The sequence below is a fragment of the Buteo buteo genome, chromosome 9 (assembly GCF_964188355.1).
Source record: "Buteo buteo chromosome 9, bButBut1.hap1.1, whole genome shotgun sequence".
Classification (NCBI taxonomy): domain Eukaryota; kingdom Metazoa; phylum Chordata; class Aves; order Accipitriformes; family Accipitridae; genus Buteo; species Buteo buteo.
This window is the reverse complement of record NC_134179.1, coordinates 41055757-41265335: the sequence shown is the minus strand read 5'-3', so window position 1 is coordinate 41265335 and position 209579 is coordinate 41055757. Positions and strand designations below refer to the sequence as shown.

General features: G+C 44.5%; 3 protein-coding genes across 3 annotated transcripts; 2 read left to right on the top strand and 1 right to left on the bottom strand.

Annotated features, from left to right (window-relative positions):
* Positions 1-6392: 6392 nt before the first annotated feature.
* Positions 6393-26480, top strand: PSMD11 (proteasome 26S subunit, non-ATPase 11). Its single transcript, XM_075036202.1, has 14 exons — positions 6393-6542; positions 8656-8757; positions 14001-14125; positions 17048-17119; positions 17471-17528; positions 19437-19631; positions 20149-20293; positions 20541-20601; positions 22264-22326; positions 22953-23078; positions 23639-23674; positions 24850-24901; positions 25945-26087; positions 26220-26480. The coding sequence occupies exons 1-13, from the start codon at positions 6452-6454 to the stop codon at positions 26085-26087; spliced, it is 1269 nt and encodes a 422-aa protein (XP_074892303.1). The 5' UTR covers positions 6393-6451; the 3' UTR covers positions 26220-26480.
* Positions 26481-30597: 4117 nt separating this feature from the next.
* On the top strand, positions 30598-32510 carry CDK5R1 (cyclin dependent kinase 5 regulatory subunit 1). The gene has a single exon (XM_075036201.1). The coding sequence runs from the start codon at positions 30684-30686 to the stop codon at positions 31599-31601; it is 918 nt and encodes a 305-aa protein (XP_074892302.1). The 5' UTR covers positions 30598-30683; the 3' UTR covers positions 31602-32510.
* Positions 32511-33520: 1010 nt separating this feature from the next.
* Positions 33521-195507, bottom strand: MYO1D (myosin ID). The gene is made up of 22 exons (XM_075036200.1): positions 195364-195507; positions 158272-158480; positions 157323-157416; positions 156166-156331; positions 154539-154592; positions 153515-153610; positions 152290-152406; positions 150838-151041; positions 149535-149680; positions 149339-149453; positions 148451-148621; positions 143550-143620; positions 141713-141787; positions 140024-140156; positions 130356-130522; positions 125682-125889; positions 109947-110170; positions 108655-108799; positions 107954-108058; positions 98546-98659; positions 93196-93350; positions 33521-36303 (listed from the first exon to the last, which is right to left on the bottom strand). The coding sequence occupies exons 1-22, from the start codon at positions 195456-195458 to the stop codon at positions 36147-36149; spliced, it is 3021 nt and encodes a 1006-aa protein (XP_074892301.1). The 5' UTR covers positions 195459-195507; the 3' UTR covers positions 33521-36146.
* Between the last annotated feature and the right edge of the window lie 14072 nt (positions 195508-209579).

The window sequence follows — 209579 nt, the reverse complement described above, 5'->3', positions numbered from 1 at the left end:
ACGCGCTGCCGAACCATTTATAGCAAATTCGGGGCCGCCGCCGAGCAGGGGGAGGGCAGGGGGGGCCCCGAGCCGTGTGCCGGGACAGCGGTGGCACAGCGGGCCCTGGCCACGGGGACAGGGGACACCCAGCAAGCAAGGGCCTGGCGTGGGGGGGTGAGTGTGAGCAGAGCGGACGCGCACACACGCGTGTGGACACACACACACCTATGTGGGCACCGTGCTGCATGCGCGTGGGCACCCGCCTGCCCGAACACGTCTGTGCGCACAGGGACGGACACACGCGTGGGCACGTGCACGGACAAGCACACGCCAGCGTGGGCCCACACGCGTGCGTGTGTGCGCGCACATACGCACGTGTAAGCACATACACATGCAGAGACCGGAGGTTTCCCTGGTGGAGGTTCCCCCATGATGGAGGTTCCCCCACAATGAAGGTTTCCCCCGTGGTAGGGGTTTCCCCCACAATAGGGGTTTCCCCCACAATAGAGGTTTCCCCCCTGACAGAGGGTTTCCCCAAAACGAAGGTATTCCCCATGACGGAGGTATCCCCCACGATGAGGCTTCCCCCACAATAAAGGGTTCCCCCCCCCAACAGAGGGTTTCCCCATGTTGGAGGTTCCCTCAAAATGAAAGGATCCCTCGCAACGGAGTTTTCCCCGTGATGGATGTTCCCCCGTGATGAAGGTTCCCCCACAATGAAGGTTTACCCCACAACGGACATTCTCCCCAAAATTAAGGTTTTCCCCACAATGGAGGTTCCCCTCCCACCCCCGTGATGGAGGTTTGCCTATGACAGCGGTTCCCCCACGACAGCAGTTCCCCCACCACAAAGTTTCCCCCCACAACTGAGTTTTTCCCCAAGATGGAGATTCCCCCCAAAGGAGGTTCCTCACGATGGGGGTTCCCCTGATGCTGGAGCCCCTCCAAGACGAAGAGGTTCCCTGCCACCGGCAGCTCCCCAGGACCTTCATCTTGGGGTCCAAGCCCCATCAGACCCCCTCCTGGAGCCAGCTGGCTGCGGTGGGAGGACACGAGGCTAAAAATACCCTGGGGGGGGTGTTTCACCATTCCAGGACCAAGCCAAGCTCCACCACGGCATGGCCCTGCTGATGAAAGCACCGTGTCCCTGCTCCGAACGTGGTGGCTCTGCTGCGTCCCCATGGTGGGGCTACCGGAGCATCCTTGGGGCTGGGGGGACCTGGGGGGGCTGGGGAGGGTGGTGGGGACGTGCCCATGGGGTGTCACTGAGGAGCTCAAGGTGCTTCGCCGGTTGGGGAGGGAACCGCGGGTCACCCTGGGGTGAGTGTCACTGTCACTGTGTGTCCCCGGGGGACATCACCATGTCACCACTCAGGGGTCCCCCCCTGCCCATCTGAGGGCCCCCGGGCACCCGTGGGTGCCCACGTGTGTTGTGTACACACACGAGCATGCCCAGGCACCACGTACAGGCAGGCACACGTGTGCACGGGTGCGCAGCCATGCACCATGCACACCAGACGGCAGACCCCGTGCGCACACACACAACACATGCACACACGTGTGCACACAGCGCACGTGTGCGCACACACGCACAACCCCAACGGACACCAGGAATACACCCAAGCTCATGCTCACACGCAGCAACCACCCACCCATGCTTAAAAACACACATGTGTGCACACATGCCAGGTTTGGGTACACACATGCACTACACATGTTTGCACCCCCCCAGACATATCAGAGCCCCATCTGTGTGCACACACAGCGTGCAGAGCTGCGCACACCCAGAGCACACAGGCATGCCCCCCCGCCTCCACCCACACGCAAAGCACACGCAAATCCATGCACGTCCACCAAGCCCACGTTCGCACACGCGTGCACGCGCACTGCACATGTGCACACACATGCAACTCACACACTTATGCATGCACACACCCGTGCACACACGCAACAGTGTGTGCGCGCGTTGCATGCACCACGCACACGTGCACACACCCCCCCACGTTGCCTGTGTGCACACGCCACACACATGCACACCCCCAGCCCCACCATAAGTGCACGTTCCCCAGACACACATGTAAACCCCACACATGTGCATGCATTGCCCCACATATGCACACCCCCATGCACAGGCACACTCCCCCCGTTTCATGCACACACCCCCATACATGCACCTACACCCCGTGCCCACACGCGACCCTCCCGTGTGCATGCACATGCTATGCAAATGGTGCACACACGCCACGCACACGCATGTGCTGTGCACAGACCATGACACGCCATGCACACGCCATGCACACACGTGCACCAGCACCCCTGGGCATAACCCATCTCCCCGCCTGGGGCTCCCACCGAGGCCGAATCCAGCCGTGGGCCGGGCCACCCTGTTGCCACGAGCCAGGCCCACAGGTGGCTCAGCCACGGGGTCCTGCACTGGCCCACGGCCCTGGGGGGTGGGGGACACGCTCGCCCCAGGCCTGTGCCCGTGGGATGCCAGGGTGAGACCCCCCTCCCTGTGCTTCTCTGGTGGGTGCTGGGTGCTCCTGCTCCACCTGAGCAGCTTTTTGGGTGCTCTCTGGGTGCATGTGAGGCCACCGGGTGCTGCCCGACCTCCTGCGCTGGCGGGTTGCTCTGCACCCCCATGGGCACCCACTGCCCCCCCCCCAGCACCCCTGCACGGTGCAGCTGTAAGCGTGCGACCACGCTGCACAAGGGTGCTGCACAGCCACGCTGCACCCCCACGCTGCACCCTCACACTGCACCCCTGCACTGCGCACACGTGCTCCTCTGCACACCCACTCCCACACGCATGCACACCCCTGCTGCACACACACACGCACGCACGCACACACGCACACGCACACAGACGTGCACGCTCAGGCTGTGGGTGCCCCACAGGCGCCGTGGGGCTCCCTCCCTCCAAGCTGGGGTGAGGCCCTGGGGAGAGGGAGGAAGAGTTGGAGGGACGGAGGGAGGAGTGATGGAGGAGGGCAGGAGGGATGGAGGGAGAAGGGAGAGATGGAGGAGGGAGGGAGGGAGGGACGCGGGGGGATGGCAGATGGACGTCAGTCAGGCTGCCCAGAGGATGGACAGACGTTGATAGCTGAGAGCCAGCGCTGGCTCTCGGATACTCTCCCCTGCTCCCCGCTGGGCAGCCCCCATGCCGAGGTAGGGACAAGTGCCATCCCTGCTGGCAGGGTCCCCAGGTCAGCCCCAGGGTCAGCCCCACTCAGGAGCACTGACCCTTATGTTCACTCTGGTCCCTACTGATGTGCAGGCAGAATGCTCTCAGTAAGTGTAGCCACTCTTGGGGTGGTGGGTGGGGGTTAAAGGCCATTGGGACTGTCCCTGCCCTGTCTGGGGACCAGAGGACCCACCTTTCAGTGGACCCCCAGGGTCATCCCTCCTTGCTGCCCAGCCTGGCCCCCCAAATCCAGCTCCAATTACCCAGCACAAGCCCAACCAAGAGGAAAGCTGGCGCCGGGGCAGCAGGGAGTGTACCCAGCACCTTCAAAAAGGAGAACTGGGAGTGTCCCTCCCTCTGATAGCACCATGTCCCCTCATCCCTGAGACCACCCATCAGAGGGTGCCCCAAAACCCAGAGTCACCTTGAGCAGGGTTTAACCCCTGCGTTGCCAGGCCTGCCAGCTCACTGGTGCTACCTGAATCCCCCTCTACTTCCACCCCTTTTACCCCAAAAATAGCTGATTCAGGTTGAACAAAATATTCCCTTGGCCTAAACCACCACTTTTTGTTAATTATTACTATCATCAAAGCAGGGAAAGAAATCACCCTCCAGCACAGCAAAGCGCCCTGCTTGTCTTCGCCTGCCTCCTCCGGGGGTGTAGGCAGATGCATGGGAGCCAGGGCAAGGGAAGGGATGGATGGATGGATAGATGGATGGATGGATGGATGGATTGCAGGCAGCACAGAGGCACCATGCCTTTGCCTGCACCACCCTCTGCTGCTGCTGCCACACTTGCTTGTGCCTGCTGGGGTTCAGGGGCGAACGTGGAGGGGTTTTTTTGCAAACTGTGGTTCAAAAGCCATTTAATGCTCTTTTTTTTTGGGGGGGGGGGGGTGTTTAATTAAATCCCGTGTCTGGTTTAAGACCTGGGGTGGGTGGGCTCGCTGGCTGGCCGGGATGCTGCCTGGCACACACGGGGCTCGCTGACCACAGACCCTGATGCTTCGTCCACGGTACCCCGAGCCAGCAGCTCCACCGTAGCCCCCAGCCTTTCATCCTCCAAAAATCCCTGCACCATTTCCCCCTTGAAGACACTGGGCCTTTTATCCCGCAAATGCATCATCCCTCCATTCTTTTTAAAGAATTTTAGTCATGGGTTTCTCTAGGTTTGCTTTATTAACAACTCAGAGTTGGGCCACCACCACAGTGAATAGCAAAAGGTAACTCAAAAACACCTTCTACATATATACGATCTTACAAAACAGTATGCAATTGATGATTTGTCAAAAGAAGTTCTAGGTGTTTTTCCACAAACTCTCAGTTCTCTATTCCCCAGTGGTTTCAAAAGTCCAATATATTTTCAGTCTCGACTGATTCCTATGGTCTTGTCCTGGTTCTTCTGAAGTTAGCGGTCGTAGACAGAAGGTCTCTGGTCACCACAGTCACTTATCTTATTACACATCAAAGATCACCTTTGAATTTCTGAGAATCACTCGGGTTGTTCTATTAATTCATCTTACTCTAAAGTTAATCACTTACTCTTATCTATTCTTATGTCTTAGGTCTAAGATGTACGATCCTTCTTCTGTTGATTCAGCTTGACTGGGTTTTAAGCCAGCCATGGTGAGGGCTACACATGGGACAAATAAGCAGCTTATGCATATTGTTTTATAAGCACCTGCATTCTATTAATCACATCTAAACCCATCTCTAATCATGAGTTATATGTCTGATATGAATAGTCTTAGAAACAATGAGGCTTAAGGCCTAGTTCCCTTTGCAATTATTGAAGGTTTTTTTAAGCTGCAGTTGTGGGGACACAGGGATGGATCTGTCCTGGTACTGTGGGATCTGGTTGCCTTCGGTGTGATGAGCTGTGCAGCGGGTCAGGTCTCAGTGCCAGCCCCATGGTTGTGGTCCCTTCTGTCTGCTCGCTGGGCTTTCCCCACCGCTGGGAGTCGGAGCTAAGTGTTGAACAGCCACATAGACACCCACCGACTCCCTGAGAGGGGATGCAGCGCCGGGTGACCCCCCACACTGTCCCCTGGCACAGCCTGGAGGTAAAGCCGGTGCTGGCCATATCTCCTAACGAAAACCCAGACCCATTTCCACCAATTTCTTCCGTCCTGACGCCTCTCCCAGTCTTTCCCAGTTCATAACTTCACGGGAAAAAAAAAATAATCCCTACCTCTGCTTGCTGCCAACGGGCCCCGGGCAGGATTTATCCTTTTCAACCCATCGAGGTGTCTTGGCCGCGGTCCCCAGTGCCTCCTAATGTCCCCATCCCCCCGGATTTACAAAGCTTGGCTCATAACGGGGGAGATAAGTCACTGCTTTTGGTGCCACCTCCCCATGCCAAACCACAGCATGTCCCCAGGGCTGTCGCCTCCTGGGTGGCTCCACCGTGCTAGGGGGCTGGTTTTATTCTCCGTTTGATATAAAATTGAACCTTCAAGGCATTAAATTTGCTTTTCCAGTGGCAGAAAGGTGGCTGGGATGCTCGTCCCAGCTCATTTGGGACCAAGATGGGGACAGAAGCAGGGACAGGGTCAGCCATGGGTGGGTTTTGGGGAGCTCAGCAGTGATTTGGGGGGGCTGTTTCCCGCCGACTCGAGGGTGGGAGCTGGGTCTACACCCCAGGTTCTGCCAGCGCTGCCGGGAAGGGGACGGGGTGGGAAGGGGAGGTGTGAACAGGGGGAGAACCGGCCATCGAGGGCCTCTCCCGCCGTGTGCTGCCCACGAGGGCCGGGGCCGGCGGCGGGACGGGGCCGGCATTGGCATCCTGCCTGGTCCGTGCGACGTGTCCCTGCCGAGATCTCCCTCCCTTCTCGAACCGGCTGGGGTGCTGGGGGGGGGGGGGCGTGGGGATCCCCTGGGACCCGCCAGGAGGACGTGGCCGTCCATGGGGTGACGCCCGGGGGACATGCTCCCGCCCGCCCCCAGCGCTGGCTGGGGGAATTTGGATCCACGGGTGGGGGGTGCCTTGGGTGGGCCATCACCCCACGCCAGCCCCCGCAGCCACAGCGGACCCCCCCGCTGCCCCTCGCTCGCCCTGTGCCCACGCCCCCTTTCCCCGGGCCACGCCCCCTCCACCAGACCACGCCCTCCTTCCCCAGCCCCGGCCCTTTCTTTCCCCGGGCCCCGCCCCTATCTCCAGTCCCCGCCCCGCGGCCTCCGCGCCTTGGACTACGACTCCCGTCATGCCGCGGGGCCCGGATGGGGCGTGGCCTCCGCCGGCCGCTTCCGGGCCTGGCGGTGAGGAGGGAGTGAGGGAGCGGTAAGATGGCGGCGGCGGCGGTGCTGGAGTTCCAGCGCGCGCAGTCCCTGCTCTCCACCGACCGCGAGGCCTCCATCGGCATCCTCCACTCCATAGGTGAGGCCCCGCCGGCCGCCCCCGCTCCGCCGGCCGCCCCCGGCCGTTCGCCGCCGCCTCCCGCCCGTCGCCGCCGCCGGCTGCTGACTCACCGTGCGAGCCGGACGGGAGCGAGGCCTGGGCCCGCTCCTCCCGGCTCGGGCCCCGGCCCGCTCCACCGATGCGGGTCCTCCACCCGCACCGCGGGCCGGCGGGACGGGGCCGGGCCGCTGCCCGCCGCCGGTGCGGGCCCCGCGGGCCCGAGCGGCAGGGAGCCGCCGGGGTGAAGCGGGCGGCCGCGGCGGAGCCCCCCGTTTGGGGAGCCCGCCGGTGGAGCCCCGCGGTCTCGGGCCGGCTTCTCCCCGTTCAACGCGGTGTGCCCCCGGGTGCGGGCGGAGGCAGCGGCGTGTGAACTTGCCTGCCTCGAAGCCCGTGGAGCGGCGTGTGCGGGGGCCGTGGCGGGCAGCGGTGCCGGCAGGAGTCTGCCGGTACCGGCTGTTTGCTTCTGGGGTTTTTCGGTTGTGGTGGGACAGCGGCTGGGTGTTGCGCTGGTAGCGGCGGCCTGCAGCGGGTCCTCGGCGTGCTGACGGATGAGAAAACTCTGCTGGAAGTGGCATTTCCTCTTGTAACACTAAAATGCACCCGTTATTTAAATTACCTGCACAGAAAGTTTAGAGGAGTTTTTGTGCGTGCTGTGTCTGGAGCTTTAACTTCTGCTTGTTTCAAGGCAGATGCTGTTTGCGGCAATTACTTTGTCGGGCTGTCCTGGGCATCTAGCAGTGCCAAGGAGATGTTGGTGCTATAAAGTGGTTTGTAGGCGTAACGTGGACACCCCTCTTTATTTGGGGGTCGGGGCATACAGGGTAGGGAGAGGGGGTGCCTTCAAAACTGGTGTATAAAAGAGTAATTCTCAATTCTTGTAACATAGGGTGATTTCTGAAAAGATGCTGTGACCTGCTGTTGCCCCGCTGTGTCGGGCAAATAAATGTTCCCTAGTGTCTGTATTAGACCTTGAAATTGGAATTGCTGAATGGTCTTTAAAAGTTGCTCGTCCCTCTCGGTGTTTGTCTGGTTAATTAGTAGTTGGTGTTCTCAAGCCTGTCAACACACCTACGACTTCCCGTCCACTCGAGCTCAGTCAGGAGTAACAGCTTGTGTTGCCGGTTGGTGTAAGCTGGAGCAGTCCAGAGAGCGTTGCCGCAATACTTTTCTGCTCAAGAGCAAAGTTACTTTGCTTTTGACACCACGTGTGTTAAATTATGGCTGCAGTCTGCATGCAGGGGTGGTGTGCAGGATTTCAGTTCCTTCTGTAGAACTGGGCAGCGGATTTTGGCTTTGTGTAGAAGTTGGGCAAACTCACCTGCACAGGGGATGCTGGAGATGAATATTTACAGGGTAGCAGGTGGCAGGGAAGAAAGTGTATTGTTTTGTGGATAACTTATATGAAATTGATGTTGTGTAAACACAGGTTTGGTGCTGCTGTATGTCATTTGGCCCTTCTGTGTACTTCAGAGCCAGAGTTACTCATGTTGGTACACAGAGTGATGATTAGATTGTCAGAGTTTGGTGTGGGAAGGAGAACTCACTCTTGCAGCAGTTGTAACACCTGATCTGCTCCTGAGTGAAAAGGGCAGACGAACAACATCAGCTCTGTGAGCTCGGTACTTGTGCTGTGTTTTGACCACAGGATCGCAACTTAATACTCATAGTGGCAACATCAGAAATCCCAGTACCAGAATACCCAACCGTGGAAATGCCATTAGATTTCTTTTATTTGGTTTTGTGGCATCAGTGGGAGAGGGTCTGTTGGGGGGTGGTGGTGGTGTTTTTTAAATAACACTTGAACAGCAGGACAAGCTTAATAAAACTACTTCAAAACTTATAGTCAAGTTGGAGCATGCAGTTGTACCTATCAACTGGATTAAAGCCTTTGTGAAGTATGGACGCAGTGCTCTCTGTAAACTATGCATTTAAAATTTCCGCTTAATCTGCTTTCCAGATCTCGCAGGCCATGCTGGATTCACTATTGCCTGTTATAACAGTTACTTTTTCTGGTGACTTTCCAGGAGCTGACTAGTAATGATTATCTTCTAATTGAAATAGCATTAAAGGTAACTTTTTCACTCTTTTCTAGTGAAACGTGATGTCCAGGAAAATGATGAAGAAGCGGTGCAAGTCAAAGAGCAGAGCATCCTGGAACTGGGGTCGCTTTTGGCCAAGACTGGGCAGGCAGAAGGTGAGCCTGAAATAAGTAACTGAGGTAACGGGTAAGAGATACATACAGTCAAATGAATTTAGTCCCCTTGTTTAATGGGACAGAAGTACAAGCAATTTTGGGCAGGAAAAGTTCTCTCAGAGACAGGACAGAAACTAAAATACTAGATAACATAAAATATTAATCTCATGTTACTTGGCCCAGTATTCCAAAAGATTGCTCATGCATTGAGCAGTTTAGTTTATGACCCTTTGACTTGTGGCCTTTTTAGTACGAGTGACTAGAGTTTTGTTAAGTTCTCATGTTTGAGATGAGAAGTTTCTCTTGTTTTGTTTTTAATAATATCAGAGCCTTCTTTCAAATTGGAAAGTTTGACTCAAAAAGTCCTTTCCACCAGCAGCTTCTTTCTCAATTGATTTATCTGCTGAAACATTACATCAGAAAATCCTTGCCCAGCTCCTCACAAGAGCTAGATTTGACAGTCCTTGTATTGTGAATGTGTGAAGGGACAGAAATGGAGTAAAATTCTCTATTCAACGATTCTTGAGTTGAATCTGTTCATGTCTTCTGTTTCCTGGAAAGCTCAAGGCAGTGTGTTTGTTATTTTGTACTCAGCAGTTTAGTTTTTTTTCTTTTGCTGAAGAATGCTCTTGGCTTTTCTGGAGCACCTTTCACCCCAAGCATTTTAGGAGCTGATACACCACATCCATATAAAGAGCATTCTGTCCATGGCAGACAGTTGCCCATGGTATAGTCCTAATGTTTTCTAACTGTGTGCAACAATAATTCAGAATGTGAAGTGAAGCGTGTGTGCTTTTAACAGTCTGAAACTGGTTGGGGAAAACAGGCCAGCAGAAGGTTTAATCAAAATCAAATGAAATTCAGCTGGGATGCCAGACCTAAAGTTAGAGTAGTTCATGGAAAGCAGTATGAGGTCTCAGATAGCAGCTCATCAGGATGATGGTTTTATATTTATTCTGAAACGCACACTTGGTGTCCTACTGTCCAGTCTTTGTAAACATCTCTTTTGACTTGGTCATTTAACTGATCTACCCACCTCTACATGTGTTTGAGCATTCTAGACACTGATCCCACTGCTATTTGCAATTGAACAGAGCTTGTGACAAAGTAGATTACTTGCACTTAGAGCAGTGCTGGAAACAAAGGTGCTATTCATCTCACCTAACTATAGATGTCCATGTCTGATTTCCTAGTGTGGACTGCTTTTACAGTCAGTGGAGAAAAATAAGCCCTTCCAGAACACGATTCATCTCTTCCTACAGTAAGAATTTACAGCAGGACAAATGAAGCCTGCTGTACAAGCGCTTGTTTCTCTAATTGAATATTAAAGGACCTCAAGTCAATTAACTTGGGTATAGGTGTCTGGGCTGTATGAGTGCCCTTTGCACTCTGATGTTCGCTTCTGTAGCGATAACTAAACATGGCTTTGTTCCTGCACCAAGGAAGGTGTTTGTTTGGGCTAAAAAGGGGGAAATCATCAGAAGAGTCTCTTCAAGTAAATGTGTGGATGTGCTGCTGGTGTACAGAAGCCTGAGAGGAGAGTTGTTAGGTGCATGATGGCCTCCTTGAACTTGGGGTTGTTTTGAGTTCAAACTGAAGTCTTACACAAGTATGAAGAACTTCAGTGTACTCTCAGAGAGTGGCTAGCTAATAGGGTTTTTAAGGGGAAGGCAAAGTAATTGAAAATGTCAATGTTAACTCATCAAAAACAGATTTGTGAAGGAGCAAACGCAAAATATACTTGAAATGCATTAAAAGGAACACTAAACTGTAGAGCAACTATATTCTGAATAGAAGAAAATTAATTTGGCAACATTAAGCAGCCAGTTGTGTATGTGTAGATTGGGGTGACATCGCCAGGTTGGGCTTTCTTGGGGACATGTGGTAAAGCTGAGGGATGAGGAAAGGGGATACCACAGCTTACAGATGTGCTATTCCTGTGGGAAAGACCTGGTCACCTTCCCTTTCTCTGTCTGCTTTCTAGGATGAAGTAGACTAGTAGGAGTGACAAGCAGTCAGGGTCAGCAGCATCTTCTCCAGGTACATCCGTTCACAAAGATCCTCGCACCAGGTAGACACACAGATCTTCGTATCCGAGGGGGGTGAATCCAGTGCTGCATAACCTAACAAGGAAGTTACTGAGACTGTGCAGTTTCTGGCCGGAATGAAGTAGATCTCACCATTGTAGCTTTTGCTGCACACATTTTAGTTTTAGCTAGTGTAATTTCTTTCACAGATTTCAGGTGTTGCAGTGGCTTGTTGGCTACTTTAAAGCCATAACTTCTTGGAGATGAAAGGGTCTGTGAGCTGCAGCCTAGGGAGAAAATCAGCTGCAGTTTGGCGGGGTTTGAAACTTACAACTGCTGTGCTGCTGACTGGCTGAGAGTGTAAAATGAACCTGTGGATTTTTAGAGGACTAACCTCTATTGAACTATGGCCTTTGTGTAAAAGAATAACAAATGACCCTCTTTATCTGCTTGATAGAGTTTAAGGCTTGAACTGGTGGATTAATATTTTTTTAGGACAGTTCTAGATTTTTATAGCATTGCCTAAAACTATAGGATTGGCATAACTCGGATCAGGAATTCAGGTACATGGCATTTTAGCTTGTGTAAGCACTTTCTCTGAGGATGAGCAGCAGACTTCATTTTCCAGAGCTGCTGCTTATCACTTCTCCAGAGCTGTCAATCACACCCCTTTACCAAGCGTTGCATTTACTTAGGGGAAAAAAAAAATAATCCTAAAAATAGTTGATAGTTACACTGCTAGGAAAGAGAAATTTCTATGGGAACTTTGAGCTTGCATGTCTAAATGTGTAGTTTGCAAAATGTACAGATATATTCTAGCTGTTGACTTTGAATCTGCTTTCTAGTGAATTCTCGGGCAGCTGTTGAGCAAGTCAATGGAAAGATAAGTACTGCAGTATGTTTCACGTGATTTTTTTCCTTTTTTCTTCTAAAGTTCCTTTCCTGTGTGGAAAAGTATGTTGTGCACTAAAACCATGATTCAAAGGGTCCTGAGAAGCTGGTGTACTGCAGCGATGCACAATAGGAAGAGTGGTACCTTGTAGTAGTTGAGAATTGATGGATCTCAGAGACAGTATTGCTGCCTTGATAAGAGGACTGAAAAATTGGTGAATTCTTAGTTACAGAGCTCAAAGCTAAGGATACAGTGCGTGACCTGATGAGAAGCAGACTTGTTCCCTGTGTTAAGTGCTGCGTTTTCAAGTGCTTGTGTTAGTTGCATTAGGGAAGAGCACAAGAACTAGCTTCTGGGCAACTCCAGTTCTACTGCTGCTTCTCTTCTGAGCGCAAGGTGACCTGGAGCCCACCTTTCTGAGCTCACATCGAGAGGAGGGATGCTTGAGAGAAGCTCTGCGCAAAACTGATGTGTTGGAAGCTGCTGTCGTGGTAGTTTGTGTACTGTATGTGAAAGCAAAGTGTTGGGATTTGCATCTGTGAGTGGTACTGCAGATTGAGTGGTCCTCAGAACAAAGGCGGTGTGGGTAAAGTCATTGTCTGCCCCGGGGCAGTAGGTAACAGTTCCTTGTTGAGTAAAGGCTGAGCACTGATTGAAACTGTCAGTCAGCAGGACTCAGTCTTGGATATTAAAGTAGCTGTACCTGAATTCTAGAAAAACTTGCCCATTAATTTTCAGACAGAAAGTAAAGCTTTTATGAAATCTTAGGCATGGCAGTCATAGCACCTTGTTTTGTTCCCTGTACAAAGTTTGAGCAGCTCATTTTAGAAAGAGTCACAATTTGTTGCACTGCTGTTTGGAAAATAAGGCTCCTCTAAGGATTCAGGGCACACTCAAGATAAGTTTCATTTGTTCTGAAAACTGCACTTCCAGATGTATAAAAATGTCAGTACCTCACAGTGAGCAATTGGATTGGAACACCCTGTGACTTCTACTTCCTAACCATGTAAGAAATGAGTTGTATCAGGCTTGATTAAACTTTTAAAGTAAATAGGTTGAAAAAGTAAAAAATATAAGGAATAATTTTTAGATATTAAGATGTCCTTGTAACAATTCTTTTGCATTACTGTTAAATGAAATATGAAGGAAATCTTGTTTTCAACTGTTTTTATTGGAATCCTCCCAAACTGAAATTCTGCTGATGCTCCTCCGTATACTAATTGAAATAAAATTAGATTAGTCTCTTATTTTAGTTTTGATTCTGATGCCAGTTTGGTATAGAGTGTATTGAAGATTTCTGAAATACTCATTATGGGATTTGTTTTGGTTTTTTTTTTTCCACTATCAAATCTCGTAAATGTGGTAGTGTGAGATCTAGCTGATATTTGGGTGAGACTTAAAATTCTGGGGCTAATAAGCTGTGATTTCAGTGTATGACCCCACTACTTTATGAGTCAGCACTGAACCCTGCACTGGCACACTGCTAGTCTGCTGGAAGTATCGTCTTCCCCCAACTGTAAACAGACATCGATGCAACCTGGCCCGACGGCTGTGTGTTGTTTATCACAGGAGAAGAGTTAACTTGTGCTGTGCAATTCCAACACGTAACTCCCTTCTGCTGCCATGAATGCCGAGTCCTGAAACTGCTGTGACGTTGACTGCCACGTTCCTCTGCTCTGTAGGAATGGCATTTTAAGTGTATTTCTTCATAAAGAAAGACTTTTCCTCTGTGAGCTTGAGACTAGCTTTATAACTGTAAACTAGTAAGGCGACTAGTAGAAACAGAAATCTAATTAAGTAAGGTAAGATCTAATTAGGTAACGTGGGTAGTTGAAGTGATAAGAAATGTCATTTTTTTCAGCAGTGGCGTGCAGGGTGTATCTGACTTTCTAGGGCTGGCTAGGTATGGCAGATTAAAAGGTCAAACTGTGAGTTAATAAAAACATACTTAAACTATAAACTCCATTGCCCATTTTATAGAAAAATCTCAAAGCATTTAGCAGATGCTTACATTTTTAAAACATGCCTGAGGCAAGTGTAGTTACAAATGGTGTTATAATTGGATGAACTGAAGTAACGGGAAATGTATGCTGTGCGGGTAAGACTGGAGCCCAACAGTCACCTTTGCCAGTCCCCGTGTTTACTGCAAGGCATTCCTTCAGGTGATGTTTATCGCTCTTTTCCTGTAAATGATGTTGAGAGACTGCTTATAAAATGTTTGGTGTAATATATACTGCTGTGTATAGATGTGTCAGGTACTCCAGCTGCGGTGTGACTCTTGGCTGTGTGGTTGTATTTCATGATTTGTTTTCTTCTCTATATAGAGCTGGGAGGACTTCTGAAGTATGTTCGACCCTTCTTGAACTCCATCAGCAAAGCAAAGGCAGCCCGCTTAGTCCGATCTCTGCTTGATCTGTTCCTTGATATGGAGGCAGCAACAGGACAGGAGGTGAGATTTAAATTTCAGCGCTAGTGCATTCCTCAAAAGCCTGTAACACCATTATCTGACCTAGTTTGCTTCACACTGAAGAATTATTCATGTCAGGAAACATTCATTTAGTGCATTTGGATATATTCTATTAATAAAACATTAGATAATTTAATTCACTCATAACCATGTTTTTCTGCAAGCCTCATCCTGCTGCAGGTTAGGAGTAACTCTCACCCTGGGCATGTTTCTTAGACTCATGTTGCTTGCTGTTAGATGCACAGCATTAGTAGTATTTTGTAGTGTGATTAATGTTCGGGAGGTGAGAGGTGCTACACCTGCTCCAGGGAGCTCGGTCTAGTGGAAGGGTGGGGGCAGTGTGTGATGGCACAGAGCTAGAGGAGTGAGTCTTCAAGGTCTGTTCAGGAGTTGGTGGGATTAGATGGCGAGTATTACTTAGCATCTTTCACCTGGAGACATGAAGGTGTATCGCATGGGGACACAGTGTGGTGAGTGTCTTGCTCTGCAGAGGGCTTCTGGGGCATGAAAGTTATTCCTGAAGTGGGAGTGGAAAAAGCTTTGCAGCTACCAAGTGTAAACTACTTCCAGGGGATGAACTTCTTCACTAGAAAGCCCCTTTGGTCTACGATAGCCCAGTTAGGATGTACTCCATTCACGTTAGCTACCTAGAATACAGTTGGTTTTCTTTTTTTTGTTTTTGTGTTGGTTATTTGGGAATGGGAGAAGGACAGGAGCAACTTGTAAATAAATGAGCAGCCACTTACAAGCAGTGCTGACCTGGAGTAGTATGGATTGTACTGGCACACCAAAGCGGTTAGATGGAAAGGGGAGGCAGGGAGGGTCTGAGCAAAAGGTTAAGGGGAAAGCCCATGTAAGACTGTATGCACAGCAACTGATGTATTACGGTCTAGAAGAGGTTCTGCCATGTTAAGAGGCAGGTGGCATTCTTGTTAGCCCAGTTAGCACAGAAGTATCATCCTTTAGTTCAGGTAACCTAGCAAATGTTCTTCGTTTGCTGTTCGGTTCTTGTGGCTTGTATGTCCTGTTACCATAAGCGGTGACAGAGTCTTTTTGCAGCTACTCTTTAGCAGAAGAGGTTAAGGGAAGTGGGGTGGGATGTACAGGTGAGAAGGAAACCCCTAACGGTGTCAGGAGAAAATGAGTGGCTTCAAACTTTTTCTAAAGGTAGCTTGATGTAAATGACGATACTGGGATGCACTCCCAATAGGTGGCATTTTATGGCAGGGGAAGAACTTGGAGTAACAGCAATGGAAATATGGCCCACTTAGTCAAAATACTCACTTTCAAGCATATTCAGAAGCCAAACCCAAAACCTTAAGGAATTCTGACACCTAACCTGTGAGGTTCTTGATGCAGTAATCCCAAATACTTTCAGTGCCTCATAAACGTTCAGAGGGACACTTGCTTCCTTGGTGTAATGTATATCAAGAAGACTCCCAGGAGTCCAGTAAAGCAATGAAACTAGAGATTCTCCAGCTCCTAATGCTCCAGCTATCACTGTGCAATAAATTGTGACTTCATAATGGCTTTTCATAAAATGTCCCCATTTAATAAGTAGTGACAAGGAGCTGACAAGTGCTGCAGTGTAGTACAGCTGCAGAGCTGCCCCAGAAAGAGCTGCAATCCAGAGATTTTTGGGAAAAGGCATTCCTGAGCCTAGCACCTCAGGATGACTTACTGTATATTATTGGCCAGTACTAAATTGGCACCGTCTTCTAATTGGGGTAGGACATGACTGCTTTACTCATCAATGGAATCTCAGCAGTCTTAAAAATACAAAAAGCCATTGGGTTCCTTTACTTCACTTTGAAGCAATAGATAAAACATCCAGTGTCACTGACTGACTCCTGGCACCTAACTCCGTTATAAACAGTGGAGTCCAGCACCTCTGTTGGTTTATACTACTAAAGGACACACACGGTCTGACATATTTAGGCCCTAAAACACATGCTCTTCATTTTTCCTTTCTTTCTAGAGCAATTGAAAATACATTTTTCTGTATGGCAGAATGAAATGGTGCAAAACACGCTGGAAGGGATCTCAAAAGTCTTTTAGTCCATTCCTTGCCCTAAGGCAGAATCAGTTCTCATGTAGCCAGATGTTTTCAGTTGAAACAAAAACACAGCTGTTTAAGAAATGCTATTAGGATTTCAGCAGTAATTTTTACTGGTGAAACCTTGGAAGCCAAATCTTTATTTTCATATTCCAGTGTGGAAGGATTGTCCCTGGTGGTCAGAAAAAGTTATTGGAAGCCAAATGCATTAGAAAAGCAATTGAAGAAGGTGATCTGTTGGGTTTTTTTTTCTGATGGCTAAAGCTTAAACTAAATCTTAGTTTGCCTTCTGAACTGTACTTTCTCTTGCAGTATGTGGTACAAGTAGTATAATACTGTGAACTTTGTTACAAAGTGCAGGAAGTTAATCTAGCAAAGAGAACATGAAAATATGTAGCATAAACTGTAACTGTTCTATATAATTTTGTGCAACATTTCTGTGAGTTTAAACTCTGGTGTCAACGCCATGCAGGCTGAGGCTAAAGTGTATCACGTGTGATTACTAGTGAGTCCTGATTGAAGAGAAGTCGTAATCTTGCAGTGTTGAGCTGCAGTTCTCATCAGTGGTGAACTACACTTTACCGTGGTAATATTAAAGGTGTCGTTCAGAGACATTTGGGATATGCACTAATGATGAAAGCTACTCTCCAGGCTCATTTTAAAGTAAAGCTAATTTGGTGTTTAGCAATACTGCTGTTCAGACAGGAATGACTTTTTTCCTTAAACTACATTGTGGAGATTCAGGCTTTGTTGTATTTTTGTTGCTTTGTAGGAAATGATTGAACCATACTGCTGTTTTAAAGAGGGGCAGCAGAAGGCTTTACAAATTTCTTTCTGCTCCCTTTAAGGTTGACCTGTGTTTAGAGTGTATTGAATGGGCCAAATCAGAGAAGAGGACTTTCCTACGCCAGGCTCTGGAGGTACGTTGCATTGTGGATCCCAAACCTGTATAATAGCGTCTTCCCTTTGTCAGCTTTGATACTTATAAAAGTAGAGAACTTGTGTTGTCCATATCTTTGTACATGTAATGGATGGGCGATAACAATTACACTAAAGTTAGCGACCCTTCTTGAATAGGCAGGATTTTACCTGTTGTGTTTAGACTAGCCAATCTTTCAAATGGCAGATCTTGCAGAGCTGGACCATATAATGTAATGAACACTAATTTAGTGAAGTCTGTGCAGATAAGAATATAAAGTTTCATTTTACAAAATAAAGCTGTACTACCTTTCTCTGGCTTTCCTCACAGCAGTTCCTTTTCTGTTCTTCAGGCGAGGCTCGTCTCTTTGTACTTCGATACCAAGAGGTACCAAGAAGCACTGCAGCTAGGTAAGTCTCCCACTAGGTGGTGGTAGTAGCTCTTTGCTTTGAAATTAGCCTTGAGGCTGACAAGGGAAGTGATCAACTACGTCATGTTACTTGATGAGTTTTGTAGGACTTGGGCATTAATTTCTCAGTGCCATACTAGTTCTGCCATCTTTTTCCACAGCTTGGTGATAAAAGCTTTTAGAGATCTCTTTGTTCTCATCATTTGTTCATTTCAAATAATTTTGGAAGCAAAGAGGACCTGTGTCCAGTTGAAGGCCATCAGGTTTGGGTCCTGCTGGAACATACGTAGTATACTGCTGTGGTCGGAGAGGTTGAAGGGAGAAACCAGCTTTTTTCAGTTTGCTTAAATACAGCCTCAATAAAAGCAGTAGTAATGCCAGGAAATGGCAAACCTCTAAGGACGTAATTAGACAAGCTCTTGTGAAGTAGTGTAAAGGCTTTAAGAATTTGCTTTTGCACCACCTGAGATATGGTAATTAACCATGTGAACTCTCCTACTCTGCTACAAAGCAGAGTAAAGCAGGTCATCTTACATGGCCCAAGTCCCTTTGGTGCTTTTCAAATGCTCATTTAGCAAATGACTGCAGTAATGTAAGATGAGGTTTAAGCTGGCTAAAGGGTATTTGTACAGACTGCTTCACCAGCTCAGCGCATGGGTATGAGCAGGACTGAGGGATGACTGCAGTGACACGGACAGCAGTGCTCACCCAGGCAGTGGTGATGCCTCACCAGGGACCCGTCACTTCTTAAACAGTGTGGTGGCAAGAGCATGTGTCATGTCCAGAGTCACCTGGGTGACTCGTATCTGATCAGAATATCAGGTTATGTTAAGTGCTCTGATACATGGAATTCAATATCAAGTTAGAATTAGTTTGCATATGGATATGTAATGAACTCAGGTTTAAACTGATCAGAGTCCACACTCCAAAGCTGTACTTAATTAACTTAATCACTTGGATGATGGTGGTGCAGATTGGGGAGTTGTAAAGGCCTGTACCTATAGGACAGCCTCTCCAAAAGATCTATCAAGATGTCAACGTTGTGCACTAGCATTTCTCTGTGGCTGGCCAAGACATGGTTATGTCTACGGCTGTGGGGAGTAGGTGCAAGCAGTGAGTCTCTGTGGGATGTTTCTCAGGAGAGTCCATTCTCTTCCATCTAGTTATGCAGTTTCAGCTGTGGTTTTCAGCTTTTGAGCACAGCAAGTGAGGATAAGGTTCTCATCTCTGTTTGCCCTAAGTTAGTTCTTTAGTTTGTAGCGAGGGGAAAGAAGGGGAAGAGTTTCCTGTAAGGCTGGCTCTTTCTGTCCTCATGAGGCTTTAATGTGACAGTTTATGTAGGCTTTTCTTAGGCTGTCCGTTCCTACCTCCTAAACTTCATCTGTGCATGTCTTGTGCTTAAACATTGCTTCCTCATCCCCCATTCTTAGGAGTTGCTTGAAAATCCTCAGGTCTCACCCTAGGGGAATGATGCAGGAACGGGCAGTACTTCAGGTTTGCTCGGAGCTCAGAATGTGAGTGGTAAATCATGCTGTTGTCTGGGGAAGGGGTAGCAGAGTGACAATCTGAACTGCACAACCCATCCTTGACTTTCTGCTGAGTGTCTGCTGCCCGCGATGAGGTGGCAGAGACATGCTGTCCATGTACCCAAGTATTCTCACTGCCCTCTTCCGCCTCTAACACAAAACTGGTTCATTCTTCTCCAAATGTGGACTGACACTGACCTACTGTTATTTCCTCTCCTTTGTTTCTTCTTGGAAGAACAGGTTGTGTAAGCCTAGCCTCCCTTCCTCAAAGCCTGTACTGCTGTGGGGGAAGAAGGGTGTAATCTGGAAAGACTTGGTTTGTGTAGTTGTTGACAGCAGATGCAGAGCAGGTTACAAAGGTTCTTGTTCTTTCCTGCTGCTAGGCTCCCAGCTTCTTCGGGAATTGAAAAAGATGGATGACAAGGCATTGCTGGTGGAAGTGCAGCTGTTAGAAAGTAAGACTTACCATGCCCTGAGCAATCTGCCAAAAGCAAGAGCAGCCTTAACCTCTGCACGGACTACAGCCAACGCAATCTACTGTCCACCTAAGCTGCAAGCAGCGTTAGACATGCAGTCAGGTAAAGCCTTTCAGGAGAAGGGGAAAGTCAAGGACTTGTCATGATGCATCAGTTGATGGATATTTGTTCTTTCCTGAGTGAATCGCAGAAAATGGTGTTAGGTGGGACCTCAAGATATCTACAAGTCTGCCCAGCTGCCTCAAGGCAGGATCAGCTATAATTACATTGTTCCTGACACGTGTTTTTTCAGCCTGTTTTTGAAAACCTCTGGTGGTGGAGGGTCTGTAACCTCCCTAGGCACTACAGCATTACACCATGTTAGTATAACTGTAACGTTGTTCCTGACCTGATTCTCAGGCACTTACCTGAAGTGCCCTGAACTTACCTTTCTTAACATGTCCTCTTAAGAGAGGGCATGGATGCTCTTCTGATAGAGATGAGGTAAAGGGAGGCACAGAAAGAAAGGATTCCATTTACTGAAGTACCAGATAAAGCACTGGGCAACCAAATTGTTCTGTTCTCTTCCAGTCATGTTCTGAATTAACTCTGATGCCTGCCTGTTTGTTCCTCTCAACAGGTATTATCCATGCAGCAGAAGAGAAGGACTGGAAAACAGCCTATTCATATTTTTACGAGGCATTTGAGGGATATGATTCAATTGACAACCCAAAAGCCATCACTGCGCTGAAATACATGTTGCTGTGCAAAATCATGCTGAACATGTATGTGGCAAATGGTTCTGCGAAGAACACTTCCTACATTTTAATGGGAAAGGCTTTTCATTTGTAAGACTAATGAAAGAACTCAGGCAGACAAGCTTGCTGTTTGTCTTTATGACCTAATCAACATTTCTGATACAATGTTACTTGACTTGTAGTAATTTGCTACTGGGAATTTTTGAGACACACTTAGATTTAAGCTGCCCGTGTTGTTGAATAAATGCTCTCTTCGCTTCCTTCCCCTCTCTAGCCCAGAAGATGTGCAAGCATTAGTGAGTGGAAAGCTTGCTCTGCGGTATGCAGGAAGACAGGTATAGAAACTTAATCATTTCTATCTTCCTATTATTTCTGAGAATATTGTGGTGTTATTTTTGTCAAATACTTTGGTCTTTTCATACCAAAATACCCTTCACTTCTGAGTGTCCTGAACGAGATCCAGAACCGATTAAATTACCATAAGTAATTACCATAAGTCAGTTGCCTTCAAAGGGATTACAGTGACTTTCACCACCTGAGAATCTGGCCCGCTCGCTTCATTTTCTCTGCTTTTCTCCTCCTCGCTTTCTTCATGAACTACTAAATGCCTAGTGCCATAAGGTACTCATGTCTCAACCCTCGCCAACTGCTCTGCAGCCATGGATCTGATGCATTTAAATCCAGATTATTCATTGTTTTTACTCACGTTGTAGCAAGTCCTGAGAATCCATTCATAGCAGTATAGTTGAGCAGCTTGAGACCTAGATGACTGTAAGGTGGAAGCCAAGCAGCTGGGGAGTTGTTAAATCAGCTGTTTATTCTAACATGTTAACTTGCCAGCCTGTGAATGCCACCCCCATATTAAATCCAGGGATGCTTATATAAAGTACAGGGCCAAAAGCCAGGCATGCCAGGGTCTGAGCCAGGCTTTTACACGCTGATGCCCTCGGTGGCTTTGGTCAGCCAGCTATTTACTTTGACGCAGGAGCTAATACTCACCTACCTCACAGAGGATTAGGGAAGCTATTTAGTAGAGGAGGTCAGTGAGCATACATGTGTAGAAAAGAGTCTGAAGTGGGGATATCCCTGCGTTATCCCTGCTGGATCACGAAGGGCAGCCCTGGTCCTGCTTCATACCCTTCCCTCAAGTGGGAGCTGGGTTGGAGGCTGCTTTTCAGAGTGTGAGGGCAGTGTACCGTGGAGGAAGTCTCAGCTGTTCCCTGCACTGTCTTTCTGAGACAGCAGTGATCACAAGTTCCTGCAGCAGCTGTGGAGGCTGAGCTTAGGGATCAGAGAGAAAGTGGGCAGCCTTGGGGACAGCTCAGTGGGAGAGATGATAGCAGAAGCCTGGGCCTTCTGTGCCATAGCCACCAGTTCATCCTGCTTGTCTCATGCACTTATTTCTCTCACCACTTGGAAACTGTTCTTCTAGTGGTGTTACTTTCTGTTTAGTATAAATAAGGTAGTTTGGTTATGGCCGAGTCTCTTGCTTTGTTTCAGCAACTGTTGGGTAGACAAGAAACATTTTCTGATGCTGTCCATGATAGGGTAACCGTAGAACTTCTGCCCTGCTTCTGTTGCTCAGCAGAGGAAATGTGGCATGCTGAAGGGGAGAAACACAACTTAAGGGCTGAAAATGGCCATGTTCATTAAGCAAGTGTCAAAATGTTCACTTTCCTTAAAAATTGTATCAAGCTTGCTCCCAGCCTGCAACCTGATAGGAACTGCAGCTGGCATTCTCAAACCTTACAAAACTTGAGTTCTTTGTTTCTGTGAAGCTGATTTCATGCTGTGTCCTGCAGCTGTTCTGCATGTTCTCCTTATTAGCAGCTGTTCTTACTCTGCCTGTGTGGAAGTAACCCTGACATGGCTTTGTAGCAAAAGGAACATTCCCATTTTGCTGTTTAAGCACGTTTTCAGTATACTGCACAGTTGGCATAATAGCACTGAGAGGAGAATCCAGAACAATAACCTACTCTCATTTTCTTTCTCTGCAGACAGAAGCACTAAAATGTGTGGCACAGGCCAGTAAGAACCGATCGCTGGCAGATTTTGAAAAGGTGAGTCAGGAGACAGAAAATGGGGCCTGGCTGGACAATACATTTTGTTTTGGGGAAGTTGTAGGAGCTGCTACATCCCACAGCAGGAAACCATAAAAACATTCATAGAAAGCAACAGTGCATCAAGCAAGTACCCCACAATAATCAGCCAGTTTGGTTTTCGCAGCATGGGGAGTAATAGCTTGCTTGAAATTAGGTTTTTTCCTTTTTTTTTTTTTTTTTTTTTTCTGGAGAGTGAACTCAGAAGTGGTTTCCTGTACTTTTGGTACTGTTCACTGCGATGTGTATCTTCCTAAATTTTTTTCTGGCTTCAGCAAGAGCACCACAGAGATAACGGAGAGCATTCCCATGTCAGGGAACAATCCTGTCATGCCACCTCCTGAGTGTAAACTGGAGATTCTGACTGCTAAGCTCCAGCAGCGTAAAGATGAAGCATGCTTGCTGCACGGTGCTTGAAAGGCTGCTAGGCTGTCATGACCTCCTGGCCTTTTAGCGAAGTTACAGGATTGGATTAACTACTGATACTTTGCTGGGCAGGGAGGGAAGACTATTTCATACTCGGAGGGCCTTGAGGACAGGAGACCTGTCACTACCTGAATTATTTGTTCCCACTGTGTCTTCCGCAGGCTCTGACAGACTATAAGGTGGAGCTCAGGGACGACCCCATCATAAACACTCACTTGGCTAAGCTCTATGATAACTTATTGGAACAGAATCTGATCAGAGTCATTGAACCCTTCTCCAGAGTACAGGTAAATGTTTCCAGCAAGCACACTGACATGCTGGTACCTCTGTCCCCTGCTGTTGGTGGGTGAAGGACTTGTTTCCGTGCAGAATACTTCTTACTCAGAGCTGCTCAGCACTTCCAGAGCTCAGGGTTCATCATGTTCAGCTGAAAAATAAGGAGGGGGCTGAGGGGAACTTTGGAAAACCATGTTCCAGAGTCATTGCCCTTTCCACCCATTTCACTTAACGCGCGCTGAAAGGTGGCTATGCTTTTAACACTGAAGGTAACAGTGTTTGGCTTTTAAGGGCTCTGACAGGGTGTGGGTAAAGCTGCAGTAATCTTGGAGAATAAATAGTATTTCATGTTTCAGAGTGAAATGGCTTTAGGTGTCTAGTCCATCTTCAATTAAAATTGGATTTGAAATCTGTAGGACATGAAGCCACAAAGCAGAGAAAGCCGTTGGAGATTTTTAGGCCAGAGTGTTTACAGGCCCTTGTGCTGTTCCATGGAAGAGTCCCATACCTCAATGCTGTGTGTCAAAAGTGCAGCTAAAGATTTACTTAACTCTATTGGTCTCTCTTATAGATTGAACACATATCCAGCCTCATCAAGCTCTCAAAGGTAAGAATATCACTAGAAATCAGTGGCACATCTTAAGAGGGCAAAGGAATTGAGGTCAAATGCCATTTGCCACCGGGAAATAAATGTAGGCTATTAAGTCTGACAGATCACCTCCACAGCATTTACAGGCAATTATCGCTCTTGAGAACTTTAACACGGACAGTTTCCAGGAGGCATCGGACTGGCTTCCTCTGCACTAGTCTTTGCTGTAACATCGCCTTCCTTCACGTGGATTTTACTCCCGTTGTTAGCATTTGCTTTTTACTGGGGGTAGATTTTCCTCTGCTGTAGTAACAGCTCATGGTGTGACCAGCTCAGTCTTCCCAATTGACCTGCATTTAATCCTTGTGAGTGTGCCCAGAGGAGTCTTTCTTACACCCTGAAGATACAGGATCCAGCTAATCAGTTTGAAGTTTCATTAGGGATGCATATGTCACATTGACTATTGCAATAACTGCTTTACAGATAATCCCAACCAGATTAAGTTTTAGGAAAATCCACTGTAGACCCAGCCAGTTGCATCTTGAAGTGCTTTTGTCCTGTATTAGCATTAAGGCCAGAGGTTTGGAAGTGTACTGAGCCTGGCCTTTATGGTCAGTACATCATCTATCCTCTTTTTCTCTTTGTGCATTCTTTTCCTAGACTAGCCTGTCTTGTTTAACACATACTTAATAGTTTGAGTAAAAGCTGGACTGCAGTTGTTTCTTAACTGCGGCTGTGTGTCCTCTGTCCAAAGAGCGGAAGCGGAGCAGACTGCTGTGGGGCCTTGCCTGGCACTGGGCAGGAGGTCAGCTCGGTATTGAGTGGCTTGAATGATGCTTGGCCAACACTTGACTAAATACTTGCTGAACCAAGCTAGAATGCTCCAGATCCTGTAATGAGTAATGCCTGTGTGAAGTGACAGATACACAGTCTTTTGTGGAGCAAGAGGGCAAGACATCCCAGTGTTCTCATCATTAAAAGCTGCTGCTTAATTTCGTATGTCATCTAAAGCTTATGGTAGTATCAAGCAGCGTGCAAGGAGAGATCTGTCCTGACATCATGTTCAGTGAAGAAATAGCTGCTTTTAAGCAGTGCTTGTATCCCACCAGGGCAGTTGAGGAGTGTAGAGTAGTAAGATTTGCTTTTCTTTATGTAGTTCTGGGAGACTTTTAATTTTTCTGCTTCAATTTCAGGCTGAGGTAGAAAGGAAACTGTCACAGATGATCTTGGACAAGAAATTTCATGGTGAGTCTCTGCATCCTTCAGTCTCGACTGCCTTGCCACCCAAAGCCAGGTTGTGTGTAAGCAAGCTGTGGATAGACCCCTCTTTATCACTGCACCTTTGAACCCTGGGTGTCCTCCTTAGACTGCTCTGCTCGGCTTCAGACAGCAGACACGCAGGTTAACAGGCACTATGGGAAGAGTAGTGAGCGGTGGGTTTATTTGTTACTCTATCTGTTGTCATGAAGGCTGTTCCTATTGCTCCATCTGCCATCATTAAGGTCAAGGCTTAATTTCTCACAAATCAGAAACTGCTGTAAGTCCTTACTCACTGTGACTACATCCAAGGACAGTTGTGAGACCCACTGGTGGGCTATCTAGCAAAGATGTGCTCCTCTGCCTTGGAGCTTACTGGAGTATGTGGTCACCTTTCCCAGATAATTTGCGTCAAGAGCATTTTGCGTGTTGGCGGGCAGCACCCACACAGCACAATGGATTGGTTTGGGTTTGTCTGGGACCACAGGAGGCTGCTTCTCTAACGAGCTCTCAAGGAAATGGCTCCATTTTTGTTTACGTTGTCCCTGGTGTTGACTTAGCCCTCTTGATCTAGCTGAGGAAGATGAATGGCCAAAAGAAGTATATTGGTTGGAGAATAGCTCAAAAATTACAGAATCCAGCCGCAGTGCCCATCTGGCACTGGGAAATAGTTTAATTATAAACTGGCTTTTTTTTTTTTTTTTTTTGCCTTGCTCCAGTGTTGTGCCGAGCCATCCTGCTGGGCACAGAGGCCTTGAGGAGGAAGGTAGCTGTTAGGGAATGGGCAGGCATAAGCATCTCTGGGATGTCTTCTTGGGCCCCTCTCCAGGATGGGGTGTTTTTTTTCTGGGTAAGCTACCACTAATGGAGTCCAGACAAAAATCAGTCAGCCAGTCAAGTACAGCACATGAGCCCCTTCCAAACCCAACACAGCTGACCGTCCGTTTGCTGGGTAGATCCCTAAATTCCTGCTGTCTGGAAGATGCGATCTGTCGAGTGTTACACTGGTGACCGCAGGTTTGTGCCCACAGGCATCCTTGACCAAGGTGAGGGAGTCCTGATCATCTTCGATGAACCCCCCGTAGACAAAACTTATGAAGCTGCCCTCGAGACTATTCAGAATATGAGTAAAGTAGTGGATTCGCTCTACAACAAAGCCAAGAAGCTAACATAGGTGAGTGGAGGCAGGAGCCAGAGGTCGCAGCTGCTCCGGACCTATCGCTCCTCCCAGGCCAAGGTGCGGTTTGTGTCCTTGAGGCTTGTTTTCTCTCCTCTCAATTGACGTGGCTCTGTTTTCTTTTTGCAGAGTTGAATTTGCTAGCTGTCATTTGGAGAGTGTGTGTGACAGGAGAGTGAAACCTTTGGGAAAATGTTAGGAGACTTTTTTTTCTTTGTTCTACTTTTCGCTCGGAAAGTTTTTAAACTTCCTCATCCAGTGCATCTTGTATTCCATACGATGCGTGTTCCAGTTTCCATGTAATCTTTACTGGCCGAACTTTGTATCTGGGGGGGGAATATTGTTTAAACGAAGAGGGTATTCTAAATAAAAGGAAAAAGGCTTACACTACCTAAACATGTGCTTTCCACTTCCTAAGGGATGGCAGAGAGTTAAGCAGGGACAAAGTTTTGTTACCAGTAGGTGCCCAAAACAAGTTTGTTTCATCTCCCTCTGCTCTGAAATCTGAGACTTACTGACGGTGTATAAGCAGCCAAGTTTATTCCATTTGTACTGAACCAAAAAAACCCAAAATGTACAGACTGCTGGTTTATTTTTAAATCTTAAAGGCCTCGGATCCCCTTGAAAGCAGCTCCACAATGATTTTCCTGAAGGCTTTCGCACCCGAGGCACCTGCTTCAGAATTGTCATTGTGCTGTGCTAGCCCAGAGCCACCCTGCGCAGCCAAAAATCTCAAGACGGCTGCAGCCACTGTCTAGACCATTAGGCCAGTTTCTAATAAAGGGAACAGCGCAGGTTTCCCCTGGAGGCCTGTATTGCATGCTATTGTTTTAAAATAGACTAGATTTTAAATGTTTTATCCCTCCCCCCACCTGCACTGGTAGGAAGAACAGGTGAGCAGGCGTTCCCTGAGTCCTCGCCTCCCTGTGGGAGCCAGACCTTGTCTGGCGGGGAGGCGAGCTGCTGCCCTGGGCGCTGATCAGACTGTCATTATTTACCTCTGCTGCGTTAGTGTTTTTTTTTTTTTTTTTTTTAAACATCTGATGTGAGACAGCTTGGCCCTTCTGGAATAACCTAGTGCAGCACTCACTGGGGATCTTCCTTGTTACTGTTCCAAAGTCATATATGTGGGGGGTGGAGCACGGTGTATTCCAGCATGTTTCATTTTATGGTGAGGTTACTAGCTAGGTTTTAATGCCATTTGGGCAGTGTAAGCTTCTGCATCTCTGTCCTGCTAATCTTTATTTTTCCTTTCCCCTCTGTCTCTCTTTCTCTCTTTCCCTCGCCATGTTTTTCTTACAAAATTTATATTTTGTAAAAGGGTTCTGTTTTATCAGGAAATATTTTGCCTTCACACTGAATCTTAGACTGGCTGATTTTTCTGCTTTCTGTTCACATTTTAACCTCTCCAACATTTTATTTTATTTTATTTTAATTTCCATCTCATCCAGTCAGTCACTGTTTGGGTTTTTGGCACCATCAATATCAAATGTACAAACGGTTCTTGCTAACCAACACCAGGTATATCTGATGTTCAGATGAGTTCCAATAAAATAATTTTTTTTTCAAAAATCTGTCTCCTGTCTTCAGCTGCCGAGGCAGATCATGGCATGTTTGGTGCAGTTTCTCTCTTTGCTTAGGGAAGGGTGGATTGCAACACAAGCTGCACACCTGGCAGGAGCTCGTGAAAGCATCGTCGGTGGTGATGTTTCTGAGACGGGGAGTGTGAGGGACCGTGTTTTAAGCAGCATCACTAAGGGTTTATGGATTGTGAGCAGTTCCTGGCACAGCAAGTTTGAGCTCTGCCAAATGAAGTTGTGATATTATTATTACCATTATTATTATTATGGTGAAAAATGAATGACATCTGACCTCTTGCACCTCTAGCCTTGATGCTGTATTGGAGAGTCTCACATTGTGTACAGCACCCTGCGTAGATTCCTCTTAAGGCTAGACAGGGTATTTCAGGTGTAATTGAACTGACACGACATCTTTAATTTTCATGTTTGAAACTCGTGTTTCTCAGACACCAGCTGGTCGAGGTGATGCAGGTCTTTTGGAAAGAAACCTGGCCTCACAGGCAGAAAAATGTGAGGGACTTAACTCCTGCTCTTATGTGTGGCTGGGACTGCAGGGGAAGTGTGTTTCTAGTTTTCTTAATAGGTTTTTTGCACTATAAATAGCTTTTAAGATATTTCCCAAAAGCAGCTCTGGCCAGTTCACTGTAATGCCACTTAAGTGGCATTTTCCCTGGTGATGCTGAGCTGTGGCCATGCTTTGCTGATTTAGGTTGCTAATCAAAGGTGAATGAGGGGAAATCCGTTCGTGGAAACAGAGCTGAAGCCTGTGCGTGCAGCGGTGATGGTCGCACGCAAGGTGCTGAGAGGGAGTGAGGTGGAGATGGCCCTGAAGTCCTGCGTGTCCTCGGCGAGAATGGTGTCCAGCTCCGGCTGTCGTCCCTCAAAGGGGACAGAATTTGTCCTGACCCAGTGGGTGACGACAGGGGGAGCAGGCAAACCCCTGCGCTGGAGGTGGAGGAGACCTGACCAGGAGCGAGGAGGCAGCAGGTCTGCAGTGATGCCAGCTCGAAGGCGTCTGGGCTGCCTTGTGCGGGGTCAAGGAGGTTTAATTGCATGTTAGTCATTCAAACCGCCTGTGGAAAGCTGGGATTTTCCGAGGCATCTGAGTGCCTGCCTCCCACCTCCAAGTGTATTAAAATTAGGGCCAAAAAAGCTCAAACGGTAGGGCTTGTTGTTAAACCCTTTTGGCTTAAACTTCAAAAGGCTTAAGTTAAAAAGCAGGCTTTTGTACAAAGGCGAGTTTCATGCTGCTTGGGTCCGTGTAATATTTTTAATGGACAAAGGGATTTCTCAGTAACGGCAGTGCTGCTTGGGCTGGACTCGCACCATCCGTTTTGGATCATTACATGGAAAAGCCTCTAAAGCTGTTTGTAAAGAGGATATACAAAGAGGAGACCATTTGACCATCCCTTAAAAACCCAGCTCCCGTGCTGGGCTGGTGGCACTTTGAAGGACATTTTTGGGTGCATTGGGACAGGTCTGTCCTCACAGCGCCGGTACTGTGGGTCGGTCCCGAGCTGCCCCTGAACCGGGAGCGGGACGTGTGGGGACAGGCAGGTTTTCAAGCCCTGCTCTGTGTCCTCCTGCTGAGCACCGGCTTCATGGTGCAAGCCGCTATCGTCAAGCTCACGGTGCTGAGAAACCGGCTGCCCTGCCTTGGGAGGGGGGACAAAAGCCATATTGGAACAATCTCCCCTGTTTTTTGCTATGTGTCTGCACCTCAACCTGCCGGGCTGTGAGTGCTGCGCCGAGCACAGCACCGACCCTGTCGGAAGCAGGAGCTTTGGCAGAGCTTTACCCCAAAGTGAGATTTTTTTTTTCTTTACCTTCCACATGCTTTAAACCCCAAGCGTGCAGCCGGCTCGTCCCGGGCCGGTGTCGGTCAAAACTCCTGCGTGGCCTTGCCTTGGGACGGTAGCTTTGGGGACGACGGCTTTCCAGTGTGTCCCCCCCGCTGCCCTCTGGGTTGTCGGTCCCGGGGCACTGGGAGGCTGCCGTTGTGCCCCGATGAAACGGGGAGTTTCGGGGAGGGGGTTTGACGGGAAGGGGATGGGCAGCCGCGGGCCTGGGGCGGTGCTGGCTTTCGGGAGTACGGCGAGCTCGGTTTCGGTCATCCGCCAACCCCCGACTAGTCCGGTGTCGGGGTCAGACCTCCCCCCGTTTCATTGCCAGCAGCAGCACCGGGGGACAGGAGGTGACCCCCGGGGCCCGCCCCGCTCACCGGGACCGGAGCCCAGCGGCCTCCGCCACCGCCGCGCTTGGCCGGAGTCGGTAGGGACCGGGCGGCGGCCGAGCGGCCTTTGCGTGTCGCTGCAGGTTGCGCAAAAGCGGGGACCGGGCTCCGGCGGCCTCGGGGCTTCTCTCGGAGCCGGAGCCGCTCCCGTGCCCTGCGGGAAAGGGGAGCCCCCGCTCCGGGCCCGGCGGCGGCTTTACCCGGGAGCCTCCCGCGGGCGGGCGGAGCCCGGCCGGCGGCCCTTCCCTTAAACCCCCCGTCCCGGCCTTTGCAGCCCGGTCCCGGGCGCCTCCGTCCCCCGGTGCCTGCGGTGGGAGCGCCGGGCCCCCGCCGCCCGCGGGGAAACCCGGCCGCGGGGCGGGGCGGGGCGGGGCGGGGCGGGGCGGGCGAGGGGGCGGTGCCTGGGCGGCGAGGGGCGGCGCCGCCGCCCGTCGGGGGGGAGCGCGGAGAGGAGAGGCGCGGCCCCGGGGGGCGGGGGCGGGGCCTGGGCGGCGGCGGGGCGTGGCGAGGGGGGAAAGGAGGGCGGTCCCGCCCCGCCCCTTTCCCCGCCGGCGCGGCGGGCGCACGTGGCGGCGCGGGGCGGGGCGGGGCGGCGGCGGGCGCGCGCACTGCGCCGCCGGGAGCGCGCGCGGCGGCGGGGCGGGGCGAGGCGCGGCGCTGAGCGGCGGCGGCGGCGGAGCGGGCAGCGAGCGCGGGGCCGCGCCGGGGGCCGGGGCCGGGGCCGGGGCTCGGGGCCGGGGCCGGGGGGCGGGCGGCGGGGCCCGCCGGTCGGCCGGCGCCATGGGCACGGTGCTGTCGCTGTCGCCGAGCTACCGGAAGGCCCCGCTGTTCGAGGAGGGGGCGGCCACGGTGGGGCACTACACGGCGGTGCAGAACAGCAAGAACGCGAAGGAGAAGGGCCTGAAGCGGCACTCGCTGATCTCGGTGCTGCCCTGGAAGCGCATCGCCGCCGTCTCGGCCAAGAAGAAGAGCTCCAAGAAGGTGCAGCCCAACGGCGGCTACCAGAGCAACGTGACCCACCTCAACAACGAGAACCTGAAGAAGTCGCTCTCCTGCGCCAACCTCGCCACCTTCGCCCCCCCGCCGCCCCCCGCCGCCGCCGCCGCCGCCGCCGCCGCCGCCGCCGCCCTCGCCTCGGCGCAGAAGGCGCCGCCGGCCGCGCCCGCCGCCGCCGCCGCCGCCGCTACCCCGCGGCGGGTGGTGGTGCAGGCGTCCACCAGCGAGCTGCTGCGCTGCCTGGGCGAGTTCCTGTGCCGGCGCTGCTACCGGCTGAAGCACCTCTCGCCCACCGACCCCGTCCTCTGGCTGCGCTCCGTGGACCGCTCGCTGCTGCTGCAGGGCTGGCAGGACCAGGGCTTCATCACGCCGGCCAACGTGGTCTTCCTCTACATGCTCTGCCGGGACGTCATCTCGGCCGAGGTGGCCAGCGACCACGAACTGCAGGCAGTGCTGCTCACCTGCCTGTACCTCTCCTACTCCTACATGGGCAACGAGATCTCCTACCCGCTCAAGCCCTTCCTGGTGGAGAGCTGTAAGGAGGCCTTCTGGGACCGCTGCCTCTCCATCATCGACCTCATGAGCCCCAAGATGCTGCAGGTCAACGCCGACCCGCACTACTTCACCCAGGTCTTCGCCGACCTCAAGAAGGAGAGCGGCTCCGAGGAGAAGGGTCGGCTGCTCATCGGCCTCGACCGGTGAGCCACCGCCGGCTTCCCCCCCCCCTCCCTCCCCGCCACCACCACCACCACCACCCGGGGATGCTGCCGCTCCCCGCCCGGACACGCTGCGCTCGCCCCGGCCCGGCTCGGAACTGCTGCCGCTCCCCCCCGGGGGGCCCGGCCCTGACAGGGAGGGGGGAGACGACACGGTGGTGGGGGGGGGGTCGTCCACCGCCGGACCGGAGCGCAGACCCCCCCCCTCCCCCGCCGCCCCGGGCCGCTGCTTTCCAGCCGTCGCCCCCTCTTCATCCTGCGGGCCCGGGGGGCTGCTGCGGCTCCGCTACCGGATTGAGTTCAGCAAATTGGGGAGGGGGGAACAACCAACCCCCCCCCCCCCCCCGGATCTCCCCCACCCCGGACCCCCGCGGCTGGGGGAGCGGAGCGGAGCGGGGCTCCGCGGGCTGGCGGCGGGGCCGGCCCCGGTCACCGCATCACCGGGACAAAGACGGGGCAAGGGGAGGGGGGGGGAAGGAGCAAAACCGACAAAAAAAAAAAAAAACAACAAAAAAAAAAAAGGAGAAAAAAAAATATTGCTCGAAAAGCTTCACCGGAGGCGGCTGCGCGGGGCCGATCGTGACTTACCGGCGCCGGAGCAGCCGGTAACGGGACAGAGAGGCGGGCACGGCCCGGGGCCCCCCCGGCTCCCCCCCTCCCCTTTATTTATTTTCTTTGAAGAGACTCGAATTTCCCGAGCGGGTCTGGGTTAAGGGAAATAACCGCTACTGTATCATGACATCAATGTGAAATGTCTTGTTCCCATCGTGCACTGATCATGAGTATTGTGTAAAGGATCTACTTGAGTGTGCAAGCAAGGAAAGAATCTACATGCTGCTATATGAATACTTTTAGAACAAAAAAAAAACCACAAAAAAAAAACACAAAACAAAAACTACTAACCTACGGGGGGGGAAAACAGAAAAAAAACCCTTCTTTATTCTTTCATTGTTGCTTTTACAGTGGTATTGCGCATGCAAACAGGAGCATTTTGTGTCTTCAAAAAAAAAAGGAAAAAACAGATAAAAAAATAATAATCAAAAGAAAAACCTTAACGAGAGATGGCTGTAAAAATTACACCCATGCACAAAGACCCGACACCACCCCGATACCGCAGTCTTGAGCTGGTATTCCCTTATCAGGCCTGGGGACTGATAAGTTTTTTTTGGGTTTTATTTTTTTTTTTTCTCCGTGTGCACAGTTCTAGTTTAGTTCTGGTCCATCGGGCGTTAAACTTGCAGACGAGAGGGAGAAATAACGTGCCATTTATTTTTATTTTTTATTTTTCACTTGAAGCTCTTCATCGCTGTACATTGGACCCTGCTAATGATACATGTGTACGTACGTTTTTTTAGTGCAATCTCTTCTGTAGATCTTTGTTGACCAAATTGGTGGGTATTGTTACCTATTAATTTATATTTGTCTCATTTTGTATGTATGTGTATAGTGTGTTTGTAAGTATGTGTGGTTTATAACCTGACCGACTGTGTCATGGGGCTCAGTGTGCCTGTAATTTAATCCCCTCCCCTTATTTTTATTTATTTTTGTACTGTGCTGATTAAATAAAAATGCACTGACCATCCATTACATGGCAGCGGTTCGTGGCGGAGTCTTTTCTGCAATCCCACACCCCCGACGCCCCCTTCGCGGCGCCGGGAAATTGGATTTGCTTTGACGAAAGAGGGGTTTAACGCAGCCGCGGGTTTAATCGCGTTACCGGCGCTGGGGTCACCCCTTCGCTGGGGGCTGGCCGAGGCGCTGGGAGAGCGGCGGCGCGAGGAGGAGCACCCAGCACGCGAGAGGTGAAAAACCGGGTTATCGGGACGCCAAAACTCCACTTTCCATCCGTGCACCATCTTCCCCGAGCCACCGCGCCGGTCAGAAACTGGCACCGCCATAGTGGGATGCAACTAATTGTTTTTTTTATTTATTACAGTGAATTATGTAAACAAAACCCCAATTCCATTATAGTAGGGTTTTTTTCTGCTCTTTTACACATTAAAATATCAGCGATTTAAAAAAAAAAAAAGTTCATTGCATTATCGCCCCAGGCTGAAAATTGAAATTCAATTTAGAAATAGTTAATTTATGGGAAAGAACAGGAATATATATATTCTATATTTTTTTTATATATATATATATATATAAAACCAGAGCAGGAACAGATAATATATTTTATAAAGACACATTTAATCACATACAATATTGCCATCTCATAGTATTAGAAATTTCCTAAACCTGCGATTTATTGCCGTCCATCATGATTTGATACAACCATTTCGTTGGAGGGATAGTGTATAAAAGTGCTGATTAAATCTCCTGCCACTACCTTGCCTACAGGTTAGTGTTACTGGTGGGGGGGGACGACAACACATTTGGACTAGTAGATATAAAAAGCGAGAAGTGCAAATAGAAAGGCACAGCAATGACGAGGATTTTCCTTCTGATGCTTCCCTGGGAGGATGCAAACAGGAGCTGGAGTGTCCCATGGCTTTAGTGTTGGCGTTGCTCCTGCTGAGGAGCCGATGCTGGGATTAAATGAGGAGGTGGAGGGGCCTCGGTGCTCCTGAGCTGCTTGTGTGCGTGTGCTTGGCAAGGTTAGGAGCTGTTGCATGGGTGGGACGTCGCCTTCAGGCTCCTGATGGCCCCAGTGGTGGTGGGTGACTTGTGTTGGCCAACATCTGGAAGAGCTTCTTCCCGAGGACTCGGGGCAGACCTGATGTGCAGAGCCCTTCGGCGCAGGAGCCCGCCAGGCATCCCGGAGCCGCTTACCGGGAGCAAGCGCCAGTGGCCGGGATGCGGCGCTGGGATGCTGGCGGGGGCTGGTGCGAGGCCAGGGACTATGTGAACAGGAGGCCTCCGGCATGGGGCCTCCCCAGCAAAGCACACAGGAGGGATTAAGCTTGTCCCGCTTAAATACAGAGCTAGAGTTTCTCTACACTCGAGGTTCCCCTCAACCTCGGGTCTTGCTGGCAGTGGTCGGGTAGAAACGCTGCAGCGACCTGTCCCTACACCCCGTGTCCATGACATTGCTTTGGGAAGCCTTTCATTAACAGGTCATTAGGTGAAGAGCCTCTTCCAGGCTTTCCAATTCCTAAAATGCTCAATTAAATATGTGCTCCCTGTTCACCGGCTGGGCTGGAGACAGGCGGCCCCCAAGGTGGGGTCACCATGCAGAACCGCAGAACCGCCCCGCCGCGTCCAACAGGCTGTAAATCCTGACCTGACCAGCAGTGCCAGGACTCGGTACGTACAATCCCAACAGCCCCGCAACATCACACGGCCTCATGCGCTCAAAAACCACAGCAGCAGCCCGCTATGCAGTGGAAATAAAAAGCTTGTTAGTATATACGGCCCTCCTGTAAACACCAAGCTCAAGGTTATCTGAGCCGGACAGATGTGGGTGCCGCGCAGTGGGGAAACGTGATGCCACCAGACAAGCCAAGGTGATGCACAACGCCCCAACATCCAACACCCGCAGCTGGGAAAACCCAGGAAAACTCTTCAAAGGAACAGCCTGGATGTCTGCAGTCGGGTTTGCGCTCCTGCCCCTCGCCTGGCGTGGACGGACGTGCCCGGAGTTAAGTGTTAAATAGTGCAAAGCGAGGGAGCCGCGGCCTCAGCCCCCGAGCTCCATGTGTTTCTAGACTAACCCACCTGCAGCAGGGCCTTTCTCCCTCCCTGAACCTCAGCGCCGGGACTAACATGAAGCCACGTGGATCATATAAAAATTCAAGCAAGGCCACTTGGTCCAAATGGGAGGCCAGCGGATGTTAGGTCACCGGAGAGGGTAATTAAGGCAAAAGCAATGTAGGATTAAAAAAAGTAAAACCTCTGCATTGTGAATCCCACTCTCCTTTCTGCTGGTGGACCTGTCTCCAAGCAAGGTGCCTTGATGGGTTAATGAACTCCAGGCAGGAAAGCAGCAAGTCTAGAGGGTGCGTCTCCACGTACCATCCCAACTCCATGCGTGCTGGCAGGGCTGGAAGAGCACGGAATGTCTCCCCGGCGTGGGAAGGCAGCCCTCCTTTCCAAACCTGGCTCCGGTTCCATCGGGATTTGGTCTTACAGAACCAGACTTCCTGAGCCCGGGTATCTTTGGTTCCTCCGGTGGAGGCTGCATAATATTGCAAAAAATGACACAAAAAGGAAACACAGAAGGGCATACTGGAGAGGGTTTAAGAAATCAATGTGGGAAGGGAGAAAAAGGTGTAAGTACCTAAAAATGCTTTTTTTTTGGACTAATTCAGAAGCACTTTCCTGATATCCTGGCCTGTTTTGTAAGATGGATACAGGTCACTGGCTATTTTAAGCCTTTGTTGCATGTGGTAGTAAAACCCTCTCCTGAATTTGGGTTTGGTAAACCTCTAGCTTTAGAGATCTTTTTAGGCGCATGACCAAGTCACAGCTGAGCATCTCTAAATTAATCCCCTTGAAAAGTCCAAGGCACAGGAAGGGTGATCAAAGCCCCAGTCCGTCTTTCCTCCGCTCCCTCTCTCTCTGGGCTCGCTGCATCAAACGGAGGGGGATGCTAATTCCCCGGCACGCAGAGGATAAAACCGGAACGATGCTTGGTGAAATCCGGTTGGGATTGGTTAATCTTGGTTTCCACGGAGACGGTGCATTTCCGCCCGTGCAGGCTGCACTGGACCGGGTTGGTGACGCTGACTTGCAGAGCGCGTTTCTCACTGCAAAGGCAAAAGGGAAAAGAAGAGTCAGGTGGGAGGGATGGGATGTCGTTACCGTTGCTCAGACCTTGGTGCAAGGCAGGGAGAGGTGGGTTTGGATCAGGCAGCAAGCCGAGCCCACCGCGTTAAGCCACGCCGCAGCTCTAAACCCAGCTTTCGGGCTCGGTTGATCCCTGCTTCCGCACATGAAGGTCTCCCACGCAGGGAGATATGCACCCAGGGGACTTCTGCATTGGGATCAGTGCTGATGGGGGAATATCGCTTCACGGGCAAAGCAAAGGCCGGGTTGCAAAAGTGCCGGGGTCTGCTGCCAGCTCGGCCACCTACTCGCCGAATGACCTCGCGAGCAGTCACTCCTATCTCTATAATTACAGTAAGGATGACGACATCCCTTGTTCTGAGCTCAGAGGTTAAAAGTACAGCATGAAATAGCTAAAAGAATCACAGGTAGGGTGGTGGGTTTTTTTAATTCCCTCTCCAGGCAGACAGACGGACAGACCGACCATGCAGCCTCCTGGGGTCGGAGCGCCCTGAATGGAGGCAGCGGCTGGCCAGGCACAGGTGTGGGGACAAAACTGTGTCACTGCAAACCATTCCCCAGCTTTTTAACCCTTTAACTTAGCTTTGGTGTTAAAAATTATTCTCATGAGTGAAATCGGGAGTTTCTGCCACCCAGACTGGTTTTTCCTTGGCTGTTTGGGTCACTGCCAGCGGGGGACATCAGGACAGCACGGCCAGATGGCTGTCCATCTCTGCCCCAGCTGAGACAGGGTCAGGGATGGTTGGCAAGGATGTTCCCCTTTGCTAAAGACCATAAAAGCCACTATTCTGTGTCACAAATAACTTTCCTTGTACCATAAGCAGAGAAATGCCCGGCTGTTCCCTTAGGCTGGGGATGGAGAGACATGGTGTGGCCAAGCTGATGCATGAGCCCCAGTCATGAGCTCTTTGGACCAGCAAAGAGCGGGTGTCATCGAGGCAGGAGAGCGAATTAGCAGGAGAAATGCCTCCAGCAGATCTGTCCCCCTGAGCCACCGCCAGCCTGGGGAAGCGGGAAGAGATGTACAGGGACTTGGCCTTTGGGAAATCCCTCTTGCGACCTCACCCGCACTTCAAATTCCTGAATATCCAGCATTTCTTAGTATCATATTGAGTGGTTTAAAGACTCAATGGCATCAACTCCAATGCCTCTCTCGATGCTTTAAATACACGGAGGAGGATGTGCTGGGTTTCTGTTCTGCTGCGTTTAGCTTCCAGACTCGAGGTCTTGCCTTGCTTGACCTGTTACAGTTTTTTCACTGACACAGCCTAAGTCCTTCACGCAGCACAGGCTTAGTTTTTACTTCATTAACACAGACTGTTCAAGACGTGTCACATCCCGTAAGACACATTTTTACCCAAATGATTAAGATGTTCACCACTTCCATAAAAATGAATGGTTGGCTGGTTGGAGGGGTACTGGCAGGGCAGCAGCACACAAAGCCCTCACGTTGTCCCAGGTATTAAATACTTATTTACTCTTGCCTCAGTGAGTTGAGGCTAAAATCCCTGCTTAGTTTGCTATTTTTACCATGTCTTAGCAGAACGAGCCGCATATGCAGAGGAGCCTCTCGGAGATTCCTGCCATCATGTGCTTGGAGAGCAGGTTTAGCATCAAGTGTTTGTAACAAGGATAAATGCTAACGACTTTCCTTCTCCTCTCCCACAGCCCTCATCAAATTATAGGTAAGAAGATCGAGGGTCTGTCGCTGTTTAGAGTCAAGCTCTCTTGACCCTTTTGCACAGCGATAAGGAGCCCAAACCAGCGGAGAAGTGTCATTAACCTGAATTTTGACCACAAGCAGGAGCCAGGCCTGGAAATCAAAAGGTCCTTGATGTATTTTGAGCCCTTGGCTGTGGGACCTTAAGCAAGAAGCTGGATCTCTCTAGGTCCCAGCTCCTGCTGGAATGACATAAACTAAATATGTCTACAGGAAGCTAACGTTGTCCTGGGATAGTGGGCTCTGGAGAAGATGCTCTGATCTTCGCCCTGTGTAACGTTTCCATTAAATAAGGACTTCACTTCCCCCACCATGTTTTCCAGGCCCCACCATGACAGTACTCATTCCTGGTCATACATTGATCATGTGTTGCTTTTCTTCATGTGAGAAGAGGTTTCAGCCTCAAAACCTTTTGCTGGCGGAACAGGACAGCTCTTGAATGGCATCCAAAGAGCAATCCACATGGGGATTTGCAAGTCCACAGGGGGATTACAAATCCCATCCTTGGTCTTCCCCGCTAGGCAATACAACACTGAACCCTGCCGCCAGCTCCACAAGCAGCTCGATGTGCTGGGACCTTGAGTGTCTTGGACGCTGCTCCTGTGCTTGGTCAATTGCCAGCAAAGAAGAGGTTGGAGGAAATATCAGTTTGGTTTCCAGTCCATCAGTCACATCAGCATTACACCTGTTAGTGCAGCAGCAAAAAGGGGAGATGACAGCTGCTGGCTGCCCTGGAGTAAGATGGTTTATTTATTGACTGAAAGGGAGAAAACAGCTGCCTGCATCAGCTGATAAACCAGATTAAAAGACCTTCCAAATCCCACTGCTACAACGAGATTTTACTGAGTAGCACAGCTGGGGAGATGCTTCCCCAAGTTCCTGCAGAATTTAGAACCCAAAGGCAGAGTCTGATGGAGATGGTCCTGCATAATCCTGGAAATCCAACAAAGTCTTCCATAGACAAGGGCAACACACAGTGAAAATACCCTTTGTGGATCATTGGTGCTCTGTAAGACCCCAAGCAAGACACCGATGGCAGCGAAGGCAGAGACAAGTCCCAATTCCACTCAGACTTGGGCTAAAAGCTGTGTTTTCACTGCATAATCCTGTCCCACCACGGTACTTTGCTCTTCCACCTCTCCATCTCAGTGAGATGATTCAGCCAGGAAAAGGTTGTTAAAGTGAAAGTAAGGTGGAAGAAAGTTTGCACTATTAAATTTCAGGCTTGGAAACACACATCTATTCACCATCCATGCTTTAATTCCTTAAGTATGTCAATGGTTGCTACTATATAAGGAACATTCATGAATTTACTCATTATTTACAAATAATCTTCTGGCCTTCTGACAATTTAAAGGACCTACTGGGTTTCATATTAGAGGTGGAAGATCTTGTCATTTAAAGACTTAAGGGCAGAACTGAATGTGTTTATGACTATTCTGTGGCTAAAGACACAGTCACAGTGCAGAGAGCTAAGTGACATGCCCAAGGTCACAGAAAACAGTGTCATAATTAAGAGCTAAATCCAAATTCTCCAACGTTCACGATCTTTTAACCTCAGGTGAGCAACCTGCCATGGCAGTCCAAATACCAGTCTCTTCCTTCATCCTGCAGATCTACTTGATTCAAGGATCTTGCCTCGGTTCAGACCCAGTTTCTTATCAAGAGCAACGTCCAAGCTCGCCTGTCTGTTAACAGGCAATGACTGCCTGCACGTTACGGCCTCAAAAGACAGTTGGAAAGTTTTTGCTGCTTGGAGAAGACCCCTGCCCTCATCCTTTTGCTTTCATCCCTTGTACTAATTGCATCCCAGCACCTCGCAGAGGTGCCGTGTCTGCCGGCAGGAGAGCCCTGCCCTGCAGATCCGACAGCGGGATGGCCGGGAGCCTCCGGAGCTGTCACTAGATTGACCCTTACTACAGGCTGTGTAGGAGAACTTGCTCCAGACATTAGCCTCTGTTTTAGTAAACCCTTTAAGAGGCTTCCGAGACACTTTTGCCGTCTCTCTTGTACAGACACTTGTTTAGGAGACCATCTACAAGATGTCAGAGCTCATGTAGGTTCCAAGCACAGCTCTGCCCAAGACCAGCCCCATCTGATCGCAGCTTTGGCTCTTCACCAAGCCCCGACGTAACCTGCACACTGACGGAAGTCAAGTCAATTAGGACAAAATGACGGATACTGCTGCCGGGCATCTTCTGGGAAATAAAATTACTTATTTTTAACAACGATTCCATTAGAAGAGACAGTGAGATGCAAGCACTGCCTGAGACTCTGCCAGGGAAAAAATGCCAGCCCCCAGCATCCAGGCATGAAACTGCCTGCAAAATGTAAAAGAAAAAAAAAAAAGTGCTTTCGTGGGAAAGTCAGGATCAACCCCAGCACTGCTCCAGTCCTGCCAGGGAACCACATGGTAATTTCTGTATATAATAAACCACATGATAATTTCTGTATATAACAAACCACATGATAAATTCTGCATATATTAAACACCAAGGTGCTTGTGTTTTCTGAAAACACAGGTCTTTTTATATAACTGCAAACAATATTTTTGGTGGAAACAGCCTCTCTTGACATCCTGGCGGTACAAGCCACAGCCACTGATCTCAGCTGGTTGTGTGGGCTGGGGCTTCTCTTTGCTCTTTGGATTTCATGGCTCAGTGAGCTCTGCAGGACTGGGTGACTTCTCTTCCTTCATCTGCTCCAAACCATCATAGCATGCAAACTGCCTTTATCAGCTCACTTTTTGCTCATCTATTGACTCGCGCTCATTAGAGGAGTTAATGGCAAATAGTCGAGGCGATGGCTCTGGGTGGGAGCATGTGTGTGTGAAGCACCACGAGCGTTGCATGAACAGGGTCTGTGTGTATGGGAAAACCACATCCTAGAGCGAGACCATCATTAGAAATACAGCACGAGCTGATCAGACGCCCGGGTAAACGCTGGCAAAAGGGAAACCAGCAGAGAAGGGATGACTCCAAGTGGAAGCAGACTACTGGCCCATGAAATATTAGAGTTTTGACTGAGCATTTAATCTAGGACCTCAGGGAAAACACAAGCCAAGTAGCGCATAAATGGTCACAGACATCTGTCAGCGCTGTTGTTAATACAAAAGCATCTATGTCGCCAATAAGTGGTCGGAAGCAAAATGGTGAAGGATGAGAGTGGAGAAAGATCAGAGGGAGTTTCCGCAAAGACAGAGGTGTAGGACTGGAAAGTTAAATAAATGTATTGTTAAATAAATGTTAAACATACAAGATGCTTAAGAGCAAACACAGGTGACCTGGAATGCCTCGCAAGGAGCTGTGATGATAGGCATGAAAATACAGCAAAACAGTCATCGATGAGATACTAGTTTATAGCTGTGAGCTCCATCAGGAAGCACAGTAGGCTGCAGAGAGCTGGGAACATGCCATGCCCAAGGACAGTGGTACCTGACCACGGTCTGAGGTGCTCCAGAGATGCAGCCCCATCACTTGCAGGGCTGGGAAGGAACAGTTTATGCAGATTTTCCAGGGTCTTTCAATGAGGTGCTGCCTGCCTATGGACGCAGCTAATGCAATCACAGAGCAGGAAGTAAGTTCTTTTTAGGAAGCAAAAGTTGGGTAGAAGATGGTAAAAAGCCAAGCACAGTAAGTGCCTGATTTTCATGACAACAAACCAGAGGGATTTAAATGAGGCTAAGGATGCAATGCAGTGTGAAACGAGGGCTCAGCAGCAATAAACCAAATGGGATGTATTCCGGAGGGGATTTTTTTAAACGATCAAATCTTTCTAGAGGTCTCTTTCTGGAAAGACAGGCATCACTGTGGACTACTTGGTTAAGGCTTCAAGAGAGTGTGCAGCTGTAAACAAGATGTTAGGAAGCATTAGGAGCAGGATGAAGAATACTGAAAAAATTGTAACACCTTATATAAGCCAGTGCTGCAGCCTCATCTGGATACCGGCTGCAGGCTTTGAGGGGGTTCAGCACTGAAAAAAATATTAAAAAGCTCACAGATGAAGGGAGGATATAAAAAAGAAACCAAAAAAGCAGCAGCTATATTCCATACAAAGAAAATACATAAGAAGCAGAGAGAGAAACTAGAGAGGTCTAAAAAAAGGCAGCTTTCAAGGCTCTGCTTCCTAACAACAGCCAAAGAGACAAACAGTAATAGCGAGAATTTCAAGGTGGGTTAAAATAGCTTTCCAGGCAATGTGTAATCTCGCTGCTGTGGATCACTCCAGGCTGTGGCGCTCACTGCTACTGGGTGGCACAGAGGTGAGAGAAAAAATGAGCAGGGTCTAAAATGACGTTGGCTATAACATAGGTAATAAACATTTATATATCTGAGTTACAACAGGTGTCATTTTTGGAAAAGATAAGTGCCTTCTGCATGAGGGTTTAAAGCACACTGGCTCTGCAGGCTGCATATTTGGCAGGGGAGGGATGGGGGGAGATATATCTCGTCGGACCACTTGTGGTTTTCTGCAATTTGCGGGACAATGATACTGGGGATATTTGGGCTCAAAGGAAAAGCTATAGTTCTCACTGTGAAAATTAAACCCACAATAGCTTAAACAGAGACCAAAATAGGAACACCTAGTTTCTCAACATGCACAAGCGTGGAACCTGCACCGAAACCTCATGTGCATTTTGTGTCACCCTGGCTGTAATCTCTCAGCTTTGCATGAGGAGCAAAGCACTGCGTGGGGAGAGACGCTCTGGGCGCAGGACTGGCACAGTCCACACCGTCGCCGGCCGGCTGCGAACAGAATCATCCCCTGCTTTGGGGAGCTGGGGCAAGAGCAATCCCTGGGAAGCCACGGCATGAAGGGCATCACATGTAAATAATCCTGGGTGGGTATTTCATTCCAGGGAGAGAGATGTCCTGCTGCAAATATTCAGAGCCCGCAGGCTGCTGGCGCTCCGGCACGCTTCATCTTCTCTGTTCTCCCGCTGCCTCTCGGGGGGGCAGTAACATTTGAAGTGTGCGCAGCTTCAAAGCACCGGGTCCCACTTCCAGAAGAGATTTACACTCTTGGAGCATAAATTTCCCTAAGTAAGACTCAGATGATTTTGACAGCATCACCCCTGTGACTCCTTGGCACACTTCATTCTTCTTTGCTCTACCATCAGAGGAAGAAAACACCTTTTCTCATCCAGCTCTTATTAAAACACCCTGGCTTATGTAGCTACAGGAGGTTAAAAGCAATGATTTACTATCCTGTGTACCCGAGAAAATAATTTAACGTCCTCTTTGCCTCCTTGCGCTGGCTGCTGGACTGTATTAGCACCACCAAAGGAAATCCCCCTCCATCCAGCGGTCCCTTTTTAGTGCAGCCCTGAAGCTGCAGCTGGCAGCACTCTTCATCCCATGGGTTTGGTTACCAACACCGAGAAGCCCAGGGTGAGAAGATTAACTGGGACCCATTTTCGGGTGCAGATCATTTCTCTCTGCTCATAACTCAAGAGCAGCTGGATCAGCAGGGGATGAACATGCGTGGTAGGTAGCGTGCCGCTCATTCAACATGTGCTGCATTACTCACACGTGCACCGAAGGGACACGACATCCTAAACCACAACGGGTTTTCAAAATGTGCTTTGTGAAATCCTCTCTGAGGTCTTGCACAGTGAAAGCATGAGACAAACAGGATGTTTTCTCAAACCATTACTTGCTTTTTAGAGACATAGGGTTGTTGGTGTTGTGGAGCTCTTCTGTATCAGGTGGTCTTGGCTGAGGTTAGACATTAAGATAGATCAAAGCTATGGAAAAGAGAGACTATAAAGAAGTCAGACATGAATAAAGGAGATCTCAAGTCAGGATCAAAAGGCCTTCCATAGTCAAAGGTCAGAACAAGTCCTCCAGGCATTTTAATGTCAAGAAAGGTCAGCTGAGTTAAACATGGCTCTGGCAGGTCCCTTCTCACTGTATGGTTTTTTGAAATTGTCTGCAGTCAAGTGACAATTGATACCGTGAATTTTTTTTCAGACTTCAAAACCAGCAAATGTTTATGGCTTATTTCTAATACAGTTTTGTACCTTGTGGTCTATGTTCAGGCAAATCACCTCAGAAGCTGGAAGAAGTGGCTTTTCTGAAGCACTTTTTTAATCTGCAAGAGAAGGACCTGGCTACAAACTGCAATCCACATCGTTCCACTGAAAACTCAACCACTCCACTTAAAAAGTGGCTTTCAATCTTTTCTGGCTCAGACTTGCCTGTGTTTCATTTTTCTCTGCAGCTCACGCTGACATCTATTTACCAGCGCAAACCACAGAGCCGCTCGCCTTCGGTTTTGGGAACTGTACAGTACCACGTATTACAACATCATGCTAGCGAGTTGCGTCAGCAACTCTATTTTTGCCCTTTTAATGAGAAACAAGATTTGGTAATATCTGTACGCCACCAGTGAAAAGTGTTGTTTGTGCCCAATGGCACATAGCAAGGCAAAAGCTAAGTCAGCTATTAGTACTCTGGTCTGCTGGCATCTGGCCGGTGCACCGAGACGGTTCCTTTTATTCACGTCTGAACCATAAAAGCCACTTTCCTAAGAAGACAGCAGCTGCCACAACACTGACGTGCTTTTTTCATGAAGTGTCTGCAGTAGATCCAGGTATATTCCTTCCCCTCTGGCTGAGGTATAAATCTAGTCCATTAAATGTTTGGCTGTCTCATTCTTAAAACGCATTTATTCCTACTTGAACCCAAGGTCAGGCAGTCCCAGAGCAGTGCCGGTGAGCTGTGGCTCGTTCTTCATTTATTTAGTAACTGGGGCATTTGTGCATCCATCCTCGCTAGCCAGAGAGCGCTTTCCGGAAAGTCAGTGAGCTGTAAAATATTTCTGCCTCTTCCAGCAAACCCCTTTAGTTCACGTGTTTCTGGGCAAAGGAGGATCCCCAGGGTGATGGGGCAGGGGCTGCTCCTCCCCTGACCTCTCCAGGGCTGTTTGCCTTCATCGGGAACTTGGGGTAACAGCCAGGTTTCAAAGAAAGACCCAAGCAGCTAAAAAGGAGGTTAATAGGGGTCAGGTCCCAGCCATACAGCCTCACTACCCATGGGGACTGCAGCCCAAAGCTCTCGTCTTATGGTGGGAAAGCCCTAAAAAGTGGTTTTGAGACATCACTTTGCAAGCATGCTGCATGATGTACCCTAACATCCCCTCTCCTCCACCCCTGGGAAATTTGATCGAAATAAAAAGTGAATGTAATTATCCGGTCTCACATGAAATTCAAGAAAAGGATCAAAAACTAATTGAAGCTTCACCCTCCAGCTGAACTGGGGCAATCGCTCACCCGCTCGACTCCCAAACCCCAGCCCTAACACGACCACCGTCTCTGAGCAGAAGGTGTTGGACTTTAGAGTGGGAGAGATGCAATTTAGGCACCTAAGCTCAGCTATAAAGCATACCCTGATCTTCTTACCACACTTGGGCTACTAATTAACCCCCCCCTCCACCCACCTCAGCACAGGCACGCTGGCTGCGAACAGCAAAGCTTGGGCAGCACTGTCGCCCTGCCCGCAGCAGGCATCGGGCTCCTGCAGCCGTTGCTGATGCTCCTGGCGTTCTGCTCCTATTGAAGCTGAGAATTCATCTACACACTTCAAACAGAGAAGTCTCATTCTTTTTTTCTCTCCTTGTGTCATCAGCATTCAATGCCTGATGCAATTTATCCCTTACGAAGCACTCGCTAAAGCTGGTCAATGGTTTTCTGGATAAAAACGTGCCTTCACTTAAATAGGGTATTTCCCGGGAAAGCTCATCAACAAAGCAGCTTTCAAAAAAAAAAAAAAAAAAAAAAAGGCAAAAAAGCACACCCAGGGTGTTAAATATTTTATTTCCTCCAGCAGGCAAAATGAAAAATTTCCAGACCGCTGAGTGGGGGTGGAGAAGGCAGCTCCCAGCCACCATGGGAGTGCCATGACAGCACCCACCTACCAGGGCTGTGACTAAATAGATGGGTTATTGATCTAACACCCTAACAGCAGGCATCCCAACATGCCACATGCCCAGCTCGAGTGCTTGGGACTGCAGGGAACTGTCTACTCTAAAATCCACATACCACTCCTTTTCCCTCCCTTGGTCCCTGTGTGCAGTTTGATACTGTAGGAATTAAATTCACTCCAGAATTCAATGTATTTTGCACTTTCTCTACAGCTAAAATTGTAAGTCTTGCATCAAGTCTTCAGCACGCTGAAGACTTACAGACTGGCGATATGCAACGGTGTTTTGGAGGAAAGTAAAAGGATGGGGAGAGCTGGGCATGAGACGTGGGGTTTGTGGTACCCGCTGATGTGGGAGTGCGGTGGCAGGAGGGAAGGTGCTTGCGTCATTTCCATCCTCTCAAATCAGCAATAACACGAGAAGAAGTGTCATCCAGGGCTAACCCAGGAGCACCTGCCTCTGCAAGGAGCAGAAACCAGTTCTGGCACAGAATCATGAAATGAGTGATCTTGTTAGGTAAGAAATGATTTCTACGGCTGTGTAACATCCTCGCTGCCGTGGTCTGCCCTGCCTAACGTGTGGTTCCGGCGTGCTTTGCAGCTCAGTTTACATCCTACTTATTTTTGGATAAACAGAAGAATTTAGTTTCTGAGGATGACGGTTACACACATTGTTGTCCGGCGACGCATGCCCCTTGCCTTCATCTACTCAAACTGACCCAGTTCTCAACATCAGCAGCTTTCCCGGGGTGCAGCACCAATATATAAACTACAGCTTCTTCTGAAGTCTCCAATTAGTCATATTTTCTCAGCTATTCTGAGTCCTGGCAAAGCTTTTGAGAGTCAGCTCTCATCCGGCTTTCTGCTTTAGTAGGAGCAAACGTGGCCGCAAGACGCTGGAGTGTTACATATTTTATAAAAACCACTATGCCAAAAATATGATTCAAAGTCCTTGGCTGGAGACAGAGTAAAAGCAGAACATCGGCTCATTCACAGGGTTATGCCAAGAATCCTGCATTATAAATGCACCAGCACATAAATAAAATAAGACCACTTAGGAAGATGAGTACAGACTTGCCTCCCATTTAGGACATCACAGACCTCGATTCCCAGGCAGGCTGAGAAGCAGCAAAAGTCCTTCCTTACATTTTCTTTTTGGCACTGGTCCTTGCCCTCACCCAGCCAGTGGACTGAATTCACTGGACCCGCATTTGTTGGGGTGTGTGCAGCACACATTTGCAACATCCCTCCTGAAAGGATGCTCTTGGCCTGGTTAGCAGATGCTGATAAAATTCTGCTGGCTGAATTTTTGAAGTTTAAGGAAGGAAGAAATTCTGAAAAAAAATACTTCAAAGGGAATCCAGCACCTTTCAGTCATCTGGAATATATTTATTCAACTCCTGCAAGAATGTGAGTTATAGGGAGCTGATGGTGAGGACAATAAGTATGGGATTATTCAACTGTTTACCACTCAAATTTACAAGGGGGCAACAATTTTCTAGTATCAAACAGTGGTTGAAATAGCTGACAGGTGCATTACATTGGAAAATGATGCCACAGCAAAACGTTGCTGTCGCCCTGTCATATCCCTTTGATAGAGACATAACCTATAGTCATCCTGATGGATGAGCAGCTCTGCTTTTCCCACTGGTACATGCAGGGCTGTGAATTAAACAGGTATTTTTAGAGTCTGGCAGAGGTCTGAAGTCACAAAACAGGGGAAGCTGCCACCGAGCTTCATAGAGATCCCCTAAAATTATTATAAAAAAGAGCAAGTGTGCACAGTTTTGAAGTTTTCTCCTCCTCTTGTTTTTTTCCTTATTATTCTTTGGGATCGACCCATGGAAGTGAAACTGCCAGGAAGCCAGCACAGATAAGCGGGCGGGCAATTTGCTAAGGCAAAGCCACAAGCTCAGCTTCTGCCGTCACCAATGGCCGTGATGCCACCGGAGCTGCAGGAAACAAACGGATCCAGGGGCCGGGAGCCACAAGGACGACGGCACGAGGGCTCTCCCCACGCGGAGGGGCCGGGAAGCAGGGTTGCATCGTCGCATCCCACCCATGGCTCCGTAAGCTTCGGTTCAATGACGCCTCCGCGGGACGGCCGTGCCGAGGACCCGGCTGTCATTGTCCCCGGCCGCCCTGGCCGCGCTCCCGCCCCGCAGCCCGTGAAACGCCGAGCTGCCGCGCAGGCAAACAGCTCAGCTCCATTATATTCCGCACACATCGCCGCTGAGCTCATTAAAGCCGGAGCCGGGAATGTAATGGGAGGGCTCTGACATCCCGGGGAACATCCACCGCCAGGTGCACTCGCTCGGCACCACACCGCGGCTTCGGCACGGGCATAATTCACCCGGCTCCCTTTGAACGGCGTGTGACAGCTCGTGCGCGCGTGCAGGGAGGGGGTGATGGAGAACGACTGCTTTTAGCACTACAGCTCTCAGTCACTATAGCAACCTGGATATTCATCATCCCATCTGATGCTTCATTTCTGCCAGCCAACCAGGGGCTGATGCAGAGCATTGAGAGATGGGTTCATTTACTGCCTCCTATGATTGCTGCTCGGTGCACCCCGGATAACCCCTGTATAAGCTAATTCTGCATGAATTTCCCTTTCTGATTTTTTTTTTTTTTTTTTTAAAGTTTACTGGGGATGGTCCTGCTCACCGCCGGTGCAATAGCAGAAGCACTGGGGCAGAGGACTTACGGGCAGGGTGTCACCATGACCTACTTAGTGCAGGACGAGGTGACATCCTGTTAAATTGCCAGTAGCTTCCCAGTCCTCTGGACCACTCTGCCCGGTAGCAATGCTGAACTAATCTGACCCTGAAGGCAGATTTCTGACAAGGAGGCATGTACCTCTGGCCATCGGTATAACCTTGCTCTGTCAGCACGAGGGACGCCTCCCCTCCTCGGCTCCTCTGACCTGGAACAGCTGTGCTTAATCCTGCCTCTCTATTTCCAGATCTGATCTGAAAACCTAGATTTTTCTCCTTTTCTAATAGAAAAGAGAGAAATTAGCTAAAGCTTCAGGGGATAGAAAAATGCCATAAAAAAACGGAGGTGTTACTGTGCTGTATTCTCCTGCAGCTTTTCTCCCAGAGAGAAGCAGTGTTCCTGTTCACCCTCCCAGTGTGAAGCAAGATTTTTATCACATAATGCCTGATAAAAGGTCGCACTTTCGTGGGCAACCAGTGACACACACGAGCATTTTCCCCAAAGATTTAGGCAGGCAGTATCAGGGCTATCCAGCCTGCAACCACCAGCTCGCTCCTGAAAGCTAAACCATGAATTTTTATCAAAGGCGAACGCAGAGGGGTGGGGTGTGCTCAGGTTATCACGGCGGCGTTATGCCAGCGAGGAAGACGGCTCCTCCTCTCCCAGCATCCACACTGTGACATTTTAGCTGAGGAAGCTGAATCATCCTTCAATTAATGACAGGCTTTTAACCTGATGTTGAGGAGTCTAGCTGAGGTCTCCCTCCTGTTAAAAATGCCTCTCTCTATGGCCAAAAGAAGAATTACTCCAACATAGTGATTTTTCTACCCCTTGGGTTTACGCTGTCCCCCCCGGGAGCTATTTGATGGGGAAGGATGTGGCAGCAGGGACACTGAGGGTAGCACAGTGTTTCCTTCAAACGCATCGCCCCGCCAGGTGCCTCCCAAACTAAAGGCAGTTTAAAACACGTACCGGACCCTGCGGAACAAGGCAGGGAAGAATGATTAGGCAAAGGATGACGGACAGGAAGGGGAAGGGTAAGCAACAAGTCAGGGTGACTCAGGGCACAGACCTCTCGATTGCTCCATCATCACATTCAGGTTTTAGCTTTTGAAGCAACTGCTACTTCCCTCTTATTTCCTGGAGCAAGAGCACACCCAGGGCCTTTCAGAGGAGCCCAAAGGGATAAAGCAAGTATGCCAGGCTTAAAAAAGGATTTTAAATATGAGGGATGTTCAGAAGGTCAGAGGGAAGCTTAGGAGCAGATCGTATCAACGTTGGTGCTACTGAAAAAAACCACTGAGAAGAGGCTGGGGTCTCGGGAACATGAACCCAGATCACGGAGTGACTTGGCGCATTTGTCTTTTTGGCTGCCAACATCCCCGTGGGCTATCAGTGGAGTGCCCAGAGGCGGAGGGTATTTTAGGGATGATGTTTGAACAGGTTTACAACTGTTCTCAGGATGTCAGGGGCTGATGCACCTTGTCTACACCAAAATTCCCTGGCGATGCTGGTTTTTTTTAAGGTCCTGAGAAAATTTGGCCTCCATTTCCCAGCACAGGATGGCCAAAAGATGGGGATGGTTGGTCATTAAGGAGAATTTGGATTACAGAAGAGAGAAGACAAGAGCAATAACTGCAGCAGGCAATCATGAGGTGGACAAATTAAGGAGGAAGTGGGGGATTTCAGAAACAGCAGGAAGGAAGAAAGAGGATGGTTGGACTGTGCAGGGTTGTGAGCAGCCTTCATTCCTATAACATAGGGAAAAGTTGCTCTACTGCCTCAAAAATTCCATCGTGTAAAATCGTCCATGCGGGAAAGGCCAGCTGGAACCAGTACTGACATCACCTCTGTATCAGCATTACAGCATCCCAATGAAACATTTTGGGTCTAATCAAATTTCAGGCATGACGAAAGTCATTACTGTTCCAGTTGAAAGCATCGGAGTGAATCAGGTTTGAAGACATGAAGCCTGGGGAGAACAAACGATGAGGCACGTTTTGCAAGAAAGATTTTCCTTCTACTATGACACTTAAAAGTAATGAAACAAAGTCTTTCCAGTACTGCACAGTACCATGCAGGTAGTTGAAAAGAGGAATTTAATTCTGGACTCCTAATGTCCTCTCCAAGGACCAAGAGCAGTCAGATTAGCCTAAAACAATGTGACAGCCGACCTGCTTGGTATCAGCCACAGGCACTCCCTGGAACAAAGAACCGAGCTGAAAAATATCACCCTATGACTAATGATTAAAGGCAGCCTATTTCTCTACATTTCAAGCCAGATGATTCCTAAGAGCACCAAACTTTCACTAGGTTTCCTTAATATTATGGATTCATGATGCCCTGCAAGGCATCAAGGACGCTGCTTAGAACTGGGAGTTAGGCTATACCAGGAAATCAATTTTTCATGTGACAGCAAAACGACGGGCAGGATTTTAAGTGGATCTTCTGTATTCAGAGAGGTTGAGTGGCCAATTCGGTTTTTATTATTTCAGGAGCATTGGCTGAGATGTTACAGAGTGGTCTCAGTATCACTTCTGCAAAGTAAAGGGCTCTGAAGCTGCAATCCCAGAATAAAAATGCTGGCACTTCTGCTTCCCTTTGTTCTCTTGTCTTTATTCACTGATATATTAGCACAATTCACATAGGCAGGAAAAAAGGCAACTTGCTGTGAAGAGAGACAACTATGTCTTATTTAACTACCTGACCTATTTCTGCTTTTCCTTTGCCTAACTTATTCAACAAGAAGTTTGGATTTGCAGAAATAGCTGAAATAACTGTGTTGGATCATGTGAAAAATACTATTCCTTGTGGCAAAGCCAGCATGAAAAGCAGGTGCATAAACAAAAAGATTTTTACTTATAGAAATGAAAAGTTTGGAGGGGAAATGAACATTGCCAGGCTGATTCCCACTATATTCAGCATTTGCATATTCATTGCAACAACATGTAATTTTCATTTCAGGGTATTACGTGACTCCGCTGGAGGACAACACCTATGTAAACACAACGTGGATGTATACATTCAAGCATCTATCATCAGCTACCCAACCTGGAAACACAGCAAATCCCTACTGTCTGAAATGCAACTTCTTGCTCAGTAGGCAGGGTGATCTCATTTTGGAAATCACAGCCTATAGCAATATCCCTGCCCTATTAGATGGGCTTTTAAATGATCTCAGGAGCACATCACACAGCTTTCAGCAAGGCGAGGCCCAGGGAAGGTGCAAGAGATGATTCAGACCAGAGAGAAGCGCTGGGGAGGGATGGCAGAGGGCTGAGTGACTGCTCATGACCTGCCAGTGAGGCTGTCAGTGCCCTCCATCTCCCTGGAATAAAAACGGGTCTGTTCCCAAGCAGGCTTAGGATGCAAGCTTCAGAGCGCAGACACGTTACTAGGCACAGTAAAATGCTTTTAATTACTGTCTGGCACAGTTTGCATTCTCAGCTGCAAAAGAATTGATCCTTCTTCCTATTTTTCCTTGCAGCGGAGGGTACAGTTTTTACTTAAATGCTATTTCTGTTGACGAGCCTCTTTCCTTCCCACCCCCGACCTGCTGCTTCATGTAGATTGGAACTAATGCCAAGGGCTGTAATTACTGGCAGTCACAGGCAGCACCACTGCAGCGACTCCAACAACGTCGCCATTATACCAAACAACTCGGGACCCTCCGTGCCTTTGGATTCAACCCTCTCCTTCGCAAACACCCCACAGGGATTCTGCAATGCACCACCATGGTTGCAGGAAAATGGACCTGGTGACCTACAGGGTTTTATGCTCCTATATCAACTTCTTCAAATACAGGCAAGTTTGGCAAAACAGAGTTATTCTAAGAATAAAACATGGCATGATATATCCCTAGGTTTCCAGTCTAAGACGGACACTAATCACTTCACAGGGCTGTGGCAAGGATGAATAACTACAATCCCTGAGCCATGTCGAATGCTGTTTGGAGGTACCAAATGGTGGTAGGCTTATCATTATCATATCCATCTTTTAGTAGGCAGAATTATCAATGTTTTACGCTTCTATATTTCAGAGTCTGTGCTAGGAGAAATCAGCAGATTTACACATGGCACTGAGAAATTTGCTACATCAACCAAATGCCTGCAAAGCTAAAGCCATTAACAAATCAAATATCTACGGCTCAAGCATTCAGTATTAATTTATTTTCCTGCAGTCATTCCAGCTGAGCAAAATATCTTCCCCCACCCCAGTTTCTAATCAGCTTCCATCCTCCTCTGGGCTTACCAAAGTTAAATCTTTCATATTGCTCTCTGTGATAAATTGAAAAATTGAGCTGCGAATGGGAAAAAATGAGTTGCAAAGCAAATGCTTCCACTAGTAATAGATTAACTCTTTGTTCCAAGGCTATCACATCATTTCAAGAGGCTTCCTATATGTTTTCTGAAGAGCCATTGCAGTGACAAGATAAGATGCCACCACTGTGAAATAATCTCTAGGAAAAGAATCATTCCTCGAAGGGTATGCCTGCACATGAGCTAGCTGTAGAGCTCAATGGTAGCACTACCACAATGGCAAATTAATCCCTCATCTCAAGACATAACTTGCACGAGGACTGTCTTACACTCATCTTAACACTTTCAAATACTTTCCGCTAACATCACAAACAACAAATATTCTTCAATCTAATTTAAAAACTGCATCTCAGGATCTTGGGTTTTTCCAACACAAAGTTTTGTTTGCGAGTGACAGAGGTAGCTGATGAGGGTTTTCAGTAAATGAGATAAAAAAAATCTTTTTGTGAAACTGATCTGTTCTCAGTCTCATGATTCTCCCTTCCTGACTGCAGCAGAGTAAAATGGTCTTCTTTCCCTTCGCAGTCCCAGAGCTTCTCTTTTCTAGCTCCAACAGCTCTATACGCAGAATATACTAATAGGAAAACAGTTGACAACATCCAGGGCATCCGTTAATACAACAGCTAGAAATAAGGAGAGAACGGCAGAATGATACGGCAGTCAGATCTCTTAATACACGAGCACGCAGCCATTGGACCACAGAGCTTGGAAACATGTTATACACAAAACTAAAAACCCAACGTGAAAAGCTAGAAGATCAAAAGGAATGAGCGTAGGTGCGACCCCTCGGGAGAAAAGTGCTAATGCTCTCCCTGATCTCATCTGTCTTGGCGCAGATCCTGCTCTTACCGAGGCGATGCACTGAACGACATCCATATTACTCCAAGAGTTCGGTATTAAGCAATTTTCTGGATTGCTGGGTGAACTTCCACAGCTTGTGCAGTGCAAGCGATCAGGTTAGACGATTAGAAAGACTCTGCCTGACCTTGAGATCAATGAAAGCCCTCCTTAAGTCATGCAGGTTTCTCTGGGGCTAAAATCCTGCCACGGACATGGAGAGCCAACAGGCTTATTCAGATCATTGAGAAACAGAGGTCATAGCAAACCTACTGCTGCCAAATTCAGCGCAGCATCGTACGACAGCCAGTGCGAGCTACTTAGTGAGCCAGTCTGCAAAAAACCTACCTGAAAATGACCTGGCAGCTTATAAATCTACTTCTGTGCTTTCATGAGGCACTGCCTCGGCAGCCCTGCTTATACGCAGTGAGGTCAAGCTTGTGGCATACCATTAGCATGCCCCGGTCCTGATGCTGAAAGGAGATAGAGATTCTTTTTAGACCAGCATTTCCCAAAGGTGATGATACTCACTTGACTCTGTTCTGGGTGTATGTATCTTCACATGACACTTACATTCAGGGAAGGGCTAGCTACCTTTAAATTGCTGCACATAATTATCTCTGAATCCCTGCAGCACAAGAGGGAAACAGCTGGAATTACTGGCTCCATGTGTAAACACTTGTGACCAGGAGAAAGCAAGCTGCTGACAGGTAATTAAGTGCTCCTTAGCTAGTGTAAACACTTAGGTCACTAATTGGAGCTGCTGCTTACTCTTTTGCTCTTTCTGTCCTTCCCACAAGGAACTGAGCTGCTGCCAGCAAAAAGTCAGCATAATACAGGCTTATTAATCTGCAGTTCTATACTCAGAAATAAAACCTTTGCAATGATTTTTCATATCCTCCATGATCTCTGAGTTCTCTGAAACTGTGACCCACATGTGCTGTTGCAAGGAGGAGAGGTGAGGTTCAGTCCTTGGAGAAGACGTGGTGATACAGGAGGAGGACCAAAGCCTCGGGACCCCAGAGAGTGTTACCTGGGAATGATCTGGTTCCCATCAAGTAAGGCTGCAGTCGCCACATACCAGCCTGCAAGTATTGCTACAACTTTCAAAGCTGCATTTTTTAATGTTATTTAAATTAAAACCAAGTTCTGATTTTAACTTTATAAAGGTGGTATTCGCTGTACACACAGGCAAAAGCTCCCCAGACTGATGTAAATACAATGCAATCCAGCATCCTCACTTTTTTGAAGGTACTTCTATTAAACCCAAGCAGGGGCTATATTAACTTGCCCGATAAGCCCAATGCCTCATGACACCACATCAATCCAACTGTAACAAGTACTTCAGTATTCTCGTGCCAAGCAGACAAGTCATACATCCAAACATTTACAGTTATTAGGATTAAGCGTTTGAAAACAAAGGTGTGAAGTGAGAGGAAGAAAAGGCTTATCCTGCGGATTTTGCTCTGCTCCTTGGGTAACCACTGACTAATTATCGCATTTTCCCTTACACAGACAAACTGTATAACTGAACCCTAAACACTCTAGATCTGCTCCAGAGATAACTTCCACTTGAGATAAAGGAGCAAGTGGTAACAGGAGATGATTAACAGCCTAACATGGAAAGTTAACCAGCAACAGCATGCCCAATGACTTACAAACTATTCTCCAGAGTACGCTGGAGTAGGAGCCCAGAAGTCCAATGCTAGTTAGAACAGCTGTTAACAACAGTGTAAGGAAGCACATTTAAGAGGTGTATTAAATTTCAAAGGCATTCTGGAGGAAATTGGGCTGGGCAGCAAGAGAGGCAGGGCTCCTGTTCCCATCTCTGCCAAAACCCCTTTCTGCCATCTCCTTAATATAAGCCCAGTAGCCGCTTGCCTGTGTGATAAAAGATAGAAGACATCCAAAGAAATGATCAGAGGAAAGAGAAGGTAACTTACTGGTTAACTTACACCCTTTCTACTCCCGAAAGTTTGACAGCCAGGCACACAGCTTCCTCTCAGCCCTCCCATTCACCAACAGAAGGCAGGACTAGAAACATAATTTGTTCAAAGCCGCAAACAAACAAACAAAACCCTCTTTGCATACACTATAAGTTTAAAAGAAGCCAGTTGCTTTTTGGAACTGAAAAAATCCTGAAGCAGATAGGATAGTACTGTGGAATGGCACTAACTGCTGTCTCTAATCTGCAGCCTGGGACAGGAGAGCACCCGAAACTGTCGCACAGTGCTTGGTTTTATATGGACCACAAGTTTCACTTTAGTTCCATTGTCATTTAACAGAATCTCAGAAGTACAGTAAGGATGCAATTAGTTTGTGTTGGCCTATTAGTTGTTATTTCCACTGCTGAAAGCATCCATGTGCTCTTCCTATTACAGCGAGAACCATCTTCATATGCTCTCTCTTGGTCTGCTGCAAAATCCCCAACCTTTCCTGCTGACCAAGCATTCCAGTCGACTTTGAGAGGAGGAGAACTGGAGCCTCCCATGTTGCAGACATTTACCTGGGGAGAAGCAGGACAAACTGCAGAGCAGCTCATGTCACCTCTCCGCTGGCACCCAGCTGCTCTGCATCCTCTTTCGCAGAGGAAACCACAACCCAAACCCAGCCTCACTATAGACTCGCACAGCCACAGACTCATATCTGGCTCACATTTTGAAGAATTACACTGTTTGCGTATGTTTCTCTACAGGAGGAGCACTATAGATACGTGATATTAACACCTGCTACTGCTTCTGACTGTATCTCAATCTGTTTTTTTCTTTCCAGGTTTATTTGACAAGGAAAAACCAAAAGGCAAGTGACGGGCTGCAGTTTGGCCATGAGCAGAATGACAGCTTTGAAAGGGATTTTCCAAAAATTCCACTTTAGTTTCTATACGCAAAGGTCAGAGCAGGAAGGAAAAATCCTACAGTGATCCAGGACTTGTGACAAATCTGAAACCCTCAACGGCACAATCCTGCTAGTACCTGTCTGTGCTACCCTGCTCACTCAGGTCAGCAAGAAAGCCCAAGATGCCTCTCCAGCTTTTTTCCACACATTTTTCATTCACTGGCTACAGATTATTTTTCCAGCTCTGGAGGATGAGCGGTTCCTGTAGCCCATCAATACTGTTCAGCTGTCCAGAAGAGCTGTTATCGACGAGACTGAGCCAGTCACCCGAGGTTGAATGTGCACATTACCCCCTTCCTCGTGCTCCCAGCTTCTGGCTGACCCAGAAAGCGAGAGGTGGTCCAGCTACGTCGTCTCCCAGCAGACCCCAGCTCAGTCCCGTGCTGTCTGCTTTTCCAGTACTGGCCCCTGAAAAACAAACTTGCAGAATAATTCAGGCTGGAGGGGATCGCTGAGGTCACCTGCCCCAAGCACCTATCCCAAGTGGGGCCAACTTGAAAATTAGATCCAATTTTGGGACTAGGCAGCGAGCAAAACCTATTACAGCTGATGGCTCGGGGAGGCTGCTCAGAGCCAGCTGCCCCTGAACTGCTATGGCCAGTCCTGGCTGAAGGCATCAGAAGAGGACAACTTGTTGTCGTCTACCAGCTGCCACTTCACCACCTCTAAGGACAAGGAGATGCTGATCCTAATCCAGATGAATTAAGATTTTCCTAGAGGCTTCTAGACACAGGACTGCTAGACGTTGACAGCCTACAAGCTCCACAAATGTTGGAGCCAGGATGGGACAGAAAAGCTGTAGAAGGAATACCCCGCACCACCTGGGATGGAAGCACAGCCAGCTGCAAAGGGGAGCACCTCCTGTACCCCCAGACCTGCGACAAAATAAAAAGCAGTAGACTGGGAAAATGGAAATGGTTGATAGATTTACTGCTGTGACAAGGCAGCCCACCACAGTGCTCTCCAGAGACAGGGATGTGCCCATGGTCATTCCTGATGCCCTGAGCATCTCCTGAACTGAGAACAGCACCGAAGGAGGCAGGGGCAGGGTATGGCCATGGCTCTTGGCAAAGAGGGACACCCAACTGGTTTCAAACCTGAGGGCAGAGCCTTCAGCTCCAGGAGGACTGGAGGAAGACGGGATTGCTGGCATCTCCTGCCTGTGAAACTCTAGCCTCGGGGCTGATTGCTACAGCGGAGACTCCTTCCTTTACTTCATGCCTTTATCTCTTCTCATCTGCAGGATCCAAAGGAGATGAAAAACAAAGAGGATGAGCTGTCTGCTGCCTGGTTGCACAAGGATACAGACAAAAGGGAGAAGAGGGTGCTGTGCTATTTAAAGCTGCCTCCTCCTCAATTCCTAGGGGTGGAATTTTACCTCTGGAGTGTTGATTGCTTTGTAGGAAGGATTTAAAGAGTACTTATACAAAAATGATCATTAAAACCTAAATTAAGCCTATTCCTAGTCAATACTTTCCATTTCAATTGTTCTCAAAATCCAGAATAATGCATCCAGTTTGCTATAGAGATTTACTGCCATTTTTATATTGTTTTACTAAAACAAAATCAAAGTGCTTGTTTTTAAAATTGTAAGTATGTAGAAAGCCCCTTTGACAATAAGCTTACAGCACGATTCCTTAACTCTGCAGCATCTAAAGTGACTTCAAATTAAAAGAATTTTGAAGTACTGTGATTAGTTTGATTACTAAATCAACAATTTGATTTAGTAAAATCACTGGCAGCTCACAAAGTATTAACAAGAACAATTAACAAGTGTTGGCAGTTTTTGAGTTATATTTACAAACTGAACTCAGACTAGAATAAATACAGCTGAAATCCTACCTTCTCTAATTCTTTTAACCTTTCTGGTTTTACTTTGGAAAAATAGAAAATGTTCAAAATGAGCCACTTATACTCTAAAGGTTAATGCTAACTACCTGGGCCAAAATGCCTTCAGTAAATCAAGAGTCCAGAAAAACCATCTTCCAACAAGCTTCAATTTTTTTTAAGTCAGAGATGGCTTTTAAACCCCAAAATAGACTATTCAGCCCATCTGCCCTTGTGCCACTAGACAGGAGAAATTAAATTAGCACTTGGATGCCTAGATTTGAAAACTGGGGGCATAAGCCACGGTAGGGAAACAGCATGTTGGAAATTAAGATGGCTTTAACAAAGCACGTGCCAGTTCAGCACTTGCTCTGGTTAAATTTAATGAGTCATTGAGTTTTGATAATGTAAGGCAATATAGCGTGTGCCTCCTTATATAATCTTAAGTGTAATCAGATTTCGTGAATAAGCATTTTCAAGTCATAAATGGGCTTCTTGTTAATAAAATGTCAAGTAATAAGTTGCTGTAGCGATGGTGATTGATGGCCAATGCCGCCTCTGGCTACAGAAAAAGAGGGTGCAGTGCTTGCTCGGTGTCAGCTTTTTTCTTTGCACAATTTCTACCCATCTGCTTTGCAAGAAAACCCACAGAATTAAGAGGATGCTTTGCACTTGGATCTAGGATAGCTTTACCCAGCCACGGGTGCTCACCACAATCCCCTGCCTGAGATACCAGGAGGGATGCTGCAACCCTCTGCCTCGACAGTGCTCCCAAGGTTGTGTCCCATGGGTTCCTGGGCATCAGTAAAATTTAACTGCTCCATTTCTTTCCTCCTGAATTGCTGGAAAACTCATCCGTGCTGCCAGGCGCCTGGGGGAGCTGCGGGAGGGCTGTCGGCACACCAGTGGCTCTGCTGTGTGAGCGAAGCAAGGAGGCTGTCGGCTTGCACTGGCGCTCGGTTCAGCTGCACCCGCTGATCAAAGGTGTGCAAACTGATGGGGGCTGACGAAGGGGCAATACCCAGAAGCCAAATTAACCTTCCTCAGGTGACAAAAGCCCTGGCCAGACAGCCGCTGCGGGAAGGTGAGAGCAGGCAAGCTCGCGCTCAGCGCTGTTGCCTTCGACAGCTGCTGGAGTTGTTTAACCCAAGCGCCAAACCATGCTCGTAACCAAAATCTATTTTGAAAAGTGATAAAGTGGAGCTGGCTATGTGGTTTAACAGCAGCTTGATTTAGCTCAAGTAGCTTCTTTATCAAGTAAAAATGAAACCAGGCACAAAGCCAAGGAATTGCCTCAGCACAGCTCTGATGCTGCTCAGGTGAATCTGTTTTCATGCCCATTCAAGGTGAGTGCAGCACCACGCTCATGTAAAGAGATTTATTTTTAAAAAAAAGAGTGAACGTGGATCTTGGACAGCATGAGAAAGGAGCAGTGGATAGCAAAAAGCTAGGAGTGCGGTGTGAAGGTGGGGAGAAGAGCAAGAGTGGACGGGGTGCAGGGAGAGGAGTGATGGGGCAGGAGCCAGGCACACCATGGGGCTACCATCCCATGTTCTCTGTCCCTGCTGTTCTGATGAGTGTGGGTTCAACTGATGGACGCTAGCATGGAGGAACTCGACCTCTGCTCATGCTCAGCTCATTTGAAACCACTCACACTGTGCCAGAGAAAAAACAAAGGACAATTTTCTCCCTGTCCTCCAAAGATGACCTGAAGCTCCATCAATCTTCTGCTTCCATCCTACGCTCCTGCCTTTCCTTCTGCAGCAAGACCTCTTCTCTACCAGCTCCATTTTTAAAGGCAAACCAGAGGGCTTTTTTGTAACACAGCATTGCTGGGTTTTATCCCAGACAGATAGTGCTCTTCTCGTTCTTGCAGGCCAAGGCTACCTCCTGACCCCGTCCCACCCGGCACAGCCAAGTGCATGAACTTGCACCCGAGCATTGCAGCCAAGTCATCACCGACTTTGCACTCTGGTTGTGTGCCCGGTTTTCTTGCCAGCCCTGACCAAGTGACAAACAGCATTTGAGACAGAGCGCCAATACTGCACATGCCTTTTGAAAGCTACAGATTTGCTAAAGAATAGATTAATAAGACAAATATTTGAACATAAGGATATTGCAGTTTAAGGAGAAGCGGAGATTTTTGGTACCTGAATGCTGGAAAATTCTCTTTTCATAGGAGATTTGCTGTTCCCTGGCAATGTGCACCAGCCAGTTTATCGTCATCGCCTGGGCCAGGACTCCTCTTTGTGCGCAGCAGCGGCTGGCATAAAAACCTCATTGTTGGCGACTACAACACTTGTGTAAGTAATACCAGTATTGCTTTGCTCACCCTGCCTAGGCTTTCAATTTTTTCCCCACAATATTCCTTTCCATCAACGTTACAGATCATCAGAGAACTGATAGGGCCAAATTTGGACTCCAGTCCAAATGCAGATGAATAAAACTTTCCTAGATCTCCATCAAATGTGTTGGACACGTGATATTTACGGAAGAAATTCCACGTTTCTGACTGATCTCTTGAAAAACATTTCCACTTCTGTGTGGCACTTGCCAGCTAGGCAGGTGGCGAGCACAGCCCGGCCCAGCACAATGGGAGGGGTTTTTTTGCTGGTTTTATACCTCCATGCCAAGGTCTTTGCAGAGAGTTTGTGGTGGAGAGAGGGGAAGAAGATGGCTTCTCCTGAGCCCCTTGGAAATGCTCGGTAGCTTCAGAAACTGCAGCAGTTAATTGCTGTCAAACAAAGAAGGCTCTTCAGCTGAAATGAGAGCACCAATTGCCAAGGTTATCTATCCCAGGGGATTATCAAGACAGAGAGCAAGGGAACCACAAACACGACAAATATGCATACCTAGGAGGCTTCCTAGTGCCCAACCTTTCCTGCACCTTGGTCTTCTGTTTCAGAGTCAGGCCACCTCCTGAAAACTTCAAAGACCTTTCCTTTGTCACCATCTCTCAACACACTAGTAGGTAGATCTTATCTGAACAACCTGAAAAGATCCTTCTGAAGTTTTGCCCCAAGGTTCAGCAGGGAGATTATCACCACTTCAGGAGTGTCTGGCATTCCCTGTCCCTTCTCCTCCTGAACATCAGCAGCACAGCACTTGGGTCAGACTGTGATACTGGGTGGTTTTGAGGCTGGAAGACTGAGAAATGAAACAAGAATGTCTCATTTCAGACAGGACCAAGGCTGCTCCTCTGATTTCAAGACTTTGTGTCAAAGTTTCTACCATGGCCCTAAAGAAATTATGCCAAGTATTACATACATACACGGGGAGAAATGTTTTTGTCAAGTATTGTATTGTCAAGTACTCATAGATAACAATCAACCCAACTAATCTGAAACTAATCTTCTATAAATGGATAGACCTTATCAAGTGCTAAATGTAGTTTGTTTTTCTGCATTTTAAATCATTCTTGTTGCTCTTTTGTGAAAACATTTCCAGCATGTAATTTTCTATGTTAAACTATGGACAGCAGAAGTGAGTACCACCACTCAAAGTAATGTCTCATTACTGTGAGTAAATATTCTGCTTTAGAAATCCTCCCTCTCATAAATATACAGAATTTCCTTGGTCATTCTCAGGAGACCTTTTTTTGCATCCTTCAAGTTGCAGGAGCACAATGCTATGAAGGTGGATTGCTGGTTTGAGAGATCACAGATCTAAATGACCTGCCAACTGTTTCTCTTTGAATAAGATTATCAGGGACTTCCCAAATCATGCATTTTCACAGAATTATATCTCTCTAAAGGTACCAGACTGGATACCGCATTTAACTTCCTCCAGTTTTGTTGGCAGCATCACTCTGGTGTTATCCTTGTGCATAGCACAATGTTTCAAGGCGATGGGGTGCAAGTGCTACTTAATACCCTTCTGCGATTCTGGACAGCACTTCAGAGAGCCCTGAGAGATTCCCTCTCGACTTCACAAGCCCCAACTCAAGCAGGTTTAGAATTTCCAAAGAAATCAGCCTGAGTATGAGTCAGGAACTGTTATGCTGGTTTCTAAAGGCATTACCTGTGCTTTAGTTTTTGAAGGAGCAAAAGCTTCAGCAGAGGATATTCACTGAGGCCAACTAAGCTGAAAGTGCTTTGCTTGAAAGACAGGAAGTCTTTTGTTTTCCAATCCATGACTTCAGTGCCTGCGCTTTCTGAATCACCTCACTGTTCCTTAGTATACCAAATCTGACCGCTGCCACCCTGAGCTGTGAGACACGAGTAGCATGCTTGAACCCAGTGGCTGCAGCAAGCACACACACCAAGATACCGTAACCTAGGGGAAGGACTTCCAGCAGTCTTCACCATCCCAGCACATGTCTTTCCAATGCAGTCTGGGAGCAGATTTTCCCTCCAGATATCACCTGAAAGCCAGCTGTGAAACACTTCAAATGATGGGGCAGCCACATCTTCTCTGTGCCTGGGACCCTGCGATGGGGAAAGGGATTCAGCTCCTTCCTCCTGCTGCTGATTCACACCTTTGCTTGCTATGGGGCCACCTCCATATTTTCTTCTGATTTTTATGTAGAAAAAATCTGATAAAAAAGAAGTTGATAACTCCAAAGAAAAGAATTTAGCTGAAAATTAAAATTGTGAAAGCTCAGTCCTGAAGCAAGCCAGGTATCCACGGTTGTAACTCTGGAGGCAAAGGAGTCTGGAGAGGTTTTTCCAACATGCAGCTTCATAGCCAAGCCTACAGCAAACACTTCTTCAACCCGAGACGTTTCTCAAGTGGCCCCAACACATATCTGTTTTCGGGGTCAGGAAACACTAGAAGTCTAATATCAGAGTATTAAAATCTGTTTGAAAAGAGTAGTCGCGACAGGAACAAAAAAGCCCCCAAACCTCATGCCATTCACGGCCAGCTGGTTTTTTTAATTTTCACTCCTAATTTGCTGGGAAGTTTCTGTACCACTGATTGCACTGTCAGGAACAGCTCGCCAAGCTCACGGCTCTACCTGGAAGTCTTGCTGTATTTTAATTTACATTACCCCAAAGATACCACATAGTTACCTAAGAAGTTGGAATTTATGAAGACGCTGGAGAGAAGAAACCATTTCCTCAACATGCCTTTCCTAATGCTGGGAGATTATAAAGGGGGACTCTATGTTATCGCATCTTTTTGTTTGATGCTGATAATTAATATTTATCATATTAAATGCAGAGTACCTATATTCCATATTACGCTTCAGTTCAAACAACCAGCTCAAATTCCAAGAGCCAAGGTTGTTCTATCAGTGTCGACCACGTCGGCTGCAGCTCCCTGTGGGATTACCCTGAGGATATCAGTGATCATCCACATGGGTTTACATTTCACAAGGGAAGAGGAAAAGAAAATATCAGACCTTGATCCATGCCACGTGGCAAAGCTAACACTGCCAAATCAAACTCAACAGGGGTATCCTGCACGTACTTTTGTGTACACATGAAACAGTCTATTTTTCTTTCCAGCAGAAATTTAAAAACAACAATATGCAATAAATTTCAGTCTTTTCCTACCTGTCTGACTGATACTAGCTCTGAGCGCTGTACTTCCCCAACTCCTACATGTAGTATTTTAGGGAAGGGGGGAGTGTGAACAGATGATTCTGTTTTGACCAGCTGACCTTCGGTTTGCATCAACAAATGGACATCCAATCATTTTTACATAGTCATGCAAGATATTGCTAAGCAAATGCCTAAATACCCAAGGTAAAATAAGCTACTACGCGTTTTTAAGCTCTACTCAAAACAGACCTGGCAGGCAACCAACCAGATTTTGGCCACTGATCTCTCAAAACCTGTATTTTGGGTGTTTACTCAAAGGGATCATTTTGACAGGAGGACTCCTGGTATTCTTCTCACACAGGGTAAGCCTCTACAGCTCATCCCATGCTGAACGTGGTCCCAGGAAGGTCATAGGCAGTACTGCTGTAATGTGCGCTGACAGGAGGCAGACAAACCCCAGAGCCACGCCAGGAATGATGCTCCAAACCAGCCGGAACACAAAGGTACAATCCTACCAAAATCCTTTCTGAAAAAAAAAATCCAAAGCCAGGCACAACAATGATGCAAAGAGATCAGTGATGGGGTATAACTTGAGCACTGTCTGAAAGAGGAGAAAAAAAAATAAAAAAAGAGAATTTGGCATAACCTCAGGCAGCACAGGAAACTTTTCTGGGGAAGTACCTTCCACCAAGAGATGGTCCCTGGCACTGGCCTATCTGAAAGGCTACCGTGGCTATTTATTTAGGCAGCCCCGTCCAACCAGCACTACCTGTACCATGTCTTACCATACCAGCACGTGACATGCTCAGACTTGCATCTGCAAGTGTTTCAGAGAGGAATTATGATGCATCTGAAGTGCATCACTTCTCTTCCAACAAACACGCCACCTGCTTTCATCTCTGCACGTAGTTTTACTCGCAGGTCAAATCAAACACGCCAAGTTAATTGCAGGGACAGAGAAAATCACCTAGGAAAAACACAGTATTTCACCAGGCCTGAAAAACATAGGTGTATCTGTCATCAGACATGAAAATAATGCAGACAGACACAGTAACATGAACGGGGGGGGGGAAATGACAGGACAATAAAAACGTAATATGGACTGTATAAAAATAGACTTCAAGTTACGTCTGAGCAGCAATTTCCCCTTGGTAGACATGCTAGCTGAATGCAAATGCGGACACAGAGCTCACATTTATTTCTTGAGTGAGACCTTCAATGAAGATGTAATATGAGGGAAGCCAGAGAATACTCTGCATTTCTACAACAAGAATATTACACAGAATGAGATGCAACGGAAGCAACACAGGAAGTAAAACATTTCCACCTCGAAGCTTATAATGAAGCAAAAAAGAGAAATACTCTTACACTGCAACCTGCTGGTCCCACTGCTAAGAGATGCTGCAACTCTGGCAGACTGCAGGCAGGGCTGGCATGAGACCCCCCCGTGGGGACCCGATCCTAAAGCTGCCTGACATTCAAGCAGCAGGCACATGCAAACGTGCAGAAAGGAAAATTTGTGAATTAAATTCTTTTTAGTCTTAGGCCCGAGACTGAATTCTGAAGTGAAGTAAGTCCATTAAGTAGACTTCAAAGTATTTATCCTGTCTTAGCCTAAATCACTGTTTTAATAATAGGTTTGTATGCCAAGAGTTTAATAGCTTCAGCAAAAAGTATCTAAAATGTACAAGATGCTATATGTTCTTGTAGGAGCCTTACAAAATCCAACCCACCTTCTAATAATAAACTGTTTCAGGCTTTCATTTTCTAAATTGTATGTGTACTTTGGAGAGAGGTTTTCTTGAACCTGCCGCATAATGAAAGATTTCAATAAATCTTGTCAAACCAGACAAACAGAGCTAAATTTTAATTTTACTTTTAAATTGCAGCTGAGTGCTCCAGTAGATGTATTTTTTCTGTAATTGCCACATAACTAAGGCGGAGGAGTTTGCTTATTTTTAACAAGATAATGTTATTGTCTCCATGTGTTAAAACATTTAGTTGTCTATAAAAATTTAACCTTTATATATGCAGAAATAGATTTGTCTCCTGTGCTGTAGCTCTGGCCAGTAAGGGAGAGAATATATTACAGGAGGGGAAGGGAGAGAAATATTACAATAATTGGAAAGGACACTTGAACCCCACGGTAAGGCTCAGTACAGAAAATTACTCTATACATTATCATATCATATGGTGCTGCGCAGACTTACAGCCATGGCTAAAGCTTGACTGTAGCCTGACAAGCAAGACAACTTTTGTTAAATCACACGCTGGGAAAGAAACAACCCAATTCATGGTACTTGTGAGAAATAGGCTTTTTGGTGCTATTTCCCCATTTCTGTACTGTCTGAAGAGCCTCCATCAACGCACTGCAGCTGCATGTGATGAGGGGGAGTTTTCAGAGCACCGAGTAATTTTCATGTTATGAGTTTCTAACCAGCATGCCGAACTGAAGCACACAGTGCTAAAAGTAAGAGAAAATGCCCTCCCTTCCAGCCCATGAGGACACAGGCGGGTTACTTCCACTGCCCTCCTCTTCCTCCTCCTCCTCCTCCCCATCTCCGCTCCGGAAACCCGAGTCTGGCTTCCACGCAGAGAAAGGGACCCCATGGCCCCTCCGCCGCCGACCAGGAGCTTCGTGAGCCCCACCGCTGCCGAGCCATTTTCATATTATTATTGTTATTATTACTTTTGAGGATTTGGTAATGAACTCATTAAATCACCAACCCAGTGCGACAGCGAATGGCTGAGATGCTGCTGCCGTAGCCATGGTAACCGTCCCCCGCTCAGGGGACCTTGCTGGCCCCGAAATTACTGTCACCCCCAATCAAGTGCGGGCAGCCCGTGCCGCCGCGTGCCATCCGCCAGTCGGCATACAAAGGATCGCCATTTTCCACGGAGCCCCCGTGCACATCTGTATTCCCAGCCCAGGCTTTCCCTCCCCCTGTCCCCCTTCCCATCCCTTCCTCGCTGGCTCTGCTCCAGCTGTTTCCTAGAAAGGCTGAAACAAAAGATGCTCTGGCTGTGTTGCAAGGAGATCCTCGCGAGGCATCGCTTTTCCTCGGCTTCACCCCTTCTCCCCGCGGCACCATGCGGGTGATGCGGGGGGCTGTTCCCCTCCTGGGGTGGGCCAAGGCGATGGGGATCGCTCCCCAGGCAGGCAGCAGCCGTCCGACCCACCAGGCTAGTTGGAGAAAAATATTCCATGCCAAGGTTTAACTGGCAGGGAGTGAAGTCTTGTGTTTGCAGAGTTAATAAAGCTGATTAAAATATTCTACAATATTGAGTTTTGTTTTTTTTTTAAAAACCACAGCTTGAATTTGTATTTACACTTAAGGGTACCTTAATTCACACTCATCTAAATTAAACCGAGCATACCGAGGACTGCAGTGGAATGCACTGGACATACCAACACAACTCTGCAGACAGGTAGAAAGGACAAATGCTGTAATGCTTATGCTAAAGAGGAGATGGAGTCAGGCAGACTGCAGGCAGGACAGGCAGACGACTGCAGGCAGGACAGCAGTGGCTCCTCACCCAGCGACTGCACAACCCAGCTCCTGTCTCCATGCTGAGCTGAATCAAGGCTGCGAAAGATAATTCAATCCAAAATATTAAGAGCAAATCCCATATGTAAGTTCTGATAACTGGTTCATTACAAACACAAGATGTAACTAATATTATGTCGCTACACAGATAAAGATCCTTGCCTGTTAAGATTATTAATAGCGTTGAAGTAAATGTTAGCATCTTGTCAACTAGATCAGAAGAGTTTGTGATAGTATCATCTCCGGTGTTGGGATCAGTTAAGTTACCGCTGCCATATGAGGAGGAAGTGAAGCATTTGCATAAGCTAAAAATTTTATACTTTAACGTGCAAGGATCTGAAACTGCAGCACGCCCCCACCGCCACCTTCCTTACCAAGGAAACATCCTCTCCCTGCTGTATCATTTCTATTTGTGCTCTAAATCACCATGCCTGAGTCATGGAAGAACAGAACAGCCTTTCTTTGCAAAAATATATTTTCCCAACACATGCAGTTACAGGATGTGCTCGACTCTACAAGCTCCCTGAATATTTTTAATGATGCTAAAAAAGAATAATTAAGTCAGGAATTACAATTAAGATGCCCTCAATCATAATTCTTACTTTCAGTCAGACCTTGACCTTTAATGCCTGCTTTGTCGAGCTCAAGTGACAACACGTAGCAAAACCAAACACAGGATGTGGACACTGTCAGCAGCTCGAAGTGAAAACACCCCACCAGAAGTTCGTCAGACGTTTCTCTTTAGAAGTGAATTTTAAAATTTGACATGGCACAGCTTTAACGTGCTAGGTTCCGCAGGCTGCTGAAAGCCCTTTCCAAGCCAAACGCAGGAGCTGAAAGGCAGCCTGTCAGCAAGGGCAGCGTGTCTCACGCTGACAAGCAGCCTCGGCTCCCTGGCTTTTTCTGCATACAGCATTTTTGGCACTCCTTCGCTAAACGCTCCCGGGGCCAACCTTGCAGCAAAGTATTGCTTACAGCCTGTGCAGAAATGCTGCAGGGCAGTTTGCTGAAGGATGATGCTGCTGTCCTGAAACTTCCCAATATATTTGTGCCTCTCTCCCAGTTCCTGGTAGAGGACGCTCTTCATATGAATATTTTAAACACCTTGAAAGCAAACGACTGATTCTTGGGTCAGGTCTGTACTATCATGCATGTTATTCCAGCAACAGATGGAGAGAGCATCCCTTTTCTATTCTAAAGGCCTATGCCATCATTTGCATGATGCTATAGCAGCAGTCGAGAGAAGGTCCTTTTTCTAGCCTTGTTTGTCCACTAGCAGGGCTCCGATGCTGCTTCCCTGCTCCCGCTCTTCCAGACAAAAGCAGCATCTTGTGTGAGCCCCAGTTCAGGATCTCGCTCAGTAGCGTGAAAGCCGAAGACATCAATTACAATTACTTCTGATTTAGCTGTCCTTCCAAGTAGCTTTCCCGAGCCGCTGCTCCTCTGACGGACTGTGCTGCTGACTCTTTTCCCAAGCCTGCTGAAGTACGCGAGGATTTTAGGATATTACAGCCTCTCTCTATATCCATTTTGTTTCCCCAGACAAATGGTTTTACACTAATTTTTGGTCTCCTCCCTCCCCCAGCTCCTCATTCTCATACAGTTTCTAGCCTCATCGGAAGACCACGTTATACGAAAGAAAAGGACTAAATTTAGCTTGTAAGGTAGCCATAGTTTTTTCTACGTTTATCACTGCTGTATTAATTGCCTGCATCACAAGGATCAAAGACGGATGAAGTGGGAAATTCAGTAGGTAGCAAACAAGTGCCAATATAATTTGATGGCTGACTTTCTGCTCACTGCTTTATGCTCATTAACCCAATTCCTTTGAACTCAAGCAGGAGATGCAATAACGCATCATTGACAACCAACCTCCCAGGGATGCCAAAAGGGATAAGAGTCCCGGGTGAGTTGGAGAGAGATGAACCGATGATGTTGGAATTTCCCAGCCTACATGCAGGCGAGCAAAGCAAAACTTCAGGAGCGCTGACCCCATGTCAGTCTGCCGGCTGCCGACACAGGGAACCTTGCATGAACCCTTCGTTTCAGGCACTTTCCTTTGCATCTCCTCCTCTTTCCTCCTAGGAAAGAGCTTGTGAATTTAATTAACAGATTTATTGATATTCTGTATCTTTACTTACAATATAGGGTAAGATCAACAACATACCATTTAAAAGTATTTTCTGAATAATTTAAGAAATGGCCCTACTGGTCTATATCTCAGAGCAAGCACTGCAAGCCACAGCCAGGCACGACGCACCATAATTGTGAATAAAATTTCTCCCTATAATGTTGTCCCCATGCAGATCTGGTACAAACTGGGCAACACGGACGAACAGGAACCCAAGCTGATGATAAACTATCCTGCATCTGAGGAAAAGAAATGGAATTAGACATTGGTCTTCAAGTCCAAGACAGGCAAGCATCACTTGATATGACCTCCTACTGACTGGGTCGCAGGATGAAAGCTGGCTGTGGCTCACTCCACATGATAAATGGCTACTGTCTTGGGGGTGCCAGTGAGATGGGGCCATGAAGGGAGAATGTGGCTGGATAAAGCCTTTTGCCTTTCAACTACTCTGCAGAAGAAAACTCTTTATTTCCCTTTTTGAAATTCATGACTTGGAAAAACCAGCAGACATTGCTATGCATAATCACATGTACATACCTGCGGTCTGAAAACAACCCAGTCTCTTCCTAGTCATTGCTACCATCAACAGTGACAACACCCACTGACACCGGCCAGCAAAAGGTGTTTCAGCTGACACAGCCAAAGTAATCAAACTCATTAGCAGTAAGGATGCTTCAGAAGCTGGAGAAAGGGCAGCTACACATCAGGGATCTAATTTGCTTCTTTCCTCACCTTCATTTCATCACCTACCACCTCTTCCTTGGCTTGTTACCTTTGTTTAAAAATTTATACAGCCCCTGCTTAAACATTCTGGTGTGCTTCGCTTATGGGAATCTGTGAAGACGTGACTTGGGACTTTATGCATATTTAGGGATATTCCAGCTGGGCAAGTACCTTGAAAAAGCAGTTCTGAGTCTGTTGGAAACGAAACAAGGAGGATGACAGAGCTTCAGATGAAATAACGAAACAAAGCCCATTAGCCCTCTTTCAACAGTGTCTGGGTAAAGCACGGCACACCTCAAATGAGACAGGGCGAGTGCATCAACCCAAGCAAAGCAATGGCTGAAGATCCTTCACTAACCGGCTACACAATGAAACCCACCTGCATTCACAACCTGTCTAGACACAAAGGAACTCCATTTTAATTAAACCTATTTAGCTAACCCAGTGCAAACCCTGTGGAGGCATTCAGTTCAGTAAGGCTTAGACTAAACACAAACCTTCCCAGGAATTGTTGTCAGCAAGAGGTGGGAAGATGCACAAAGGGACTGACGCAGTGCTGAAAAAATACTTTTTATATAGACACAGCTGCACTGGCACAGCTTTTTGGCATGGGGGAGTGAAATGTGATGTTCAAGACAGTTGTCCTCATAGATAAAGGGCACAAAGCATTTGGAGAGGTGGGTGCTGTCCCCTTCACAGCAAGTCCCCTCCACTCCGCAAAGCTTCAACCCTCTACCTCCCCTGACATTTATACCTGCTAAGTCATTTGAAATCCCAGCCTGGATGCCCACGTTCCCATGTCCAGTCAGATCACTGCACTGAGAAATGGAGATAAGCACGCTGTGAGTGACGGTACATTCGAAGAGAAAATTATGCAGCAGCCCAAGATCTAATAGGCAGGAATTCAGTTTGACCCACGGCAATTCACCACAAGGTTGCCCCAAAAGGGTGAGGGTACAACGGATCGCAGAGTACACGTGGGCAGTTAGAATAAGGTTGGCGAAGGCTCAAACTGGAAGCAGGACTTTGTAGTAGAGATTTGCACTGAGGACTGTTTGGGAGGGGAGCTGACCTTTTATAAGTGCAGAGGAAAGTCAAGAACTTTCCCCCTGAAAGTTTATGGTTAAAAATAAGCTCCTGGTGAAAAAACACAAAGCTGTTGTATACTTAACTGCTTCCTCCCCAAATTTCCCTCCACTGAGGGATGGTATTTGGGAGTGAAAGAGGAACTCCAATTTTGTCATTTGAAAAAGGCGGCACATTTCAGCCTGGTTACCTTTGCTGGTACAATCGTGCTGCATGTCCATCTGTCTGTCCCCACTCTGCCACCATATCTGACAGAGAGAGAGAAGACTAGTAACTAACTAAGTGAAAAATTAGCTGCCAGAGATATCCAAATAAATACTTCAGTGATGGAAAGGCAAGTCAAACTCAGCCCTTCCATGTCCTTTTTGCTGGCTGCTGTCAAGCAAGCCCATGTATTTCTCTGCACTGGCCACGTAACGCACCGTCTCTTGCCTGGGAGGTTGCCGTGGGAGGATGAGGAGAGTGAGGAGGAATCAGCTGTTATGCCATCAGTGCTGGTATTTAGAAGAAAAGGACCCAATCCTTAGGCAACCTGGTTTTATCTGTTCCACTGCTGCTGGAGTGCCTACTGGGAGCAATGGACGTCTCTGTTACAGGGCAGGGCCTCCATAAGTAAAAAACAAATGCAACATTCATGTGTAACATGCCTTTTTCAGTCTTACATCTTAATCCCTTTTCTCCTTACTGTTCATAAACCACCTCTGACCCAGGACTGAAGATGTTTTTGTTCTTGGTTAATAAGCATTAAAGTTAGAAATGAATTCATTTCCAAGCATCCAACGCTCCCTGCAGGAGCAGACGCTGATGGCCAAGTACCCCGGCTCAGGTGCTCCACGCCTTGGCTCACCCCGGTGTCTACTAGGGTTCTACACATCGCCATTTGGCGTGCTGTCCCAGAGCAGCTCAGTAACCTCCCCAGCAGCAACAACAAAGCAAAACATGGGCTATGACAGATTAAAGTGCACAAACTGTGCAAGCACAGTAAATGATCTCAGGTTTTGCCACAGAAACTCTTGCACCTGGGCTAGGCTAAATACAAGTGGTCAGACCCTGGCACCAACGACCTCAGTAAACTGCAACATGCACAAATAATTCAGGTTCCTCTGTAGGACAAAGGCTTTAAATTGATGTACATGTATAGGAAGAAAAATGCTGGGTGAACTCTGCAATGAACAGAGGATCACTGAACTTCTTACAAATTTCCTTCCAATCCACAGCCAAGTTTGCACCGAGCTAAATTTGGTTGAATTCTTTAACCAAATCCAAAGGAAGTTGGCTTATCAAGGAACACTCTCCTGCAAACAGAGCATCCCTTAGAAGCTAATGTGACAGGCAGACAGCTTTTATCTCTTTTACTAAGTCTTTAAAAAAACCCAAACCTACCAAACCCCAAAACTAGGTCAGTGTTGGCCATCCTGCCATTTCACACTCTATATTTAGCTATAACTACTAGCATACGACAAAGCAAATACATTGCTATTAGCTATAGAAGATGTGTGATCATAACTGACATGTGACTTGCATGAACAGTCTATCCCACACAATGAATCCAGAGTCCCGGGGAGTTTATAAACACTGAGCCATCAGCACTAACCTCCTCTGTGTTCAGATAATGTTCATTAATTTTTCTATTTTTCTCAACACAAATATAAACAAAACACACCTCTAAGCCCATAGGCAAGATAAATGGTTCAAATGCGAGTTCAGCAGCAAAACCCCTAACTTACGGGTGCACCCATTAACTGTTGGGAGCACATGCACCCACATTTACAGCTACCTGGCTCTGCAGATGAAATATTGGAGACTTACAAGAATAGCCGGTATTTTAACATCTTTAAAGCCACCCATCTCCGATCACTTATTGGCTCCAGCCCCTGCCCTCCCTCTAGTACACATTAGCGTGGTACAGTATTGCACATCTGCAGAGGGTTGAGTTAAGAGCAGCAAGGTCATTAAGGGAAGGAGATGTGCTTGGTGTTTGTAGCATGCTCGTGGCCAGGCAGTAGGATGAGAAGCAGCTCAGGCCTGGCAGTTACAGCTAAAAGAGGTGGTAACAGAGTTTTGGGTGTAACCTCAAAGTCATTAATCATAGCAGGTATCTCAAATCTCATAAATACAAAAGCACTTCCATTTTATTGAAAGTAAATACATGGCAACAGCCTAGAGAGCAGTAACAGTGATGACCCTGCCTCATTCACCTCATTATCTGCATCAAGGCTTCCCACATCTTGCACCCCACCAACACCGCTCGTAGGCAGTGACGGCGGCAGCTCCCGCCTCTGTCTCAGACCAGGCGCAGCCACAGAAAACACACACCTCTCCCTTTTCCTCTTGCGTGTCCCATGGCTCCCTAAACTAGCATTTAAACAAGTCCTGCCACTCCCCGTACACTCGCACCAGGGCTCCCGACGCCTCATGCCCTTCAATCTCCACCTCACCCTGCCTCGCTTCCCCAGCACACAGACGCTGCCGGCAGCCTGGAGAGGCAGATTTTCCTGCTGAGCTGCCACCACCAGCAGCACTCCTTTACAGCTTAATATGCACACAAGAAAAATAAAGTTGAAGCCCCCAGCACAGAGAGGAGTCATCAACACTAATCGTTCATCATGCAATTACTCAGCTACTCAACCTCCAGCTGCAGCAGGTATCTTCACACCAGTGGGAGATCCTTGTTATTCACCGTCAAGCATGACGTGACGTATCCCCAACGTCTACTGTTTGCAAATGTGTGCGTGAGTACAGTGTGGAGTTAAGCTGGGTGCTTACATCCCACTTCAGTCACATTGAGGTATCAGGACCAGACTAGCCTAAGCTTTCTTTAAAGCCTACTCCCTCCAAGTTGTTTTTTCTGCCCTGGTCTGAGCTTATCCGCATGTGTCTTGTTCCTTTGTCTTGTCATTCATGGTTTCTCCTAGCCAATTTGCAAGATACAGTACCAGTGAAACTGTAGGAGAGGCACAAGAGGACTATTAACATTCAAAAGTCTTCACGTAATTCCTTATTATAAAGCAAATTAATTCCAGTCTGAGCCAAACTCAACCCAGACCAGCAGCTGGGCAAACACATATGCCTCCAACTGCAAGTGTTCAACTTAAGAAAATCTAAGTAGCTGATGAACGCTTTGGGAAATGGCATCCCTATCCCACTTGCCCCAAAGTCACATCAGTTAAAACTGGTGGACACATCTTCTGCTCAGATTTGAAGATGGATGGTGGATTGAAGGTCCTAAACACAGGCTTCTAGTGCCATTTTAGAGACCCTGGGGTACATCCCCTTGCCTCCAGCTGCCACTGCAGAAAGGCACGAGTCTCCTGCAGGTCCTGTGTCCCACCTACCAGCCCTGTGCAGATTCCTGACACATCACAAGAGATTTAAAAATGGCACTGAACACCTCTGCTTAGGCAAATTAATGCCACTCCCATCTACTAGTTCAGTCTACTTCAAAACCCCACTTCACACTTGAGCCAAGACACAACAGCATGTGCCTACAGTGGGGATGCACCTTATGTTGACTAACTCTGGAAAACAGAAAATCCTCTCCAGCATCACCCTCCAACTGACACGCTCAGCAAGGCGAAACAGAACATGTGCTGGCTGTTGAGGTGACAAATTTACGATTAAGTGTTTTACTCACTGTCCTGGTTAAACTACGACACTCATCCATTTTACCTCTTCAAAAGTTCCTGGGAGGAAGTGTCACTACTTGGATTTGGACACAAACACCAAGCTGGCCCAGTGCCTGTGTGTCTATCTCACATGTAGCCGAAATGTTTGCAGCAGTCCAGGGTCACTGGGTTCAGGCACCAAAATATCTTTCCTTTCCCCTTTTCTACATTAAAAAAAAAAGATTCATTCAGCAAATACTGCCATGTCCTGCACATGGCTGCAGGGCATCCCAAAAGCATCTTTTATGCTTCCATTAAAACCATCAAGCAAGATACTCTGTAAGTGGAGGAACAACTATAGCCTGTTTTCCTAACAAATAAATAAAAAAAACCCTAACAAAATATGCCTCACACCACTGCCTTATCCCTCAGCAGCCTTCTCTCACACCAAACTTTGCATTTCCATGCTGTGACACTTCTTTTTCTTGGTGGGTTGATGAAGCAGCAGGGCAGCAACTCCCCACTGGGACGAAGGACAGCTGAATTCCCCTGCCTTTGGCTGCACAGAGATTTCAGAGCTTGTCTCTTTAATCAAAATGAGCGATTTTCACAAAACTTAGAGAGAATGATCTTTGCTACCTCTCTCCCTCACTGTCAAATCTGAGGATACAGCAGCCACATAAAAACACGTTTCCCTGGGAAACCAAGCTAAAAATAGTCAGGCTGGCTGGCTGGGGAGACTGGTCTGGAGTTTTTGAAATTGCAGTTAGGACAAGATAGTGCTGGGGGTTAAGTATCTGCATTACTGACCGCGAATGCTGAAGATCCCAGTGTAAAACATTGCTGTCCCCTCTCTAACACAGGGTCACCGGTGGTGAAGGCTGACCTTCCTCCCCAGCGCGAGGAGGAGCTCAGCCGTTCCAGCCAGCAGTCCCTCTGCAATCCCCAAGGCGTCAGGTAGACTCCGATCTGCAAACCCAAGCTGGGGGACACAGCCTTGTTTGAAACCATCTTCAGCCTGGGCTCAGCCCCCAGCACGCGTGCAGGGAGGAGGTGACGGCCAAAACCAATCTAGGCACAAGCTGGTGCAGCTCGGCAGTAAGGGAGCACAGTCACTGACCCTCGTTGCGGGTATCCATCCCCAAGGTGCCAAGGTAGTGGCAGGTGAGGTCCTGCAGGATCCCGCAGGTAACTCTCCTCCGATCAGCACTTCCACACCGAGATGAGCAGAGGAACGAACTCGTGCTCCAGGGGATCAGGGCTGGGGAGGACTGAGGGGGTAGAAGAGTATGGACAGGGGCTTCATTTTATTGCTTTTGGTTGTTCTCTACCTGTACATCAGTGAAACATACCGTCAAAACGATCTACGCAAACACAAATATAACATATTTCTGCTAGAAGGAACAGTCCCCCTGAGGCCCGACTGCAAACCAGTAATTTCTGGAAGGCAGCTCGTTCAGTGAGCAGTCCCAGCAGGGCACGGTGTAAGGATGGAGCTGTCTCTGTAAATCTTCCCTTAGCCTGCCCCACGAGACTGCCTAGCAGGTACCAGGACAGGGTGATGGAGAAGGAAGAACACTTTCCTCTTCTCCAATATCAGCTCATCTTCTGAGTTCACACAAGGAAAAGCAAGAAGGGGGAAAAAAAAAAATTCTTTTGTGCATTTAATTCAGAATCTAATTACTTTGTATAAATTAGTTAGCTGGCTTCCACCTAAGATTTAACATGTAATAGCCTATGAATCACATCTCTGTTACAGGATATATTGTGCCATTTATATGTAAAAATGCTTTATGCAAGGCACCCTGTGGACTAGGGATATTAATTTATACCACAGGCCCTGGAAGATTAAGTGAAATTAAAGAAGATAAGGAGATAAGACACTACTGCTGATCAATGCTTCTTAACAAAGAACATGCTCTATACGCATTTTAAGGTGAAATCAGCCATCAGACTCTACACAGCCATAAGGTTGGTTGGTATCTGTGAAGGTGGTATACATTAAAACCCCAGTGGTTGTAACAAAGACTCTCTGGTCAACAACACTGAAGCTGTTTCCTTCCGCCTGCTTTGCCGGCTGCTTGCTCTGTATGCTTTTAAATACTCTGTTTAATCTGCCCAGATTAACTCCTGTGGACACAGAGCCAGGCAGGCAGTATTCCCCACTGTAATCTTGATTATTCCTCCTTCCAGTGAGTCACTTCTTGTGGCAAGAACTTTTTTGGCAACTCTTCCAGCCAATCCCTATTTATTTCCTGCCACAAGGAAGAGGGATGAGGACTATCATGCCATGCTCTTCATGCCTGAACACAGGCACATGCACCCCAATTTCCCTAATGAGGCAGCGACACCCACTCCAAAGGCTTCTAACTCACTTTATAAAGAGCAGTCATCACACATAAGTTATTCCACCCAAAGGACAGGGCACAACAGCCATGGGCAGTGGCTGACTAAGGAATCGCACCAGGAGATGAGGTTCCTCCTCCTGAATCAGCAGTCTGCAACTCCAACAGCACGAAACTGTTTTCATGTTTATGCTCCATCCTGACCAGTGTCTCCTCACTACTTAAAAGAGAACAAAACATTACTTACAGTCTAATTTCATGCTAGTGCCCTAGAGCCAGAAACTGAATTAATTTCCATAGATACTGAGTGGTTTTACCAGTATAGTGGAGCTCATTACCTCTTCTTCCCCCATCTCCATTATTACTGTCGCCTCCTGTAGGGACAACACAGAAGCAATGTCCTACCCTATGAATGCAGCACACAGCAGTAACCCAAAACTGTTTGGGGGAAGATGGTAAATGCTCCTTTAGCATCTCAAATATGCCAGACAGCACATGAAAATAACCCATAACGCAAAAGTGTTTGGTGAGAAAACAAGAACTATCTGGACTGCAAGAAGTTGAATTTGTGATACATACCTAAAGGCAATAGGGTTTAGCTCCAATAATGCAAAGTTATTTGGCACCAAGAAACACAGAAGCTACCCAGTGGTAATTTTTTTCATGTTGTGCTTTTATATATCTGCTTAGAAATTGTATTTCGATTAGAGATAAGGAAATTTAGACTTGTATGAAAACATGGCATGCTTTATGCAACTGAAGTTATAAAACCAGAAGGATCCTTGAGTCACTAGAAATGAACACTTCAGGTGTGATCCCCTATCCATGCGTTTCAGTGGATGTCTACAACATCCTGTTGATATTCTTTGTAGAGGTAGGCTCAATTTATCCATACCATGTACGCATTCAATCACAAGCATCCAAAATAGACAGTTTAATCACAGTATCCACATAGACACATGTGTGTGCCCGTATCACTATCTTCCTTCTAACAGCGCTGCTCTGGTGCATGGGTGAGCAAGTCAGAAATTCCAAGTCTTCCTCTAAATCAATTTGTAAAGAGAAAAACTAGGAAGAAGAAAACTTGAGAGGTGCAATATGCACAATGCTGATGACTTTCCACCCTGGACTGTAAACCCATTTACAATAACCCTACAAAATACACCAAAGTAGGTATAAACCATTTGTTAAATAATGACCTCTGTTGGATAATTTTCACCAGAAAAAAAAATGATGCTCAACACAGGCCTTTGACGACACAGCTCAGACTCTCCAGGATAGAGTTAGAAGCCTAATTTTCCTCAAAAAAAAAAAAAAAAAATCAAAAGATTAAGGCATCCTGTGATTTAATAGCATCTCTTCAAACAACAGTACTGCCTGCAATCAGAACACAAAAGCCTCTGAGCACGGAGACCAAAACCAGGAATAATACATCACAAGTGTTGGGGGGGGAAGTCTAAATGATGCAATAACCCCCCCCCCATCTTTTCAGAAACTACCGTTAAACAAACGAGGGGTCACATTTTGCATTCATTATCATTCTGCTAGCAATGATGCAGCTAGCCAGCATTTTAGCACACACACTAAATGAGGATGAGGAAAGAGGATTTTAAGTAGGTCACCAGTAAATATGATCATGATGGATTTTTTTGTTGTTGTTTTTGTTTGCTGTCAGCCACCGGAGTCCTTATTTGAGAGAAATGCTGGAGAAGAAAAGAATTCACGCAACAGCGGCAAGGTGGGCAGCATATCCAGAGGAAAACGTGTGTCACCTTTTTGAAATCAGCCTTGTACCTCTGAGATGGGCAAGTCTTCTGAGATGAGCTCGCTCAGAGCTGCGTGAACATCACCACCAGCCCTCGCCAGGCAGAGCTGCGACCTGGTCTCCAAGTATGGAAACGGGTATTTAGAGGTAGCTGCTGTCAAGGAAGATGGGGAAATGCAGGTTGTGATGTTTTGCCAAGGGGGTGTAGGGGGAATCAGAGCATTATCCTCTTTCCTTTCTGATTTCTTTTCCCACCTCTCAGGTTTCTTGTGCTGAGGACGTCAACGTCAAAGCACTCCCCCCCACACCAGTCCCCTCCCTGTCCAGGGACCTTCTTCTGTAGTGTGTTTGGGGGGCTGGGGGGTGAGGGTGGGGAGAAAAAAAAAAGAGAGAATTGGGAAGAAAACCAAACTGTCCCTCTGTTCCACGAGCTCTGGGAAGCACCGTGTGTTTGCATAAAGAGGGGGCAGAGGAGAGATGGGAAAAGGAGAGGGAGGATGCCCATGGCAGTAGCTGCCTTCTCTCGGATGCCGCTCTCTGCCTGTGCTGGGAAGCCAAGACCAGCAAGGCGAAGGGAGGGACATGCCAAGGCCAGAAGAAGAGCTTCACCATGTGGATAGAGGCCCAAACTGCAGCGGCCACTCAAACCCCAGAAGAAGGATGACAACCCATCACACAAAGCTGCATCATCTGCCATTTTCTGACTCTTCATTGCAGAGTGGTCTGCGGTGGTCTCACACCAAGGTCCAAGTGCAGTATGCACCGGATCCGAGACGCTGCCGTGTTTGGCACAGGATCCCGCTGACTTCAAAGCAAGACTACCACCAGAAGCTGCTCAGGTCCCACATTTGTGTGGCTGCTTCCCCTCCAGCATACGAATATCATGCTTTGCCAGCCTGCGCAGGTTGAACAGCACCAACATGGTTCATCTGGAGAAGGAGCTTCAAGATGGGAGAAAGGGGAAAAATATTTTCCCAAATATTCAACAAAAACTGGATTGTGGTCGCATGAGCAGGAAGATGGGACCAGCTTGGGTTCATTGTCAGATGCACAGGAGTAATGCTATTGTAATGCTGTTGCAATGCTATTTCAAACCCAAGTTTATATCCTATTCAATTTTGCCTTTTAAAAAACAAACTAGCATGGTGTTTCTAAATCTTGGCTGCTGAGTAGTCTAAGAGCAGCCAGAGTGCTGGTTTTCTCAAGGTCCTCAGGGATACAAGCAGAGATGGACATTTTAGAAAGTGATGCTCCTAGAAAGTTCCAGCATTTCAGGACTTTTCTGTTCATGGAGGAATACCTGGCACGTACTTGGAGCTCTTTCTACCGCAACTTTTCCCATTAGTAGGGAAATAAAAGGCCAATGAAACCAGACAAGTTCATATACCTTCAAGGCAGAGCGCAATGTCGGATGTGATCTGAAGGTGCAAGCAGCAGGTGCTATTTGGGCTTTTCCTAATCCAGTTTTGTATCATTTGGATGGCATTTACCTCTCAGTGCTGCAGCTAAATGAAATCCTTGAAGGAAATGAGCTGTAATGAAAGAGTGTAAGCTACCCTCTCATCATCCATTCAACTTCTCCCCTTGCCTACATGGCAACCCATCATATGAAGCGCCTTTTGCCAACTATTTATCAAACCAGTGAGTGTCGCTTGAAGAAAATGGTTCATTGTTTTTCTGTTGGTAATAGCTGTTGGCTGAACACCGCAGAGATGCCGAAGGCATCTATAATTGCAGGCACTCCCACGTGAACTCCCAAGAAAAGACAGGTTGCTCTAGAGTGCCCGAAGGACACTGTGGAGCTGCCTCAGAGCTGCTGAAGAGCCGGCTACAGCACGATTAGGCTCGAGCTGGGTGGCAAGATAAGTGCCAAAGCCACTGACTGAAGCATTAAATAAAAGGATTGTTATGGCATATCCTCCTTGCAACAGTTCAAATACCACCATTCAGGTTGGAGCTCATTTAGTCCCTCCAAAGAAAAGCAGCAGTTGTGCCGTGAGTCGTCTGCTGTCTCTCCCTACACACACATCTCCAAGTACTTGATGTTCTGCCTCAAAAAATATGGGTTTTAAGGCAAACCAGCATGTCACTTTGATAATTTCCAGGCTTTAGAGCTCTAAATATGACCTGCCCCATTAGCCTGGTACCAGCAGCGCTTTTTGAGGCCAGATTCTTTAAGGTGACATTTTCTAACATGGAATTTTTTTTTTTTTTTAAAGCATCTTTAAGTGATAACACAGCTGAGAGCTGCAGTGTGGCACACAAATCAGGAACAACACAGTTCCTGTCAGTGTTATCCTTTGGAGCCTGGGATACACAATGGCATGATCCAGCCATCACATCTGGAGGGGAGAGAAGTCTGAACTCCAGCTGGCTCCACTGAATGGAGATTTATCCTGGACACACAAACTCCTTGGGATGCTGCATAGTCTGAAGATGCAAATCGAACCGTATGCATTTATACACAGCAGATGCATGACTCTACTGGAGATGCAGTAGATGGAGATGCAGATGGAGAGCAGTAGAAAGCTGTGGTAATGCCCACTGCTGAAAGAGAAACCCCTGAAGTAGTCCTAAATCTCACAGTGCTCTCTGCAGGGTATCAAAAATAGCATCTCAAAAAGGAACAAATTCTACTTTCTAAGAGATAAAACTGGAAGGGGCTTTGCTCAGAGCCTGTCCTTAGCAGGGTTGTATTACAGAAACTCTGTGTTACTGAGGGAAAAGCCACTGGGGGCATGACCTGATGTCTTGATGGATGCCGCTTGTCCCAGGACACAGCTGATGCCGTGGGTACCTGGAAATTGCCTGTCCTAGCACGGCAGTTTCAACCCATGCCCCGACAGCAGGTTACAAACCATCCCTGACATGAGTTACCTCTGGCAGTGTAGGTCACAGGACATGAGAGCCCTTGGAGCTGTGCTGTGGATAAATGCGAGAGGGGAGAGATCAGAGGAGTGGGGCAGGACTGTCTGTCAGTCTTTCTGTGTGCGAGGCTGGACACATCAGCAGGGTTTGCTATACTGGAGGCTCCAGCACAAGTGCTGGGTAAGAGATGTAAATTGAGGAATCCACACCAGCACTCTCCTCTTTTTTTTCCCGCACTTAATTTAGCATTAAAACATCCTATTTGCATAATAAACTATTACACTTAACTACCAAGCTATGGGCAGGAGTAAACGGTTTCAGCCTGACTTTATGAACAAAGCAGATTTACAGGGAAATTTGCCTCGGATCATTCTCAATGCATCTGTTCTGAAAAAGGGGGGAAAAAAGCAATGTTTAAGCAATAGCAAATCAAAACTGATTTAGGGATCTGAAGGACTGAAATGAAGCCAACACATTAAAACTAACCACAAAAATTATCATAACTACACTTATGCAAATCTTTTTCATATTACATAAAAAACCCAACACAGCTTTATTTAGGAATTTGGCACACTAAAGGGGAAAGAGGAGAGCCATGGACAAAATGTGTGAGTACTTATTTCACTCAGATATTAGGGTAAGAAACACAGCAGCAGAATTACAAGCTGGCAAAGGAGAATTTATAAAGACAGCAATACACCAGGCTCAATATATTAAGTAGATATACTTCAGTTTTATACCATGAACTTGATTCTGCAGACTGGCTTTTCTTTTTTCAGCCTGCTTTTTAGCACAAGCTTTAAAACTTCAGCTCAGACATTAAGTTCTGGATCTGTTGCAAAAAGACAAAATAGAATCTATAAAGTCTGTCAAGAAAGAAAAGGTGTGAATTTGGTTTTTTTTCAAAGTCAGGTTAGTACAGCCACATTTAAATACGAATTTATTTGACCTTGGCTTCAGAAGGAATTGTTGGGACCCAGTATTTTTACCAAATATTTAGTCTCTATTTAAAAATTAAGTTCCTTAGACATTTCCAAAAATGTCAAGCACCAAGCTAAGGTTCTTTATCACATCCAGGTTTCATCAGATCGATGCTCCACACTTTCCAGAAAAAAACAAAACAAAACCTACCCTCTAAGCACAAAATTTTAGTTATGCACCAAAGCCACTAACTATTTTTGAAAGGGCAGTCACAGAAACATCAAGTGCCTTTTTGAGAACAATTCAAATATTGAGCTGACAAGATGAAATCAACTGGGCAAGAGATAAATGGAAAGAAAGCAAACTTAAAAGGGAAATTTTTGGCTCTGCTGAAGATGCCGTAAAGCACAAAACCAGAAGGAAAGTTTTGTTAATGTGTACTTTTATGATACATTGTTTTACTTAAGAATGTAAAAAGTAGCAGAAATATTTCTGATGAGGCTTATCAAATACCTAAAGACTTCAAGAGAAAAATGCATCTTTTCCCCTATTGTTTCAAACATAAGAGAAATCTAGTGAACCTATTTATTTTATTAAATTTTAATCTCTCTAAAAATATGAAAGCCTTGAAAATAATTGTTGTCCTCATCTTTACAAAAGTATCTTTCTGATATTTAGGAGGTCTCTCCGAAGTTGAAGGTGTGTAGTTAAAAAGCAACGCTGTTCAGAAGGTTGGATCTGGATCTGGTCCACAGATGAACAGGCAGCCACTAAACACCTTTAATCAGAAATAATGAGAGTCAAGGTAGGAAAACCACCCTGTGAGTGACTCGCTATAAACAATTGGGGATTGCATCAACTTATGCTAATATTTAAGCATCACCTATGTGATATTTTTAATCTCCGAAGGTTTGTAACCAGTAGGTTCTGGGTGCTGACAACCCCAACCAGTGCCATTGGCAGCAGCATCCCACATTACAGGGAAGGAAACAGGTTACACATTTTGGCCGAGCTCTGACAGTCAGTGGGAGAGCAGGCACTAAACACACCAGAATTTGTACAAGTTTGAAGCTCTGTGTTGACATAAAAAATGTATCTGCATCCATTTTGAGTGCAAACCTGCATTTTTTTTTTAAAAGTTAAGTAAAACATGCTGGTATAGTTATGGCAGACCACAGACTACAAGGAGAGCGTAAAAGATTACTTCTCTCCAGTAGCTTGTTTTCAAACGTAATATCCCTCCTCTTAAGCACACGAGGCAGATGGCATGAATTACAACCCCCTCCCCAAATAAAACAAAAATATAGAAGTTTTATATGCCTGAGATTTGTGAAGCAGGGAGGTTCCCAGCACACAGACCAGCGGATGCCAGGACAGCTGCTCGGGGCAGATGGGTCCTTTGACAGCTTGATAATACTGACTTGCTGGTGAAACTAAGCCCTGGTAAGGCCAGCCAACGTGGGGCCATCTGTTTACTGGAGAGGAAAGGCTCTTGGAACAGCAGGCAGCCAATGCTTTGGTTGAGAATTAAACCAACAGCAAGATCATCAGTATTTACAACCTTTACTTGTGCAACCCCATACGTACAGCTGGCAGCGTGACTCTGCCACGTCAGACTGCTCCTGCAGCGCCGTGCTTGGCTTCAAGATGCGGCTTGGGATTTTTGTACTACGGTTTGTACCACCAAAGGCTCTTTAGAAGAAGCTTTCTGCTTATGTCAGTCTGTTAACAGCGGGCAAGGTGATGGTTTGTGTCAAACTTTCACAGTCTTGAATGAATGCCAAGAGCTGTAGTTCAAGACTGAAAATAATAATATGGTTAGAAAGGTTGATAATGAATACACTGAATACCGCAGAGAGCCCATAAGAAACATTTTTGTAAGATGAAACACTCCCATTCACCTATTCCCACAATAATACCTTCACTGGAGAAAATCCACAATACGCAGCATCAAAAGGGAAGCTCGATTGGGAAGGCTGACACGGTAGCTGCAGAACGCAGGAACTTTGTATCACTGTGTCACACTGACTACTCAGGTGTGATTTCTTTAATTGTTTTTATATTCTGATCATAAATTTCTCAAGGACAGGCGGGAGCTGGACAGAGCCTCATAAAAGGGCACAGAAAATGTTAAGTGCTCTAAAATATTAAAATGTTCATACTTAGAAGTATGATGGCTTCTATAACACCTATAAAGGAGGAGGAGGATGGGTTTGAATTTTCTATACTAGGACAGTGCAGAACACATATCACAGCTTCTGACACTCTAAATGCCATTTTTTTCCCCAGACCACAACTAATCCTTCCAATTTCACACTGCTGCTATAGACTGTCCAAGAACAGAAAGGATTCACCTATTTTAGCCCAGTAGCTCCACTAGCTGGAGATAGGGAATTAACTGGGCAACTCAAATAACACTCTGGGTTATGGGCTGGACATGGCCTTTGGGTCACTGGAGAGCTATTTTCATAGGAATTATAGTTACTGCGGAAACCTGGTTCTAAGTTTTCAAAGTAGTCAATGATTTTTAAGTGCCCCAAATAAGACTTCCCAAACACAAAACAATTTCAGAAAATGACAAGCAACTAAACCATCGGAAAAGTCAATCTCCTTCAAAGCACATCAAGCTCCAATAACTTCTCATTTCTACCAAGACCTCCATCCTAGGAGGACCCTGAACATTTGCATGGAGCTTTAGCATCTAGGTGCTGCTTACAGAACAGAAAGCATCAAAGTTATATGGCGATGCTGGTATAAAGTAAGTTGAATGTGTCTCAGCCACAGCAGAGTCCTCTTCCTAGTGGATTTTAGACAGAATTCATGTTGACAATAGGAGTAGGATAGGACATGGACAGGCTAAGGAAGGAAAACTGACCAATAATCCTCTTCATGCTCAAAGGAAGGCCATAAAATAAATTGCTACTATTCACATTATCGAACAAAAGAATTGACTTTTTAGATGTAGTGGGCAAGTACTCAAATAAAGGATTCACAGTTTTGCTGCAAAAATTCAAATCAGCCTCTTGAAAGCCCAAGCCCCTCTCTTGAGCTTATTTTATTTTCAATATAGCAAATCCAGGACTGTGGGAGACAAAGTTTTTTTCTTCCATGCCAGGAACATATTGAGAAGTGTAACAAAAAGCTACTTTTTCACTGGAATGTGTGATGGGGAAGGCTTCCCTAGCCAGGGAGTTAGGACCCATTTCAGAGACAGTGAACAAACCCTGCCACAGCAGCAGCATCGGGAAGATGAGTTTTTAGGAAAGGAGAAGATCCTCTCCTGAGTTCCTTAATGAGTTCCCTTCTAGCAGGACAAGTGTTTAGAAAAGTTTGGTAGCATCAACAGCTGAAGAAACCTTTTTAAAATTCTTTTATATTTTGGAAAGAGATTGCATTTCATCGGGCTGCTATAATTCTGCCTCTTCATGCCCTGGAGTCATGAAAGCAACAAATCTTTAATCTATGCAACGTATTTTCCAAAGGAAAACTGTCATTTCTTAACCCAGGTTACAACTATGGGGTTGACAAACCTACACAGGAATTACCAGAGATGATTATAAAGATCATAGATTAGTCAAAGGTAAATTTTAGCCAAGTCTTAGAATTTTTTTTTTAAATCACTAAGACAAAATAAGAGAATTAAGCCAATTTTTCCAGTTTTTATATATATTTTTTTTTTTATTTTTTTATAAGGAAACTATTTTTCCTTTTGCTACTGCCTTTCCACAGGGTTGAGTACCCGGTGCTTAAAAGCTGACAGCTAACTGTGGGTAAGAGCTCCTCCAAAACACAGCACTAAACTAAAAATTCATTATGAATAGAAATCCTGTATAAAAACAAAGCTCAAGCACTGAAAGAAATGTTAGGGAAGAGTCTGATATGAATAAAGTCTGGTCCTTTGTCAGGCTCCAGCCGCCGCTAACAATGGTGTCAGCCACTGGCACGGCTGAATCAGAACTAAACACGGGTTAGTTGGCAGTGGTGACAAAGGACAAATCGTATTAAATAGCAATTTAGAAGCAGTTTGTTTCCAGCCTGCTTTTTCGAAGCAGCGCTCAACTCCTTTTGATCTTGTCTAGTCTACAAGAAATCACCAGCATCGATGGAAACTTCCAGTTAAAGAGTACTCATCACCGGCCCGGCTGCTGGCGCTGCTGACACCCATTGTCAGTTAATGGATAATTTTCATAGCATTCACAAAGCTTAAGTGACAGATTAATTTGATACCAGCGGTTGTAACACCCTTCCTTTGTGTGGAGGCTTTCTGTCTTAGGAGATAGTTATTTCCTTGGAGTAAGGTCGCTTTGTGAGCAGCACACCACCACACTCGTGTTTCCAAATACCAGTTTGGGCTCCTCTTTCTTTCTTTGTCCCGAAAAAACCAGAGTATGAATCCCCATCGTCTCCTCGAGATTGTTGCTGACTACAGGGAAGATGCTTCTGTTTTAACTTGCATGTAAATCTATTAGTCTCAGCAGTTAATTAAGGTTTCTACAAGACAAAGGTGAACAGCTTTAAAAGAAAGGAACAATTTTAAACTGATTAAAATCAGCACAGTTTTGATATGAAAGAGCATCTTTATGACAAATTGAAATGTTTTTAACCTCTTGCATGATACCTGGGCCTGAGCTGGAAGGTCCGTTTCTTCATATCAGTGGAAAAAATTCAAATAAAAAATATTGAGTTGATTTTAATCAAACTGGGCTCTCCTACTTAATGATTTGTGTTCCAGACTGTGCTCATAACTGAGCTGAGGATTTTCTCCTAAACAAGAAAAATAAAATCATGTTGAAGCTCCTCTGTCCTTTTTTTACAGACAGCTTCAAAAATGTGCAAAATGCTTGTCCTCACCCTCGCACAATGAATTGAAAATGTGTATTTACAGACTGTTTCTTTCCATCTATCTGACAAACATCTCCGCATTCATACTACTAACAAAAATCACCCAGTAGGCAGCAGTCTCGGAGCTTAACCTTAAACACCACTATTTAGATAATGGCAAATTTTAAAATCTTTCTCTTAAACGTGTTTTCAGGAAGCTTTGTTTGCCACGACATGAACTGTTGCAAAGAGCAAAAACACAGAAAGCCATTTGTGCGTTCTTCTATTTGTACCAAATATATTTTATCTCCCAAAATTGCCTGCAATTTTGGTTAGGTTTTATTCTGACACTCGATTTATGTCATTCAGGGGGATTAGGAGCATACTACACTCATCCAAAGTTTTAAGCAATTCTAGTGAAACTAGTATTTATGGCTAAAGCTTTGAATACCAGGAAAGCAGCCAGAAGTGCACTTTTATTCCCAAAGAAAGGCTCTCCTGAATGCCCTAAAGTGGTCTCCCCTAGGCTGGGCAAGCCCCAGCCCCAAGCTCAGCTTTGGTCTCTCCTATGTCCACAGCAAGGGGTGAGCAGCCTCCGCTCCCCCAATGCAACGCAACGCTGCTTCATCCTCTTCCAGGCTCCCCAGTCTGCTTAGACTGTGAACTCTTTGGACCAGGATCTGTTTGTTTATAGTATTTAGCATAATAAAGCTTTAATCCCAGATATAGCCCCAGTGTGCCACTGCACTGCTGATGGCAGGCAAAGAAAGGTGCGTTTTGAAAGGATGTACTTCCCCATGCAAATCTTGCTTAATACGGAAGCCTGGGCAAACTGCGCACCTTACAGCAAACGTGTTTCTATTTCAGTTTGTTTTGAAAGGCTGATGGCCCAGATTTTCGCCCCAATTTTTTTTACGTATATGTATATATACGTATATACATATACTCTCCACATTTTTACATATACGCATATATAAATATACACACATATATTTTCTCCAATTTTTACATATATGCATGTATAAATATATGTGTATACATATATTTTACCAATTTTTACATATATATGTATAAATTATACACACACACTCACATTCCTGTATTACATACAGATGATACACGTGCACATGACACTACGTCTAATAACCAAACCTCTCCACTTCCACAATCAAATAAATTGCTGCCATCTCGGCTAATGTAATGAAATGCACGGATGGAGCAAAATTACAATACTAAGGCATGTAAAAGGGAAAGCCAAGGAACGTAATCTTCCTAAAGACAGCTTCATGCCCAGCCAAAGAGAGTCCTGCATGGGCTAAGAACAGGGTAGCAGGCTTTAATGGAGCCTACAGCCCATAGTATTAGTTTGAGATCCATTTTTACAAATTATTGCTTGGTCAATAGCATAGCAGTGCCAATGCAACTGGCTCTAAGGCATGCCAGTTTAAGAACCCAGAACTAAAGAAAATTAATCTAGTGCACACTAATGATTAAAATTGGCTGACAGGTCTCAAAGCGCAATAGAAAATACAAAATTATCCTTAGGCAAGTGATTTTCTGCTGGAGTTCTGCAGGGATTGCTTTTTACCGTTCTTTTAATTCCCCCTTCCCTTCAGCAATCCTGGAAGAAAACCAGCGACTGTGGTTGCAGACAATATAGGGATTAGGATAACAGAAAGCATCGAAGAGAGCAGGACACTGATACACGTTGATCTGAACTGCGTGGGTAAGTCAGACAGAAAATACCATGTGTGTTTTAACACAGACAAAAAAAAACCCCACCTCTTTAAGTTAGGGTGTGCTGCAGAATGGAGCACAGCTCTGAAGTACATCCAGAAAGAGTCCTCAGTACATCGGACTGATCAGTTGAGACATATTCTAGAGGCTTAAGGACCATGAAGCAATGTGGGTGTAAAAGATGGAAAGGATAAGTTCTTTCCTGGCTGGTAATCCTCCCCTTTTATGTCCACCCTCACTCCTCCAAGAGCTCCTCAGGTCCCTTTCTCCTAAGCATGGGCTCCAACACTTGAAGGGACACTGTGGACACATCCACAGCCTCCAAGAGCTGTTTCCCCTGCACTGCAAGCAAGTACTTTGGCAAGCCAACGACGAGAGCAACGTGCTACCCTCGTCACTTCAGAGCATCTTTTCTTCCTGCCAAGCAGCCCCATGATTCAGATTTCATATGCTTGCTCCTACAAGGGACTACCCAACACGCTGAGCTGCTAGAGGATTTTTCCAGCTATTTCATGCACTCTGCTTAATCACAGCTCTTCTCACCTGGCAGGTACAAGGGCTCTGAGACAGCCACAGCCGGAGAACAGCAAGGAAAAAACCCAGGCAAACTCAAGTTCACAGACACGTCTACACACTGCTCTGCAGGCAGTACTGTGGCCACTACGTGAGCATCTCAGCCAGCCTTCCCATCGTTTCTGTTGGGAATTCAGTTACCTAAATCATTGCATTGTTAAAAAAAAAATCTAGCTGATATATTAAAAGTACGACTCAAACATCTGTTAACTCGACTAAATACAACTCACTATCTTAACCAACAGAGTTGCTACTCCAAATAGAAGCATCATGTTAATTTTATGCTACATAAATGCTAATTTGTGACACACCTTGAAAGTAAGAAAACTCCTACTAGGAATAATTTTTAAAATATGCAGTTTCAGGTAGATTTTCATGGGCAAAGGGGAAAGATGTGAACTCAGGCAATATGTTCCCAAACTTGAAGTCTTTATGCCTAAGAACAGGAACAGTGTAACTTCTCCAGAAGCAGCTGCCAGAATACAGCATCTAAAGGCATTACCTCTAAACTTTTTCTGAAACGTCTAAACTATTTCTTGCTGAAAATTTCCAAATTTCCCAACGCAAGATGTGTCAACACTGAAGTTCCCAGTTAAAAAAGTTTGGAAAAATAAAAACTGAAACAAAGCATCTGAATTAAAAGGTTTAGGCATCCTCAGCACAGACGTCACCACCAGCCTCCTCCTCATCTTTCCTACACACTAATACAGAACGGCATAGAATTTTACATGATTTTATTACACAAGTAGTTAAAGTATCATTACCTAGTATGCTACATATAACCAAGGGTAGCTGTGCAACCTTACTCTTGCTAAAATCTCATTTCAGGGGTTTCAGGACTGGTATCGAGGTGGCTGGAAATGACTTTGTATGTTCAGAGAGGACTTTAAGTGAGCCGCCCCCCTGCAACCCAAGAAAGCTGCTCCCCACGTTCCAGGTGAGCACAGCTCTGAAGTCCCATTAGAGGGTCACCCGGCGATTGAACTTTCAGGCTCAAGATTTTACTGCTGGATCCACTTTCTTTTCACAGCAACCACCTTCTGACAGGCAGGACAGAGAAACTTGACACTTGCCATGAGGCACACAGTGACTTTCAGCTAATCCTGTTTAATGAGGCATTCCCCAAAGTGCCTCTCAAGCAAGGGGTCAGCTAATCCCATTCACTGACAGGATTTTTTTACTCTTAGAAAATGGAAAGTGGCTGAAAACAAGAATATTTCCTTTTATTTTGATTTACAGATAGTGCTTTGAAGAGGGAAACCATGACATTTGGAAAATTAAACGTGAGCTGTTCCTGTCCATTATTGTTAAACCAGTAACTTTTATTAGATGTTGGAGAAAAACGGGCTTTTAGATAGGCTCTCCCATTTAACCAGCTATGCTGAGATTTGTCATTTAAAGCACTAAAAAAATGCTAATACTGTTTTAAGTGAGGATTAAACAGCACTTAAGAGCATTTAACTGCCATCCTTCTACAGACAGTGATTAGATAAAAACTAATCATTTTTAAAGATAAAAATGCCATTGTTAAAATCAGTATAAGAAATTGAAAATCAATAGTTTTTACCCTTTTAAGAAAGGCACAATATTTTAGACCAATGGCCACACAGCATACTTTCTTAAAATGAAGAACATGTGCCTCCCGCTCAGCTATACCGGATACGTGACAAAAAGGCTGGGTGCTTTGTAGTAACGTCCGAGCAAAAGGAACAGGAAGCCAGGTCAGTCTGAACACTGAACATATGGGATCTGGAGAGTAATCAATGGTTTCACAGCTCTCCCCAATATTAGAGACTCATTAAGGCACTGAGAAACATCAGCTATCTGAAGAAGATGCCACCTGTGTTCAAACCACGCCAGACATGAAAGAACTCCAGCTACTTCACAGGATGCCCGAAATGAAGTGTGTTGCTTTACAATAACCATAATCTCCTGAGCCTTCAAGAGTAGCCACCTTTGAAATTAAACTATATTTAGGTAAATGCAAAAACAGTGAATGTTTTCGATTGCTTTTCAGCACTGAATTTCTCAAAACAAGTTATGCCGATGCTGAGAATTCATTTCAAATGAACTTAGCACCTACCTCCAGCAGTACAGACAGCAGTGAACTTTACACTGTAGTGGTGAGAAGTGGCTAAACCAGCACACTCTTCTTGAATTAATGAAAAAAATGACCTAACATAACCTAAATTCACTCCCATTGTCCTGCCACTTGTAACTCTCTATGAGTATTTATCTATAAAGACTCCTTTCCGTGGGTCATAAATGGAGCATGATATTGTGAACGGCAAAAGCCAATGCTGCATGTGATGCTGATCAACATCAGTCCTCAAGAGAATCGGTTCTAGAGGAGCAAGGGAACAACTCTGAAGGTCTGTTCACTCCACACACCGTTTCTCTACAGAGTTACTTTTATGCGATTGCCTGCAATGCCCTACTCACTGCTGTGATGCTTGTCTGGACAGTCCCAAACTTGCTCTATGGTATAAAAGTGATTATTGCTCGTTCAGCTCAATGCAAGATAACCACTCAAGTGTTCATTTAACCAATAAAACATCTTTTGCACATTGATTTACAAGAGACAATTTTCAGGAAACAGAGATGACATTTTACTGCTCAAGCAATAAATCATCTACTGATACTGGAGGCAGGGAGAGCAATGTGAGAGATGAATAGCTGTATCTTAATTTTACATATTAAGAGTTTGACTGTAAGAAGCGTTAAGGAGACATTGTGACACACTCAAAATGCATCTTCAGTGATATTTGTCCCCAAACACCTATGATCTAACAAACACATACAGGGAAGGTAGAAGGGGCAAACAAAGTGTGGTAGCTAAAAAGCATGTTCCAAAAATGCAAGGAAAAAATGTTGCTCTGCTATCCTCATAGTACAGTGAAGTAACACAGATAAAGCTCAAGACTGGCATCGAAATGACTTCAGGGGAAGTTTCTGATTTGGCACGCTAGACTGAGTTTTCAACAAAATCCATCCCCAAGACTGACCTCTTGAAGTGGTTTGCCAGGACTCCCACCAGCTCTCCAATCCTGCTGTCATTAGAAGGCTCTTTACTGAAGAGACAAACAATGAGATCCTTGTTGTCTTTCGTGTGGAAGACCACGAGCTGGTCCTTTCCATTGGAGACACTCAATCCTATCAACTGTGAAGAGAAAGCAAGAACAATATTATATAATATTACATACGTTGATGTATCTTTGCTACTCGCCAGGCTAGTTCTTTCCTCTCCAAGATGCCACATTCATTCTCAACATCTACCTCTACCACAGAGCTCAGGGCAACGGCAGTGTGCAGGTCCTCAGTACTCCTGCCACAAGCTGAAAAAGTCAAGGTGAAACACCAGTGGTTTTTTGGAAGTCAACAGTCTCAAAGGTGCGAGGAAATTTTACCATCTAGACCGGGTTCACTCTCAGCAACTCTTGCCAGAGGCAGCAGGGTCCCGTGTTACTGTAGTGTCCTTCTGCCTATCCAGCACCATGAGTGCACCCACCAAAGAGTGCACCAGGTGGATTTCTAACAGCCAAAGCTTTCTTTCCCCAAAACCTCACACTGAATGATACTGCATGGTTCATTGGCAGAGCCACAAGCCTGCTTTTTTTTTTTCTTTTCAAAGGAAACCAACAATCATCATGAGTTTGGCCAACAACCAACTTCAAATTCACATACGCAGTGCTGGGAATGCAATGATATCCAGATAACGTAAGAATGAAGTTTACTGAAAGCCTAAACATCTTGATGAAAAATATAAGTCACAAACCCCGCAAAGCCATGATGATTCCAGTATTTAGGCATGGATTAAGGTCTTGCTGTTCTGACAAAATAAAAAGGTGTGGGGTTTTGGTTTGGTGGTTTTTTTGTTTTGTTTCTTTGCCTATCAAGTAACTGCTATCTGGCACATTAAAAGCTTTGTCCTCATCATCTCACAAAGCAAAACCAGGAAATTTTTTAGGAGTGGCAATCTGGGTACATAGGCTATTCAGATGAATATTAGAAAAAATAAAAAATTAATCTCTGCTGGGGAAACAAAATGTAAGGATGGCAAAAGAAACATCAAGAGGCAAGTACATTTAACAAACTGGTGCTAAAAAAATAAAATAAAAAAAAGAGACAGAAAGGCAAAAGAATGATGAGTACAGAGAGAGAATACAACAGACCTTCCCTGTCCACTAATGGACTACACGACTCCTTTGAGTAATCCAGAGATTTGCATAGAGAAGCCACATTCTCCTCAAAGTGAGAAGCACCAATATACCATTTTGTGGAAACGAAAGTCTCATTATTCCCTTCTTAAAGAAAAAAAAGCCTTCTGTGTAACCCCGCTGCCTGTGTTGGAAAGGATATTAGCACAAATCAAGCTGGAGACTACTCACTTCTTTCAGAAGCATGAATCATATTCAGAAACAGTCTGGATCCGTATGTTTGGTTTAGCAGTCACAACGTATTACTTCCAAGAAACCTGTTCCAGCTCTGGATGTCTAACACATACCAGACAGCAGCATCGTCCCAGAAAAACACACCACAACCAGCATGCAGCAGTGCAGTGTATGCCCTATTTTCTGGATAAAACACTACTCAAGTTTAGAATCACTAATATTTTGTTGGCTTATTATCACAGTACAACAGTCTGCCTGAACTGCCGATATTTCAAGCATTGAGCAGAGAGCTCCTGCTACCAGTTGCATAATATACCCAACACAGGTGGAGTTTATTCTCTACTGTTCACACTATTTTGAGGTTATGAAATACTTTAAAAACAAGCTACACTTCATGCACAGACATTAACAGATGCCTGGGTTTATAGTGTCCCTTAAAATTAATTTGCATGCTTAAATAACATCCTGTGAGCACAATAGCACCACAGGGACTACTGCCATCAAGGTTTTAAATGTGCACTGAGTGTGAAAGTTGAACAAGTTGAAATCTCTGGATTTGAAAAGCCTATTTAAACATTAATTATTCAACAGAAGCTTGTTAGAAGTCCAAGAGCCCTTCAAAATTTTCCTATTTCACCCCTCCCCGTAAGACTATCTGAACAAATAAATATAACACAAAAGAAACAATTTCAGAGAAGGTGCTTATCTCAGTATTTCCAAACACTAATATCAGCTCTGCTTAAAGATCAGGAAAAAAATTTCAGCATCCACAGAACATCTTTTATTGTATTCAGCACTGTACTGGGAAAGGTAGTTGCAAGATCCTTTCTGCTGCTCAGTAGCTTTTTAATTCCTTTCTGCCATTATCTGTTTATTTTCTCTCCAGGTAAGAACAAAAAGATAATTGTATATTGGTACTTATGAGGCAACTGCCAGAATGCCTGCACACAGAAAATCCCCTAAAGTAGCATCTCAATCCAGCAAAATAGTCAGGGTAGTGAAAGGAAAGTTATTGCTTTGTCATCATTTGCACAAAATTACAGATTCCTCACACAGGACACAAAATAACAGAATGCAGAGCCTGGGACCCGAGCAGGCATGCATTACAGGCTATACTGAAACCATTTACATGTAAACATAGTTAAAGGAGATGGGGAACTGTAGTGCAATTTCTTCAGCCGAAAACAAGTTTATGGTCATAACAGACATCAGCTGACTGTCTCCAATGAGATTTCCATGGAAACACCATCCCTAAGGATGTTGCCATGTTGATAGGGTGCTTTCAAAATGCTGACAGCGAGCAGCACAGCTAACAGGCAGACAAATTTCAACTGGGTTCACCTTTAGATATTGGAAGGGCAATCCATCTTCGCCAGTGAACACACATCCTTCTAGTAGGACATATGTGGTACACCGATATACATCAAGACTGGTGTAATTATTATCCATTTGCTTCTCAAAAATCTTTGTATCAGTTCAAACAATTGTTCTTTCCCCGAAAGGGAAGGAATCTCTGTATCCCTAATTGGCTACTTACAGCACCTCCCTATACACTATGAAAGGGTTTCCACACAAGAAGGGATCAGGCACGCAGAAAAATGAGAGAGAGATGCAAGGCAGCTCAAGAGGTGAAAGACAATGCATATTCAGACAATTTAGTAACAAATATAAAACATAACTACAAAAGGAAAAAACAACTGCATTACAGCATTAACCATTAGCAGGAGTTCAATTTACAAAATCCTGGCAAAAGAAATACGAATATTTCATGTCCTGTATACGAACCAAATAAATTTCCAAACTCTCTACTCCTCTCCCCTCTTCCTGCAGCACAGAGAGGGGTCAGCAGTAAATCAACAGGATCAGTGAGCATGCCCTGGAACCACCATGCAATCCCAGTGTGTATGTGCAGATTTTCTACTGTTCCCCAGGAACACAGTGCAGGAGAAGTAAGTAAAAGGAGAGGCTGTGGCCAACAGAGCAGAAATTTAGCACTACAGCATCTACCAAAGATAGCTTTCATCAAATTTCCACTCTGGAATATTATTCTGACACCTGTATGAGTCAGCGAAGGGTCTTTTGGACCCTTTCCTCCTGTGCAAAGTACTCCAGGACCTCTTCATAGTTGCTCAGGTCAAGGAAACTGTTCAGTCAGGAAGCCTTGTGGTAGGTTGCTAAAAGGAATAATTGCAGATCTATAATAAATCTAAATAAAGGTGATTTATATCTACAGAAATTTAAGTATTCTAAGAGCAAGAGACCTATATGCACAGACCATTAACTGTTTTGCTGCTAGAGGAAATGCAAAGCAGACAGCCAACATACAGCCTGTGCTACAGCACTCTGTAAGAATGGATATTCTATTTTAGATGTCCGTGTTTTGTGAAAAAACACATACACATCACATTTTGTGAAAAAAAATAACTACTAACATTTCTATGTAACAGATATTCTATAGACAACCTACAAATTGTATCCAACTTGCTTGCCCCCCTTTAATGTTTAAGGCATTAAGAATTTCAGAGGAAAACATTCAGATACCAACAGGGACCTGGTCTTGTGCTGTTATGTAAATGTAAAAGCTCCACCTTTAAACCCATCAGGCACACAGGTAAAGCAGACATTTTTCTAAAACTGTGATAAATACAGATTTACCTATAATTACTAATGTAGTAAGTGAATTGCAGTGGCCTAGCCATTTTCTGTAAGGTAAGAGTGCAGAAAACTAGTAGTGAGAAATTGTGATGGACAAAATTCCACCTCGTCCACCTGAGTTCACCTTGATACTTCACAAAAAAAACACCTGTCCAGGAAAAACACTCTGCGTAGCCTCTATGTATTTGAACAAGTTGGTTTGCACAAGGAAGAGTCAGCCATTTAGCAGCGTAATCTGCTGACAATTTCATTTTGCACAATTAAGAGATAATGTCAGTAGAACAGAACATCAGCTGAGGAAAATGACCTGCAGCTGCTAACTCCCTGGCAGTAATGTCTTTTCAAAACAAGAGACACTGCCATGGAGACATTGCTTTGTACAGTGAATAACGAATCGGGGTACGAGCATGTTACTCCACACACATGCTGCCATGGGTGGTCGGTGCACAGCTTAGGTGGATGACCAGCAAGGAGGTTAGAAGAGGACCTATAAAACCAATGTTACAGATGCAGTGTGAGCTAATCATTCACTCCACATTTGCAGATTAGATTTTACCGTTACCCTAATCCCATCTCTGCTCTTTTAGCAATATGGGGCCACCAGATTTATTATTTCTCCAAATGCAAACATCCCAACAAATTTGTGTGCGACATTTCCAAGCACCCCAGCCAGGTTCTGTAGGTTTAAGATAACCATAGTAGTGTTACCTCAGGCTGAGTCAAAAAACCAAGCAGTTGAATCCACACTCCAGGATGCTGAAGAGCTAAAATGAGGCCTTCCCCCATCCCCCTTCCTACCAGTGATAATCTGCTGCTTTGTCACTGGCAGCTAAACTCTGCTACCCCGAAGGCGAGATACCTCACTATAATTCTGAATTTAGCTTTGATAAGATTTACATTAAAAATGAACAAAAAAAAAAAAAAATTTCAAACACGACATGAAGGATCAAACAAACCCCCAGAGACACAGAAATTGTGTCATAAGCTGCTGTGAAATGCTAACCCCCTTATGGGGCCAGGATCTTGCAGCGCACAGCAAATAAAAAAACAAATAGAAGAAAGAGCAGAAGAGAGTGTGATAAGCAGTTTGGGTTTTAGCTTTTATTTTATGTGCTGAAATTAAAAGCTAATGTGATGCATCAGTGTTGTAGATAATTGCTCTATAACTGTTTTAAAGACATTAAATATATTAAAAACGGTAAACCAAGGTCTTTTTCCACTTTATGGATATGAAAATGGAGCTAAACAGTAGATGCACTGCCCATGACTAAGAGAGCCCGAGATGAGATTCCCCAGTCCCTGCACTTACATTATAGAGGGGGATGGTCTTCATCACTTTGTACTGCTTCATAGGGTCCATCTTATAAAGGTGTCGATCAGTAATGAAGATTGCTCTGTCCTCCACCTTATTGAAGCGATTGACCTGTAAAGAAGCAAATTTTCAGTCCCACTAATTACTGCAAGAACATGCAGAATAACACCGCAGCAGGAAATATCCAAAACTCACACAGCTCTTAAACAGGTTTTCTTCACAGATCTTGAAACAGTGAAAAGGGAAGATGGATCCCATAATCCCATTTTACAAATAGAGAAACACAGAGTCTTGGAGAACCAACATTCCCAGAGTTATCCAGCATGGCTGGGGCAACCTGGGAAAGTCTACGGCCTCAATCAAATAAAGGAAGATGCTTTCCCCTAGCAACGTTCAACCTGCATCCCTGTCCGCTGGCAGACACCAAGCCCAGGCAGATGGCTGTTGTTACTACATTATACATGTGCCTTTTTCACCCCAAAAGCGTCATGCAGAATACCTGCCCTGCAGAGCCAAACAGGGTGCCACCAGGGTCTGTGACAGTCCAGACCCGAGGCATTTGAAAGTAGCTGCTTTGGCCCATCCTGAATTCAAGCAGGTCCCATTTCCCTCTTTTAAAACATCTGTGCCTTCGATGTAGCTAAGCAACTTGCCCAAGAAGTGGAAAATGTGGACAACATTCCTTCCCCTGCCCATCAGTGGATGTGTTAACTGAGTATGGGCACGCTCCACTGGTTTTGCTGAAGTTGTGCCACTCTGCAAGAAGGAAGAAGAGACTGAAGGGGCCAGACGGAGCCCAGGAGAGCCAAGCCTGTACACAGGGACCTAGGCAGCCAGGTGGTGGGAGGAAGGCAAGGTTATTTCTTGGCAAGCAGAATACCCAAGCTGGAGTGCCCTCAGGCTGCAAGGGGTATTGAACACAACCCTCTCCCTTCCTAAGTAAGAGAAGCAAAGCAAGAGCACAACCAGTCTCGTCTAAAGGCTCACTGCCATTGAGAACAACATCCTGTTGCCCCTTCCAGGAGGTCCTAACCCCATAACCTGAGCTAGCTCTGGTGCTCATCAGCCCTACCAATTCACTAACCTGACAAAAATCTGCCCTTTTTGTGAACTTAGCAAGGGAAGGGCACAACGAGCATCTGAGCCACTGCAAGGGAAAGAGGGTGAGGCTCTGGGTCGTGATAAACAGGGGAAGAAAACAGGACAGCTCTGTTCAGCAGCAGCAAGCTGTGAGGTCAGTTCAGCCACCCCAGACCCGTACTGCGAGTACAGCAGATTTTTCTATAGAGGTGGACATCACTCAACCCATATTTTAACCTGACTTTGTGTTCTGTTAAAGACATGTTATTCAAGGCAAAGATGTCTAAGGATCACCAGTGGGCTCAAGCTCCTCAGAAGAAATTCTTTAAACAGGAGCTCACTGCCCAGCTATGCTGTCTAGGGCTATTCTGGGAACACAAAGAGCAGAGCTACAGCATCCGGCAAACTTCTAGACCGAACAAGAAAGCACCCAGAGGCATCTGTGCACCGCTAAGGTTAACTGACCACAGAGTGAGATTTTTAGTTGATTTGTTTTTTGTTTGTACCATTCTCAGGTTATTTTGAATCTGGACTCTGGTCTCCTGACTCCCAGTCCACTTCTATAAGGTACTTACTACTACAAAAATTATAGTGCACTTCAAACAACTTTAATACTTGCTTCCAAAAAGAGGCAAAGGTGTTTTAATCTTCAAATGACTGTACCCTCTGAAAAAGGTAGGGTACAGAGGAGATGGAGCTAGGTTTCTCGGAGAAGTACAGCAAAAGGACAAGAGGCAATGGGCAGAAGTTGCAGCAGCAGAAAGTCCAACTGGACATAAGGGAAAAAAATCTCCCCAAGAGGGTGGCAGCCCTGGAACAAGGCTCAGAGAGGCTGTCTAACCTTCATCCTCAGCGATTTTCAAAACTCAGCTGACTGAGGGCCTGAGCAGCCTCATCTAACTCTGAAGTTAGCCCTGCTCAGAGCAGGAGGTTGGACCACAGACCTCCAGAGGTCCCTTCCCACCTAAATCATTCTGTGATTTCATCAGCCCATATGGTACCAAGAAAATAGACTTCACGGTATCTGAAATATTCTGACATTTTCTAGTAGTTCAGCAAACACAGCTTAGTGTCACCATTGGGAAACATTAATATCTTAATATCTTAATGTTGCCACTGGGCTTTACAGTTGTAAATTTAAGACCAATTACAGAGACACACTATAATTCAGTGAAGAACCATTAGTTGCCTGCTGAGGCAAACCACTATATTATCACCTGTAATCTCACTGGCAGTCAACAGCAGCAGAAGAGATTATCTGTATATATATATGTCCCAACCCTCATGGAATAATCTTAGGCATACTCAAGAAGTTGCTTCACTTCAATTTGAACTCAAAATACTACCCACCTGGGATATTGCTTGCATAACCAGGCACTCAGTATATGGGGAAAGTAAGCTCCACCTTGTAGTGTATTTATGGGGTTTTTGTGTGGATCAACCCTAAAACTTGTTTGTTTTTTTTTTTTAAAATACCAATTATACATAAAAGTTCTGATAAGGTAAAAATTAAGTGGGAAAGACAGCAATATGTGAACCCCCCAGCAAGTACCACTGAAAACAGCCAAGTGCACAGCCCCACATCCCAGTATTTTGTTGCAGCTTATACATCCAGTTTCTATGTAGTAAGATCAATGGAAGAACAGATTATTTAAGCACCAGCTAATGATGCAAACTAATGACATGGCCCAGCAGCAGGCCATGTATAGTGGTCATATAATTATATAATTTCTCTTAATTCTAGGTATTCTGATGTTCTGAATTCGTGTCTATTTTTGGCCACCAATTATGTCTCCAGCAACAGCATCCCTCCAGTACCTGACAAATTAAATCACCAGAACTGCTGTCAAATGCCACACAAGCACCTCTGGAAAATTATTGTAAAATTATGCAACTGTTTATTAAAAATGTACTCATTCAAAGGATACAAGATACTAAATGTTATACCTTCACAACAACATCTGATCTGGGCAAGATCCAGGAAGACTGAAGCTAATAAACCACTACTCTACACCTTATGGAATTAGTGTGATTGTTTACAAAAACAGAAGTGGGAGGATCATGTTATGCCAGGAAACAAAATTATAATCTCTCCAGAGAAGTGTTTTATACCCTGGGATCATGCCTTTGTTCATATCTCCTTTCTAAACACAGCTCATCTCAATTCCCCCCATCCCATCACAACTCATTACAAATATTCTTCTAGGCTGCTGGTAACGTTAGGCTCCAGCAAGTGGGGTTTTGACAGAGGAAACACACGTCTCACTAACATTACAATTAATTTGTTGAGGAAATACTACAGCAAAGGAGAACATCTGATGCCATCTAGGCTTTCAGGTGTCCCAAGAGGCCGGGTACTAAATAGTCACAAGGCAAGATGCAAAGTTTTGACAAAAGTACGCGAGAAAGTAGGACACAAAGTAGAAATTATTTTTCACTAAGGCAAAGCTGCAGTCATCGGTGTATCACAGTCACAGAGATATTTATTAATCAACTGAGAAGGGTAGACAAGGGTGAGACGTGATGAGGCGGATGAACATAAATAGGATTTTCCTAGGTGAAGTCAGGAGACGACTGGAGAACTTAAATATTCTCAGTCAATAGGCAGCAGACTAACAAAGTTCAGAGCAGATAAAGGCAAAAAATGCAAATTGAAGAGCTATATGACAGCTTTAAATTAACAGCACCAACTCAGAAAAAGTAACTGAAAATGATTTTAGACAGCTCTGGATAGATCTTGGCACAAACACACAAGGCAGCTGAAAATAAGCAAGGCGTTAGCATGCGGTAAAGACTACCATGGGGAATAATGTCCTGGGTGCCATAGTCTCACTTGGAATAGTGTGTGAAGCACTGGGATGGTGAACGTGAAGGAGAATCTAATGGTTCAGAGAAGGTAAAGAAAATGATTGAGGGCCTGGAAAATCTCACAGCAGGAGATGCTGAATAACTGGGATTATTTTAAGAAGCAGATGAATGGGAGGGAAAAAAAAAAAAAGGCTATGAAACACTGAATGGCCCGGAGAAAGTAGGTTAGGAGTGTCTGGTGCTACACATTGAGTTGTTTGAGCAGAGTAGCACAGGCTCCTCAAACCATAATTTGGCTGTGCAGCTTACAGCACACCACACTCCATGTCTTAGAGTTTAAGCAAAGGCGTCTCCAGCCTGTTAGGCTGTGATTTGCCCCACACAGACCTCAGATCTGATGCTGTGTGGCCATGGTTCCCAAACATGTCTTTTTTGATTCATTTTAATTTTTTTTAAAGAGTCTGACAACACCACCTGTTCACTGCCATGATCCTGCTTGTTGCTCCCATCTCTCATCACAACGTCCTGCCTGTTGTCCGTGCCCACCTCCAGCACGGAGCCCACAGTGACCAAGGGAGCAGACCTCACTGAGCTGTGCAACCAGAGCCACCCCACCGCAGAAGGTCCCGCAGCTGCTGCCTAGAAAGCAGGGATGGGAAGCGTGCCCAGCTTTCGCAAGGCAATATAATAGTGTAGTAGTCCTACAAGCATGTTTTAAATTTCACTTCTTTCTTGTGGTTACCCACTGTTTTCAGTGTTCACATTGAACAATAAATTCAGCTGAACAGCTAGAGAGATGTACCAAACGGCAAGTCCAGCAGCCTATCTCACCTTGGAAGCAAATTCTCACTGCTCTATAACTCATGTCCTTTTCAGCTTTTTCCAAGCAATTGCTTTGCTTCAGGTGTCTCATGCACCTATGGCATATTTATGTAAATAATACATGCTGTCTTTTTAGAAGTAAATTGTCACATTGGGAAGCATGCACAGAAGAGACTCAGACAAACGCCAGTAACATTGCAGATGCCACTATTCTTTTGATTTTGTAGGAGTAGAGACAGACCTTATGTTCTCAGATACAGCTTATACCCTCCTGGAGAACAGCCCTTCCCAGCATTGTGTTCTCTGCACCTTCTGGGCATTTTTTATTTATATCTTTGTTGATCCAAATGTGAATCAGTCTTAATCTAGCTTCTTGACTAGCTTATGGGGAAAAATGAAGGTCTAGCCTATAGCAGAAAAAACTCCAAATGAGCTTTTCAGGTGTCTGCCAGGGACCTCCAGATATCGCAGGGCACCGGGCTTTGGAAGAGATGGTCCTCTCAAGGGAGCTTGGTGCCACAAATGGCAAGGGAGAAAGTGGGAAGAAAAGCCTTATTCTGAAAAAAAAAAAAAAGAGAAATTGTTGTTTCCTAGGTGATACAACAAAACCTGGTGGTATGCATGAAATATGCGTTTGGTTTCCCAAGGCAAAAAACTTGAAAATTTCCTTTGAAAAATGAAGAGCAGCACAGTGCTCAGAAAAGATATATTTTTCTATAGGCAGAAATGACCTGCTTCTACCTACACCAACTGCGAGAAAGCAAGCACATGCACCTCCCATCAACAAGACTTCAAAGTCTCTTCACAGACCTTGTATAAAAAGAGCTATAAAAGCTTCGGTCCAAACAGATTCACCGTTGTTATTCATCTCAAGCTGTTGAAATTAAGACCCCACGCACTCAAGCTAAAGAAAACTTTACCAGCAGTTATCAATACTTCAGGAGCAGTTCCCCGGCTGGTGAGAGTTGGTATTACTTCACCAGAAAATGTCAATCATCAGCTAAAAAAAAATTCTATCTCAAAGAATTTAATGGTTAGCAAATATCTTGCAGATCATAAGACATGTTCTATACATAAACATTTTTAAATACATGAACTCCAGGCTTAACTTGTGTCTATTCAAGCTGCCCAGTACTTATCCTTTTAATTTCTTTTCCTTCCGAGGAAAGAAATGTATTAGACTGCAATTATCTGAAAATTTTAAAAAGCAGACACCTAACATTGTGGTTGACAGTCAAGAACTACTTCACACGTGGCGTAATGATTCAGTACCTTACTGAAAGCTGCAAAGGAAGTCTGATGCTATTCCAGAAATAAAACACTCACCTTAACTCACCAAGGTGCCCTCTCGTTACCACTAACACCTTCCTGCCTGACTAAAGGACCAACAGTAACAGCACATTTTTTGCTCAGGAATCCTCAAATAGGCTGAATCATGAAAATACACCATGAATGAACTTGAGCAACCTTATTCTGTGGACTGATACTTGTCGAAGAGCATTATTTAAGGGAAGCAATGATATCACCTGATAATTAATCACATTTTCATTTCTATAACTCACTCTTCAGTCCCCGCTAAAGCTTCACATGGACCAAATTACAGCTTCAAAACAAACAGCCAATTTGCAAATCCACAACAAATCAGGTTTAGCATAAGAAATTTTACAACCTTCTCTGCAGTGAAAGTCGCTCCCTTTCAAATGTGCTGACCACCAAGACAGCCTGCATGTGCTAACACCAAGCGCCATACTTGTACAAGTAACATTTGGTATGACATAAGGAAGTTAAAGAAGGATAAGGCTAAAAGGAAAAAAAATTATTATTTTATTTATTTAGTTTTTAAAAAAGAAAAGGGAAGAACATAGCAATCAGAAGTTGTTCCCCTTGCCCCACAGCACTGAAAGCTGATCCTCAAGACTGCTGTTACTTTTTGGGTAAGAGGCAGAATGCTACAGCTTGTATTTTTGACATGAGAAACACCTTCATTTTAAAAAGACAGCACAGGATATAAATTGTTTTATGTGAAGAGTAAAAGAAGGCTAATGTTGTTTTCAAGGTAAAGACTGTGTTCTTGTAGTCAAGGCCTGGAGTCGCTTACAGGCTCTACAACACTTTTCACTGTTGCTTAGTCTGCAAATCTGATGTTCAAATTTAAGGTATAATAGATTACCTGAAGAAGTGCATTAGTTAGAAAGTGAAATGGTAAATCTTGAAATGTCAAATCTTTGTCTTGTTAGCTTTCAAAGTTCAGGATTGTTTGTCTTCTCTCCTTTGTTCACTTCAGGCTTGCCTGGACATTTCTCATCCGTACAAGAGGGAAGACAAATGGTTCACTCAAAAAGATATTACATCCAAGCATGGATTTGAAAGGGGTCATTTGCTTTTGAGTTTAAACATGGAGAGGTACTGAAATCACCAGGCTTACACACATCATTAAAGATCCTACAAAGTTGCAGTCATGTCCTCAACAGCAATGCTGAAATGATTTTATCCATTTGTTGGAGGAGAGGTGCTCCTATTTGCTTCTTTAAGACCACCATTTTCCCAAAGGAGATACTGTAATTTCACTAAATTTAGCTATATTTTTTCTGTCTAACACAGATCCTTAAGAGTGAAGATGAAAAAAAAAAAGCAGTAACAACCTCAAAGACTCGAGCACAGCCGGGTTGTGGCTGAGTAGCAGTTCCCCCGTGCCAGCTGACCCATCACGCAGGGCTTTGTGCGCATGTCTCTGTTGGTGGCTGCAGGTCAGCTTGTCTTACGTTAGCCCTGCTGTCTGAACGTACGTACTCAGCTGCCATGCTCGTACGTGTGATTCCTCTACCGATGATTTCAAAAGCCATGCAAAGATATCCCTAACTAAGCAGGCGAGCGGAGGATTAAGCCCGACCTCTCTGATAGAAGAAAGCGACCAACAATTTAACCTTTAAAAAGATCAAAAAAGTTACAAGATAATTTAAAAAGCACAAGACTGCAAATCTATAACCTCGCAGTCTCTGTCGTATTTTCTGACTTCAGCTGAGCTACGTTTTTTAAGCACCCATGGTAAGCTAAAGCTTTCTTCACCTCTGAGAGCACTGAACCTTTCAGGCTCAGGAAGAAATCCACTTCATGGTAAGTAATACCTATTCCATCTCCAGACGGCTTTTATTATTGAAGTGCTGGGACACCAGTGCAACAAACCCACCAGAAAATGGATTTTTCCAGCAAGTAAACTCAGTAACAGGATGTATAGAAACAAGGCCTGTTCATATGCTCAAGGATTTCTTCATACACCATAAACAAAAAGGAACTGTTCCAACACTTGCCTAAAGGCAGGATGCTCTGTGCCTGCAACTACTGAACAGGATAAGGTACGGATCTGTGCTCCAGAAATCTGCTTTCCCCTATGCTTGCACAGGAGATTGTCCTCCAGAGCTGACTCAGGAGCAAGTGAGACAAACATACAGACTTAAAAGCTTAAAAGTTGTGTAATAGTGAGCAAAATTAAACTCCCACACCGGGTATACATATATTATACACACATCCCCCGAGTAATTCCCCTCACCGTCATTCCAGTCCCATTCAAAACAACAATTCCTACAATCACATCTTTAAGAGCTGAATATTGTATTTTTACAATTATTCCAGCTTAGCTAGAAACAGCAACAATTTGGAACTAGTTTATTAAATGAATTAGAAGAGGAATTATTTTGTCTTCAGCCTGAAGTGAAAAAAGCCAGGGGGAAATTCTCCTGTATCTCCTTGTCCCTAACAGAGGTTCCAGCCAAACTGCTGCAAGATTGTAAGGAAGAGGTTTGGATTCAGACTCACCCAGTCCTCTTTTAATCCTAACAATATAAACCAATATTCACTCAAACCACTCATTCAACTAGCGAAACACACTCTTAAAGAGACCATGTTAAAAGCAACAGAATAATCCACTGAAATATTTTTGTTTGGAAAGCAATAAGAGGTTTCTATTTTTATATACACAAATCACCACTGAATAAATAATAAAACTCACTAGCAAAGAAGTTTTGTTATAAAGTGAGATTTTATGCTGCAAAATGAATTTTGTTGTTACTGTTAAATATAATATTTGCAGAATCATAAACCATTATCATGCACATGCTCCACTTCTGGCAAGCGGGGACCAACTGCAATAGCACATTTTTAGAAATAAAAGGAAGATACAGCTTCTTAAAAACACTTGAACATCAGCAGCCCCAGCCTGCCATTGAAATTGTTTTTGTCTGTTGGCTTTGTAAAATTCAAAATATCCTTTCCTGACAGACATTTAAAACCAGCACCATTTAGATCATTATGAACTACCCACAAAAAATTATGCAAGCGAATTTTTCTAATTTTTTTTTTTAAACCATCCAAACGATTTAACAAAAAAACAATTCTGCTATGAAAAAAGTCAGACCCAAACGAGTTACACAGAATCAAGTGAATTTATTCACGCCTCTGACATGAAGAAGCCACAGAAGCCACTCAAACCAAGCACCTTTTGGTGCAATAGGTTCAGAGGTACGTATCCATCAAAAAATCACTGATACTGTTCGTTGAAACAAGACTGCTTTGAACTGCCGCCTGTTAAAGCATCTCCAGGATTACCTCCTCGCCCTTGGCTTCCCAAGATTTCACCTTGACCGTAAGAAGTTTCCCCACCCAGCCCATGTGTCTGCAGACCACGCACATGCCGGTTACCTTGCGGACATGACAGGAGAAGAGCACGTTCATGTACTTGTCTTTCCGTTTCAGCTCATTGGCAACAGGGATGAAAGAGCCCGTGGTCTGAGGGTTATCTGGTTTCTGAAAGAGCAAAGACAGGCACATAACTCTTTTTGCTTACTGAAGAAAGTAATTGCATTACGTCACGGTGGGCCAGAGAGAACTGCAGCTGCATCACCGCGTCCAAAGGCTTCCTCCAGTCTCTGCCTCATCAAAGAGCAGCAGAGCATCTGGAGTTTTATGTGCTTTCTGAAAAAAAAAACCTTAACAAAACAAAATGCTTGAAGGAAGGACAGAGTAAAAGGAAGCAATGCAACTTGCCTAGAGAGAACTTCTTTGTTCCTTTTCATTTTATGCTATTTCTTAACATCCCATTATACCTAGAATTTTAGTTTTACATCGACTTCTTTCCTAGCTTTGGCCATTTGAAGAGCCAGCTGATGGCATTACTCATTATCTTTTAATGCTGCTTGTGATGCTCAAGCTATGCTTAGGATTCAGAAAAATCACTCCTAATATAGTAGAAGTCAAAGACTCTGAAACTATATAAACCCATTTACAGAGGAAACTTTAAAGTACTTCTCCCTCCCAAGAAACCAACAGTCACTTTTTAAGATTTCCACCCTTATAGCATTCTAAGCCCCAGCCATCACATTGATGACTTCACTTGTACTCACCAGTGCGATGTAATTCCCCTCCCATGCTCTTTGTAGGCCAATATCAGCTCTGTGACCCTTCAGCACTTCCATGGCAGCAACCTTGGCCCTCAGTTGAGGTAGGACTTCTGGTGGGACGCTCCGGATGAGTTCACCTGCTCTCCACCTGCCGCAAAACGCCTGAATCAGTTCCAGTCTGTACCATGCACTCTGAGGACTACTTCTGCCAGATCAACAACAAGGACACCCCTAGACTATAAAGGTCAGAGTAAAAAGAAGTCCTTCCATTGCATTCGTAAAGCTGGAAATGTCAGTTATCACTTTAAAGTGATATCATCTCTGACTCCCAACAGATTTGGCTGGTGTACTCCTCGTCCCATACCCAGAAGTCAACTACTGGCACATCTGTTTGCAATAAAGTTTTTGCAAGCCCATTTTTCGGCTCATTTACAATATCATTCTCCTTTAATAGCTGAATTTGGCCCTACAATTGAAACCTAACCAACTGTGACATGAAACAGGGCAGGGCAGCCCATCCATTACTCCATACCATACTCCAGCCTTCAGCAGCAACACCAGGCCTCCAGGATTAATGCTATGAAAAGTCTTTCAGCAACTAAAATTTTGTAGTTATGATAATTGAGCTTATTCTGGAAGCAGGACTCTCTACCCAAATAGGCTGTGGATGGCTTTCAAGAGACAGCTGGGGAAAAAAAAACCAAGGCTAACTTGATCTAGTGCTGGTGGTAATCCCCCTTCAAGCAGATGGCTGGACTGGAGATCTCTAGAGGCCCCATCCAGCCAACATTTCTCTTGTTCAGCGATTTTCAGAAGTCATCATTTTTCAAATTGGAATCGTAACTACTTTGCCTACAACTTACCAGAGAAAAAAGTCACTAGCTTTTAGATATTAGGAGGTTGTAATAAAGGTATAAAATACCTCTTCTACACATAGAATATGGGTGAATAGCTGAACATGGCTTATTCTACTGCAGAAAAATACTGGCTTAGTATAAGAAATCTTGAGGAAGTCAAGAAGATTCCTTTTCTCTTCCCCCTCATCTAACAGCAGCTGCTCTCTTCTTTTGAAGCCAACCAAAAAGGGGTCAAGGAAGGAAATACAATGTCCATCCTGACTAAATCTTTGAAACAGAATAATTATTTGCGGGGTCAAGGGTGCCAAAAGCCACTGACATCTTCAGCTATGATGTGCAGTTAATGTTCTTCAGTCCTTTTCTCAACTTTTATGGAACAAGCAGTAGCTGTTCACTCCTCTAGGTTACACTGAAAAGACAAGAGGTTGTCTTTTGTACCTATGGTAAATGGTCTGGAGTGCCTCTTCAAATCGGCGCAGCACTTTTGGAGGAGTGGGCCACTGCACATGCTTGCCATAATCCTTCATTAGCCTCACATTGTGAAAGCGTCGGGCAACCTCATGGATATAGGCCTTCACTTTGTAGCGGCGGTAATACTTGAGTATTGTGAGGGCGGCCTTTGTCCTCTTATAGCGAAGGCGAGCCAAAGTCCCCCTCCAAACCTAAGAGTCAATGGAGAAATAGCTTTAGCAATAAAAAGCAGGATATTTTTTTTTCTTTCTGTACTCCTATACTGCTGAAATCCATAAATATATTAGTTTTATTTTGAAGGAAGTGATTTCTCTGTACTAATCAAATCCAATTAAAATATGACTGAAAAACCACTCTGTTTACCAGTGTATCGAGAAACAATTTTAACTCTGATTAAAAAAAGATTGCTTTGAAAATAGTTTGGGGAATATCCATTCCGGCTGTGCGCTGAAAAGCAAGCAAATAAGCAAAACAAATGATATCCTCCCAACCTGCCGGATGGAAGGCCAGCTCTGCCAGCTTTGCTGTGAGTCTTATTTGTGCCTGGAGAGCACCACAGGCAGAAAACACGCCACATTCTGGACTTCTTCTGACACCCCATGCAAAGAGGCACTCTGGGACTCGGTGCAAGAAGAACTGCTTGCAGTGCTGACGTGACTGTACGTTGCTACCTTAACTCCTAACTTGAAGACCGCCTGCACAACAAAGCATGGCAGCGCTCAGCCAGGCTGGGCAGGTTGTGCTGTTTGTATCCTGTAACCAGAGAAATGCATATTCACCTGAGTGCTCTCAAGCTGACATGCATGTCCCCAAGGGATTCGTCAACAGCTGTACTTTCCATCTAATATAATCTGCCAAGATGAAGATTGTATTTTTGTTTCCTTGTAGAATTAAACTGGAAGGATAATGAGCCTCCTGCATACGAAGAGTGCTTTGCTGCTCACTACGGGCCCTGCTGGAGAGTTTATTTCCCTCTTGAGAAACATCCCATAGCACCACTGATGCATATCAAGCCTTCTATTTACAGAAGAATTAATTAATTACCTGAGGCAATTTCCAACATGATATTCGCTTTATGAAGCTGATGTCAAAGGTTCTCTTGACAGCTTTACTGATAACCCTGATATGTGGCTGACAAAGACTATATGTAGCAAGCAGTATAGCAGATGTGAGGGGCTGCTCTTCTCTATACACTCAAAATTCAGAGGAAATAGAGCCTTTGGGTCCCGAACCCCTCAAAAGCAGAGGACTCTTCTTCCAACCTCTGTCAGAGCAACCCCTCCTCATTCCCCTTTGGCGTCACTGTCCTTGCGTGGGATATCTCCTGTTCACAACGGACATGACTCACGTGGCTCCAGCAGAGCCTGGGGAGTTGCTCAAGTACCCACCACTTCACTGGTGGGTTTGATGCTCCGTAAAGCACATTTATGTTCTAACACACCAGAACAGAGTCAAGAACCTACGCAACACTGCCCAAACATCTGAGGTAAGGCTGAGCCAATCCATTCCTCAACCTGTATTTTATCGTTTCCAAATGACTGTAAGCCTACAACCTCCAACATTTTATTCCAAGATAGAAACCAGTCATCAAAACACTATGAAATCACCCTAAACCCTATGCCATTCTGTGGATCATTTACCATGGTGAAAGCCAAACTGCAGCTGCTAAGTCCCATACAGCGGAGAAGCAGACGGAGCCCAGCTTACTCCTATACTGTATGTTGTGTATTGGCGGTAGGAAGACGAGGAAGGAAATGATCCTGGACAGCAAAGTGTAGGAAAATGAAGTAAAGCAAGCAACTAGGTGAACAACTGAACACATGCAAGGTGACTGAAGGCAACGTCCTCCTAAGTAGACCCCAGCCCCTGCCAGAAGCCTCTCTCCTAAAGCGGGTGTGGGAATAGAGACTATTTCAGCAGTTGAAGGGGAGAGCTGGGGAAGTGAGGCAGGACACAGGACAGTGAAGGGAAAGGTAAGAGCAGGAAGCACAAAAAGCAGTCCTTGTAATCACAGCAGAAAATCAGCACTGCTGTATGACCTGACAAACAAAACCGGCAGGAAGAGAAAGCGTGGGTTAAACAGCGAACAGAGAACTGGTACTGAAAATCTCAACGTTGCATGCATATAAAATAATGTATAACACTTTCCTTATTTTTTCTTTGAAATCATTAGACAGATTGAGGGAAAGCAGCATCCTCTGCATCACATATGCTGTTCTTAGTAGTCGCTTTTAGCACACTCAGTTATAATTGTAGTTTTAGTTCTATGTAACCTGCATATCACAAAGAGATACAAGAACATTGCCATATAAAGGGCATCAGAGCTCCTGAGAACCTCAGGGCTTCCTGAAGCCACAGGCTAAAACCAACTTGCACGGAGCATGGGTTTCACCCAAAGTGTGTAAGGCTGATTTAAACCTCTCATTTTCATGTGTAAGGGCATATCAGGTTCAGAAACTGTATGAATTTAACAGAATCAGCAACTAGGATAAAATAATTGAGCATCTGAAGACTACTGAAGTAATTTGTGCCCTTTTTCAAAGAAAAGTGAAGAAGACTTGGATTGCTTGAGACATTTAAATGTAGACTGAAGTGTCACAAAATGTACCTGCAAGGAATGTATGGACAGTAAACAAGACAAACTAGGTAAAATCCTACTGCCAACTTCTCATTTTTTAATTTAGTAAGAATAGAAATGAGGAACAAAGGGTTCCAAGTCACAGCTAAACAGCCTTCTGAATGTTATAAAGGATCCCAAGAAAAGAACATGCACGGTAAATTTGTGTAAGCTGCTAAAGACTTTGCAGAGCTTCACTTCTGTCAAGTTTTTCCCAAAAACATTTTGAATTGTTTTTAGATACAGAACAAGGTCTTGATTTTGCTTCCTTGTGCTTGAAGTAGGCACGCTCTTGAGGGAAGTCTCTTGCTGTGGTTATTTTTTACACCAGTCAGACATCCGTGGAACAAAGGCTCTGTAACAGATTGCCCCAATGTTGTATCAGCTGCATCGCTGCAGAAATTGGCTTCACAGCAAGAAGTGTCACAATTGCTACAAACACTAGCCTTCCAAATCCAATTATCCAGCTGAGGCATGCCCCTTGGCTACACACAAGCAGTAAACTATTAATGAAAAGCATGTCCTCAAATCAAGTTGTCATAACTAGATAACCTCCGTCCTAGTAAGGGTCTTCCTAATAGCCACAATGGCAGTGCCTCCCAAAAGTAAGGAGAAAGCCAAGGATAATAACAAACTTCTCCCAGGGGATGGGGTACAACTATTTTTAAAATTAATTGTTTTTCTGGATTGGTGTTTTTCTTTTCAACCACAGGGCTCATTTCTGCTTAAAGCAGTCCATCAATAATGTTGAACTGCCAAGGCAAGCTGACTACCTGATGGTCTAACAGATTCTTCCAGAAACATGGACCGTTCAAACCTACAAACAAGAGGAGGCTGTCAAAGCAACAAACTCCTTGTTCAGCAGCCACTTTGTGTACTCTGCATTGTGTAGTTGTGAGCAATGGGTCAGAACCATACACAAGACAAACGAGGATGCTGGAGTGTTTCCTACCAACATGCACCTTTCTCAGGCTTGAATATTGGGAGAGCAGCAGCTCTCTCAATGTACCTTTTCAATTCTTCCCCCCACCTCCAGTTCTTAACTCAAGAACATCAAGCACTATAAAATGAAATTAAAGATCAAATTTCCAGAGCTAAGTTTATCATGGCACTTAACAGATTCTCACGTTGCAAAAGCTACTTTTATTGTTACATGCTAGAGGACAATGGTAGAGCCAAGGCCAAACATGGGGGACCTGCATGCCAAAAACCCAACAGAAAGATCTGTGCATTCAGGATTCTACTTCTTACTTGTGGCCCTCTGTACCCAAGATAATGTCCAAGTCATTTTCATATATAGTTCAGAAAGGATTCAACAGCTCCCATGCATCACCATTCTGAAACTTGACAACCAGTGAGCAGCTTTCAGCTTGAACTTAAATCAAAACTACACACCAGCAAGCTGGTAGTTTCAGCACTTGAATTTAGCAAATCTTGCAAGGACAGGGTAAACAGGCCTGAGAATCACAGTGCCCTGTATCATTCCTCCCACAGGCAAGAATAAAGTGATACTTCCTTTGCCACCTTTCTGTGACTTTCACTTCTGGTTAACCTGGCTTCCCATAGAAATGAGACTAAAGATAACCTTGTCCCCATCTGACCTCCCGAGATTGCTGCGATATCTTCTGAATCTCTAGCCAGCTTCAACCAAATCTGACAGAGGAACAGAAGACTCAAAGAGGCAAGTCCATATATCTTTCAGGAAAAATCAACAGCAGAGTAGAGCAAGCCTCAAATTAGAGTGACATTGCTGGAAACGCTTCAGAATGAGCTCAAGAGCCATCTGCCTTCTTTGATCTCCAAATCCCAACCAGCACACACGAAGCTCCTAGCTAGGCACAGCCACTCCAGACTGCATGCCAAGCCAAACAGGTAGAGGATACCAGAAGGATCTGGCAGTATTCCAGGGGGATGAGAAGGTGGACATGTGTGGACACAAGGGAAGGAGTGGAGGATATGATGAAGATTGGAGAGTACTGGCACTGAAGCGGTCACAAGAAGAAAACGGACTGTCGTCACTGTGGGGTGTCAGCAGTGTACGACAAACCCATAGGAAGCCAGGCTCACAGAAAACCTTGTTTGATGACAATTTTCAAAGTGACACACTGAAGAGCAGACTCCAAAGCAATCAATTTTGTCACCAATTAACGCAGTGCCTAGTGACCAAGCAAGAGCAAGAGACGTCGTGCAGGACACGCTATTGAACAGATTGTCCTTTACAAGAAGAGCTGCCCAAGGAGACAAGGCAGGGCAGGGTATAGGAAGGGGAATAACCAGCTGCATGTGTTGGGTCCACAATGCGTGTATGCACAGGAGGGGACCATAAGTAAATTAAGGACTCAAGAGCAGAGATGTGTTACGGTTATGTTGAAAATGGAAAGAAAAGGAGGTTTTAGGCTTTTTAAAAACAAACAAGCAAGCAAGCAAGCAAACAACAAACCAAACCAACAACATTCCTCCCCATCTAGTCCCCACCCATGGTCTCTCCTCATCTCTTTCAATACTTCTGCCTTCTCCTCTATGCTTTGTCCTCCTAAAGGTTGGGTGAAAAAAAAACAAGGGCAAGTGAAACTATGACTAAAGGGCTAGGAGGATGGGTGGAGAGAAAGGAAAAGGTTGGAAAACAAAGTCTGAACAACACAAGAAATTTGGTCAAAACTCCTGAACATTACAAAGAGTGTTTATTTCTATGGCTGCTTCCAGTGAACAAGAGTTCCTTGCTGTTTGCTTTACCACAGTCACTTTTACTCCTTCAGTTATGCCCACTGAGGTGGAAGTGACCACCGGGACCAGGAAAAGCTCCAGACCAAGAGAAATCCTCCTGCACAGCTCTGGGTGCTCGGTGATCCCATCAGTGGTCCCTCTCCTCCCAGTGTGGCAGCTGCTTTGGTAGCTTCTGAAACTGGGGCTTGCACAAAAAGAAATAGAGCATTCATCCAAACCAAGAGTCACATCTTATCTTATGGGAAGTACTGAAATATTTTATGAGGCATGTTTAATTCACATGTTTTCTGATTAAAATTTAATAACTTAAAATTCAAATGAATGGAAAAGGAGATCTGGACATGCCTTTAGAATCTGCTTAAAAACCTCAGCAAGCTTCTAAGGAAAGTTTCTAAGATTAAAGAAACCTAACACAGATCAAGTCCATCACCTTAGCAGAATATAAATCCTATATACCAACCTATACATTATAGGCTCGTTTGCAGACTGCAGTCTGCTTCCAAGCTCAGAATTTCCCATTAAAAAAGGTGGCGGGGGAAAGGAGGAAAGAAAGGAAAACAATCAAATGGCCCCTGCAGAGCACAGGAAAAACCAGCAGACCAGGCAGGGTGGGCCCAAAGTGCCGAGACTGCCTCGCCTGCAGGTCTTCTATGGAAAAAGGGATAATCTAGATTTGACCTAGATGCTGCTATCTCTGTAAATGTAGAAGAAAACCCACACAGCACGCAATCTAAACATATGAGCAAGCAAACAAATGCCCAGAATTCAGCAAAGTGAGCTTGTCTAAATTAAACACCAGTGTTATATTTTTTTTGAGCAGTTCTGCAACTAACTAAACCTTGGAAAACTATTTCATGCTTGCCGTATGTAATACAGCGCACCTCCTCCCACTAGGCCTCCTTCGCACTAGCCTGAACTGTTTCGTGATCAATATTTCATGCTGCCCTAGCACAAGCTGCCCTCCAGGCATCCAAACTGAAAAGAATAAAACAAAACCTAGCTAGAAATTCACACAGGCATGAACCTTCCTGCACAGCTTTAAAGGATCTCAAACAGGAAAGGTTATTAAATATTTAAGTCCATAGTGCAGTGCAGAAGCTGTATGCAGTTCTGCCACAGGGTCCTCCGAGGCATTGCAGTTAGAATAAATGCTCAAATCTGAAGCAAGCTTTAATTATACTATTCCTGATTGCTTTTGAAAGGGGTCACCTCCTTGCAGAGAACAGATATGATGGAGGGGCTAATATTCACACGCAGCACCCACTGGGTACTTGCACACACCACAATTTGTGATCCGCAGTTTCCCAATTCAAGTAAATTCAGATCCCATAGAAGGTTTGAGGCAAATGGTTTTAAATCAAAGCCTTTCCATTCTAATAGATCACATTACAGAGCATATAAGCAGTGAGTGGGAAGAGCTGCTTAATTTACTAAATGATATTTTCTCTTTTCACATGAGTCAGCTGAACAATGTTCATTCTATCACTCTGCTTAATAGAAACAATATTCCACAAGCTAGGAAAGAGAGAAGGGTCCCACTCGGAAATTAATTAGATCATATTAACAAGACCATGTCCAAGAATAAACATAAAAATTATCAAAGGAACAGTGCTTGTAAGCAAGTCGCACACATGAGACTCATGCACGTACACATGACGTGCTGGATGCAGAACCCTAACCGAGCTGGTCTGGGCTTCTCCTGCAGCTCGTTCTGCTGCTCAGCAACGGCTGCAGCAAATGTCATGCTGCTGCACCCGTCTTCCTTCGAGGCCAAGTCTGAGCTGCTGCTGCAGTTCAGCCTGAACGCCTCAAGAAAGCTCTTTGCCATCCTACTCTTAAGGAATTGTTAGGTCCATTTGGTGCCCTTAGCAGTGCCCCACTGTCCTGACAAAGGACATCCCATTACTCCATCCTGGTTGCACTCTACAGAATTTCCTGCCTCTGACAATGACCAGGGAAGGAAGATGTTGGGGGAGAGGAGATAACTTTATATGAACAGATGAAGAGAACTGCCAAAGCTCCTGTATTAGGGAAGCAGAGAAGTTTGCAATCACCAGAACAAGGTCGCTGCCATTAGAAGGCAGGAACCTTCTCTCATCCCATGAAAAAGCAAGGTGAGTTTTTCATGATGAAGATATCAAAATCCAAGTTACTTCATGATTTTCAATGTTTATTGCTGGTAAAGACTGCAAGGACAACCAGAAGCACAGAACAACCTCCAAACATGGAGAAGTTAAATACGCTGGGACACTTCTCTGTGGGAAGGGAGGACTGAGAGGGGATATGACAGACATCCACAGAGCCCTGAGTGAAGTCCTGCCTTGTCAGTACAGGAATGAGTGGGTACCAAGTGAAACTGGCAGATGCCAGGACACAAACAAAGCAAGATCTCTCCATGCAGTGGTTAGCTGAGCTTGCCAAAGAAGGCTACAAAACCTAAAAGCTGGTGGCACATGTTTGAGGAGAAGTTCAGGGAAGAGAAATCCAGCAGGTGTTAATGAATAAAAAAAACCATGTCCAGCTCACATCATCCCAAGTCCAATGCCTGAAGGGACTGGGAAAGTATTAAGGAGAGGTATGACGCACGCTTGCCCTGCTGCTGTCCTCCCAAGGCATCTCTTGGAGACACAACCGTGGTCCCGATGGACCTTTGGTCTGATGCAGCACAGCAGCTGCTACAGTCTAAAACCTACATCTGTTTAGTGAAGTGGCTGAGGATTAAGCTCCACCTATGTTTCTGAAGTTGTGACAGCACTGTTTTGTTAACAAGACTTTCTAGAACAAAGCAGATATAGGGAAAAGAGAGTCATGGAAAGACCTAGAATATGTTACTTACCTTTGTCTAAAGGACACGAACACTGCTAAAACATGCATTTCTGCTAGGGAGGGCAGTTTTAATCATGGTTGGGAAAAAAATAATCCAGAAATATTTCAGCAAACACAGATCAGTCACTATACACTTATTTTTGCCCAAAAGCCCCATAATCAGTGTAAGTAGCTTGCTACCCATCTCCATGAAAGAGTTGGAAAGCCCCTCAAAGGGACTGTGATTTACACTGCAGTGCTCTGTTGGTAAAGAAGATATGCACAGAAATTGTCTGTGCATCTCTACCTTACTATAGGCACAGTTCACGTGATCCTGGTATTTTTTACTATCACGTTAAATTAAGATAAGATCTTTCCTAAGTTAAGGTTTCTGAATGCTATTTGTGCTTGCTTGTACTTTAATTTACACCATACTGGCAGTATTTTTACAGTTCGAACAAGCCTTCCAGGCACAACAAAAAACAATTCCCTTTCATGAAAACAACAAGGAAGCATCAGTAGCAATGGTTGCAGAATCTGGTCTTCCCAACTTGTCTGTGATATACATGAATAAGCATGAAAAAAATCCCCACCCAAAACCATGAAATGAGAGTTAGAACCTAAAATACTCAATTTACAAGATCAGAACTACAAAAAGTTTGCTTAACAAACGAGGAACTGCAGAGATGTTTGCTGAAAGAAACCTGTTCAAGAGGGGGGAAAAAAAGCCACATTTGAGACTGGGATTTCCAGAGGGACATGGGGACACAGCATTCCACAATTCTTCTGATCCGTTACAGAAATCAATTTAGATTCTTTTTAAAGTCCTTCCGACACATTCTGCAAACTGAAATCAAGTAAAGCAAATCCTGAACAAGCAGGTTGGAGCAAGCAATGGGCAGCATTAACACCTAACTACGGGCTCTGCAGCTGGCTTTGCAGTCATAATTTATGAGAATTTACAAGCAGTGCTGCAAGAAGCAGAAGATCAAGATGAAGTGTTTACAGAATCGGGCAGTTACCTGCTCTGCCACGGCTGCTGGGCACTTTGCTTCTGACTGGGCTTACTGAAGTCGTTCATGCGCTCACCAAAGCACAAACATATTCTCTGTGATGCTGGCAACAGGCTAAGGGAAGAGTTTGAGTTGGTTCTTTTTGTTAATTTTTTTCCCCACATGCATAGGAGTTAACAAACCAAGTTTTAAGGTGACCCTAGCAGCCGTGAAGCTCAAGGTCTCAAAGCTGAGATCCTCGAATAGGCAGTTGCTCCATCATCCAGCTGGGCCATATTTTTAAACAGTGATGCACACACCTGGTATCCTTTCTCCTCCTCCCTTGCTCAAGAATAGATGGATATTTATATTTATTTAGACTAAAGCATATTTTCACAATATTTCCTAGGAGAGGAAAAAGATAATAAGCAAGTATCCAGGTGCCCCATTGCACTGCTGCTGAAAGGGTAGGATCCATTTCATCTCCCATGCTTTCTCCCATGGCCATGTCCCTGAGTCCCCTTTTTACCAGCAAGAATGTTGATCTGAAGGAAGGTGAGATGGTTGTGGAGCTAAATTTGCAGAAAATAGCTTCTTTTCTTTTTTTTTTTTTTGATAGTAGGTAGGTTGGTTTGGGGTTTTTTTTTGGGGGGGGGGGGGTGTTAGGGGTTTTTTTGTTTGCTTTTTTGAGTTTGAGATGCCTCAATGCATTCACACTAGAAGCAGACAAGTGAGGTTACTAGCACAAGCAGCATAGGCAAAGCAGCCGGATTGGTCTGCTAAGAAATCAGCTTGGCCACACCAGCAAGTGGCACTGTCAACACAGCAGATACATCCAATTCTTCATTTCACTTGGTCCTTCACAGCACCCACATGCTGCTCCTTTGGAAGGAGCTACAGCATCTCCTTTCACAGCTTCTCCCTGCCAAAGCCTCTCAAGATCAAAGCCTCAGTTCACAGTACAAATCCACATATAATTATATACCTATTTCCACTTATATTATATTCAAAACTTCACGAACACATTCCCTCAAGATGGTAAATGCCTTGAGTCTGGATGGCAAATGCATTGCATCACCTTTTATTTGGGTCACTGAACCAAAGCCCTCATCAGATTACTACCGCCCGTCCATAATCTGACATGAAAACGCCTTCTTTGTCAGAGCGAAAGCTTCCCTTTGTGGATAATGCTTCCCAGCGCACCGTGCTTCAAGGACTCATGGGGCTGGAGAAGAAAGGCAAGGTGAAACATTAAATTATGACAAGTCAGCCATGGTTCTCTTTTTCTGCTCTTCCCCGCCGGGGTTGGAAGAATGTTGCCATGGTGACTGCAGCTGCGGGGCTGCAAGCGACAGCTCTCCCGAGAGCATCCTCTGCAAACCCCAGCGCCCGTGGCGAACGGCACGCTGCTGCCGGAGGACGGGCACCGAGGGGCCGCTGGGCCATGCCACCAGGACGCGTTAGGATACCCACGGCAGGGACCGGGGCCAGCGGTGCCTCCTTGCAGCTGCACTGACCACCTGGGCTTGGAGGGCTTCCGCGCACAAGGATTTCTGTCCGAGGAGGTGCTGGGCTGCGACGCAAGGACGATTCTTGCTTCCTCTGCATTAGGCAGTAAAGATTTAGTGAAGTGATTACCATATGCAGCTGTACTGGTCTGATAAAATTACACTGAAATAGTGCACTAAATTATATTGACAAGATACATCATCTTTGCATGCCGCACGTGCCGGCTGGCTGGGCTTTTTTTCTTGAACAAAGCACTATTCTGCAAAGCTAATGAGTATGTGGGAACGTTTCCAAGGGCAGAAAAAGCAACGGAGTTTTATGGCAGCTTTTTTTAATTTTATTTTTTATTTTTATTATTAACATTAAAGCTGCTCCATTTGCATTCATGAAGACAATCATATAGATGGCAAGACCACAGGTATAGTAAATAAACTCAAATGCACCACATAAAAAGAAGTGATGTTCTCTGCTGGTGCTTCTAAAATGACCAGTCAAGTTGACTCTGACAGCGATGTCTCCACTGCCATATGGGTTTTCTAATACCGGACACAGCTCTCGCTTGCTAAATTCTCCTGGAGCCAGCAAGTTGCCACAGTTAAATCACATCACATCTGCTTACTAACTTTGTTTGGTCTGAAGTAAAATTACAGCCTGGAACCTCACTAACAATTTATCACAGAAGACAAAGGAGCATTGAAGATAAATCTAAAGGAGAAGATATCCAGGAGATGTGAAACAAAAGAAAGTAAAATTATCTACTTAAACTGGAAGTCAGTTCTAATTCAATTTAGCCAAACTCATAAGCAGCAAATTCTTATCAACATTAAACAAAGGAACCAGCATTATTTTGAGGGTTAAGGGTTACCCACATGATGAAGCTCTTAAGATAATTACTGAATCTCTTTTTGAAAGTCTTGTGATTTGTACGAGAGCAATAAACCACATCATATATATCATTAGAAATGAAGATGTACATTTAAAACTACCAAGAAACAGAATTGCTAAATGCAGATTCTTCTTTCATTTAAAATCATTCCTGTGCAAAGAAAAATGTTATTGGACCCCAGCCTGTGATCGCCTGCTTTTAAGGCTATGCCTTACATTTTCCCTCAGTTTTTATCACACAAATGCCTATTGTCACAACAACACATTTTATCTCAGTTGTCTTTTCCTTTTCCTAAATTCAAATTTGAGGAACTCCAATGCAACAGAAGGCTCAATTATTTAAAAAAAATCAAGTTAATCTCTCTGTTTCCTTTTCAATGTAATCACAGTTTGCCTTACTCAGCCTTCGATGCTTACAGGCAAAACTAAAGTAAGGAAAAAGGAGCAAGAATTAAATTTTCATATGAGTTTTTAATAAACAATTGAAAGCAAGTTGAGAACAGATATTAAGATACAGGCAAAACTGCCTTGATGTTTTCAGAGCATAGAGAAGGCCTCTTCAGATCCTTACTCTGATTTTATTTTTTATTGTGTTGATTGTTCCTTTTTCAGCACTGCCAGTCTCCAACTGCCCCATCTACTGGCAGCAGAACACGGCTGGTGCATGAACACAGGAGTGATCTGATACAGAGCTGAGAATGAGATCTAACAGTAAAACAAGAGAAATACAGAAAATGGAAGAAAAATTCAAGCATTTTCCAGACAGATTTAACACCGTAGAAGGTATCTAATTACATACCTATAGACCTCAACCCAACACCTGCTCTTTTGTTGACAAGCTGTTTAGTAAGCATTTACTGATTCATCAGTATTTCTCTAGTTGCAAGTTCCAGGACTCTAAAGAGCTCCTCTCCATCACTTTGCAAGCATTTTAGAGCCTGGTTGAAGAACATTCAGTAAGTATAAACAGAGACACAGGTGAACCACAGCGGCATTAAGCTACAGAAAAGGAGCTCTGGCCATCCAGTTTTCTTCAAAGTCTTCAGTACCTTGAGCACTTGAGAAGGAGCTTGCCTTTTCCTCACAAATCTTTTATTAGGTAAATTAGAATCTCACTAGAGATTTCTCAGAGGGAAATAACAAAAAGATGACTCCACCTGTCCTATCTCAATACTTTGTGCAGAACAGAAAGATGCCTCCATGTAGACTTATATTAGTCCCTCTCGACTCCAGGGAGAGGAAAAAAATAGGGGAGGGAGCTTTGTGAAACCATAGGACAACTTGCACTGGCAATTTAACTTTTGTCACTTTTGCTGATTGTTGCAACAAGAGAAACCCCAAAAGCACTGTAGTTATTCTATATATAATCCAGCATGCCCGATGCCACACAAAATCACTGTAGCAAAATCCCTCACAGAGCCAGAGAGTTGATCCATTATTCCTCACCAGGTACTTACCCTCTAGAGGCAAAAATATCTTTAGCCCTGCTCTCCTCCAAGGTCGTTGAGCCCAGTCCAGATCACATCCCAGTCTACATAATTCTGAAGTTTCCATCTAAAGGAAAGGCCAGCAAACTCACAAAAACTGACATGTTGCTGTCAAAATTGCTCCTCACGCTGCTCGGTGGATTTTATCTGAAGGAGGAGCTTCAGTGCTCACCTTGCAGTGAGACATCATCTGTTTCCACAGCACAGACAGGCTGGGTCTTTTAAATTAGTCTTCACTAACTGCACCTTTCAAAAAAGCTCACCTCTCAAGTCCTCAGACATTTAATATGAAAACTGGGGTCACCTGGGAGCAGGTGTCCCCCCTGCAGCTTTATTCAACAAGGAACTCATTAGCTTGCCTCATACCACTATGGGAAGAAAGAGACTCCAGATTAATGGCATGACCAACATGCTTAGAAAAGTGGCTGCAGACAGGGGAACTCCTCCCAAGAAACCAGAGTGAGCACAGTGGAAGTGCAACTAATAAGCCAGAAAAACCTGACAGAGATGTATGAGAGGGGCTCCACAGATTAGCCCCATTTCACTCCAAAAGAATAAGCCAGAATAAGCTTTTGGAAAAGTATGCTGCCATTTCCAGGGAAGAGACCTGGAAGAAGATGACAGGTAGTCCAAGGAAGCTGTTGTGAAGCTCATCAGCAGGGCAAGCAGAACACTGCTAAAAAAAGGAAAGAAAACACTGAACCACAAAGCTCAGAAACAGGCAGGTCCTGCATCCTTTAAGCAGCCTGAGCTTTGCATTTCCAGAAAAACTAATCACATACATATATACAAAACTTACAAAAATTCCTTACTAAAGATAAACCACGCAATCCGGCACAACAAATACCAACAGAGACGCAACCCTGGACTTGACGTTTTCTCCTTCAATACTGGTCAAATTGTTTTGCTTTCCAGAAAGGGAATCAGATCAAATGCATTGTAAACACAAGAAACGTGAGTGTTTCGCAAAAGTATTAAAGCTTGCAGTGGATAACTTCTCCTCCAGGGTCTTACTCTTCACCAAAAGCAATTCAGTCCATCAGGTTTAAAAAGTTTGTGCAAACTTATGTTAAATGCATAGCTTTAGAGCAAGCTTTTTCTCTGTGACGTTTTTATACCCATCTGTCAGCAGTTTCTATTTCTGTCGGGCAAAAAGGGTTTCAGGAGTTCTGTTGTCTCCCAAGTTCCAAGAATGACAAAGAAAAACCACATTTTAAGAAATACATTTCTAAAAATCTTGACCTAGTCAACAATCCCTGTCAGTTAGGACAAAGTCAGTTCCACCATTTCTGCGGCACTGAAAGTCAGAAGTTGTTGCTCTTTGCTAGACAGATCACACTCATACAGAACAAAGTTTTCAGCAAGTACTAAAACCAGTTCTTGTATTTTTTCCCCTCCAGTGTACACTGCTTTTGAGGTTACAAAACCAGCTTCTATTGTGGTGTTGGGCCCCAAAAAGCACCTAAATGATTTAGGAGCTAGCCAAGTCACAACCAACTCCCATGGCTTAGGGCTTAGAAGAGTACCTTCATGAGCAAAGTCTGAGAATGTGTTTGCCCTGAAGTCAGAGAATGTAAAATTACTTATCCTAAGGGTAAAACCTGAAAGATCTCCAGCTCAAATCCCATGTTCAGAGAGGAAAGACAAGTGCACAGGTCCTGCTGCCTTAGGTGTCTTACCCTTTGTAATGCTAAGGGCCTTCTATTTTCTGTTCTGTAGACTGCCTTTCCCTCTGTTACCCTTTCACCCAAGCTGCTGGGGCAGCATTTTCCAGAGCCTCTGTAGCAGTGTTTTCCCTTGTTCCTGTGCTGTAACTACCCTAGGCTTGCACCTGCAAACCCCAATATCACATGGTATGACAGGTTCTTATGGGAAGTGACTGCCACTGGTGTGCAAATCACCCCTTCCTTCTGTATCCCTTGTTGTATTTTTTGGTTTACATTAGGGGACTCAATAATACGGATGCTCAAAGCTTAATAAACCAATATGCACAAGCATCTGCCCCCAGTCATTGTATGCTCCAGTCAGCACTAACAGTATCATAAGAAAAAACAATAGGGATTTCACATAGGTCCTGATAAAAACTCAATAACTATTAATAGAATAGTATGATGAGGGAGACCACACGCTGTACCAGAAAGGACGCTCTGCGAGGATGCTCATTTGGGAATCCTGTCCCTTCTCTTCCTAGCTGGTCTCTGGGGAAAGTTTTCCCTGTCTCTTTTCTCACTCTGTCTTCCCTTCTCACTCCTTTCCCTGCATCCCCAAGAGTTTTACCATTAGAGCTGATGTATGCCATCAGCTACAGATCCACTAATAAACTTTTATGCATGCAAGCCTGTCTCAACATCTGTTGTGCAACACTCTTACACATTCATCTGTGAAAGTTTCTCTAAGTTTCTAGGTAGCCTACTTTCACCGAGTAAAGAGCAAGTTTTTTAAACAGTAGCCAACAACCTTATAGGTCCTACAGCTCACAGTACATCACACCACATTGAGACTTCAGTGCAGCTACAGAGAGCACTACTGAAAGAGCTTTAAAAAAAATTAAGCAGTAATCAAACCGCAGTTGTCCTGGTACTATTTGTGCAGACTTGTCACTTTTGCAAGTGAGCCTGAAAAGAGAGCAAAGGTGTTTTAAGGAACTTGAACTGAGTTTTTAATGCAATAAACTAAGCTTTACCTTCTGTAGGAAAAGGACAATCCTCACAAGCATCTTGGCATGCAGTTCCTCCAAAGTGAACAGAGTTCGAGGCGTGCGGATGAAAATCTTGGTCTTGCCATAAGCAACATCATGCTGAAATCCATGACACTCTATGAGCTTCTTCACAGCATCTTTGTCTGAAGGCAGGTCATGGTTTGGCCAAGTGAATTCCGAGATCATCTTGTACCTGTAATTACAAAGTACAATTTACAAATGTAAACTTGTCATCTAGGCTCTCAAGAAGGCCAACCCCCAACACATTTTAGAAATAATTATGTTCTAAATTCTAATAAAATTGATTATATATAGAAGAGCCTCAAGACATCCTCTGTAGGAAATGTGATCCTCAAAATCTAAGGAAAATTAATATGAGAGGCATGATTCTGTGAGACGCTGAAAGAAAATATTGTGAGGAGCTCACTTCATCAACACTGAACTGATGCAACACGACAAACCTCACCATTGTCTTCCTGCAGATTTGGCAGTTCCATCATTCACACTTACAGCATTCAATTTTAAATATTTTTTTTTTGCGAGGAAGAAAAGCTTTGGTTTGCTCATATTCTGCATAAGAAGCCAACTGTAATCAATTGTTTGTCAGAAACCCTAGATTTAAAAATTCTGCAAATAATTTTCCTTGTTCATCATTTTGGTAGCCATTTCTGACAAATATTATTATTTACCAAAGTAGCAGATAGTTGACTGCCACGGTTTGTGCAAATGCCACTACTGCCTGTAATTGTTGTTCAGCCATTCCCTCCCATCCTTACTCTCCAAACTCCTGTTTACACTAAGAGAGAGAGAATGCAGGTCGGAACTAAGACAACTACAAATCAAACATGAAAGTAACTGCATCAGACTCTGCTCTCTGTAAGATTTACCAGCCTTGCAAAGTGCTGATTAGGTGAATAGATGTTTGCAAAAAGCAACAATGAAACTTCTGCATAAGATTTATGGACATAATCAAAAATGTAATAGACATTTTCACTGTAATAGTACCCGCATTCATGTTCTAAATAAAACAAGCATGCAGCAATCTTAACCACTTCTCTATTTAAAAGCCCACAATCCAAGTCAAGCATCAATCTCAATGTTTTAGACATTCAGAATTTTCAGCTACTATTAAATGGACGCAGCGATAAACCTTTTTACTGGGGAGTGGGCGCACTGCAGGAGTTACTAAACAGACTAAAGTAAGCCTGAACAGAAATACATCACACTGTCGCTTTCATTCAACAAATTAGCCTTTCTGAATAAGCTGTTGAAGAGGGGAAAAAATGGAGGTGCACACTGTGTCTAAGCAGGGAACACCATCAGCGTGAGGGTTACAGCATGCAGACTAGGGATCTTACTGATAAATAAAACAGGCATATTAAAAAACCCTCCTCAGACTCACAACAGAAGATTTTGCATTTATACTTGGCTGGCAAAAGCATTCCTTCTCTCAAATACATGTACACACAGGACATAAATATTTTACACTGGTTTCTTTTTCCTATTCTCATCAGGAAAATGCTCCTGCAATAATTAATTCACTGGGAAAATCTTCCACTTTGAGACACTTACATTAGGGGGGGAAAACAAAAAAAAGACAAGCAGAGTGGCAGTGCAAACCCACACGTTATTAAACAGGCCTGCTCCGCTGATGGGGCCAGAAAAAAAGAGGGATAAGGTGTCAGAGAACTGAAAAGCTGCCCAAAAGAAAAGTTAAATTCTCTTCCTCCTTTACAAGAACAGGGCTATGGTATTTAAAGACATCCTGAGGCAAACGGACCACCTCCCTCCTAGCCCACAGATGGTGGGACCGGCAGTGGAACATGGTGGCATCCTTTTGTTCCTCCCATGGCATGTGCGGTGCCATGCCACAAACTCCTTCCCCACCGCAGAGAGCACAACCTGGATGCCACAGCAAGTCAAAATCCCAACCTCACTGCTATTTATAGTGAGGCAGAAGCCAAAATAAATCTGCTCACTGACACCACAACCCTTCCCCTCTCCTGCCTAGAGATCTTGACAGCTTTCAAGGTCATTTATTCATTAAACATCCCTTTCTACACCACCTTTGTTTCTCTTTCTTCTCCGTACTTAGCTACAGAAACACCCGGCATGCATGAGGTGGCTACTAGAGTTTACAATTCCCAGTATAGCTCTCCTAAGAACCAAGGCTTTTGCAAGCCACTAAATTATGAAGCTTTAATGAAAAATATCAGGTCTGCACATGAAGTTGGATCATACTCTTCTCTTACCACTGTGTGGTTCACAGCTATCTTGGTGTCATTTACATGCTATGTTTAACATTGCCTGGAAATAGGCATGTGGATGCCTTCATGGTGAAAGTGTTGGATTACGCTCACACACGGCCATGCCTGCAGATGCCTCACAGGCGCCATTCTTCTCCCTGCCCTGCACACATACCCCTTTCTGAAATCCAATCAGCTTTTTTTTGACAGTAAGTTATATATTAAAACAAGAGAATGCATCACATCTATTTAAGATACATGGTCCTGACATGCATTTCACACAACTGGAAGATGTTTTTACCAAGTGAATGCAGGACATCTCTTGGTCCAACAAAAAAATATTTAGATCTTACTTTCTACAAATTGGTAAGGACAGACTGGTTTGCACAGAGCTCAAATAATAAGTTTTCTTCATTTCAAGGAAAGCTTGAAAAGGACATTTATTAATGGTCTTAACTGTGCTTCACTTTATTGCCTACTGGTCAATATGAGATATCAACTACCTTACAGTATTTTAGGGCTAAATAGCAATAAGCTATTTTCCTACAGAAAGGAAAGTTATGTTTTATGTTTTTATATACACACGAACATACATATATATAAAAAAATAGGCACACATGAACTCACATATACATTATTTTTTTTTAGAGAAAGAGAGAGCTATCTCTCTTTTCTATACATATCCTGATATATATCTCCTGTCCCCTCCAAGATAGATCAGCAAAACAAAACACAGGTATCTGTTTTGGGCTCAGAAAATCTGAAAGCTGCAGGGGCCTGTAAAGGAGTTAAACATCTGTTTATGGGACTGAAATTTTATAATATCTTTTGCATACGTAAGCAAACAGATGACAAAGTTATGTCCCAAAATCGCTTCTCACTGAGTTACTCTAAATCTGTCTTAAAACGTGCCCCACACGCAGTGCAAGAGTCCAGAGCTGAAGGGCCTGGAATCTCTTCCATGTTGCCAGTCTCCCAATAAGCCTGTTAAATATAAAGGAACAGAAATCCCTTCTGATCCCTCTTCAAAAACCACTCAAAAAATGTGCGGCTTGTACCACAAATCATATCCCCCAGCCCCTGTAAGAGCGTACGTCTCACTCAAAAGACAAGGAATAAAGAATTTTTGAAAAAAGAAAAACAATATCTAGGCTAGAAGATTTTTTTTTTTAATTTAGAAAAGTCAGTGTAGACTGGACTCGGAGCAATACTGCGATATGCAAATACAATGTCTGATACCTTACACTGTAGATGTTTAATCCTACTCCAGGGTCCAGCAGAACAAATGTTACAATAGCCTGAAAGCTGTACCAGTTGCCATGTGCTAATTTGGTTTACTGGCTGTAAACACCACTTCTGGTCTTAAGCTTACAGGACCTCATCAAACATTCATTAAAAACAAAGCAGCTGTTTATATTAATAGTAATTACACAAATCTTAAGAGTAAATTGTAATGAATTCCACATGTGAGGGCAAAAGCACACTCTAACCACTGCATAATGTTTAAGAAAACTGATATGCAGCACTGTAGGCTGTATTTAGTAAGCCAGACCCTTTCGTTCCACTTCAGGTATCATGAAATATCCAGGCAAATCTCCACTGTGAACAGCAAAAGATCTTTCAACAGAACTTTGTTTCTAATGCATGACATCCCATCTGCTTGAATAGTTTAATTTTTTTCTACCCTTATGGCCTTTTTCTCACCTGATTCAGTAAGAGAAGTCAAAATCAATTCACTATTTCATCAGCAAGAGTTTGAATTCTTAGTACCCATGCTAATTTACTGAAGCCGTAAGACAAATTTCAATCTAAACCATTTCATTTGTCACAAGTCTAGTAGGAATTAAGAGGGCAAGAAGTATCAAAAACACATTTTAATGAGGTCACGTTACTATCCCTTTTTGAGACTTCCAGTTTTAAAGTCCAGAGGTTTCCTCCTGCACACGCATAATGTCACTGTGCACCATCAAGCGCTTCCCAAGACACACAACGTCCGTCTGTCTCTCTCACTGCAACAATTAGACAATGTTCAGAGAGAAAACAGAAGTTAATTAGCTCTGGTTTTAGGGTTGTGCTCTGGGGAAGAACCTCATTACATGTTCCTGCTGCAGCGAGTAATACAGTAAATGAATTTTAGCAGACAAGAAGTTGAGCCTGAGTGCCCCATATGCACCTATAAACACATCTGCTTCCACAAAATGAGAGCAACCAGAGTCCATGTTAGACTCATGTTTTATCATACCCAACAGCAGATATTAAACCAAACTCACCGTCACCCATAGAGTGAGGACCACAAGCCCAGAGGACTTAAGACTTACTCTTCACTCAAGGGGAGACAGCCAAATCACACACCTCATTCCAATGTCCGAGTTGTCCTGCAAAGAACTGAGTCATTTGCCAGCACCCTTCTTACCTGTGAAGAAACTTCTCATATGTTTGGCGGTAGGCAAAGCCTGCTCGGCGGACTCTCACGTTCTCCAAAAGGCCAAGGTATTCAACCTGATGCCTGCAACGCTCCTCGTCAAAAAGCTGTGGTGACTTCTTATCGTTGGGCTTAATGCAACGGACATAATAGGGTTCCTAAGGGGACAAATCAAACTGAGTTTCACTCAGAAAGAAAAAAGTCTATGCAGACACAGCTGTTTCCTCATGAAAACATGGGAGATGTCAGTCCACCCCAGTCATCTGAATGAGGTTTGGTTGCTTAACAGGAATGACAAGGTTAGAACAGAAATGACAAGAGTGGCACATAACACATTCCTCCCCTTAGCACACTGCAACAATATCTGTTACAGGATCAATGTGTTACTTGTTCAAGTTCAACTGTCCTTTGGTATTTATCAGAACTAGTTCCATATCGCCCTTCTCTACAGACTTTGACAACAACAAAAACACTCTTCATAAAAGATAGAACAAACAATGGAATTCATTGCCACGATTGTCGGATACGGCTTTTCCCATACCAACATCTAAAAGCAGCATGGATTACTCTATCATACTTAAACTATGCTGAATCAAGTTCTCTAAAGCCTGTAGCAACATGCTTGAATGATGGAAATCACTGAACACTACCCTGTGCGGGGCAAAACCCAGCTACCTTCCATCCCAGTTCAACACCACAAGCACCACACCTTCCACAGGACAAACACAAGCCACCAGCACACAAGTTCCTCTTTCTGCACCACCTTGGACTTGCAGAGCATTGAACGGGGTCTGGTGGCTTTACTCCACCCAGCACAGCCTGGGTGGTCCTGCCCAGAGCTGCCTGGGGTGACCCTGGATGTTCAGGTGAGAGTCCCACAGGGTTGCACACCTTCCACTGCCAGCCAGCCTGCACCCAGGAAATAAGCCCCATACACAGTCCTGCTAGACTGGTTTTGATGTTTACCTTTATTTTTATGAGATTAAAAGCAACTTTCATTTAGGCCAACATGGTCTATAACTAGCACCAGCCTGTAAAGGGTGGCTATAAATCTTTTAAACGTATGTCCTTTCATCACAATGGGTTTTGAAGTCCATTAACTTCTCTCTTCATTCCTAGCCCTTGCTATCCCACTTCTAACTTTATTAGTTGCAGGAAAATCAATTAAGAAGCACCATAAAGGCCCACCTTAGTTTTTCAAAGTAAAATTGTGTTCTTATAACACTAATATATATTATTTTTTAAGTAGCCCTTGCAAAAGGAGTGGCATATTCTGCAGGCTAGCAGAGCCTATTGCCCACCAAGTCTCATCACTAGCCACAGCGAGAACTCAAATGTGGATCCCAGACAGCTCAGAAAGTCACAATATGTCCAGAGACTTGCTTCAGAGGACATGTCAAAGATGCACTTAAACTGGAGCATTTAAAATGCTAACATTATGATAAAGGGACATAAGCAGCCTGTCTGAATTCTTAACATTAGAAGATGTCACCTTTCATAAACACAACTGATAATTAAGAATGAAATTTCAGCAATTTTCCCCTGGACTAGATGAAACACGTGGCTGTGAAACCATCTGTAAAACTGCTCTGAGTAACCAGGGGCCCTTTCTCAAAAGGGAAACCCCAAGGGTTCTCCAAAGGAGTCTGTTCTGTTGCAGTACTACCGGATGGTTTCAACAGTGATTTGGATGAAGGAGTACAATGTGGGTACTAAATCTGCAGGCAATATATAGTTTCAGAGTGCAAGAACCCACAACGTTAACAAATGGGCTGAGTGGTCTGGAAAAAAAAAGGGAGGGATTAATTTAGCAAGGACAAATGCAAAGTTCCACGTTTAGGCAGAAATAGTTGTATAATAAAAGAATGAAAAACTGATTTGACACTAGTGCTAAAAAAAGATCCAGGCACTCTAGCTGAACATGAGTCAAGTTCACGTTTTCCTAAGGAAGGGGCACGGGAACAGGAAAACTTTAAGACAAAAAAAACCCAAAAGATTTCTACTTATTTGAACATTACATTCAGTTTGGGGCACTGCAGTTCAAGTGGGATGCAAATGGCGGTGAGTCAGTTCAGGGAAGAACAAGAAAGATCAAAAATCCAGAAAATGTGACTCAGAGGAAATATGGTTTTAGTCTTGAAGGACTGAGAAGCCACATAACCATCCAATGTTAGACTTGATACACTTAAAGGGTAGATATAAAGAAAAGTAAAGATTCAGTTTTAGGACAAAGAAGGACTGGCTTTAACTACAGCATAAGAATTCAAATTAGGCATCAGGAGAACAAGGAATGGGTGCAGAATGCCTGCAGAAAGGAGGGGAACCTCCATCACTGGAGAGGAACAGCCTGAACAAGCACCTGCATAGAAAAGGTAGAGACAGAGATGCCCTCAAACAGGAGATGAATTCCCAAGGTCCTCTTTAGCCCTATTTTCTGTGATTTGTCTATGATTTAGCCCCATTTTCTACGATTTTACGTCACTCACCCAATCTCAGGATAATATGAAAGGCCCAAAATTGCTATTTTCCTTTCCATAATATTGAAGAAACAGGATCATCCTTGACTACCCTGGCTAGTCCTGACATAAACTGGAGGTACACAGCACTAATGAGAGGCACACGGAGCTTCCCCTCACTAATGAACATGAATAGGCTGAATATGAGTAATGAATAGGCAAAAATATGGAGGCCTTGGAAAAGCAGAGCCTCATATCCTAGAAACTGATACAAACTGCTGGATCTTCTGGGGAAGGTGTTGGACTGGAACGTTTCCCTGCTTTCTTAAGCATGCTATCAGTAGCATCAACCTGTTCTTTTCTCCTGCAGGGCTGTCCTTGGGGTAGGAATATATGGCACTGAGGAGAGTAAGCAAAATCTAAGCCAATCACCCTTACAAGAGCTGGCAGCATCCCTGTCCTGCCTACCCTCCATGCAGCAGCCCAGGAGTATGGAAGTAGGTGTGGGTAAAGCGTGGGTACAGAGAAGGATGTGTGGGCAATATACATTCTTATATCGTCTCCCTTCTCCTCTAGTGACTTCATCTCTCCCTATGAAGGGCATCAGGCATAGCTCTTTCACAGTCTTGTTTGGCTCCTTTCCTTACCAGGGAGACTGAGGCAAAGCTGCACGCAGTAGAGAAAACTGCCCCACTTCCAAAGAAACAGCTGAGCCCCCTGATAGGGCAGTGCTCTCCTCACCCTGCTCTTCTCTTCATATCCTCAGAGAGCAGTGGGCTCAAAAAAGAAAGGAATACTAAGGACACAACTTCCCCAGGGCACCAGGAAGCCAAGCAACAGCTCTGTTCTGCATGAGGTCTTCTACCAAGTCACCACCACATGAAGCACTTTCTTCTGCCACGGTAATTCAACACAACCCATACCTATGCTATTTGTTCTCCTTTCCTTAAGGAGAGAACGGTGAAATATTATGTGCTGGTACAGTTTAAAGAGTTCTAAAAGATTTACACATGAACTTTTTTGGCTTTCTCCTGAAAGTTATTTCTGTACTGAAGGTAAGAAGGTTTACAAAGGTCTTTATTCACTCAACAGTCTCCTACCAGCTCTCAGAACTTGCAATCTGCGTGGGTGACGATTTTTTCTTCAGTTGTAGAGCTCGGCTGTGCCACGGGAATGCAGCTGTCATCGGTGCTCTTCACGCCGTCTCAGGCATTGTGTGTCAAACTATGAAGGTAGAAGCAGTCCTTTCTGAACTTTGAATCAGTGTTGAAGTAGGTTTGACATGGTCATGGCAGCTATAACTGATGAGGAGTAGGAGTTTGCTGCACCTGATGGCTGCAATTTATAAGCTCTGTATTGTAATCTCTCACTTGTACGGTAAGAAACAAAGGCCAGGTCATTCTTCTGCTAGAACAAGTCTCCTATATGACTGGAAATAAGCAGGTTGTACAGAGACTCCCCAAATTACACCTGAACTGAGAAGCTATGAAAGAGTCTGCAGTTGTGAAAGGGAGAATTGCAGACCATTCACCAACCCCTCTTGCTAATATTCGGCTTGGGCCAATTCTCCATTCACACGTTAGTTACCCTTAAGGACAGACCTATCTCAGTGTTAGCAACAGGATCACTAACATCAGAATGATGCCAGACGATGCCAGATCTGCCCTCAGTACTGTTGTGTAGCATCTGATGTCAAGATGAATATAAATCCTTTGATGAGATTGATATCACAAATATCCTACATTTGATCCACAGAACTACAACATCTTGAGAACACAGGTACCAAATTAAAGAGTCATTAGGAGCATGAAGTCAAGAAAGCGCATCGCCCCTGCTCTGCCTCAAGGGAAATGGCGTCACTTGTTCATTACCGACATTATAGTGTCCAGTGCACAGCGATTCGTTATTGCCAATACATAAACTCCCGTCATCACTGCAAAGCTGGCTGCTTGGGTTGTCATTCATGTCTTTGCCATTAAAAAATGCAGCAAACCTCAATGCAAAAAATCTGTGACTTCAAGCCCAGCACAGAGACGATTGGCTGTATCTGCATTTGCTATAAAAGGCAGAAGTCAAGACGCTGCTTTCCTTTTGGAAAACAGAAATAGGAAGTTCCTGCACAGACAGGAGATCATCTATCAGTGCAATTACAGTGTAATTAAAGCCTCTCAGCAACGACAGCTACTAGGGTAAATTCTAAAGTAGATTATTCCATGCTTACAATCCCACCAGCCTCAGCTCTTCAGGGGGATAATTATGCAGCTCCCATTATTACACCATGAGGCTGTCAAGCCTGTGAGCTGCATTTTATAAACGGAAGAACTGAAATACAGAGACACAAAGGTCCCAGTTCCAAAAGCTGTTTAGATGTCCAATTGTAACTGATTTTTTTTTTTTTTTAATTCAGGCTGAGGGATTTTTAGACTTTTAAGTGTTAAAAAGAAAACAAACCAGTTTAAAGTCATTGCACCTAAACAAACTCCTCCTTGAGAGATTTCTTTTCCGTAGTTTATAGCTCGTTAGATAAGGGAGACGACACAGGACTGACAAATTTGTGCTGGATATGTCCAATCAGTCACAGTGATGACATTATAACTTACTAGAGATGAAGCCTGTCAACCTGGATAGGAGAGGAGAGGTATGGAAGAAAGAAGAGTCAGACAAAAGGAGTTACAGAGAAGGAGAGGAAAAAAAGAAAAGAAAAAAAAAAGGCGGGGGGGGGGGGGGAAGAGATGCATGTCCAGTAAGAGTTCCTAGAGAAGCTCATCATTTACACCATGTCAACCAAAGGACTTCCTGTGTCAGTATTTAAAAGAAAAGCCACTCAAAGTAATCCATCACAGAAAGACCAAATTCTCAAGAGAATAGCATGGGCAGTAAAACATGTGCTTGAGAAATGTTACATGGCAATTCTGTAAAGCTAGTTTTTGTTTTGGTTTGTTTGTTTTTGGGGGAGAGAAAAAAAAAAAAGGCACTTTTTTCTACCTACCAGAGGTTTCTGCCCAAAAGACTCTCAGCGTAGTAAGTCTGGAGGATTACGGTATTATTGAGATACCAGTACTGATAAGCGCCACTTCAACTCAGCATCCTCCAAAAACCTATTTCCTGAGTCTTCATACTTGTATGGACATGTGCATACACCAGCTGAGGTTAAAACTGTATTTATGAACAGCTCCTGCAGCGTTGAACAACAGTTTTATGCTACTCACCCTAATGGAAGCATCTGACACACTAATAACCACACCACCTGCCTCTTCCTCTCAGGGACCACAGAACTCTTCTTCATTACCAAATTCCAGATTTAAACCAGAATACCAACAAAACAGAATTTTAAAGGTGGTTATTTTAAATACTGGAAAAGTTAAATAACCAACTAATGCTGCAGCTACTGTATTCATAGACTCTGAGCTTTGTTTCTGATATTATTATTATTATTATTATTATTATTATTATCATTATTCCTGCCCACCAAATTAGCATTTTTGGAGACTATTCCCCCAAATGACAGGTTTAAAGATACTATTGATACTGCCAAAAAACGTGCAGCTTTCCAGTAAGACCAAACAAGTATCAATGAAGGAGAGCTCTTGGACTGCCATTCTATTTGAGGACTGTAGAAACAGAGCACATAAATATGCTTTAAAACAGTTTACAGAGAAACATTAAGCAAGCAAGAACAGCCTAGGTGGAATGGGAGGCCAGGATGAGAAAAGCAGCGCTGACTGCACTTACATACTGGGCACACTCCAGTAACTAGTAAATCATCAGCTCAAACTGCAACAAAACTCAAGCCTATCTTCTTGGTTTTTTGAGAAACAACTGAGAAAAACATGAACTGGTATTACCTCTCCCTATGGAACCTTATTCCTCTGACATCTGTACACCACAGCAGCTAACACCGCTTGTGCAATGCTGTTTTCAGAGAGCTGTTTTCATCAGCTGTTACCACAGGCTTCCCAAAAAAAGTCCTGCAGGGTCCAAACCGCAGTCAGACACATAGATGTTGTCATTGTTGATCCCCAGAAGTGCAACTCTGGTCCCAAGTTAAGCACAGGAAAAATGAGTAACACAACCCGAGGGAAGAATTACAGTACCCATAACTGCAATGAGTGGTGTCCCCCAAAGAGACAGTGGTTTTACCGGCCCAGGAACAGCAACTATTTACCCGCTGTCCAGCCCCCAGCAGAAGTAAGAGAGCCAAGACAAGTATCCAAACTGGCAGTGACTCAGAGGCAGAGGATCCCATTTATTTGTGCATAACCAGTATCTAGCAAAGCATGGCTTGAATGCCCAGTTATTAGCTTGCTAATAACATGCACATAATTATTAACTGTCTAAAAAGTCACCTCAAAGAGATCCTCAGGGCAGAAGGGCCAAACAGAAGCACTATCTCTCTGCACTCTGTTTTACTGTTTGAAGTACACAATGATTGTGTTCAGGACCCTTATCTAAGCAGCCTCTCCTTTCTCGGATGCACCAAAATTTAGACCCTTTAAAGTAACATAAGCTTGACTTCAGGATGGGTCTCACCAATTTTTTTGGTGTTTAAGATGCATAACAGCCAGGATCTCCACTAAAAATAGCTAAAGCTCAAAAACGTAACTTAGTTTGCAAACTTAAGTACCTACAAATACCATTCTGCAAGGAGCGTTAGCCATGTAAACTTTTAAACAGCAGACTCCAAAGTGCAAATGTCACCGCCTTCATTCCAGCTCTCCATCATGCTAAAGGTTGGTCATAAAACACTGCATAACCAAGACAGTCCTTGGCTCCTTTCTGCTTGGCAAGAGTCCTTGTTCAGTCCTGACAAACACTTGTTTAATGACAGCCTTCCCTTTAATGGGATCCATAATTCTCTGGGAAATACAATGCTCTAAGACAATTTTCTTCATTGCTATTCAACAGAAAAATCAGGAAAACCCCAACATCTTCAATACAAGTTTCTTAATGAAAGTTTAAGGAAAGTAAAGAATGGGAAAGGACTATACTGAGACACACCCAGGAACCTCCTAGTGAATTCACGAGCTTAAATTCGACTTGGAAACAGTTCCTGCTTATGGCCTATCCTTGAAAAAGGCTGACATTTGTGATAGAGATACCAAAGATAAGTGGACTGAAACTAACTCATTTCACATAAGCCAGCCAGCCTTCAATGATGAATTTTGGTACCTACTGACTCAAGATGGATGATGTGTGATTTAAACTCTTCATCTCCTGCCGTGAGTTGCAGGAATTGTTCAAACCACCACAGCACACGGCATTCTCTTGACTATTCTATTTTTGCAAATACCAGGTGGCCTAGAACAATTTTTCCAATAAACAAGCAAATTAAGTTTTTCCACCAATGCTTGCTGAACATCCCCACCAACAGCCCCCTATCCCCCCTTGATCACAGCCCTCCACTACAACACCGCCAGTTGCTGTCTGTATTGCTCAAAACACCTCACTGCAGTGCATCAGGTTCCCTACCCATTTGGCTAGGCAAGAGATAACGTGACTGCTCTGTACGACTGAGAACTGCACTAACCACAAGCGGCATCAATCAGAATCTTCTTTCTTCCTTCCCCAACTACTCATTTTCACAACACACAGAGAAACCTCTCTGGGTTCTTGACATCTCTATACCAAATTTAGGTTAGGGCTAGCCAGCAAATTATTTGGAAGACTGACAGATCAGGTAAATCTTGACTCCTTGGAAAGTCTGACTAAAGCCTGTCCTCATCTCCCTTCCATCAGGGTCACAGCCACCTTCTTCAGCCCCAACAGCTCATGATTTGCCATTCAGGAAAGCTCCTCTCTGGCTGCACAGGCAGTGGGGTAGGACCTCTCTCAATCTCTACTAATGGTGCCTGCCTAAAGCAAGACCTGGCCTTCGGCTGGGCTAAAAAGGGCATCCTCTTAGCAGCCCTTAGTCAAACAGTACTGGGGAGAGCTATGGGGCTTCATTCCTCAGTCAGGAAGCTCAGCTAGCACCACAAGACAGCTTTGGTTGGGCTTGCACGCCTTCCTGCAGATTTATTGCCAAAGATTAAATCCACTCCAGAACTAGAAGTCAAAAATATAAAGCAAGCGTGTCTTCATCTCCTAATTCTGGAAAACATGAAGCAATATATTATTTCTTGTAATATTCCCAGTGAGGATAGCTTTCTCTTCCTATGCACAGCCAGCACTGTATGACCATGCTCTGACCAAGACAGCACCTATGAAGACTTTGTTACTCACAGGGCTGCCACTCCAAGCAAAAATTCAAATAGTACTCTACTCTTCACAGAGTCGTCTTATTAGAACAAGGATCATCCTTCTACAAAGCTTTTCCTAGCCTTACCACATTTGCGTGCACGTTCTTCCTCCAGATCTTCAGCCACTAACATTTCCTTTCCTACCACAACTCCTGAGAAGATAGTCAGAACACATTGCCCTTTATTGCTTAATTATTCTAAATGTTAACATATATCACTACTCTGGGCTCACTGTTCATCTCTTGTGAACCACATACGCCTTCTACAAGGTTACCAAAATGCCAGGAGTCCAGCAAGGTCACCTGGCATCAGTAACACCCAAATATTTCTTAGTGATCTCTGCTCACATGAGGGATCATGCTACTCACCTCATCCTGCCACTCAGCTGCACTGCATTCAAACTGCACCTTTCCCGGTTCATTCCCTTAGTTACCTTTCTTCACACAAAGTGGTACTTGCCAAAGCAATACTTTCTACTATAACTTAATTATTTAATAAAATAAAAGGTTTCACTTCTCACTCTCTGACACAGCAAAGAGGAGAAAAGAAGGAAATCATGCAGGCCTGCCTGTATTTTCATGGAAGTCACTTGGCATTGAAAACCAGAAAGAGAGAATCCCTCCACCGTGAAACTACATCCTTTGGGCCGCCTGCCAAAAGAGCTTTGTTAAAGATTGTTATTTATTTGATATAATAATTATTACCTAAGAGACTGGCTTTCCTACAAAGTGAAAGATACACTGGTCACAGAGGAAACAAAAATCCACCTTCTTTATGTGGGGATGGCAGCTAACTCTCCTAGGAGATCTTCACAGCTGCCCATTGTCACAACCAAAGCTCATCTGCCATTGATCAGCTTGGCTTTCCAACTAATTGCAGTGATAGGAAGGTGGCAGTCCCTCCACAGAGAAGCTACACCCTACTAATCAGAAGCTGGAATCAATTTTGAAACAGAAATATTTACCTTCGATGCCAGGTTGTCCACCAGTGCAATCATGGAGTTCTTAAAAAGAGTAGCAGCTGTCAGAGGTCTCTTGGTTACCTCAGTGATGCTCAGTTTACCTTCAGGCCACATCATCTTCAACACAGGGTTAGAGCTAAAAGACAGTCTCTTTAATTGCACAGTCTAAAAGCACTTCTGCTAAATTCAAAATTCAACAGCTTGCTTCTATCCAGATCTACTGGTGTTTTCAGCTCAAAATGTATCAGCCAAACCAATATGACATTCCTGGGCAAGATATCTCTTGCTCTTGAGCAATATATGGTTGAAGCTTACAACCGAATATTCTGGAAAAATGACAAGCGCATTCTCCTCGTCAGATAAAGATGTGTAGTAATGGGATAGTAAAAATCCTGCAGAAGTGATCTATCAAAAGCAGAGCCTGCCTTACTGACACAAACATAAAGAATTTAATCAAAACAGAAGAGAGTAAGACCATAGCCCACAACATCCTCCCTTGAAACTTGCTATCTGATTTCAAGCTGGTTTTCTGCACCATTCTTGATATATAAAGTAATTTATACATTTTAGCCTATATTTTCTTGAAGGGTTGAAGGTGAGGTAAAATGTCCATGATGGATGGCAAGAGCTCTGGAATAGACAAAAGCTGAAAGCAGTTACAGCAATCTAATAGCCAATCTATCACATGCTTTAATATGCTGTAAGTGGTCTTTGTGAACAGCCTTTACCAGAGAATTCAAGGAAAACAGAGGCTAAATTTAATAAAACCTCTGTACAGCAAATATTTTGCAGGTTTTTGGTTAATGTGAAGTCTTGAAAACACAAACAGCAAGACTAAACAAGTAAACGTAACAGGATTGTGAACTAAGTTAATACTTGTACTAGCTTTTAAACCAGGTAAACAGAGTTGTCCATGCAGCTGCAGGCTATTTTATGCTGACTTCTACCTCTGAGCAAAGTCTCTGAAAGGTTGAGATAGGCCACAGTCACAAAATAATTAGAACATGTTTAATGCCAGCAGTCAAGGAAAACAGCTTTCTGGGGCACTTATAGATACACAGACATTTTGACAGGATTTCAAATTTGCTTGTCAAAGGCAACTTTTACTTGCCTGATTAGTATTCATAACACGTGACTACATGGTTTAAATTTTTCATGTCACTGCACATATGAAAAGGATTCAAATCTATTTGCCCATTTTCCCCCCTCACCCCTATACTTTCTTTCAAAACAGGGACTTCTAGCTGGGGCAGTGATTATTTGTCATTGACCAAATGCTACTCAGTATCTTTAGCATTGATTAAAGAGAGATCAGTAATGGTACATTTGCAACTGGTCCAAAAACCTGGTTAATGACAAATCAAGCAGCACAGGTAATCTCTGCACAGCTATCTTGATTGCATGAGTTGGTTTCAAACACACATTTTAAATTTAGTTAAATTAAAGGTTATATCAGAACAAAAACAACGTATACAGAATAAGGACTTTATCCTGAAAAATCAAACTAACAGCCTTTGGGTCGTGGTGGATATACAGAGATCAAATCCTAAAGCAATGTGTTTATTCACGTGCGCTGCACACGCAGTAAAGATAGCATCAGTGAAAACATTAGTTTCTTCTAGCATCCACTCTATAAAAAAGGATTCAGATAAATCAGATTTAAATTCACTTCCTTAATATTTTTATTCCTACCTGTTGTACATGAGGCGCTTGAAGTCTTGAAATAAAGTGTCCTTGTTTTTGTCAATAAATCCAGTGACTGAGTAACTAAAAAAAAGGAAAACAGAGTTAAATGCAAAGAAGCAAAGTCCTTTTCTGGGCTGCTGGTATCAGTGTGGAATCAGCATCTTTGCACTCCTACAAACACAGCAGATACTAGTCAGGAATCCAGCTCTGTTTCCCAACCTATCACTAATTTGCTGCATGAGCACTGTGTGAGACTTAGATCTTTCTGCCCAGCTTTCCACCTCCAGTGCAGGAACAACATACATCTAGTTTTAGAAAGCTATCTGAACTATGCAGGTGAAGAGCATGATGGCTGAGACACCTAGCAGAACTTGAGCAAGTTGCAGATAGCCTAAATTCAAGAGTTACACTCAGGACTTCTGCCTCTAAATTCAGAGCATGTGCTTGTGTTAAATCCTACAGGAATTATGTTTTCTTTTTCAATATGTCTAGTCCGTCCCTCTCTTGGTGTCAGGGAAGATTCTCTAGTGGGTGAGTGCCTGAAATCAAGAGCGGCCTATAACCAGTGACTAGGGAACTCTCTTGGAAATCAACACACACATACATTTTGGACTCTTTCCTTCCTCTGTTCCCACAGAAATACCACCCTGAAAGACTATCGTTTCAGAGTTTCATCTCTTCTCCAAGACTCAAGACAGACAGCGCTCCGTCCTCAAAGAAAAGGTCCAAAATCTCCCCATTCAGTGACTCCCACTCAGTTCTTCTGGAGCTTCAGATACCCCCCAGCGAAGCCTGCACCTGAACTGCAGGCACTGGGATCCAGAGCCCAACAACGTTCAAATCCCTGCACGGAGCCACCCTCAAATCGTACTGCTCTACATAACACAACTAGGCTCAAGTATTATCTGCAAATATTTCCACATTTCAGTTTTCTTTTACAAAATTTTTCAGCCACTGGCAGTGCAGAAGGTTCAACCACTAATATGGCACCTCGTATTTTCTCCTCCTTGGCAAAATGCTTTGAAATAAGGGATGTCTATCTGCAATCACTCAGCAAAGACTGCAGAACAAAATCTAGCTGCGCTGAATGGGCTCCAGTATGATCCCGCTGGTTACCCTTATAAATTAAAGGTAAATTTAATCCCAAGGTAAAATAAATCCTAAATTATTTCCTCATTAACTCCCTTTAGATTCTGCTGGCATGGGGAGTTAACACAAATCCTAAACCATTAAATCACTCCACCGATATTCCAGACAACAGCTTTCCCAGGGAACAGTTTCTAACATATGGGCATCTTTCACTTCTACTTAATCTTCCTTCATATTACTGTCACATACTGTAGCCATTTTTGTAGGCTTCGGGTACAGAAAGCTTTTCAACCTGAACAGGGAAGGCTCCTAGCACTGATACTTATTGCAGTTTAACACTACCCTGTATTTTGAGTCTGCTCAAACTGATTTGAGAATTTAAAGCCAGAGAGTTATATAATCATACTAAACAGATGTCTAAACCAGATTTTATTAGCTCAGTATAGTTTTCTTGCATAAACTGTGCTGGCTTTTTTTTTGACCCCCATCCTTTTTTTTCCTAAAGCACTGCTCTTCTCTCATCCTCCCTCCCCATATTCTCCTTTTGTTTCAATTCCAAGTACAAAATGATATTCTGTATAGCAAGTAACCAGCATAAGATTTAATTGATAAGCAACTGCTGCACTCTGTAATTCTGTATGACAGCTATTCTGGTTCATACCAGAAGCAGCATTAAATTAGAATATTGTACCACTTCAAAGCTAGCTAAAAGACAAAAATAGAAGGTGCAACTTTATTTCTGAAAGAAACTTACATCACATCTCCAGCATAGTGCTTGATTCGAAAGTCTCTGTCAAACTCCAGCGTCTTGTCAGTTGCACAAAGCTAAAATAAATTCACATACATTAAAACTCACCCGTGGATTTTCAAGTTTCATAGAAGAACAATATGCATTGGAAATAAAAATGGAAACTACAGTTATTCCATTTTATATATGCATGTGTAGATGTGAAATCCAGTTATAACACTGCTTTGTAATATTTTTTCATGGATGCATTATAAGAACATATTTGTACAAAATCAAGTTGCAAGAGCCTATATTTTTATTAAAAAAATTGATGCTATCTCAGAAACACCATTATGCAAAAAGAACATTTGTGCACTTAGAGAAACATTGCACCTAGAAGTTAATTCATTACTTTAAGTCTTCCTGTATATTTTTTTCCATTGCAGTATCACTCCTCAGCAAAGAAATGAAGCAATCAAAATAGGACAGTTACGATAGCAATGCTTGTTCTGTCCCAAGTCACTCTGGATCATCTAAGATCCACCCAGGGTGGTCACAGCTCCAACCCTCTGCTCTCAGCTCAGACTTCCCATCACGTTCCTTTACTACAACGATGTCAAGTGCCTACATGGCAGCCATTCAGTAGCAGTGACCATAATACACTCATCTCTTCAGGAGTAACAGAAGCCAAAAAATCCATCAGGCTCAGCTTAATTAAAAAAGGCGAACAAGATAAAAATGAGCCAAAAGGGGCAGGTAGATGAATTAAGTCTTTGCAAGAAGCATGGACACCATTTAAAAACACCGAGGGCTATGAGCAAGTATCTACTATCCACCAAAAGTCTTGGGAAAATAAGAGAGGAAATTAGCATGGTTAAACTGCAGGGCAGGAGAGATTATTAGAAGCAGGAAGATATCCTCCAAAAAAGTTTGCCTGTGTCCAAGAGTAGAAAATAGATTAGCTCAAACTGACAGATGTAAAAAAATAAAATAAAATAGTTAAAATAATTACAAAAAAAAAAAATCACATGGAGGAAACCATAAAGTTTGAGTAACAAGGTACACAGAAGGTTACAAAGGTACAAGTAGTCCAGCACAACAGGAGCAGGATGCACACCAGGGTCTGCAGAGCTGATAGATGACCAAGGTGTAGAAGGAACACAAGAGAAAATGAAGAAATGAGGCCATATCAGGAAAACAAAGTAATTTTTCTTTTTACAGCTGTGTTCACCAGCAAGGAGCTATGGAGGATGTAATGCCTTTTTTTCAACCACCCAAAACATGCATCTCAAACCTACACGTCAATAGAAGAGGTATAAGACAAGCAAAAACATAATGAAATGAAGCAACTGTTGCTACCAGACAGGACACAGCTGGCTGCACAAGCTTCTCGCTTAAAACTCATCCAGTACTGGAGAGATTGGAAGGTGGTTTAACAGAATGCTAGGTTTTTTAAGGAATGTTTCTCTCTGTGAACTTCTTGTCTACTGGGCAAATCAGTTGAAAATACTAAAAAAGAACAGCAAGTGTATTGATGTAGTTGATAGTCTGCTTGGATTTCTGTGAGCCTTTTCACAAGGTTCCTCACTAACAACTCAAAGAATTTAAGCTGCTATGAAAGATAAGAGAAAGGGTCCTCACACAGATAACTGTTGGAAAGATGGGAAACAGGAGTCCTGCGGGGGCCTGCACTGTGGTCTCCACTGTTAACATCATCTGAAATGATGCATAACCCGAGGGTAATAGGAAGGTGATTAGGCTTGTTGATGGTACTTAATTATTCAGGGAAGTAAAGACAATGGCTAGCTGCAAAGAACTGCAGGAAGACATGAGAGGCTAAAGGAATGGCAAAGAAGAGCAAATGAAATTCAACATAAATACAGTGATACACACAGAGAAATGCCAAAGTTCATGGTAAATGATGGGCCCCAAACTGTCCATTCCCAACTCAGCAAGTATCTTAACTACCCTCTGTCTCAAAAAGGACACAGGAGAACTGGAAGCGGCTTGATGAAGGGCAAAAACGATCAATAGTACTGACTGACTGCTACAGGAGGAAGGGCCAAATGAACTAAGCCTCTTCAGGTTAAGAAAGAAACATCAGGAGACCATGGCAAACGACATGGAGATGATGTATCGGAAGACACAGAGAACTGTGTTTTGCTGTTCAAGAACTAGGAGGCAACAGATGTAACCTACAAGGGAAAAGGGAGAAGGAAGGAAAAAGGGAAGGAAGGAGCTCTTCACGTGAGTACCTAAGCTGTAGAATTCTTTGTCAAATAAAAAAAAAAACCCAAAACCCAAAACAAAACAAAAACAAAAAACCAACACAACCCAAACTATTAAGGACACCAGCCCTGACTCAGAAGGTTCCTGGACTGCAGATCACTGGAGACTGGGAGCATATCAAATTATCATTATGCATTTGTCCCATATTCTTCTGTCACTTAGACCTTCACTATTGCCTAGTGTCTTGGAAGATACTACATCAGGTGGACTAGAATGGACCTTCTCCTATACAATGCTTTCACAATCAGCTTGTTGAGATTGACACTAATGAGAACTTACTGCTATTTGAAGATTTAGGAATTCATACACTATCTCTACACTTGATCCTTTAAAAGTATAAGATCAACTGAAAAAAATCAGAACTTAAAGAGGCTGAAAAAATGAACCTGTGATGTTGAGAAGTACTATCAGAATAGTTAGCATTTGTACAGATCTAGATTAGCATTACACAATTCAGAGAAGGATGACCCATGCTCTAGGAACATAAAATTTTGCCACAAATACTCATAGTGGAAGTATTTGCCAGTACTTTTCCTGGTTTGTTTGGCTTTCACCAGGACAACCAAGCAGACAGCAGCAGATCAGACATGCAGTACACAAACTAGGACACTACTATTTAGGGCACAGCAGCCCCTTAGAGCTTATCCACATGGAGCTAGTGTCCAACACACTCTACAGGGGAGCAGTGAAGCATTAACTCAGGCTGAAAGATGGGAGCTGTTCCCATAACATATCAGCATACGTACTTTAACTCTTGAGGAACAGCTTCAATCTACACTGAACTTTATAGGATCTGGACAGAACTACTGCAGTCTACAAAAGCAAATTATGAAATGAAATCAAGTCCTTTGTTTTAATTCAAGCTAGAAGAGGTTGGCTTAGAAAACTCAGGTTTCCTACAGCAGTTCTAGATGGGACTGAGGAAGATATCTTAGATACTGGTAAAGGACATCTGCAAAGACACGAGAGGGGGAAAAATAATTATGATGCTGAGAGTTTTATGGGCCAATTTTTTCAAGGCTATATTGATTTAAATTCGAAATTAGCAAGCCAGGAAGATACATCATACCCTCCATAAACATTATTTATGCCAGTATTCCTTGTTTCCCTCTTAGTCTGTGCAAACAGTTTTCTGACAATGCCACCCCCTACTGAGGAATGCTGCAACTGGCAGTATTTTCTTTTAATGTTTCCTATGCTGCGAAGGGACTCCTGAAGGTAAGGACTCAAACAGATCTTTTTTTTTTTTTAATCTTCATTTCATAGCCTCCCATATACTTTATGAAATTCAGTCCTCTTCCTCACTGTATCAAAGTACTACCTGCTCTCTTCATGATGGAACCATGCCACCTTAGCAGACATGGGACCAAGGACAGAACAGAAACTGAACTCCTTTCTCTACCAGCTTACATCTATTGACTAGAAAGCTCCAGAAACTGGACCACTTCCCACACCACCCCACTGCAGAGGATTTAAGACTCCATCCCCCCAGGCTTCGCTATTCACAATCATTAGTACTACTAAAGGAATCAATTTGCATTAAAATGTAGAAATGCAGACTAGCTCCATGAAAATACTTGTTTTCAGGTGAGTTTACTCAGAACATGCTGTGCATCTGCTGCTTAAGCACGTAAAATCTAGGTTAAGGTGGAAAGCAAGATTCCCCTTTCCCCCTCCCTCAGCTAGGATGCATGTGGCAGAGGAGATGTCAGGTGTGCTGCAGCTAAAGGGCACTTAAGGAAAGTCACACCTGGGAGGAAAAAGTGGTTATTTTCTTTTCATCCTAGCCTCTACCCAAACAAGCCACATCCAGATCTATTGTTTATATTCAGCCTCCCTGGAGGCAGCCTTTAGCACATATCTTATACAACCATGCTAATTTTGTATTTCTGACCTACATAAAATATTGTACTGGGGTGGGAGGGAGAAGGGGGGAACCAGCATTCTGAACGATGTATTTCAAACGACATTTCTCAGTAGAGAGACATCAATAAATTAAAGGCCCTTATCTGATTACTCAGTGTGAAAGATTCTCAAATTAATCAGGCTGGTGACCATGTTTTCAATATGCTGCCAAGTGAGGAATAAATAAAGCCTTTTAATTCGTACATTGTACCAAAAACAAAGCAAGTCGAGGGGCCTGGATGATCATAGGTACAATCTGAGATGAATATGTTTTGTAGCCAATGACGATGAAAAAAAAAAAAAATCACAGCGCTGTAATAAAGCAGAAGTGTGAATAATTTCACTGTCACTATGTATTAGAGCAGCCTGGGAAGAATGTCACGTGGGTTGAAACTGCACATCGATTGGTTACAGATGACATCATGATATGTCAAGGCACGATCTCAGCTTCTTTTATGCCTGGAATAAAACTGATCTCACATTGGACATACTTTAGCTCCCTCTGCCGGGTACAGGGCTGCCCGAGGCGTGACCTAAACGCACACCGGACGGCCTGTTCCGTACTTCGGAGCTGCTGATGATGCTGCCAGGCATTTCATTTCATACTCAATGGTGACGATTCCAACCTCAGCCACCCTTCGAGTCTATTTCCTCATTCCATTATGCCCCAAAAAATAGAAAAGGTATCACACAGGAAAGGAAGCAAGTTTTGAGGGTACGGAAGAGTACGTTACCTTTCTGCTGGAGAAATGAGCATGCTTCCCTAGCTTGTTATTAAGAGCCTCAAGGAACATCTCATCTGTAACTTTTCCAACATTCATGCAGGCATCGTCCAGAATGGCAATGATCCCTTTGTGCTGCTGCTCTACCAGGTCGACGATGACCTGATTGTTGAAGTAATCGATCTGTAAAAAACAAAGAACGGGTATATTTGTGACTTTGGCTAGTGAAAAAGGAGCATACCAGTGTTGGCCACTGATGAATAGTACCATGTGTCTGACAGAGAGGATGGAGCCCACCGTTCAAAGGAGGAGCAATCAGCTTTCAATATGCACATCACCAAGTCAAAGTTAAGCAGGCTACTCTTCTACCACTAAACAGCAGAGAAGGCAATTTTTCAAACACCTCACATTAATCTTGAGACCGCTGCTAAAAATGAACTGCTACAGAATGCACTTTAAAATGTCTTTTAAATTTCAACTGTGCACAGTCACCACAGTGAAAACTGTGCATCTTGTCCTTGGCATTATGAAAGGAACTTGAACAGAAGAACTCAAGATTTTTACACTTTAATACCTAGAGCTAGACAAAACACATAAGCACTCAGAACAGAAACACACAGTGATGTGTGTGGCATCACAGAGATGCCACAATATGTTTTAACTCAGACTGGAGTCACTTATTTTCCCACACCACGGCAAATAAAGAAATGTTGTGAGGTAACTGGTTAGCTTCTTCCACAGCCTGATTTCCAGACAGCAAGTCTGACAGTACAGCTGGCACGGACACAGATGTCCTATCGACTTCGACAGCAGTGTACATGTGGAGCAACTTTAGATCTGGGACTTATGCTGGTACACTGACCTCAAGCCGACCTCTCCCTCCCCTGCCAAATCACTCACATGCTTCCAGGGAATTCCCTCTCGCTGGTACTCTTCCTGCTCTTGCTTTAGAACCAGCTGAATAAAGAGCTGCTGTAGCTTTTCATTGCAGTAATTAATGCAAAATTGCTCAAAACTGCAAAAACATAAGAAAAAAGGTGATCAGTTTTCTGGGAAAGGAGAAGGCAAAGCACTGTGCTTTAACAACGTGGCTCACCTGTTATTGTCAAATATTTCAAAGCCATAGATATCCAGGACGCCAATGACTGTGTTTTTCCCATGTATTGTAGTGTCATAGTTCTTCACTTCAATCACATCATTGATGTGTGTCACAATCCAACAAAAGAGGCGCTCGTATATAGCCTGCCAAGAAACAAATACTGAGGAATTTTGCCTGCATCTGTCTCAGTTCTTTCTGGTAAATGCAACACGTGGTGCTACAAAGCTTAATTCAGGATGCTGCCCTAACTACACAAAAGCTGCAGATGACATTCTGCTGAAAGTGAACAGCTACTGACGTGAAGAAAATATTCTATGAAAGTATTTTTTTTCTTTCTTCCAAAACTCATTTACATGACTTCTAAATCCTAGTGAGGTCACTAGGTACAGTGGTTCCCCTAATTTGATTCCAGTCTGCTTTTCAGCTGCCTAATAACTTCCATACCTGAGAATTATTTAACAATATTGAAGAGCAAGTGAGAGGTCAGGTATAGAAACCTAACAACCAAATACAATGGCAGTAAAATATTCCTGTTCACTTTTCAAAAATAAAATGTTCTTTAGGCATAGGTATCTTCGAAGTCTAGATGTTCAAAATGTACTGCAAAGCTGTGCAAACATATAATCTTAGGAAAAAAAGTCAAGTAAATAATCAAGGATCTTCATAGCCTCATTTGTTCTTCCCTTATCATTTCATTTCTTAGCAAAGGAAGGACAATTATCACTCCCTTCTGTCATCAGTATCTACCTTTCCAAAAAAAAAGATAGAACTTTGGGTTTCCAGCGTGAGTTCTACATGTTACAGCTCCATGCTCTAATCTTTGAATTTAACTGCTAAATGAAGTCAAGAATTGTATTTCGCTAAATATTCAGCCCTGTACAATGTATTCCTTTTGCAGCTGCCAGCAAGCCAGGCTTGCAGCTCCCTCCCCTCTTTCATGTGCTGCAAGCACCGCTGGTTGTGGTGCATGCTGTGTCATAGCCAAGAAAGGGTAGGGAGAGTGCTGCTCTGCAAACCCCCTATAAAACACAGGAGCGCATACATTCAGAAATAAATCTGCATGAAGTACAGACTTTCCATGTCTCAGCAAGCACTATACTTATTGATCCACCGAGGAATCCTGCTGGGACCTGAGCATTGAAAAATGTGCAATTATGAAGGCAATTTAATACTGAATGCCTTCCTCAGGTATCACCATTCTTTGCTGCACCAAGTACAACTCAACCAAAAGGCAAAAGAAATGCATCCGAGTTACTGTCACATACAAAATTAGGTGCAGAGAAAGGAAATTTAAACTCACTTTTGCAAAGGCATCTCTGCCATAGGTGGCTTCTTGTTCAGTATGTTGTTTGTCAATGACATCCCGACCTGTAGCTACAGTTCGAAACAAAAGAGCCTTCTCCACCATGTCAGATTTTGTTGACAGCAAGTCTGCAATGATCGACACAACCTTGCCATTTTCTATTACAGGTGTATCACCATCCACAGAAAACTTCAAGTTCCCCTGTAATAGGTAGCAAGAAACTTGATTTCTCAATCTGTCTTTTATTAATATGAATCAGTACACCCCAAGTTCACCCATATTCCACCTGCTATTCAAGTCAGTAAATCTCCTAACACATTAGAAGGGTAGGCCTTGCATATCCATGTACCCACAAAGCTCCAACATCAGTGGAAGCAGCAAAGCCTGACTCAAAGAAAAGCATTCCTGCTCAGTGTTCAGCTCAGCTTGTGGAAAAAAATTACATCAAACACTTCCAGATGTTTAAACAAACACTGTCTCAAGATTCAGAGTCTGATCAGATGGGAAATTACGTTAAGCATACAAACGCTGGATGTAGTGTTTCACCTTCACTGCAGAAGCACTAGGCTGCCGTTCTTATTGTAATGCTATTGCCCACAAAGGTAATGTGAATATTCTGGTGAAGCTGACAAGTCAGCATGGCTAATAGGACTGGACTGACAGCACACTACCACAACAGATTTGTTACTGAATACCTGCAGTGCCAGAATGAAGAAGCGATACCACTGCATTGTCTGCAGGAGTGGGTGGCCTCCCATCCTGCCTGCAAGGCCTGACTCTGCTCTGCCTTCATTCCTTCCCCAGCACTGTGGCACAACTATCCCAAGGAGGAGAAAGAACTGGAAAAGCTGCAGTTTTCTTTGCCACCCTCCTCCTGCCCACCTGCAGTGTCTCTCTCCTCAAGAAAACCTAAGAGCTGAGCTACAGGGACACTGCGCAGGGAAGAAGGCTCTGTGGGTCGCAGGAGAATACAGGTGAAGAAAGGATTTCCTTAACATCAGAATACAGAGAATTAAGAGGTCTCCTGTCTCTGGCTGTGCTCAAGCCTCCACCACAAAGTGAACTACCGTCTTCCCAGCAAAACCACAGTGGTGATGGGGACCATGAGGGCAAAAGGGGACAGAAGGATAGCGACGTGAGAGCTCCCTACCCGCTCACTGCCAAACCCAAACAATTCCTTTTCAGAACATTTAACAGCTCCTAGTACTTAGTGGTATGTCTGTTTGGGGATCTGGAGTATGCAGGAATAAATGTGATCTTCCATTATTACTGCAGTGTCCTATTTCATCAAGGAGATTCACTCACCACTGGAAGTTGTAAACATTTTTCTACCCAACAGATCTTCCAACTGCTTCTGCAGCAAGAAAGTTAGAGCTGCTGGAAGTACAAGTAAACTGCTTGACCCCTCCTGAAGAAGAGCCTACTCATACCTCTGGGCAGAGAGCTTACCAAGTGAAGAATGGCTGCTACAATTTTGTAGACAGTCTGAATTTCCTCTTGCTTGAAGCCTATCACTTTCATGGCATCAGCTACTGCTTTGAACTCTGCACCATCATTGATGGAACACTGAGGGGAAAGAGATGTTTGCCACATGAGAGGCTTAATGCAAGTCAACTGTGAGAAAGCAAAGATTTTGCAAGTCCATGGGAAATAGATATGTACTTTGTTATTTTTCAGATGCAAGACACTGTCATGAGATTTCTCAACTTATTCTAATGCCATACCGTATGCTTATACACTGAATCCCACATTGGACACACATGTATACTAGCAGCAATGAGATACAGAAGTGCATCACAGCATGAATAAATAGTTAGCACTTTCCCAGTGGAATTTATTGTGAAAGAGTAGAAGTGATTCATAAAAAAATCAGAACAACAGTTACAAGTAGTGCAGTCACAGACCCTCTGAGTAAAAGCTGCAGAGCACCAGCAGTAAAAATCTGGTCATCATCTTTCTCAAGATGAGCCTCTGCCTCACTCCCCTCCCAATCATCTGGGTTTGTTTTCACTGCAGATTTCCAGAGAAACTGATAAAAGCATCTGAGAAGGTCTGTGGGTTTGTTTGCCAAAAAGCATCTCAAGAAAGCAATTAGGAAATCAAGGAGCCTTTTGTCTGGCCCCTGCTTCAGAGCAACAACACTAGGGACAACTCCAGACACATTTAAAGTGTTCAGGATCTTGTTGTCCTAAAAACTTTATGGGTTCATTCCCTTCTTTCCTGCTCAGAGGCCCCCGTGAGGGTAAGTCAGATATCAAGAATGAATGCTTCAGTAACTTAAATGGTCCTACTGTAAAAAAAAATGAGTCCTTATAGTCCTTTTGACCTTTTTGGTCCAGAAAGCAGCTTAAGTTACCCATTATGAAGCATGAAAGTCTGTCACTGGTAATGGGCCAAATATCTACACCTGCATTTATTAACAAAGGTGATGTCTCTCCTACTATATTTTACTGCTTTTTATAAGCAGACACAAATGTAGTATGCACAAGTACACATATGCTTTGTCTTCTAGGGCCAGAAGCTCCATTAAAAATAGCACATTGATGTCACCTTTCCATATTCATCCCATAAATTTTGGTCTCAGCTTCTGCTAGCTCAGCAGTACTTTAGGTATTTCAAGAGGCATTTACAATTTTAAGACAAGTTACCTCTAACTCACTGACAGCACCCTCACCTTTAGCTGTGCTCCAGGACAGATATAGTTGTATGCAGATGCATCCTTCTGAAGATGTAGAGAACGTAGCATTTGGTCAGAACCACCCTGGAGGAGCTGTACAAAGAGTATTTTAAGAAATGGTGAATGAAAAAAATAAAATCCTTCCTTTTCCTGTTTCTTATTCACCTGCTTGACAAGCAAAATCATAAAAACATTAACTAACTGCTACAGAATAATCAGCTACAATATCTGGAGTTACAAGCACAACGTGCAAAATACAGAGTCTGCATCATTGTCAGGCTCTGACCACCAGAAAGACGTTGCCTAAATGACTGTCCTTTTGAGTGACACAACTGTTTAGAAAACAAGCCTGAACCTCTTCACAGACCAGACATGTTTACATGACATGCCACAGCTGTGTCTTGACAAGCACATTTACCTTCTCTACACAGAGACTTTCCAATATGGAAATGACACATTCATGAGAAAGGTGCTAACATGCCATCATGAGAGTACTGAGTAAGTGGGAAAAAAATAAATAAACCTATGTTTCCCTCACTACAAAACTGAGAATAAAGGTTATACTAATAGGCTGACCATTTCCCCCAAAGGACACACAAGGAACCAGCATACAATATGGAAGACATTAAAAAGAACCACCCCCCAAAAAAAAGAAAGTCAACTTGGTGTCATAAAATTACTTCCATATGGACTAAAGGCCTCGAGAGAACTTAGAGGGATTACTTATTACAAATAAAACAGTGAGTCAAAGTCCAATATTCTGCCATATTTGTTTAGTTAGCCTCCTTTTAAGTTTACTAATGTGTTAATATGGGAATGGAGGATAGAAAAAAATAAATCTTCCCATGCTCCTTCCCTAGACCAGGCCTCTTCAAAGAACTAAAGAGCCTAAGATCACCCGGGATGCAACAACAAGGGAACCCTTTGCAAAACACACAAGAGGGTGAAAGCTTTAAATATTTTGCCTATCGTGTCTGGGAAACTTGAGAAAAGTCATTTGTTTCAGCAAACGAATACGAACCTGGTAAAAAGAATGAAAGCTCCGTTCTCCCGGCTGTTGCACAATCACACGAGACTGTAGGGAAACAAAATACAAAACCAGGTATTTCTGGTTGTAGACAGCCTGCTTCCCCAGCACCTCCCCTTAGACACGGATGCATTGGTTCACCACTGCTAGGACACCTCCAAACTAATCTTATCTTTTCTTATAATAAGTCTGTTATGAACACCATTAGCCAGGCACGACCATGGAGTTTGAAGTCTATAATCAAAAAGACCAGTTTGCGTTAACAGCTGCAATGTCTTACTTCCAACCAGGAATCCCACGTGGAACTACAGAATTGTTTTCATGGAAGAGTCAAATAAAATGCCATTTTAGTTTAAGAGTTATTTAATTGCTGGAAATGAAAAACAGGACTCTGACTACAAACTAATGCTCCATAGGACATAGCTAGGGTCTTATGGTAATCACTTCCACAACCCCAGGACAGGCTGACCAACAGCACCCAGCCACCATCCAAGTGAATGCTCTGCTCTAACACAGGGGGTTGTTTTAGGGAGCAAGCGATAGCTCCATCTTCACAGCACTCATTCCAAATCAGTGTAAAACAGCACAAAAAAAAAGTTACATGCAGCAGAAATTCAGTCAACAAGCAACATAACCTTATTTTATGCTACAAGTTTGAACTACAGAGAGTGACGAAGCATGTGTTCGTGCTGCAGTGCAAAGTCACTGCCTGTTAACTGCTTCTGTTTGGACCAGAACCTTAACTGCTTTCAAAATGGAAACAAATTTAACTTGGTAGAAGTCAAGAATATGAAATAAATGATCAGGATTTAAGTCACTGCAGCTGCAGCCCCACCCCTTTTTTGCATTAAAGTATCCCATGTTAAATGTTTGGGTTTGTTGTTTTGTTTTTTAAAATAAAGTGTTTATTCTGAAAATAGACTTCAGGGAAATAAAGGGAAAAGTAAAAAACAAACAAAAAAGCATGTTAGCAGATGTGGTCAAACATATAAATTAAAGCCAGACGTGTGTCTCACACATAACGAGAACTGTTAATAGATTACTCCCAGTTTCTCTGCAGAATTTTACATATACCCATGTTTTCAGCCACCACTTAATGACATGAAAAAAGAATTATGCTCAGGATCACTTGGAATATATAAAAACAAAATTACTAAAAGATCACACAAGGTTGTGGCATTATTCCAGAATAACACTTCTCAAGCATACCATTGCTACTTACAGACCTAGTATCTTCTCCTTTTATTCACCAGTGAGATCTCAATGCGGGAACTTATAAAGAAGGAGTTTTGCAGACATTAAATTAATCTCAGCTTTTATTCTGGATACAAAGTACATACACCTATATGCACATAAGCTTTTGGGTAATAGTAGTCCCTTATGTGGTAAGCTCTGAAAGCAGTGGTGTTAAAGTAACAGGGCACTGCCAGTATTTCAGCAGCATTTCAGTTAATTATAATAACTCTTGAAGAAAAATTAAGCCCTAGATTTAATGAGATTTTATGGCCTCATGTCATTTGTTGACATACCACGTTCGAAAGGGAAACTTTCTAACAGCAAAGCGCATATTACAAAAGTAACTGCACAAAAGCCTCTAACTCTAAAAGTGATTGTGGCTTACCTTTTCTAGTAAGTAATTATTGATATGCCCACCTATCGGGTCTCCTTTAAAATCAAAGTTGATATCCATATATTTTCCAAACCTGCTGGAATTGTCATTACGGTTTGTTTTGGCATTGCCAAAGGCCTCTAACACACAGTTGGATTTCAGCAGTATGTTCTTCACTCTATAGTACAGATAAATGGAAAAGAGAACAGGGTAAGTCCATGTAGGGGTTGGCGTTCGGAAGATCTCGCAATGTCACGGAAAGTTAGAGGGTTAGTCGCAGCCTTGTGATGTACCTGTAACCCCACCTCCCCTTGTTAGTATAAAAGGAATTAACTGCGCAATAAAAGGCGGAAGTTGGCGCTCACACTGTGTGTGTTATCTGTCTCTTTCCCTGGTCCGGGCCGACCAGTGATCTAAGCGTGGCACCTTGATATGTAGCGAACGCTACAAGTCCATATTCAAACCATAGAATTTTTTTTTGCAGTCATTTCTCGAGAAGAATTTAATAACAGCAGAGGTGCTCTTTGATGACATATTTGGGCAGACGTATATGGCATTATCAATCCCATGGGAAATCAGCTGGGAGCTTTTGTCAATGTTCCTTAGAGCCAAGCTAATGCAAATCAAAGGCCAGATGCCTCCACTGAAAATAGCACCAAATAATCAGTTCCTTTACAAATATAAGTTTTGAAACCAATTTCTTGAACTTTTTTGCAAGTAATTTTCAGAATTTCTGTCAGGATAGGTATTAAGTCTGTTTCAGCAGAAAGCCACATTCTTTGCTTAAAACCTTTTACTCTAGGACTGACAGGCACATTTTGCAATTCAGAAGCATGCAAGCCTGCAAGGTCATGGAATATGCTCCCTGCGCTCAACATGCTATTCTAACAGGCACATATTTCAGGCAATTTGCCACAGGAAAAATGATTTCTAGATACTGTTTTTATTTTGGAAGTTTGAACTTTCAAAATAAACTTTTCTATATGATTTTAGCAATCAGTAATACAAAATTCCCAGAGTAAGAGTAGTATCTGAAGAAGTTAAGTAAATGCTGTAAAAATCAGCTTGTAATTAGTACAAAAGACCATCTAATAACATGGCACTACACAGTCCACAGAAAGAGATCCATAAATAAAACAGTTTCACTTATTTTTCTGCAAAGCCCTTACCTTTCCACCTCAGCCCTCTGACTGGGGTTAGTAATGGCTGCTATGTACTGCATAATATATTTACTGGCCTCAGTTTTCCCAGCCCCGCTTTCACCTGAGGGCATAGATACAAAGGTGACAAAACAGATCCAAAAAAGCAAAGCAAATCACTGAACAGTATATCTTAATTCTACCCCAATAGCATTTGGGGGTTTTGTTACTGTTTTTTTTTAAAGCAATCTTATTTGCATGCACTTTGAACGTTTTCTAAATATAGCCATAACCCTGCCTTGGTTGTTGCTGCTATGCTGACTTAGAAGCAGTTATGATGTAAGATTTCACAGGTCGGTAAAAGGCCTGGCACACAGAGGATCAAAAGGAATATTGTTAGAGGAGAAAGACTGGCATGCAGAGGCTTGGCTAGCAGCAGTGCCGGGAACTGCAATACAAGAGGCTACTGTTCAGCACACCATCTCGGGTCTCTCGCTTTTCAGGGCTGCTAAAGCACGGGAACATCAAGGAAACGAAGTGCCAGGATCCAGATAGTGACCGTTCATGGTACAAGCACTGCTCCCACTGTTAGAGCCACGACAAGCAATGAGTCTGGCCATCGAAACAGAGAACAAAACATTGGCCAGTCATCTAAGGGACAAAAATCAGCAGTTCTCTAAAGACAGACAGGAACCCTGTTCTCTGATCTCCATTCACACAGACAGAGCAAGCAGAGGACTGATGTTCTAGTTATCACTTTGCATGCACAGATTAAGCTAATGACTGACACCGGCTCTTGAATTTGATACAAAATAATTGTAAGGTCTCCACATACGGATTCAAATGCAAATAAACAGGTTTAAGATTGATGAAGTTTTCTTTTATAAAACGCTGTCATTAGCCAATTCATTCTCCTTTCTCTGCCTAGAATTTCACAAAGATCAAGCGTTCATCATAATGAAAAGCTCTTTCAGCTTACCTGATATTACAATACAGGTGTCTTTTGATCGCCTCTTCATTGCTTTGTAAGCAGCATCAGCAATTGCAAAGAGGTGAGGAGGCCTCTCATACAATTCCCTTCCTTTGTACTGCTCAATCATGTCACGCCCGTAGATGTTCAAGTTTTTGTAAGGATTCATGGAAACGACCACCTCCCCAATAAACGTATAAATCCGTCCTTTTTCAAACCTACCCAGGATGAGACAAAAGGGAGAAAGGGATTAGTCAGACATAGAGATTCAGAATATGTCTTCCAAGCAAGTTGCCCATTTCATCAGGTGAGCTCTTCAGTCCATGACCGTACCGAAACATTACAATAAAACATTGACTACAGACATTATCTGACCAGTGTGGCCTGGATGGCATGTTAGCATATTATGTAGAGACCTGATGTTACAAGGACTAAGAACTAGGGCTAGCTTTGAATCTTACCAGCTACAAAGGAAACGTCTACTGCTATTTCACTTACCAATGCATGACTGATCAGATTACTGAGGTACAAATACCGAATATATTTCTGAGTATAGCAAACTTCTGCTTTGCTGACACAATCAAGCTGGCTTTCTGCATATTCAGGTACTTCTATTACCATTAACATGCTGCCAGAAACAAATGTTTCTATGAAATTCTTTAGCAAGATTTAAGTTAATATAATTTACTGTTTCTACATTGACAATAAGTAAACACGAGTCTGTGATGAGTTTATATAATCTGCTTCACAAAGGGGATTTAAAGGCAAATTCTTTTTCCACATTCTACAGTTGTCCATAACCCAGCTCAGGCCAGAGCAGAAGTTTTGAAGCCACTCACTTAGAGGTCTAATCACATTTGCAAGAAAGTAAACAAAGATACAAGCCAAGAAGCAAATTACAGCCTTTCAGCTCTCCCGATTAGCTTCCACTCCACCCTTTTCGCTAGAAGGCACTTTGGCATCATCACTGCTGCTAAACCAGAAGTGAAAGCTTTTTAAAAATGTGTGAAACAACCCTAAACTACACCTTTCCTAAACCCCACCTGGTCCTTAGTATTTTTTCTGCAAACAAGACAGAAAATAACTTGATGTTTGTTTAAGTTAAAAGATATTTCCAAAGAAATTCACATTTTATTGAAATTTATCTAGCAGAAGAGCACAGAAGGAATTTCAGATTAACAGCTGAAGAATTCATACTGCATTTGCTTTTCAGGAGGAGAAAGGATGACAGCAGATTTAGAGATCAACATGCAAACTATAGCATTTCTACCATTAAATACCTGTCTGCACCCTGTATTTAAATCTTACAACATTAGATGGCACCACAACACCTCTATAGACTACAAGGGCCTTCCTAATCCTTGATAGACTCCAGCACAAATTCTAGCATTACTTTATTGAATTTATTACCACCCCCATGTGGTGACAGGCTTGACATTTTCTATTGTTCATTTGAGAATTTTCTGCAGCATCTTGGCAGTGTTAGTTTTTAGCAGGTGTAATAAAACTCAAGAAATACAATCTAGCAACCAGCATTCTACTTTCTAAAAGTGATTTTGCCTCTAATTGCAGCTTCCTCCAGAAATACTTCACTGAAAAGGCACAAAAATTGCAAAATGTCTTTTTGTTCATGCACTCAGTTTTAGCTGAAGGTAGTCCTGATAAGCATCTCCCAAAACATTACTGCACTTAAAACGCAAAGATATTTTATATTTTAGAGATATATGCTGTTTGAGAGCTACCAAAAATGTTTTAGAAAAGGCCTTTATAATTAGCAATACCAGCCACAGCTCAGCAGCTAACTCGCAACAAAAATGATGGGTAATGCACAGGCAACAACACTAAGCAACTAGCACGCAAGCCTGGTAAGAAATACAGGATCACGGCCTCATTCTTAAGACAGACTTAGGTAACACAGGAAGCCTCACGTGCTCAGTCCTTATCATTTCCCATCCCTAATTTTAATTCCTGGAAGCACAAAACAGCTGGGAATTGCGGTATTTGAAAGATACCAAACAGGCAGAAGACACACGTGGGTGCAAAGAGATCAGATACCAGGCTGCTCGTCTTCTGCCCTTTCAGGAGCACATGTGGGACTCTACATATACATAGGAGAGCTTAACAAAAACCAAACACACACAACACTGTTTCTACTAAGGAGATCAAGTCACGCTGGGACATACATATGTAAGGGAAACCATTACAAGGACATCAAAATCAGCAGAATCCTTCCCATCTTTTTGGAGATGGGCCATCCAAAGAAAGCAAGTTGCCCGATGGAGAACATATTGACCGCTCGCCTAAAGTCACTACACAGCAGGCACATAAGCACTGCTTAAGGCACTATTAATGATAAAAATAAAGATACAGCAGTTTCTGGATGAGGTTTTAAGCCCCACTGTACTGCCAGATGCATGGCCAGAAGGTTCATGGTTAGCACAGAGAGGCTGAGGGGTTTGTTTTAGCTGCTGAGAAGGGAAAAAAAAAAAAGACATCCCTACTGAAGTATCATGCCAAGTCACCATCACAGTACCCAATACTTTGACCTCTTCCTTAAGTAATGAATTATGTAAACTTTTGGTCGCAGAGCACAGTTTAAGTTTCCTCCCTTGACAGTTCAGCGTCCCCAACTGCCTCGTAAGCAGAACCTACAGATTTGCCTCTGCCAGCCTGGCCGACCGCCGGCCGGTCAGAGCTCACCTCTCCAGGGGAGCCCCCTTGACTAGGGCACGGCTCAGCTTTGGAGCCGTTACAGCTGTGACACCAACACATACCACAGCAGTTTGACATACCACCAGCTTGCTCCCCAACAGCTCTGGGCTTAGACGACAGATCTCACATTTGGCCTAGAAGTCAAGTTTTAAAAGGTTTTACTAAACTCCGACGAGTTGGGTCTTTAATCTCTGTGGCAAAAGGCAGATGGAGATGAGGGAGAAGGATCCACCTCCAGGCTTGACAAACGGGCATCTCTCAAGCTTGGCTTTAGGGATACAGAGTTTAGGAACAAACGACATCCCCCTTTATCTCTCTGTTCTTTTTTTTTTTTTTTTTCTTCACTTCTTAGCACTGGAGTTAAAATTCCAGAGCTGTGCTTAGATGTTCCTAAAAGGAGCCATCGCTCCTTGCCCCTCCTTGCTGATAAAGCCTCTTTTCATCACACAGTGCAGCTCTGCACAGCAGCAGGCCAAGAACAGCAGTGGCTGTTTTCCTAGCTGCATTGCTTTGGTGTGAGATTCGTGGTTTTCCTTGCCCAGGAAGAACTCATGAAAACTTAAGAAAACAACCAATGATGGCAGTCCAAACTGGGAGGTACAAGCTGTGTTAAATTCGCTATTCTTCTGCAAGGCAAGGTTACAAAACCAGACGACGAAGCTATCTGGTGTTTTTGGAAAGGCTCATCAATTGGGGCATTGCACTCCATCACAGGAAAGCTCATCAACATGAAGGACGGCATAATCATTTTAGCACTGAGCATATAACACGCAGATTGCTTTTAATAACAAAAATCCAGTTTTACAGCGCACTTGATAAAAGGAACCCCTGTACCTGCTCCTGGGTGTCAGCACTCCCAGAGTCAAACCTTGTTTTGTATGTATCGTGAAAATCACATCATCTTGTGCTGCAACTTTGAGAAAAGATTTCCCTGTAATGATTCTATTTGAATAATTTCTGTGTTTTCTGAATTTTGCACTAGCTCAGCAGCCAAAAAGAAACTCACAGTATTTAATCCTTGTGTGTTTTTTTGATGAGGAACATCAGCTCTTTCATGAGAAGTTTTTATACTAGTTTTTATTACCTTGTTAAAACCTCGATTGATAATGAGAAAATATAAACCAGTAAGTCACAGACTATAAATCATTTAAAGGGACAGAAACTGTTATCTAGGAAAGAAGACCGCCGAGGCAAGAAAAAGGCTCTTTCTTTGTTTTGTAGTTTTTATTTTTAGGGAAGGTTGTTGGAAAAAACCATATCCTCAAGTACAGACGTCCTATGTTCACATCCAATTGCCATTGGAAAATACCCTGCAGAAATCAGAAAACTCAAGCAGAAATCTTCGCCACCAGAGAGCACTCACATTTAGGATTTCTCCCACCTGACAAACACTCCAGTCAAAAATAAAACTGTTCTTACCGAGGAAATGATGCAACTTCAAATGCACTCAGTACAAATAAAGAAAAGAGTTAGTTGGCAAGACTTGGAACCCATACTCCAAAACAACATCTGCAGAACGCAGACCATTAAACAAAGGCACCATACCATGCAATCGCCACTCCAAATGCTGCAATTCAAATTATAAAGGGAATTCCTAATTAATCATTTACATGGTAACTCCTCTGTACCGAAAGATAAACAGAAACTTGTCAGGATCAGACACCAGGCAGCACTCTGCAGGCTTATTGCTATTTCTAGAATTCAGCATACTTTCTGAGATAACCTATGCCAGCTACCCGGGGATCAGTTTGCAGTGAGATCACAGGCTGGGCTTCGCTGGGGTGTGAAACGGCTCCTCAGAAACACATTTTGCCAGTCTTTCTCTCCATCTGTCTAATATCTGAGGAGCAGAGCAACTGCTGGAAAAATCATGTCAAGTCACCAGTCGTCTCATTTTCTGTTACTTTAAGAGAGCTAAAGTGTAGCTATTGGTATTATGGATCATTTTCCCCTGGGAAAAGACCTCCTCTCACCTGGAACTACTCCTTTCTTCCCACGGATCACAGATTGACATCATATTCTGCATTACATACATGCAGACATGCTAAAGCTTTCCCACATTAGCAGGTGCTCAGTAAAGGTCCTTGGTGTCCCGATGCTACAGGGATGCTCCAGAAACAGAACATCTTCACAAGAAGTCACAACACAGTCATTAACTGAAGATGGACTTTCAGTTTAACTGTACAGCAGTGGCTTAAAGCAAAGGAATTGTTAATAAAAAAAGCAAAAGCAAATAATTCAGGACAGATACAGGAGTGCTACAGATGCATCAGCCTGTGCTAGATAGTCAACAGCTAACCTAGTACCAGTGAAGGTTAAAAGAATAAAAGCTGATTGTTTCAAACTATTATCTATTTCCAACTTACTCATTAACTCCAAAGCACAAACTGAAATATTTAGTATGAGCATACTGCTTTTTCTTCCTTCTTCCTTTGTGCATGGGAGGAAGAATGATCTAGCAGCTGTACACCTCGCTGGCATACAGAAGAGGGACAATTCCTTCTCCCATTGCAAACACTCTGGGTGATTTGGGTTATTCCCCCAAAGGGGGTCCTAGGTCTTAGTTATTTTTTACCACCAAATATATACATTAAAAATCCATCACTGCAGGCTTTGAGTCCATTCTCATTGCAAACATGCATGAAGACATCTAATTAAAACTCATGTTCATGAAGAGATAGATGTACATGGATAGTCAAGGATGGGCCTTTAGGATATGTTCACTAAGGGGGGGAATTTAAGTAGACTTCTGGCAGGGAAATTGCATTTACCTGCTTTTAAATGCAAGAATGTATAGCCAGCTGTACTGACACAAAGAAACAACTATTCTTCTCCTGCTTTGGGAAGTAAGATGACTGCTTAAGCACACTTCACACTGTGTGAGTCAAGACAATTGTGCCTTTTATATGTGATACCAGGTCTCTCTACTGAGAATTCAGTGCTACTTATAGACTTTATTTTAGGTAAATTTCGAAATAAACTCAGCTGTCAAACAGCAGGGAAGAATGACTTTCAAGTCTTTCAGTAAATTGCTCATAAACTGTATTATAGCAAATCATCCTCATCACAAGAGAAGTCAGATAAACAGGATTTGCGTTGGCAGAATGATAGCTAAAATATTCTTGCTGCACTTGGAAAAACAGACCAAAAAACTGTCCAGTCAGTATTACCTCCCTGTACTAGGAAAACAATCCAAGTCTGTCACGATTCTGAATATGCATGTCTATAACATTTTGATCCATCCCGAGGGCCAGAAAAACTGGAATTTAAGTTCATTTAACGTGCAGGTGAAATTTTTGCTTGCAGTTGTCCTGCATGGATTCAGTTTTCAGATGTTGCCAGTTTAACAAAATAGGAAATGCCATTCAGAGCGCGTTCTGCACCACTCCTTTCCTGTACAGAGGGAGCAGAAAGGGCAGGGTGAGGAATACTTCATTCATCTGCTTTGGAAATAAGGTTAGAAGAGTCCTTTGTAATGATGTAATTTTTTTCAAAAGAAAATAGTAAACTATGAGTGACTGGTGCCACATCTTCCTCACAAACCAACATTGAAGCAAACTGACTGTAATTTGACAAGGCTGATTCAGCTCCAACACAGCTGACCCTTGATTCATCCATGCAGCTTTGCAAACCAACTAGGTAAGGTCAGGGGGAAAGGAAAATGGAAAACGGATGGTAAGCTAGCCCTAATGAATGCTGCATAAAGGCTAAAACCGTGAAATGTAGGGGGAGTAACATTAAAAACCCTCTTCTTAAACATGAAGTTAAAGTACTAACCTTGCACTGAAAAAATGCCAAACCACTAAACATAGGAGTCACTGAACTTTCATTTCTATTTGCGTCAGACAGACTGAGCTGTCTCTCCGACAGCAGGGAAGCACTGTGTACTCTTTTTACATTTCTAGAAGCATAGCAGAAGGCGCAAGCACACTTGAAATAGATAATGAGACAAAAGGAAGTTCTTTGAAAAGCTTCCAGGGACAACATGATGCTTTGTGGTTTTATTCCAATCCACACGTGAGAAAGTTGCTATTGAGCACAGGTAGAGGAAAGAAGCTTGCTCCCAATTTCTCTGGGTAGAGCAGTAAAACACAGTCCTATCTTCCATGTGAATGACTGGAACACTGTAAAGTCCTAATGCAGTAATCATACTACTCTGCTATGAGCAGGAGGCTGCCCTGAATGACCTCCTGAGGCTGAATTATCCTAAGATCCTATATCTAACCAGGAAAGAGTAGGCTTGGGATAGCAACAAACAAAAGACTGCCATCTCCCCGTAATCTCTAACTTTTAAATCTGTCAAATAAAAGCATATAATCTATTAAAGGATATTAAGAAGAAAAAGAAAGCTCAAAAGTCAGGTTGGTTCTTCTATCTGCTCCCATCACGCGTGAAGTCAACGGGAGCACGTGTACAGAAGAGCCTAGAGCTTGTCATGTAAGAGAACTAACTTAAATGTGTAAGACTCCTAGAACTACTGAGGAGGAGCAAAAAATGGAAGTAATCACTCTACAAATACATCAGTAGATGAATATGATCTTGTCAGGTAGCCAGAAGAACTAATTAGACAAAAAACTACACAGGCCCATACAAAAGAAAAATGGGAATGGACTTACCCTGGCCAACACAGGCTTGAAACTGAAAGCTAGCTGTCAAGGGAGGAGTCCTGGAAGAGCTTTCAGTAGAAGCTGCAAGGACTAGTGAGCCCTGCCGGATATTGCTGAATTTATTTTATGGATGCGTTTAGAAGATTTGGCTTCCTGTACTGAACAGCAACTGACTTCATGATCCATTATGTTTCTTCCACTCTGACATTACAGCATTCAGATACTTAAAAAAAGATGCTTTACCTTCATTCGCCACCTCCTCTATCCAAATCCTATATCCATATTAACTGTAACCTGCCACCCATTATTATCTCAGCCTTCAATTTTGGTAATTCAGCTTTGTTCATCAGATTATACACCACTGTGTTAAAGGGTCCGCTACCTTCAAATATATCAGCAGATAAAACTGCAGCACAAAAGGCAAAACCAGACTAATGAGTGGCAGTTGGACAGATTTGCATCATGCAGAAGGTACCATCTGATTTCATCGCCCTGGTTCAGTGGTGCATGAATTCTGCAATGGTAGGTTTGTCTGAACAGTGTCCAGGTGAGGACTAGCTTATACTTCTGAATAACAACCTTCCTTTCAAGCGATGCTGAAGAAACTATAAAATCCTGCAACCCAGCAGAAAGATCAAAAAACATGCAGAAAAACAAAGACATGACCAACACCCTGTTACTTCCTTCTAACTTCTCCAGTAACTTCAGGAAACAAAAAACATTCAAGTCACTGCTGATGACCCTGATACAGCAGCATCCTTGTATAAAGAAACATAACCTGAAGCCACATCAGCGACTGTACTGATGATGACTTTCACCCTTATTTTCTAAGCCATCTCTTTCTTACATATATATGGTATACTATACCACCTTCCCAATCTTCTGTATACACTGCACAATTAACAGAAATTTGTACTGATGTCTAACTACACCTCTATTTATTCCACAAGCCTAGGTGCCAAGGTACAATCACAATATTGCACAGATTTTCTTTGTAGATGCTCAGAGGCTCCTTTTGCAGTCAGCTGGCCATGAAATGCTGATGTTCAGATGCTTCATTGTTCTGCTGTAAAGGAATATTCTGCATTTGTTAAGCTCGTGTCCCATGCTGATCTGTGAATGCTGCTGGAGTCTCCTGAATACAGCATTGTTTTGATACAGGGCTCAAAGACCCCAAGAATCATCTTGCAGTATTAAGATACAGTACACCATCTGCAAGCACTCCAAAAGGTTTGCTTCAGCCTTTGGTAACATTAGATCTAAAACAAAATTAGATGCCTTATTTACACTAATACAGGCCATGCAAATCATGCAAAAATAATAATGCAAAGTATGCAAATAATGCACAGATATGGCTTATGTTTCTGCATAATCAGGGTTTCTTTTAGAGTTGTTACAGTGATCTGCACCATCTCACCTAAACACACATATTGAGCATGTAGTCCTTAAACAGGACTGTTTTCTGGCCATGAAACCAGGCAGACTTCTTTAGGCATTTATGTGTTTTACAGCATATTGTGACTTAACACAGCTCTTGTGGGTTTGGCTCGAAAGCAGCACATTAGATTACCAACTAAGGGCTTCGGCAGACAAACTGCTGAGTCTCAAAGCAGCAGATGAAGATATTCCACCTACAGCTGCCCATCCAGCTCCTTTGCCAAAGATTCCCTTCTGCCACGTCTGCTGAAGGGACAATGACGGACAGCCGTGATCTCAGCCACCCCAAGTCCAGATTATCACTGATACCATTCCCTGTGGGACAGATACCAACAACTTCAGCCAGGTAACGTGAAGAAAGAGCTATAAGCAATGGAGGGGAAAACTAAGTTTGCAAATCACAAAGCATATACGTTTCAACACAATGTGTCCATTAACTATTCAGGTTGAAAGAAAGGACTTTTCCTCATGCTTCCTTGAAAGCATGTCTAGTCAGGAAAAGCTTCCCACTCTTCGGTCATAGATTTGGGTCAGGTTTGTTGTGGGACTTTTTTTCTTGTATTTTCTGCTTCCTGTTGGAAAAGCTTTGTGTCACTTAATGGCAATCTGAACCAGAACTGCAGTGAAATCCCCTCTTCACCATCTCTCAGCCTCTCCCCTGTTAACAAGAATCGAGCAGCAGGTGCCCTGGAAAACAAACCCTCAAGCCTTATAGAAACGAGATTAAGTGCATGTATCAGTGCCAAAAAGGCCTAGTAAATACACAAGGTTTCTTCTTCCAGTTACAGAGTAACTAATATTTTACAGAAAGTTTGGTTTAGAAATGAAGAGGGGTTTTTTTACTACAACCAAGTGTAGTGCTTTCAGTTGAAGTTATGAGTGTGACCGACCCAGCAGATTCAGTATCGGGATCTTTTTCCCTCTCACTGAAAAGACAACTTCAAAAAGGGAAGAACAGAAGGAACAATACAGGGAACTCTTCAAATATCCTTGTGGATATGGAAGTCCAGGGTAGGATAGGCAAGATAAGCAAATGAATTTGCACAACAGTTGTAAGCACTTCACATTCTTTCAATGGAAAAACATTTGAGCAGGAGGAGTGCTGTTATTTATGCATTCATCATTCATTGCAAAAGGAGTGAATTTCTAAATGCCAACTGTACTGAGTTGTTAAACAATGATAACACAAGGGGAATATTAGTAATATGGAAAAGGACTTAAATGGTTTGATTATTAAAACAGATTATTTGATTTACATGCTGCTTGTTTTATCATTTTAAATTATCACCGGAAAGATTGTGTTCATTTACTTCCTTTAGATTTTACATATTTATTCTGTCAAGATAGCTCCCACTCAGAAGCTGAAAGACTATTTAAATATTGTGAGACAGCACAAATACAACTCAAAATTAATATGCAGATAACCTGTAAAATAACCACAACTCATCTTCCACAAGCCAAGTTGACTTTGACCACACCATCACGTTTTTAATTCTACATCAGTGGAATTCAGAGCCCTGTGAAATCATTTAAAACAGGATCTTTTCAGACGATGTATCAGCCCAAGAATTCAGGCAGGCTCCTACTTCCATAAAGTATTGTTTGTTAGGTAATAAGCGTTAGTTAGTGGCAATCAGCAGAAGTCAGAGCAATGCTACACTGTTAATCAAAAAGTTTAATAACAAAGTTTTCAGCCACTAATTATTTACTGAAAGCACTATTTTAGCCTAGAGTGGTAGGCAAGTGCATACTCTCTGCTTTGTCAGATCTAATTACACACTCAATACCAGGAGCACAGAGTAAAACTGCACCACTGCTTATTTCCAGGATTATTACATTCATTTCCAACACAAGTAACAAAGCAGTTGGCCCAGTTTAAAGCAGGGTGTTAGGTGAAATGACCTCCACAGGTCCCTTCCAAACAACATTACTCCATGGCTATGAGATACATGCTGCAGCTTCAAGTAACAGCTGACAGTAATTGTTATTTCCAATAATAGCAGCACAGGTTTTCAACCTAATTTTGCTATCAGCCTTATTTAATCTTTTTTTTAGAAATCAGTTTAATTAATAGTTCAGAGCTATGACACATCCTCCTCCAAATGCAGCTCTGTTTCTCTTTTCCTCTTGTGAGCAATCAGCTGCTAAGCTCTTGCAGAACAGCAACATACTGCAATGAAACACAAAGAAATGCACTTTGAATCAAGAAGTCTGGCAGTCATAAACTGTCAATCACTTTAAACCTTTTAAAAATATATATGAAATCATCTATTAGATGGAAAAAAATCTTTTCTATGTTATTTTTCTATGTTTTTTAAAAGTTAAGAGATTTGTGTTACCCTTCTCACATTCATCCCTCCTGCAGAAAAGGTGATCAGATATCTCATCAATACTTGCACAGTTGGAATAATAGAGATCCTACTGAATTACTAATAATTATACACTTAGAAGTGTTCACATATCATCTCCCCAACACACTTAGCAATCACCCTCCAGCAGGCAGTAATAAATGAGGAAAATGGATCTGTTGCCAGTTTTCCAAGAACTTCTGAAAACAACGGTATGCTTCAAGTTTCTTGAAATATTTTGCTTTGTTATTTGGAAAGTATTGGCAATCCATACATTTAGGTGTCTACCAGCAATCCATAGTGGAATACAACTGTCAGCCATTATATATCAGCACACACATATCATGACTTCAGTTCTGTAAAACCCACGTAGAATGCATGCTTATCCGATGAGAAGCAGCAGCAAAGCTGACATCCTTACCCCAAAGTGGCCTTTTGTGATCTAAAGAAATGCTGTTCAGATCTGGCTCAAGCATAACACCATTTTCCATACCTATTAATGAAAGAATTTAAACCCACAACATATACAACTGTGATTACTTGCCTTTTAAATATTTAATATGTTGTAATGAAACAGTCACATCCACACTGAGTATAATATTTTCATGGTCTTTTAATTTTATATATATATATCTATCTGTAAAACTAACTTTTAAGGTTTATATTAACACAAGGCTCCTCCTAGCAAATATTGCACACACTTTTCTGGCCTGCTCCTCTAACAGAATCTGATGAATAAAATGATCACTTACACAATCCAGTAAGAAAATGCACCTACAGCTTTGGGATACAATGAAATGGTTTGATGGACTTGCAGATAAGGACAGGGTTCAAGTGTTTCATTCACGGCACTTTCATGCAGTGCCAACAAAATTACTACAAATCCTGGTTTTGTCAAAAGGAGAGTGGAATGTATTTCTGAAATGACTCTCTTCCTCCTAAATATATTCAAGAGAGACTTAAAGGAAAAGAAATAAAGCTTAGTTATTTCCTGTTCGCATCTTTGTCCTTTGAGAAAGAGAACAAAGGAATTTGACACTTCATATCTACACTCATCCTGAGCAGCCATTCTTTGGCCTTTTAACTGGAGGACAGACTTGCATTAACAGTTAAGGAAATGGTCCCACATATAGAAAAATCAGAAGCTTTGATAAGTTGCTGCTATGGTGCACAAGTCATTAATGCTGATAAGCAAATGCCAGGAAATAAGGACAGTTATTAACACCATATCTTTACTTCTCTCAAAGTCCCAGGTCAGAGTAGATAAAAACAAGCTAATTATTTCTTCTACTTCTCTCTCATGCAAGCATGAAGCTTTGTCTTTTGAAGCTACTTGCTTGCGTAGTGAAATTTCTGTCTCAGTCCTGAAAGAATTATAGTTCAGCAGTGAAAATGCCAATGGTTCTAGGAAACAGGCCATGCAAAAAACCCTTCTAAACTGTCCAGTAACTTGATATAAGAAAAATCCTTTCCTTAGTCCAAATCTGTTGATGTAACCTCAAGCAAGACAGACGAGGGATCCAAAACAGTTTAACACTACTTGAAGAGGCAGTTCACCCTGAAAATATCTCATCTGGGCTGCTGCTCATCTGATTCTGGAGAATGGAACAGATACCCACTGGCCACAGCAGCGTGCCAGGCCCAAGGATTCCTGCATGGCATCTGCAAACACTAAGTGGAAGCCCTAAAACACAGGATCAATATGTTAAAACAAACAAATCAACCTGTGCAAACAGCCAGCAACAATAACTTGCTATTTCCCCTCTATCACCTAGAGCTGCTTTACCAGTGTTATTCCTTAAATTATTTCTTTCCCTTTTTTTCAGTGGGGATGGGGGCAGTGAGGAGAAGCAGGGAGAGAAAGAAGGAAGGCTGGAGGGAGAAGAAATAACAGAAAAAGTGTAATTCCATCAGCTCAGGTTTGAGGGTTTGTTTCCACTTTTAGTTTAAACAAGTCAAACTTTAGTTATTAAAACAAAAGCCTGCTAATATTTTATGAAGTTATACCAACATTTCCTTGTCTTTACTGACTGCATCTCCTCCCACTGCATCCTTGAGCCTCATGAACGTTTTCTAGCACACTGAACTGGTGGCTGGTATCACGCAGTGCATGTAGTGTCCTCTAATCATCCTCTGCTGCTGATCCATGACCTTGCAATTTACAGCACATTACTCATCTGTAAATGAATGGCTCAGCATTTTGTGTAATTGGATTTCATCCACAAGGCAATCCAGGCATCTTCAGGAGGAGCACCACCTCCCCCATTCGTGCCATCGTTAATGTTACGAATCTTGCTTACACAAAGGCTACCTCAGCAACACCTGTATCATCTTTGTGATCCACTGTGGGGAGACTCTTGTTCCACAAGCCAGTTGATGCAAAGCAGCTCACAAACACAACATCCTTGCTAGCTCCTTGTCAAGCAGACATCTCGCACACCCACACTGCCTAGCATCTGCAGCAGTCCTGGGAGAGGGATCTTTCTCAACAGGTCTTTGCATATACACTCCCAGAGGTCTCCAACAGACCACATTCTGCACCATACACCATGGCTGCTCCCACAGGGCACCTTCATGTAGGCCAAGTTACATTTTTTTAATTTGAGTAGCCCTGCAGGACAAAGCCAGTTTGCCAAACCCCTGCAGAGAGCAGTGCTTCCATTTCCAGCCTGCCAGCCCTGCATCCGGGTTAACTAGCACACTGCCACAAGCCTTCCACTAGATACCTACATTCAGGCAGATGAAATTTTGGGGTCGATTCATCAACTGCATTGACCTTAACGTCACTAGCTCCTGTATGCTCTCCACGTTGCAGAAGTGGGGTTCACCTCCTGCTAGGAGATCTCTGCAGCTTCTTCCCCAGGGTCCCTGCTCTGATAATATGGTGGCAAAAGGCAAAAGCCAGCTCTGCTTGGAGCCACCTCAGCTCTGTAGCTTCACTAGCTGGAGTTTCACAGGGCAAGAAAAGAGTGATATGACTCCCTGGCCTGAAAGCAGCATACACGTGTTCTCCCAGCACCACACCTAGGCTGCTGTGCTCTGCCAGGACTGAGCTGCTTCTGAATGGAGCTCACATACGCCTTTATCAATGGTGTGGTTAATTTGCAACCACATCATCCACCCCAGGGCAACTGAGGATTAAATGTACAGCAAATAAAACAGATACTGCTAAAACTAAACATTAACTTACTGCTGCTTGACTATCTTGTTTTTAAGCCCCCCATATCCCTCATTAAGTAAGGAAAGAAGATGGTGCTAACACCCAGGTGTTACTGACAACGTAAAGCACCATTTCAGTTTCAAACAGTATAACAGTATACACACAACATAAAACATTACCTCCACAAACTAGGAAGACTTTCAGAAATTTGGTATTCTTTTTTATCATTTATTGTTGGCTTCCTTACTTACTGATCACCCCTTTCCAAACGAGGGCAGTATTCATATTCCTGCTTTAACTGGGTTGGTTCAGATTGCTTTGCTCCTCAAGTCCCTCCTGGATCATCTGCTTTAATTCGGTTTCCAAAGAGATCTCAAAGGAGAATACATAACTAAGCTCCATTGGTATGAGCTGCAAGGTGAAGCAGCACTGACTGCGTAACCCACTTCTGTCTTCAAAGGTTTGTAAACACACAGTCCTTTCTTCTTGTTAACAGCAGCCTCTGTAGGGCAAACTAACCCAATCATATAATACCATAGGCTTCATAATACACTGACCAACTGTCAATACACAAACTACCATACATCATACACCATATGGCACGTTCAAATAGTGCACAGAAGTGTGCAACTGGTTATTTAAACACAGGCTCTTGCTGCACTTCTCAGTTTCTCCACAACATTAATTGCTTTGTAAACATATAATTATAACGCAAAGGCTAAGAAGATGGGCACATGTGGTGTTTTCATTGCATGCTAATCAGATATAAGCAGTAGATAACAAAACAAAGGTATCAGAAGGTAGTATTTTAAAAGCTTCTAAACTATACCACCACACTGGCCAAGCAGTGGTACCCATTTTCAAATTACAGCTTGTTGGACGACAATTACCTCAACACCACTGCAATTACTGCGGCTATCTTCATAGTTTGATCAGAAATAGCAGTGTGCTGTGCAGCTGAGTATTATTTGACAGGTTTTGCAACTATTAAAATGACCCAGAGAAATAATCAAAAATTCTGAAGGAACCAATTCCTCACATTCAAACTGAAAGGACTGTCAAAATATCTGAACAGATTAAAGGACCGTTATTAAATCAATGGTATCAACCCACTAACCTACATTAGCAGACTGCAACCCTTTACAAGCCATTGCTCATTTATAATAGCACCTTTATTGCTGCTTCATGAACCCTGGAATTGGTTCATGGGCCCCTTATGTTCCTCTCTCTCCCTCACACTGTACCCAACCTTAATTAAAAAAGAGGGAAAATTGTTAGACACAACTGTCTTCACATCACAACTGCAAGCAACAAAATGAGAAGTCCAGCTAGGCTATGATTTTTAGCCATGGTCAGCTAAAAGTCAGGCAGGTGGTCTGCATTGGTGTTCCCAACATTAAATTCCCCCAGAAGTTCACAGGTTCACAAGGAGCATTGCAGGAATGAGATAACCCCAAGCGTAGACAGAGTTGGGCTCAGAACAGCAGAGCAAGCAGTTGTTTGTATACATTACATTAATTGGTAACTAACCCAATTTGGACGTGCAGATCTACAGCAGAAAGGGCAACTCAGGAGTAAAACGAGCTGCAGTGTGAGCAAAGACAGTTTATTAGCTGTGACCATGGAACTAGCCAGACAAGCAAGTGGGATTTCTGGCAGCGCTACTTACTCTGGGATCAAGGTATTATTTCAGCTATTGACAGATTATTCAGTGAGGCATCCAAACAAAAGTCTGTTTCAAATAAAGTCTGACATTATAGAAGGACACACGCTGCCAGGCACTCCCAGGCAGAATTGCAATTACAGGCATTGCCTCCTTCACAGCTGGCACTCACAATCTATAATCATAATAAAAACTAGGACATTAAAAGAAGGATCCTGTATAGATCCGAAGGAAACGAATACAATAAAAATAGCTCTAAACTAGTTCCAGTGACCTGTGGACCACAAAACCCTCCAGCAATAAGACCTGCACCTTCCTCCATAGCAAAATAAGTCTGTGCCAGGCTGGTACCTTCAGTAAAAGAGGTATAACTTTGAAAATCAACCCCTCAGCCAGTTTGTCCAAAGCTTGTGCAGCTGGTCAGTCAGCAACTCATTGACTTGGTTCATCCCTTTAGTGCCTGATAAACCTGTAGTAAATATACGAGAAATATTTTGACCATGTAATACTAATCTGACCTTCCCCAAGGTGACTGTTGATGCCACCTCACAGAGTACCATAAAAGCTTTAAACAGGAAAAACAGTTTTAGCAAGTTAACTCCTCCACTGCTGGTAACATTCTCTACTTTGTCTTAGGGCTGAGAACCTTGGCGAAATTTTCACACAGCTGTCAAACTAGAATGCAGGACTGTTCTTAAGACAGAGAGATCTTCATGCCAGAGAATTCTCCACAATTGCTCCTGCTGGCCAGGGCGGGAAGGCACACAGACAGAGCAGGAGGGGTTGGGTGAGATGAGCTGCCAATTATGCAGATGCCCACAGCTGCGGAAGAGAGCAGCAACTCAGCCCCAGGACCACCTTCAATCCCTGTTCACCGATATGGACATGAACACTGGAGAACTCAGAGGAAACCAAAGTTTATGTTCAACACAGTAGTGAAACATCATCTGAACAGCTTGTACAAATCACATATGACTTAAGAGGAGGAAAAGGAATTAAGTTTCCAAAACAGGATTAGACACTAATGTGAAACTCCAAGATGCATTGACGAGCACAGGCCTTCGCTGCTCCTGGTACAATCTAGCTCTTGTCGAGCTTTGCCTTCCCAGAATTTGGATGTGTGAGGAAGAGGTCAAGAATGACCCAATGAGGAGCTGCTCTCCAGAACCTTCCCTGGTGCTGCACTAAGGCACAGTTTCTCCAAAACTTAAAATGTGTCCAGGATCTTGAGAAATCCTGTGTCTCCAGCATACTTCAGGGAACATGGAACATTTTCAATGCCAGACACTTTCCTGCTGCAGCTGAGCAGGACATGCACAGGGCACTAGCCCTTAGCAGTCACCTGCCACTGTGCTCGGTACGTCCCGCTCTGCCCCACGGACCTCCTCACCCCAAGAGCTGCTTCTGCTGCCATCTCTGCTGTCACCTCTCTGAAAGCAGTCTTGTTTATAGTATTTTCTGTGTGAAGTTTTGGAGGACACAGAAGAAGGCAATTTACTATCAGAAAACAAACATTCAAAATTCTAATCCTATCTAAGCCCGCCCCCCCAATAATGTCAAATAGTTTAAGGATTCCCTAAATGGAAATGCAACTAACAAGGCTCAAAGGTCATCTCAAAGGAAAACCGTATGCAACAAAAAAAATGGCCTGTTGATTCCACACACATTATTCCAGACTGCCTTGACTCCATTTAGGGCAAAGACAAAAACACAAGAAAAATGAAGTAGCTGGTCAAAGGGAATTTAAGGAGGTTTTTAACAATTCTTTTCAGTATCAGGAAAAAGGATTTAAAAACACCTCAGCTGTGGCTACTTAGCCAGCAGTACTAGATCTCTTGAACCTCTGAACACATCTCTGATGGCAGGCTTGACCCCATCTCATCCTGGGTAAAGTCACACAGGATACTCCTCTTGGGCTGCAGCGGAGTCTATGCTGACTGTGTGACACCTCTTGGAGTTTTTCCACAAGATGACGACAGACTGGAGTTGCAAGCTGCAGCCTCAAAGCACTTTGGATAACATGAAATCTAAAGTTTTTCCTGATTATATTCTCGTTTTCCTGACTGTAGGCAGTCAGGATGGTCACCAATCAGCAAGGTAACTTGAGGGAAATGAGACACAGCTATTGTGATACAGTAAATAAGGAAACTGTGCCTTTATAAACATACGTCACCTGTGTCTCATTCCTGTATGCACCAACACTTTAAATGTTACTGCCGCAACAGAGACCACATCAAGCTTTAAACTGTTTCCCTATTAAAATCGCTACTTTGATGCCAAGTAATTATATCTTACATAATATGGCCTCTATCCAAACTAACAAAAGCTTTCTGAAGAAATCAACATGCCTTAAATTAGAGTTGCTTTAAGTAAACTTAAACTCTAAACCATACCAATCTCTCAGCTGTTTCAGATACCTGTTATGCCTTCATACCTTATTAAAAAAAAACAAGTAAAATCATCTGCCAGCTGGTTCTTTGCACTAGGAACTACAACCATCATATGTGGCCATAACATGACTTTGAAAATTACGTACAGATGCGCCTATACTTTTAGTATTTTTAAGTTCTCTTGATAGCCTGCATTTACTATAGATAAAAAGCAAATCACAATCATTTCACAAATATCCTTCCCTTGAATTACTCAAAAAAGTACCTTAGAGTCAACATCAATTCAGCATAAGACTAGTGACATGCTTAAGCACACACAAGGCAAAAGGAAATCAAACTACTAAGGAAAATGGAATTACATCCTGCCAGACTAACAACTTGTCTGTTTGCAGAAAGATTGACCGTATAAAATATATGCTTTTTTTTTTTTTTTTTAACAAGGAAAACACTAACTCTAGCACACGGTCTTCAGTGGCTGTGTAGTTCCCTGTCTGCTGACTACTTTCAGTACAGGATTACTTCCAGTACAGTATTGGTAAGAAAACAGCTTACATGTTACCACTTCTGCTGGTTAAAGAAAGAATTAAGAACACAGGACAACACCATAACCAAAAATAGTTCTGTCACTGTGACTGCAGGTTGCATACATCTTGCATCTCAGGCAATAACAACATTATATAAACATTCAACAGTCATTTTAGTCCTCCTACCTAAGGATTACAATCTGAGAGAGAGAGGCTGAAAGTTTTCTAGAGCATATAAAATTTAGGTTCAGTTAAGTGCTTTCTGCCCTGAACAGAGCCTCAGTAAAATAAACAAATTTCCATTAAATTTATGGATGCACCAACAATAACTCTTGTTGGCCAACAAGGAAAGATTAAAAAAGAGAAATGCCAGCAACCTATTCCTGAAGTCAAAACTAAATTCCTGTTCAAAATAAAATACAACAGTAGAGCTGCTCAGAATTTGGATCTTTTGAATAAAAAAAATAATTCACAGCTTGAATGTTGCTAAAATTACCACAGTAATCAATTCTCCCTTATCAGTCACTTCTCAAGGATCTTTTAAATGTCGGTTACTGTCTCACTAAATCTAAAAAGCTCCAGTCTTCATCCAGGACACTATTAAAGAAATCTCTCAGGTGAACCCAGTTACTTTTTCACCTTCAGAAAGGCTATTACAAGAATATTCAAAAAATTCAGTCTGGCAGGCTGATAGATCACTTTATCCCATACAGTCTCACAGAAGATATTCGGTGTTATATGCAATGCCAGTTCATAGGTCTTGAAAAGACAAACTTTAGAATAATGCTATAGTTGTCATCATGTCAATTCAGAAGGATATTTCATTCCTTATCCTAAGTGTGTGCATCACATTATCTGAAGCAAGAAGCAATGGTACTTCCGATGTTTAGTGAAGTTCTGAAAAAATGTCATTCCACATTCTCACATGGATGGCAAATATGTTAGAAAAGTTTCTGTAAAAAGGAGATTTCAGTACTGAAGCTCTTGCTCCAGTAAAAGTTTGAGACAGGAGACAGCATGAGAAAGCGTTATGGCAGATAAAAGCAATTCTAACTCTTCAGAGTAACACTTCACTACATGGCACCAATGATTTTCTCAGTCTCCACCTGCCAAAATAAATTTACTGCCATTTAAGGTTGTTAAAATTTTTCCCCGATTAATCACTACTTCACTGCAACATCTGTCCAAGATGACTGTTTTGCTAAAGCTGGTTAGCCCACTGCAGTACGTTATGCAACCGCAGGCCATGCCGACGCTCTGGCGTAACATTAGTCTGTGCCAGCCACAAAGGGAAGAGCAGCAAAAGGAGTGGGAGCTTTCAAGGGTGGAGTGTATCTAATAATTACAGGGCTGAAAAGCACCATCCCTCCCCGTGACACAATCAACCTGAATGCAGTGAAGCTGGACCACCACTGAGCAGACAGGATCCTGCTAAAAACATTTCCCTATCCAAAGAGTTATTCCCATTTTGACAGAAGGAATTTAAGTTGAGAAGAATGAACCCATTTAGGTTTTCTACAGGTCACCCTGTTGTTGAAGCCCTGAGGGAGCACTAAAGCATTGATAACAATCTCCTTTTAGGAAGTAATAGCTATAAATATTAGGAAATAATTCTGTAAATTATGGAACCCCAGAAGAAGCATCCTAACAAGGCTAATTTTATCCTGGAAATATATAGTTCACACTTTTATTTAGGCCCTAGTGTTTAGCTTCACCCATTTAATCCGTAAGCAGAGACAACTGCTTCCCACTTAACCTTCTCATTAATTTCAAAGGCAGTTCTTTAAACATCTGTCTGATACACATACAGCAAAGATGACTGCTCCTGGCTCCAAACAAACTGTTTATAAAGGATGAGACAGGCCAGAGGACAAAGATGTTAGCAACAAAATGCTGGGGAATGGAAGAGAATGGGAAAGAATATCCTGAGTAGACAAAAATATTGCAACTACAAATCTTAACTTCTTCTATTCCAGTTACGGGTTCAAGTTCATCACACCGGTATTTGAGAACTGCCACACAAGACAACTGCAGACACTGCTATTGGTGACAAGTGTTCTGGCAGAAAGGTCTTGCTTTGGATAAAGCACTAGGAACTTTTACCTTCCTTCTGGATGTTTCAGTAGATGATGCTCTCAGAAGAGATCACGATGCTAGTGGCTGTGGCACTGTTTTCTGTACCTGATCAGACCAGTTGCTTGCTCTCTGGGGAATCTCCACAGCACAGTTTCCAGATTAAGAGTGTTTTCCCCCAGTTCTCTCATGCCCCATCCCATCAGCTCGGAGATCTGCACTTCTCCTGAGAAACGCAACTACACGGCAGTTCACCAATACAAAACCAGGTCCTTGCTGCAGCTGTAGTTTTGCAACAGCGAAACTTATCATTGAAATGGAGATTACCCAGGGACTATCTAGGAAATTAAAAACTGGGACTGGTGTGGCTCACACAAATTAACTACCAATAGTCCCACAGGCTGCTGCATGCAGAAGTCTGAGGTCTACAGAAACCAGCCAAGAGGTAGAGTCAATGGCAGGAATAACACGCTACTGCTTTCTGAAAGACGACCTTGGGCAATTTCCACTCCCAGTTGTAAAATCAAGGCAGACAGGAGGGCAGGTTAGCAGCAAAAACATTAATGGAGACATATTCCAACTTTACGTGGGGTTTTTGTTTGTCTTCAGGTGGACAAATGGGGGAAGAAAAAGCAAGCTCACAGATAAAGGCTACCAGTTAAAGTTCAGTGAATACTGGACAAAACATTAAGTAGCCTAAATAATACACATTGTAACAGCATGTCCTATTTTTGCTATAGGTGGATCTGGCAAATAATGAGTCATCTTTGGAGGAAATCCCAAACTGCTCTCCTAGCACAGTCATATCTGTAGATAGAAAAGAAGGAACTAAGTCCATAACAAAAAAAAGCCACCTCCACATTAACACTGGTGTTGGCCAAATTTGTCAGGGAATTGCTGGCTGGACAATTTTAAAGCAAATGTTGATTAAGATCACAGGATGGTTATATTTGGAGTAAGAGGAACAATCTCATATACTATCTTCACAAGTATGATCTAATAAATAAGTTTTCATTAGATCCCAAAATACATTTGGTAAGAAAGCAAGTCAAACCAAGACAAGTAGATGCTATCTACTTAATAAGAAGGTGATTTATTATTACTATTTCAATTTCGTCTCTATGATGTAATTCAAGGCAAATCTAGCAAGAAGAATCCAAGCCACATGAAGAATAGCTAGTTACACTCTGCAAATGTGAAATGCAAAAGCAAAAGAGTGACAAACAGTGCAGTGGGATCCAGAAGCACCAGAAAATTATTAATAGCATGCATACTTACAGAACATATCAGCTAAGCAAAGATTTTGCACCAGGGTAACATGAGTGATGCTTCTGTGGCTTCCAGAGGGTCAAGTGCTGGCTCAACAGCCAGGCCCTTAAGAACATTTCTGAAGACTGACATGTAAAGTAACTAAGCTAGAAAGAAAAAAATAATACAAATATGCTCAGAAAAGAGAGTTTCCATTGACACCTTCTACGAGCTCTCTGATGGGGCAGGCAGGAGCCGGGGGGTGTCAGTGACCAGGTGGTGGGAATTGAGTGCTGAGGAAGGGGTAAGGGAGGAAGGAGGTCTGCCACCCCAAGTAAGTAGGAGTCCCAGGACCCCCAGCATCACCTTGTGCCACTGGTTCCCACCCTGGAAGGCTCTTGAGGATCCTGAGCAGAGAAGCAACAGATCCTTTTTCCAGCAAAATCAGTTCCCAGGCATTAGAACCCACACTTGAAAGCGCCTAACGGCAGGGACATCTGCGCTGAAAGCCCTCAGTTCTTGCATCACATTAAAAGTTCCTGTGAAAGTGAATTCTGACATGACCTGCTCCACAAAATCCTTCTGTTGCTGATACCTTCTCTGTATTGACACAAACTTTCTGTGAGACTGAAAACTACTCCACTCTTCCACTCTGAGTGAAAGATGTAATTTCAAAAGCAAAATGCAAAAACTCTATGGTAGGACAAGTTAATACCAGACAACCCAAGAGGTCGGTGGCAGTGACAGCAGCACTGAGCAGGGAGGTAAACACAAGGCAAGATTACAGATTGAGAAATATATTCACTGCTGGCACTTGTGATTTATTCCATGGGTCTCATGATAACTATTGTTTTTCTTAAAATACATCCTGCTAGAGTAAATGAATACAACCATCTTCACCCTTATTAAGAAAAGTTTTTAGCTTTCATCACTGTGAAGAAAAGTTTGAAAGCAACAACAGCACATCCCAAAAGCTTAAATGTCAGAAAGCAGAAAACAAAATCAGTTAATGGTTGAATTTGTCAGTGCTGCTCACTCACCAGTTACACACAGTGAGTGTCCTGACAGATGGAAAAGTTTGTACATGATGTGGGATAGGATGTTTTTTCATGTTATTTCCTCCCCACATTAAAAAAAAGGGGGACTATTCGGCACTCAGCACTGGAGTGTACAGAGTGCCAAAACCCAGGTCAAAACTACAAAGGAATTGCTGTCTTCAGTGATAGGAATTTTTAGTTTGCAAAATATCCATTGCACTCTATTACTCAGAGAATGATAAAATGAGAGTACCAAAGGCTCCTACTATTCATGTGGACACCCAGTGATGACCAGATGGGTGGGCACAATTGTGCAATTTTCCTGCATGCTGTTACACAGCAAATTACTTGGGATCTGGCCATAAGTGCTATCAGCTTCTACATCAAATGCCTCATTAAGATAAACAGAGGCTGCTCATTTATCTTAAACTGTTTTGGCCTAAGACAAGCCAATACATTTACATATGAAAGGTTAGAGGGTTGGGGTTTTTTCCTCCCCTGAAAGCTTTCCAGATTGGTTATGGGGCTTACCATGCTAATTAAGACAGTCGAGAATTTGGCACTTAAGGTGAAAAATACTTTGACACTGCACAAACGATGTGAAAGTGGTGTGGGAATTACTACTAGCACAAGATTTCTGATACATAACTCACATACAGGTATGGAGGAGCCTTCAAAAAGGCAGCAAAAGTGTCTTGATAAAAATAACCCACAATACTGATCCTGACTACTTAAATGTTTGAGCTCTCCAAAGTCTTCCCACATCCCTAGTACAACATAAACCAGACCTACTGACCAAGCCAGTCTTTCTATAAAAGTCTGTTAATTTGTTCCATCCTGCAATTTATTTTGGTTTAAGTGTACATTAGTAAATGTAACCCCAGCAAATTTTTCCTTTAATTTAGTCAAGGCACTACAAAATGTCTTCAAAATTCACAACGTTTACTGTATTTAACTTATGTTAAATTTTTCTAGGTACAAGGACAATACAGGAAAGGCAGAAGGTTAAAATGTCGTACCAGATGGATTTTAACATTTTAAAAGATTATGACCCAATTCAACAGCTTCCATGATTCAACTACAATGTTTGCTACACAATACATTTTTACTGCTCCCAAGCTAGTTTGTACAATAAAACAAGTCAAATTCCTCTGATGTGTCTGTCTGTACAGGGCCTACTCACTAACTTTAGTAAACAGCATCTTAGCAAAGAAGCTGAATTGCCAGTGACGAATCAACTATGGAAAAAACTCCCAGGAGGAGACCAAGATCAACACCAGAGTTTTCTCCCCAAATTCAGTAGCAACAAATCTGGGCTGGCTTCTGAAGTTAATCATGGCCTATGGTTTGTGACCAGAGCCCCAAAACAATGTCATCACCTCAGAGGAGTCATGGGAACATGAAGATCTACCTGCTCTAAGCCAGCTGCTTCAATTGTTCCTTCATACAGCAAGTGGCAGGTGCCACCTTGGCTCCTCGATGAGAGGATCAAAGATCCAGAAACCAAACAGAAAAGCAGGGAAAAAATAATCAGGCATTCTTCAAGTAACTGAAAACGTTGAACTTTACATTGCTCCTTGTTTCCTGCAGGATGGGGGATGATACACACAGCATCTTTTAAAAGACGAGTGTCCACCATCACGCTTTCCTGGCTTTCATACCTCTACCTCCCAGCTGGAAGTCTAGCACGCCTCTGCTCCTCCGGGCAGGAGCACTCAGCATCCAAACCCCACAACACCCACCGCTTCAGGCATTTGGGGTGACTGACTGGCACCAGCCACTCCTCCACTACCTTCAGAAATGGAGTGACAGTACCTAAAAAGAAAGAAGTCAGCCAAAATGTTTTGGTTAAAACAGACTCATTTTGACAACAAGCAGCCCCCCTTTAAGTCTCCAAAAATGTAAGCCCTTAATGGAAAACATATTTTCTATCAAGTAATCAGAAAAATTTAAGCAAAATATTCCCAATTATTTCATAATTGTTCAACTTGCCTTCAGTTTCCTATCAAGTCTAGCTTGTATACTTTTATACGAGGTTTAAAAAGGTTTACACGTATCTACTTTTTCTTGGCATTTCCTCAAAGGGGTTGAAGTTCAGTATAACTAATAAAGACTCAGAGAATTAGCTGCCAGAGACTGGAGATGTCTAGCTCAGGAATGTCTGCATCCTTGAAAGCCAGGATGCAGTACGGCCCAAAAAACAAGTTAAGAACAAACAAAGACAAGATTTCTATTGTTTGTTTTGCTAGAGACATAAACGCTACATTTAATAGGAAAAAAAAAGGAAACAAATATACTCCTTTTTATATACTGATGCCTGCAGGCATATACAAACGTTGTTAGCGTTCTCTTCACCTAAAAGAGGTCAGTACATAAACCACATAAAGCAAAGTTACTTTCTGACTGTGACACAGACGAAACTCAAAAAAGGAAACACTTATTGTCAAGAAGCATTGTCCACAAAGTTATACATCTAACCCTCAGTCTTATTTTAGAAAGTCTCCCTGGTAATTTGCCGTGCTTTTGAAAAGCAAGTAATATGTTTTGAATTATAAGAGGTTACAGGGACATTTTTGTGGTAAATTTGGACTTTCATTTGCAAAAAAAAAACCCCTCAGTGCTACAGAAATCCTTTCGGAAATAACATTTTTTTGTCATTGCTAAGCACTTTTCAACAAAGTTTAATAGCTACTGTTCCAAGGAGCTGTTTACATCCAGCTTTAAAGAATACTGGGGCACTTATGTCCCTCCAAGCAAAAGGAAAAGCAGCAGGGCATCTTTCCGATATTTTGAGAAGCAAACAAAACAGAGTATATTCTCCACAGTATGCAGGGGCAACAATTTTTCTAAGCAAATTCACTTAAAGACTCCTGGTGCTCAGGGTATGGTATTCTGGGATTTTTCTGGAGACCTAAACTGTACCTACAGCTCTTTGAGTCTTCTTTCATTCATTCCCCTGGTCTTTACACCCAGGATCAAGAAGGAACAAAACACCAAATAAGCTGGTCTTAAGTGGAAGGCACTATTTCTAGCCGTGGAAGTTTATAAATTAGGTATACAGTTGCTTTATAAACAGTGCATGGGAAAAGAGGCCTTCAAACAATGGTAGCTGGATTTTTCCTTTGAAGGTGAAACTTACTTTATCATTCATTCTTGTAAAAAAAATAACCTATTTAGTTGAAGTTTAGCAATATGAATAAAAGCAAAAGTTTTACTGTAAACATCTAAAAGATGTCTAGCTACATGAAAGCTTCATTGTGCTCTTGATAACCATGATGTAAAGGCTTTTACAATCACCAGAGTTTTTGCAGGCTGACATGCCAGATTTTACCACCTCAATATATCGTAGAAGAGCTCTCCCGAAAGAAAGCCATGCTGTTCATACAGTGGGAAAAGAGAATTTTCTGTTTTAGTTTGTTTTTCTTTGCTATTCATCGTGAGACAGCCTTTGCTGCCATCCAGTAAGCTGTTAAAATATGGGTTCTCATTACTCTTTGGCTGTTCTGCTTCCTGGACAGAAAGATGTAGAAAATTGCTCAAGCCCCCTTTAGTTTCCCTACTGTGAGTTTGTCCTGGGCACCATAAATAAAACCCAGTACAATGATGAAGGTGCTGACCAGTCTGATGTTTATAATGGAAGCCAGATATTAAAAGGGAACCTTTTCAGAAAGCTTTAGCTGGTGCTCCAAAGTATAATTCATTTGAGGGGTAGCAATGGACATCTGCTCTACATCAGGACAAGACTGAAAACCTTTTCATCAGGAGCCCCATAAGAAGATTTATTCAAAGGTCATCAGAAGTCCTGGTGAAACACCACTTAAGTTGGCTTGATCTGTGTAAAGCATGCAAGATTGCATGTGTACAGGGGCAAGCACAAAAATACAAACTTAAAACATTATGTTTGGAGATGGAGCTAGACACACTACCCTAAACTTAACACTCACCTCTTGCAGCATATCATATACCACATACTGCACAGAGTCCTGCCACAAATCTCTGATTTTTCTTTCCTAGGAAGATGTAGCGAGCCTTCAGGCTTCCCAAATTAAGTTACATCAACCTTAAATGGGAACAGATCATGACACTACAAGCAAATTATTCTCTACCTGAACAACCTCAGATAGGATAGCGTCAGGCCAGGCTCTGTCCAGGCCCAAGAGAAAATGAACTCCAACGGGCACAGATCCAGTATGGAACCAGGAAACTACTTGAACAGATCAACACGATAATCAGTGGTTACAGCATACCAAACCTCCTACCATGACAAAGTTTGTGTAGGCTTCATAAATTAGACATTTAAGGAGGAGGCAGTGTCTGTTGAAATTTATAAGGCGTTTCTTCCATGCCAAAAGGAGCAACGGAGGGAAAAGTACATGAATGCTCGTCAGCAAGTTCTCAGACAGACATGTTAACAGATCAGTGCTGTGGGAGAAACTGATAAACATTGGAAGGAGATAAGCTGTGTTTCTGAGGTCGAACAGGAAAGAGGCAAAGAGATAGGTGAAGTAGATAAAACAGAAAGCAAAAACAATCTCTATAGATAACTTGGAACAAGCATATGTGGGAAATCGGGGTTTGCCAAGGCGTAAGACAAGGAGTGAGCACAAAAATCAGTGTGAAGTTGACTCTAGGCAAGAGCTTCAGCTCTGCATATAGCTCAGGCTTGGGTCTCATATACTATAAGGGAAATAACAAGATTTGACTTTGAATGCAAAGGCCTAGAAAGGACCAAGTCAGATGGTGCAGGCAGAACAAGTAAATTGCTGTCCAGAAGAGCTCACTCACTCCAGTGCAAGGGAACTCCAGCTGACTCACTGGGCAATGCTGAAAAGATCAGCGCCAAGATCAGAGAAGACATCTCCACCATTGGGAGAGCTGAAGGCAGCTCATGAACAGACATTTCAGCAACGGGGAAAGTTGGGCAGAGGTGTCCATCTGTATAAAGAAGGTACTGAAAACAAGAGGAGAGAGAGGAGACACTAGGGACAACCAAGAGGATACTACAATTATAAAAATATAGGAAGCCAGCAAGAGGAGAAATTAAAGGTCAGGTGGGACAACACTTTTTGGAGGGACAGGGAGAGCCAAGAGCTGACACCCTGGAGTACAGCAAGAAACAACCAAGGATGAGAATGACATCATGGCAGGTAAGTGGCTGTCTAGAGACCACATAACTGGTTTAATGCCATATTTTCACCCAACGGTCCATTCTTCTGGAAAGAATGCTCTGGATCAGACCAGCCCAACAGTCGCACACTAACTGTTCTCTGAAGTTTCATGTATCTCAAGGCTGGCAGGTCAAAGCAAGCAAATGGCAGCAACAGAGCAGGCCACTGCCAACTTCTACATTGAAAAGGGATGGCTACTGACATCACAGCAACCAGAAACCGTTTGCTGCAAAATGCTTCAACAGACAGGTAAATAGGACAGAACGCAATAGCAGTGACACACAAATATTCCAACACTGTTCAAGGAGAAAATATGAAGTCTGCAGAGAAAAAATGCTCTGAAATTAGGGAGGGGGACAGAATGGAAAGTACCATCACCATCAAGAGTTAAAGCAAGAACAGACTTGTTATGCCCCAGCACTAGTCACACTTCTACTGATGAGCCTGAGAAGTAGAGCACTGCAAGACCATCTATGATGACGGGGTGGGTCCTCTGTCTTACCATTAACGACTGTTTTATTTAAAAGGTCTTTACATGATATCCCCCTCCTCCTACCTCAGCTTCTCATCCCTGGGATCTGACAGTATGTTATCTGCTGTCTATCTAAACCACTACTCACAAACAGAACCGGTCCACCCTCAGCTTGCAGCAGCTGGGCCCCACGCAGACAGGTGAGAAGAACACTAGCTGTAACAAATCCCACAAACGAGAAAAACCTCATTCCTAGCAAAAAATAGAGGTTATCTGAGGAACAGTTTAATGGTTTAGATTTGAGGAAAGTAAGTCTTTTCAACGGGTTAAATCTATCCAATGCCCCTTTTTCACTCCCAAAGACGGAACAGCCTCACGCCCAAGCTGTTCTCTTTAGCATTTGAAAGCACCACAATGAAAACTTACTTCCCCTCCTGGTCTGTTTAACAGAGACAGAAACATCAGTACATGATAGCAGTAGTGTGAGCCGAGATCTCATCGGATCTAACCGAAAAGCCCTGAAAGAAACAGAAATCTTCTTCTAGAAATTGTATTTCTGCTTCTGAGAACTGGAAATGAGCATTTGCTACAAAGGGGCACGCAGCTCCCTTATTTAATTAACACTTAGAGGCAAACCTGTGTTCACACATATGCTTTCTTTTCCCCCCCTCAGAATTTCTTCGTTCCATAAAAAGATGCAATCATGACCCAGGGACTGAGAAAGAAGAGTGATGATGTAACAATCAAATATCTGAAGGAGAAATTTTCAGGTAGTGTAAAAGCTTGCCCAGCCCAAAAGGAATGCAAGAAATCGGTGGAACAGCAGATCAGTAAAACCATCTAAAGAGGTAGAATTTTGACGAGAAGTCAATACAAAGGACTCTTGACTAAAGGAGACCACAAGACTCATTGGAAATATTAGCTAATATTTACCGTAAAAATTTGGCAGATCTTAAAGTCAACATTTAGCTAGTGAAATTCAGAAGGTGATGATAAATTACTTCGGTTAAGACGATACAGGTTATAGAAGCCATCTTAAACGTGCGGTAGTCAAAAACAAGAACAGGATTCTACTTTACAGTATCACAAACAGATGCACTGCCCGCTCTGAGGATCTCCAGGACCCATATTACTTCCTCAGAATCTACAAAATAATTGCAGAGAAGAGGCAAGCATGAAAGCAAAAAGGGTGCTGGGGAATTCCTAAATTACCAGCTGACTTTTTGTAGATATACTTTGTGTAAACAGTAGAAAAAAATAATTTATTAAAAAAAGATGAAATAAAGAGCATCTCCCATTGAGCTAATTCACAATAGTTCTAGTTACAAAACTGATTCTGTAGGGCTTTTTCTTCACACCTGACGCTATATGACATGAATGTCCCTCCCCAGCTTGCTGCTAGCTAGTTACCTACAATTAAATTTTGTTATCTGTGCTCTGACAAGTACCATAAACGCAGCTTGGCGTCAGCTGGCAAGCCAGGACCAGCAGGTCTGGTGCACAGCATTACCAGTGTAAGAATTTAAAACTGTAAGGTACCCTGAAAGACTAATCTCATTCATAAATCTGACCTCATATATTATTCAACACCCATGTGTTAAAATTATTAAACGCTACCTCACCCACACAGCTATAAAAAGACTACTGTAAACTTTCACTCTGAGAAAAGAAGGTATTCATAAGTCAGGGGAGGACAGATGTGTAAAAGAAGATTCAGTGAAACTATAAAAATTCAGAACATATGGAGGCAAAACAAATTCCACACAGGACATCATCTCATTCAATGCTTTGTTCATCCAACAGCTGTCAGGAAACACTGAGCCCACCTGTAGCAGTTATTGGTTTCTGTAAACTGAACGTTAAGTCCCCGCAGAAATTGGAAAGCTGGCCTTGATCCTCCCTTTTGCTACCTGTCTAGTTAGGATTTGTTTTTTAATTGAGATCGATAGCCTCTTCCACCTATGAAGATCAAGCTGGACCCAGTCCAAGCTTGTAAGTCAAATTTTGCTGGACTAAGGGGAATTTTCATTCCATTCATTCCAAATTCTGACACAACAGCTCTTTGCAAGCTGAGCAATTCCGAAGAAGCCAAGAAGAGCTGACAAGACTTAACTGCTGACCATCCGAGCAGCAGTGAGGAGTGTCCTGCAGCATCTGTGGTGACAGGCACCCCTCTCCAGGAAGAAAGCAGACTCTTCCCAGCAGCTTTTTAATTCAACACCACATGAACAATTCAAATATTCATAACTTTTAAAATGAGGAAATTAAAATGGCTTAAAGGCATGAAAATCTTGTTCATTAAGCATGAAAATTTCATTACCAAAAGCACGAATGAAACCAAGCACTCACATAATATTTCCTTTGCTAGGATTAAAGATACTTTACTACCTAGCATGAAGCCAAACCTCTCCCACCACAACTTCAACCAAAAATATGAATGTTTAAGATGGTGCTCGTAAGATAAGAAAGCCAGTGTAAAAACTCCAATACAGTATAGACAGCACCCCTTTGCTCCAACACTAAGTAAGATTAAGTCAATGGAAGAGCAGAAAGGGTGCTATACAGATGAAGAATCAAATGCTATCAATGATCCACATCCCTACTGAGAAAAAATTGTTCCTAATGTATTTATGGGGACTCTGATCCACTGAAGACGGGAACAAAACAAAGTGTTTGGTCAACCCCAGAACTTGTAGATGTTTTGCCAGACCTGTTGAGGACAGATAAAAGGAAAATAACCCAGTCTCCAGATCTAGAGGATACTAAATGGCGGAACAAGAGTTTGGCCTTTCAGAACTGCGGGGTGAGTGACCATCTGTGTACTTACACAAAAAAAAAATGCCCTTTTATATCACCTACTGAAAGGGGCTGCTAACAACTGCATTATAGCTTCTTTTCAGATCACTCAGGCAATTATGTAGTCTATACATTTTCAGCACCATCTTCAGCTTCTTGTATCCAAAACTGGCTTTTTTGCATGAGCATGCTGTAAACCTAAGAGGTTAACAGCTATTCACACCAGTCACCCAAAACACAGACCAGATCATTGTTAAGACTGACAGATACTACAGACTCAACCCACCACATCATCTGGAAGAAAAAGATGTCTTTTTTTTGAGATGTCCGAAAGGTATAGCCTACACACAACTGTCTCAAGAAAATCCCTTCAAAATATCCCTCTTCAGCATTTGAAGCCCAATTCCCTGTTTCAGTTTGCTACAACCTTTTTATAGGACTACAGCCTACGCCTCACCCTTGCCTGCACAGCAAACACTTGCCTCAGCAGCAAACACTTAGAGAAAATTCTCAGAGTAGAACCAGATTTTCTTTATAGAGTCTTGATACCAAAAATATTATTAATCATAACAAATATGATCTATCTTTCAAAAGTATCTGCAATAAATACAAATTTAGAACTGTTGCCTTAATTTAGGATAGCTTTGAAAATGCTGGGGTTTGCACTGTAAGAAATAGTTGAGAAAGAGTAGAAGAAACACTTTTGTATATTTTTAACTAAATGCAGAACTGTGTTTTTATTAAGTGTTGCTTTAGGAGGTCAGAAATCACAACGTGTGGAGGAAGACAACTGCAAGGACTATTAAACTGTAGCTCTTGGCACCACTTCCTCAGAGTCAGGCAGGCTGGGATGATCAGGTACTATCTGAGCAGCAAGTGCAACCTTCCACATCGGGTTTCATGCTGGAACTAGTTAAAAAAAGAAGAAAACAATCCAAAATTCATTTTATGATCATTACACCTTACCAGGTGCCTTCACCATCTTCCTTTCACACATCCTTGAATTCTTTAATAACCGCAACAAAGATCTATTATGTTCCCAGGAGGTGATTTGCACAATGCTTACGACAAATGAGCAATTCGCTAGAAATCAGGAAAAGATGAGTCAAGTAGCACCTGCTCACAAATTAGACGTGAGAACAGAGAGACCTTGAGCACACAGCTCATACGGGACTACCCCAAAGGCTACCATGCTGCTGCGTTCTATAATTGTCTACTTTTTTTCCCTGCATTTCATTGTGGCTTTCCACTTACAGCCCTCAGCTGTGATTCAGAGGCGTTCGGTTTATCTGTTGAGCACCCACATCATCTCACCACCCGTGCAGAGGGGATCACCTCTTACTCTCCCGCAAAGCATTTGAGACCTTGTGATGAGTAGCTAGTCTGAAGGTACTCCTGAAATAATCACTAAGACTGCAGAACAGATAATTCAAGAAATCAAACTACCTCTTCGCATGCCATAGATACCATTTTTAAAGCTCTGAGTTTTGATTTGTTTATCAAGATAAATGCTAGTTGTACAAGATAGCACTATGAGTGGTCTTTGCAGGATAACACAAAAAAATCACATATAACCAGAAAATATACTTCTGAAAAATAACCTTCTTGTCCTCTTCCTTACAAGGAAGTAACTTAAAAATTATAACTTTCATCACTTGAAATTCGCATTACGGTGTGATGCAAAATGAGGTGGTGTACAGTTTTGTGTTTCTATTACTCAAAAGTTCACATCACAAGTTTCATCTATGCCACAATTTCTGCAAAACATTAGCAACTTCTGCGAGACCCCTGCTCCCTTTCCACAAGCACCGTCTCGCTCCACCTGCTGTGGAATTGTCATGGTCACCATAAGTCAAAACCCCCCACTAAAATGAAAGTGTTTTAACAAGTCCAGAGCAGGACATTCTCCCTTAGATTACAGGCAGGTAACACTCAGACTACAGCTAAATACTAGCCCTTGAATGCCAGTGTGAGGACCCAAGAACCATTTGATATTGAAAAGATTCCCTGTTTTAAGAAGCCTTTCAATTAATCTTACGTCCTCTGATAGGAATTGAAATGCCAACTACTACTGCAGTAATCAACCTGCCCATAAAGGTCAACAGAGAACTGATTAAAGGGAATGCCAGACTATCTGCTCAAGTGCAAATTGCTCAAATATGGCTGTTTATAATAATTCATACTTAGGACCACTTAAGGAACAATTCTCTGTTAAAGCTTTGGAGGTTTTCTATAAAGAAACAAAGCTAGCTACTGAGCGCACACTAATTGTTCCAATAGTCCTGCCTTTTTTTTTTTTTAATTATTCTGATGACTAAGAATCACAACAGACACTGGTATGAAGCCCACTCAGAACTAAAGAATTCAAGGACCAGATGACTTTTTTTTTTTACAATTAATGTGTAACATGCAGTGACTGCTTGAGGGTCCACATGAAATGGCCAGTTTATTAAGTAGTTGTAAGACATGGCCATGAAAAAATACTAACACTATGATATCCTCACCGAATCACTACATGAACCTACACACAACAGGGTACGAAGTGTAGGGATTGGAAAATGAGTAGAAAATTCACGTTGCATCCATCCACCTACCCAGGCAGGTACTCACATCAACAAACAAATCAGCCACATTAATCCAGCCCATGTCAATACCACTAAATTCTAATATTAAAGTAATGAAAAGTGCAACTTCACCATTTCTCTTTTTCCCACTAGAGACATCCTTGGGGAAATATCCTTGCATGCACCGAAACTGGTATGATTTCAATTCCACCCACATCTGGGCTCACTTGGGAACTAAATCCAGCACAACCCGTCTTGGGTCAGCCAGTGACCCTGAACAAAAATAGCTCTGGCAGAAAGCTGGATTTATGGAATAGGGTGGAGCCCATCCAAGTGTAAACTGAACAAACCCAGCACTTGAAGTTAATGATGGAGAAGCAACAATTTCTCCGTTCTGTTCTGTGCATGACAAGCACAAAGGTGACTCGTGCCATCTACGCAACGTGACAAAACACAACGTGACATAATCAACCCTCAAACAGGTCAGAATCCTGGGTGTAATTTGGGTCTGACACAATTTAAAATGTGTCGTCAGCAGCAAGAGTTAATTACCATCTCCAAAGCAGTAAAAATAAGAGAAGCAAATGTTGCTTGAGAACTGTAATAACACCAGCAGCGCAGCTGGGTCAGCATGCCAGGGCCACAGCTTTACCAGCACCATCAAACAGGGCTTAGCAGAGTTTAGCAATTTTACTGAAAAGCCACACTTTTGGTAAATTCAGATTAGCTTTCCCTAATGTCCCAGTGCAGACAAGCTTGAAGTCAGGAGATGATAGCATGGAGGGTACAAAAATTAACAGTATGAAATTGTTTTAACACAAGATTATTCTGCCCACAGCAGACACAAGACAACCTTGAAGTGCAAGCAGAACTGTGCCTGCAAACTCCGGATTACGGCCAAAGTAATGCACGCATTCTCATGCAAAAGAAACCAGAATTTGAACTGGTGTCACAAGGAAAAGCCTGATATTGAGTACCAATGACCAAGGTATTGGAGTTAAAGTGACACTTGATGCTGTGTTAGACACAGCAGGGATGTCCAGACAACATCCTTAGGCACAATCGGCATGCAACACAATCGGCAGAAGAAAAAATATAAAAATAATTAAACTACGTATCAATTGTAAGGATCCAGAATTGCTAGCTTGGCCTACTCATCCTCTTTCATACAAAATTAGCAAAGTCTACCAGTGCAAGGCATCTCTCAATTAATTAATTTGATTCCTAAAAATCAACATAGCATGTTGGTTGCGTTTAAGTTATCTAACAATCCATTTCCAATTCTAGCACACATTAACCAAAGAATAAAACCCCCAAGAACAAACTATTACATGCAAGCTTCCTGCTAATTACAATTACTTTGTTTGTAAGCCCTTTGTAATACAATTAGGGTGTCATGGCATGCACAAATGAGAAACAAATTTAAGCTTTTAGAGGCACTGCAAAATTTATTTAAATCCGACATTTCCTCAGGTTCAAAGCTCAACTGTTCACATTACGTCTTTCTTAGTATTTAAACACAAATGCCCTCTCTGCCCAAATAGAAATCCAAAATATAAATGAAAAAATAGTATCAAATACACTGGTTGTTATTATATGTCACACTCCCAGGATCTGAGCCCTGACCTTGCAGCACCACAGAAGACAGGTATACCTGGGTAGCCAGTTGTGTAGCACAAAGGTTCCCAGGTGCTCAGCAGCTGATGCAGCCAGACCTCAAAATCTACAGATTTCATCCAGAGGAGACATCACAATTGCCTGAAAGAGCTTAGTTTTCTCCTTCCTCAGTAGTTTTATGCCAGCTGAGGAAGCTTAGCCCACCTCTTTTCCCTTGATTATTGCCAGAGCCTCTCTCAGGTGCATCCAACAACTGCATGGGCCTGCCAAGTTATTGATTTCAACCATCTCCAGAATGCAAGTGGCAGGAGAGGAACAGTCAGTAAAGCCTGAGCAAAACTGGGGGGCAAGGGGGAGTGACAGCCAATAAGTCACATTTTTATCCCAAAGGCCTCCCTTTGGTAATTATCAAATCCTTGCACAAGCAGGGGCATAAGAGTTTATCAGGAAGAGCTCACATGAATCTTTTATAATGGAAAGTGAAAGACAGCCGCGGACTTAGGGTCCCCACCGGCTGTTCTATGTATCAGTGCTGCTCAGGATTTAGCTGTACTTCAGAGGAGACGGGAGTGAAAATGCAGATCTTCCCGAAGCCCATTGCGTCTAGAAGGGAAATAAAACCATAAAGATCACGAAACGTTAATGCAGCGAGTCTGCACCGGTGAACTGCTGTAATGCTCCTGTGGGGCTGGAGCAACCTTGGACTTGGTGACTTTTATTGCTGGGGTTTTTTTCCCTCTCAACTTTGCACGCATGTCAGCATAAGCGAGATACCTGTTAGAGGGGAGGCGTACAAGGTGGAGACTGAAGCAGATGAGGTCTGATGAGCCAGAGGAGAGAGAGGTTTTCCAAAGGGCGACAGAAAGCCCCCCCAGACCCAAAGGCAGGGCTTTGGTGCTCCCTGCCTGCACCCTGGGCACCCTCATACTCACTTGGCTCTCCCAAGTAACCCCATCTCATAGAAAATTCCCCAATTCTGTGCCAGGTTTGCTCCTCTGTGGAGCTCTGTCACCTCACAGGGGCCAAGGCAAAGCAGGCGGAGGGGCCGCTGCCCACCACACCTCCCTCAGCGCCGGGCCGGTTCAGCTCACTAAACCGGCACAGCACAGCCCCCTCCCCACTCCCGGTAGCCAAACAGCGGGGGGGGGGGTGTGGAGAAGCGGGAGGACGAGGCCTCAAAACCCCTCACACACCCTAAAGCAGCGGGGGGGGGGACGGGACGGCGCCTTTCCCGTTCCCTCACCCCGGCCCGTTCCCCGCCGCCCATCCCCACCCCAGCGCTCACCGCAGACGGAGGTTAGCCATGAACTCGGGCATGGTGACGGCGTCCATCAGCACGAAGTCCGCTTTGCCGAACTCTAAGCTCTCCTGCTCCGCCATGGCGGCGAACGGTGACGGTTGGGCTCGCGCTGCCCCGCCGCTCCCCCGGGGGGGGGGGGGGGGGCGGGGGGGGGGGTGAGTGAGGAGGGAGGGGGGGGGTGCCCGCCTCGCGCCCGCCGGGCCCCGCCTCACCTGCGGTGAGGCGGGGCCGGCGGGCGCGAGGCGGGCACCGGGCAGCGCCCCCTGCCGGCCCGAGGAGAGAACAAAGCCACGCCCCTCCGGGCCGGCCCCGCCCTTCGCCCAGCGCGGGAGGGAGCAAGAGCTCCCTCTGCTGGCGAAAGGTGCGTACTGCACCTGTGGGGGACACCCCCCCCACCCCCTCAGAACGGGGCGGGGGGCGCATCCTGCACCCAGAGAAACACCCGCACCCCCCCCCCCCCCCCAAAACAAGGGGCTGCAGGGTCGCATCCTGCACCTGGGGGAAGCCTCCACGCCAGGGTGCTGCGAAGGGGGGGGGTGTCCTTCAGCCAGGGGAGCCCTCCTTTCCCCAGCAGGGTGGTATTCCGCGCCAAGAGGAGCCCCCACAGGGTGCTGTGGGGTCACATCCTGAACCTGGGAAGACACACACACGCACACCTCAGGGTGCTTCAGGGCGGGATCCTGCACTGAGGAGAGGCACAACCTCGGGGTGCTGCCCGGCCACATCCTGCACCCCGTGGACTCTCCACCCAGGGTGCTGCAGGGCAGGGCTGGATCCCGCACCAAGGGGGACACCCTCCCCACCCACAAACCCACCCCAGGGTGCAGCAGGGCCAGATCCTGCACCCGAGGAACCCCCACCCCTCTCCACAGTGTCCTGCAGGTCTGCACCCCAGCACCCCCACACAAACACCCTGCAGGGTGGGGTGCTGCACCCCAGGGAACCCACACACACACTCATCCCCCTCAGGATGGGGCCACATCCTGCACCCATTGGCCCCCTTTTGCTGTACCCCAATGCCTTGCACCCCAGAACATGGTCCTGCACCCAGAGAACCCCCACCACAGGATGCCTCCGGGCAGGGCCAGATCCTGCACCCAGGGGACACCCATCCACCCCAGGGTCCCACTGGGCAGGACCAGATCCTGCCCCCAGCACCCCTGGGTGCCTTCCCAGACCTGCTCACTCTGGCACTTACAGAACCCCCCAAATCAATGCAGAATAAAACCACACAAAAAATCCCACAGGAACACCCAGGCCCCCTGAGGCCTCGTACCACTGCAGAACCTCGGGCTAATTAGCTTAATGATGCTAATTAGGGCAACAAGGGTAGGGAGAACCTGGGAGTAAGCACAGCGTCACCCAAAAGAGCATTTGGGGCAAGAATTGCTGGTTTGGGTGCAGGAGCCAGGGGGTGCAGGTGCGAGGTGGCGTGGCCGTCCCTGTCCTTGTCCCCGTCCCCATCCCTAGTGGGTGCCAATGGGCCACAGCCCCCAGCTGAAAGCAATAAACCCTCCTGGTTATAGGCAGGGGTTTCTGACTCCCTACTTGCTCCTGGGGCAGGACAGGGCTGGGAGAGCTCTTGGAGGTGAGCTGGGGGGCGGTGGCAAACAAAAACCACACACTAAAAAAAAAAAAAAAAAAAAAAAAACAACAAAAACACCCAACCCCCAAAATACCCTATGTTGTGCTTTGCTTTTCTGGTGTGTTTGGCTCTGGGGAGGGGGGGTGTGTGTGTTCTGGTCTTGTTTTATGCAACATTGCTGAATGCTTTTTGTGTTATTGCAAGTGCCTAATTGCACGATGCTAATTAAATGCCTGCAAATGCCTTGGGAAATGCAGGGTAAGGTGGAGGTGACAGGTGTGAAGGCAGCACCCTGCTCCTGGGGCTGGTCCTGGGGCTCTGCTCTCCCTTAGCAGAGGCATTGGGGCTGCAGCAAGCGTGTGTTGAACCAGCGTCGTGTGCGGGCAGCGATGGAGCCTGACCCCCCTGCCCTCCCAAGGAAGAAGGCAGCAGCCGGGCACGCCTGGCAGAGCCTCCTCTGCCTCCGTCCCCGCAAGCAGAAGAAGAAGGTGGCTTATTTCACCTACATCCGCAAGCTCCTAAACCAGGTATGTTCTGGCTGGGCTTGGGTGCAACCACCTGCTTTCTAGGCTCAGCTTGGTCACCTGCGTATTCAAGCCTGGATGCTCACGTGTCAGCTGAATCTGGAAGTTTTTGACTTAAACTGAAGGTGTGGTAGATGGGGCTGGGGGAGCTCTGCCTGACTCATGCCCGCAGGCAGCTCCTTGAGCCATGCCACCCCACGGATGGCTGAGCTGATGCTCTGACCGTCGCTCTCCCTGCAGACGTGGTCCACCGGAGCCTCCTGCCTGGCGGCTGCTGCCCTTGCCTGGCTGGGCAGCCCCCGGCTGCTCGGGGACGTGGCGCTGGAGGCTGCCCGGCTGTGCCGCTGCAGCAGAAGAAGCCACCTTGGTCACCGGGAGGTCCTGCTGGCCATGAAGTTGGTGCTGCTGCGTGAGCTCTCCAAGCCTCCTCCAGGATCCTCAAGCCGTGAGCAGCTACTGAAGGGATCTGGCAAGATGGGACAGTCTTAGGAGTATTTTAATATGGTTTTGGTAAATAAAGTATTTATTAGCATTGTTTAACGGAGCGTCCTACCTGGGCTGGTAGCTGCCAGCACTGAGAGCAGCAGGTGGGCTTGGACCACCATGGGGCTGGTTACCTGTGTGCCCCGGGAAGGGGCGCGGGAGGGGGGGTGCTTGCACACACCCGCCTTGATAAATATTTGTGGAGCAGCCCTGCTAGCAGGTGAATAGTCCCTGGAGGTCCAAAGGGAACTGTCCTGCCAGAGAAGCCTCTTTGCTCCAACACTCCAGGCTGCCTGGGCAGCTGGATTCCTCTTTGTACCAGATTTGGCCAAGAAATGGGAGAGGAGGAAAGGTGACTGTTGTTCCAAGTCCTGGGGAAATGTCAAGCTTAGAGAGCAGCAGCATTCCCCGGTGATGCTGTGTTAGGTGGTGGCACTGAGTGACTTGTTTCTGGGGTCTACATGGAGACCCTTCATAAGCCAGACCTCCTGTGCACAGGGATGTCTCCAGGTTCTCCAGCCTTCTGCCTGCAGCTTCAAATCCAGCCATGATGGTTGGGGTGCACGGCAGTGCTTGCTCACCCACCTTCCCGTGTAGGGGTTCTCAGTCCCAGCTAAGTGCTGCCAGCTCCTGGCAGTACTGGAACATGCTCCCTGCAGCAGCCTTTCCAGCTGTTGAGCTTCTCCTCCCAGGACCATGGGCAGGAGGCTGGAAAAGAGACGGATCCTTCCAGAGGGATCTGGCCCTCATCACCTCATGAAGCTGGCATGAGCTGAAGGTTGTGAAATGCCTCTTCAGTGGGTTTGCAGTGGGAGGTCTGCCTGCCCCTGAGCCACCACCTGTGGCTGCCTGGGCTGGTGGACCACCATTAGCATTTGGGGGACTTGCTGGGCTGTGTGGTGGCAGATATGGTAGCGGGTGTCATTGGTGTAAAGCTGGTTATGACTCATGGTAGCTCCGGTTGTGTCCCCAGGCTGCTCCTATTTGCTCTCTCCATTCTCATGTGTGTATCTACACCTGTGTAGTGTGATGGACTGTCAACTACCAATGGCCTTTGGCTGTTTCCCTAGTAAATACCAGGATAACGGTTGCTTTCAAGGAGCAAGTCTGGTGCAAGGACTGAGGGCTCAGGAGCTGCTGCTCAGGAGAAGGTTGAGTTTTGGTGCTTCAGCTGCTGTCTCTGGTGCATGCAATGTGCTGCCTCATTGTCATCCCCATGCTGAGGGCCTTCAGTTTGCCTGAACCCTTATTCTAGCAGCCCTGACTCTTCTGGTTGAATAGGGTTGGCTCAAATTCATGGATTTGGGGTCAGCTCCTATAGGAAAGTCCTAGTTCTTGTAGAACTAAGAGCTGCAGATCTCCTTGAGAAAACACCCAGGCTGCCCCACGGCCCCAGGCAATGCTGACATTACCTACAGCATTCCTGGCCAAGGTCTGTTCAATCTACCTCAAAAGCTCAGTGGAGGAGGAGGAAGAGGAGGGTTCCACACGCGTGTGATACCATCTGGTTCAGAGCTTCATCACCTCCTGCCAGGGTGTTTCTTTTGTGTTACAACAAGGGAAAACCAAGCTGGATATTCACTTACTGCTTCTTGTCCCTGTCAGCAGCCCAAACCACTTGCTCTCTTTCTTTTCTTCTGCTTTATTTATGTATCCAAAGCCCTGGCTGCTGCTGAAGAGTTTCTGGTGTCTTGCAGACCATAGTCAGTGTGATGGTGACACATGGAGACACTCTTCTGCAGCACTGCTGTCTAACCTTTTTAACCCCTCCAGTAACTGCAGATGATCATTCCTGTCTAGAAGTAAAACTGAGCCTAGAGCCATGGCCAGCTCTCTGAAGGAAAGCAGCTGGAGCAGAGGAGCTGCTGGTAGAAATCACGAGAGGAGGTTCCTGGCCAGGGCAGGTCAGGAGAGCAGATGTTATCAACCTTATCTTTTCCTACCTGAAAACCTATAGCTCACCTGGGCTCTAAAGTGCCAAAATGTGACCCAGTGTGGATGCACCCAAGGCCAAAGCAGCTCAGCTGCTGTACCTCTGCGGGGACTTCATGCAAGATGTGAAGATATGCACCAGCTGGAATTTATCGCAACTCTTCAATCACCCTTTGAATTTTTTTTAATTTTTCAGATGCATCTCTGGCATTAAGGTCAGTGTTCACCACATAGGTGCTCAAATCCCTGTGCAAATCCTGCTCAAATTGCTTTGTCCTTGGAGTAAATGTCCTTCCAAATCTCCTCTCAAGCAAAGACTCTCCTGTGTGGAGCTGCCCTCCAGTCTGATCTGGGAGCGGATATAATAAAATTAATAGAGTCTTGAGCAGCTAGAGCTAACAGTTCATTGCCCAAACCTCTAGGTTCCATCACCTTTGCTGTTAGTGCTTGGGTGCCCTGCTCATCTCATTTGTTCTTGGCCCCAATCTATGGAAACTTGGATCCATCTCCAGCAAAGTCATTCACACCGATGCAGCTATGTTGTCCCCTGATGCAGATACAGCTACAAGATGCTGATACCAAGGCAGCTTCATCCTGGGAAGAGCCGAAGGAGCACGAGGAGCTCTGCACCAGGATGGTGCCTGCAGTGCATCTCTGCATCTAGCACTTGATCTCACTTAGCCTCACCATTGACTTAGTGAATCCTCAGCTCTATAGGATCCATGCTTCAGTCTTTTTATTTTGACCTTTCCACCCCCACTTTGTTTTGTCCTTTCTTTTCCCCTTTATTTTGTCCTTATTGTCCCCCTGCTTTTGGAACTGAGAGTTCTTGTGTTAGAAATAAGGACCTGAAGCACAAGGTGAATCAAGTGAGTTCCTAAAAAATCTTCTAGAGGGTCTGGTTTGGGGGAAGAGGGAAATGTGCTCCACTAACCCCATGGCAGCAGCAGTTTCTCATGTATGGGCAGCCCCAACACAGGTTCACCCCCAAGCATGGGCATGGTCTGCCTGTGCCAGACCCCAGCAGCTATACATAAAAGTCCATATTTGTTGTTTCTTCTGCAATTGCACTCTCTGTTCTCAATCTCAACCCCTTCCTCCAAGCTATTAATGGGGAAACAGCTGGATGTAAAGCCTTGATTCAAAAATTGAAAGCAATGATTTATTCCTAAAGGGAGAAGTGCCCTGTTGAGGCTGCACACACCATGTGGACACTCTTTAAAAATTCTTTCTTCTGTCAGCCCAAAAAGCAGCTTTGGTAGACACAGGAGGATGAGTCCCCACATACCTGGGCCTGAAAGGGCTTTTCAGGATGGTTTTTTTCATAGTGTCTTCTATTATTTTTTTTTTTTAGCTATGTTGGCAATAGACAGACTGAAGAAATGGAAGAGTTAAACGTAAAAGATGTGCTTTTTTCAGTCTGCAGATCCAAAATTAACAGAGAAAGACTTCTGTCCTTCAAGAGTTCTGAAGAAAGACCACAGCTTTCATGGTTTGCTACTCTAAAGGATGGACTTGTGCCATTTGTGTTGCCTTTGCTCAGGATTGCGGCGGCCTTTCCAAAAACAAGATCTGAAACCAACCCAAGTCTCTCATCTGCAAAACACAGCTGTGAGTTTTGCAGCTTTGGCTGGAGACTTTTAAGTAGATGATCCTAAATCAGGCAGCAAACAGCTTTTGAAAAACAAACAGCGGGGCTGCTTCGCACTCCAGCATAGCACAGTGTGAAAGGACGGGGGAAAGCCATTAAAAGTTGCTTCTTCTTGTCCCACGCGTAAGGAGGGACAAGCACGCTTCCTCTCGCTGGGGTGCTGCAAGGTGATGAACTGAAAATCGGCTTCAGAGCACATCCTTGTGCCTGGGCAGGAAACCTGCCAGGGAGTCAAAGCCATCTGATGGTTTGCTTTTAGATATGTGATTGCGTTTAAGCTAGTCATAGAAACCAAGTGGGGCAGGATTGGGGCTGTGGTTGCTCTGGGAGCTGGAGCAAGTCGGTGTGGGAGGTGCACGTTGGTCGTGTGCCTGCTCCAGGCACCGGCAAAGAGCTGTGCCATGGCCGGCAGGTTGCTGGGGACAGCAAAAGAGATGTGGCTTGATGCCACTCTGCCCATGCAAAAGAGATGGGAGCCAGGAGCAGCCACGTCCCCCATCACTGTGGTGCCCAGATGAGGGGTCGTAGGGGCTCCAGCATCCCTGCCTGCCCCCGCTTGCTTGAATCCACCCTCAACCTGGCCGGCTTGGGTACCAGCGGGGTGACCTCTGGCCGTGCAGCTCTGTCCAGCGCAGGGACCTGCGCTTGTAGGGCACGTGATGGCAGCTGTGTGCCAGCGTGTGTTTGAGTTCAGCCAGGGCATCGGCCTTAAAGCCCTCCCAGGTGGGTCTGGACACATCAAAATCGCATCTCTGGAGCACACCGGAGGCTAGGCACAGACTTCCCTGAGACCTGGCTTTTCCCTGAGATGGAGGGATGGAATTGAGGACAAAACAGATAACTTAAATACAGAGACTTCTCTAAAGGATGTTCTCTGATGCGTTAACTAATCATCTGCCTGGTCTCCCTTTAAAAGCATGAGTTTTGCTTTTGATAAATTATATTGATATTTCATTTCTTCTTTCTTAGCTTCCTCTGATATTTCTTCTTCTATTTCATTAGTCATGTCACCTTCCTCCTTTCTACAATTTCACTGTTGGTAAATGGCTACCATGGGCCTCCCCAGCATCAACCATTTGTGAGTGGGTAATGTACGCCATTCCCTCTTCTCTATTTTATCAAAAAGGGAAATGGAAAAGAAAATTACTCATCACATCAAAATTTCCAGTCTATCATATACACAGCAATGTTATGGTCTCTAGCCAATGAGGAGGATGTTAAACTGTAAACAAAACTAAATACTAAGTTCCCAGGCTTTTTGTAATTATGTAAAGTGGTTACTGTGTTTTCTTTTATAGAATTTTCCAGGAAACATTATGAAGACAGAAATGAGACTTCCCAAGTCTCTAACCTGTCTGTTGCACAAATACGTAGCGGTTTATACCGGGAGAACATTATTAACATACCCTTTCAGGACAGAATGTGACAGAGCAAGACATCCTGTGAAAGAAACCAGATAAAGTAGAGTGTACAACACCTTTCCTTCTAATAAGGGGAAATCTTTCCCAAACCTGTTCCTGAGAATCCTCTTGAGGATGTTTTTATTTCTGGGAGGAGAGGGTAGAGGAGCCAGAGGACCCGGAGGCAATATGATAGGTTATGGGACTGCCTCGTCCCTCAGCAGCATCCAACATTTTTGTTTTCTCCTTTCTCCTTCCTGGAGAGGAAGGAACTTGCCCCATAGCAAAAACTTCGCTATGAGCCACTTCATATCTACATATATGCTTGTGATTCCCCAAGGTAACAAGAGCTGGGAATCCAGCCAAAACCACCAGACTCATCTGAACAGAAGGGGAACAGAACAGCTTGAGAAGTTCACCAGTTATGACTGCGGCTGATTTTGAAGAGGCCTGGACAAAAATGTCATCCCTTCTTGCCTAGAGATGCAGTGGTGAGCCTGAACCAGCCCCTACAAGCACAGAAGTGATGGAAACCCAGGCTGACCATTGAAACCCCAAGCTTCTGTACTCTGACTTCACAGCACAGTGTTGGGGCGGTTAGTTACCCTGTTACCCCATTGTATGACATCCAAATGGTTTTAATTAAAACTCTTCTGAAAAAAAAAAAAGCAAGCTTTTTGGAGTCTGGAGGTCTTTGACAAAGCTCAGCCAGCTCCATGGTCCCTCTGTGGTGTTCCCAGGGCAGTTCTCCATCCTTCCCCTACTCCACCACGGGCCCGAGGGAGGACGGCATAGCACTGCTTCCCCTGCAGCAAGGCAGCTGGATTGTCACCTTGATGGGAGTGAACATCTCATCCAAAAATCTGCTTTTGGAGAGGAGGATCCAGCTGAAGGCTGACTGCAGTTAAATGACTGCCTGGAGCTGTGAGGCTGTTGAAAACAGAAGTAGAGAAGCAGAGAAAACAGAGCTGGAGGGTTGCCTTGATGGATTGCCTAATCCCCCTGTTCCAAAGCAGGATAAGCGCAATTTAAGCCCTTCCTGATGGATTTTTGTCTAATATGTGGTTTTTTTCTTTTTTCCCCCAGAAACTTCCACTAATGGAGATCTGACATCAGGCAATCTGCTCTGGCACATTGCTGTATTTACATTTAGCCAGTCCCCAAATGTCTTAACTAAAGCTCTCTTACCGCAGCTTCATCCCATGATTTCTCATCCTCTCCAGGCAGACACAGAGAAGAGTTTTTTCCCTTCTTCTTCATGGCAGCCTTTTATTTATTGGAGGATGGTTATCACAGCAGTGCAGGAAACACATCTGCCACAGGAGAGTCTGGAGGTCAGTCAGTTCACAGCTGTCTCATCTTCCCCCAGGCTTCACTTTTCTGGACAAAACAACCCAATTCTTTCATTCTTCTCTCACAGATCATATTTTCTAGATTTCTGCTAATCCTTCCTGCTAGCAAAAAAAGGAAGGTTTTTCAGGACCAGTTGTAGTAAGGAAGGAGCAAGTCTCCGGTCCTTGGAGGTGAGGAAACCCTGCTGTGTGATCTGATGAAGGATTGCAAACTCACCTGTCATTGTGTGAGCATTGCAAAAGCGTGGGGCTAGGAGAGATGCCAGCAGTACGGCAAGCAAAGGCAGCAAAGCAGGAGCCTTGGAAGGACCAGCCGCCTCTGTCCAGTCTTTAGAAACCAAAAGGGTTGCATCAAATAAATATCCAGCTCCATCAGAATTTCTCGTCCCTACTGATGTGACCTAAAAGATCCTGAACTTGGTTGCTTTCGTGAAAATAGGTGATATATTGGGTCTTCTTCATCTATCTGCTCTCTCGCTTCCTGCAGATGTCTCAAGCAATAAAACGGAGTGCCTTCACCCACAGCAGCAGCCGCTTTCTCTGCCCTCCTCTTGGTGAAGGGAGATGCCCAGACCACACCACAGTTCCCTGATACAATGCTGCTTATCCTGACCATAAAAAAAAAAGCAGCTCCTAATTTACCTAGCAAAAAAAGAAGCTTTGAAGGTTAATTACAATCTCCCTATATTGCTTTCTTCCTGGAAGTTATTCTATTCTATTCTTAACCCAGCTGCAATGGGACACAGTTTCCAAGTGGGAATTCTAGTTTAAGGGGCAGGTTTCCAGATATCTGAGATGCAGTGAAATGCCTAGGAAGATCTCTCATAGATACCTGGGCTCCCAATGCCAAAAGAATGTCAAAAATCTGCATAGGTATTTCCCTTTATCTCAAAATCTTTAAAATCCCTGTATCTTAAAAAAACTGGCAGAGTGACTTCAGCTGCATGGTATCACCATAACTCAATATGACAATCATCCATTCATCATCAAACATTGTGCCACTCTAGCAAAAGGACTCCTGAGGGTATGAACCTTCCCGACCAGTCATTAAAAAATGTGTTGTAACTGTTAACAAGCTTCCTCCCAACTACTGCAAGCACAGCAGCCGCCAGCCTGGAGCTCTCCTGGCTGTGGGAGAATAGTCCCAGAGATGAGTCAAACATGGCCAAGTGCAGCAGAGTCTGCTAGCAATGACCTTCCATTCCTCTGTGCCCCAGTTCCTGGGAAAGCTATGAATGGCTATGTGGGAGAACGAAAAAAACCCACCCCCAAATCAAGGACTAGAGCTGGGTGTAGCTTAGCAGAGACTCAAAAGAAATACAACAGCCCAAGAGAAGTCCTGGCTGTCAACCTCGGTGGCTTCCAACTAGGTCAGCATGAAAGAGTTTTCCCTGGACCCTGGAGCTCCGGACTTGTCTGACTTGACTTCTGGCTACCAGAATTTGTGATCAGCAAATATGTGACGGGCTCGGACAGAGAAGAGTTTTGTGGATTTAAAGAAGTGAAATGATTGAGGGGATGTTGTTAGCCCAAGTCACAGCGAGCCCCTTTGAAAGCGAGCGGAGTTCAGCTTCCCCAGGCCCACCTGCCCATCCCCTTGATGTCTCTGTGTGCATGAGTGAGGCAGCCAGGGCTTGCTGTCATAATATAAAGCAAGGACGTAAAGTGTGGTACAGAAAGGATGCAAGGATGATGAGTTTGACCTAGAAAAACCCGTGGACCAGAGGGAAAGCAAAAGAGAAAAGCGACATTGAACTGCATGAAGTTCCCGCCGGCCCATTTCTCCAGGTCCCTCTGGATGGCAGCACGACCCTCTGGTGTTATCAGCCACTCGCCCAGTTTTGTGTCCTGGGTAAACACTGTGCCCCATCATCCCGATCATTAACAAAGATGTTTTCTCTGCAGGAAGCTCTAGGGAAGAGCAGGAGGGAAATGTTTAAGGTAGTAGGAGTCAAGAAGAGGGTACAGGGCTGCTGTGCTCCAAAAAAAGCCAGAACCATGTGAGCATTCAGTGAATGAGTCCTACCATTCCTCAGCCAGTCACTCCTACAGTCTCCCCACCACAACTCCCACTTCTGTTTGGGGTTACAGGGTTGGCAACTGTTGAGCTGTGCGGGCAGGAGAGGCAAGGCGGGCAGCTGACACTAAACTGCCCTCAGCCCTGCTACGGGCATCTGCTTCCCAGTGCCCCCATTCCTGTTGAATGCCTTCTACTGGGGGGCCTGCTCTTATTCTACAACCATGCTCTGATCAGAGCAAGGCCAACCAAAGTGCTTAGGAAGCCATTAGCTCTCAACATAAAACGCACAGTAAGCTTCTCCCCGCACTTCTTTCTTCCTCCTGTCTCCTTTCTTCTGGTACCACCACACAGCAACAACCAGAAAAGGCCCAGACCTCTCCACTGCTCCCCAGAGCTCTGGTCTCTCCTCCTTACACTCCCCTATATTCAGGGAGGCCAGGAGAGCGTGTTGCATGATTGGTAGCCTTCATCCTCACTGAAAGAGTCAGAAGAAGTTTACGCAGCCTATTCCTTGGCACCACCTCGCTCTGCCACCCCATGATGCCTGCAGGGATATAAATCATGGATAGATGAACTCAGACCTTTCAAGGGGATGACACCCAGGAGCTGAGCTGCTGCATATGTCCTGACCTGACCCGGGTCCTGGGCTTGGCCACCCCATCCTGACACTGAGTTGGGGCTGGTGTCTCACTGTCCCACCAGCCTGAGGAGAAGCACTAGGTAGAGCCACTCAGTTGTGACCCCAGGCTGTGCTCCTGCCAGCAGCATCCCCCTCCAGCCCCTGCACGCCCAGCCCGGCTCCGAGCAAGGGGGCTGCAGCCTGGGACAGGGCTGGGAATAAGGGCATCTGGGGATGGGGATGCCACGGACCGTGTCTGGATCTGTGCTACACAGCAGCAGGAGGTTGTAAATGAGGCTGGTGCCACCTCCGTCACTTAGGGACCTGGCTGCGAATGAGGAGAAAGTGTTTAAGAGGGTCATATATGTGTTTGTGTAGCTCAGAAATGAAGGCTATATAGAGTAGAATAGACTATTTCAGTTGGAAGGGACCTACAAAGGTCATCTCGCCCACCTGCCTGACCACTTTGGGGCTGACCAAGGTAAAACATGTTGTTAAGGGCATTATCCAAATGCCTCTTAAACTCTGACAGGCTCGGGACATCGACCACCTCTCGAGGAAGCCTGTTGCAGTGTTTGAGCACCCTCTCGGTAAAGAAATGCTTCCTAATGTCCAGTGTAAACCTCCCTGGTGCAGCTCTGAACCATTCCCAGGCGTCCTGTCACCGGATCCCAGGGAGAAGAGCTCAGCATCTCCCTCTCCACGTCCCCTCCCCAGGGAGCTGTACAGAGCCACGAGGTCACCCCTCAGCCTCCTTTTCTCCAAACGAGACAAGCCCAAAGCCCTCAGCTACTCCTCCCAGGACATGCCTGCCAGCCCTTCACCAGCTCGGTTGCTCTCCTCTGGACCCGTTCGAGGACCTGAGCATCCTTCTTCAACAGTGGGGCCCAGAACTGCACATAGGTGCTATGTATAGGATGGGGGTTTACTGTGTAAATGTGATGTAGGATGGGGAAATTGGGATCTAGAAGGTGGGATGAGGGACCACAGGCAGCCTGGGAGCTTGCATCAGCAGGTTGGGAAATCTGGAGCGGGACTGGGATCCCACACCCTTGGCGCTACCCACAGCTCAGGAAAGACTTGGTCTCTGGCAGTTGCCATGGGGGAACAGAAGTTTGACACTGGAGGGTTCTTCTGTCTGGCAGTGAAAAGAAAAATGCAAGCCAGCACTGTTGGCCAACCGAGGCATATTGAAACTGGAAACACAGCACACATTTTTAACAGCAGAGGTAATTAATTGTTGGAGCCGCTCATTAAGGTATTGGCAGGCTCAGTCACTGACAGTCTGAAATAGGGTTGCATACATTTTCTATAAAATCTTTTCTTCAAACATGAGTTAATTCAGGGCCCTGCATCACCCAGATGTCTTCTTCAGAGTCAGCTCTTCCAGGCTGAAACACTGGGTTTATGTGTGGCCTTTGGTGTTCGGGAGTCACAGCTGAACATGATGCTCCTGCAGGCGTCATGCCTGAAAGCGCAGTGTCCTCCAGTGATGACATGTGGACAAATACATTGCACAGGTCTTTACTCCATCCCTAAGTGAAGGAGTCCTCTTGTGCTCCCATTTAGTCCCAGTGTGGCTGCAAGCATGCAAGATCCTTACCAAGTGACAGCAGAGGCATCCGTTAAGTTTTCTCTCGTAGCACTCTCCTGATGCTCTGTAGCGTGAGCTGTTCCCAATACCACGGCAGTAACTCTTGGCCACAGCTACTCAGGCCAGTATCAGACCCTACATCATATAGCAATTTCTATCATGGTCTTTTCTTGGTTTCAATGCCTGGCACCACGCAGATGCTGTCTTTACACTGGCCATCGTGTAGGACTGTGTCCAACTGCGTGGGACTTCACAGGTCTGGGAACAGCCATCTCCGTTCCCAGTAAATGGGCAAGTAACCCCTTTACCCCTCCTTGGTAAGAATGGTGAGAAAACCAAAATATACCTGGTGTTTCAGGGGTGCAAGTTTTTGCTGCATTCCCCCTGCTCGGGGTGTTTCCAGTTAACAGCTTATTTCTGAGTGTGAACATCAAAACTGCCACTCGGCGAGGTGAAGTGCAGCTCCCCGCTCCAACACCCAGCGTCGGTGCCAAGGGGCTGCACCTTGCCAAGTGTTTACAGTAATCCTTGGCAGGTACCCAGGGTTTCAACAAAGACATCTGCTAATCTGCAGAAATGAGCTTTCAGGAAAGAGAAGCTTGAAGGTTTCAGGAAACCTTGCTCCCAGCCGGGCTCTGCAAGTTGCAAACTTGTCTGTCCCGGCTGGGGAAGCACACCTGAGTCTCCCAAGACCAGGATTTGTCTCAGACAACAGCTCCCAGTAGGTTTCCTCACTCGGATTAGTTATTCTGCAGCATTTGTGGCCTCTGTCCTTGTTTCTGCAGCCTCCTCACTGTGCACGGATCAAAGGGGATCCTTGTGAGATGTCCACGTGGGACCTGAGTCAGGCGAGGCACTCAATGCCTGCGCAGAGCGGCTCCCCCCCTCCCTGCGCTTCCCTGCCCTTAATCACGAGGCTGCAGGGAAATGGGACAAGGAACGGAGGTGCTGGCAAGAACCTGGATGCAGAAGAAAGCCTCATCCTGCTGCTGCGGGACTCAGCAGCACTATTTGCCCTGTATGGCCATAGGAGCCAGGTGC

What these genes read in the sequence shown, in the direction of transcription:
- PSMD11 (XM_075036202.1), top strand. Translation starts at nt 6,452, where the DNA reads ATGGCGGCGGCGGCGGTGCTGGAGTTCCAGCGCGCGCAGTCCCTGCTC. An exon ending in AGCGTTAGACATGCAGTCAG is followed by an intron (nt 19,632 to 20,148) that starts GTAAAGCCTTTC and finishes TCCTCTCAACAG; the next exon opens with GTATTATCCATGCAGCAGAA. An exon ending in TGCAAAATCATGCTGAACAT is followed by an intron (nt 20,294 to 20,540) that starts GTATGTGGCAAA and finishes TCCCCTCTCTAG; the next exon opens with CCCAGAAGATGTGCAAGCAT.
- CDK5R1 (XM_075036201.1), top strand. Translation starts at nt 30,684, where the DNA reads ATGGGCACGGTGCTGTCGCTGTCGCCGAGCTACCGGAAGGCCCCGCTG.
- MYO1D (XM_075036200.1), bottom strand. Translation starts at nt 195,458, where the DNA reads ATGGCGGAGCAGGAGAGCTTAGAGTTCGGCAAAGCGGACTTCGTGCTG. An exon ending in CACCTGTATTGTAATATCAG is followed by an intron (nt 157,417 to 158,271) that starts GTAAGCTGAAAG and finishes CTATGCCCTCAG; the next exon opens with GTGAAAGCGGGGCTGGGAAA. An exon ending in TATGAGAAGTTTCTTCACAG is followed by an intron (nt 125,890 to 130,355) that starts GTAAGAAGGGTG and finishes TTGTAATTACAG; the next exon opens with GTACAAGATGATCTCGGAAT.